Source organism: Eleginops maclovinus, chromosome 2, assembly GCF_036324505.1.
Source record: "Eleginops maclovinus isolate JMC-PN-2008 ecotype Puerto Natales chromosome 2, JC_Emac_rtc_rv5, whole genome shotgun sequence".
NCBI lineage: Eukaryota > Metazoa > Chordata > Actinopteri > Perciformes > Eleginopidae > Eleginops > Eleginops maclovinus.
The window spans coordinates 7,530,901-7,819,258 of record NC_086350.1 but is presented as its reverse complement, the minus strand read 5'-3'; the positions used below and the strand labels follow the sequence as shown (position 1 = coordinate 7,819,258).

Genomic DNA, 288,358 nt, shown 5'->3' with positions numbered 1-288,358 from the left:
GAGTATGACTGCCAGCCACCTCACAGGCCACGTGTGTCTGGCACTGCATTGCTAGAGTTTACTTGACCTCTGACATAAAGTTAGTCCCCTGTGTCCATGTGGCAGATACAGTGATGCGGTGAGACTGTTATGCAATTATCTGAAACGCTGTACCTTCTCCTGGTTTGTTCACAAACAAAATGAGAAGGGCAGAGCGAACTAAGTGGGGAACTGACTGAGAGAGTTTTGTGTGTTACTGTTTGTATGTATGCACATGTGTGGAAAGAGCGGAAGGCACATGAGGGAGATTGATTAGATGTGGGCACATTCAGTGTGTCAGCGAAAGTGGAACTGAGTGACTGTCTGCTTTAATCTACAAAGCCATATGTCGTAGTGCTTGGCAGCTCACTGGAAACCAACATTACGAGAGTGCAATTGATCATAGAGATCATAGTGGGGATATGTGCACGAGCCACTGGAAGATGTGTTTCATATTCATATACACGTGAGAGGGAAAGAAAGAGACTTGCTTTGTCTTATTTGCCATTTAGATAACTATAGTGAAAAGGTTGTGGTGACAGCTAGGCCTAAAATAGGCAGTGACACATGAAAGGCCATCCACAGCAGGAAATGATTGAAGGGGAAGGTTAATATCCTGTATGGGGGATCCATCGCTAACTGGGGAGTTGCGCAGTTAGCACAGAGACACAGGGAAGCCCACCACCATAACAAGATAGGGACAGCCTTATCAAACGAGGTTAGAGAGTGATATTAATATGAGCTTTAAGCACCAGATTACATCATTGCCTAAAAATGGATTCACTGGGGAGGTACGCAGGAGGGGAACACACTGACATTCCTGTGCTATATGTGGTGCCGTTGATGAGGTATTATGATTCCTGGCTGTGTTTGAGAATATAGTTCACTGGAAAAGTGAAGGGCCTCTGCCTCCCACTCACTCTCTCTGTCTCCCCCTGACTCAGACACACACTAAACACAACAGAAGATCATGATCTTTTAGAGATGCACAGAAGGGTGAGCTTGTGATGAATACTTCATCTATTTTAATGGCCTGAGAAAGCACAGGAAGATGTCAGGCTCTAGTGAAGCGAGACATGGACTTTCACTTCAAACAGCTCCATTGCGCACAAGGTTGGGGGGGCGGGGCAGACAAGGACGGCCCCATACCTGGCAGGGGCCGACGTGGGCAGCAGTGCAGCGCCTGTTTACTGTGAGTGACAGTAATAGGGATCCACTTAAGGACAAGCTGTAGCTGTGTCAGCCAGCATGGCCAGCTGGCAAGTGGCTGATCTGCAGTCCTGTTTAATGATCCACATCGGGGTCGGGCCAGGGGAACATGAGGAGATACACAACCGATACCTGGCCTTTCCTCAAGCCCAATGCGGGAGAGCTGGCCCGATCAATGAGTTAACATCCATGTGGAATGATTATAGCTGTTAAAGATGGATTACTACCCTTCACCCCTTTTTAGGCAGCAGTATACAGAGAAACTTTACTGGCCCTCGTATTTAACTTTTATTGGTGATTTCTCAGTTGTTGCCCAAATTAATTAATCACTACATTAAATCCAGGAAGGTGACTCACATTCTACCTAGCTGCTAAACTCCAAAAGTCCAAAATATTACTCTCCTGTTGGGGATCAGTGATAAATGAGGTAAAGGAAAACATCAGTGTTAAGAAACAAACAACTTTGACCAATTATGGACACAGCATGTGGACCCCCTTGGACCCCAACTGGTTTATTATGGTATCATTTATTCCAATTCTATGTAATCAAGGGAAGCTCTGCAAGGGAACTATTCCGGTTTGGGGTTATTTTTATTGATGTACACGGTAATTAGCTTGGCACTCGCTACTGCCTGTGGTTTCTGCTGAATGGAATAAAGCTGGGCTCCTCAGAATACCACCGCCTAGCTAGGAGAGGACAAAAGTTTAAACTAACAGAATTCAGACTGAACAGACTGTATAGAGGCCGGATCAAAGCAAACCCAGGACTCAATCCAGAATGTTTAGGCTACAATTACAGTGACATGTGCTAGACTGTGTACTCTAGATTGGTTACTTTGGAAGAGGCCTCTAACCTCTCATTTAGGAGTGCATATAGGCTAGCTCTGAACGCATCCAGTTGCGGCTGTCTCTGACCCCGTTGGCATTGCCATGACAGGGAAATATTGTCAAATCGTGTTTAGTTGTTGACTGATAAAGCTCCTGGAGCAGGCCCATTGGCAAAGCAAATAGACTGAATCACTTCCTCAACCTCTGCCATTGCTACTGATTCCTCCGTAAACTCCCAGCAGTATTTCAAAAGTATACCATTGGCTGTTTAATCTGAAGGACTACAAATAAAAGACCGGGTCGTAATGTATTATCTTCTCTCAGACTTGTTGACAGGCCAGGAAACACAGCTGTGGAAGTTAAGTTAATCTTTAAAGTACTCTTCCTTTGACATCCCTGCCTTGCTCCATAAACATTTAACACCTCGTCATCCTATTTTTCACGATACTCGCTGTCCTCAGCTGTTTCCAGAGAGATGGTGGCTCTGGAAACTCCACCATGTGACTCAGACTTCCGTACTCTCTGTTAGAAACGAGTTGCGGGTCCATATTGCAGACCCAGCCCAAACACTGACTAATACCTGGTTAAACGTAGGCCCAGGGGGAGTACAAAACAAGCCTCTATTATGGCATCACATGGCGAGTTGTTTTTCACCTTCATTCTGCAGAAAAGAGACAGAGAGAGTAAATTACACTGTGAGTCTAAGATGACACCCCCTTTTGACTCATCTACTCGTCATAACATCAACGCCGGGTCAGGAGGTCAAAGGTTGTTATTCATGCCCCACGGGACCCCTGAGGGGGGAGGATATTGACGTTGATGAAGTACACACAGTTTATAGGGGAAGCTAAGTAGTTATACAAACTGATTTGGTGTTCATAGAGGCACACAGACGTCACATGGTGTACAGTATGTGCGCTGCAAGAGCCATTTACATTTTAAAGTTCACTGATAAGATAACGACTGTGACATGAATGTTTTTGTGGTCTTACGTTACACTTCTCTCTGGTCATTTCCCATTCCAGTTTAAATCAACATATTAATGTAATCAGATAAAGTGGACAAAAGGGAAAATGTCTTGCACCCAAGTTGTTTGTTGCTATGAAATTGAAATGTTATGGTCCTATAAGTCAGCTGATCGATGTGTCTCATGTCCTCTATTTCTAGGTGGCTATCAAGTCGATTCGGAAGGAGAAGATCAAGGACGATCAGGACATGGTTCACATCCGACGAGAGATTGAGATCATGTCTTCCCTCCGGCACCCACACATCATCTCTATATATGAAGGTGAGGGTTTGCTGCAAAAACTCAAACACATGACTATTCAAACACACGGCTTGCCTTGAATGCACATAAACAAAAACAGACATGTCCCAAAATTCACCCCTCCCTCAGCTCATTCAGCTCTTGTGGCCAAGCTGCAGGATTGTCATGTTATGACATACAGATGTCATAATAAGACCTGGACTACAGCTCTGGGATGTTATTCATCTACTGTTCTCTGTCTGGCTGCCTTGGCCAGTAAAAGTCTGGATGGCTATTTGCCGGTGTGCATCTGGATCTCTCTGAATGTGTGTGTGTGCACGTGTGCGCTAGGACGTTTGTGTGTGTGTAAGAGCGGTGGTATTCTAAGGGATTGCCTCTCCCACATCTAAGAGGTCCCATCTCTTGTCTTCTCTGGTCTTGATCTCAGGGCCAGACATCTGCTGATACTTAGAGAAGGCTGCAGCTGGGATCCAGACTGTGTGTGTGTGTGTGTGTGTGTGTGTGTGTGTGTGTGTGCATGGTTGTGTGTGTGTGTGTGTGTGTGTGTGTGTGTGTGTGTGTGTGTGTGTGTGTGTATGTGTGGAGCTAGGGAGACACTGCATTGACCTTAGTCACCCAGGCCTGCACCCTGTCTGACTCTGACCCAGTGCTATGCAGAGGGAGGAAAGGCCTTAAGCCTTTCCTGGAGAAACATCATATATCCAAACCAGGAAGCAACTCTCTAAATATCAAAGCCTTCAAGTCAGGCTTAAACGGCTCCTTTTTTTCATGAGCCCTTTTGAATGACCTTCATTCCACTGGAAGAAAAACTAGATGCATGGAATAAATGGTGAGTGCAAAGGTTTAACAATTCCCATTGAGTTCTTTCAAGATATTCCTTGCAATTAATCAGCTCTTATAATGTAGTCTGGGCCCTACAGTACGTGTCGGCAATTAAAGTCACAAGGTGCCGCACGTGAGTCGGTTTCATATGATTTGTGACTCGTGACTATTGTTATGCCTGTGTCAACAAAACAACAGTTTCGTTGCCCTTTTCAGGATAGCTGCCCTGGCACAATGGCAGCTGGTTGTGTGTCACTGCCCAAACTGGCTTACCCGCTGTCCTTTGTTCAGTGTCAAAGTCCCCAGGTTGTTATCAGAAAGTGAATATGTGACAAACATTACTATTTGTCATGGGAACGTGCCAGAAGTCAGCTGGAGATCTGAAGTGCAGCCAAGTTTAATGTGTTTTAGGAGAATGATTAAAAGAACACCCAGTTTATAAACTCCTCGAGTTTGTATGGTGTTCCTATGTGTGCTGCCTTCCTTTATATGCAGCCAACTCCACCAACAAACTCAACCAGACTCATTGGTCTCACTCTTTGGTGATTCTCCTAAAACCCAGCGTTAACTGTTGTGGCCTGGCCTCCGCCCAGCCTTCTTTAGAGATATATAGGAGGCCCGAGATCTGTGTATCCGGCAACACCCTTTTCAACAGCCCCTGCTAACTGCCTTGTGTGAAGCAAAGCTGAACCAGATGTGTGTGTGAAGATTGATTTGTACCACTCCCTCAAATTCTGCATCCATCAGCAAACTGTGCGGGGCATTTAAAAGCCGATTTCACTCTTCACTCCGAGGGTGCCCACTTTGTTAAACAAAAAAGTCAAACAAATTGTCCTTTTTACACATTTTTGTATCAGTCAACCAAACAACATGTAGCATGTTAATTAGAGAGCTTTAGAGGTGGTGATAGACACATTTTGTTGCCTTGGGATGGAGCCAGACTGTCGGTTTTCCCCTTTCTCAAGGCTTAATGCTAAGCTAAACCACTAGAGTCTGACTGTAGCATCATATAGGTGTACAGATATGACATTGATATTGATCTCCTTATCTCACTTTCTGCAAAAAATGCTAATAAGTGTATTTCCAACTATCCTTAACGAGAGAAGTGGAAATAAAAAGGAGATATAACAGTTAGAACAGACTTAAAACCAATCATCCTGCTGAGGGGGAAGAGAACCCATGTTATTACTACATTCTCTAGAGGTGACATAATTCTAGATAGTAATTTGAATCATATGTTTTGGTAGCCCAGTTCAGTAAATAATAACAAATTGAATTAAGCTGAATTAATTAAGCCGCTGATTGTTATCTGGGTAAAAATACTTCAATCAAAAAGTGTGGAGTTTCCAATAATTGCTTATTTATTGTTGCATCAATAGTACTCTAATATTCTTCCCTTCATAGAACTCTTCTTGACCCGTATGCAGGTTTGTAACACTGTCTGCCGTTAGAGTAGGAAATAAGACAATAGGTGCTAATCCTTTAGTGGTGAGGGCCCGACCTGTTAACAAAGCCCGGTGTCTGACAGCGAGGCTGCAGCAGTGGTTGGTTTACCAACCGGCTGTAATAAACCCCAAGTTATGTAAGCCAGGTAATTACTTCACCACCAGGGGTCAAAGGTAAATGGGAGTGCACGCAGAGAATTGGCTCACCAAGTGCAAACCCTCCATGGATCGCCGTGAATGTCACCCCAGGTCACCACTCTGTCCACCAATCAGAGAGCTGGCTCTCTTCTGGCCTCCTGGGTGCTTCCCAAACAGCCAGACAGTCGCAATCAGGGAGCATTACCATCACTCGGCAACTGTGTGTTTTTGTAGAGGATTATATCTATAAAAAGACCCTGGGAGGTGGGGTGAGGAAAGTAGTGTGACAAACTATGAAGGTGCTCAGTCAAGGGTGCAGAAAGCAGAGGCCTTCACCCCCGGTGACCCTGCTGTGTGGGAAAATCAACCCGCACAATACCGAGCAACATGGTTGACTGTGTTGCTGTCATCTCCTCAGTTTCCCTCTGTCCCTCTTGCTCTCTCTTCACCTCCCTGCCTAACCATTTCATTCCCTCCATGCCAAGGCGCTGGGAGAGAAGTAAGTTGCCAAGTTAAAATTATACACCAAAAGGCTAAATACTGACACAGAATTATATGTTTGGTGACTGCTGATGGATAGGAATGCTATACAGTGATACAACTGTAAGAACACTACCTTCTCCAGTCACCAAATGTGTACAAAGTCGGCATTCAAATACTCAGTTTGAAGATTAATTTCCCAGCATTCTTACTCTTGATTTGCGCTTATCAAATAACATTTCTGTAATATGTTAAGCGGTATATTCAATATATTATTACTACTGTGACTTGAACAATCAAACAAAAGACAAAGGAACAGTGACACACAGAAACTCATGACGCGGTCTTAGAACAAAAAGAGGATGCTCCCACTGGTGCTGAGTAATACATTACTTCTTCTATTATAAATATGAGCCACATTCTTCCGTGAGAAGGGAAGATTGTGCCGTGTTGCCACAATAAACTATTGTACAATCATGTATGTGATATGGACACTCAGTAGGGTGGTTAAGAATGTGGGAGTGTGTTGTTGAATGTGCTGACATGATGTGAAGTAGAAGTGTTATATGTCAAGGGCATCAGCTGACACTATAGTATACCCAAAGCTGACTTTCTCTCCATGAAATTGTTCTTGCTTTGTCTCTGTCTATCCACTGCTCTCCACCTCATTCTTGTCTCTGAGGGGTGGGCTTGATTAAGTTAACAGCCCCTCCCTGCACTATTGGGAAGGAGCCAGACACATGAGGTGGGGTTTGGGTGATGTAACGCGGGGAGAGAAATAGAGATGTAATGTGCTCGTCTGGAATTTGTAGTCCTGCTCCAAAACTAAACAATGTTCATGTGTGATATTACTATGATAGAAGTAACCTGGAATGACTTGCCAGATGTATTTTTCCTTAAAGTAGATATTAAGGATTGCTTTCTTATCATTTTCAGTGTTTGAGAACAAGGACAAGATCGTGATTGTGATGGAGTACGCCAGCAAGGGCGAGCTGTATGACTACATCAGCGAGCGCCGACGCCTGAGCGAGCGGGAGACGCGACACTTCTTCAGACAGATAGTCTCCGCCGTACACCACTGCCACAAGGTGAGAAAACCCATACCACACTATACATAGAGAAAAAGCACGCACATTTATTTTTGTTGGTCCCCTTAAATTTCTCTTTGCCTCACGCACACACTTCCAGACTATGTTTTCCAGGCCGCAGCATGCGTACTGTAACATTAACCATGCACCTCCAGAATCAGCTATACAGCCAGTTAATCTGCAGGCCCTACACAGTATGCTTTTCTTGGCGCTGGTGTAGGGGAGTCATCTGTTTCTGAGTGAAGATAGAACACAGGCCAGTTTGATTCAGGCTTACACTCAGATTTCAGTGCGCCAAACAGTCCCTGAATTAATTCTGTCCTCATCTGTTGACACTCTGACGGATGTCCCAAGATACCCCTAAAGCTTTTCCCCAGAGATTCAGCTCCAGGCACGCCTCCCATGTCAACCTCTGATCCACACCTCACTAAACCCCAAGGTCCCAGGGCTTGTTTGGATGGGCTCCCCTCATGTCATCCGCTACCCAGCTGCAGATAGGGATGATGTCATAGCCCTCAGATAGGAGAGTCCCAGACAGCCTTGAATGATGAATCATCACCACCAAGCACAACCTCCCACCGGGTGGGGTGGTGTGAGTCACTGACACAACAAGCAAACAACCATTTCTTCTTTGTATCCACCAATCAAAGTCATGAGAACACAAGCTCCCTGCCAGGCAATAACCAATAGGAGATGCCCTGTGGAGCGCAACCCTGGGGGGTGGTGTGATGGGTGAAGTCACTCCTCTGCATCTGAGCTAGGATCGGCTTGTCTGCATACCACATGTTAATTCCTGGGTTTTTAAAAAAACTCAGGCATGGTTCTTTTTTAATCCCTGGATGTTGTGAGAACATCATTCATACAGAGTGGTAATTACAGGCTCATGTTTATATGACACATGTGAGTCAACTTAAAAAGAAAATCAGAGCAGATGTCAGCATAAAGACCCCAGAGGGGACAAGACCAATTAAAGAGTACTAGACCAACAGGCTGCCTTGATTTCCCCCGAGAGCCACAAGCTAACCTTGTCACAGTAAATCATCGCTTAATACAATGGACTGTTTATTATTTGGATCCATTGTGGGTGAATAATGAATCGATACATGCATCAATCACAGCGTTGTTGTTCGTTGTTTTTCAGAATGGAGTGGTGCACAGGGATCTGAAACTGGAAAATGTGCTACTGGATGAAAACTGTAATATTAAGGTGAGTGAAACATCACCTGCAGGACTATGCAGCACAATCTCAAATGATCTTTGTGTGAGGGATTAACGCTCACATGGCTAGAGTAAAATTCACATGTATACCCCTGTTTCCACAGATTGCTGATTTTGGACTGTCCAACCTCTACCACAAGGACAAGCTGCTGCAGACCTTCTGTGGCAGCCCGCTCTATGCTTCACCAGAGATTGTCAATGGGAGACCTTACCGTGGCCCAGAGGTGAGACCCAGTGAACCAATCAATGACAATGGCTGAAACCAGTGTGTGAACTTAATTTCTTGGACACAGTTTCCTTTTATCTATTCATCATCACCATTGTGCTCCCTAGCTGTTAAATTTAGTGTGAACCTCCCAGATTGCTCACCTTAATTAGCTTTTATCTGTAGTATCTCACGAGTGATTATCATCATCGCATATGCCATACACAAAGAGGTGGATAGGCTTTATTTTCTTCTTCTTTGATGGGATTACTGTTAGTCGCTATTCAAAGGGAGGTCTCTCTCTTGCAACTCCACAGTTGGTCAGCTCAAATACGGTCTGCATCCCTTCCCTGTCCTCCCCTTCCTAAAATGCCTGGGTCTTTTGAAGTGAGGAACTGGAGGATAGTTTTTCCTTACTTTCTCTTCATCTTAATGGGATCGGAATGAGCCTCCACAGCCTCAAAGAGACGCTCATGGTCAGAGTAACATAGTTTTGGTGAAATAAAGAGTAAAAAATGTTTCCCCAAAGCCACTTATCTGGCAATTCCAGACTCATTCTGAAGGGCGTCGTCTCTGAAATTGCATCAGTTACATAAAACAAAGCAACATACCGGGGAAAAAAACTTGCATTTTTAGATATTCAACTCCAACCATTCAATTTAGAGTAATTCACTATAATTTCCTCCAGAGTGCTAAAAACTACAGCAGTCCGATTGCAATCGAAATTATACAAACCCGGTTGGGGTGAGGCCACAAATTACAGCAAACACCAGCAACGAAAATAGAACACAACAATAGTGCGTGCCCCATCTCGCCCTCGGGAATCGACGAGTGGCAAAAAGAGAGAGAATCACATTCTTGATGTGGGTCCAGCTCCTTTAGAGGAAGTACACAAGCTCTTTAAATGGCCCTATCTGATTTCCTCTTCCTAGACTATGTCTCAAAGCTTTAGCTACCGCCATCAAAAGCACATTCCTCAGGACAACTCATCCTCCCTTAACCACAGTCAATACACACGCATACATTACATTTCCCTCACACACACACACACACACACACATAGCGAGACAGGTCATCTGCTGACGACTGAGTGGCAGCGTGTCTCTGGCGAGTCATCAGGGGCCATCACAACCCTGCTGGAGTCATTATCCGGGTTCATTCCCACCACTTCCCACGTGGCTCTGCATCTCCTTATGCCCCAGACATAAAACTTATGTAACCGCTTACTTAGAAAGCCACATTGCATTAGGTTGGTGGTCAGAAAGTGCTAGCTTCTGCTTGACAGAGCAGGAGACAGTGGGGGGGGGGGGGAGGAAGGGATTTATCTGTGTGGAAACAAGCCATTTCCCACCAGCGTACAGTCATTCGTCATTGTTGTTATATGAAAGACACGTAAGAGAAGCACTGTGAAAGCTCTTAAACAGAGAAGTTCTTGTGTGTTGATTGTATGAAAAACTGATTTTGGTGCCTATTAATGTCAAAGTCAACTCAGCTGATGGTGTGATGTTCCTCATTTATTTTCATCACATCAAACCTGGACTGGCAAAACTGGATTTTTAAGACCACAACACAAAATCTAACCCTCACTTTTTTTGTTTTATTGGCCCAGTGTGTCTTTTTATTTGATAGGCAGTGTGTGTGCTGCGTATGATAAAGTAGTTTCTAACCAGATCCTTTGTTTCCTATAGGTGGACAGCTGGGCTCTGGGGGTGCTGCTGTATACCCTGGTCTATGGGACCATGCCATTTGATGGGGGAGACCACAAGAACCTCATTCGCCAGATTAGCAACGGCGACTACAAAGAACCTACTCAGTCCTCAGGTACTGCGGGAACCTCTGTTTGTATTTCGACTGCTTTTTCCCATGGTAGAAAAACATACCTGATCTCACTGCCCTTTCATAAAACTAAATCATAAACTATTCTTGCAAATCCAGTTCAGCTGCACAGCAGATAGTCAGAGGTACACCATTCGTCAGATCCTGAAACCATTGACCCTTGTCTTTCTGTCTATAAATTGTAAAGCACTCACTCTTTATGTGAATTCCAGAAAATACTTAAAGGTCTGTGGGATGTTGGTCCATAAACACTAGATATGGATCTGACGGCTTTCAATGTACAAAATGTGGAATCTGCAAAATCCATTAAGCGAAAATACTCTTTTTACCCCGTTTTGTTGACAGTTCAATGATAGTTGCTAAGCTACTGAACTGTCACACTACTGGTTGATTTTTTTGAAAATGAAATGTAATAAAGACTGAAGAGTCATTTGTTCACAAACTCAATTATAAGGTAGGACCTTGAGGCACATTTCCATTTCAAATTCAATATCTCAGAGCAATTAGCAAAATAAATGTTTTCTGGCCAACTTAATTGAGTCCTGAATGTATTATATTATGCTGGTAAACATATATAGTGGTGTAGAGTATTATATCAGACGGCTTACTGTTTGTTCATGTTCTATTACCTGTTAGATGCACGTGGACTGATCCGCTGGATGCTCATGGTGAACCCTGAGCGCCGGGCCACAGTGGAGGACATAGCCAACCACTGGTGGGTAAACTGGGGCTGGAAGAACAGCGTGTGCGACTGCGAGACCCAACGAGACCACGGAGGCTCGCCCATGCTTGCCCGCTTCATCGACTGGCAGAACCGCACTGAGCCACGTGGTTCTGGAGCCAAGGCTGCAGCCGCGCCCCAGCTGCTGCGTCAGAGGCCCAAAAAGTCCAAGAAGGAAAACGGCGAGGCAGGACAGGCCCACTGTGGAGCGGAAGACAAGCCCGGGCTGAAGAGACCCAAGGGGATCCTGAAGACCAGGGTTACTGAAGAGCAGCGAGCTGCCAGTCTGGAAGAAACAGAGTTGGGCCAGGGAGTGCTGCTTCAACAAGCTGAAGGGGGAGAGGATGCCTCAAGCCCAGATCAAGAGGAAGACGAGCCCAGTTTGGGTGGAGGCTCGCCAGCTAAGATGGTGCCCTCTCTTCCCAGGAAGGGCATCTTGAAGAACAACCAACAGCGGGAATCAGGGTACTACTCCTCCCCAGAGCGCAGTGAGTCCTCCGAGCTTTTAGGGGGCACCAGTATGTCTCTGCTAGCCACCTCCCCGCCCAAGAGAGCGATGGGGAGAAAAGGCATCTTGAAGCGAAACGGAAAGTACTCCACCTACAGCGGGCCTCCATCAGCGGCAGCGGTGGCTGGAGTCCTCGGCGAGCCTCCTCCATCAACCGACTCTGGTCTGTCCCGCAGTCAGAGTCGGCCCTCCAGCATAGTCGGGGAGGACAGCTCAGCTCTGTCCCTGTCGCCCAGCTCCCTCAGTGGGGCCGAGTGGCATTCCTCCACCCCCCACCTCCGCCCAAACATCAGGGCCTGCGTCTCGGCTGAAAACCTGCTGCAGCTTGCCAACTTCAAGGGCTTCCAGACTGCCCCGCCGCACCAGGGACCCAAGTTCAGCCGTGGCTCCAAAACGAGAGGCTCCCCGGGGGACAATGGCAGCTTCTCCTTGCTGGGGGACCTGGAGGACATGACTCAGGTGTACCAGCAAGCCCTGGACATCAGCAGCAACCTCACCTAACAGATGGGTGGCAGAGAAAGAGGAAGCAGAGGGAATCCAACGTGTGTGTGTGTGTGTGTGTGTGTGTGTGTGTGTGTGTGTGTGTGTGTGTGTGTGTGTGTGTGTGTGTGTGTGTGTGTGTGTGTGTGTGTGTGTGTGTGTGTGTGTGTGTGTGTGTGTGTGTGTGTGTGTGTGTGTGTGTGTGTGTGTGTGTGTGTGTGTGTGTGTGCAGATGTTTACGGGTGGCATTAACGACCGGTGTGTTGCTGGGATACACCTTTTGGGAAGTAGTGGTTTTCCAAATGGGGCTGAAATCTTGATGGAAATGATATGTCTTTGCACACACACACACACATACAGACAGATACACACTTAGGTGTACTTCTCTGGCCAGAGGAAATCCAGTTAGGGTTTTTTGAACCAGAGAGAGGAGCTGGCACGAGAGAATGCCACCCAGTCTGCTTTCTTGGCCCGCCCATAGACTTTGCTGTGTTCAACATGTTTACATATTCAGCAAGAAGGCAAGTTAGAATCACAAACGCAGCAACCAGGTTGGCTCTCCTTGTACCACGCATTCTCGAGTTTAAGTTTACACAAGCACCTTAAAACTCACGGAGAGCACATGCTTTTGTGATCTTTACTTCCTTTAAAAAAAAGAAAAGAAACAAACCAGGGTCTTGTTCCAAAAATAACTGACATTGCTGATTATTTATTAATATTTTTGTAGCTTTTTTAGTGCAAAACTGGTGGGTGCTGGCTGTTACTGGAAGAGTCTAAATCTCCAACTCTTTGTGTGGAACTGACATATATAATTATGTTACTCGGTGATGAGAAACATATATATACTCAGCATATATAACTGTGTCTGCGCTTGTAAAACACGCAGGCAAATATACCTTCATAAAAGCGTATGTCCTATATATGTGTATGATACTAGGGAATATGTAGGAAGTGCCTTTTTTGATTCATAATAAAAGATTATGTATGTCATTTCCTTAAAGTGGAGGGAAAAGCCAGGCCAACCTGTCACCAGTTGTGCTTTTTTAAATGTTTTTTGTGAATGTGGAGAAACCCAGGGCCTTTAGCTCACAGCTGAATAGCTTTACTCTGTCGCGGTTCAAAGGTGAATCTCAAGACAGTTGAGATCAAACAGTCTCGTCTCCATCCCCCCTGCTCCTAGATTCACACACAGATATGCCAGGATCTACAGGCCCCCTCAGAAAGACCTCCTCTGTGTTCTTTGTCAATGTTTGAGCCCATAGTTTGGGTTGTCAGCAGTTTAGGTGGTTTGGTTGCATATTTGCTGGCAGCACTACAGATCTGGAGGGACTCACCTTGTGGGGCATTTAGTGGAGGGAGATGGCGCAGACACCATCTCACAGTCCTGGAATGTGCCTGGCGCTCTTAACCTTGGTTGTTTCACATTTCCAGGGCTACCTAATAAAACTGCCTGTTAAGTGAGATATTCAGTTTTCTTGTTGTTGTTTTTTTAGCCAAAGACGTATAAGGTGGTTTTCATTGTCAGACAAGTTAATATTTTACCCCTAAGCCCTTCAAAAGAGCTAAGTAGGCTGGTTTGTTTAGCCTGCTGATGACACAGCGAATTCCTCAGACAAAGGCTGGAGACGTGTTGGTGCTAGAGATCTCTATCAGCCCCGGCCCGACTCAGCACAGGTGGGATCTGCGGTCCGTGCTCAGCCCTCCAGCTGTGTATACTAGTCCATTATGTCAACCAAGCACAATTAGCCAGCTATTGTTTTCATTTGAGAGTAAGAGAGAGGCAGCGCATAGAGATTTATAGATAGAGGGAGAAGAAAAGAGTTGTGAAAGAGTGATGCTTGGAAAGGTGCTAAGATTAGAAAGGACTTTCCTGCTAAACACAGGAAAGGTCAAGGAGTTAGAAACAGCGTCGAAGGAATTGCAAAGTAGAATAGTGAAAGTAAAGAAAGTGAGTAGAAAGAGTAGATGGAACGTTGTTTTTTTTAATACCAAAGATGTGATGAAGCTTTGGGATGTTTTGGTGTCAGAGGTTAACGGGATTCCTCTGGAATGTTCTTTGACTTTGGAATCCCCATTGGTGAATGAAATCATCCCCGTATTAGCTTTAGCTCACGGTTGTTTTCTTTTTCTTTTCAGCTTTTATTTGAGATGCCGGAGGCTGTTGGTACAGCTTGTCTTGAGGGTCAGTCAGTGTGTGACTGCATAGCCCTAGAAAGTGCGTAACACTTTTCCAAAGCAGCAAAACGTGGGAAAACGACGACTGATATCCAAAATATGAAATGATGTAGATGGAAAACCATGCAGTAGACGACCCTGAGAGAAAGATCACACATTGAATGTTTTCAGTGGTCCTCTGGTGTAAAGCAAAGGTCCTGGGTATGGATTCAAATGAAAGACCCATTGCGTATTATATTGCATTTTATTGCCTTTTGTATTGCCTTTTATTGTCAACTGGATTTACAGTGAGAAAATTATACTATGTTAGTATTTTTGTTTTATTATGCTTCTGTTTTTGATTTTCCAAAATATAAGAAACTTTATATTGCTTTATGTTATGGCAGAAAATACTTCCTTCCTTGAAGTATTGTAATTTCTCTCCAGAAATGGACAAATCTAATCTGAATTTGGTTTGGCCTCAGTTTTCTCCTGTTTTGAAGCCCTTTAACAACCTCCAAATAGCACAAACCAACTACATGAATTGGAATAAAGCAAAGTATATTTACTAATGTATCAAGAAAATTGCATTTCCACCTCTACCAAAGCAGAGGAGGTCCATAATGCTGAAACAACACCAGGAGGAAAAGGAAATAAAGCAATGGAAAGAATCTGACGACAATACTTAAACTCTGCCAAACTGGAAAACGTGGTGCATATCTGTTAGTTAGCAGAAAGTCTAATCATAGGAAAACTTGACTGGATATTGTTATGACAATAATGATAAGTTAGTATTGATATGTTATTTAAGTATTATTTTCGTTACGGCTCATTACTATTGATGGCTATTGCCACAGTTTGTTTTTTTTTGTCTGTTGGTGATCCTGGACTGCCAAGGTGGATTAAGTTGCGTGCCTTCGGTATCTTTTATGAACTTTTTTTTTTTTTGATAATGAAAATGATTATCAATCTGTTTTTATACTTGTATTTATTGGTGATCAAGCCATTTAATTTGTTGTTAAAATACTCCCTGTTTATGCTTTGGCCTGCTTTAGACTGTTTGTGTCCAGGATGTACTTACTACACAACAAGTTTGAACTAAAATGGTATCATCTCATTGTGAAGGCAGCAGTCAAGCGTGTGTTTTTAAGATCAACAAATCAATAACAGTTCTTCAAATCCTGTAAAATGTCTTAATTCATCCATCTGGGTGTATTTCTACTCAACACGATGCCTCTGTTGTACTGTATCAACTCAAATAAATGGATCTTGAAAGTAACACGTATTTGTTTTGTCACTTAAGTTTCAAAAGTGCGTATTTAAAATGAATTGACAGCATTCACTTGAGGTGGACAGGGAGAAACTCCAGGTATAAATTACTCTGAGATAGTACTGAGTGTATGACCTTCATATTGCAAGTACCCTACATCCCTTGTACAAAAAATGGGTCAAACCTGCTGCTCACACACTAACAGTGTTGCTTTAAACCATTTCTATATCATGTCTGACTTCCAATGGCCGCTTGAAAAAGTTATTTCTCATTTGACCCAGTGGTGGAATTGGATAAACAAATATTCCCAAAGGTCAGACTGGGACCGAATAACAAAAACAAAGCTGTCTACTTACAGTACGCAACCCTGTAAAACCAACTATTATTGGAGAGATGTCCTGATTTACTTTCCTTTTTAAGAATATGTGACCCAAAAACCTACATGAAGGAATGAATGAGGTCAGCAGTGGTGCCCCACATAGCAGAGGTGTTCTATTTTCATCCTTAGCTCTAACTTAACAAACATAATTATTAATGGGGGAAAAAACTGGGGTCAACATTTAAAAATCAGGTCATTTTGAGTCAGTTTGAAAGATTTTTGTAAAACCTCATGGCCTACTTTGAAGCAAATCCAAGAGAATGTGCCAGTTTTTGGGACTTAAATTAGCCAATGTTTCCACAAAGACTCAGCCTTAAATTAACTAGGATTTCAAAGTGACACCCCACCCAAAATCTGTTATTAAGCATTTAAAAGTCAGTCCCCTTAGGCTTGAAAGGTGGCTGTAATTTATTTTGCAGTGTTGCTCCTCACAGAGCACGGCATGTACTATATGGTCAGCTTGTTGGCTACAATAAAGTTCATAAGACACATTTTATTAGTACAAACAAGCATCAAAACAACCCTGATGGTAGAAGCACACCTTTCGTTAAGTTCCTAAAACAACATCTTGTGAAGCTCATTAGTGGCAAACACCTTTCTTTATGCACATTTGAGCGGCCACTTCCTGCAGTTACATTGGTCAAGTCTGGTATGTTCCTTTGTTTATCAATGATGTCATGTTCGAGTGAGATGCTGTTAAACAACATTAACAATAACAAATGAACCACATTGAGGTTTATCAGGTCATCTAACAGATGAGCTAAGACGGAACAGTTTGTGCAAGTGTACAAACTATAAATGCACACAGAAACTAAACTAGTTACAGTTATGTTGGTTATCTATTTTTCATCACACTGTCAACAAAAACAAGCTCCTCACTTTCTCTCCTCCTTCCTCTCTTTAATCTTCACAGGTTCACATTAAGAAAAAGAGTCGCTTCCTTGCGCCCCAGCAAAGGAGCGCTGATACCCTGGACTATTTCTACATTTCATGTTGGAAGAGACTGTTTTTTTACAGTCTAAAAGGGAAGAGTGTTTTCATACAAACAACAAAGTGACCTGTGTTTGCATCAAGATCCTGTTGGACATAGTTACTGTAGACTCAACTATTCTTTAACTACATTTTGTGCGGCTGATTGACAGTCACCCCAATAAAGAAAATTGCAAGACTTGCCAAACCCATTCAGGAATGGTCTGCCAGTTACATGAGGGACACCTTTGCACCTTAATGATATGACATGTGCCAAAACCAACAGGCAATAGCATCTCACCTGAAATATCTTGGAAATAGGGCACATATTTAACAAATCCTCAGGGCAGCTATGTGACAAAAGTGTTGATATTAACTATTTTACGAACATTGTTGTTTTTTGGACCAAGCACACCTGCTGGTAATTATTAAAAAAGTAGACTATAGCAGTCTCTGGAGAACAGCAATTATATTTGTCTTAAGAAAACTGACAGATTCAAACAAACAGCAGCAGACAACATGGAGCAGAGAACATAGTTCGTGCCTGGCTGGGGGAAGAAGCGAGTTCTGTTTTTAGGACTTGGAGAGTCAATTGATTCGATTGTCTAACATTGCTTCTGCTGGGTTAATTTGATCCACATTTAGCATGGAGGAATGAGTGGGTGGCTGGAAGCTTTTCAGTCTTTCTGGGATTTGGTCCTGATGAGCAGGACAGCATCCCCGGCTCGTGCTGACCAGACACAAGCTGCAGGCCTTGAAAGAAGACAACTTCAAATACTTCAACAGTATGGCACAGAGCAGGATTCAAGTTTCCTCAATCACACATTGAAACTGTTATCCGAAGTCTAGAAAATTAGCCTCTGTAAGCTTGTCTGGGCTATAAAAATAGCCTTTAAACCCCCTATTTAGAAAATCCCTCCTACATTAATATTTATTTTTGTCACATTGACAGTGAACTAGAGAAAATGACATCAATCATTGTCTAAAGTCATTATTTCTTTTGGGAAGTTTTCTCTAAAAGATCATTATCCTTGAAACAAGCACTGATCTCTTTTTTTTTAAAGCAAATTCCAGTTGTCTAAGTCAGAGGCGAGTAAGAACAAACCTTTTGCTGAGTAATACAAAAACACGCAATAGTGCATCTATTTATTTAGTCTGGTAATTAATGCAAAGACCGATACAGACAGTGTTGTGGAGAAAAGAAAATGTTGCTTTTGAGATTCCAACGGCTGCACCCCTGACACTGATAGGATCTGAGTTTCAAAGGGATTTTTTTATGTCTCCAGAACAATTTCTGCTTCACTTTTTGACCCTTAAATAAAGTCCAGCTGCTAGTCCCTCTGAACTATTCCCTCTTTCACCGCCCTCCCTTCATATGCAGAAGGTGAGTCTGTTTGCCCGGAGGTGGGGGTTTATTGGTGGAGACGGCATACCCAACTGCACATTCAAAAGGCCAGACCCCTGCCCAAAAACCCCTTCCGGTCTTTTTGTGTGACCCCGACTCTATGCCTTGCAGATACGAAGGTCTGCATAATGTTGGAGGATATAGCTTTTCTTTACTTCTAGCATGTAACAGACTTTAAAAGAGGCCTCTCTCTTCGAATCCCCCTCGAGCTGCATAGGATAAAAGCTATCACACGCAGAGGGATTTGTGACATGACATCTGATTAAATTTACATGCACTTCACATCAGTTTACAGATGCTTTAGTCTGCCGAAAAAACCTGTGTGAGGAAAATAGGGGGATATTCTGCAAATTGAGCAAAAAGCAGTTGGAGAATTTGGCGAGGTCAGTGCTGCCTTGGCGCGTCTGGCTGCTGTTGCAGGCAGGATGTTCCACAGTGGAGGTTTAGGGTGGCTGTTGTAAACCGAGCTGCCCGTTCATTGCAGGAAAAATAAACAGAGGGCCGGGCCTGAAGAAAGTCCTGAGTACAGTGGAGCATGTGTTCCTTTGCTTATCTGACATATTGTTTTAGAAATAACAGTCTGAGAGGCTGCTTTCCATGCTTTTGCACACACACACACACACACACAGGCCCACACAAAAATGCATGGACACACTCACATGTGCACGTTTTTATAAGTCCTCTTTCATTCTTTTTTGCACTCGCAAAAAGCACTCATACAGGTTCCCTAACTCACAGCCCTGCAGGACTCCTTTTCCTCTGCGCCGCTGTGATAACATTGTGACTGGATATATGGAATGGAATAAACCACCCTCCTTTCCTGCTCAGCTTCCACTCCTCTATCATTCATCCTCCATCAAGCGAGCCCCCCTACACACACACACACACACACACACACACACAGTTCTCCATCCCTCTCCTGTCCAGATGACTATTTTTAGCGGCAGCACTGCTATTCTGGAATTTGTTGCTGACTGGCTGCTGCTGGGTGTCTGGGCGGCGATCTCTTCAGGAATGTCTGGCCCTCTCTCAAACCACTCCAGAGTCCCAGCGCAGGGCGGACGCCTCGGGGCTCTGATTACAACTTTAAGCCGGCTGTATGTGTAGCTCACTTTTCCTCCAGCAGAAACACAAAGAGCGAGGGGAGAGAACTTTATCTGTCTGTGAATTACTTTTGTGCATGAATGGCCTTTTGTCTGTGTCTGTATGTGTACTTTTGATCTTATATTGATTGCATAGTAAGGACACAAAAACAGTCACTTCTCCAATTTGGTCCCCAGAAATCAAATCTTAGGGTTACCAACCAGGTAGCTTAGCATAAAGACCGAAGAAAGGGATAAACAACAAGCCTTGCTCCCATCATAAGCTAACAAAGCAAATTCTATCTTTTGATTGAGAGCCTATAGCAGAAAATTGCATATTCTTATTTTTAAACAACATACGATTGGGCTTCAGAGGTCCTGCCAGGTGGATTTATTTACCTTTGTACTGGCATGCCAGCAGTTTACTTATCTTTCAAGTCCTAATGGTAAGCTATGCTGAGTGGCTGCTGACTATAGCCTTCTGTCTTTTGGACACACTTGAGAATAGTATCCACCAGAACAGAGAGGAAATGCGCTGCTGTCCCCGACTCAACTTCACCACTGTGAAGTGTAAAAATGTTTTGGGTATATTATGAAACCGTTGCATTCCGCAATTGATTGCATTGAGTAAAACCTAACTGCCAGAGTCTATATGAAACAAATGAACAAATAGTCAATCACCCAAATCTGATTTGAATCAAAAGAATCTTAGACGGTTACAGCCCTGGGTTATGGTTAACGTTTTGGTAAATCTCCAGGAAATGAATGAAAGTCTATGCTTACAGTATTTGTTTTTGTGTGTGTGTGTGTGTGTGTGTGTGTGTGTGTGTGTGTGTGTGTGTGTGTGTGTGTGTGTGTGTGTGTGTGTGTGTGTGTGTGTGTGTGTGTGTGTGTGTGTGTGTGTGTGTGTGTGTGTGTGTGTGTGTGTGTGTGTGTGTGTGTGTGTGTACACTTGTGTTATGGTGCACTTGTGTGTGTGGTCCATGAAAAGAAAATAAGCAGCACTAATGGGAAGTTTTTCCTGTCTTGGATCAGGCTTTAGGGGTTTCAAAGCAAAATTGTTTGCAGTGGGGAGAACTCCGTCCAAGCCCACCTGTTGCTCATGATTGCAGAGATCCGTTTGAGCTGGGCCTTGTCGAGAGACGTATTGCAGTATGCCACTCAATAACATCAATGGACCATTCGTTCCACAAGATTACCCAAGCCGAGGTGATGTACTACAATGCAAATACAATGTACATAAAGGCATGCCTGAACTGCTAAGCAATGGGAGAGATGCAGTCGGCAGTCATGCTCACGTTTCTTATCTTTGACCCAGACATTCAGAAATGACAGAACTATTTAAGATAATACTGCTGGGTTGTCATTCCAGTAAATCCTGACTCTGTAGGACTTTCCCCCAAGGCAGCAACGTCTATCCACAGGGTGTATTTTACATGTGTCTCCATCATATTTAATTAGATAAACCCTGACCTTCCGAATGGCATTGAGAGTTCATCCGGTGAGGGAGTGGTTTCCCCCAGGCTAGGTGATTAGAACATGAACAGGAGGGTGTAAAACTAACACGATGGGACGCAGCCAAGCTTTTTCAATCACGTATTCATGCACCTCTTGCCTCTTCAGAAGCAAAGAGGAGGAAATGCTTCTATGGCATGTAACCCTTTCATTGTAAATCACTGAACTCTGCATCCTGCCGATCCCCGAGCTGCTGATAAGAATCCCCATTACAAAACATCTTGTTCTTGTTAGTATTAGGATGTACACAGGCGAGTTTAAAAACTGAACAGTCAGCAGGGTGAGCATAAATGCAGCTAATTGGCCTTGGCTCCCAATAAGGGGATGTGGGTTTGGCATGATGGGGTAAGAGTCTAGGCCATGGAGAAGAGTGGAGACTGTGAGGAAATCAGACGCTGTGGACGAGTCATCCAGCTAACTAGCCAGTCAGGTAATTAAACGGCCTTCAGCAATCAGTATGAGTACCTTCTCTCTCCAGAGTGTGAAAGGCCAAAGCGAGGGCTGGGAAGTGAAGTCGCTCTTGGCCAAAGCTCTGAGATGTGTGGCCTGGCTGCTCTGGGACGCAATCCCATGGCCACAGGGTTTTAGCATGGCTGGTTTTAGCTCATCCTTCAATTTGGTTTTTGTTTCGGAGGATTCTTTTTCTACCAACCCCCCCACCCCATCCAATTCACCCATAGCTTTAAGTAGAAATACAGCAGAAAGGGCTGGATGGATGGATGTATCCCCCAGCTGGATAACATTCCTCTGGTTTCCACTTGTGTCTGCTTCTCCTTTTTTATGGGTCAGTGTTTCTGTGATTAAAGTTTCTTTTCCTTTTTCCCCTCCCTCTGCTTTTCCACTCTCTTTCCATTCATAGCTTTTTCCCTCTCTGCCTTTTTTCGCCTTCGCAGTTTTTCATGTGAATTTAAATAGTCCCAAAAATTGACCTGGGAAACTCCCGTTCAGTTTTGTCCTACAGCCACTTCACCACCAGAAATTCAAAAATAGAAACCACATAACTGTCAACGTTTGTATATAGTCATTTGGAAGTTCAAGCTTGCACTTATTCTACCCGCTTTGCAGATGTGTTGAAACAACAACACTAGGTTGTCCCTGTCTGTGTGCAGTGGTGCTGCATCCAAACATCTTGCAGCATCGCTATCACACTTTCCCACACTGTCCCCTTTAACAAGTCTCTCCACATGGCCTTATCATCTATGCCAACTGACTGGCCATCCTCAATCTGACATCACTGTGATTGATATGAGACTGGGTGGGACTCCTTGTCCTGCTTCCTCTTCCTCTACTGGTCTCCAGACGTTGCTGTTTCACACGGAGGGGGGCTTGATTAGACTTCAAGTGTGAGATGATTAAACAAAAAATACCATGTAATATCCGAGTATTGTAATACATCATTTTCCAGACAAATAACCCATTTGCAGCATCGTGTTCGGAAGCTAGATGTACATATTACCAGAGGAGCCAAACACACATTTTTGCTGGCAATTCCAACCTTAATTGAGATTTCAGCTCATCATTCTAAAATTAGGTTATTTGTATATTCCACATCCTGTCAATTCATCTAGTTAGAGAGTAATCAAATGTGTCCAATCTCAGGTTGCAGCTGCTAGTTTGGAAAAGAACACCCTGTCCATTGTGTTAATCTTCTTGGTACAACTATTGTACATATGTCACTGGGAAGGTTTTTTTTCAGCTGACCTCTTCTACACAATAAGATAACTTGGTGGTAAAACCCTGGTCAACATTAATCCCTGTCAGGGTGGTCCATCTACCATTGTCCCTTTTTAGAAGGAAGAGGGGGAAAAACTTCCCAGGGGTATGTGGGGCCTGACATTCACTATCCCATTACAGCCCACCTAAGACACACATGCACGTAAAACAACGTGAGACACAAGGTAATGAAGTGCTAACCACTGAGGTAATCACTCTCGGGGCAGCGACCCTCTTCAGTCACTTCGTGTCCTACCATCCGTGGTTCTTCTTGTACATCCCTTCTTCCTCATCTACTTTTACAATAGACTCTCAATAACAACAGATTCCATCAGATAAATGAATAATGTTTTTTGTCCCAAGTATGCTTGTGGGAATGGAGACAACTATGAGGAGGTTTTGTGGTTCTGCTCATGATGAGGGGATTAAAATCAGCCCCTGGAGGATGAATACACGCTTCTTGGATTGATTTAAAAAAGAGGAACATCCTACACGGATATAAAGGTCTGTATTGCCTGCCAAGATGAGGGGTGGAGAGGTTCTTTTGGGAACGGTTGGGTTTCAAATAAAAGCGAGCGACTACAGGTGTGTCCCGTTTGATGCTCACTTAGGGTGACATTTGGAAGGGAGCTCTTTGCTTTTTCTGCTATCCAAAGATACACATCTCCCTTTGGCAGCTGCGGTTTGTTGGCGTGGGGGTTGGCTGTCGGGTGTCTTGTCTTAACATGGTAGATAGACTGGTGAGTTGTTCCTGAAAGATTCCCTTCGATGAGTGATGGCCATCTGGGCCATTTCTCAGTATGTGTGTGAGTATAGTTTTCCTTTTTTTTCTCATCTCTTTTTTCTTCCTCCTAAATAGCAGTGAAATTTAAAAAGAAAACAAATGAAAAGATAGTGCTTTGAAAATGGATCTGTCCCAGCAGCCCTCCACTACCACCTACCTCCTCCTCAATTCTAACCCCCTCCTCCCCGCACTTGTGCAGGCTTGACGAAAGAGTATACCTCTCTTCGTCGCACGCAAGGTTGTGGGAAGTAGGGAGGGAAAAAATGTTGAGGGAGAAGAAAGGAATGATGGAGACAAGCGAGAAAGAGAGAGTGATGGTTAAAATATCCATTTGAGGAGGCTGATGATACAAAATGAAGAGTAGCTGGAGAACAGATAGCAAGAATTAAATAGAGAGGATAAATGGCAGGGAAGTTGTGTATAGGGGAAAGGAAAGGAGAACAAAAATGTTCTTTGCTCTGGACAGCTGAGGTTTGCAGAGGTTAAAAATAGCTGAAGAAGGTAAAAACTGCTTGCAACTGCCAAAAACAGGGTGGATGAAAGGAACATTTTGGGCTGTAAAACCAAAACAACAAGATCAACGAGGCTCAAAAGCTGTGAAGATGCTGGGAACTGCAGAGTCAGGGGATAATCACTGCAAGCAACACCTTTTACATGACAAAGATGAATACGATCCAAATATAAAAAGTGCCGCTTTAAGGCAATGAAATGTACAATTTGGTATTTTTGCAGTTTGGCACCCTTACAGTTTTAGAGCACAATTTACTTTTACACTCTCTTATGATCAAAAACAAACAACTTTCATAACACAGTCCCAACAAGCAAGTACACAAGACATAGCAAGCCAGCTAAAACAGGGTACCAGTGGGCAACTGAAGGATATCAGAGGTAAAACAAGAAAATATGATCCAGTCTGCCCAAAATCCACTTAAAGCCTGATGCTCACCAACATTTCACAGGGCGAAAACAAAACTTTGGGATGCAGAGTGGGACTGAAAATCACTATTTTCCAATAATAAATCAGTGGAGCTTAAAATGGATTTTAAAGCTGTTTTTTTTAAGGTAAAACGGTGACATAATGTTGCTTTAATAATTAAGAAGGTTGAAACCATCAGCTTTCTTTCGAAAAAAGAAAACAATCGTACTCTACCCTCTATTACAAAACAATTATTCTGTGCTTAGCAGGCAGCTGCCATAACTTGTTCCTCTGACCACTGAAACATTTCACACCAAGACATTCAGTACCTGACAACATCAAAGACAATTACTGACACACACACACACACACACACACACACACACACACACACACACACACACACACACACACACACACACCTCCCACACGTCTCCTCAAAACACAAATCTTTCATACACTAATGACACGCTATGGTGGTGAGCTATGCACGGAGCATGGGTGGGAAAGATTAGTGAACTGACAGACATTCCTAGCAGCTGATGTCAACGTATTATCACCAAATATGCTCAATATGATGTTACGAACCAAAATATGAACCCCTTTGACAATGTGAGAGCTGATATGTTTGGATGAGGGTGGTCCCCAACTGGCCCACCCGGAGGTCAAAATCATAACTCCTGAGCTAGAAATTCCTCAGGCCTAGTCCAAGGAGAATCTCACAAAGGTGAGAGGTGGACCAGGAGGCCTTTGTTGCCAGAGTCTGGAAGCAATGCTAGCCCAAAGACCGTTTCACAGACCCACTGACCACAAGGGCACATTCCAGACATTCTGCCTTCCGACAACGACGTCCTGGTGAGTTTACGGAGGACAGATGCCCTCTTCACAACCTGTGTGGCAGAAAAGCGGGGGAGTCTTTTGATATCATTGTTCTTTCCCACTTCCAGACAAGCTGTGGTTTGAACTCCGTTGAATCATACTGTATGAGTCCCTGTGCAGCTCATTCATCAAAAATTACCAGAAGTTTATTTAGATCTTAGACCAGAAACATTTCTTGCAGGCAGTTGCAGCCAGTCAAGGTCAGTTCATCTAAACTATGAAACATGTCGGAAAGAGAGAGAGAGAATGAGAATCAAAGGCCTCTTACAATCAAAACTAAACATATACAAGTTTTTTCTTGTTACATTTACTGATACTAGATCCATTCAGGTTTTTGATCCCCCCTAAAAAGTGAAAATAAATATATTCCTGATGATTTTACCAGAAACTCCATGGATGCACTTATTTAGGACCAGTGTCCTGTTTGTTGCATAATTCACAAACCTCACAGTCAACTTCTTTGAAAATAATATGTACAAAACAAGTCACCCTTAAGAAAAATGAAACCATATTGTTCTTGATAATCCAGAGTTATGGGAACTTTGTTTCTGGGAAGAGAATTTGCTGCAATAAAATATTATTATCCTATTGTATGTTTATGTGAACAATGTCTCAAATGAGTGTGTTTGATGTTAAGATGAAAAACACAGAGGATCTTAACCGATGCCTCCTGCTCCCCTCAGCTCTCTGGAGCGTTTCAGCGTCTTTTAACTCTTTGTTCTGGTTTTACTGACTTGGTTCACTCGCAGTGCTCTCGTCAACCTAATTTCTAGGAAAAGTTTTTCTGTGAAAATGCTCTGATTAATCCACTGTACCTGTATATTCCAGCAACACATGTAACATACTGAACATAGTGTACTATTCAGCAGCTTAAAGTCAGCTCTAAAATCAATTAACCTTAATTGGATTTGGAGCGACTCAGAAGTCTTATAGACAGACGTAAAACCCAAGGAAAATGAATGGAAACTATCTGCATGGCTAAATACCGCAGAAGAAACGGGAACATTTATTTTTGGTAGTTAAATCCCTTTAAATGAGTATTTACAAAAAACATTATAAGTGAAAGTGGAAAAAAATACGAGCACTCAAATTAGTTACAGCAGAGAGTTGGATGAAAAATCCAAGCTTTTTTATTGTCATTATGAAGCAATTAGTGTGCATCATTGCAAATCTGCCAAGTCAATTACTTGCCCTTCTCTTCAATCTCAAATATATCCCGAAGGGTCAGCACTTGCAGAGCTTTGATGGAGTTCCACCAGGTGCACGTAAAGTATTTAGATGTGGTATTTTTCCTTCCTCTAATTTACTTCCTGAAATTGCTGTTTTATCTGGAATATCCTATGATTCAAGCAGCTGCAAAAACAGGACAAGCAATTTGTGTGCATGCAATGCTATGCGCCAGGGCTTCCTCCGCCACGTTTGGCTCTCAGCGAAAATGTCAGCGACAGTTTAGAGTTCCAGTCCTGATCCAGTTTCCCTCCTGCAGAGAGAAGAGTTTCATTATGGTGCTTGCTATAGAAAGATGATCCCACTCCAATTAACCTCTGCCTTCTGTGGATTGAGATAGAAGCTTTGTGCAGCACGTGTGACGAAAGGCAAGCCTCATATCTCCAGTGTAAACACAGCAATTATTGGAGCTTTTTGCTCAGAGCCACAGAGACTACAAAGGGTTTTGTCTCACGAGTGGTGTGTTTGACTTCCTTTCCCGCACACATGATTTGTCTTTCAGTCAGGCACGACCCTGGGTGGAGCAGCTACTTCCTGTGAAAAGGCAGAAAAAAGGCTGAAGGGGTTAAAAGGAAGCCTAGTGACCCACATAAACAACACTCTCATTCATGGCCTCTATTACTCCCTCATTGCTAAAGTCTGACTCACAAACATTTAAACACCACTGAAGTGCTACCCCCACCCAATCACCGCCACAAACTCATCTCCTTCTCCCACACAAGTCAACCACTCCAGTAAAGCTCTCTCTTTTCCCCCCTCAGTTTTAAACATCAGCATTCCTGAGTCTATACAATCAAATGATACGTGAGCATGGACTCATACTGTAAATACTCAGTATTTCCTTCACAGACACAAACAGCACTGGAGAGGAAGAGGAGGTCAGCATAACTCTTCTTTCAAAAATGCAAAAAAAGTTTATGTTGCCATTGGACAGGGAGAGAGGCATCTTGTGTGAACTCAGATGAGCAATTATCCTTTTCAGCACAGACAAAAAAAGGCCTTTTCTTCTGGGAACATGCCTCCCACAAATAGTTCTCCTAGTAGCCGCAGAAGTACGCCAACATTTACATGGAATTGGAAAACGTAGACCTGTCACTTGGTAGGAATGTGTTATTTTTACCCAGACTATTTTTACCTCTTACCACTTATTTCCATGGCACCAAGTAATAACTTTTTGTTTGGACACATAAAAGTGTAACCCCGAAATGGTTATTGAGGTATCAGTTTTCAGATGTTATTTTGCTTTGCATGCAAGTGACATAGATGGTGGATATTGCATTTTGAATTATGAGCATTGGTGCTTATTTTGTTTATGGCCCTGGCTAGCTAAGATGTGGTGACATAACAAAGTCATGACATTATAAACACAGTGTAAATTAGATGTTATAGGCCATAAAGATAGAAAAGAAACACAACTAATACTAAGGCATCTGTCTGTGTTGATTTACGATAGTAACCTGTTTGAAGGGTTTCACACAACTTTATAGCTGTGGGTTGTGGGGTTGTGTGAAGCAAGTTCTGCACTGTAACACGTTACTTTCTTATTGACTTTAATGAAGAGTTAAAAATAAGGAATTGCAATAATACGTAGAAAAAGGCCCCACACCCATATATACTATAGCCATAGATATACACCAATGTGAATGGGTGTTCCCTAATTAAACTGCACACACACACACACACACACACACACACACACACACACACACACACACACACACACACACACACACACACACACACACACACACACACACACACACACACACACACACACTTTGGCAACACCAGTGAACAACAGTGTTTACAACTGGATTCCCACAGTTGATCAATGACGTCATCCCTGCTGACATTTTAGCACTTTTTCTGTTCATGATCTTTGTTGACGTCTCCCAATCTCTCTTTCTCGTGTGTGTGAGTGTATGTGTGTGTGTGTGTGCATGTGTGTGTGTGTTTGCGTGTTTATCCTGTCCTCTACACAGTCTTCCTGCCCTCTGCCAAAGATTAATTGAATTGTTTTCTGGCATCTCCACTCACAATAATAATAATAATGAGAGGCATGCAAATGTTTATAGTGCATTTCTCCAGCAGGCCACTCAAACTCAAACTCTGTGTTGTGCTTTGCTGCTACAATTCCTAGACAGAAGATTGCAGGAATGGAAATATAAAAGCCCTTGCACACACTGTGGATTTTGTCAGCCTGTTACAGAGATGTCTGTGAATGTGCCAACAGAAGAATTTGGTAAGAATCTACAACCAAGAGTAAAGGCGATATGAGGATAACTAAGATGAAGAATGAAGAGAAACCTTGAATTAAGGAATTTCAATCCATTTAAGTCAGTATGACATATAGGTTTCTGTTTCCATTAAAATATTCTTATCTAGCCCCGTCTGCTTGTTGAATAGTTGCAGTGCATGCCACATTACTGCACTTAATTACAGAAAGTGACCTTTGTTGCATGTCATACCCCTCCCTATCTCAAACAACCTACATGGGTTCCAAGAAGAGGCATTATAATTATCAGTTTGTATCATATCTTTTTTAAGAATACAACCTGAGATAACCTTTCTTCTAAACGTTCCATCTTGGAATCTATAGCCGGGACCTGGAAAAAGATCACGCACACATTTTCATAAGTGCGACTCTTGATTCCAAATACTGATAGTTAGTGACTTTGTTTGGCTTGTGGAAAATGTATTGCCTTTTTGACTCCTTCCCTGTATTAACCTCCCTCTCCTTCCCTCTGACCATATTTAAAGGATGGCTGGCAGACGGAGCTCAGTGAAGAAAGAGACAAAACCCCTGCAGACAGGATGGGAGCCCTTATTTACTTTGCAGATAAGGATTTTGGGTATTGGAGGGAGCGAGGCGTACTGGCATGTTGGCTTGTTTTTGGGAAGCTTCTGGGATGTTAATGATAAGAACACAATGTGTGTGTGTGTGTGTGTGTGTGTGTGTGTGTGTGTGTGTGTGTGTGTGTGTGTGTGTGTGTGTGTAACTTACATAATGAGTTATATAAACAACATGTAATGCAATATATATCAATGTTTAGGTCAGTTTGGTCCAGTTTGCAGTCACACTCCTGAATTGCGGCTCTATCATTTATTCAGGCTAAATCAGATATGTAGCCTTTACATTTAGCTAGCCTATCTATTTTAAGATGGTTCGTTAGCTTACATTTGTTTATGTCCACTTTAAGCCTTAACCATTCAAACATCTAAAAATGAATGCAGAATACGTTGGAAAAGGGACAGGATTTTGTTTTCTTAAACATTCTGGTTAGCAGGAGATTAAAATGTTTTTGTAAACTATGTGAAGAAATCTGTTCTTATCTTCAGTCTGCATTGTCATTATCATCTCCAGACCTAAGGTATAGTCCAAATTGTTCAGAGATTGCTTGTAGCTTTACGCACCTTTAAAACCATTTATATTCTACTTTTCATAAACCATTTGTACATTACTTAAAGCTAACTGTTTTGACTGTTTATTGAGATAATTGGTCTTCATCTTTCTCCATTACTTCAAGCTAACTTTATAAACCACTCTGTTTGGTTGCTATATGGAAATATCTGGACATTTGTAATACTTTTAATAATTTAATCCTTATCACTTCTCTGTTTCTAAGTTCAAAGACTCTACATTCTTCTATTTACCCCTTGGTAATCGCAGATGTGCATACTGGTGTAAGTATTCCTTAGTATAATCTATGTTTGACTACGTACAGACTATCTCACTGAAGGAACACTGATAGAAGCAGACACAGACATGTCAGCTTCAGAGTAGTGTACACATAAAAAACAGCTCTTTAATCTTTACAGAGAGCAGGAATGCAAATGTATTGGTGTGGCGTGTCTATGCCAGCCAGAACCGAGATAAAGTGTTATAAAGTGTGTGAGTGAGAATTACAGCCCTGTGTGATCATTGTAATTATAAAATCAGGGTTGCTTGCTCTCTATTCCTCATCACTTGGTGGTGGCTTATATCTTTCACAAGTTGATGAATGTGTGTGTGTCATGTCAGTGGGTTTGGATATATCAAGACTCCATCGAAAGGATCTTTCATGTTGTTTTCTTCATATTTTAATATTCTAGATCACTTATATTGTTCTGTGCATGCACTTTTTACCCACAAATGGAAGGGATTTGATGGGGTGTGAGGGGAACTAACAGCTCCAAATCCAAGCGCTTGAACTGTGTCAGAGTAACTGAGCTGTGAATCACAAGTGTGAGTTAACCCCCCTTTTATTTCAAAACTCACGCACACATGTAATGAGCCTTGTATCACGCAGGTGTTTGATTTTCTCTAATGAGCCATCTCCCAATTTTATATGCAAATATTTTATATCTGCTCAGGTCCATAACAGCACTGACTTCTGCTGTGTTTTTCCAGTCGCCCTCTCTGCCTCTTCCCATCATTCCCACTCATTCTCACTCTTTCGGTTCAGTTGCCATTGGCATCCTTTGTAAGCATATCTTTCACCAAATTGCACGCAAAGCCTAGATACCTCAGTGGAACTGGGATCAAAACAAGGCGTTCCAAAGTTCCCAAACATCCTGCTCAAGTCAAATGAATTCCTCCAATCGGTGATTCATCTGCGTGTTGACAGACAAGACGAGCGCGAGAGATGAAGACACCTGGGAAGGGAGGAGCTGAAGAAACCCGTGGCACGACTTTCTTCACAAGTTGCTTATCACTATGGAAAAAGTTAGTTGTTTTCACATGGAATTCTGAAGATGTTTGCGTGTGTGTGTGTGTGTGTGTGTGATTGTATAGACATTGGATAATGTAACATTTCTTTGTATATATGTTTTTATAATTGTATTGTATTACAGGTTTTGTATTTGTTATGTATGTATTACATTATTATTTTATTTTAATTTACACTTTGATTATTATTATTATTACTGTTTTATTTTAAATCATGTTTTGCTACCAACCAACCTTGCTTTCCATATCTCACCATCTCTCACATCTCTTTGCCATGCCGGGTCTTGAACCACCAACCTTCTGACTCAAAGACATCCATTTGCCATTTGAGCCAAACCCTCAGAGATGTTTCAGTACATTTTTGGTGGGATCGGTTTCTATGTACGTAAGGATTACAATTAGAGTTACAATGGGACAACAAGATATTGTTAAAGAACATTTGTTTAAACTCATCACAGGGTGTGACTGTCCAGGACTACCAGCATATCTGGGGCCAGGTTTCCTGAACATGTCATTAGAAAAACCTGAACTTAAGCCTCCTTTGCTTTCTGACTGACTTTTCATTTCCGTTTTTTACACCACAACACTGCAGAAGGAGAAAGTGTGAAGGAGCAGTTAGCATTTAAAGTTGCATGAAGATTTTTCAAGTCTGAAGGGGTTCCTATGTGGAAAATATTGATGAATTATGGGTAATATCTGTATGTCAAAAGTCATACCACGCATGTCCTAATCGAGCTGAACGATTTGATGGAGTGGAAAGGGGGAGGAGAAGGCAAGCAAAAAACGTGGCGGAATAATAATAATAAAGAATTTGTGCGTAGAAGAACATAATGTTGTGCATTCACACCAAATTAGCTCATCCTTGTGCTTTGGCATCATTACCATCCTCTCTGGTTTAATTTAGGTTACATAAGAGTGTCCCCTTACTGCGGCATGCCTGCTTTGTTTGGATGCTTTAGCAATGATTATGTGGGTGAAACTGACCTTGTGAATGTGTATGCCCTGCAGTGTTTACATGTTTACAAGTTTATGTTTACGAGATGGCAGCTGGGATCACTCACTGGATTAAAGATGGATGAAGGTGGTAGCTTTTTTTTTAACATTTGTTCTTTCCTGAAGGCAGTGATACACAGGCTAACTTAAAACTTAATCTATCTTAACAGAGCTAATTTAGCACTTAAAGGTAATTACTAATAATTGACTTGTTCTTCTCTCAGCATAACTACCAAATCATCACCAGAGGTTTGCATCGTAGTTGCTACCTTCATTTACTGAACTTTACTACCAATTCTGAGTATGGAGCAATGGGCCAGTGTACTAATAATCTTTCATACACCTTCCGCATAGCATAATGTAATACATACATATATATATTTATGTATGTAATGTTGTATTCATTAAAGCTATAATGGAAGTGTCTTTCCTTTGATCTTGTATGCTTAGATGCGTTTCTACATCTCTTTCTTTCTTTCTTTCTTTTACTGCATTTGTAGTAGAAAAGAGCAGTGAAAAGAGAACCGACTGGCCTTGTTTTCAGGGAACAAATCCACCTCAATACCAAGATTCAATCTACTTTATAGATAAACAACAACCTTATTGAAGTGCCCTTGACCACTACTGTATCCCTGTGCTGTGGCTGGTCCAGTCATGAAGGATAAGATTCCCATTTTGTGGACTGTTATTACAATCTGCCTCCTGAAATCTCCTCATTTTCTAATAGCTGACATCAACTGCCCTAGAAAACCGACAAAACCTTATATATTAAAAGAAATGTAAAAGTGTAAACTCCATGTGTGTTGAAAATGTTTTGCAACTGTGTCTCACCATTACCAAACCACAGCTTTTTAAAACAGTGCTGCAAGCAAGTTTCAAAACGCTGCCTTCCTAACATTAGCAGGAAATTGTCAGTCTCCAAAGGGTCTCTAAATGCTTTATCCAATGAAACTGGGTTTAAATGTACCCTTTATCAATTTGATGAAAGATTAACTACCTTGCATGAGTTCATGCTGTTGAGTTTTGTCTCTACAATTATCACGAGTTCAGATGAAGTCAGTTCATTATTGAAGGCAGATGTTAATTTAGCTGACACTGCTAATTGCCAGTCTCCTCCTGTGTACATGTGTGTTTGTAAATTAGCGTGTGTATGTGCAGATACTCAAAAAACACAGCAGGGAAGAATCCCAAAGAGAGCCAGAAGTGATTCAATCTGACTCCAGGCCATCTGTCTCTGCCAGGAGAAATGATAGAGGGAGCAGTGATAAATTATTTCTCTGCTTGTGATCTTCAGGGCAGCATTCTTCCTTTTCCACAAGCATATGTGACCCCTGTCTTCCTCTTTTTTTACAAATACTGCCTTCCTCTAGATGCACGTTTTATCCTTTTCCAAACGTACCAATCTCTCACTCTTGTTCTCTTGTGGTTGGATCTGCGTGTTGTGTCGTGTGGCCGTTTTTCAGATGTCTCCCCCCCGAGGCTTCCATGAGCAACAGATGGGTATTAGGGGGTCTGTGAGCTTTTGCAGCTCATAACTAAGATCATGTGATGATGTGACACCCAAGGGGACGACAAAGGGAAAGACTGATCTCATCTCTTTTCCATATAAGTCACCTCCCTTGTTTAGGCTGTGTAAGTCTGGGGGGGAAAAATCTGATGCTGAAGCAATTTATTGTGGAGTTTGTAAAGAATTAGGGGTGGGAATTTTCTGTGGTGGCTGCACCCTTGAGCCAGAACCTCACTAGTCTCACATTGCCAGACCTTTCTCCACACTGCAGCTGCACTGTGCCAGGAGAGAGGGCTGGCAGAACCCACTACCAGTGGTATTATTAGTGATGTAAAAAGCAGGTTTCAAAACATTTAGTCAAGTATAAGGTACAATATTTCCCTGTGAAATGCAGATGAATAGAAGTAATGTATAAAAGAGCAAAAGAAAATACAGATTCCCTCATTATTGTGCTGAAATACTTAATGTGCTTAATTGCTTTCCACTACTGGTTATGTTTACTCATTAGTATAAGCACTATGTCAGATATAGTGCAACAAATAATGATAATCCTTTGGTTTAAAACTGAAATGTACACCCAATAATTATGTTATTTAAACAGACATTGTGTAGGAAAACCCACAACTCTCTTTACATTTGAATGTGTTGTAATAACTGTGCAGCAAAGTTTGGACATTTTGTCATAAATGCTATCAAATGTATTATTTAGTCAGAATCAGCATAGAAATAACACAGATAACAGATAGCTGAACATGTATTACGGCTCCCTCAGCATATGGTCACTGTTTTAACTTCGACTCCTCCACATCCACAACTCTAGTGTCCTTGACGCCTTGGCTTATGCTCCCCTCCTTGATTTGGCTACCAGCCGTGTGCCCACATGAGGTCATTCAATCTTTGATGTGAGGCTGTTTGGCATTGCCTCTCATGAGTAGGAGCCATCTATACTGCCTTTGATCGTAGTTTTGATGTAACTGATGGAGCAGGGTTTGTGTGGTAGCTGTCTGCCGCCATCCTCTTCTAACTCCCTCACAGCTGGTCCTCCGTTTCCCCTGCAGCTTCCTCCTTAACTCTGACACCTGTGTTTGGCGCCTCTGACAGGTAAAATCACTACAACGACCTTGCATAGCTTTCACTGAACTACTCTATCTACTGTACGCCGCCCACTCCACATACCCTGGATCTGTGTCTTTCGCCACCAGCCTATGATGGCCAGACCCAGCGATCATACCAGTGATGAAATGGTCTGTCCCCGCATACAAGCAGCCTGACTGGGAAAATTAATTAAGCCCGGGAAGATTGGGGTGTAAGAAGGAGGAGGTTAGGCATGGGCATGCACGACTTTCGTCTGTACAGGCAGCCAGAAAAGCTATGTTTATATAGGGGGGACAGAAAAACATACATGTGCATTGACAAGTGGGACTTTCATGTGCCGTAATGTTGTGTTAATGAGTTATACAAACGCCTCCGTGTGGGAAAAAGCTGCATGTCGCTAAGGGAGGCACCTTCAGCAGCTGGGAATTTAAACATAAATCCACACACATGCTGCACTTGTACATAAACACAGCGAAACACACAACCCACATGTCCGCACAAGAAACAAGTGACAGAGCTCTACAAGGTGTGTCGGCGAATAGGTGACTCAGTCCATCTGTCGACACATATTCTAGGTATAGGGTCAGAGCTTTAAAGAGGCAGAAAAGGTCACCTGCACACCTGTACACATCACGGTACCAGCTCTTTCCACTTCATCATGGCCCTCTACCAATAGCATTTGGCGTAATGGGTGTTACTCACACACACAAGGCGCCTTTATAGGGAGCTGAACACAGGGAGGAGGTGAACAGGTTTGTATTCTCCGCTGAAGATGGGATGCGAGAGGCTCTATGCGTGCAAAGCCTCCATTCATCATTGTCAGTAACCTTGTGTTATCTGGCCAACCCCCAAAAAGCTTGTGGATGAACCATTGACTCCTGTAAAAGGGGTTTTCACTTAGCCATGGCTCAATAAAAAGGGCAAATGCACTTAGTGTGCTGTTAATTACCCCACTTCAAGTGAAGCAAAACCCCTGTTAACTTAACATAATGGACTCTGTCACCACTTGTACTGGGAAAATGATGGGGTTGTTTTCAATGCAAAAGATGTGTATATAAGGACTACTTTGTGTAATGAAGACAGTACAAAAACATGTTCTAAAAGTTTTTGGATGAGCTTTCTTAAAATAAACTTTGTATTTACCAATTAAGATACAGATGCAACCTTTTATTTAGTTAACCTTTATCTGGATATGGGCGGCTACTACAATATCCCATGTCTTAATATGAATCGTACAAATCGCAGCCCTTATGCAACTGGTAAAACTGGAGAAGCAATATAAATGTTCCTTCAGAAAGCATTTGTAAAACTTGGATACAAGTTTAGACACCTTTTTTTTTTCTTTCTTAAATAACAAGTGTAAGGCTTCCTCGCAGCTCTGTGAAGCTGTACAGTGGATCTATTAAAACGCCATGCACACCCTCACAGGTGTTTTCACTTATTTCCCCACTTATTCTCTCTGATTAGGCTGTTGCTCAGGTTGAAATTGGGTGGTGCAATGCTGGAATTTTGTGAGATCACCACATTTAGTGAACCAATAAGAATAATAAATGTTTCTGCTCTTCCACCAAAACGTATGGGTGGGTCAGAGAAGAGTCAATCAAGCTGAGGGTTAACACAGAAAAGCTAAGTGAGCACTATAAGCAAAAGCACGTGTGTGAGTTGAAAGGTGTGTTTGAAGGGCTTTAAATAAGGACCACTCAGATTTGATGCCAATTAGCCCAGTGGCAAATATTAGTACACCACTGCAACCAAAAAGACGTTGCAGCCCATGAAAGTTTTTCTGTCTGTAAAGCTATTCACAGGAGATCCCAAACCCCAAACAAAGTCAGTCCCAACTCATTTATTAAATCCATGAAGGATTTTTATTTGCAAAACTTTCCCAGAGCCCGGAGAAGCTACGGGCTAAAGGCTAATGTCTGCATGCTAATATTCCCATAACTGACAATAAAAGCTTGCTGATATTTAGCATTTTTACCGTGAACCATGATTATAGGGTTTTGTTTCCTGTTTTATTTTGAAATGTTTTCCCTCCAGTCTGTCATGTCAGTGTTTGCTTCCTGTCTCTTTGTTTTCCCTCCTGTCTCATTGTCTGATTGTGGTCACCTGTTGTCCCTGTGTTTTACCTCCCCTCTCCAGCTGTGTCTTGTCTTGTGATTAGTCCCTGTGTACTTAGTCTTGTCTTCCCTTTGTGTTCCTTGTCCTGTCGTCGTCATTCTATCGTCATCATTCCCTTGCTCCTGTTTGATCCCCAGGTCAGTCCTGCCTCCCCAGTTTGTTTCCATTGTTGTTCTTTACTTTTGTTAAACTTCTTTGTCCCTGCAGGTTTGTAGTTTTGTATTCAGCTTTTTAATAAAGCTCGCTTTTCATTTGAACCCTCATACATGCCTTCCCTTTTTTCGCTACTGCACTTCGGTCTTGTTTTCAACCCCATGACAGATCCGTGACACCAGGTCGATTTAGCATTAGTATGCTAATGTTTGCTAATGAATACTGAAGGTATTTGGTCATAAGATAACATTTTGACCCTCATTATGGGCCTACAAACGTTACCTCCAGTTATCAAAATACATCCAGTGGGGAAAATAAATGGCAGCCAATGGTTGTTTGGAGATTTTACTAGGGTCCAGTTTAATGGCAATGTTTGGCTAGATGAACAGTTTTGGGATCACCATCTACAACGATTCATTGTCTGGGAACATGAATGTCTGAACCAGGTGCTATGGCCATAGTTGATCTAGCAGTTGTTATATTTAAGTCATATTTAAGTTATATTCTTACTGATATAAGTGGAACTGTTGTGCAGAAGTCTGACTTTGTCTCTGTCTTTTAAAAGTTATACAAGTACACAAACTAAACTATTGGCCCAAAGCAGTGAAAATGTGCATGAGGCTGAGAATATTTGGCCTAGTTTTGAACCAGGCCTCTCTAAATTGGTACACTTCTCTCTAGGGTTGCTGGCCCCAATGTTTATTGGTCTTTTTAGAGAGAAATGTGTTTGTGCCTGTGTGTATAGAAGTGTGCTTTGCACCCTTGTGGTTTTTTACATGACTTTGAAACAGATATTATTGGTCTAGTATGGAAGCGAGCAGATAAGGAGTTTGCTTCTTCTCAGTTTGAATGTAAAGTGAGTGATGTAGCAACTAGAGCCAGTACCAGAAAGAAATTCAAGAGTCAAATTCAATTACCTTAAGTGGACCAGACTCAAAATGAGCGGGTCTGTTTCAAATTGGGCCTGTTTTCGACTCACAAAACACCCATTTTACTCCTCTGAATGTAATATGAGCTCACAGGCAGTGAGATTAAGACTTTTACGCACAAAAGAGGCTATCAGCAGTAAATGTTTATAACTCAACACAGCAGCGCCACTGTAGATGGCAAATTATCCCCAACTGTCAGAGCTCTACTTTCTGGGGGTCAGGATTTATCGTGCTCGCTGTCTTATTGGAGAGTGGCTCGGGTAACGTTTCACTTTGAACCCCAGAACAATGCACAGGTCGTTGTTCTGCAGGGGGAAAAACCACATTTCTTTTTAGTTTCAGACAGATCTTACAGTAGCCATTATAGTAAATTATTACCTGTATGAGGCAAAGTAAACCCAGACAGCCATGTGTCAAACAGCCCAACCCAAGGCAATATCCGCTAGCTATTCATCTGTTCGCCTCCACAGAAGGGTCCATCTGACACAGCTGCATGCATACTGTATCTCATGTGAGGCTAATGCTTAATTTAATTTAACGTTTAAGTGAATCACTTGCACTTTTTGCCAATTAAGTTCTTACCTTTACAGAGAGTGAGCACAGGAGATGGAAAGAGGAACATGGTAAATTACATAATGAGATCAAGGGCCGGAGTGTTTGTGTGACCCAGTTTGACGAGTAGTAAGCAGACACGATCTGAGAACCATTATGCAGTCTGACAGGTCCAAATGAATGGGGCATTTCTCTAATGTGAAACAGGGATGGGGAAGGGGGGGGGCCTCGGCTACTTCAGATGTTTCAAATTCAGCAAAAACAGTGACCTCCATCCATTGATCTGCGAAAATAAATCCCCAGTCACACACTCTGACCACAGGAAAGAGAAAAATGGGCCCTGTCTACACAGACCCCTCGCCCCCTTTCTCACCAGCACGTGAGTCAAAGTGGAAAAGTATGTGGTGCCCTGCTCGTGTTTTGTTGCATGTTTTTGTGTGGGTTTCATGTTTTTTTCCGTGTTTGTGTCAGGTTTGTGTGTTTATGTGAAATAAACTAGGTGTCTTTATGTTTAGTGCTTACTGTATGTTTTTCCACTGTGTTTGTGTAAAATAAATTATGTGAGTGAGTGCTAACTGATCCATTGAAAGAGCACTTGTAATACTCCTGCGTGTGTGTGTGTGAATTCTGCAGAATGTCTGTTTTCTCCATTTTCTTTCCCCCCCCTCTCCTCTTGTTCTCTGTATCGTCTCCCACTGTCAGTCTGCCCACTAGGCCAGCGTCTCTGGACCTCAGCCATGAGGAGGCCACTTTCTGGCCTCAGTAATGTGTGCTGAAAAAATCCCTACTTGAACTCCAAAGACCCTCAAGCTTCATGCCTCTGCAAGATTAAGAAGGTTTGAATTTCAACTGAGACAGGTATAGATTCAACAACATTAAAGAACATACAATTGGCAGTATTTGTAATTGTTTATAAAAGATCTCAATGACTTTAAAAGGTACACGTTGTTTGCAAGCAGAAGAAGCACTTTAAACCCATTAGTAATCCTTAGAGGTCTCGACAGCCATCTAAAACTGTATAAAATAACACGTTTTAAGTCTTTAAACATGTCCTTGTCCTACTTCAGAAATCTAAAAACTTTTTGTAGAAGGATGTTTAAATTGGGGTTTGTGGGAGTATTTGGAGAATGTGAACTTGTTACCAAGCTTGAACAGTTGTTATTTTCTTTATGAGGACATTCAAGTCAAAAAAGCTGTCCTCGTTTCAGAAAGATTCTCTATTTTGTGGTAGTTGTTTGTTTTTTGTATGTGTATGTACTGTAAATATGTTAAAAAATAGAAGAGGGGAAATAAAGGTCTGAAAACTTTCACATTTGTGCTAAAACCTGTAAGTAAATAGCTTAAAACTTTGCTTGGTGCAACAAGCTTTGAACTTTGTATAGTCTGCAAGTACATAGCCTAAATGCATCTGTGGGGTTGGCAGTATGCACAACAAATCCTCTCCCAAACAATAGAGGTTAAAAAAGTTCACATGTAGTAAAAAGGTTCAACCCCATAACTCTCTTTGTCTTCGAAACCTTTACTCACAGGTCATGCCATGTCACTCAGCCTATGAGCGTGCCTGCCGAGACAAGGAAATCATAAAACCATGAAGTGCTTCTTTTCCTTCCCCCCGACACATTTCTCTTTTGGCGGTGCTTTTTTAGCACACTGAGCAAGAGGCAGTGGCAGCAGCAGGATGAGGCTGATGGAGAGGGCCACCTGAACAAACCCAGTGTGGAACCAGGACAGCCAGGCGCAGCCAGATTTATGACTCTACACCCCTCTTTTCCCACACAGAGGCCCCTCTCTGGAGCTTCTGGATGTATTGGATCCAGTCTATTACTTTTTGTCACCTCTGTATAAACGCTCCTTCCTCTCCTTTTCCTATCCCACTTTCCCATTTCTCTTCTTTATGTTCATCTATCTTTTCCCATCCTCTTTCTCTCTATCTTGGTATCTCTTTCTCCCTTTCTCCCCCTCCTTCTCTCCCAGACATCCTGGCCAGCTGTTCATCCAGACAGGGTGTCTACAGCTGTCTGTGCGAAGCTGAGTTGCTGTTCCAGAGGTAGGTCGCACAGCCTGCGGCGCGGAGCTCTTTCTCAACACCTCTGTCTCCTCTCTTCGCAGCATCCGTGACCCAAGCACGACCTTGACACCAATACTACATGTTTTTACAAGAACCTCCCACACACACTTCAAAAAGGCATTCTTGAGAAAGAAAAGCTTAAAAAATGTAGTGGGGAAAAAGACGCAATTTATAAAAGCACAAGATACATATAAAAAGGAGCATTCTTCACACAAAAGCTCTATAAAAATTAACACTAGCTTTGAGGGCGTGCAGTTAACACACATCAAGAAAAGAAGTTCTCTCCGCCTTTCTCTTTTTTTATTCTCTTCTCCACCCAGCAACAGTGAAGCCTTGGCAAGGGCTTCACATTGCCTTCAGTAAAAATCAAACCACTGACTACAGACATTCAGTAAATGGGTAGAAAATGTCCCCAGACAAGGGTAAACTCTGTTACAACACCCCATGAGACAAGGGGTAGTAAAATCCAATGAAGTGTGCAGCAAATTAGCCCTGCTTTGCTGCAGAAATAGCAATAATTAATCCAGCTCTTGCACGCTTTTCTGCTGTGGTATTCTGCTCTTTTGGCGAGTCCACCTCACATGAGGAACTCAAAGAACTCTCTTTTCACTTTTCTTTCAAACTATACCGTCATGCATATGGGAAATGTGTTTCAACGTTTTTTGTCCTTATTTTGGGGAAAATGTCTGAAAAGTTTACATAGCTGTGTCCCTGTTATTTGTTCAAGTTCCAGGGTAATTGTTGAGTTTGGTCAAAAACAACATTCCTCTCTACATCAACAGAGGAAGAGTTCGATTATTGGAGGCAGCAGCCTAAAACACTCGAAGCAACATCATACTAAACTGCAAGTGAACTCAAACTTACTATATACTGTCGTCTTTGTTTTACTACACAGTGTTGACCAAATGTTATGAATCTTAGGAAGCATGGTTTATTACTTATGGGGGGCTTCCAGTGTTTCTTGGTTGGTTGTTACAGTAAACTCTGTTGCCATCTGTGCTGCACGGCGGAGACCTGAGCGCTCAGAGATGGACGTGTTTACTCTGCAGTTAATCACCATGTCTGATGCGGCCTCTCTGGACGTGTGAGGGGGGAAATGCCGGCTAAATGCAGTCACCACGACCTAATGAGGTGGTTTAGCTGCAGCAGCGCGCCATCAGCCGTACTCTGTAATTCAGAGACATCGACTCAACAGTTCCTGTGGCCAGTCTGCGTCACAAGTGCGTTCGTCCATATTCGCCATGTCGCCCACAACCCCGTGAAACATGTTGGACGGTTGCTGCCATAGTTCGGGGTCCAACGGGCCGTCAATCAATGTGGATGTGTGGTTTAAAATTGGGGAGAATGGTGAGAGCGAGAATGGTTGCAGAGAAAAAAGAATTACAGTTTGAGTGATTGTCTTGGGGCTGGCGTTCCCATATTTAAGCAAAATGAGAGTAAACTCTGCTGCACGTACATAATGGCACATACAGAAGGCACAGCATCAGGCCTTTCTACTCCTCTATGTCTTCGTGGCACAACAGTGCAGTTCTTGGCAGCTCACAGTGGTCTAGCTCCAGTCTTTGCTAATGGTTAAAGAGCATGCCCATGCCATGCTCGCTAATGACAGGCTAGGCTTACTCGACTGAAGTGGCGCTTTTCAGAGTCAATGGTGCACAAAGAGCCTATCGAGCACATCCCAAAGCAGCTGAGGTGCTGTGAGGACACTGTCTACACTCACAAGAATGCACACGTATTAACAAACGAAGCAGCGCAACAGAGAAAGTGTCTGCTTACTCATGTTTTCGTGTTGACTGATGGATGAGGAGAACACACACAAAGACCCACATTTTTGTTTGCAGCATTTATCTTCCAACTGCTCCACAGAGATATTTTTCTGATACCACTCCCGAGAAATATCAACTTGACGACTTTCTGTACGCTTCTGTGATCATATAACATCTCCCCATCTGTATCATCCTGTGTTATTTTTCAGTTTGAGAGCATTTTTCTACTTTGATTGAGCTTAAGCTGTTGTGAGCTCAAAAGCTGGCTTCCTCATCGTGATCATCTCATTGTTTATGGTGTCCCATAATGAACCCTTTCACATACTCTGTTTGTCAACTTAAATCTACAAATGTGACAAGAAACTAAAAGTCATCCTTTCCCGAGTTAATAAGCTCCTGGCACTGAGTTTAACACCTTTACTGAACAGTTAACAGATGACAGCAAGTGTGTGTTGTTGGTCTTTCAAAACAGGAGGAGGGCAAGAGTGCTTTGTTTGCTTGGCATTTGTTTAACCATATTATCAGGACAATAAACTTCCGAGCTGAGTCGGTATGCGCACCACATGTTGGGCCTCCTTTTTTTTTTTACCTTTCCCATGAGAAAGCTAAAATGTAAGAGGACCTCCACTGATTCCCACGAGGAGTGATGCAGGGGAGGTAAAGGTCTGCAAAGTGTAGGGGAATTTCATGCACATCATCCATCATTTCAAGCAAGCAAAGCATGAATATGTGTGTAAAAAAAACCCATTTGCATTCATGTGTGTGTACAGGGGCATATAACGTGCATCTAAAGGTATGCATTCACTCACATGTTTCTCTCTTTGGGATATCTGACTCTCATATCCTGACACACTTTCCCAGCATCCACAGGCTGGATCTGTTTCTGCCCCTCGGCGGGCCTATTTCGACACTTCCTCAGCAGAAAAGGTGGGAGCTAGAAGAATGTGTCCTTTCATCAAGACTGGCGCTGCATGAATATTTCAAACAGGCAACATGATTCCTCAGTGCCACCCGACACAAAGGAGGGTGAGCTCAGAGATGGGGCGAGCAGGGGTGAAATCTCAGACTGTAACTTGGCTTCCAGGCACCACCTGCTTGTGGTGACAGACAGAGAGACTAGGCCCCGAAGCTGGTGCCGTAACAAAGGTTTGGTTAAACCCTATCTGACATGTCTGCATGTATCAGTGCCAGGCCTGCCATTGTAACTCACTCTCCTTTGGGAAAACCATCAGAACAAGCCCAGGCATGTGCTTGCTTTGTTGAGTGTATGAGTGTGTGTGTGTGTGTGTGTGTGTGTGTGTGTGTGTGTGTGTGTGTGTGTGTGTGTGTGTGTGTGTGTGTGTGTGTGTGTGTGTGTGTGTGTGTGTGTGTGTGTGTGTGTGTGCGTGTGTGTGTGTGTGTGAGAGAGCCTGTGGACATACCACGCATTCCACCTAGGCAATAAAGCCAAATTGAAGGTGGGAGATAAAGCCGGGTTGTGTTGAGTGATACCTGGGCAGCTGGGACTAAGAAGGTGGGACAGAGAGTTTTGGGAGGGTTAAGAGGTAGTGACACATCTTGAGGGAAAGAAATGGGGCAAAGATTAATCTAGAATATGGACAGAATTAACCCATTTTGTGGTCAGAACAACATGAACTAGGTTGTACTCCAATTTAGCTCAGAAATAGACAATTGTGCCCTCAAAAGTGCAGGATATTACGCACTCTGAAAACATGCGAATTGGCTCCAGTTGTTCACTCTCCCGCAGCTAAATTGGTTTAGTAGAACTTGAGTGTTTTTTCCTCAATGTTGCACTGTATATCAAACATTTCTGTCAAACGGTACTGATTCCTGTACTGCATTACTGCCAACAGGCTGTCATATTGTTATGGTTCATGTTCATGGTGGCGACCCTGGATGTCACGTTGGTATGATATCTCCACTTTTGTTTGGGTTTAGAAACCTTTCCAGTGTGCTGGTTAAGGAATTGGCCAAACACAGGCCACTCTACAGATCAGAAGCAGATAGCAGATACATGGTTTTAAAAAGTTCCCATACTTTTCAAACACAGGGAACAAAATGTTCTTTTAAGCCTAGTGGAAAGAAGAAAATGTTCTACAACAATTAGGCACAACAGTGGTCTGTGGCCACTTTAAAAGCAACGTCTACTGTGTCATGAACCCTCCCCCAGGTCGGATATGTTTGATGCATGTGTTTTGAGCAGTTCAAATTATTTCCATATTGTTTCGATTAAATCATTGTTAAAGGCTGGACAGTTTTAAGATTTTGGGTTTATAAAAGGTGGAATTGTCCACTTTTTTATGAGACAACCAGACTCTCTGACCTGATGATGGTGCTGAACGAAAGTCAAGTACCTTGAAAAGTCAAGATGATAAAAATGTATCCTGAGGTAAATTTCAGTTTCCATCCAGGAACCCTAAGTGTGTAACTTAGATAGCACTAAAAAGTCATTAGGATTTATCCTGTGTGAACCATGAACTTTTTTACACTATCAAAACTATCCAGTGTATATTGATGAGATATTTTATTCCTTGACAAATGAAATTAATCATTTTGGCCAATACAATCTAGACAAAAATGTACATACTTATCATATCCATCATCCTTAACTCCAGATTTATCCAAACCAGAAGGATTTTTTAAGGATTAGCTCCTCTCAATTTTTTTTGTTTTTTTGTTACATAAAACGTGAGGTAGCCATGAATCCATGAAAAGCGATGTTATTGTTATTGGCTTTAATCTTTTCAAATCATTCCCTAATATGCTCAATATCATGTTTAATGCCAAAGTTTTGGCAGTCGATGTAGAACATGACCTCATTTGTTGTAACAAATACTTGACACCTCTGGTGTACAACTCTCTGCACAGCTTGAGTTCTGGTATGTCGAGTTTTTCTGGACAGCACTTTTATGTGTTTGATACACATCCAGATCTCTGTGTTGGTGAGCGCAGAGCTTGCAGAGGGAACGGCTCATTAAGCAACAACACAGAGGCAATTAAAGACAATTAAGAGGCTGTTAGGAACTCCGACGGGCGCCCCGCTAAGAAGGGTCCTGTAACATGATAATGGAGATGAATAGGGAGGTCCAGTTTGTGGACACAATGTTCTCATCACATCACACGGAGAAAATTGACATTCATTGAAATTATGACAGATTTAGAGTTTCAGATGTTTTAATTGCTTGACTGTGATCTCATTTGCATCATCAACCTGTTTCACCTTTTAAATGTTCTCCCATTAGCTTACATTTCTGGCCTTTGAATTGACACAGCTGAAAACAGCCTCTGTTGTTCTTTAGATGTACTCTGCAGTCCCTCACTCTCACGCACACTCTGCTCTGTTGTGGCAAAGACATTGAGTTCTTCTGAAGCCCCAAATAAGCCTGCAGCTTTAATAACGGAGCAATTTCCAAAGCTGTGTAATAATAACTCAATGCCCACAGTTGATGGCGGCTGCTTCAACTTGAGTCTTCTGACATCTGGATGCTCTTCAGATAGTCTCCCGAACATGGCACGGTCAATTCAAAATGAGGCTGCCTTTCAAAAGACAACAGAGGGGGCTTTTGTCTCGTAGTTTGACAGACTTCCAGGCAACATGTGGAAGGGGCAGCCATCTTAAGGTATGTCCTGCTGCAATTCCGGGCTCTTTGTACCCCTGGACAGCCTAATGCGAGCCAGATTGTTGGTGCTTTGGAAAATATAAATCTGATGATTACCAACAATTGACCAATTCATTTGAGACCTCCTTTGACACGGCGTATGTGCAGCTGCATTCGGGATTGTGGTTATTGTGTGTCTGTGTTTTTGAGTGTGTTAGTTTGATCCCTCACACAATAATAAATCAAAAGAGGCTGGTAGCCTTTAGATCATGTTGGGCCCCATGTTTTGGAGAAAGGATTGGCACTCAATATGAGCACTGATTGAGCCACTGAGAGGGTGTTTGGATTAGAATGAGCCTATATATTACACAGATGGGGCTCAGCCTAAGTGTGTATGTATGTGTGTGACAGCCAGCATGTTCTTATAAATGCACTTTGGAGATACTGCGCGGCGTCTTAAAACCCAGCCAAATAGCGTGGAGCAGACAGGACGTGCAAGCAGTGGCATTTAAAGCAACAAAGGTCGTGTGATGAACGGTTTAAAGGCTCAACTCAGATCAGCAGCCTTTGTAGCTGGAAGTTTTTAGCACAGATAGCTTTGGATAGGCTGCCATAAAATCTGTTTGGAAAGGCAAAAGAAGGCAATAGAGTAACTTTACTGGCTGGAGATGAAGTGCTTGTGTACAAAGGGATTCCTGAAATGCCAAGGTTGATGGAGACTGCCCACGGGCCAGGTAGCTCTCTAAAGCATCTCACTTCCTTATCGTGGAGCCATTCACAGCTGGCATACAGCTGATTCCTCGCACGGCTGTCTTATTCAGCTGGCACCAGTACTTATGCAGTCTTATATAAAATGTATGAGTGAGGGAGTACTCCAGATAACAGAGAAGACACATCTGCAACTTATTGTTCTGCTATTTATCTTAAATGCCTTTTATCACCCAATGCGTGCAGTTTACAGTATAGGAACCACAGTGAAGGCAGTAAATGGATGAAGAGACTTTACCCTACAACCACTTCACTTCGTAAACGTGTGTATGTTTAATAATTCTGGTATGATGGAGAAGCTTGTTAGAATCCTATAAAAATAATTATAAGGTCGTAAAGGTGGTTAGTGGGGATTTGAAGTATTTAATTTTCTGTATTTATGCAATTTAACAGGGAACAGAGCAAACTGTACATGAGATCAAATATAAAAAGTAAAACAGAGTAAAATTAACTATCATAAAAATGAAAAATCATGTAGTCAATCTGGACAACTTCATGCTGATTTTCTACATATTTGTTTTTGTTGGCCGTTTTTCTTCTTCTGAATTTTTTCTCAATAGCATTAGAAGATATGATTTCCTTCCTCGTTGGTTCAGTGAGTCATGGTTCTCTGAGTTTGAACAAACGTCTCCTGTTTTAAGTAAGACTCTATCTAGTCACAAGAGAACAACTCTCCAGCAGCATCAGACATGTTTCGCACCACTTTAACTCTTAAGAGATCGGAACTGAATGCCTGTTGTTCCACTGCCTGTTAGCGTGCGATTCCTTGATCCTTCTGTAACATGAAGCCTGTGTAGCGAGCCGGACCACATGGGGAGTGCGATGTTGTGAGGTGAGGTATTTTTCGACTGGAAGACGGATATGTAATACATTCCAGACACTCGGGCCGCACACGGCTTTCTCCCCTGCTACCTATAGGCATCAATCCTCTCCCCTTTCGCTAGAACAATAAACCCACTGCCACTAAGGAAGAACTCATTTCAGACCCAGAAACACAACTACCTCTTCTGTCGCTTCCTGAGGCCTGTGGAGATTGATGCTAGCGCAGTTTGCTGGCTGGAAGTTGGTCTCTAAACACTAAACACTTTCTCTGACCCATAAACATCAACCCTTGACCCAAAATTTAGGACCTTGCACAAATGTTCACACGTTCAAGACCCTGAACCTTTTCCTATTGACCTTCAGCTCACCCACGGAGCCCACCAGGACACTAAATCTCCCACCCATCCCCAAATGAAGTTGCCAGAGATTCTCAGATACGTAACCTCTTGGATGAGCACCTCAAATGAAGATGTTTTTAAGGATTCTCCTACACGGAGGTCTAAGCTGGTTTAACTGAGTTGCATAACCGGGATGATACTCAGGTTTCCCTATCCAATGAGGCCCAGATGGAAGATGATGGTGTGTTTTAAAAAACAAAGCCCGGTGGGACCTGCGTGCTTCCCCCATCTTCCTCTCCCTGACTTCCTACCCTCTGCCCTCCATGCTTTCCTCATCTCCTCCACACTGCATTAAGGAGCACCAATCAGATTTAAGCCTAAAACAACAAAAGCAGCCTCTGAGAAAGCCTTTTTTTACCTTGGGGTGAATGCAAAGACAGAGATACTGTATGTGAAACACAGAGTGCTGAGAAAATGCTCATAATTAATGTCCAGGGGTAAACAAATCAGAATGGTTCGTTTTATTATTGCGACCTTTCTGCTCACCCTTGAGTGGATATTTCAGTGTTGTTTGATAGCAAAGCACTGTTCTTTCTGAGTCATATTGGTGATTTTCTCCCACTCTTTCTCTCTGCATATTAAATAATTTAATTCAATGCTATTATATCCAGGCTGACTCACTAAAGAGAGGCCGAAATGAGTGGGGGTGTCAAGATAATGTTTTTTTTTAAAATATAAGTAAAAGCAGATCTGTTTGCTCATGCTTCTTCAAACTGCAGCCAAACAACAACAGATTGACAGCGCTCTTTGTGTGAGACCAACACTCCCGCTTGGTCTCCATTTAGTAGGAATGCATCGGTGAAAGCGTGTCTACATGTGTGATGTCTTTGTGTGTCTCAGCTTCCCCATACCGTTCCAATGTTCTCCCCTCTTTCATCCGTCCATTTTTTGTTTTTAATTCCTCACTTACAAGGCATCGGATCCTGCAGAACTTCAGACACTGATGGTGAGAGCTGATGGAGCATTCTTCCTGTCCAGGATGGAGAGCTTTGAACTGAGCTGCGTGAGACATCAAGGCCAAACTGAGCAACTGCTGGGTTGAATTATACCTGTGTATTATTTGTCACAAATATTCACTGCGTCGTTTATGTCTCGGAATGTTTAACATATGGTAAAGACGAGCCTAAGGTAAAGAAATATCAAGTGTTTTCACAGCAATCAAGTCCAAGTAACAACAGAAATATTACTTTCTATGACTGATATCTGACTCATGGTATTACATCTCCAATCAAAAGCTCTGGTTTTGAGTTTTGTGTACTTGTTAGGCATTTTGAAAGTGTATACAAATCATTTTACTGTGTACCTGATGCTTACATTTCAAATTCATTCGTTATAAATAGCAGAAACGATGCAAAAAGCTACAGATTTATTGTAGCCATAGAACACAATGTAACATTTAAAAACAGAGTGTGTAAGCTGTAGTTTAACCCTCCACATACCTTACACTAGGCATACACTTTTGAGCAAACGCAGGAGGGAGTATCCTGAGAATCCCTGAAATTCTAGTAGCACAGTCTATTGCGCAGTGGATTCACTTCCTTGTCACTCTTTTTGGTGACTTACCTGCTGCGCATTTTCGCACTAGCAGGGGTTTCTTGGCATTAGAGTGAGGTCATTGCTTTTTGAGTGTTCAGGCAGTCTAAAAAATGGCTATACATTTCTAACTACACACAGTGAGACTTCTCTTGTGGCTATGTTTTACTGCTGTTTTGCAGAGCACTATATCAATCTTTAGAGAGAAGTCCTCATTGCAAAGTATGATTCCTTCTACCTCCACGCAGAGGTGGGTCTAAATATTTTATGCCACACTAGGTGAGACCTTGCTCACTGGCCCATTACACACTTAACTACCTTTGAGACTTTGTCCTAGTTTAGTTTCTGAGAACAGCAGCCCAAACTCTCTTTTATTGACCTACTTTTGAGGTGGTGCATGGATGATATATGGGGCAGGCTTTTGTGGTGAACATGGCTAGCCAAGTGGTGGGGGGCTGCAATTTTGCATACCTCTGTGTATGTACAAGAAGTAGCCTTTCGCCTCTCAAGTTCTGTGCTGCCTTTGTCTTCGCAGGGGAGGACATAAATCACCAGAAGTCCAGAGCAGGAATCAACAGTCACCAAATGCTCTAAATGAATACAGCAAGAGGAGGGGGTGAGGTGAGTGGAGAGGTATTTCTGCAGAAAGACTGTTTCCAGTTTAAGATCAAGAGATTCATTCTGAGAGTGAGAGCCAATTCACAATCCCCTCTTCCCTCCCGATATGTATGAGAGTGCTGAGGCAGGATTTATGTTGAATCTACAACATGTTCACTTCGCAAGTCTGGCAGGCTTGACGGAGCCAGGTCAAGACAAAGATGAAGCACGAGAGAGGAGAACAAAATGACCCAGACTGAAAACTCAGAAAGGAGTCGACAGGAAAAAGAATGTGTGAAAGTCCAACCTTTCAAAGAAAAGCCCCCGGCATCATCTGCTGTTGAGTCACACAAAGGTGCAGAGTTAAAGGGTTTTCTCTTACAGTCTTGGCCTTTAACCTTTTTCACCAGAGTGTCAAAAACAACTGACATTCACTTATGTTAATTGTCAGCAGGAGACAGAAGAGTGCTGTCTTTTCAACCTGCTCAGTCTGACTAATGGTAGCAGAAATTGTCTTCAGGCTTTAGTGAGAAAAAATACATCTCTAAACAAAAGGCTCTTTGCTACAGTTTCACAACACATCATGCTTTTACATGTTGCACAATACCTCCTAAAAATTATTGCATTTGTGTGTTATCAGTCACTCACAAGTTCAATTAAACAACATCAGGTGAGGGACACACTAATAAAGCTAACCATACATTAAAATAATGGGAGCTACAAAACAAATAAAAATAAATGCACATAAAAAAGGAATAAAACAAGCTAAATTTTGGCTAATATTCAACTTTAAAAGTGAAAGTGAAAGAAACACATTTAACAATCGTTGGGCAGTCCGTGTCAGAATAATTTAGTTATGGATTGATTCAACCCTCATTTAGCACTAAATGATATGCTGGGTTTTGCATACAGTATTGTGGAGCCATTTAGTTCTTTCAATGAGATTAATTAAGCAGCATTTTCACAGATTCATCCTCTGCAGAGCATGAATGTCCATACAAAGGTTTATAACAGTTTGTTAAGTGGCTTTTGTTCTGTTTATGTCGAATGTCCAGCAGCTTGGCTAAAAACCAGTGCAGTAAACTGGTGTGCAACTTTTAGCTTCCTATTTTTGTTACAGCCACTGCAATAGTGATTTGCATTCAGCTTTGGATGTGTGTCTTTAGGTGATTTGTGTAGGAAGCTTCATAGAACGGTTGTCATGTAATGTAACACCCTGTCAACATAAAAGCATGTAATCGCTCATCTTCAACCACAGCCGTCACTCTCAGAGATGTGGCTTGGAAGAGATGATGGTTATCACCCATTACACACACACATATAGAAACATACACTCCAACGTACAGCAACATGCCCCGACAGGTGAGGATCGTGTACACCAGGAGATATCACAAGCTGCGGCTGTGGCATTACATAAGAGGTTTCAGATGGGGCTGAAGCATTCTTACAAGCTGATTCACAAGAGTAAAAACATTATAAAACATAGGAGGGAGTGGTCTGCTAAGGACAACTTGGACAAGGGAGGGCATCAGGAGCCCCTAAATCAATTTCAGACGTGAGCAGGGGCGGGACAGGTGTGAGCAGCGTCCCAGGTGCACCTCCACGGGCCATGCAGCACCAGTAATCAGCAGTCAAGGGTGGTAATGACAGGGTGCTGTTGTCAGAGAGCTGTGCACACACACAGAAGCACAAACAGTTATAACTCAAAGGGAACACTTGCACGCACAGTCAAACTTACAACAGGCATTTCCCAACATTCTCCCTTTGTGTGCCTCTCCCTCGTTGACCGCTCAGACATTTTCACACATCCACTCGGATCTTTCACCTACCATCTCACAGGTCAACACATAAGCAAAAAAACTTAAACAGCAGCTGTGTGGTTACATAAGCAGCTCCCAGCCGGTCTGCAAACCTGTTGACCCCCAGACACTGGGGTCAGATCATAAGTCCCCCAACACTTCATAACAAAGAGGAGAATGCGCACCATATTGTTTTGGAGGATAGGAAAGGACCAAAGTCCCGTATTATTTAAGCCTATGTTTTGAAAGTCCAAATGATATCTGAATCATGTTTAGTGTGAGGAACTTTTATGTGCTCTGTGTGTTGCATATTTTTAAGTAGTTAGAATAAGAATTATCTTGACGTCTTTGAATGATCCCAACGTTGATAGATGTTCATCAAGTTTTTAAAACAATAAACTTGTTTATTCCATATTTCAGTTTTTGACAGCCTTTCATTTTTAGTGAATATCACTTCCAAAAAGCCCTACACTTTAAATGTGTTGCTATACAATACTCAAGCACAACTAAAATACATTATTTTTAGACATATATTTAAGCAAATACATATCAAAAAATTTATCGGTTACAAATGTTTATTTTATTTTATTTTGGGCCAAAAATATGAGGAGTGTTTATTTTCATTCTGTCAGAGAAGACTGATGTAAGAGATTTTTAAAAGCAGAAACGTATCAAGAGCTAAAACCCACACTAGGCCTGCTGACAGATGAAATAAATATTCGCACCTGTGTGCTTTTATCCTGAGCTCCTGTTAATCTGAGTGGGGAAAGCCCCCCTGTGTCATGGACTGCAGGTATTTTGGGACATGTAGCTACTGCTTTCTTTCAGTGAAGGGTAACAGTGATGGCACATTGTGTCCTCAGTTAGGAAAAAACACCCCATACTTGGCAGCAACAACAAATACTCCTACTCGTGCTGCGTGTTTCCCCCCTTAATTTATTTTCTTAAAATTTCCCTCGTGCCGATGTCAGAAGTGCAGTGAAGCAAACGGCGAGCGGATCTGGCTTCTGGTCTAGCCAGGATGTCATTAAGAGATACCAGCGTCACCGCGTGCTATTTTTAACTGTCTTTTCCCAATTAGACCAGAGTCACAGCCAGCGAGTCAGCCTCAGTGTGTGTTTGTGTACGCCTGTGTGACCCTAAAGTCTAGTTGGTTACATATCGGGGAGGGGGGACTGTCTAGCAGCTTGTCTCGGACACATATCATATACGTCTGCTGATTATAGTCGCTGTCAGAGCTTATTCAACAGCGCTGCAGTGGAAAGCTCACATCCCTGAGATGCTGTGACTTCACGGGGCTCTCAATATGGAGGCACGACCACAGTGACCGTCCTCTGTGAGCCTGCAGACTGTAAACACACACCATGCCTAATCTTCTGGGCCTCCATAAGCTGGAGATCAAACAGGACCTCTGACATAGGAGCTGTGTTGAGGAAATAATGATTTGACCTACTGAGCGCATCATATTGAGTGTGATACCAAATTTCCACCTAAAGTAGTCGTCCAATATAGACAGCTTCAGGAAAACTTGATGCCATCTCCACTCCATCCAGTTATTGGAGTTATTCTCCTCCTGAGTCAGGAAACAGGCAGGAAACACCACTGCAGACCCTTCACACCCTGGAGACAACCTGTGTAAACATTTCCCCTCTGGCAGGCGTCAAAGATCATTGTACGGCAGAACAACAAGACACAAGAACCGTTTCTTCCGATAGGCCTTTACTCTGATGAATACAACTGGCAAAAGCAGTGTCAATACTCCAGTAACATATTACATTACATTCATTTAGCTGACAAAATTATCCACTGACACACCAAAACATACAATTTAAACAGCTGCTGTGTTTTTAAAGTACAGATTATCAGTCTCTATCAATATAAATCCTACACACTGTATATAAAGTGTGGATATCTATAAATGCTCTGTCCATAATAATCCCGTCTATGGGTATCAATTCAAAATGAATTTAATGTCATTTTATGTAATATTTTTCCAATACACTGAACACATGACTCATAGATGTTGGTGGTTTTTTTGGTGATTCTCATATACGTATACTGTATTTCTATTCCAATTCTTGTGTACATTATAGTCCACTCTTCACATCTTCCATTTGTGTTGCCCTTTTTGTCCTATTTCACTTTAAATATATTGAGAGAAAAGTTAAAATCCCTATAAAAAGGTCATTCTGGTTTGGGTTCTTAAAACTGGTAAATCATCAATCAACATGTATATGTTGCTTTAAGTATCCCAAGTATAAGTGGGAAGGGTAATAACCACCATGGCTTGAAACACAGACAACTAAACACATAACTCACTCAGAAAATGAAGCAGGGAATGTGTAATGTAGCCTATATTTATCTGCCCAGAGGCTGCCTTACTCACTTCCCTCCCTGCTGACAGGCCCTCAGCAGCCCTAAGGGCCACAGCTAACACTCATGTCAGTTTGGCATCTTTAATCTTACATAACCTCCTGAAATTCTGCCGCCACCTCAGAAACACTCATTTGTTTTGAATTCCACTTTTCATCCTTTTACATCGATACCCAGCACGACCCAGGCAGGCTTAAAGACCTACAGCGCAGAGAAGAAAATGTCAGTTGCCAAGCAATTGTGTTTGTATAGACTGTGGGTTCCGCTGAAAGGAAGCTATGGGTGGCAAGAGGAGGAGGAGAGAGGTGAGAGGATGTGGGGAGGACAGTGGTGGTTTGGCACAAGCCACTGTGGGTGAGCGTCAGAACATCATGCTATATAGTCCTGCATTGAAAGATTTTTATAGAGTGAGAGTGAAACAGCAAAAGAGAGATCATTATGGCTCCTGGAATAACATAATTAAAGAGAGAGGCCTCGCTGTCTGTGAGTGTGTCTACGTGGGTGTTTGTGTGTGATTGAATGCTGTTTTTCTCTTCCTCTCGGAAATAAAACACTTCTATCTCAGGTACAGTTACGTAACTCTGGTTCATAAATTGCCATTTCCTATTTAAGCAGAGAGTAACATTTGCATTCATTTAGAGTCGTGTTTCTGGCCACATGTTGAATTTAAGTCCATTATTCCCTCTCATTTTAAACTCCCTGAAGGAAATATCCAGCTCTCTATGTGATAAATGCTCAAGTATGTTCACCAGCTATCGATTTCATCCGGGGTTTTCGAGTCCCTTTTTCCAAATAAAAAACCTTTGAAGGGGGTCAAAAACAACACCATGGGACTGGTAAGAGTTAACCAAGACAGTTAAGTTGCAGGGCAGATAACCAAAACACCTACATGAAAAATGCAATACACCTCTTAAGAGCTGAGGAACAGTGCAAAGTCAGGCGCTAATTATCTGTGCATTCCTGACTACAAGAGTATTCTATTTATTTCCTTCTTACAAAAACTAAGAGACAGAAATATAACCGACCTATGAAATATGATTGTTTTTTAAGTTTGGGTTAATTTACCTTTCAAGTTTGTTTTGTTAAACTCAAAAGAGTGGAGACATCCTCTTGAGTTTATACAAACTAACTAATGTACAAATGAATAATTTTACTCAGTGATGTTAGTGTTTCTGTCTGTAAACGCCGGAAACATTTGAGAAACCACACTCAAACAAAGCTTGATTGAAATTAGTCCAACACCAGATTGATGAAGAAGCCTAATCATCACATCTCATCAGGAAAATGTGCATCTGATAACTGTTAGACACACATCAAGGCTGCATTCAGGAAATAGGAAGTGATCGTTTAGAGCAGCTGTGAATGGCAAATTGATTTTCTCCTTGGAACAAAAGCGTAGCCAGGCTGCTTGCAAATTTATCGCTGCACCATTTCCGTTTACAAAGAGCACTATTAAATGCTTACAACTGCACATACACGTTTCAACACACACTGTGAGCTAATTGCATACGTATGCATGTGTGTGTTCACCACCGTCAGCTTGACTTGATTTGCTGGTGCGGTGTGTGCATTCGCTCTGCCCATGAAAGACAAGGAGCCTGATCTGTCACTGCTGCACGGGCATTACATGCACACCAGTATACACAACAATGGAGCTCCAACGTTGGTCTTCATTAGAGGGATTATAGTCCTAATCTAAACCACTACTCAAGTCTCTAATCCCAAACCCTAAACAGCCTCTCTAGGGGGGCCCTTACCTCCTAAACCAACCATAACATCTCAAACTTCAAACACTCCATCTGTAACCCCAACCTCTGGGTGCTATCCCCTCTCTCAACGACCCCTATCTCAGAGGCTTGCAAAGGGTGATGGACCCCATGTGATGGCGCAGCTGTGGAATGATTTATTGCTGGGTTAATTGTCGGGTGAACGGGAATTGCGCCCATAGGCTGCTAGCTGTGGTTTGATTACGGGTTCACCTGCTATCAGATGGAAGCTTACAGTTCATTAGCCTATGACTGAGGGCCAAGGAGGGAAAGGTTAGAGTCTGGGGAATAGAGACTTTGCTATTGCTGTAATTAAGGATCATTCCTTTTGTACTTCCTGTTTTGGCCAGCTGCATGGTGTCTGTCCGCCATAAAGCTGCAAGGATCAACAGGCCTTGAACAGCCTTCTGGTGACTGTGACCCTCAAGCTTATTATTCTGTCTCTCATGTGGTTTAAAGAAAAAATGTTTTTGCTTATTTACCATTCTTGCTATTTGAACATGTGAATAGTTTTGGTTTTATGTGCTTGAAGGTGCTTGAGGTTTGGAGATTTTTGTTTTTATTGCTGCAAACACCAGAAGAATGAGGTGGTTGGAATTGTGTTTGTGCTGCACCAAATATAACTACATTTACAACTAAAGAAGCGATGTCAACAGCTTTTTCAATACCAATTAAACAATTAGTAAGGAAAATAATTGTGCATTTAATTACTTTGCCACTATAAAATACAGTGGCTTATCCAGACAGATCAAAACAAACACAAACCACATCAAAACCATGAAATGATCAGAAAACCACTGGAAAGCTGATTATATAATGTGGATTTTTAAGTGATTTAACAGTTTAAAGTCCAAAAAGATAGTGGTGTGGTGCACCATTATGTCTCGGGACACACTCAAGAAACAAACTGTGGTGACCCTTGAAGGCAAAAGTTGAAATTGCTCAAATAACCAACTACAGGCACTCGTATTGCAATATTATTGAGTATTTAAAAGACTTTTATTGGTCTTGTGGCTTTTTCATGGAACAAAAATGCTTGTTTATTAAGAAATAATGAAATGTATTCATAAAATATGTTGTTCATTCGAGTGAATATGTATTGAACTTCTGTTTCTGGATTTCTGTGTTTCTGGTTATCTTTCTGGTTTGAGAGGTTTTAAAAATCTCTCACCTGTTTCCCCATTCAGCCAATCACCAAACATCACTAAATAAATGCGTAAATAGAACCAACTCATACAGGCAAAAAGAGCAGTAAGCATTAAGGAATATCCCGCAAGTAAATCAGCACATAGTACCAAACTATCCCGATGCAAGTTCATACAAAAAGAAAGAATATATCAGCTTTAGTTGAGACGGATAGAGCAAGAGAAGTGACACGCCTGGATAGTCTGAGTAGAATAAGAGTTTGTATAATCGTCCCGGGACATAAAGCTAATGGACTGCAATCTTCTGTTTCCTGACATTAAGTACAATCAGCAATCAACCAGCACAGCAATTCATAGCCTTTATAAAAACACATTTCAGTGTAGAGCTTATAGTGCCGTTTCTATTTCTAATCTGTTACCAATCCTGAAATTGATCTAAACTAAATGGGCAGATTCGGGGTTATAGAAAAAGCAAACAAAGGATCTGCACTTCCTCTTTCTCATTAGCCCAAAATGGACTGAAGAAGTAATTAACGTCAACTCTGATTTCTTTTGAAAACTTAAACCAGACTATTGAATCCCAGAGTGTGAGATGGAGACGGAGGTGAGCGTGCAAAGGATGGAAAATCGGCTGCCACACTTTTTTAATGTGTAATTGGAATGATTTTGGCGTGGCGGTCATAACGCCGCCCTAGAATCTATACCTTTTTATTATTTCCCATAACGTGGGTACTGGCAGAAGCACACAGAAAAGGTATCCCTGTGAAAGCATGGGATCTGTGAAGTAATCACCCAAATACGTCCTTGTTAGCCTGGAATCCAGTTGACACTCACTGGGCTTTTATCCAAGCTAAAAATATGTCTCCTTTTCTTTTATCTTTCCTCCCTTTCTTTCTGCATGTGCAAGCTTTACTGTGTGCTGCTGGTCCGCGGCCTAACTGAGGCCTAAAGCCCCCGTCCTGTAAAGTAGTGGGATGCCAAACATCCTCTGATTTACAACTTGAAGCACACGCTATGCCTTAACTCCTATGGGCTATTAAAAGGCAAATGAGAGCGTGATGTCCAGATCCCGCTTGCTATATTAACCTACATTCTTTCCAATGGAGTAGGGAGGCTGCAGGAACTGACTTTAACCACATGATGGAAAGTGGCAAAGCTTCCAGGCCCCAACAGAGCGCTCACGTGAAGGACAGATGGAGAGTTGGAATAGAAGTCTGATCAAATCAGCTGCTTACTTGCTCTTGCATACTGCATACAGAGCAGTCAATAACATTCTGTCTGCCTGACAACACTGGCTCCACAGCCATGTCTGGCCTCAAATCATATTCAATATTTCCTCAGGTGGTTAAGGCAAGAACACCTGGAGACATAAGTGATAAGAGGTCAAAAGGAAAGAGCCAGTGGAAAGACCCACATGTTCAGGACTTAATACAAACCAAACTAAAAGGATACAGTCATGTAGCTGTTGTGCTGTTCCTAGCTGTTTTAGCTAAACGCAAACATCCTGCAGAATGCTAACATGCAGTTGTTTAGAAGGTATAATGTTCACTATTTTAGTATGTGTGTTAGATTGCTAACATTTGGTAGCCGGGCAAACCAGACCGCACACGCAATCGGTAGGGCTCAATCCGAGGGGCGGGATAAACAGTTGTCTTTCAAATTCCCTCTGCACGCAATAGGATAGCGCTTACAACCAATCAGAGCAACGAAGAAGGTGACGTAGTCAGAGCGACGGAAAAGTAGCACAATACATTCTACAACAAAAAAATGTTTAGGTCTGAATCAAACTATCCACTAGATAATGGTTCTGTCATGTCACTGCCGTAACATCTGAGCCTTATAGCACTGTGTAACATCAGAGTAGTTAGTTGTAGCTTTGGTTGTAGTGTAACATCATTCAGTTCAGATTACTTGTTGAATATCTTCTTCATTGCTAAAGCATACTTACCATTTGTAAGTGAGATGAACCTCATCCACCACAATCCCTAATAGGTTATCTTGGAAGATCTTGGTGGCCAAAATGTCTCGCCATTGATTCTGAAGAAGCCAGGATTCAGGACTTCCGTATATCAACTGACACCGGCCGCTTCGAAAGACTGCCGATGGCCAGCAGCATCCATCTTCTTTATTTACATGTAGCAGAGACCAGCAGGGACTACTCGCGGAACGGTCGCAACTCTGTCGTCATTATGTTAAGCCCACCCACCGACGATCACATGATGTGATTGGCCAAACCAGAGTTAGGATTGTGCAGATCGCGAGCTAACGAGGAGTTCTAGGCGGAACCCTGGCTGCAAATTCAATTTGCTACCGCTAGGGCGCGTGTAGATTTCTAGGCTAAACATTTGGTATTATTCAGCACTAAACACAACAATTAAGGAGATGGGTATAAGTTTAATCGCTACTTGTTTAAAACAAAATATTGTTAGAAATATACGTATGAGGGTATATATTGTGAAGTGTGTAAAGCCCCTGGAAAAAAAAATTGCGAAACAAACACCAATAGGCCTATACAGTAAATATAACTGACTTGAGTTGAACGGATGATGGTTAAGAGATCAGAAGAAAGTCAGTGGATCACTAAAATCAGTTTGATACACCCTCTTGTGACCATGCACGCATGTTTATAGAAAAAAAGGTTGTTGTTAAATAGTTGTTGAGATGTTTCATGGGGCCACATTGCTTGCATGACTCAAAACCAGGAAAATTGGTGGAAAACAATAGAAATCTTAAGTAAGGGGAAAATTAAGGGACATTTCTATCTGATCCTTGTAAGCCTTTGAAGCACAGCACATCAGGCCTTTGTTGAAGATGCCACCAGGACCCTCAACTGCCTTAACCCCACCCGTTCGTCTCAGGATTAGCTTTGCTATGATTTAGCGCTCTTTCTCACTGGCCTCTGGAATGCGACGGATGACGGATCTATTTTCCTACATTGTTTCACCTGCTCTAAATGGAACCACATGCTGCACAGGACCGCCTCCCCTTTGTCTGTAATTGGAAGCACATGCACAGTGAAGCCAAGACTAAAGCGGAGCCGCCACAACCGAAAGGCCCACTCCCTCCCTGGATCTGGGGTGCCACATTTTGTTCCAGGCCAAGTGGCAGGCAACAGTACAGAGCCTGAAAAAAAGTATTGAACTAAGTGACCTGGCATCTCAAGTCAAATTCAGTTCAATGGGACAACTGCATCGTGTTTCCTGGGGGTCTTTCAAGCCCTTGGAGTGTATTATGAGTGACAGTTGAGAGTCTGCTGAGGAAGGAGGCCTTGACATGGAGTTCTGAGATGCTTTGAGAATGAAAGCAGAGCTGTAGTGTTCATTCGCCACGCTCTGTGATGTCTGGACGGGACAGGCCATGCATTCTGGGCAGTAGTATCACCAACTCTTACATCACTGCAAGATTGCCTAAGGGAAGAATGCATGATATTTATTAACCTCATCAGTCACGTTAATTTAACATGTCTGTCAATGATGTATGGGAGGAATTATTGAGATATCCAGAGGGAGATAAACATACTCTTTATTTTCAGTGAAACTCAAGACTTGTTGACAGGGATTTATTTATTTATATTATATAACATATTTACTGTATATTTTATTTTCCAACATGAGGTATCAATGTTTTCTGCTCATTTGTTTACCTACATATGTCAAATTTAAAGTCCCATGCACATATTATTATTAATAATTATACATTTCCTTGGCTGTTTTGACCACGTCTGTGCAGTGTGATGTATGAAAGCGAAACATATTTTATGGATTATGGATTGTTTCAATGAGGCAGATGAATCAGAAAAAAACATTACACATTAATTGTATATGTTTTAAATTATGTCTGGATGAGATTTTAAATATACTTTAGGAAAATATTCGCATCAACCAAACATAGGCTTCTCTGATAGAAAATAATTCTTGTTGGTATATTAATAGATAAGTGGTAGCTACAGCCCTGCACATAGAATAACATTGTTGTGAGTTTAATCATCAGTGAGGAAGAGTTTTTGTTATATGTACTGGTCTTTGTGAGCCAATTTGGAACATTAGATGAGAACAAAAGGCGTGAAGGTTTGAACTGAAGTCAGAGGTGGGTATTTCTGTAAATATTATTATAAATTAACTTGGCATCAACACATTTATTTTCCTGTTTGTCTCAGTATAAGGATAAAAGGCCAGATAAGTCATTACCGGGAAAAGAGGGCGAGCAAAACACCCTTTTTTTTTCAGGTTTTAGCCTCATTATTGGAGAAACCATAAAGCAGTGTTCGTGATTGAGCCTGACATCAGCTGTAAACCCATCAGGGTGTAAACTCAAGCGGGCCTCTAAGTGGCCTGATTGGCATGGAATGTATGGCAACGTTTTCTCCACCAAAACAGTGATTAGCACCCTGTTACAGTTATTGGGCCAGATTAGTGACTCCGGCGCCAAAGATTAGTGCAACCCATTGGCTTCAAAAGTCAACTGGTGAAGATTGTAAAAGCTGCTGGTGTTTATCACTGTGTGTGTGTGTGTGTGTGTGTGTGTGTGTGTGTGTGTGTGTGTGTGTGTGTGTGTGTGTGTGTGTGTGTGTGTGTGTGTGTGTGTGTGTGTGTGTGTACACCCTTAAAACAGCTGCCGAGGCCATGGGTGCAGGAGAAGGACATGCTTCTCACTTTTCATGGATAACAGAGGGAATGTAGATATCAACCTAACATGTTTGGCTGTCCTGAATCTTTCCCTCGGGCTGCAGAGTTAACGCTTGCGTTGTGCTGCAGTGACATCTACTGGTGAGTGTGAGTCACAGCTACAATTCTATGAGAAGAGCGACGTTTTTTTTGCACCAACTGCATAGGGTACATGTTTTCTATCACAATCTGGATACAATGCACAAATAATGCATGTGGCAGGACTGCTTAGCCACAGTAAACACATGCTTTTGGAGGATTATTTGCTGTTACTTTACGAAAGTGGAACATATTCAAGTAAAAGAGTAAATTAAAAATTGGAAAAAATTAAGAAGAGATGTAATTTTATAAGGGATGTAAGATTAACCTAGAATAAGAAAATTGCTCATGTGTAAACAACAATTTCGTAATTTCATTGTCATTTCGATCTGGGTTGAAGGTGAAGCAGAGACAGGAAGAGAGAGGAGCAGATCAGTATCAAACGGCAATGTTGACTGACATGCTCAGCTGGAGAAAGAGCAGCTGTGATGTCGGGTTGGGCCAGATGCTCGGATGATCTGATTAAGGACGTGCTCTCTATCACGTAGCTCCCACAGTTCACACACACAGATATTCATCTGTCTCTAAGTGGCATGTTGTGGAAACTTTAGTTTGCATGCTGTTGAGGGATATGAGAACCAGAAAAAAAGATAAGATTTTATAAATACAGCACACTCTTTGTATAAGAACAAGTATCATTAAGTATTAAAAACTGCATTCCCTGTTGTGTAAAATGACCAAAAAAGTGGCTTTTCTTTACGTCCATAACTTTTCATTTTACATTTGTTCAGGATTCATTTATTATAAAATATAAATGAACAATCTGTGTGTTTTTTTAACAGTCAGTTAAGGGAGGCAAAAGCCCTGGATTCTTATCTTTAGCGTTTATTTAGGTGCAGTTTTTCCCTTTAACGCCAATCCCAAATTAATATCTATGCATGGCAACTGCGGTATGGTTAAGGTTAGGGGAAGGTTGTGGTTAAAACAGATCAAATATTGTTGAAATTTGTTCAGGATTAGGCAGTTAAATCCATTGATTGTGGGATAGATTGTCTTTACAGTTCATAAAAACCACCAAGGATTGGATGTAAGGGGGGCTAAACAAGTAAAACCACCCTTACCTTTAAAACTTGCTGTCTCCTTTTCATTATGGCGCATCTAAGTTCCTGCATCGGCACTGAATGCAAGCATTGAAGGGTGTAGATGTGTTCGTTATGGATGTTATTCCTGGGGCTGCAGATGGAAGCAGAGATCTGACCTGGACATACCAAACCACAAGAGGAAGTTTTGATGATATGAATCTCTACATCCCTCTGTCCCTTGGTCACTTATTAGGAAAACTCTATTTTATCTTGCTCAGTATGACATGAGCAGCCTATATTTTTCAGTCCTAAATTACTGAACTGACTGCATCACTAGAGGGGCTCAGACTGCTGCTGTGCAAGGAGAGAAAGGACAGTGTTCACATCTACCTACCACCTCCTGCCCTTCTTCCTGTCTCCTCCAGGTACTCCCAACAGTCAATTACAGAGACACAGCTGTGATTGATCTTGTTGCAGGCGGACAAAGGCCCTCGGTTCAATAATGACAAATGTTCTCCTCAGCAATCCACACTTGATGTTGTCAGGCAGTCTGTCTATGAGACTCTCCAAGAACACATGTAATCCCTCAAGCCTCAGGTTTATTGATTACAAAAGGCTGATACATTTCAACAAGGACTGCAATCAATAACCACAGCAGTGCATGGATAATATATTATGGTAATGATAATAATATAAGTCATTCATAATAATAAATAACTTAATGAGATCATTATGAATGAGCTTCACAGAGGAAGTCAAGTTGTTCCCAATTTGACTGTGTGTGAGAAGGAGTGCATTTTATTTATAATGAGCAGGTAGTTTGTACGAAGAGTACAGTGTGAATTAAAGACACAGAACATATGAGAGATGGATATAGCCTATAAAATGTGACTTTCACTGAAAAAACTCAATTCCTCTTTTATTACCTCTTTTATTATAACATCTGTCCACAGCATAAAGAGACACGGGTGGGTTTTTAACGGCCACTCCATGTGTTTTTCAGTGTGTGATTAAGCATTTATATACTTACAACAATTCACAGCTGCTTTGACTTTAAGTTATTCCTGTAAGGTTCAGCAATAATGTGTGCAAAACCTGATGATCAGAGAAAATATATAAAAGGACTACCGGTAGTTTGACAGTTAGATGAAATATTGGCTTGCTTGCCAAGAGTTCGATCAGATAAATAATATTGATACCACTGTTATAGCTGAATATGGTATTAATCTTCTTATCTGAGTCTTGGTAAAATATGTCTTACTGCTCCTTTAAAAAATATCGTACTTCTCTAAGCATGACCAACCTCTACACCATTCAAGAGACATGCTGTGTTGAACAGCTTTTTACAACTATCCAACATTGTGTTATTCATCCACTCTCTGCCTTCTTGCCTTTGTAAGATTTATTGAATAGGGCAAAGGCAAAGAAACCCATCATACAAAGGAGGAACAACCATAAAGGGCACGGAAGAAGATGATAAAAGAGGGAGAGACAGGCAGCACGACATGTTGTAAGAGCCAAAGGCCTCTGTAGGAGGCAGCAGCAAGGAGGAAATGAAGACGTAAAGGAAAACGGACACAAAAATGTAATCACTGGCCCAGTTCTACATTAACTTGGTGCTATGGTGTTGTAGACATACTGTAACTATTGATATAATATGGTGTAAACTATACTGTACATTAAGCAGCTCTTTGTATCTGCAGTATATTAGGTCTCTACCATACTGTAGGTGAACAGTGAAATCGCTGCAAAATTCAAGCTAAAAAAAATGCTTTGCGATTAAATCACACTACATAAAATCCCTTGGTATTATGTGGTGACACACCTCCGCAACTAGTGGGCGTCATTCTGACAAAAACCGACACGAAAAGTAAACAGTGAGCTGGTGTTCTGGCATGGTGAAATAAGTCCCTATGTTTTGTTATTAGTCCAGTCAGTCAAGGTTACAAGCTCAGATATTTAAAGCATTTTGTATAAGAGAGAACGTCTCTTGAATCTCAAGTGTTTGGAGTTGGTCTATTTCCACCCTCCTCTAGGGTCTCGGTGAGTGGAGGATGTTGTACATTCATTAGGAAGGAGAGATGTCAAGAGCCCGGTTGACAAATGACCTTGGCCCTTAATGCCCGCCCAGCTGTAATGTGTTTTATGTGGACACTGTGCTGGTGATCTTATTGTCAACAAATCACATGACAAAACCCCCTCACAAAAAACAACAACAATGAATTTATCCTGCTAAAAATATACAATCATAACATAGTCAAAGCCTGATATAGCTTCTTTTCCATACCACGGTCCTCCATTGTTGTTTGGAAACAGAATGAGTCAGACCGTATTGAATGGGTGACATGTTCCTTCATAATGATGAACATTGGCATTATTTTCAGTCCCATATACACTGGACTGCTGCCAAAAATAATCCCCCAATATGGATTATTTCGAAGCTGAATACAGCCACCAAAATGCACTGCTGTTAAAGTAACATTTGCTAGAAAAATATAGCGCCCAGGTGTTTTTGGAAAGAACTGAGCCTTTATGAAATATGAATCTGTGTTTTTGAGATGTTTTAGGAGAGGATTTTCATTTTCCTCGGAGATGAGATGGACTAATACATTGTTGAGCTGCATTTGAAGCAGCAATTTGATTATTATTATATATATATGAAAATTGAACTGCTATTATGTGACCACAATTTCATACTTTTCTCCATGACAACCAAGCTACTCTATCAGCTACTGAAGGCCGCAGGATTAATTGGTTTGAGTCTTTTCATTGGATTTCATGACAATATAAAAAATAAAAATACAGCACAGTACCAGCTTTATCCTTCAAGGATACACAGACGAATAACATCCACATGTTGTGTGAAACATGACGTATAAAATCGATTGTAAGAAATTTCAATTCAATGTAGATAAACTGTAAGAAAGAATGACCTCTCTTTGAAAGATTCCTTTTTCACAACTTTTTTGCCTCTGAACGTAATTTAATATGATGTTTTTTCTTCTACACATTGGATCATACTTTCTGTTGTGAGATTATTACAAACTGTGTAACTATTCTGCTTATGATAAATATTGTAAGAGCTGTGTGAACAACCCAGAAGCACCACTCTAATCTCTTCAGCCGAAAATCAACATACTGCGGAAAGACACACACACACACACACACACACACACACACACACACACACACACACACACACACACACACACACACACACACACACACACACACACACACACACACACACACACACACACACACACACACACACACACACACACACACACACACACGCTCACGTTCTTTTTATATATTTTAGATAACTACATTTAAAAAATGTTCTCATTCCTCTATTAAACCCTTGATGCTTGTACACCTCACATTCATGCTGATAGAGCATACTGAAAATGAATGTGAGAGAGAGTAGAGAGGAGTGAGTCATATGCGATGTTACATAATCAGTCTGGGGAAGAAGTTAAGTAATGACACCAGGTACGACCTTGTTGACGCACCCAGAACACAAGGGGACATAGAGTGAATAAGTTCAAGTTCAACCTAAGCATTTAGAATCAGAATAAAAATCAGTTTTCCAGACATTTCTGTGGCTGCAAGTCCCTGATTGAAATCAATGCGATTTATTTTCTGTGACTGTCTCGTACTCACTGCTCACACAATGAATTATTGATGGCTCCTAGAGACATTACTGAGAAGTGATTATAATTGCACAGGGCTTTTGGGTATGTGTGTGTCTCAGATAGTTAGTGAGTGTAGTCCCCTGTCTTCTCCTGAAAAAGAAAGAGAAAGTTCCAGTTCTGTGACCGAGGAGGCAAGATTGCTGTCACAAATCCCGGTGAGTGGGTGCTTGTCCGTTTTGATGTCCATCTTTTTTATTCACAAACTGAAGGGTGATGATGGATGTCATACGTTCACTTTGGCTGTTCATCCCTGTGTAGCTGGGCCCGCCATGACCCCATAAAGCAGCGTCCTCAGATGCCGAGCAAGCTGTCCACATCTTCGCTTAATGACAGTGTTAAAGCCTGGATACTCAGTGCTTGAGGAGCCTGAGCAGGAGCACTTACATGCTCTCTCCCTGTAAGGTAAGTGACTCTCTGCGAGGACGAAAATGCAGGATCCTGTTGAGACAAAGCAGAGTAATTTGCTTTGATGTGAGTCTATGTTCCAGCTTCAATTCAGACAGAAGTCAGAAGAGCAAGTGGTGTTAAAAGCTAAAAATGCAGTCTTGTTTTTTTAACATCTATGTTATGTACCCTTTGGAGCTGCTATTCGCAAAGGTGCAATAATGGAAAGGAACTAAGTACAGTTACACGAGTATTGTAATTTTCTTGAAATATTTGTACTTTACTTGAGTATTTCCATTTAATATTTCTACAATACATTTCAGAGGCAAATATTGTACTTATTACTCCATTATATTTGTTTTAACACTCACAGTTACTAGTTATAATAAAGTATGGTACTACTAATCTAGACAGTATTTCAAGTATAAATATTAAAATGCTCCTACATGTTTGAAAACAGGGTAACATAATAACCACAATAATATAATACTGTACCCTGAGTACTTATTCCATCACTGCACAGGTGCTGGTGGGAGGGACAAATAATCACTACCGAGATATTTATAGGACAATTGTTTGTCAAGTTGCTTGTTCTTGTGTCTCATTGTCAAAACTGTACTCAAAAAACACCCACACACTCCACAACAGCTTGAACTGTAAAGCCTCAGTGAATGAAGAGCACGTACTTGTTGTGCCAGAAGACACAAAAAAACAAATCAATTCATTATCATGTTTAACCTCGTTGAGCACAAGGACAAACATGAGAGGATCAAAACAGAACGATCAGGCAGAGCCTTCCAGACTGCAAAATATAACAGCAAGGTTCCAAGTGTTTTTCATAACTGATGACCTTAAAAATCATAATGCTAGTTTCATATTTTTTCATAGCTCCAGAATGGGGAGAAAAATAATGATGTTGTGAACAGTAACATGAATAGGACTGGCAAGGCACAAATCAAGACTCATACTGTACTAACCCTAAACTATAATAGGAAGAAAAATGTTGTGTAGTACTTTGCCATGGTCAAAATAAATGTTGTGAATCCACTGTGCAACCTGTATAAGTAAAGGGAATGCTTCTCATTGTGATTCAGTAAACATGAAGGTCAAATATGCTAAAAATACTTTAGGCAGAGAGGCCTGTGGTTTCATCGGGAGGTGGCTCAGCCCCAAGGGATTATATCTCTCTGCGCCCTGAGCTTCATCACTACAAGATGCTCATTACATTTCCAGGATATAAAAAAAGGAAAGTAAAGCCCTATGTGCTGTTTACCTTTTCATGAGGACTTGGCCTGGCTGGTGGCCACATCGGCCATTTCTGCTGGTAGACCTACGTAAACGCCTCCATAGTTCCTGAGAGCAGAGGAGAAGAATGTAGCATTTAAAGACAAAGGGTTTGAGTTTGTGGTGGTTCTAAATTCAATACGTTTCTCCTTTTAGCAGTTCATTAGCACTTCAAACGTCTGAACTTTTCTTGGAGGAAACCACACCTGTTTTAAAACAATCACATTACGCTTTCTGTGATGTTGTCAGGCATTGATTAATAATTCAGAGTGCATGGATTTTGTGTCTGATTTTTTCCTCTCGATATGAAAAGTGGCGTTGACATTATATGATAAAAGCAGGAATTGTAATCATATAGTCTCTTTAAATGGGATCTTTAACAGTGGAGAGTTTTGTCTATAAGCTGTTGACAAAGCTCACACACCCTACCTACTGTACCAACACCAATCACACACACATTTACATTAAGATGATTAGTACATGCAGATATTAAAGTAAACGTTTTTTTTCAAATTAGATCATTGAGCGATTCAATCATTTTACAGTCCATCCTTCCAAACTGTACATTTCAGATTAGATATTCCCAAATATGGACAATAGAGGCACTTTAAATAATCTTAATTATTGTCCTGTGTTCCAGTAAATCTGAAGTGTCCTAGTGAACCAGGATGCACAATAATAGGACTCTGAAACCAAAGTGAACCAAATGGATTTTAGTCATCATTTATCTTATTATTTAGTGCTTGTCAAAATGTCCTGTATTAAAATATTGTATTCAAAGTTTGAGAGAATGTGTACTACAAACAAAAAGAGCATTGTTTTGGGTTTCTCAATGTACAATTGTATTTATATGGTTAAAATGTAACCAACAGCACCATAAAAAGCCTGAAAGAGGAGTTAGAAACTTGGAGGAAATTCTGAGAAAATTAGCAAAATACCTTCTTTTCTCATCGTCTACCGGGAGATCTTCTGTCCTGATTGAGAGAAGAAGCACAGGTCAGGTCAGCTCTTTTTGGGGCACAGATAACATAAAAGCAAACACACACTCACAATCATTGAGGACTTGAAAATACTTAATATAAAGAAAGATAATCTTTTTTGCGGATGTGTTATCACCTGTTCACATACAGCTCAAGAGTGTGTGTTTGTGTCTGCGTGTTTGTGTGTGTGTTAGTGCGAGTAAAATGGCTTAGTACAGTCCTAGGAAGCTGTGATTAGCTTCAGAGAGTCAGTATTGTGCTGCTGTCAGCTCTCATGGGTCCTGTGTTGGCTGCTCCGATGGATATCAAGGAGTGCAAACACAAACACAAACACACAGATTCCAGGAAATGCTTTGGACATGCTGCCCCTCCCAAAGCTTTGATAAATGATAACTTTCAAAGGACAAGCTGTCCTTCACATGACACTACGCAGAAACATGTCGGATTAAAATTTTCATAAGCTGGAACAACCTCACACACTTGACCATGAAACTCAGTCGGGACCTGGTTGCATGGTCAAGTATCTCTGCATTTTTCCAATTTATCCAAACAACTAACACTCTCACACATGCACAAAGATGTACATTGCTTGTCATGAAGAAAATAACTATATGATGCAACATGTCCCATGAAGTAGAAGAGAACCAGTTCAAGGAATGCTTTAAAGAGCTGAAATAATACATTAATATAATTAGAAAATGACTAATGTACTTACACATCTTTTGACACGTCTGCTGGCCCTGAAAACAGATGAAAAGACCAATCCGTTATAGTCCAATCTGAATTATTTGAGGAAGTATGTGACTATACTAAAAAATGACTTCATTCAACAGCCAAAGGATGTGATCCATAGATATTTATGATTAAATGAAGACATATGAACAGCTATCATTTTATAATACATCCCATTTCAAAAGAAAACATATCTAACAGCAGTGAAGTGTTGACTTAATGTAAAGCATTCAGAATGACCTTAAATACTTTCAAAAAGCCTCAATTTATTTTCAAGTTTCTATTAGAGTACAAGTCAAGGTGTTTGCACATTGCACTTGAAGTGTGCAGTATATACAAATATCTTCTTAATAGTTAATTAATCTTTTTCATAAATTCTTTATTTTCAGTCACATAGTATTTATATTACAGTTTGCGCATCCATCCTCAGTGTGATCCACATATTGACCCATTTTTTTCCTGGTTTTTCCCCAGTAAAATGACACATAACCAAATTACTAATTATTTTGTTTTTCAGTATACACACACACTTTCCAATAACTTGTCTCTGAGGACATGTTGTAAACTGATACAAGGCTAATTCAATGTGAATGCCTCTAATTCCAAATTACAACAGAGCTCATCCCAATGCTGTTTGACTCTTCTATGGTCCAACAACAGCTCATTGTTTGCTGAACCACATGCAGTCCACTAAGCAGGATTTTAATCAAAATGAGATCACAGCGCATTCAGTAGGAAGAAAATCATCGTGTTTGTACAGTATCACATTGACAACACCCCTAATGTTGGCCTTTAATGGGTTTTTAATGCCATTTGGTTCTAATTTAGAAATGTACCTTCAAAAAGAACACGACCTGAGTAAGATGTCAGGGTGGAAAAAGTGGAACATCTAAATGACACAGAGTCAGTAAATTTCATCCGTGTTAAAGGAAAGGAGGGCTTTTTCACAGTAAATGTTTAAGTCAGCTGACATGACACAGGGGCCTATTCAGTAGCCTGACAAAAGCTCATTCATACCCACATCTGGGTGCATAAGGGATGAGCAATGTGATATAGAGGCGGCCATTTGAGCTTGTAAAGTTTTGAATTGAAACATTTTAGTATTACTTGAAATCGCCTGGAAGCTTAGAAATTTACAAGGCTTTTTTATTTGATTGTTTTCATTTCCACATTTTAACAGCGTATAAATGACTGAGAGAAAGAGTTGTGACATGCAACAAAGGTTAAAAAACTGGAAGCAAACCCGGGACATTGAGGTTAAATGGCATATGGTGCAATCACTTGGCTTATAAAAAAAATTCAAGGGTATTCTTCACCTTTCAGCATTTACTGTTTAAGCCATATTTAAATGTAAAAAATGGGTAATAACACCTTACTGTATATTCTAGTCTTAAACCGATATAATAATGATTTTTAAGTGCTTTTAAATGTAGAGTTAAAGATTATATATTAAGTCATGTATTATTTAATATAAATACAAAATCTTCTTTTATATTGTTATCCAATATTTTTGGACGCCACCCTCCAAAGGAAGAGTTGTAGCTTTTGAAAAAATGCCTTACTCAATTTTGCTTCACCTAAATCACAGTTAGTGTTTAAGGTTTATTTACTTTTTATAGACAAAGATGAGGAATACAGCAAATAAACACTTAAACATAAACATAGTTGAGTTCTAGTATCTTAACTCTACAGAAAATAACAGTGTGTGGAAACAATGTCCTTTGACTCTGGCCTGATGTCAACTGGCATTGACATATAAGTGAAACCATAAGTCAAAGTGACAGGGTGTCACACGTTCTTGACATTGTACCGAACGCTGACCTCTAAGACGAAACGGAAAAAGACCAGCTGTACACATCTGACCACAGCTGGTAGATTTCATGGACAAACAAGCCCCGCACAAAACAAACTCAGACACCTTCTCGGGTGTTGTTTACAGAAAATGTAACCTGAAAGTAGATGTATGTAAAGGAAAAAAAACCCACAACCCTGGATCACATTTCCCAGTAGCTGTCTGTGGATCAGCTAACGTGCCTGGCAAGCACTAATTAGGTACCTGCAAGCACACACCCATTTACACCAGCATGAACAGACACCCTACTGCTTTTAATGGCCTTTGGTGGTGAGGTAATCCTGCAGATACTTAAATCAAATTTTTGCCTCAATTTAACCATGGTCCCCAGAGATTTGTACAGTATAATTTAAAACAGGTATTGTATCAGGATGAATCAACAAAGAGAGATGTGTTCTTTGAGGACAAGCCACAAAAAAAGTCATCCAACCTTTATAAAAGAAACCTGGTCAATGGTCAAGGCGAGAGAAGCTGCTTGTCTTTCATACTGTAAATCCATGGAAACGAGGGCAAACATCAGATAAATAAACACAATACAAAAAGTGAGAAAAACCAATGCTGTTCTGTTCTAAGAGACTCTTCGTGATAAACCCACCACCAAAAGCTTTTTAAATAAATAGGCAATATGCAAGGCTGTATTTTTTATGAATGAAATCAAGCTTCTGAGAGCCACACAGACATGGGCACATCTCAAGACAAGGGTAACCCCCACACACTTCATTTACATTCAAAACACCCTCCCTCCTTGGTGCAGATACAGTGACAACTCGACCTCACACTCTCCCCCGTTTTTATACAAACAAACATATTCCCTAAAAACACTCACCCCCTCCTGACGTGTTGGTGGCTGAGGAATTGCCACAACCCATTTTGCATCGATGCCACGGTCCAACAATGCAGAGACGCTTAAGAAAAAGAAGAAGAAAAAGAAAAAGAACGAAAGATGGGAACCCCACAACACATTGGGGAGAGGGGGGGAAAAAGTGAAAGAAGAAGAAGAATTCTCAGAGAAATGTCTCCCACTGTAAAACAAGGATCTCCTATGGTCGTATCCCCTTCCACTCTCTTCAGTCTTGAGCCTATGCTCTCTGCAAACCAATGGAGAGCTGAGAGTGAAGTGAAAGCATGGAGAGAGAGAGGCTTTTATACACTCACACACACATATACACACACACTGGAAGAGAGGATGAGAGAGAGGGGAGAGAAAGATGCTATGCCCTCACATGATTTGCTCTTTTCCTCCACCCTGACAAGGTTGCCCGGGAAACCAGGGGAAAGGAGGCGGAGGGTTGGGAGAAACTCAACCAATAGCAAGCTTCCTTTTTTATATAAAGGTAGGGGGAAAATGAAATACATTCAAAGGACATTAATATTTTCAGCCTGTGTTTATTTGTGTGTGTGTGTGTGTGTGTGTGTGTGTGTGTGTGTGTGTGTGTGTGTGTGTGTGTGTGTGTGTGTGTGTGTGTGTGTGTGTGTGTGTGTGTGTGTGTGTGTGTGTGTGTGTGTGTGTGTGTGTGTGTGTGTGCATGTGACATCTTGTAAAATCCTACATACCTTCAAAACATTTAGGATTCATTATTAACAATGAGGGTAAGCATAGGTCAGTTAAAGACCCCAATTAATATAAACTCAATCTCTTCTTCAATCAAGCCATTGTTTGCTCTTACAGGAAGAGGGGAGTCGAATGGAGTTTAGACGACAGGATGCATTGCATTCTCACGATGCCGCAGGGGAAACAATTCTCACACTCAGTCAGTGGTCTTATGATGTTGACCGTGTGGCTGAGAGTCAAGATTTTTACATTGAAAAAAGACGTACTTTATCTCTTTCAAAGAAAGTTTCCATGTAAGCTCTATTAAAACTGTTTTCTAATAAAAGTCTTCTTAACAGTAGAGGTAGGAACAGAAGAAGCATTTTCTTGTATCATATAAGATCATGTTTAATCTACTTCAAGCGACACTTATTCACTTTCTGGCAGAGAAGTTAATGAGTAGATTAATAAAGCTGACGCTACAGTAGCGGTCAATTACCTTAGCTTGACTTAGCTTAGCTTAGTTTAGCCGAAAGACTGGAAACAGGGGGAGACGGCTAGCATGGTTCTATCTAAAGGTAACAAACCCTGCCCGCCAGCTCATCTAAAGCTCACAAATTAACACATTTCTGTCACCTTATGTTTAATCTGTACACAAAACACATTCTTAAAGTGACATCAGACTATTTTACGGAAGGTTATGTGCAAGATACATTGAGCAGCATGTAAACAATTATTAAAAGGCTCATATTTGTTTTTTTTTACACCTCTTTTCTTTCCATATTCCAACAAGTGGATGGATAAGTGTGAGCAGACATGCACCCCATACTTTAATCCTACTGACTTTGGTGACTTTACTATGAGTTTCACATATGGGATTTTAACAGTAATTTGATGGATTCTTTTTATATATCTGTTATATACAGTATAAAACGAACATAGTCATCATCATCAGCTGTACTTTAAAATTGTCCTAATGAGCAAATTAGCAACCAACATGCTAAATTAAGATAGTAACCTCTTCTCTCTAACAACAACATGTTTTTACTTTTCTACATAGAGTAGCCTAAGTGTAGTCATAGAGTAATTGACTTAGATAATGTACAGTGACTGTCCCAGTCACAAGATTTTCACTCTAACAATTATTTGAATGTGTGTTTCCCTGGTGAGCTGAATCACTGTTTTGTTTCAGAGTTAGTTCCACTAATGTTAAGCATGTCTTTTTATAGGCCGAACTTAGCCAATACAGCACACAATTAATTATAAGTCAGTACTGACAGGGCTTATCTAAATTAGAGCCAGAACTTACCAATTAAAAAACACAAGTCCACTGGGGAGGAAAGAATGTGCTCCTGAACAGGCTGCCTAGGAGCTTGATGATGAGGGACAATGCTTGTCACGGCTTGCCTGGATTATTAAGAGACATAACAACAAGAAATGATCATCATCACAAGTCAAATAAACCTAAAATGTCTTGGAGCAAGTAAAAAAATGTTGACAATTTCAATGGTGCATCTTTATGTTTCATCTGCTTTTGAGGATCTCTTTTGTGACACTATCCTAAGATAGTAAAGTTATGTCCCTGACAACAGACTTTTGTTGTTCTCAAAATAGCCCAGATTGCATTGCAAACCAATGAAGTTACTAGTTCAGTTCTGAGATTTTTTCATTCCGTTTTTATTCAATCATAATCAGTAGAAACCAATGATATGATAAGCTGTGTTAATCAAAGTCATCCAACAAATATCATTCAAATCAATCACTGAAAATAGTACTGGTAAAAGTCAGTGCTGTGAACTGGATGTGAATTCAACTCAAGCCTTAACTGCCAAATCACTGAGACAGCATTCTTTGTGCAACCATTTAAGAAGCAGTTGACTGTAGAAATACAACACATAATAAATACATTGTAATTTAATTTAACAGGAGGACATGCCATCTTATACTGAAATGTATTGAATCATATATTTAAAGCCTTACCTAACATCCATTTTTCTCTTGTTAAGTTGAGGTTTTCGGACACATTGGAGGTGAGTGTAATGTCACCATGAGTTCTTACCTCTTTGTGGTGGCAGGTATAAATTACATCAAATGACAAGAACATAAAAGAGGAGGCATGACATTTAAAAACACAGTCTGTCAGAATATCTGACATTTGGAGAGAAAACTGCTTATTTTATCATCCAGCAAGGGATCAGTCAAGGAAGGGATTTTTCCAGGATGTGAGCAGCCTCTGCAGGAAGTGAAACGTAATTAGAGAACCAGTAGCTTTCGGTATATTCAGAACATTACGTGCTCTGCCTACAATAGACAAATCAAGACAAGAGGTTTTTGATAAATCCATTCCTCATTGTTGAAATATAACCTTTTGTTAAGAAAAGTTATCTAGTCCCATAATGATCTACATAGCCTAATAGGCTTATCTTTGGATAGTGTCATTCTCAAGTGAGGATATCTAATTTTTCTATTAAGTACATTTTCTATAAAGATTTTGTGAGATTAATTTGCACATACATCTCATTTAATTAAATTGCACTTGAGAAAACCCATTTGATATACTTAATGCTTGTATTAAACTACAATTTAGAGGGATTTTTATATATGGGCTCAAATTGTTTTTGCTTTTTACGCAAGCTATTGAAATGGACATTAAAAGCAATGAATTAGTATCAAACATATAATAATAGACTATATAAAACGAACAAAGAAAGGAGCCATCCTCTCATTTTATTTGTCACAATATAAGTTAATTTTACTGTTAATATTTCTTTACATTCAATTGAACATTTCCCTTGCAATGGAGTATTTTTTACATTAGACATATTGTAGGAGGGTACATTTCATAGGGTACATTTCAGTAAAGGTTCACACTATTTTCGCCATTGTTGAAATATAAAGGTCTTTCTCTTGGTCAAACTTATGGTATCTTTCACCTTGAAATAGTATTTTTGTGTGGTGATTTTGTGCAATCAGTCATTTTGCTCGAATTGTTCCAAGGCTGTTTTGAAATAAAACGATGCAATCTTCCACATGTCCACAAGAGGTCCCTGTTGACACTTACATTGTAAACACTTAACCGACGCCTACGTTATAATTAGGTAGACCAACACACTTCTACGAATCTCGGCAACAGATGACATCTCCAGAAAATAATGAAGTTAAATATAAAACAAATATATAATTTAGAGAAAGTTCACGGTTTATAACTGGTCACTAGTTGCTCTCGACGGCTGTGGATGAGATCAGACTGGGCCCGCCTCCAACTCCCACGTGTGCCACTCACCCTTGCAGTGCTTTCTGGGAAACTGAGTCCACTCTCTAAATAATTCAAGCTCCCATACCTTCTCTCCCAACGCTAACAAGATGCCGGCCGTACATCACAAACTGCTCCTGGAGGACGCTTTGCAGGACAGTCCTCAGGTAGGCCTGTGTGGGTTTTATCACGTTTAAAGACACGACTGTCACACAATAAGACGTTTCGAGCACTGAAGCTAGCTTTCTAGCCCAGACAATATCATGTTCCCGGTGTAGCCTCTTTCCACTGGTCGATGACAGCTCCTAATTGACACTTTGTTGAGGAAATGTAATACTCTCACAGTCACCTTCCCGTTCTAACAATGTTGTAGTTTGTGCTGCTTATTAAAATCATCAGCGTGTATGTGTCTTTGTTGTGTTTACAAAGCTACCGCTCGTCACAGGGCTCTTCTCTATGATATGCTGTTGTGCGTTTAGACGCCTCAATATGGCAGATATATCGACCATAGATGAACCAGAATCACTCTCCTGCAATAGTTTTATTTTTGCTACGTAGTATGTGGCTGGATTTTGGGGCTAGACCCTGTGCTGGAGCCGAACTGGGCCTGATTTACAGGATGTGGGAGGGGTTTCCATTATCGGACTCCCCTAGAATTAGTCAATCGCTTGCAACAAGGCAGCAGTGGTAGCTCTCAGTGGTAAATAGCATATGAAGCCTAACAGTGTAGGGTGCAATTTCAAAGTTGTAATCCATGAAATCCACGACAGTCTTTGATTTAATGCACATCCAATGTAGCCCACATTAAACGCTCTCTGTTGCATCACTCCTTCTCAAACAGCGCTACCCTGTTTGATGCTTAAGTGCAACTCATGCTGGAGGGTTATTTCCTTCTTCACGTTTTTCTACTTCTCCTTACAAGAAATAGGCCTGGTGTCATTGCTACAGTAAATGTCAACACAGCCAAAGTTGCCAATGTTCCAGGTAAACTCTGGTTCTCTATCTTTCTGTGGCCAAAATCACCTGCAGTAACCTGTAAACAGACTTTAGCTGATGGGTGTGTTTCTTCTCAGCTGTATCTGCCCTGCCTTGCTGCACCTGTTTGGAATAAAAAAACTACACCCAGACAGGATTTTCTCAGTTTGCATAGCCAGCCTGCAGTTAAATGATTACACGTTTAGTTTTACTTGGAAGCTGCACTAGGCCTCTGCCTACTGCAGCTATTTACCTCAGCCCTCTTTCCACCACCAGAAATATTGTCTATTGTTTGTGTTCCTACCAAACCTCAGATTGTGTTTGTGTTCCTTTTTAAGGAACACTGTGAAAATAAAAAAGTAACTGCCTGAATTATCCTGATGTAATAAATAAACACATTTGATTATCATTTGTGGTTTAAACGGTGCTTAAACTAATTTGGATGATAACTCATGGATAACGCTAATACTCACCTCAGTATGATTTATGGTTAGGGCTGCAACTGACAATGTTTGATGAATCTGCTGATTATTTTCCTATCGAAATCATTGTTTAAATAGTGAAAAATGAAAACGTCTTCAAATTGCTTTCCTTTTCTGAAAAATAGCCTTAAATCCCAAAGTTATTTGTTTTGTAATACAACATTTGAAATAAAGTTGAGCTTCTCACCCAAAATAACTTTTCAAACTCTGGCTGCTGAAGCCTCATAAACACCAGATTGTATTTGTACATAGCATCCTTTCAATAAATAATATAACTAACGTCTCGACTGTTCAACCTGTTGTCATATTTACCAAAAGCGTGTATGAATGTTTTGTTCCACAGACTCGCTCCTTGCTCAGCGTGTTTGAGGAAGATGCTGGGATGCTTACAGACTACACCAACCAGCTGCTACAGTCCATGCAGCGTGTGTTCGGAGCCCAGGTACTTAACAAAACACACACACACACACACACACACGCACACACACACACACACACAGACTTTGTTACCTCAAAGTATAGGAATTGTTTTGGTTTGCACTGAAGAGAAGAGGCTGCTTCTGAATACACCAATGCCAAACTAGGATATTATAATATCTGCCATGGATTCATGCAAACTGAAGAATAAAACATTATGTACTGAAGGATTTTGTACAAATATCTGAAAAACATTTAGTTTCCTAACAACAGGTTGACCAGGAAACAGGAAATGTGTACATTATTGTGCTGTCAGAGTTTACATAGCATTGATCTGTCTTTCTTAGAGAAGGATGCCTCATTGAATTAAATGCAGTCACGATAAATGCTTCATTGTTTTCCCAGAAACAGACACAACTTATTTAACAAGACCTTTTCTGAACCAATAATGGCTCCACGGTCGATCTGGCATTCATTTGACCTATCACTTTGTGCTTTTTAAAGGGATTTTTTTCAAACCCTGGCTCAGCTATTGACAATTGTTTTTCCTTTTATTACTTCAAGGCCTTAAGAGAGACTGACATGTGTAGAAGCTATTGAGAAAATCCTGAGCAATCAGTTCAGTGTTAACTTTTCTTCCCCTTTATCTGCCCTTACAGAGTGAGATGGGATTGGCCACAGAGCAGCTCTCAAAGCAACTCATTGATTATGAAAAGAAAGTGAGTAGTGCTGTTATGATCAAGGGCATACTTTTCAATAGAGATGCGGGGTCATGTTTCAGTCAGTTTTTGTTACATGTTTATTTCACTACAGCAGTCTCTAAACACTTCGAATCATGCATGAATTGTTTGTGAATTGTTGTACATTTAACTATGCAATTTAGGACATTGAGACTGGCCAGCCACCATTATCCAGAGAAAAGAGGAGCATAGTTGACAAAAATGTTGATATATTTGTTTAACCACTTTGATCTTTCTCCCCATATGAGTTTGCATGTGTCTGCCACACCTCATCTTTGCATGATCTGTGCATGAAATAAGTGCCTCTCTTTGGGTTATCTATTATGGGTTGTAATCTATGCATCCAGCACGAACAAAAAAATAGTTTATTTGTCGAAGTTGACCGAGCATCTCCATGAAATAATAATGAAATGTTCGTGCTTCATTCGCCTTTATGGATAAACATTCTGGGTTGTGGTGTGGATTTATGGCTTAGCATAGGATTTAGTAGCCTATTTGGCCTTATTCCATGAAATTGATATGCCAGAAAGAAATAGGCAGAACAGGCAAAGCTTATTAGCACTGTTTGCTAAACTATGCTACATAATGCAGTGTCATGGTTTGAACTGTTTCCTCCTTCCTTCCTTGCTCTTTCGTCTAGAATTTTGCCCTTGGGAAAGGTGATGAAGAGGTGGTCCACACACTGCAGAGCTTCGCCAAAACTGTAGGGGAGGTGAGTGTCAGTTTTGTTGTTTTATGTCTGTGTATTTATATGTGTGCTCACAGCAGAAGAGAGGTATGAATGCTAGGTCAGTAGTTGGTTATTTTGTCATGTAACAATGGAGATCACACCTGTGCTGCCTCAGCATGCTGCTAAAAATGACCTTGAAGAAAAGACCTGAGGTGGATTTTGCACCGCATGAACGAACAGCAGTGGGTAAATGGCTTGATGGATGAAGGGGCGTGTGTAGACGCAGCTATATAGATTTAACAGATGGGCCTGTTTCTGTCAGACATGGGGGTCCACAGGCATGCCCAGTCAGCACTCAAGGGGATTTAGAACACACACACACACACACACACACACACACACACACACACACACACACACACACACACACACACACACACACACACACACACACACACACACACGTTTAGAGGACACAGGTATATTGCATGCTTGACCTTTACCTCCTGCCTACCGCTGCACCTAATGCTGTGAACTTTAGCATTTGATAAACTGCTCAGATTAACCTGCATTTCCTCCTGTTAGATGCTGGAGTGCAGCTTGCTGTTCATTATTTGTTCATGTTTCCAATACTAGAGTTCAAAGAAGGTGTTATTATTCTCTTCAAGAAATGTACTGTTCCACACAATGGGCATTGTCTGCAGTTTTGCACCCATTTCACTCAAAATATTACTATCCAGCTTGCCGCAGGAGCCACCAGGAGTAAATGTCAATATTCATATTAAATTTAATTGAAATCCCTAAAAATATTGGCGGAGAGAACATCTTCTGTTATAGATGACATTTTTGTGTAACCTGTTTTTTTGTTATCTTCCAGCTGAACTCGCTCCACTCTGAGCTAGCCAACCAGATGGCAGACGGCATGGTTTTCCCTTTGATCCAGTTTCGAGAAAAAGACCTTACAGGCAAGGCCACACACACAATAGACAGAACATTTTTCATATTTTCTTTGTTTGGTATTTTATTGCTGCTGTCAAGAGAGGACAAAAAGTAAGGAGAGATGGAATAACAGACAGCAAAGGTTCATGGTCAGCGCCGCTAACACTAGACCACGAGCCCCCAGTATAACACAATACTGTCTCATTATTAGAGATAACTTATCTGTCCATTGCAATAGTTAGATGGATCATTTATTTTCTACTTACAAAAAGTTGTGCATTGTTTTTCTACATTCTAACAAAACGTACTATGCTCTGAATGTTTCAGAGATAAGCACGCTGAAGGAAATATTTAGCATTGCCACTGATGGTGAGTACAAATCCTGACCAATTAAAGACACCAATAACAGTTTGCAGTTACTTTTTGATCCTCATGTCCCTGCTCTACTCTCCTGCAGAGCATGAGGCAGCGATGGTCAAATATAGCCGATTGCCCAAGAAGAAGGAGAATGAGAAGGTAGAGCGACCGGGAAGTGCTTTTTCTCTTTCAGTGCAAACGCTTTTTCTCATTGATCTTAAGCTATAGGAGACCATACAGTGCAGCAATGCAGTGGCAGTGTTTTATTAGCAGGAAGTAATAATAAGAGATGGAATCAAATATTCCTCTACTGCCACACTTCACTGTCATAGTAAGAGTGTTACAACACCACAGACTCTTAACGGCTGCTCAGATAAGAGTCCTGTTATTTGCTCCATTAAGTGTGTCAGCATGCCCTCTTGGATGTACGAGATAATGCGACTGTGTTGCTTATTTGTATGTGTATGAGACGAGGAAAAGTGTTTGCATATGTATGAGTGTGTTTACAGAGCTTGATGGTAAGGTGTTATAAACATTTGCACGTGTTACCCTCTCCTTCCTGGACAGGTGAAGTCAGACATGGTGAAGGAGGTGGCCTACACCAGGAGGAAGCAGCACTCGGCTTCGCTGCAGTATTACTGCGCCCTCAACGCACTGCAGTATCGCAAGAGAGTAGCCAAGCTTGAACCAATGCTAGGCTACACACAGGCACAGGTACTGACCACAATCTAGGTCATAACACATTAGCATCAGTATTCAAACTCCTTGGTTATAAATCTTCTCATTGGAACTGATTAATTAACAAAAAATGGTTACAGTGCAAATGTGCATGGAGTTCAAACTAGTGGGCAAAGTATTGTATTCCTGTTATTGAGCCTGAAGCATGTAAATAGAGCTGCAACGTATTTTAAATGCATGTCATTATCTGCAACAATTTAAAATTTTTTATTCAAAAATGTCAAAATTTTTGGTTCCAACTCTTTAGCCGTGAGGATTTGAAGCTTTACTGTTTCATATTTGATAGCAGACTAAATATCTTTGTTTATGTAATATTTTCACAATTTGACAAAACAATGAATCTAGAAAATGAATTGAAGAATATCCTGTACTGACATTATTGCGTCTCTACATTTCTGTTGCATACAAATACAACTGTAAACATTTAAGCAATTCAAGATGAATCGCTCATTATTATCTCATCACGCAGATCCGCTTCTTCAAGAAAGGCATTGAGCTGGTGTCAAAGAAGATGGACAACTTCCTCTCTTCTGTGTCCAACATGACTCAAAAGTAAAGTCTATCCAATAAATTTTCCTGTGTTACTGTAAATGTGATGAACCATAGCTCTGGTATTAGCAGTATAAAGCACTGTGGTTAGTTGTTTATAACCCTAAATAGCAGCACTCATCCCCCTTTTCAGGCACGATTTTGCAGAATAACACTTAATGTTTAGCATTGAGTCAGTTAAAACAAATTCCTAATAGGGGTGGGAATCACCAGGTTCCCAACGATATGACACTATCGCGATACTTAAACCACGATAGGATAGTATTGCGATTCTACGATATGATATCTGAAAAAATGCATAATTCTGAGAATTTCTGAAAATTCAAAATTCTGAGAATTTCTGAAAAATTCAAAATGCTCAGAATTTCTGAAAGTGCAACATTTGAATATGAATACTTTATATCATAAAATATTCATACTTGGCGTCCGTGTATCGATACAATAACGCCATGCAAAGTCTCGCAACACTGTGCTGTATCCATTATTTCCCCCACCCCTAATTCGTAATGTTTTGATGGAAGTGCTTGTATTCACACTTTGTCCGTCTCTAGTATCCAGGCCCAGCTGGACTCTGAGGCGGAGGTCATGCGTGCGGCACAGAGGGAGCTTCTGTCTGTGGAGGACACTGTCTATATGCCAGATATGGACACTGAGCCTGTCAATCGCACACTCATCCAGAAGGCTGGCTATCTCAACATTAGAAAGTAAGATTCATTGCACTCATCATGGCCCTACCTTAAAACTGACCCACCTCATATTCACTTAGTGTCCCTTTCTGGTCGACATGTTTAGTTTGTGAACACTTGTGCTCCTATTAACTAGCGCTCGAAAACTGTGTAAATGATAGGCTAATGGTAAGGACATCTCTGAAAGGTTGACCAATCATAACAGAGCCGGCCAGCTAACCAATCAGAGCAGACTGGAATGTGGTTTCAGACAAAGGGTGAAAACAGGTGTTGCAGAACAGGCAGTATGAGAAAAATAAAGAGCTTTTTGAACATTAACGCATGGAGACATGTCTCAGTTGAGGCACAAAAAAATAATGTGAGCCAAAACATTTGCAAGTTAAGGGGCCCTTTTTAAAAGTAGAGTCAGCATTTCTGGAGAAAGTCTGTTAATAGTTGAACTTCGATTTCTTTCTTTGCAATTTTCAGAGCCAGGGTTTTGTATTAATGCCAGATTTCTTTTCAGTGCACACAAAAGAATGGATAGCCATCCGTGAGATGTTTTGCTGCATTTAAAAAAAAAAGGGTATTGGATTAGACTTGCTGACTCAAAGCCTTGAACGCAACAAAAAATAATACATTTGCTTCTCTCCCTAAAGTTGTTCAAAAATGAGCATGACCGCAGTAAACAATAAGTCAGTCAGAGCTGACACGTCGGGTCAGGCAATATGTTGACAGTGTGCGCTGTCAGCTCATTGCTGAGTGGATGTATGAGAAAAGAAACTTCCTTAATGGCTCCGGGAGGTGGAACTGCAGCGTAGCCCGCAATGTGATTTAGTGAAATGTCAGAGCTGTCAAACTCTGTCTCTCGCTCATATACATCCAAAGTCTTTGACAAATGTCTGTGACACCAGAGAAAAGGTTTCCGCAGAATGTCATTCTGTTTAATGACACACACCGCCAGGAGCCTCTAACGCTTGTCGGAAGCTGAGTCCACAGAACATTTACTATTTATTTGGCTAAATTTCTCAATATTAAGGGTCTGAGTCACCCACAGCAGCATGAGCCATTCACTGTGATATTAATCAAAGAAAGTTTATCTGGAAATATTATTCAAACAGGGTGTAGAAGACGAAGGCAATTTCAATGAGTCATACCAGTGTCTCTTTGTTTTGGTGAGTCAGAGTGAAAGGACATTGTAGTTTACTTTGTTGTTTGTATGAAGAGAAAATGATAGCCAAAGCAAATTCAAAACCAAAACAAAGCAGCTGTTCAAGGTAAAGAATACATGTGAAGGAGAAACCGTTTTATGATAGCCAAACTGATTATTGTCTTCATCTCAATTGGTTGTGCAGTGTTATTTCCCAAGCAATACCAAATAGCTTTTATTTATAAATTGTACTATCACAGAAAAATACTTCCTCTATCTTACAAAAAGCAATATTATATTGTCTTTATAGGAAACTGTTTACTTTGAAACACTAACACCTATATCATAATGACCTGGAGCGGTTTTCTTTGTACGAATGAAAATCACCATTATTGTTTATCATTTTTACAGTTTTCCTAGTTGTAGTGAAATGTTTGGTTGATTTGATTTAGTTTTAAAATCCTTAACAAATCTCTTAAGGGTGGATGAATTCAAATTGACTCTACATTTCATTATTTTGAAGTCTTTTATAAGCCAGATGTGGAGCGAGGACTTTCCACCACGTCTGTCCTTAAATCCCTGACACACCTACTCTGTAGTCGCCGTCGTCACTCAGTAAAATGTCTATAATTCCACCAATAAACCTTTCTAATTCTCATCTTCTTGCTGACTGTTATCCATTCTTTCTGCCCATGCTTTTCCATGCTGCAGTAAAACAGGCCTAGTGACCACAGCCTGGGACCGACTGTACTTCTTCACCCAGGGAGGGAACCTCATGTGCCAGCCGCGGGGGGCGGTGGCGGGAGGCATGGTGCTCGACCTGGACAACAGCTCCGTCATGGCTGTGGAGTGTGAGGACAGACGCTACTGTTTTCAGATAACCTCCCCCTCAGGCAAAACGTACGAACACTTTCAACATGTCTAAAGTAACAAAAGCTGGATGTATTTTATATAAATCTCTCCGGTGTCATCACTGCCTGCAGGTCAATGATTCTACAAGCTGAGAGCAAACGGGAATATGAAGAGGTAAGAGGCCGTTTAAACAGCTGTGTGATGTTCCTTGTTGTTTTATATCTCCATTCTAAAGACATCTGCTGCTACAAGTATCTGTCATATTGTAATGGAGGAGCTGTCAGGTCCTATCTGTGTGGTTGTCGTTTTTCTCTTTGTGCTTTGACATCCAACCGGCCTGTCATAGCGGGTGTCAGTCTGGTTCAGAGGGAGTCCTAATGTGGATCTCTTTGTTTCTTTTCAGTGGATTTGCACAGTGAACAACATCTCCAGACAGATCTACTTAACTGACAACCCTGAGGTAACACACTACCCCACACACACTGCAAGTGAGGTGTAAATTAATCTGAATATCTGGCGGTGATGTCCCTATGATTTTATTCGTTTGTACTGTCATGAACAGTCATATTGCACTAGTAGGCTAACAGTAAGGATGCTCTCTCTAAAGCAAACAGGAATAAATCGACATTTTATATATTTTTTAGAGCATCGCAGAAACTATAGTATGCAGTGTTGTTTTGATTTGATCTTGTGGTGAAAATCCATTTGTTGTTCCACTTCTTAGCATAAATTATAATGGCATAGTTCCAGTGTTGTCTCATGGACCCCCTCCCTCCTTTCTCTGAAGTGTCTCACAGCTGTTGTCGCCTTAACTGTGAACCTTTGAATCTAAAAATCGTGCATGTTTGCAGGGGGCTTGGCTCTGCGAAAATGTTTACTCTTCAGATTCTCCTCAGACAAACAGCCTGACGCTGTGTCTGAAATCTCTCTGTCTTTTTATTTTTCCTACATGATAATCCCTCGGTGGTTCGAAGTGATGATTAGATATTTCAGATACTAATGATCCTGGTGTTTTACTAGTGGAGCAAAACCGCAAATTAAACGCTTGTCATCTCGAGATTTTTAGGAAACGGTACCTGTAAACACTTTTATAGCTACTGTTAATGTGCTGTTCCTTTTTGTGGAGATATCAAATCTCTATAGGGCTTTGGTCTGCATTCGTGGGGCCATAGAATTCAGACAAAATCTGGGAAGTAAATATAGAGCGCAAAACAACATTTGATTGAGAGTGTGTTCGAACGCAGCTTATTTTGTATTTGTGAAAGGTGTCAGTGCAGAAAACGTGCACTCATTCTCTCCTGGTGTGGGCGTTGCATGCTCATTTGCATACAAATATGTAGTTAATGATCTGTGTTCTTAGTTATTTACTTTGTGACTTGTGTTAATTGCTTTGTTGAAAAAGAAATTGAGCATTCGTGTTCTTGTTGCCACTAATTAGAGTAAACAACAATATGTAGAGAGCAGACTTGCACTCTAATATATCCTTGAGCTTTTCTTGTTTTGAAACTGAAAGGATTTGTTATAAATAGACTTTGTAACTTTTTGTACAGTCCAATTTAGATAATAATACATACGATTTATACTGCGCTTTTCCTAATGCTCAAAGACGCCTAAATAAATGATTGTATCCAAGGACTACCACGTCATTTCTTGTAATGATGACATGCCAACGGACATTAATTACAACACTAACTTAATTGTATTCCAATTTCAGATACAGGTTATTTATTTGATATTAAAAGGTATATTCTTCTTCCAAAATTCCAACAGTTAAAGATATATACTGTATGCCTGGGCCAAGAAATGGCTAGACTTTAAAAAAACGAATAAACCTGGAAGAACTTTTATGCGGTATTGATATGGTACACACAGATCATGTAAAGAACATGTGAGAGATAAGAGAAAACTTACAATTTGGTTGATGTTTTTAATACTTTATGAATATTTAATCACTGCCCTAGTTTAATAAAGAAACCATTTTCTGATACGGAGATCTTGTTATTTGTTAGGCTGTGGCCATCCGACTGAACCAGAGTGCCATCCAGGCGGTCACCCCCATCACCAGCTTTGAGAAGAGACCGGAGGGCGAGGCCAACCCTGACAGGTCAGGCACGCTGCTCCTCTCAGCTTTACAATCTGCATCCTCGCCTGGAGTTTATAATTAAGTCCATTTTTAAACTGAGGACTAAGCTTGTATGTGACTTGCTTTTTGCATTTGTTATGGGTCTTTATGTCAGTATGTATGTAAAATGTTTCTCTTTGTGTCTGTGCAACGTCTCTATATGTAAGTTGTTCATGTTGTAAAAAGTGATTGAGAATTTGATTACATTTTTCCTCAGAAGGGAAGGAGCAAAATGTCAACCTATGATTACTGAGGTGAAACCACATTATGCTTCTTGTCACTTCCTGCTAAATCTAACAGTTTGCATATTACTTAAATGTTCTCCAAGCCGCGATTGGGCAATTATAGCTTAGCAACGGTAACTAGGCTTGTCAGGTCTGTTGAAGTCTTGCCAATTGTTGAAAAATCCAAACGCTGAATGCATTGTTGGTTGCTGTAACTGTTCTCTCCTCCCATACTGGCTGAGTTGAGTCCTGGATGTTAGTTGTTTTACTCATCCTCTGTTTATCCCTGCAGAGCGAAGCCAGGAGGTGTACACGCTACCGGGGGTGGTTCCCATAAGACGGGTGCTGCTCCGGAACCAGAGGACCTGATCGCCCCCGGGACACCCATTCAGTTCGACATCATGCTGCCGGCCTCCGAGTTCCTGGACCAGAACAGAGGTGGAGGGAGGTGAGGGTGGAACTGGGCCCGGAAGTCTGTGGGTGCATGTTAGTGAGAGTCGACAGGAGTGATTAATAATGCTGGGGGAGGATACTTTCCTGAAAGTCTGCCTCATAGTGGTCGTTATTTCATTTCCAGGAAGCAAAATTGTTCTTAATGGCTCAATGCAGAAGTTTAATTGCTTTGTGTGTGTGTGTGTGTGTGTGTGTGTGTGTGTGTGTGTGTGTGTGTGTGTGTGTGTGTGTGTGTGTGTGTGTGTGTGTGTGTGTGTGTGTGTGTGTGTGTGTGTGTGTGTGTGTGTGTGTGTGTGTGTGTGTGTGTGTGTGTGTGTGTGTGTGTGTGTGTGTGTGTGTGTGTGTGTGTGTGTGTGTGTGTGTGTGTGTGTGTTCCCTTCCTGGCAGACGCACAAATCCGTTTGGAGAAACGGACGATGACTGTTCTATGGAAAGTGACGGTAAACATTTCCCTCCTCTGAATGCTTCTGTAGAGCACAGTTTGAGCTCAGCTTGACCTCCGTGTGTCTGTTGATGTACCCTTACCTGAACGGATGCTTCTTTTGTTGACCTGAGTGTTTTTTGCTTCCGACTTGTTTGTGATGTTTGTATGTTTTCCTCAGACTCCCTCCTGCAGCAAGTGTTCGCCGTGCGCTTCCAGGGTTCAATGGCAGTGCGCTGCGGGAACAATCAGGAGGTGATCTATGAGGCCATGAGGCAGGTTCTGGCTGCCCGGGCCATTCACAACATCTTCAGGACGACAGAGTCACATCTCATGGTCACCAGCAGTAGCCTCAGGTACCTTTTTTATTGCATATGACAACTATTTTAGAAATCTCCTTCCAAAGAAAATGGAAAATGTTCTGCAGATGGAAAATATATAGTCCTGTAGTGAAGGTGCAGAGAAAATAATATGGCATTCGAAATGCTGCGATCTTTTGTTCCTTTTTCTCTGTTGGAAAAACCAATAGTGCTCCTATAATCCTCCAATTGTTGTCTGCCACTCAGCCTCACAATCTTTTCTGCTACAAGTTGTAGTTTGCATTTGTTGGAGCTCTGTCACAGCTATAAGAAATATTATAGCCTCCTACACTGCACAACCACAAAATCAAATAGTCTTTAAAACATTGCAGCTGGAACTTGTTTACTGTCTTCAAGTTTATGTAACTTTATGTAGTTTTGTGTCGTGCTGCACAGGAAATAGTTTTGTTAAAGCCCGGCATCTCGTCATTACTAGGAGGCGGCAGAGGGAAATGTGATGTACTGTTTATCACTGCCTGAACAACAGAGAAAAGACCTTGGAGAAAAGACACATATCTACCACTAACAACTTTTGTGGATGCCAAACAGACACAGAGAGTTTTTTGTAAGCGACTCAGGTTATCTAACAAAACATGTCATAAAGCTGTTGTGTCACCTTGGGTAAGCATTGTTGGAGCTGAACAGTTAGACACAAAACAAACCAAAGCCAAGGCTGTTTCTCTGAGCTGTTCTCATCAAGTGCCGCCCTTTTGTCTTCACAATAGGTTGATCGACCCTCAGACTCAGGTTACAAGAATCAGTGTGAGTATGAAAAGATATTGAATCCGTATCAACCTTTCACTCCTTCATTCAAAGGATAGGATTTAGTCAAGGGTGCAAACGTTCCGATAATGTTTATTCCACGGAAATGAACAGGAATTAAGAAGACGAGGTGAAATAAAGAGTCGCTTTTACAATCTCATATTGATGTTTCACTCATTTGTCAAGCTCATGCCCCTGAAATGCAGTCAGTTAATACAGTAAAGTCTATATCGTCAAATGCCTTAAAGGTTATGGAAACTAGTGGACATTTGAATAGCATAAATAATGTATGAAACAAGAAATAATTTACTACCAAGTTATCAATAAAAAAGTTACTTGATGGGGAAAGTTATCCAAGTTTAATGTAGAGAGGTGTTGTGTTGATATATGAAAGAAAGATTCAACTTTGTCATTGCACAGAGTACAAGTACTAGGACAACGAAATGTGGTCTCTGCATTTGACCCATCCTAGTGTTAGGAGCAGTGGGCTGCCATTATGTACGGTGCCCGGGGAGCAGTGTAGGTAACCAGTGTCTTGCTCAGGGACACCACGGTGGCACTTGGTCTTTCGGGGACTTGAACTGGTGACCTTCCAGTTCCCAGGCCAAGCCCCTATGGACTTCGCCACCACCGCCCATATGGAGTATGTATTATATTCAAATGAATAAATAATTTGGTATTTAAGAAACATAGTCAATATTTATTAGCATTGCACATAGAACTATTAGGATATATTTTACAACATACTTTGCTTTTCTTTTTTAGGACTTTTTTAAGGTATACACAGAGGTGTGAAGTAACTAAGTACATTTACTCAAGTACTGTACCTAAGTACACTTTTGAGGTACTTGTACTTTACTTGAGTATTTCCATCTTATGCTACTTTGTACTTCAACTGCACTACAGTTCATAGGTAAATCATGTGTTTTTACTGCACTACATTCATTTAGTTTCTTTACAGATTTGGATTAATGATGTGAAATATAATCAACCCTTAAATCAGATTACACCTGGAGTAAATTCACAAGCTACCCTACAGTATACAGAGCCATTCAAACTAGCTGCACCTTTACCAGCTTTGAGAACACTTTAATGATCAATAATTATAAAACATATTATTCTGAAATGGACCAATCTGCACAATGAGTGCTTTTATTTTCTGTACTTTAAGTATAATTTCATACTAATACGTTTACTTGAGTAACATTTTGAGAGGGGGACTTTTACTTGTAACAGAGTATTCCTTCACTCTGGAACTTCTACTTTCACTCAAGTACAAGATATGAGTACTTCTCCCACCTCTTGGTATACTTTACTATAAACTTAGACCACATACTATACTACGAGTCTTGATTTACTTTCAATGGTTTGCTACACTATGACTTGTAGTGACGTTTTGTTTAGGTGAGTTTATGCTGGTTAACAGAAGTATTCAAAACAACAGAACTTCAGCAATATAGTCAAAACCTTCCTGAAAGTGCAGCGGGGAGGGGGGGTTATTGTGATGGCTGCAAATGTGATGAGAGAAAGTGAATAGAGAGGGTGATCATTCTACTGAAGTCGTATTTAGTTGGATGCTTTTAAACAAATCTGTACATGTGATAAAAGAGTGTGCAGTGAAAGTTACAATTCCATTAAACTGGCATATTCGTAAAGTCTAAATAAGCCATTAGTCATGGTATTGCTTTTTCATGTGCATTTTATCACTAAATGAGTTCACTATTTAAGCAGTCAAGTACAAATTTAATACTGAAAATGTTCCAAAATTGATCTTCCTTAGGACATTTTTGATCCTTGTAATCCACTCCTACCACCTCTTTTGAACTGTTGATTCCCCTCCTATCACTTCTGTCAACACTTCTCATCCCTCAGTTTCAGCTCGGAGAGGTTACTCAGTTCGCGGCGCACCAAGAGAACGGCCGGCTGATGGGCTTCGTGGTGGAGGGCAGGGACTGGAGTGACGGAGACGAGGAGGGAGAGCCGTCGTTTAGCGCCTTCGTCTTTGAGAGCAACACAGAGGGCGAGAAGGTAGAGACCCGCTCGAGCTTTTTCCTGGGGTAAAGTTCTGCATAAATGTGTATTAAAGTGAATGTGTTTGTCTTCACAGATATGTTACACCATAAGTTTGGCGAAGGACATTGCAGAAGCGAAGAAGGTATCATCAATTACACAATTAAACAAAAGATTTCTCCAAAAGAGAGGAATTACACTTTCTCTTACCTCATTGATGCCATTTCATTCTGAGTTCATATTTTTCTTGTTAAACACTGTGCCTGTTGAAAGGTTGTAATACATATTTTAAACAACCCATAACCCTGGAACTCCCTGCAGTACACTGTAGAAAAATAAATCATCGTTTTAGATGTGTGTTCGTCTCGGTTACTATTTTATTTGACCTTACCCTCAGCATCATCATTTCATTTGGTTCTGTTTTCTCCGAAGGCCTTTCTGCTTTATTTATTGATGTTCTTCAGTGCTGCATCTGCCTTTTTTATGTGTATAATTTATCTTCTGTGAAGCTCATTTTATTGCATATTTTTGTACAAACTATGCTTTATCAAAAAAGTTTCTTTATTTAGGTTTTATAGTTTCACAACACTAAATTAGACTTAGCTTTTTCAGTGGCTGAACAACAGAAACTGAAAACAAGAATCCTTAAACATTATTAATGAAGAAGAATAGGGGAAAAAAATAAGTCGGTCAAACCTCTGCATCCCATAGTTCATTCAAAATGTATTGTCACGACTTGAGGATTTAAAAATTAAACAAAAATCATGCTCGGGTGCAATTATCAACTCTGTTTGTTTTCCAAGGACCCAGACACCCTGGCCCAGCTGTTGAAGAACATGCCTCTGACCAACGACGGCAAATTCCTGCTGCTGGAGCCTGACACGGGAGACACACCCGACGGAGCCGAAGAAGACCTGGAGTCTGAAGCCTAGTCCCACTCCGGACCAAAAAACCAACCAGGGACACGGTCCAACCCCTGCCTAGGAAAGAAGTTTTCCCTGGATGAAGGTGACACCATGACCAGCTAACCCTAACTCCGGTACTGAAACACCCTGATAGAGAGCGTAGTTCACTTCACCCTGTGTTACTACAAGTCCAGTTTCTTGCTGAAATGGAAGCAGAAGACCTGGAAGGACTAAAAGCAGATCTGATGGGTGCTCCATCAGATCTGCTTTTCTTTTGTAGCATGGGTCTTTGGATTAGGAGTTGTATTTACACCTTTTGTTTGAGGTACTAAAAAGGGAAATATAGGTATCGATTGTGTTTCATTGTCTTCTAATACCCCCGGCCCTCTAACAGAAGGTGGTGAAACATCACTTTGTTTTAGGTTTACGTAGTTTGGAGAGTTAATTCCTTTTGTTTGTTTTACACGTTAACTTGTACGTTACGCTCTTATGCAATTACTTTTGTGTTTATTTTTTTTGTTCGTGTACGAAAAAAGTTATTGCACTTCCAAAGTTAATATCAGTTTGATGGCTACAGAATGCACTAATTAAGACATTTGAAGGATGTTAGACTTTAGAGACAACGAAGGACTTAAAAATGGTTTAATTCATGTCAATTCCTTTTAATCTGCAGAGCAATGACTGTTATATTCCTTATGATTATAACTGTGTGAGCATGTGTGCCCAGAAGCAGTGGACACAATTGGCATGAGCAATTAGGTTTTGTTCCCCCTGCACTTTGGCCACTTACACATCCATGGCTATCTTCAGCATTCCTCCTAACCTGAATTAATGTCATATTTTTATGTTTTCAACCACTACCTATACAAAGCAAGTCTTAAGATGATCTGTATGTAAGGTTGTCCTCGAGCAGCCAAAATAATATTTAGTGAAATTTGTATGTTGGGCTGCGTTTCCCTGAAGGAGTTTGTAAATACAAGCCGTGCTTGTGTCTATATGATGTTGGATCAGAGTCGGCTGCATTAAAAGCTTTCAGAGTCAATACGCTAGGACTTACGCGGTGCATGATTAAATAATGGCGTTCTCTCTGAGTCGTTTTCCTAAAATAAATGTCACATAACGCATGTAGGCAGTGGGGTGTTATGCACTCTTATACGTATGCACACAGGAAGAGTAAAGGAAAGCAGATGATCCGTGACATTCCCTTTTGGATCAGCTTTATTCCACTTCAGCCAATCTGAACTGTTACAATACTAACGGTGGACGCCTGTGTTGAACGAGACGTGTTCTTGTACCGTGTAATACAGACGGGGTCATAGCCACTGACTTGACGTTGATCGTGAAAGTTCCGTTGCGTTGACCAGTGTGTGTCTGCTTGCTTTTTTTCTACTCTACATTAGTTCTTGGCGTAATCACAATTCAAACAAGGACTATATTTCCTAAAGGGCCGTCTGGTCTTCTGGAGAAATAATTAATTCTGAGTATGCTTGACTCTTTTGACACTACTCATCGTAATCAAAGAAACAGTTTGACGTGGGGAATGGATACATTTGGTTTTTATGTAGTGTAAGAAGAGAAGATTGATACAGAAGAATAAACGTAGGCGTTAAAAGCTTTCGAGGAGACATGGAGCATTGACACATATTTTGATCAATAATGGAAATTGAAGTTTTTTTATTTAGCTTTTACGTATAATACAAGTCTCTGTCTTGCTGTTCTAGTGGGGCAAGAGAGTGCAGTCTGCCATCACTCCAACAGCACAATGGAGAAGTGTTCACATATTCAAGCCTCTCTCTGTCATTGTTGCCTGAAGCTTTTTGTAAATCTTGCTCATTCTCATTATACAAGTGTAACAGTAATTAACCTTGAATCACATCTCTGACTATTTTCTGTTGGGTTCTTCGATTTGATAAGAATTGACCAGGTTAGTCCTTGAAAAGTTCTTAAATTTGATGTTTAAGGTGTGTAACTCTTAATGAAAGTACCGTTTTTGACCTACACTACAAAGCATGTTTCCCTGAATGTCAAACTTTTGCTTTAAGTCATAACGGTTAACCATTTCTCTTTCTGTTGCCTGATGTAAACGCGTATTAGCAGGTCTTCTGATGTTATCCATCCAGTATGTTTGTCCCCTTCTTCTTCAGGTGCTGGTTGACATGCTTCAATCACACCGTTAATAAAAAAGCATAAATACAAACGTGCAGACAACAGAAGCCTCCGGTTTTTCTTTCCTGTTTGACTTACACTGCTAGTCCTGATTTAAGACCGTGATACAAGTTTTTTTAACTAAACTGTCCTTTCAATAAAATAAATCCTCTTCTTGTTGCATGCTGCAGCACATTAAACTTATTCCTGTTGTATGTTTGCCCTTGAAAGTAAAAAAACAACAGGAAAACTCACGGTGTAGAAAATATATTTGAGTTATACGGTAAATGCTGCCTTTCCTTGCCTCTACTTTATGAATAGCCAAGGTTGACACAATCCGCTACCCACAATGCTTTACACCTTATTTGTTGTTCTTTACTTAAACATATGCTAACATTGTGAATAAATATAAGTAGCTTTTGTACAAAAACGTGTTTTCTTCATAAAAGTGCTTCAAAACTAGAGAAAAGAGCATTTATTGTACAAGTCATTTAGCTTTTGTATTTACATAATACATCATTTATATGCACTTATAATCTACATAGCTGGAGGCACACCTGAGCGGGAGACTTTACAGTAGGCATATTACAAACTTTGGCAGCATATAGTGTTTAGAAGCAAAGCCATTAATCAAGCATAGACATGTGGTTCAAATCCTGCACATTCATTACTTAAACTGGCTTAAATGTCAAATGCATGCTCTAATATAAAGCACCGGTGGGTTTCTGAATATATTTTGAACAGTGAAATGAATGCCAGAGGAACTGAATTTATCACACGTCTGATTGTGTTTCCTTTAAACACATTTCAGGGATTCTAAAAATGTGAACACACATGGTACGCAAAGGTTCATTGGATAAGTATCTATGTCTGCTGTAGTATTTCACAGCGTGTACATGTACAACATACACACAAGGACACAGCTCAGGAGTCTTTGTAGTAGTTGTTGAAGTTGATGCGCAGAAGGAAGTCCTCTAGATGAGGCTGGTAGCCCCGGTTCACCAGCTTGGTCACCACTGAGGAGAAAGAGGAAACGTAAATCACTCATAAATAGTTGTTGTTTTTAATAAGTTTCCTAAGCCTCCACTGTGGAATGATTTGTGGGATTGTATAATGCCTAAGTAACTTCACATACACTTTTGTAACAATGTACTAAACTAAAAGAATGTAGACCGGTGAGTAACGTGCATGTGAGTGATCGAGGACAAAACCCACTGTCTGTTACATTGCTTTAGGAAAGAATCCTTATAGCTCTGGAAGAAATGAAGAGACCACTGCAAAAGTGTGTCTGGTTTTGTACAGGTGTGTGTTTGGGTAAAATGTATTTTATTTTATTATATAAACTACAGACAACATTTCTCTGTGTTGGAATTAAAAAAGGCACTCGTGTCGAATGGCTGACAAACATGTAGAGATTGAGATTCAAGAAACATTTGGAGTGGTCTCTTCATTTTTTCCAGAGCTGTAGAACAAGCATGAAAAAGGAAGAACCATTTAAGGTAAATCATAGATACGCTTGTTGTTTGTTATATATATTATACAAATGCAATCTCTTACTGTTACTTATTTATCCTAATCATGTTCAACTTATGATCTAATCACACCTCAACACACACATTCAAACAAAGTTGGATTTTGTTTAATTGTATTCCTAATAAAACAAGCAGCTTTAAGCAATATGTTTTTATACCTTGTTCTGATTTGTCATTAATATATAATAGGGCCCTTTTGTTTGTTTTTTTGACATTATTTCCAAAGTAATTACCTTCTAATCTAGAACCAGATGCTTTACTGATCAGCCTCAGGCCATGAAAATCAAGGGTAAAACCTCAGGAACGTCTTTCTTATTTCCTCATTACTTCTAAAAGGATAATACTAAAAACAAAAATACGACCTACTCTCAAATTAAAATGTGCTGGATGACTAAAGTAATTCCTTACATTTAATTTGACATGCTTTCAAAACAAACTCTGAATATGATATCATTTGGAAACCTTTAATTATGTTGTGTGTTGAAATTAAAATACTACAGTTTAAACCACTTGAGGATAATCTTGACTTCATCGCCTTCCTCTCGTCTCATCTGGCAGATTTCTTTCTTATTTAATGTCAAGTGGATATTCTATGACACATCCTTTAGCTTTATAATTCAAAACAGGCGAACCAAACTCCCTGATGAGCCCAAGTGACAGATTTTGTGTCCTTACCTTTGAAAAGGAAGTGTGAGTAGTACTTGAAGGTGTTATAGGACTGCTGCATGGCGATGAAGCTAGGGTGCACTGCTCCCCCTGCTGGCTGCCCCAGGGCTGTGCGATCAGCTGCGCCCGGAACTTGAGGATCAGGCTGAAGATGCTGTGGATGATGTTCATGACCGGCGCCGCCTTTTCCGTCAGAAGTCCCCTGAGGGAGACGGGAGAGTGCAGAGTTGAGGAAAACATGACAAAGAACTTTGACATGACTGGAGTCACACACAGCGAAGTGTGATACTGACAACCTCACCTAATGAGATTAAATCATTCATCAGGGTCAAAAGTTAACCTCCCATCCGGCTGGAATTTTAATTAAGTTGTAACGCAGAGGGTGAATTAATTTTATATGAAATTATGGGAGCAGAGTGCCACTCCAGCTTGCTGTGCATGTACAGAGCCTGGAGGAATAACTTCTCTCCAGTGACTTTCTGCATTTTCTCCTGAAATCCTGAAGGTTTGTAATATATAGCAACGGAAAAAATGAAGAGACCACTTCAGCATTATAATTTTCTCTTGTTTTATTATTTATAGGTATATCTTTGAGTTAAAAGTTCTTTACTGTATTCTATAAACTACTGACAATTTCTCTGTGTTGGAATTCAACAGACACTGGAATAGCTGCCATACATGTAGAGATAAAGATTTAAGAACAATGTGGAGTGGTCTCTTAATTTTTTCCAGAGCTGTATATATTTGCTGTCAATGTTAAAATTCCCAAAGCTTAGAGGAGCTCTGAAACTGTCATTTTTAGTGTATTTGAGGGATAAGGGTTCCCAAAAAGTTGCACCATTCGAGCTGCAATTACAAATCTGCAACTATAAGTCTAATTGTTTGTAGTTAGGTGGAATACAATTGACCATATTTTCGTTTTGGACTGTAAATCGTACAAAATAAGACATTTGTTTCCAACACATTGAGCTCAGCAAAATATTGATGGTTTTAATTATCTTCTGGACCTGAGCCTAAATAAAAGTGTTCTTTCTAGGGAGGCATCAATCCAACTTTTTTTCTCTGCCAATACCGACTCCAAGTTCTTAGGATTTGTGGCAATCACCAAATTTAAAAAATCTGCACACCTTGATACGTCATACTGTAAAACATCAGAAAACTGTACAATCATCTATATTTGAAATGAAAATGATTTATGTATTCTTTTATACAACATTTTGACAATTTGGGTAACTACTGTACATGTAGAGCTAACCATCAGTCACACACTTCTATAATAATGCCTTTAAACTCCCGCAGCATCAACACATTCCATCAATCTCAAAGTATTTTACTTCGTGCTCCCAGGCATTTCTGTGGACTTCCTGTAGAGGACTGCTTTCTGACTCATGCACCTGTAAATCCATGTCCACAGCTGATGTGTTTTGGTGTATTCATGTTGTTTATGCATGCAGTCTTTGAGTTTACAAGGTTATCTGCTCCCACATGGGGTGCACAGGCTAAAAGCCGATAGCACTGAAAGCTGCCATCACTCAAAATGTTGTAAAGTGGAAAATGTATCGCTTCCAAGGGGAGACAAGGACATTTGATCTTGGTCCAAAGTGTCTTCTACCTTGCATCAAATTGAGGATCATATCATCTATTTTGGGGATGGAGGTAACACCTGGTGTTACACTGCATAAAGTGGACATGTGTAGCTCCAGGCCTCACCTGAAGATGGCTCTGTTGAGGTAGTCTGCGTGCGTGCGGTGGATGGCGTCCAGGTCGTTAGCAGTGGCCAGTTTGGCTGTGAACTCCATCCAGGACACTTGCAGGATCTGGTTGGCGATGTATCCCTGTATCACCTTGACAAAATGCTGCATCTCATGTCTGTAGAGCTGCAGCTGATGGAACTGCACCGAGCGGCCCGCACCTTTCACCAGTGCTGAGGGGGAGGGAAACAAGTCAGTGCCGCGGGGGAATGAAAGTAAAAACATTTGCTGGCATTTAAAGGTCCCCTATTATGCAAAAGGCACTTTTTGCTGTCTTTTAAACATAAATGTGTCCCCGGTGTGTAAGGAGACTCACAAAGTGTCAGAAAATGCAACCCTCTCTCTTTTCCTCCTTACCCACATCTCTAAAGACGGGGGTACAAACGAGCTGATCCAGATTTGCTGCCGATATGATGTCATAAAGGAAATGTGGGCTGGCTTTACATTGAACTCCTAGCAACGTCCCGCCCACGTGACACGTCTCAACCTATCGTCCCTCATATACAGTCGCGAGCTAAATCCCTTCCGCAGCACCTCTGTGTGTCTGTGTGTTCAGCAGGATGTCTGCAGGAGGGACTTAGAGTTGTTGTATATAATACATATAATGTCTCTGTTCTAGTGGTAAACACTGAGAAGTGTTTCAGAAATAGTGCTTGATGTGGTTTGGAACATAATATGGCGTCTAATCACGGCAGCGTTTAGCTGAGTATCTGCAGAGAGCTGCATGACCAAAGGGGCGTGGCCAGCTTCAGCTCAGCCACAGAATCAGCACTTCTGGAACACTGAAATACGAGTCATGCTACAAAAGGTGATCTGTTTGGTATTTTCAGCAAAACACTTCACAGACATTTCCCTACAATATATTATTCAAATATAGGATAATAAGAGACCTTTAAATGTGAAGATCTGCCGTGATTTTATTTTAGTTGCTGACGGCTACATCCCTCTAACACCTTAACACTTAGTTTTTACCCCTTCAGGATATCGATTTAAGTAGTCTCTGCACAGGCTTCCACTGATCAATACTCTCTGGCCCAGTGAAGCACACTGTTTTTACCACAGTCCCACTGCTGTGAGATGTGCTTTGTATAAATAAAACATAAAGGAATTGCAGCATTCCCCTCAATGAATATTTTATAAACAGTTGAAGCATAACAGGAAGAATTTTAACTCTTTCTGCTCAGAGGTAATGTGAAAGGACCGCTCCCTCCTCTACCTCACCTGTCCTCTTGAGGTGGAACCAGACCTCTCGGAGGCTCCAGACCATGTGTTTGAGCTGCAGCAGGAACGAGAACAGACGGTTGTACTTGTTCATGCAGCTGTCCGTGATGATGATGTTCAGCGGCCAGTCCACCTAGAAGATAACGTGAAGGAGAAGAGAGAGTGGGGGGGTGAAAAAAATGGTGTGTGAAAAGGTGTGAGTGTGAAGAAATAAAAAGGGGAACGGGAGTTATGAAGAACAGGTAAAATGAAGCGTGACAAATGAGGGGAGGTGAGGGGAGGAGAAAAGGTGTGGGTGTTGAGATGTTGATAAAGGAGGTGAGAGGATTGTGAAGGGAAAGCAGGAAAGCAGGGTGGTGAGAGATAGGGGGTGGGAAAGGAAATGAGGAAAAGATAAATGGGAGAGAGCGAAGAAACGTGAAGCAAAAGATGGAGAGGGAGGACAATAAGGAAAGGTAAAACATGGAGATTCAGCAGGAGAAGGAGCCGTCAGGAAGGAGAAATACACCGAGCAGAGGACAATATGTGCTGCATAAGTAACTGTACATGTCATCCGAAAGACTCGACTCCAATCAATCTACGAGGTTCCACCATTAAGTGCTTGATAAGCTCATTTTCCACACCCCGAGCAGTTTATCAAAACATGACAGGTCGTCACATTCAAGCTGCCACTCAGGCTGCGGCGAGCGCACTCATGCAAGCGCTCGCACTCCGTTACTCCCTCCACTGAAACACAGTGCCTCACCTTGTAGCGCAGCTCCAGACAGTTGAGGGAGTCGGGGGCGTGCGGGTGGAAGGTCTCCGGGAGGAAGCGCAGGGCGAAGGTGAAGTTGCCCGCTAAAGGCGTGTCCCCGTGTAAGCTGTACTGCAGGGCCTTACTGAGGATGGAGTTCAGGACGAAAGGGGTCAGCAGCTCCCCGGGGGTCTGCCCACTGCCCAGCTGCACGGACGAGACATTGGTTAAATAATTAGAAAATACTTAAGGGTTACCTCTTCCAAGTCTCCTCAAATATGCCACAGGGCCTAAGAGTTGGCAGCCTTTCCTCCCAAACAAACACTGCGTGTAGTCAATTACAGTGATTAGCTGGCTTTCCGGTTGAAGGTGTGCCAATCAGTGAGATCAGCTGGTGGAGTGTTTGGCTGGAACAAAGACCTTCTGTCGGATGGGCCTCATGAGACGGTTGTACATGAATGTTTGTGTAGAAGGTGTTAGCGAAGGCTGGGATTGTGATATCGCGGCAGGAAGCTCGGTACTCTAAGCAGAGACGCATCATGTGAAAGCAGGCACAGGGAGACGTCAGATATGGAATGTTCTTATATTAAATAGTGAAAATAATTTGACGAAGCTGTACCCCGAGACAATTATCACCTGTGTGAGCAGATACCGGTGGCTTTACGGAGCTTTAAAGGGTTTTAGCTCCTTTTTTAAAACTCCCTCCCTCTCAGCGCTCTCATAGCGTAGCTTAGCAGGCGGCCGTTTAACAGCTGAAAAGCTTGAAAAATCAATCTTTTTTTTAGAAGCTATGGGTGACTAATAACTGAAATCACACAGGCTCTAGTATTCAATATTGCATTTCCCATCAGGTGATATGAACACAAGGCATTCACCGGGGAATGAAACAAGAGTCAGGTACATTTTTAAAAATCGGCTAAATCTGTGTACTGGAGTGGGAGTGTATGCCTAGGGTAATACTCAGGATGTACTGTTCATTCACACAATAATTTAGTCTACAAGGTTACCTTCGCCTGCTCTCAATGTTCTCAGCAGTAAACACTGAATACATGAAGTACAGAAAAAGTTTAAATGTTGAAATGGATGTCAGGATGTCCTTTCTCGAGATCTGCTGAATGCAATGAATAAATACAAAACTACAATACATCACCTTTCATTTCTGGAGATATAAGAGTTATATAACAGCTTCACCTTTTCAAAGAGCAGATCGCTGAGGGACTGTGCGAACTCGCCATCCTCCATCAGCAGGAAATGGCGCAGCGCCTCAAAGTGTCTCTCCACTCCCAACTCCACAAAAAAGTAGTCCACCACTGCCTTGTTCACCAGAGACACACTGGGGATGGAAGGTGGAGGAGAAAATGATCAAGATAAGAAGAGAACAGTTTACATTCAGGGGGAAATGATGCTGACTTACATATTCAATAAAGGTTTCGAGGGTGATAGACATCAGCCCTGGAGAAAAGCTCAGGGAATAAACTGGTGTTTCACTTTTTGGATCATTCCTGAATCCCGTTGCTTTAAATGATTCCTAATTAATTGCCATTGTATTTAACAGTGGGATTAAGGTGAGGCTCTTTTTACCACAAAAGTCAGCAGGGAAAATTGAGTGAAAATAACTGCAAACATCACAGTGTCGCTAAGCAAGCAATAAAAAAAGTGTTTTTTTATATTTTAATTTAGAGCTAATAAGTCTACTGCTAAATATACCGCACCCCCTCTGTGTGCAAGGAGGGATCAGAAAGCCTCTCTTTACACAAAAAGACTAAACTGCACAGTGTGCAAAACATTTCAGGTGGAGACTGACACGCTTGTCTGGAGCTCTGATGGAATTTCAAACAGAAAAAGGATCCTACAAAGATGGAAATAATAAGAATATAAATTATTCCTCCTGCAGAACGTGCACTCAACTACAGTTTAAGTGGATTGAAGTGGCAGAAAAATGACAAGAGATCACTGAAAGCCTCACACCTGCATTTCTCTTAAACATAGTATTCCACTTCAAGTTGAAATAATCACACTTCTCTCAGACACTCAGAACTAGCATTCATAAACTACAATAAAATCCCAACCACGGGCTTCCTTTCTGTCAGACACTCACTGTGTGGTGAGTGGTGTGGTGACGGCCTGTTTTATCAGAACCGGCAGTGAGACCAGCTCGCTGAGTTGGACTGCAGTGGTGTCTGTGGCTTTGCAGAGCGTGGGGTCCATAGCAAAACCCCAGGGGCCCCGAGTCACCTGCTTCAGCAGCTGACACTCGGGGGACGAAGCTGTATGAGAGGGAGTTCACAGGCACTTTTGTTGATACATATAAATCTCACAACTGAAGAAAAATAATTCAAATGATTAGCTTAGTACTATAATATGATGATAATAAATACTTTGAATTTATTAAATGATCAAGCTAAGGGCAGACAGAATAAGTCAATTCAATTGAACTTTATTTGCACTGAGATCTTCAAATGTATTTCTCTGTTATAAATGCCAGGAAGAACATGGGTTCCAGTATGCATAGTATTTACTGCTCAGTGTTTTCATTAAAACAACATTATATTGCAAGTTGTTCCAGTCATTTCGGCTAACTTCTATATTTATAGTAACGCCCCCTGAGTAATTACGGCTGCTGACTTTGATCAGTAGTGTGGAAGATGCGTTCGGCTGACTGATTTCATGGAGACCCTGGGAGCTGGCGTGAATAATAGCAGCATGACACGCAAAGCGAAAAGACAGGATATCACTTCAACGAACCATGATGCATCCCAAACAAACATAAACCAGACTTATTACCCTTATGAAATATCACTGCTTTTTATGCAACCACTGTGCATGCTGATGGAGTAAATATTTAACAGCCTCTTCACTCGTGAACATGTACAAAGATTTGCTTTAATTTACATGAAGTAAGCTCATCGCTGTGAGGTGTATCATTTTTATATCCAAGCAACGTCATGTTTTGCTCCATTTCACAAGATGTTTCTTATTAAGTTATTTCAGAAACATCAGGGAGCTAACTGGCCGCACATATCGTCCAACCATGTAGACAAGCTTATATTTTTCAATTAAGAATACAGACTTCCATCAAAGTCAGGGGGGCACAATTCATTTCTTTTACCATCATTTTAATGTAGGCTGCAACCATTTGGATAGGAAATGAATGGTTTAGGATTCATTTTGCTGTTATTCTCATCTAATTTCTGCTCGCAAGAAAAGGTAGCAGTCTGCAGAATTATAGTATTTAATCCCCTGCACAGTTTTGGTCATTTAAAGCAGAAGAGATACAATTATTTTACCCAAATCATTTGAATTGTTTTAATTTGATTTATGATTGGAAAACAAATTTAATAAATAAAGTTTAGGCCATAGCTTCTGAGATTATTCATTTAGATACAGTTACATTTAATTTGTAATACTAATTGTCCATTAAATTCTCTAAACTCTAACTCATTTCTTAACTAATTGTAATTTGATCCAAAAGCAATTCTACACATGAATACATATCGGTATACAATAAGGGAGTTCCTCAAGGTCCCGTTCTGGATTCACTTGGTTTTCCTTTTTCGTGACTCCATTTTTGCAATAATTTTAGCCTTAGTGCCCAAATGTCCCCCTAGCAATGTCTTGAACATTACAGTGCTCACATTAAATTTAACCAGAGAAATGTTTTTCAACTCACCCATCAGGTTGTAGCAGTCTTCGTATTGTTCCACCTCGTACTGAGCACACAAAGCCAAGAGGTATTCCTGTTCGGACTTTTCTCCAGGAGACAAACCACAGACGGCTGCCCAGGACTCTGTGAGCCCATCCAGCTGCTCACCGGGTCTGTTTGACTTAGAACCTGAAGAGAGATGTACAGCAATTACTTTTGACATAGAAACACAATTTGTTGGTAGACACAAATAACACTAACGCATCGGAAGCAAAACAAAAACACTACAATCTCTGTCTTTCCTAGAAAGTCCAGACAAATGTTTACTCTTCTTTTTTTTAAGGAGTTTTCAATGAAAAGGAAGTCAGTTGATGCATGTTGTTCTGTTGTCTTGAGTTAATGCACTAAAATAAGAGTGAGTTAATTGATCTCGAATATAGTTGTATCAACGATCGTAACATCTTACTATACTATCCCAAGATTTCTAAGTGGCACTTAAGCGTGCCTCGCAGTTGCAGAACTACATCACTTAAATATTATTCATTACCTTTACCGTCTTCATTGTCTTCTGTCTTCTGCTGATTCAGGATGCCATCACCCTTCACCACACACCCAACCGCAAGTGAAGAGTCTGATGAGTGGCCATAAGTGCTGCCTGGTAGTGCAGAGGGTTGCAGCTCTTTTCCTAACACCGTGCAACCCCCCCCCAGCGTCGAGTCCGAGGAGTGGCCGAAGGCGCTGCCCGGTACCGGTGAAGGAAGTGGTTCAGTTTTTGTCACAACACAACCGATGGCTAAATGTGAGTCTGAAGCATGACCATGGGCACTGCCGGGTAGAGGCGAACGTTTGGCTTCGTCTCCTGAAACTACACACCCAGCACCCAACCCTGAGTCCGAGGAGTGACCATAGGTGCTTCCAGGTAGTGCCGGAGAGGTGGCTTCAGCTCCCGATACGACACAGCCTGGTCGAAGTATACCGTCTGATGCATGCCCGTGTTTACTCGCACGAGGTGTTGCTTCGGTCACGTTAGAAAAAAACTCACCCACTTTTATATTAGCATCCGAGGAGTGACCGTGGATGCTGGGAGTATGAAGTGGTGCGACAAAATCGGAAACATTTTCCCCGACTTTAATGTGTGCATCAGAAGAGTGACCGTGAACACTGTGGGAAGGTGGAGGGGCTTCAACTTCTGAAACTTGTTCTCCAATCTTGATGTGTGAATCTGATGCATGCCCGTGGACATTAGGGGATGGAAGAGGAGTGACTACCTCTGATACAAGCTGTCCGATCTGTATGTGGGAATCAGAGCTGTGGCTGTGGGTGGAAAGTGAAGGCTGCTGAGCAACCGCGTCCAAAACCGGCTCTACAGAGTCCTGAATGTTAGTCAAAGAAATATTATCAGCTTTAACTGAGCGCTTCCATCAGGTTGAACAATCCTACCACAGACAGAAAGAGTTGTCTCTGCTTTGCCTCTTTGCTCTGGTTTGTAGGTCGGGAATGCATCAAACACATAGTCGTTGACAGATTTACCCTTTTCTTTATTGTCCTCGACTTTACTTTCTAAACTCCCATTTTCAGTTTTCTGTTCCGACATAACTTCCGCCTGCTTGTTGTCAGTCCTAGGGACAATCCCATCTTCTAGCTGCACTGAGGCTTGAGAGGGATGTCCATAAATGCTTGCTGTAGATGTAGATGTTTGGGGCTCTTCTGGGGTGTATTGGCCCAGAGGAAAGCTGGATTTGGAGGCTTGGCCGAAAGGGCTGGCTCTTGGGACGCCATCCTGGACTTGAGAAATGTTCTCTCCTATGGGGATGTGAGAAAAAGAGGGATGGCTTTGGATCATGTCAGGCTGGACTGCAGGTCCCCAACGAGGCCGGGGCTGGACTGAGGCTTGGCCAGTGATACCCTCGAGTGGACTAAAGGGGGCACTGAAGTCATAGTCTACTAGTTGTGCTGTAGGACACACTTCAGGTAGCTCAGAACCGATCTGCTGCAGGGCAGAGTCCACCTGATCGCTGGAGGGATTTGATGACTCGGGGAGGAAGTCATTGATGTCGATGTTTTCAGAGATAAGGGCAGATTCTGCTGTAGGGGGGCTGGATGAGGATGGGTCAGGTGGTGGTGAGGCAGCATGAGATTCTTGAGTCTCCGCTGGCTGCTGCTCAGGTGGGTCCTGAGTGGGAGATTCCTGTTAGGAGAAGATGCCAATGAGCATACACTTCCAAAAAGCTCAATTAAATGGAAAGAAGAAAGGATTTATAAAAAGTGTTTTCATACCAGTGCTGGTTGTGGCGCAGTGTGTTGCACTGAGGGAACAGCTTGCAACACTTCCATGGGAGGTCTCCCCCGGCCTAAAGGATATTTCTCGAGAATTGCCTGGAAATAATTCACAAGAGCGTTTTTTTCCCATTACTTCCTTCACCTTAAATAGTCTCTTTAATATCTTCACTTTGTCTTTGTTTTATACATTACTTCACTACCCACCTGAGTCTGCTGCCTGTCACGCATGACAAACTGAGATCGGGCTTCGTCAAGTCTCATTCGCTGCACCCGCCACATGGCCCGCCTCTCTCTGCAAGCTGCCTCCTCCGACAGACGGCTGTACTGAGCTATCAGCTCTTTCCTACAATCCAACCGTGGAAACACACAAGTAACAAGTAAAGAAATTGCTGAGGGATTCATGTGGGAGCAGTAACATGCAGTAAAATGAATGTTTAAGAAAGAAAGGGCTTAGGTCAAATAGAGATGCAAATTACGAAGATTTTCATGATGTAATCTATTTACTTGATTTATCAATGAATCAGTTGCTCTAAAAAGTGTCCGAAAATAGGAAGAAATGCCCTTAAGTTTAAAGGCTGTGTATATGTGTACTTTGTGCCCTATACTGCCTGTGCTGCAGCACCTCTTTTCACCTTCTGTCAGAAACTAGAGCCCAGTCTGCGCTGATTGGTTAGCTGGCCGGTGATTGGTCAACCGCTTAGAGATGTCCCGCCCCTTAGCCACAAACAATGTGTTGGAGGGCTAGCCAATAGGAGCGCGGGGGGTTACATAGTAATGTTATTATGTTACCTAAGTAAACAAAGGAGTCCAATCAAGGCGTTTCAGGCAGTGGGGGAGTGTGTGGGAGGGAAACTCCCTCTGGAAGGAACTTTGGGATTTAAGCCTTACACACAATTTACATGCACAAAAACCTCTATAAAACACACTACAGGGAAGGGAAGACCCCAACAGTCATAATGGGGCCTCTTAAAAATGTCTTGTTTTGTTGGGCTCTAATGATTTGAAACATGTCTGTTGTGGATCGGAAATGCTCCCTGTAATTTGACATGATTGTTATTCTTCTCAACCGGTCCATCAATCACCGGATCGCTTGTCTGCAGTTTCTTATTAGTACTGAACATAGATATGAAGAGGCAAAAATATTAATATTCGCTACTCATCCTCAACACAGATTGGCTGACAAGTCTGATATCCAATCACATATAAATAATATGTCTTATTTGAATACCAAATAATTTCTATTTAAATGTGAGTGCAAATCATCCAGCAATCAGTGTTTCTTTCTACCCTGCGATGAGAAGCTTTCGTGTGCATGCGCTCATGAGGGACACTGATAAGCGTATTGGTCTGCAATAAGCCTGAGTGTGAATATGTAATTTCAGGCTATGTGATGGCTTTGAATTCAATTATGAGCCATTTGCTAAACCAATTGTAGGCTACTTCAATGATCTATAAATACTAAATCAGTAAATGTCTGTGAAATATTAAATATACATTTATTCTCTCTTTTAAAGTGGATATGGTATATTTTCACAGCACATCCCATATAGTAAGATCCTAAAACCGTGTAATACTCCTGCAAGGCAGAAGGGGACAGGAAGTGAATGGATTAGGTAAGGAGCTACAGGGGGCAGGCACAGGTAAACTCTGATTTCCAACACCTCGTTGAGCTAACTTTTCACCATTTTAAGGAAATCTACTAACGTAGTGGTAGTACCACAGGCTCTGATCACATTTGCTCATGCTGTGGCATCATGTAGTTATCCAAACTGTATGGAAAATTCATCACAAGCCCAGCTGCTGAAATACCAGGCACAGATGGAATTAATGTCCAATCATGTTTGCACATAGTCGGTTAAGATTAAATAAGAACTTTACAGAGATTAAAAAATCATCAATAAAACATTAAATTAGTAAAAGCAGTCCGACCTGGCTCTCTGCTCCAGTTGCTCCTCCAGGGCCTGTAGTCTCTGCTCTCTGTCCCTCAGCTCTCTGGCAAAGCTGAAGTCATCCGCCTCCTGCTTCTTCGAGGCGACATTTCGCCACTGGTGCCAAACACACACATGTATCATTGCTTCCAGCTTCCAATATGAGCATAGGAAGCTGGATCGTCTGAGTATAAATTCCTGCTATATTAATGCGTCAAACATACATTTCTGTTCTGGCGGAGGTTAATATTTGAAAGCGGCTGTAATTCAGATGTATCTAATGCAATGTGAAAGGGGAGGAACCTACAGTACAGAGGAATAGTTCCTGAATCTGAAGCTACCCTCTGATTCATGGTCTGACGGCGAGTTTAGACTCATTATTTAGCTTTACTTTACGGTTTATGGTTACTTTTATAGAGCCAAAGTAAGCCAGGGTGACGAAATCCCCATGGGGGGTCGCAAGATCATATCTTAGAAAATATGGTTATGGACAGAAAACCTAATCAACAGTAAAAGTAAAAACATAATCTGAATGGGTTATGGCTTCGACATTACATCGACTATACAATTAATATAATTGGTTGTTAGCAGGGGGGCGCACAGGATTATAGGCCAAAAATGTTTAGACATTAAAACAGCATTAAACCACTTACCAGCATAAAGTGCATCTACCTCGGTATGTGTGGAGAGTTTATGAGCAATCAAAGCATTTGCATGATGGGGGGTTGCAAACACCTTCCCAATTATTCTCTATTCGTTGAGAGGCTCCCATCTCCCACACACACACACACACGCACACCTACCTCTTGCTCCTGCTCCAGGTGTTGCTTCAGCTCCTCAAAACGCTCTCTCTTCTTGGCTTCCTCAGCCAGACGTTGTGACACCTGGCGCCCTACAGGAGCCGAGAGAGATAACAGTGGGCTGCTTACCCACCCGCATAGAAACGCACGTAACAATTCTGTATCTCTCTGTATCTCTCTCTCACACACACACACAGCAAAACATCACCATCTGCCTCATGCAAACACACAAATACACTGAGACACACATCTAGCATCAGGCCAGACCTTTCACCACCGCTCCCAAACTCTGCTGCACATCTTTGATGTAATAAATCATGTGAAGTTTTTTTCTAAACTGTGCGAGCGATGATTACAATCCTCAGCCTATAGTGCAGGCAGCTATTCGAAGCATCCCTCACTGCTTTTGCCTGTGTGCATCTCTGCTGCTCCACTGGAGGAAGAATGATTGTAGCTGAAGGAGACTCTCATAGTCAAGAGCCAAAAATGGAGTGTGTGCTTTGTACAGGGATGTGCATATACATCAAGCTAAATCATACTTGCAGTGTGTGTGTGGGTGTAACACTAACCACGGATGCTCTCCAGGGTTTTGACTGCTGACTCTCTGACCTGATTGATCAGCTCATGGCGTGCCTGCTCCGCTCGCTGGGCCTTACGACAGACAGACAAGAAATCATCATTACAAAAGATCTATCCGGCTGCCCTGTAGCTCACCTCTCCTCCTCAGGCCTCTGCCAGTCAGCACTGCCACCACACACACAATATAGGTTACACACACATTGGGCTGTTACACTAAATCAAGCAGCTTGTGTGCCCCAGACTTCAGCTGCATCATTATAATGACTGCGAATCTCAGTACTTGAGGGTCGGTCATTGATCATGTTAAAAAATAAAAAAGGGAAAAGGGAAAGAAACTGCTCTCTTTCTTAGAGGGAAATTCTTCCTAATTTTTCTTACTTCAGGTTTCATGAGGTTTAGGATTCCCTTGATATTTAAAAAACCATTAAAGTCAGCCAGCAGAAGCAAAACATTGTCTTATTAAGGTAATTCATGGTAATATATTCTCATACTGTATCTGTCTTTGTGCCAAACCTCTTGTCAGATATAACCAAGTAACAGACTTAACAAATGGTGTAAAAATCAATCACAGTGAAGACGCATGAGAACAATAAGCCAGAGTGTCAGTACTTGCTCCTCCCTGCTGATGGCGCTGTGCTTAGCAACCCTCTCCATGCGTCCGCGGTACACAGCACAGTCCCTCTCGATCACCTCCACCTCCTGGAGGGAGAAGGTGACGGCGATGCGAGGCACCGGCAGCTCCGACCAGCAGATGTAGTGCTGTGGACACACAACAGAGAGCAGGTTCATAAAAGGACGCTTATTGTTTTAAGCGTCCTGTGATGGTGACATGAAATCATGCGCTTTGATACGTTTGACCTTTTTTGACTTTGGATAATTATTTTCATTGCCTATTACAATTGTTTCTTGATTAGTGATTGTTGATTGGTCAATTCAACATCAGGAAGAGGTGAAAAGTGTTTTTTTTAAACAACACAAAGAAACAGTTGGATGTTTTCTGCATGAAAAATTACAATAATTCAATAAAAAAAAAAATGTTGTTACATTTTCTGTTGATCGACTAATTGGTTACAAGACTAATTGTTACACCTGTAGCACATTTTGAAACACTTAAAGTATCTTTAGCAGCAAAAGCTCACAATGAGTTATGCCGCTGAGATGCTAAAACTATCTCTTCGCTGTTACATACAAAAGTCCGTCCTGCAGTAGAGTTCATGGAGTTTAATAAAGACACTTAACAGACAATATCTAACTCTGGAACGCACGGTCAACAAAAAGTGTCGGAGCAATTCACCCTCTCCTCTTCATCATACACAAAACCGGCATCCAACCAATAAACCACACCCATGTGATAATTGCAGGAAGGATACATGGAAATGATGATAATAATAGCCATAATAAGCAGAGGCAAAACAAGCATTTTGGCACCTATAGTATCATCAACTGCAGAAAAAAGCAAGGCAAGTTGCATTACAAATGTTGGAAATTATTTAGAATAATGAACTAATTTCAACACTTCAACCCAAGTAGCAAGCAATTGGTGCATTTAAAATTGCTTATTCTGGCAGAAAATCCTCATTTTATTCTCAAATCTTATTTTCTATTCAAATGTAGCACAAAAAAATGGCTGGGAGAAATCTTGCCTTAATAAACAAAAGGATGTAACCAGTAATGTTAAAGCTTTTGGGATGTGCGTGACCCAAATCCTGTCTTCATCAAAGACATCAGCCAGAACATACTTTTTCCAATACATAAGTTTCCCACGTATTCACAGCCAACCTGCACTTTGTCCAGGAAGAACCGACCCCCAGCTCTTGTGTAATTAGCATACAGAGAAACACTGTAGTTACAGAATGCCAATTAGTCAGGAGCATGGGCCCTGCGGTAAGGTCAGGCAGGTTGTGTCATAAAAAACATTATATGCTGGTGAATCAGCAGGCAGGCCATAAGAGAAGAAAGGAAATGAAGTACAATTAGGTTACATAGAAACTTCTACACTTCACTAAAGATCCATTTGTCTGGCAAGCTAAGCGTCCTGTCATTATGAAACGCGGGGGGTCCATCTATAAACAAGGACGACTCAGGGCTTCTCTTTGCAGGTGCCTTGCAGGCTATAGTGCTGAAAACCACTCTCGTAATTATACATCAACTATATTTAGAGCACAAAACCAATGATTTTCCTACAGCTATGCAAGATTTAGCAAGAATATCATTTCGATCTGAAAACAATTAGCAGATTAGTCCATCGACTGAAAATGATTACTATTTAAAGCAAAAATGTAAATGATCCAGCTTCCAAATGTGCTGCTTTTCTTTTGTCTTACATTATAGTAAACTAATGGTTGGACAAATCAAAAAGCACTTCGTAGAACTCCTCTTGTCTCTAGGAAGTTGTGATGGACATTTTCCAACATTATCCGATGTGTTATAGACCGATAAATGAATGAAGAAAAATATGGGCAAATCCAATACCTAGTTGCAGTCCTAATATCACCTGATCCCTTTAGGGCTGCATCTAATGATTCCTTTTTCCTCTCATTTGCCAATGTTTTGTTTTTACTTGATAAATTGATATGATTTCACCCCAAGAAACAACACAGTGGCACTTCCACATAACAGGAGAGCAAACCTGTGAAAGGTATGCAGTGACGGAGAAGAGACCGGTTCAAAGTGTCTGCAATAAATGATCCAAACCCCTCTGCCACAGTACCAGAGCACTGTATATCGCAATGCCGACGCACTCGTAGTGATAACGCTTTGAAAGAGCCTGTGTCCCCATATGGTGCTGTATTGATTATTTGTCCTTTCTGCTTTGAGCTGTATGGATTTCCAAATGGGTAGTTTGTGACAGGTAGATAATTGTGGAGTGTGGATTTTGTGGATTGCAGAGTCGATCTGTGCATTTTGTGCCAACACAGTACATTGAATGGCTTCTAACAGAAAGAAAAACAGATCAAATATGGTCTGGAAACAGTAGAATATTCTCTTTGTACTGAATAAATCAAGACTGAATAAGGTTACATGCATCGATATTTCAACACAACATTTGGATGCATATAATCCCCATCCGCAATATATATGAATGTGTTTCATCTGCAAAACCAACCTGTGGGCAGCAGATCTTGAGGAGGTTGATTGTCTTTCCGCAGACGTACACATCATTGCCGATGTGTCTCAGGAAGATGGGCACACAATCCTCCACATCCTTGGAGATCAGAGTGTAGCCTTGGACCCAGAAGTGTTTGTCTGCACAAATTCAAAGACACCTTTTTTATATGGCGCTTAAATATTTAGACCAGGTAGTTTGGCTGCTCCTTTATGCCTCTGATAACACTACACAAAAGAAATGTGTTGGAGTTATACTGCGCCTAAAACTTTTCCTTATTAGTATGACTTACGGGGCATGGCAAAACTCTGGTCGCTTGAATTAACACTTGGAAATTGTTAGCGCTTAGCCCAGTGATCCTAAGCAAAAAGCATAAGAGAACATGAATGCTCTGAGCTTCCCGAGCTCTTTACAAAAAGCCCGCGGCTTGCCAAGAAAGCTTAGCCGCTGATTGCTTCCCTGGCCGACGTATTTCGAGGAGAACAATGACATTTGTGTGTCCTCCAAAAAGCAGGGGCGAGAAGTGCAGAGGTTCACTGCGAGAGTTGATGAGGTGTAGCCGATGAGCAAATGAACCTCTTAGCCAGACAAAGCCGAGGTGATGGTCTGACCTTGAATGGGGTGTTGCATGACATCCAATATTTGGACAGGCTATAATGATTCATATAAAGCCATATTTATGGAGCACTGTGGAAGTGAACGGATACCGTGGGTACTCGTTTGGGGAAGAGACTTTCATCAGGATTAGTTTTCACCTATACTTAGCTAATAAGGGGCTGCAACCACCAATTACTTTCAAAGGATTATTCGGCACATTATTATCTTAATCAATCACTTTGTCTATAAAACTTCAGAAAATGCCTTTTGTATTCAGCCAGAGACACATTTTCAAATGTAGTTGTTCAAAAACCAAGAGAGAAAAAGCAACAGTTGTTTGAAAAGGAGAAACCAGATGAAAGTTTGAGTAGTTTAACTTGAAAAATGGCCCAAATTATTAATTGATTATCCAAAAAGTTGCAAATCAATGTTCTGTTAATTGATTTCTTCAGTCCTATAATATATTTAGAACTTGTTTTTAATTACAAAAACTTAACAAGGAATTGTTTTATACCTTTCTGTAACAATATTTATCAAAGCACTGTTTTTAGAGCCTCCATGATGAGTCAAATAGTTGCTGTGCAAACATTTTGATTATTTGAACAGAAATGCTTGAAATTTAGGTTCAGAATTGGGAGAATGTGTAGCTTTTCTTGGTCCTACATAACTACATATGTAATAGTGGGAGATCATCTTTTATTCTTGTATATTATCATGTTTGAATCATTTCTTCTGTTTTTTAGACCCAATGGTTAATCAAGAAAATAATCAGCTGTTTATTAAAAATTGTTATTTGCCACCATGATTGCAACCATCAAATTGCAATTTTGTCTTGAGATGAAACAAATACAAATCTCTTTGAATCGCACAGTAAATATTAATATTTAGTCAGCCAGTCACTTCCTGCAGAGTACAGATGGGTCTGTATTTATGCGCTCTGCAAGGATCATCTCCTGTCTCAAATACTCTTCTGCTCCCCTTAAAGAGCCATGTCAATAATTAGCAGAAGAAATGGAGTCAGTTAGATTAGTCAGTGGCAAGAAAATGTACAAGACAAGAAATAAAAAAACAATTGATTCAGACAATGTTTCAGCCAGAATAGTGTAGCGACTGAAACGACTAAAAGGAACATTATTTATCAGTCCCTGTGGCTCACTGAGCAGGGATGGCTCTGGTCTCCAAACCTGTGGTGGCTGATTTTGTTTCCCACTGATTATCATCCAATAACTTCATGACATCCTTTATAGACACAAGGACAAATCCAACTGGGCAATAAAGGCTGTAATGAAATCTATTATTTTTCTGCTAGACAATCTGTCGGGCACTGCAGGCTTTTTCATTTTCAGAACTGGAGATGGCATGTGCGTGTGTGTGTCGGCTCACCTCTGCAGCCAAGGTACTCCTCATTGACTTGTATCATGAATTCTCCATAAACATCCCGAAACACGCCGCTATACACCCAGTCAGACACAAACCTGAGGGAACAACAGTGAAATACACACTCAGTCCTCACAATAACAGAAAAAATATCAATAGATTAAGTTCTGCATAAAATAATAAAGTGAAGACATGTCCTTGGCTTACCTTATGTTTTGGAGAGGACATATTATGCTCACTTTCAGGTTTGTATCTATATTTTGTGCCTCTACCGTGTCAGGTTTACATGCTTTAATGTTCAAAAAGGTCTTTACTTTTCTCATACTGCCTGTCTTTTCACCCTGTGTCTGAAACCAGAGCCCAGTTTGCTCTGATTGGTTAGCTGGCTTGCTCTGTTGTGATTGTTCAATCCCTTAGAGATGTCCCGCCCCTTAGCCTATCATATACAATCTGTGGGAGCACTACCCAATAGAAGTGCGAGTGTTACAGAGTGATGTCACTATGGTACAGAAGAAACATGGAACGTCCAATCGAAGTGTTTCAGGCAGGGGGGGGTGAGTGGGAAGAAGCTCCCTCTGGCGTTAACTTAGCAGACCATTTACATGCACAAAACCCCATATGAAGTACTATGGAACGGGAAAACCCCCCCAAAAGTATAATAAGGCCTCTTTAAATACACATGATTGAATGCGGAGCGTAGGGACTGACCGTGTGTACGGCTCACAGCTGCTCTTCAGCAGCGAAAGCAGCACCGGGTAGTTCTCGTTGCTGCAGTTATTTTGCGCCTCATTGTACAGGTAGGACATCAGTTTAACCCCCTGAGGAGAAACACATGGCACTGAGCTGACATTCCATCTGATAGGCTAAACCCAGCCGGGATGGATGACATATTACAGTTAGCAGATAAAAGAGCACTCACCACGGGGAAGGTAGCCTGGCCTGCACCTAAAGGTCCGTCCACACAGCACAGCTCTGACAGATACCTTGGATTCAAAGAAAGCAAAGGTTTTTGAACTAGTGATATTTGCTTCAAGGTCCGCTGGGAAATGAGGTTGAGGTTCAAAGGTGTGTAATTAACCCGTAACAGGCAATTAAAAAAAAAGGTTAAACCTCACCTTAGTTGGCGCCCCACTTTGCGGAAGAGGAAACTGATAGTCAACAGGCTGAGGGTGGGTGGAGTGCTGAGAACACAAGCCCTGTAGTAATGCAGATACTTCCGCAGACCACCAGTAAAAGCCTTAAAGAGGAACGGAATGTCTGTTAATTTATTTCATCCTCATTAAAGGCGTTACAGAGGAATATATCACTTTACCTTCAGTATAGTGATAAATTGACTTGTTTTCAGACTGTTTGTGTGGATGAATTGTTGGTATATTTGTCTCACTTGTCTGAAATTGTCCTGTGAGGAAAAATGAAATAACTAAATTGAAGTTTCCAACAGTGCCCACAAAAATAGTCCCATGCAGAGTACGGGTAGAAAAGGGAGGGGTATAATGAGCGGGCTAAACAGTTTTTATGATGATTACACAAACATACCTGAAAGACGAGGCCTTTTTTGTCAGCACACTGCAGAGAAAAGCGACTTAGCCTCAAATAATGGGTGCCGTGCTGGGCCAGCTCCCCCAGCAGACGAGACACACTCTCTGGAGACGCTCCCGACACGCACACACCCGGCCTGACGTCAAACTGAACACTCTGCGGAGGACATTGCATTTTTAAAGATGGCAGAAGAAATACAATGAACAACCATCTAATAAGATCTAATAAAATCGCCCTGCAGCAAAGACTGCCTTTGTGCAGCTTAGGGTATTGAATTGTTTTTGAGGCTGTCAGAGAGTCGCCTCCATGGTGATTTCTGAAGGCATGGTTTGCTGTGTTATTATATTAGACCGCAATACATAATCAGGTGTTTGTTATGTTGTCCCTCCCATGGTTTTTTTTATGAGAACTGGATACAGACAGGACCCTTCGGGGGGGACAGAAATAACAGACAATATTTTTCAATCTAGCACAACACTACCACAAACCACAGCCTCAAAGATTACCTCAGAGTTTAATAAACACCTCTCTGACAGGATCAACATTACACGGTTATAAAACCTTGCATCTGATGCAGGACTATTGTCATAAATTGTAGAGGTGTTCCTGTTAGTGTGCACCTGATCTACCAGCCTGAATGTAAATGATGAAGTCTCCTAGGCAGCGATTACACAAGGGGCTAAGGGAATAACAAACAAAAAAAATGGAAGAAGGATTCAATTTATGTAGTAAATAACTATAATCTTCTGGAGATATATAAAAGTTAATGTGAAACAATAAAGCAGCAAAAGAGCACTCCTGTGGTTTTGTTTTTTGGAATTAAGGAGTATTGTCAATTTTTTCCTCATCATTTAATGTAGTTAGGCGACTAACTGTGCTTGAAACTGTCACTTTATTTGTTTTTGTAGTTGTTTTGTATGCTAACTTTTTAGCAGTCAATTGGGTTTGTTTATGTTACACATGCACAGATGGTCCATTGATTCTGCTCCCAGTTTCTCTTCTCTGTGTTTTTTGGTAATTGCATGCTGTCACAGTGTTTTTATCACTATATTCACTTTTATCACCTCAGTCTGACAGACCCCTAAAACCACAAAACAACTGCACATTACTGCATTTAAGGGACTGATAAATAAGGATAATGAAAAGCACCTGGTTGAGAGGGAAGGTAGTGGAGGCCACTCCGATCAAGACGTTGAGGAGGTCGAACACCAGCTGGGCCTGAGAGTCCAGGGGCAGCGACAGGAGTGGGGAGGGTGTAGCCGTGCTGACCACCCTCATCTCCCCCTCCCACAGTCGATAGAGCTGGTCAAAGGACTCCCTGCCTCCCTCTGTTAGATAAAGGGACTCTCTTTTCCCCGGTGGGCTAGTAGAACAAAACCCAAGTTACTATGTGTGAAACTCTCTAAAACCGTGTTTACTCTGTCCTTTATACTCCATCTGCTGCTTTGTAAATCATTTTACCTTTGTTTTGTGAGGTTGGATACCATAATTGAGTCAATTAACCAAATAATATCTACACGGCACATTTTTTGATCACAAGTCATTTATCAAGCAGAAATGCCAAACATCCCCTGGGTCTGTTCAATCTTATTAAAAAAAGCCATCTCAGTTTAAGATGGTTGTAAATCTTTGGGTTTTCAGCTGCACGTCTTAAATACAAACACATTAATTACATCACTCTGGATCATATAAGGGGAATTCACCTTTTTCTGATATTTTACAGACTAATTATTGATCAGAATAATTAAACTATTCATTAATAAAAAAATATATATATAATAAGTTGTAGCCCCTACTACATTGAAAACATTAGTTCTTCAACTGTTTCAATTCTAGATAACATTGGAAAGTTTGTTTGCCTTCAATCAAACTTTCAACAGCGCACTTTATGTGTCACATACCAGCCAACAGACTCCCAGCAGCGGCGTCTCCCAGGCTCGAACGTTCGGAGAGCCTCCCATATATCAACGTCTGGAACAGGGCTGGTCTCTGACTGAGAGTCTGGGGTCATGTTGGAGGCTGACTGGAAGCCCTCATCCTCAGACTGATCCAAACATGTGGGGACCTGCAACACAAAACAATGAATTCCGATGACACAGTTAAATTACATTGGGGTTTGAAGCTAAATCATACACTAGTGCAAATATAAGGTCACTGGAATGTTAAGTGAGCCTATTTTAAAACTCAAACTGAACCACATGCATTAGCTTGAATCCTAGAATAAGATTAAGTGTTGTACCTTTAGAGCCAGCCCAGTGACATCAATATCACTGGGAACAGGAGGGAGGTCTAGTCTTATGTCAATGTCTGAGGTGCGAGTGTGCTGCAGTGCTCCAAACAGTGTCATCCTGGTCTCCCTCTCAAATCTTTCTTCCACTTCTAATTTAGTTCTCAGAGCCAGAAGTCCTGTGGCTGGAGGGGCATCCATCAACCTCTGAGTTCCACACAAACTCTCCAAATTCCCCCATTCCTCCCCACACACTAGACCCCACGCCCGGGCCTCTAGCCTCTGCAGCTCCTCGCTCTGGTAGCTCCAGGGTGGAGGCCTCCGCAGCACGGGCCTCTCTCGCCTCATGTAGTCCCTGCTGAAAGAGGTAGGTGGTGGAGGTGCAGAACCAGCAAGATGTACCAAGAGCTCAAGAACTGCATCCACTTCCTTCAGGCCAGAGGATTCTCCCTCCAGCAGCTGCCCCAGTTGCTCTTCTAACCTTTCTGCTTCCTCTCTGCACCCTGCCACACGCAAGTCAAAACTTATCATGAGGATTTTGTTTTTGGACGGTGTATTGGCTGTGGCACAAGGGGCTCCTGAGGCAGACCCTTTGGTGTCATCTTGAAATAGCTTGGACAGCAGGGCGCCGTAGGCACACTTCTTTAGAGCTCTGCGGAAACCGTCCCGTGAGACTCCACCCAGGGCCCGGCGTTTCCATGACACCCCAGACAGGCTGCAGTCACAGAGGGCCCCCAGCAGCTCAGTGATGCTGCTGCTGCTGGACTTCATGTGGTTGTTGGGGCTCGAGTACATGATGGCACTGCTGCCTCAGCCTGTGTGGATGGAACAACATGTGGTTATTTGGTAAAGTTTTAAGATCTGGAATTCACAGTGCACGATAACCAGGGTATCACAATCACAATTCCTTTATTAGCCCAGAAGCGGCGGCAACTGCAGTGTTACGGCAATAGTGACATAGCAGGTCAAAAAGGCAACTGATAATAAAGAATAAGCTAACTTAAAAGGCACAAATGAGTAATACAAATAAATAAGTACACATAAACAGCTCACAATGAGTAGAAGCACTAATTGAACATATTATGGTTTAGAGATATTTAGAGTTTTGCACATGAAAATGATTATGATTGATGACAGTAGATGAATATAATTGCCCCAAAAAAAGTGTAAATATTGCACATTACAGGTTTATTACACACGATGTCAACAGTACACAGACTGCTGTTTTAATATATCATAGGAAACGCGAGGATAGATTATAGAAACCAAGCATGCTAAGAATCCAATCAAAATAAACGTAATAAATAGACAGTAACATTAGATACAAGTCATAAGTTACATGAGTTGCAGCAGCTAACGGTAACAAGCTAGCTAAGTTAGCTATCATTAACTTCTGTACATCAAACTGCACATTGAAAAAGGCGGATCTTTTCCATTTGGAGTTAAAACAATGCTTATCGTGATTATTTACCCGTTGGAGACGATGTATTTCGTTGATTTTTGACAGTTTCAATCATACATCCTTACAGCACATGCTAACGTGTGTTATTAGCAAGACCCCACGGATAAACTGTATTTCCTTCTTAGCTTGTATGCCAAGCATCCGGAGCCAAACCCAGAAGGTTCTCCCAAGCGAATTTATTATCAAGGGGTTTCTTGTTACAGCATATTAGTGCAAGTAAATATGCTGTAATGTTGTTGTCACTAGCTAGTCGCTTCATTCATCTCCATCAAGTCACTACCGCGGTGCCAAATTAGAATCCGCCCCTTTTGAATGTGATTGGAGGGTATGATTTTCAGACTCCAGTGATTGGGTAAGAAGTTCAAAGAATTCACGCTGATTGGTCAGTGTTGTTTGTCAATCATGGAACGTGCTTTGCTGCATTCAGGGGATCCGGGAAAAACAGCCTACGGTTTGTTATCCAGAGAACCCTGAACATGAACTGCAAAGTTGAGCTCGTTTTAGAAAAGAAATAACTAAATGAAGCCCAGTCTGAATTAATGTGTGAGTATAATCTATTAGTAACACATCATTAAGGATAATATTCCACATTTAAGGAGCTTATTCACTATATTCATACAAATTGCATTGTTGCCGCTATGGTCTTGAAGGCAGCAAATTACAGTGTTGAGAAACAGCGCGAGATTTAGAAAACTCATGGTAACACCTTTCGTTCAAGCAGAGTGGGTCCATAACCTTCCTAAATCGTCTCTTGTCTGAATTATCTTTATGCTTCCATGGTGTCACACTACAAATAGACTATACACATATAAGGTTCACATACAAAACATATGGTTTCCCAATGCCTATTTAGTAAAAACGACTGTTAGATTGTATTAAGTTAAGATTGTTTCAACTTTTACAAAAACTATTTCCTATGTTAATAAAGGATTATAATAGGGAGTATAATGGTCTCAGTGTTTTGATACCACAAACTATACAAAATGAATAGTTATTTCATAGGACATTATAACCTAAAGCTGTAGCCTACTCTACTTCAATACAGTTATCTTTAAACATGAACAACTCCAAAACACACTTTTTAGTTTTTAATGTGGAACAAATATATTACGTGTTAATATGCATGTGGTAGAAATGCGTTACATTTTTGTGTCTAAGAAAAAGGAAGCTTGTTCTCAGTAATATTTCCTATTTAAATACATTATTAAATAGAGAAACCCATGAAAACAGAAACCTGATTGGTGATAAAAACATTTGTTTATTAATTGTAATTTGTTACTTACTTACTTACTGTTGTCTCCCAAAACATAACTTTTAAATCAATATCGACTGGATGTTTTATCATGTAAAAAGTTAGGCTTCTGTGGCTTGTAACTATACACCTCCCAGAGAACCTTTTTAGTTTTAGTCTTCCTTCTCTCTTTCTTCTCAGCCCATTAAACACGGCTGTTAATAGAGATGCTGTAGCTGATTTAATGTCTGCCGAAATAGCGTTGGCTGCTCGGGTTTAAATAACTTAAAATTCTAAACACTCTCAGATCATGTAGTTCAAGGTCTGTTAAAAACCCAAGCTAGCCTTGTAAGTTATTTTGATTTGCTCCAGGGTTATTACAGAGCTTAGCAAGCACTAGAATCAGTTTTGAGGTGTTAAATTATTCATCAGAACAACTGTTTAAAATGACACCACAGCATCATTGTTTTTATTTTCACCAAGTCTTCTTCCTCCTCCTCCTCCTCTTCCCCTAAGGCGGAGGAAATCAAAGCGAAATCTCATTAGAAGGTTTGAAACGTGGATGTGAAATGCATCCTGCTGGTAAACACAACCATCTCCTGCTCAAGGAGAGGCTGGCTGCTGTGTGTGTAGCATTTTGGGCAGGAGAACAGAAGCCAGCTACATGCAGATTTTAACCCAGTTTCTTGTAAGAAACCTGCACAGATGTAAAATTGTTATTTGTCAGTGTGCAGTATCATTGATTTCTAGAAATTCAAGGGCATGGTTATTTAGAAATCTTATCATCACTGCAGTGCATGCTAAATGTTGACTCCAAAAATGGTGTAAGCTGCATGTCTTAATAGCAACAAGTACAGTATTGCCTTTGATATTCCAGCAGTGATCAAGGATAGTGTATAAGATGCAGTGCTTGCGATAATTATGTGTAATCACTCTTGCCTTAGCGGCGGCCCTTGAAGTTTTTCTATCAATTGCTGCATCAATGATCTGCTCAGTTAAGAGGAGGCCCTGCGCAGGCCTCTGGTCGGTCTTTGATATCCCCCACCCCTGCGTCAGGGTTTGTTAAGCAGTAAGATGAGGCAATTTTGCCTTTCATCTTTCTTTTCTCCAATTTCATTTTTAGCTGTCAGTACTTAATTAATGTTTTCGCAGCAATTTTTCAACCTTCACTGCCGATGACAGAGATGCCGTGCGGCTATTTACAATATCAACTCGTTTCATGAAGCCAGACCTTTGCTTCTAGTCTGTATGCTGAGCAGATTGACAGGAACCTGATGTGGCATTTGGGGGAAAAGGCGTTAGCCATCATTGTCATATGGTGTGCTGCATATGAGCACTGATGCTACCAAAACAGTAGTTTAGGGTCATAATATTCACGAAAACCTCAAGGAAAACAGCCATGTTTAAGCACTGTGCCCTCTATTTTGTAAAGTAATTGGTTGGTTTGATCAGCGATAATTTTCCTGAACCCACCGATTACTGCTAAAGCTCCTCTGTGGAACTAAGGGGCATGTAAAGAGTAGCTTTAACACCAAAGACTTACAGCAAGGATTTATTTTACTTTAAGAAGAAACTGGCTACAAAATGTTATTCCATCACCCAAGGTGATAGTAACTCATGCAATATGCATGAGAGGTGAGTGTTCAATTGAAGCAAATCAATATTGTAAAAGAGAAAGAAACACAGCAGATATGAAGGGCGTATATGTCTCTGAGTTTATTCACGGAGTGTATGATGAAATCTGTGGGTAACAGCTCCGTCCAAACACAACCTTTGTAAAATTAAGATCATCCAGTACAACAAGATCAGGTACAAGTTCGAGAATCTTCTGAGCTGCCTTGGATGGAAAGGAAATTCTGGCTTCCATTAATGGTCCTGTACTGAAAATGGAGTGTCCCAGTTTCTTTAATCATTACAGCACATTCACAAGTTTCAAAATGGGAAAAAGTCTCGACAACTGCACAGACAGCTTTTTTTCTCTTTTGTTTTTTTTGTCCCAGGACTCAATGCATAGGATTATACAGTTAGAATACAGTATTTCAACATGTTTTACAAAGATTTATATGGTATAGGAAACAAGAAATAAAAAAAATAACTGCACAGCAGTAAGAAAAGTCATTTGTCGAGTATAGATAGTAATTTATCGTACACACTGTGGAACAGCTTAGAAACACAGGGCAAAAAAAATGTACACCGTTGGAACAATTTTGCGCTATATTCGATCTACATAATGACACCCTTTTGATTTCAAACTAATTTAGAAATGCCAGACATTTTCAAGGGAAACCCAAATCACATCAGCCACATTGTTTTACATTTATTCATTTTGGAGATTTGCTTTAGCCACCAAAATCCTACTAAGCACACGCCACAGACACCCAAAGGAAATGCACACATCAAAACTGCAACCATAAAATAAATCATACTGAAATGTCTTCAGCCTATTGGCACACACATGGCTGCAGCAGGGCATCTAGCATTTGAGACAGCACACATAATATCACAAGTCCAAATACATTGCTGTGTCTATAGCACTATCGTCATCATAATCACCTAGGTTACCGATAGAATAATTTAGAAACAATATATATGTATTATCCTATTCAATAAGGCACATTTTTGGTTAAAGAAAGGCTCTGAAAGAAGCGTCTTGCATCAATTCTGTCAGTGAGGGAGGAGTCCGCAGTAAACAACAGTGAGGAGGATGGAGTCTGCAGTCGGCATGCAATTAAGATCAAAAGCCTACCCTGCTGATTCCATTATACTGAGAGCCACTCTGCACTGCGCTGAGTGGGCAGTGCCAAGTGCTGTTGGTCAGGATGCCGGGATGCCACGCTGAGGCAGCAGGCAGGCGGGCAGGCTCGAGGTCTGTGCAAACCTCTCTCTAGCCAAGGCAGGAATCGTTAACATTCTGGGGTCTCTGGAGCTCGTTATGCTCTGTTAACTGCACACATCCACGATCAGATACGGGGGGTACAATTAAATCATCTGTCAACAGCAAAACCTACAGTTTAGGGATGATGCGTGGCGGCATTCAATGACCCAAGAAATCCCAAACCCTCATTCCTACCCTGTCCACACCTCGGCTCTGAAACTGACATATCAACATCTCAATTACTAAAACAATTATGTACATGATTGAATCTGACCTCCCGATCATCACACAAAGGCTAAAACAACTGTAATTCGTTCAAAGCATACCATTTAAGTACCAACTGCTTCTCTAGCAGGTAATTAACATCAGCAACAGGCTATTTTATAGCTTTAGAGGCAGAATGCTTGATGACTATTTGGAAGATAACAAGCGTAATACTTTAAAAAGAATGGCACTAAAAATCATGAACACTAAATAATGCATGAATCAATTTGGAAATCTCTCTAAAATATTGCTGAATTGCTACTGTGTGAATACATGAAATTAGCTAATGCGACTGTCGATTGTGACTCATGGTATTCTGACATTATTGCAGGGCTAATATGAGTGAAATGGCTGAAAGAAATTGCTTTTTGATGACACTGAAAAAATGTATAGCAAAAAAAAAATATCTGTAAAGAGTAATTAACTGAAATGTCTTAAAAACCCTTCTGAAATGTCCTTCTGTGCTTTAGTTGAAGTGGAATGTATCATGGCACTGTACAATAAAGGGAGACAGTCTGTGCTATTATCGATTTCCACAAGCACAATTGGCAATCCAGCTTGAAACAGATCTGAGTCAAAAGCAAACTATTTAACTCAAACATTTCTGAAACTCCTGGAGGCCTATCAATCGTATGAGCCTGTACATTGCTAGATAAACCAGTGCCCTTGTTAGGACCCTTTGGTCTCTGTCAAAAAGCTCAGATAGAGCGCAGGCTCTAGTTTGTCACTGGGTATGGGGGATTAAAATGACAGAAAGCAGGCGTCTCTGCGCCCTCACGCCTGACAGTAGGCATCCTGTGTGCACACACATTCCCACACATTCACGCACGCTCAAATTTGTACTTCACACAGACGTCTACGCACACACAGGCTAATAAAAACACTATCCGCACCACAAGGTGATCCATTTAAAAAGATAATATTTTTTCCTTATAAAGCTTTCCGCATAAAGACTGCACAATAAAAAAAATATATAATACAATTCTTAAAACCTTTTTCTACACAGAAAGAAATTGAACATCTGATTATCGCCTGTGCCAGTGCTCCACGTAGGGGCTTAATTCTCAGAGAGAGGTCTACCGCGCTGCATTGTGGGAGCAATTTTCAGTGAAGCATGAGTGAGCGCGCAGACCTTTAAGGTTTGGCAAGTGAGCTTTAAGGCGTACCCATGACAGTGTAACCCATCATTTTCTTCCCCCTTTCTTTGCTCTCAATCTGCATTTCATTAGTCCCTGTTACTCCACATCACAGAAAATTGTCCCAGGGCCAAGGTGTACAATATACATGACTACACCTTTTCTTATTTCAATGTTTTATAATCTGAAGGAAAAAAAAGTCCCTGTAGTCACTGGTGTTATCCTATCATTCCCATCCCTCCCTCCCTCCATCCATTCGTGGGTTAGAGATCTGTCACTTTGTTTTCCAGGGCAGCTGCTATCTGCTGGAGCCGCACGGTCAGCTGTTTACTCTGGGCAGCTGGGTCTTCTTCTAGGGATGCGATGATCTGAAAGAGGGAGGGAAGGTGAGAAGGACAGAAATGATAAGCGAAGAGAAGAAGGAGGAATAATTGGGCAGAGGAGGACACCAGAGGATGGTCGGGAAAGTGAAACACAAGTACGGGGGAGACGGAGAGAGAGAATGAGCACAGGACAAAGAGGAAGAAAGAAGGGCGGAGAGTGGGAGGAGAGGATAGTGTTATTTGACATCAACAGTCACGTCATATAAGCTGTTATTGTTTGCGAGCCACACTTAGGGGAGACTGACAGCCCCATTTGTTTATCCAACTTGTTCATTAGGTTTTGTTTATCCCCTTTTCGTGACCTCAAGTGGCAATACACAATGGACGCTCAAAAATCAATTCCCAGAGCAATTTTCCAATTCACATCCCACAGAAATGCTTTCAATTAAAATTTCATACAATCACTCTTCTGGCATATCAAGAGTGAAGAGTTAAAAAAAAGCGAAAGCAATAATATAGTGGGCAGTAGTGCATTCATTGGAATAGCCTCCTTTGGGTGCGATAGGAAAAAGAAGTGCCTCTTACCCCATCATAGTATTTGCTGGCATACTGGTAAAGCTGATGGAGAGCCACTTGGGTGTTCAGTTTGTCTGTGTGATCCTGGAAAACATAAATCACAATTTAAAGGTTAAGGACAATATGCAAGGAAATCATAAACTACATATAGTTGAATGGGCCAAATTGTTTTCAGGTTTTAACTAAAGGGAAAACAAACCAACCTGTGAAAGATGAATGACATCGTAATTGAACATTATACATACCTTTAAGTTATAATTAATAACATTTCATGAAATACAACCTGGGTCTTTGATACCATTTATGCATTTGTTCAGCAATAGCCCTACAATGTGTTCACGTTCTGAATCCACCTCTCTGCAAAGCATTTATTGATAGTGGTGGAGCCATTCCACACTGTATGTAAATTGCCTATCCATCCACAAGGGATTGACAGGAAACTATCCCATTTAATCTCATTGACAACAGCCTAAGTGTTCACTCTCCTACTTCTGTATAAGAACTGTATTACTTTTCAGCTCCTAAAATCTGAATGCTCTGGATATCCAATTCCAGCTAGTGTTCAAAGCTTTCAACAGAATTTCCATATCTGTTTGGCACACATTTATACTAAACTATAACAAAAACCTGCCAAACAAAATGCATAATAATCTGCATTTTAATCTACTAATGTTACAACAACTACTTATACAATCATGTATTAGGAGTTGTTTCATTGAGGCGGGTTGGTTCAAACATTACATGCAGCTAATTCTCCAGTTGGGTGCCATTAAAAACACTTCACCAATTATGATCGGTGTGCAACAAGATGCCCAACATTTTTGCAATATTTCCCAAGTTTTGCATTTCCATTAAGTGTTTTTTTGTTGTTGTATATATGCAAAGAAAAATGTGCATAATAACAGGTGGATGTAGATGCACTCAGTTAGCTGTTAAATGAAGTGTTGCAGTCCCCAAGCTGCACACCCTACTATTCAAAAAACAAGAAATCAGATCACAGTTGCTCATGGCATGATGGGAAAATATTGACAGACTTCTCTATAAAAACAACATGACTTTGTATGCTCGCACTGCAAATACATACACCATCTGCTTTTCCGTTGTATTTCTCCTCATGTAGCTGCGGAGAGAGGGGTTTGCTGGGGTTTTAAACCTCACTTGCTTGCCGTTACCCCGGTAACCATGGCTGTCACTTAATCAACACGACAGAAATCTTAAGGATTACACGTTTAATAGTGGAGCAATCTAAGTGGCAGAGAAAATGACAGCAGTGTTGCTCACCCGTGACACCTCTGCCAGATGAGTGTTCATGTCCTGATCGCTGACGGGAACCATCTGCCTGATGCCCTTGTAGTAACTACACAAACACACAACAAAAGACACACACACACACAAAGAGCAGACAAAAGGTGGTTATAACCACATAATGGGCTATTGAGATATCTTTTAAAACTGAAATGAAAACTGCAGATCGAAAGAATATTGCAAAGTGCTTGAAGGACTTACTCGTCCACCATCTTCTTGTATGAAGAGATCTCCTTTGCATAGAGTAGTTTGTTACTTGGAGAGTCCTAGAGAGAAGAAAGATTGGATGGTGAAAACAATGGCACTCGAGATTGATTGACCTTCGGCCTTCTTCTTCTCAATCCTTTTTATTTCTCATGTAATCCTCTTTGTTCTCATCATCTCTGTCTGTTTTCCCATCTTCCCTCTTGATCTTTCACCTCCACACCCTCCTCCCTTTCCCCCCCCACTTCCTCCTCCTTCCTGTTTTCACTCACCCGGCTGAGTTTGTGCTCGCTCTTGGTGCAAGCATCCATGAAGGTCTGTGCGATGACGGAGAGCGAGGCGTCCACCACTTCAGACACGTGCACGTCGAAGGTGAAGTGTGGATTCTTGAGGATGTTCACCCAGAACCGCAGAGGAAGGCTGCATGGGGGGGGTGGAGAGAGAAGCCAAGAAAGCGGTTCATCATTGTGGCTGTTACTGCTCCTGAATGGGGGAATAGCTCATTCACCACATTACTAAATTACATCTATGAATTAATTGGAGTCATTTTACTTGGGAGAGCACTTGCCTGGGGTGCAATTGAGTGCAGTACAAGATAATAACAGGGAAAAAGACAAGTCTTTTCTTGATGGAGTCAGTTTATCAGTTCAATACCTTCGATTGTCAGTTTATGTTACAACATCATAAAATGCTGACCTCTCTGGGAACCATTGCTGTTAAGTGAAAAACAAAAGTTCACACAAGAAGACCAAACTCTTTTTTAGTAACAAAAGGGATCCGTCCAAAGCAAGTCAATGATGCTTGCCTTCTCAAAGCGATTAGAAATGCTCAAATACAGTAACACCAAATTCTTTGACCTGTTAATTCTGTGTGCAGCCTAACAACCTAAAGCACCGCCTACATAATGTAATGCTGGAGCACGCTTGCTAATTTCCCCTCTGAACAGTAAACCGCACACTCCATCTGTTTCTTTTCAACCTCGTGTTAGCTTGTGAATTTAAAAGAACGCCCAAAATACAGTAGGTTCCCCAAAAACTTTCTTCCTTGATCGGAGCAAACACGGCGTCTTCTGAGACATGAAGCGCACAGCGTGTAAAATTCATAGTGGTTTGGTTATATCTCCGGGGAAGGCTGCAGTGAGAATACAATAGAAGCATAAAAATAGCAATGTTGCTATAATCACAGAATTAAATTAGCTTGGGACATAATTACCATGTTTGTTTGTTGTTGTGCCTCATACACACATTCATATTTAATACATTGCCCTCAGTTGATTTGATAAACAGAACGGGTGGATGCCGAATGTGGTGTGGAGTGTAGTAAGTAATTAAATCGCTCATCTCCTGTCCTTGTGTGGATGCTCTCTTTCCAGTCTTATGTCAATCACTGGCATCTACATGCAACACGTCGCCTTGTATGCTTGAGCCTTAGCCAACGTGACACTAATTTATGCACTTAAATGTCACATGGGAGCAGGGGGATTGAAAATGCAAACTAAGTGAGCAGATATTGCGCATTTGTATTCAGCTCTTTCTTGGATAAGTAAGTTTTATTTCTTGGAGAGATATTGTATCTAAGGCAGCGCGATTACAACAGTGCTGTTGCTCAGACTGAAACAGCATGTGTATGCTATTGGAGATTTTAGCTTAGTGAATTTAAGGTACTTTACTTCAGTTTGTGCTTCCATTTTATGGTATTTTTTTACTTATATTCCACTTCATTTCAGAGGGAATTAGTTTACAGATTATTCCAGAAGATTTTATATCAAACGTTAGATTTATTATAATTAAAAAGCACCTTTTAAAGGTCTCCTATTATGCTATATTTTAACAATATATTGTAAGGCAACATCTATACAAAACATGTCTGTGAAGTGTTTTGCTCAAAATACCAAACAGATCACCCATTGTAGCCATGCCTGATCCCCTTCTATTTCGGCCCTGACTGTCGCTTTAAATTTGAGCGGACCTGAAGCTGGCCACGTCCCTTTGCAGCTTCATGCAGCTGAAGAGAGAAGTTTCTAACGGTGATACTCAGCTAAACGCTGCCGTGATTAAACCCCATATTATGTTCCAAACCACATCGAGCATTATTTCTGAGACACTTCTCAGTGTTTACCACTAGAACCGTGACATTATGTATTATATATACAACAACTCTAAGTCCCTCCTGCAGACATCCTACTGAATACACAGAGACACAGAGCTGCCTACTCCAGGGGATTCAGCTCGCGACTGTATATTGCGGATGATAGATTGGGAAGTGTAACGTGGGTGGGACGTTGCCAGGATCTCAATGTAAAGCCAGCCCACATTTCCTATATGACGTCATATCAGCAGCAAATCTGGATCAGCTCGTTTGTACCCCTGTCTTTAGAGATGTGGGTAAGGAGGAGAAGAGAGAGGGTTGTATTTTCTGACACTGTGTGCGTTTCCTTACACACCGGGGACACATATTTATGTAAAGACAGCAAAAAGTACATTTTGCATAATAGCGGACATTTAAGTGGTTTCTAACCTTCACTAAAATAGAATGTCTGTGTTTTTTGCAGTTTACCCTTCAAATCATGTTATAACTTCTCCTGGCCTCATATTTTTAGCTTTAGTAAAGGATCGGAGTTCTTCCTCCATCACTTACTACATACAAATCAACATTTGAGTGACTATCAGTGCATGTAGGCGCTCAGTACTCATACCTATTAGTCTTCCAGATGTGGATGGTCTCCTCATCCACATTGTTGTGTTTCAGTGCCTGCTCATCCAGGAAGTCAAAGAAATATTTGACAGCCGGTGGCACCACTGCCCCAGAGCACAGCACGCTGCGGAAGAAGTCATCCACAAACTGCTGCAGTGTTCCCTGAAAGAGTCCACAAATAATGTGAGACAGGGCAGAGACAGAGAGCAGAATACGGAAACATCATAGCCTTGAGACAAAACTACTTGCACGCAGTGTGAGTGGGGTTATTCAGGCTCCTTCTGAGAGTATTTTTTCTGCCCTATCCGAACCCAGAAGCCATCAATGTAAGTTGGCTTTTTAACAGAAAACCATTCCTGGAAAAGCATGTTTGCTTTTTCGCCATGATCAAAGAATTAGATAACTACTTAACAAATATCCGATTGAGTAAATGTCTTTGTACCTTGACGGAAAGGAGCCGTGTTAAATAGATCTCTGTAATGGCTTTGGTCATCGACTTGTCCTTTATGCTTCCTCGTTTAGATTTTATCTCGTCCATTTCGTCTGCTGGCCTCACCAAGTGGAAAACCTTGTCATCTTCCAACAGAGCATTTCCTATCAGAGGGAAAAACAACACTTGAAAAACTTTCTTCTAATAATCCTGCTTGTTATTTATTCATGCATACTCTCACAGAACATATTCAGATGATAACAGGGGGGTAGGTGTTTGAATGTGTATGCAGTGGAAATGCTAAACAATAAACTACTCTGAAATGCACATCTTAAAAGGCAGAGGATAAAAGTGCACATTATTTCAACATAATCTGAAAGTGTGCTATACATAAAACAACATGCATTAGCATGTTTAACGAGAGCGGGGATGTTGACATAAGCCCCGGGGACGAAAACAAAGGCAAGCATTGTACTCAAGTTCACACACCTGATCTATGCTTGACTCTACAAGTGTGTGTGTGTGTGCGTGTGTGCGTGTGTGTGTGTGTGTGTGTGTGTGTGTGTGTGTGTGTGTGTGTGTGTGTGTGTGTGTGTGTGTGTTTGTGTGTGTTTGTGTATACAGTGTTTATAGAAACATACGCTCTTCATGGTTTTCCTGGTTCTGGTCATAGTTCTGATGAATGGATGTTACTCTGGACAACACTACTGTGGCGTTATCTCGCACCTGAAATGCACATAAGATTCTTTTGTTAGACAGAAAAACACATATAACAATATACAATTACCTCACACACCTTGAATTTAATAGCTATTGCGACTGAGGTCAGCAGTCTCTTTTAGTACCCCAGAACTAATTCATAATCAATGCGATTGAATGGACAGCAACAGTGGGTCTTTATTGGGGGTATTTACGGGCCTTTGCTTTGGTGTCAACCTATTATTGAAGCCACAAATACTGTGATTAGCACTTCTCTGACACAACCAATGAATCTATAGCAGCAAAGCTGTCCTCTAACAACAACCGCGAGGTCATCAGCGTGTAGCATGAAAAAAGGAAGAGAAGTACCTTTGAAAGAGGGGTACTTAAGTGACCGAAAAGCAGAACAAGAACGGGATATTTGCAAGTGACCTTTGTTTTCTCAGGATCGATACAGTGCCGAGAAGATTTAGTGGCCTTCATGTCGACATTGAGAGCTGACAAGAGCAAACTAAGGCAAGGCAGATTCAACGAGCCAAGCCTGAGAAGTTAAAAACTGTAGGCATGCTTCTAAACTGACAAAGTGAAGGAAAAGGGCTATACAGTACATGTTTTGAATTATGGAAACAGACATGTTTACAGTTCTGCTCGACAAAAACACAAAAAAAAGAGAGCAATTCTTTAACAGTAACATAAAAAGCCTTCAAGCAACTCTTGAAGTTCATTAATTCAGGGTAGCTGTTTCCTTCTGTTTCCATTATTTGGGATGCAGCTTTATATTTAACAAACACATGTGAAGGTGGGGTCAATATGCTCATCCAACTCTCTGCAAAAAAAATCAAATAAGCACATTTCCAAAATGTAAAAATGGTCTTTTAAGAGCATGCAATAAAGAGAGATAGGAGGATGATATGCAATAAAAATCCCCAGCTGGACGTGAACCAAGACATTAGGATTATGTAGTCAGCAGCTTAAACCCCTTTGTCACTAGGGCATGTGGGGAATTTATTCCTCCCAAATAGCAAATGCACAGTACACAGCCGGTTTGTTTTCATGAACACCGCTGTCATGTTACCATGCGAGTTGGGAAAAAAACATATTTTTACACATTCACAGATTGATTTGACTGTTAGTTAATAGTATAGACATTAAACATTTAGGAGATTTAGATTTCATACACGGCACTGTGACACAGGATGTAAAGCTCAGCCTCTGGCATGAAAATAGGCAACCCCATTCCCATCCACACGCCCACGTTCAGCTATTTCCTTCTTTCTGCCTCCTCACACCCCCACATGGTGTCTTGCTTCTTTTTTTTTTTTTACGTTTCATGAAGAAACTGAAATTTCATCAGTACTCACGTTGTAATGTGCCAGAGTGTTGATGCGTTTCCACCTGCCCTCTTTCTGGGAAGTCAAGTCCAGATCTGACAAAATCTGCCCTGTTGAGCCCGGGCGCCACTCTGTGGGGGAGGCAGGAAGAGGAAGTCACACAAACATCCCTGTTACGTAAAGGTGTACAGCAATGTCTGGCAATAATTGTCACTTTTTGCCCCTTTTTTAGTTCTTTCTTTCAACACGGATTGCATTTATTTCATCATTGGTCACTGCTTCCCTGAGGATATTCTGTAATAAATGTGGTCTGAAATAAATCCAGCTACCCATCCCACTGTCTACCCGACTCGCTCTCTCTCTCCTGAGATTTACTGACACACTTGAGTTAATTTTGACTGAAAAAGTGACTGATCAGTATTTTTCTGAATAATTTCAATCTTTTCTTAACTGTGATTTGCAACGCAACATTTTCAATTTAGAAAGAAATTCCAACACCATTGCAAACCTGAGCTTAACTCCCTCCGTGACATTTGATTCATTTACGAGTACCACCAAAAATAAAGGGGTTATCTTTCTGATTCACCATGGAAGAAGATGGATCTCTGCTTATCTAAAATGTATAAAGGAATGAGATCTACAGCCTGCGTGGGAATAAAAAATGGCTTTGATGTTGGAAAATGTCTATAGAGCTTTTGCCTTTCAAGTCAGTCCCCAAGGTTTCTAACTACAGTAGCGAGCAAAACTTTGTTTAGGGATCAAGGCTTTCTTCATGTTGCTGACACTTAACAACTTTGAATCCTTGGTTAAGCTTTTTATTTCACAAACCGAGAGAAAAACGTAATCTAAAATAATGTATTAAATGAAGTTGGGGTTAAATAAATAACCAATTATCTATTTAGACAAATGCATTCTTGTTTAATTTAAAAGGCATTTTCGTCAGGACTGAAATAGCTACTCCGTTTGGACATCCTCACCACTCCCTGTAAGCCTTACAATATTCATCATTGTTCTACGTTTCTGCTTCGGCTCACCCTCCTCCTATGTGCCGTCATTTACTCACCCAGTGTGACACTGTCGACCTTGGGCCGCTGGGAGTACGGCAGGTTCCTGTACACCTGCTCTATGATCTTCTCTTTCACCTGCGAGATGGTGTCACAGCTCAGCACCTTGACGGGCGTAACATCGGGACCTTCGCCCTGCACCAGCACTTGCAGGGTCTGATGACAAACATACACACACACAAAGAACACACATTGAGCACCATGTGGTAACGTGAAATATACATGCAATCACACACACACACACACAAGTGACAAATATGCAGAAATATTCAAACAGGGACAGAGGACCCAGCCATCAACACACAACAAGTCCCTCTGTCTGGATGTTGTCGTCATAGCAACCAGATTTATGTAAGCACACACACAAACACGCACTCACTCTCTCTGGTGACACCTGAGAGGTCGCCTGTCACCTTGGCCAGTTAATGGCCGAGGCTCAGCGGGATCAAACTGTGACCCACCTCGCCTCCCACACTCAGTCACTCTGTCAGGAATAACTAACTGACCACTTGACAGATTCAAACAGTGGGCAGGCAATCCATTTGCAATGGCAACTTCATAAGCCTGTCTGCGTTTGAGTTGAATGGGAAGAGCACGTTGTGAATTTAAGCCGATAGGAAACACTGTGTCTGACTGTGAAATCTAGCTCTTTGCGTTTTTTCCTGCTTCTGTAATTCAATCACAGGAGGCGATCCATCACGGCGGGAGACGTGTAATTCGGGCTAATTTGGTAATTGTCCTCGACAACGCCATTACCCATGGGTCTTTTTATTTTTGCTGACTTTAACAGAAAACAGCTGTGTTCACATTAGCTGCCATTATTGAAACACGATACCAAAGCCAGACACAGAGGCTTTACCTTCCTCCCCTAAGCTGCCCATACAGTATGGATACCGAGCGGGCATAGGTTGGAAGGTTGAGGAGGGGTTGTGCAGGTGGCTTGTAGTCTACGCTTGTAACGTCTTGTACTACTTTCACCTAAGCCATGCATTTCAACCTCTATATGGGAATGTGTTGCCTGATACGCTTTCGAGCTGAGAACATTGACACTGAAAATGGATGTCACACAAAAGCAGGCAGTCGCCTTGGGGGTTTTTGGTGGTTACCATGGCAACTGCCCTGTGTGTGTGTGTGTGTGTGTGTGTGTGTATGTTTTTGTTGCTCACCAGGCACAAAACACCGTGCATTTTCAAAGCAGTGTGCACTTTTTCTGACACCAATTTTAAAAGTTGGTGTGTGTGTGTGTGTGTGTGTGTGTGTGTGTGTGCCCATCTCACCAAGACGGAGTACTCTACATCGTCGCCCAACAGGCCCGTGTCGTTGAGGGTGTACTTGGCTTTCTTCACTCTTGCGTCCACAGGCCCTTTCTCGATCTGGTGCTTGATGGCTCGGAACAGTTTGTACAAGGGCTCACCTGCAGAGTCCTAACACACACACACACACACACACACACACACACACACACACACACACACACACACACACACACACACACACACACACACACACACACACACACACACACACACACACACACACACACACACACACACACACACACACACACACACACACACACACACACACACACACACACACACACACACACACACACAGAGAGAGAGAGCTATTCAGAAGTGGTCTAAGATGTTGTCAAGGAGCTAATTGTTATGATTAGCCATTGAAAGGACAGATAAATGCACATTATCACTTCCCAGCACTAATAAAAGAAATGGAGGAATCAATTCACAGAGCCCACAGTTTAATTCTGCTGCATGTCATTACACCAATTTTCTCTATTAGCGATAAAGCATTTCTAAAATAAAAGACGAATTATAACTAAATAAATTGGCCAATTTACTCTGACTAGAATGAAGGAAAATGTTAAGCTTACATATTAAAAGTTGTTACATTAAAGTTTAATGAATTAATTTCACCTTCAGAAACTGGTAGAGACATATAGACATCCAGTTGCAAAGCATCCTTTCCACCACCGTCTCTGATCTGGAAAAACAGATTTAATTAACAGTTTCTTAATACCATTGTAAGAATACAGGACATTCGATTAGGAAATGCAAGGGAAAATGTGATAAATTTCATCAGCAATGTTAATATCATGACACCTACTCTAAGGAAAGCTAAGACGCTCTTAGAAGTCATCACCCATGCTTTATGTGAGCCAGTGTTATTGAGTTTTAGCACTTATCTTTACATATTTTGTAATAGATTTACAATATTTATCATGTTTTAGGTTTAAGTATTTGTACGCTGAACCTGGAAAAGTTAAGGTAATAACTATTCACGACCATTTCCATTGTATTTCCTTGAAAATGACAGTTCATCTAGACAAATGTCAAACTGGGAAAATGATGAACAACTTGTCAGTATGAGGATATTTTAATCCAAAAGTACTGTCAGTGGTCAATTGACGGATCGCCCACCGTAATGACATACATCCACTGGTGGTGCCATTGTTAACTGCTAGCATGCCTAATTAGATGTCTTGTATGTAAGGAGGCTTGTGTTGGCACAATGGCCTAATCAGCATAATGAGCCTCTCCATTGGGGGATAATTAAGATGTGTGCTTGCACAACAGCCAGTCACAGCGTGTCTCGGCACAGCAGACAGTTCAAATCACAAAACCCCCGCCCATCAGTGATGAGCGACTGTACTGTCAGACAAGTGGGTCCTGCTGAGGGACTCCTGGCCGCCGTCAGAGGAAGATTTGACCTTGACATTATCGTTAAGGTGTAGGAGGAAGTGAAAAACCAACAATGCTAAAATTGGGGATTCTTTTTTGACAGCTATTTAATTCAATCAAATTAGTCAGCTGAATGTTTACACAGGAATTATCAGAGGGTGCCCAGGGAGAGAACACTGAGCAATTAATATCATGCAATATCAGAGAAAAACATTTTCAGTATGTGGCAAGATTCGAAAAATGATCCAAAAAAAAATATCCTCAAGTTAGAATGTCAAACCGATTAAAGAATTTTTGTAATCAACCATTTATCTCTTTTCTCAGTGAAAAGGGCATTTATTCAAATACTATTTGGGCAAGATGATGGCTGCAGGTGATTTACAGTGCAGGTGATGAGAGTTTGTATTGATCAGGACCTGGACCTTATTTATTCAATAAACCTTTCCCAATATTTGTGATAACTATCATTTTATAGTTTAGAAAATGTCCTGGTCTAGAACTATGCCATTTAGCAACTTGCAGAAAGACAAAATAATGTGGCTTATGTATTCAAGGCAATCAAAAACAGCATGGATCAAAAGTCATTCCTAGCCGTGGTCACAGCTATAGGATAAGAAGATGAAGGAGAAGATTATGATGAAGGGGAACAGCAACAGAATGATCACACAGCACTCTGAGCTGGGACTTGGAGGGAGAAAAACCAGAAGGAGAAACAGAAGGAGTAGGACTGGGATAGATCAAGCAACAGCCTGGCTCTTGATAGTGGACTACTGTAGTCAGTGCAAAATTCACTCGAAAACATGGCAACATAATGAAACAGTCCACTGCCTCTTGAAGTGAATCCCAGTCCTCCTATGGTTAATTATAATGCTGCCAGGATTTAGATATGGAGTGATTTGGATTATACAGCTGAGAAAAAGGACATCTTATGATCTCAGGGGCAGAAGATGCTAAACAGAACCGCTCTGTGATGATGTGGGGACAGCTAACAGCAGCATGCTAGCATTGTCACAATGACCTAGATAACATGCTGATTTCTTGCATTTTTAATTCAATGGACTACTTAATAGAATTAACCCTGAGGGTGACATGAATGCCAGGAATTATTTTTCTGAAAATCTATCGGCTATGTAACAGGATATTATACTCAGAACCAAAACAGTGGCTCTAGAAAGTTAAATAGCTATCCCCTAAGTCATTAGGGTTGGTCCATCGGGAGCATAAATGTCTGTCAAATTTACTGCCGAGCCTTTAAGAAGTTAGATGTTCAGTCAGTAGAAGTTATGCTGTGGGGTTGCTTCACATCAGACAGCGTTGTGAACTTGTTGCACTTAATTTCCATTTCTATGCTGGCATCCCTCCAGTCTTATTGATTTCCGTGGAGGAGGGGGATTAGATTTGCCCTAACCACTCACTAGAGAGCATTGTATCCACCTCAGTAACGTCATCTTAAGTCCAAACTGTCACATAATATGACCAACAAACAGGTTTTAAATAAACTTAAACCAACTACAATGACTGATAGGATAGATTTGTTTAATTTGTACTGTTTAATGTCATGATGCCAACACAGCACTCTGCAAATGGGTTAAGGAGCATTCAAGTTATGATATTTTTACTGCATGAGTTTCCTCTACTCTCACCTGCGCAGCATGAGTTTAGGGTTCTTGCTGTGGACGTATTCCTCCATCAGCTCCAGCAGCAGCGTTCTCATAATGTCGGTGTAGTATTCCAGTTTCCCATGCAGGGCCACCGTCAGCAGGGAGGCAAAGTACACCTTCGCCCTGGCGTTGAAGTCATTACTGTGCTCCAACGTGCGGATGAACTACATACACCAACACACACACAAAAAGAAACAGGCAACAGACAAGCTAAATTAATCTGGATGAAACCCACTCACTCAGTAAATGAAACACAAAATGCTTTTTAATTATCAAAAGACCAAAGGCCTGTGAAAACAATAACTATCAAGGTAAATTCTGCTCTGCTTTGTAAAATATCCTAGCTAATGCAATATACCAATTAGTGGGAGACGAATCACCCACACATATTCAGTTAACATCTCAGAGGCTGTTTCTGTGCCAGCAATATTTAACCATTAGTAATCTTCGCACATCTCTTTTACTGCTATTTCTTCTGTTTCTTGCTCTCAACACTGTACACTGCTAACTAGATCATCACAAAGTCCTTGAATCAAAGAAAGAGAGCCTGTATTTAGATAGATCGCACCGCTTTTAAACACATAAAAGAGACATATTGTTGCATACTCTTTCATCATGATGAACAAGGGCAGCTCTTAATTAGAAAAATGTCACTGCAGATGCTCAGGGACGTGGTTCACATGTTTACGCTACTTTACAAATTTGATAAGCTTATAGGAGTTGGTTTACATACAAAAAAATAAAATCTTGTCAAGGTATCCTCAATTTCCAACAGACTAAATGTAGATTTAAAAAAGTCCGCCGTGCAAACATAATAAACATTGATGATCTTCCAGAGATGGAAACAAATTCAAATGGGAACAATGACTACATATTTCTGTATCAATTATGTGTATTGTATGTTATAATGTCTAAATGTGTGTACCATTTAAACAGAATTAAAAAAAACAAGCTGGCTATGCTGGCTGCCAACTGCTAGATATGATGCTATATGCTACTGGCACAGCGATACTATGATCTAAATGCCAAAAGTTACAATTACAATGGTTACATCAGCAGGTACTATGCATCTCGGCCTCAACTAGCACGGTGTGTTAGCATGCTAGCAATGACTAATTAACACAAAACATAAAGTTAAGCTACTGAACAAACTTTTTGAGCTGATTACGGTGCTACAGGAAAAGTCAGTAGATCACAAAAGTTATTAGGATACATTGACTGAGGAACAAGAGTGTCAATATATATTTTTAAGGCAATCCATTCAATAGTTGCTGAATTTTCAGTCTGCACTAATGGACTGACAGCATCCCTAGAGCCCTTCTCTAAGCCTGGCTGAGAAGAAAGTATAAAAAACATAATGTGTTTTCAGGCTTTTATTGCTTTAGGAAGCTAATGTTGGACATCTTTACTATAAACCATGACCTACGACCACAGCCAACCATTCAAACTGTCATGCAGGTGCATTATAATTACATTAATGAGGAAGGTTTTTGAGTTCAGGAGGTTGGAGAACTGGTTGAGCGCCTGAGTGACGATGGGCCGTCGAGCCTCAGGGATGTTGAGTCTTCCTGTGATCATCACATCATTGGCACCGTCCTTGGAGGGCAGGAAGAAGACCCGGTCGGTGTAGGTTTTGTAGTCTAGGAAGGGGGTTCGTCCCTCACTCTGATCGTTGGTGTGGTCCTCCATCTCAATCATCAAGTCTGTGAGAGAAAAACAAGATAACATCCTTTTTTTAATAAACAGCTTTCTCATTTGCGTGCCGCTCGCCTGTATCATTATTGTGCGAGAAGCAGACGAGGGAACTTTCTCTGGGAAAATTATTTCAACGATGAAAAACTGTTTTCTATTACTGTTGCTGCAAAACTGCTCCTCTTAATAATGATAACATGATGTTAAGCAGGAGAATTTATTTAATTCACAGCAGGACAATACATCAAAGAAATGTAATCAGAGCAATGAAACACTTCATTACTTTATAGCTTCTTAGAAACATGGATCCTTTGAGGGACATTAGCGAAATTGCCAAGCTTTTGCACAGCTGCACTTGGTTGGTACCTGTGAATTCTTTCTTGCATCGGTCCCGTACGCTCTCCTCCAAATTCTCAAGCTGATGTTTCACCTTCTCGTACTCCCTCTCTGCCTGTTGACTCTTTCTCCTGAACAGATTGAATGAGCATCACGTGTCATCAAAACAAAGTTTGAGAAAGAAAAGTATTTTAACTTTGTTTTGTAATTTTTGGAGGTTTTATTGTTGTTCAAAGGCCCTGGTTTGAGCCGGCACAATTAGCCACAGTGTTTCCTCTTGAGTTTCCCAAAATATCCCATTAGCACTGGAATTACTCGGTCACAGTGGATTTGTTGTTTGTTTTTTTTTATGAAAAATTCAGCAGGAAGTCAGCATGTTCAATTGATGCATGACCGCCTGTGACAAAATTATCCTTGTGCAAACAAATTTCCTTTTCTGGAAAGACCTCTAGGTAAATGTTGTTGAAATTAAGTACAGTAAAAATGAGGAGGATAGAATACGAAACTTGAGAAATATGATGTAAAGTAACAATATGTACGATTTAAGAAAACAAAAAGGTCCCAAAGATAAATCTGAAGACTCAAAAGATTAGCAAAGGAATAGCAAAGACAAAACGTTTCTGTATCTGAACGTCGTTGTTTTTAAATAAAGTTTATGTGGGACTGTGTTTCATAAATATATTCAGAATATTCTATATGTGGTAGAGGAGATCCGGGGACATTTTAAACCACCCAAAAATGTTAACTTAGTATTATGTTTGATTTAACTGTATGGTCAAGAAGCTCAGATAATAAACATTTCTCCAAATCGGGTCTACTAATGTGATATGAATTATTGAGATTACCGTATTTGAGTAACAGTGAATGTGACGTTCACCTTAAAAAGCCTTATTACCTGTAGCAGTAGACCGAGATAGCAATGATGAGCAGCATGGGCACAATGACAGCGGGGATGATGATGTACAGTGGCAAATCATTCTTCTTCTCATACTCCACAGAGCCTACCACCCACTCCCCTTTCCCAAACTTGATCTGTGGATAAAGACAGAAAGAAAAGGAGAAGGAATCTTATTATCTGCACAAGCTCCCAACGTTTTAGCCAGAGATGTATTCAGGTAGGTGTCGATGATAAAGATTCTCCGGAGATGGAGCGAAAACTGGGACAGTGGAGAATCTACATAATTGCCCACAGTTGTACAGGACCTTTCAGTATTTCTAAGTGCTTGGGTGACGTGTTGGTGGGCCCACATTAACTAAGCCAATGCATTAGTGCTTTGAGTTTGACATGTAAGAATCAACCTTTTTCTACAAAGGTTTTCTATTGATAGTCCGAGATGTTACTTCTTAATGCAGCGCCCAGACTTTGAGGAATTACCCAGAGGAGAGGTTACAATATTCATCACAATTGTGGCTCGGCTATAATTACATGTAATTATAAAAAGGGCCAGTAGCTACATGAAAACTGTTCAACCAGTGGAAAGAATGGGATCCCCAGATGTGCAGACGACACGCCTAGAAAAGTACAGTAAAAATTCATGATGCCTGCAGTGTTTCAACTGCAAGCTGTGTAAGTACATTTACTCAAGCATAAAGTTGAATTTTACATGAGTATTTTTTTGCTAGCTACATTACAGTTCGATGTCACTACATTTTGGAGGGTAATACTTAAGATTTTATTCAAAATGTTACAGCTTAACTTCCTAGTTACTTTACACAATGAGGATCTTTGGATTCAAAATATATCAACAGCTTATAAAAGATATTAAGCTATCCAAAGGTATAAACAAAAGGACATGGAAAGACTAGTTAAATGACAGACAATTAATAATAATGCTAACTACTTTCATAATCTTTCAAGTCATTTTGTGATGTTTCCAGCTCCTTGAATGTGCAAATTTGTTGCTTTTCTTCTTAATAATTTGAATATACGTTTAATTATTTTAAGACTTGGAGTATTGGTTGGAATAAAACAAATATGATTTATCATTTTGGGCTCTTGATTGAATATTTTACATAAACCATGCAATCAATTTTGGGAGAAAACTAAATAGAGACAAATACAACAAAAAGAAAATCACAAGTTGCAGTCTTACATACTTTACTGAAGTATTTTTCAGTGGGGTTAAGGTAATTCGCCTAAAGTAAAGGATCTCAATAGATGGAAGGATTCCTCTATCACTGTGTGTCTTTCTAACTTTGTCTGAACTGACCGTTAAGTCCAGCAGCTCGGGCCGGGTGTCTCTGCGATGCCGTCTGGAGCGGGCGCTGGGCGTGGTGGAGGGCGGGTCCAGGAACAGTTTGTCATCCTGAAGCGTGTTGACCAGGCAGGGAACGTCACCCACAAAAGCTTGAGCCTCTTTGGCCGTCATAGCTTTGGAGAATCCCTCGCCCTGCAGCAGAAAGACAGACTGTTGTGCTAAAAGTGTCGTGACTAAACTTTATGGGGGAGAAATTAATTACCACATTTGACACTATCAAGTATGATGAGTATTAAAAGCATTTTCATTAGTATTGAATGGAAAGTTTATAACAGCTCATTGCTGTTCCACTAAAGAGCGCCAAAAGTAATTAGAAAGATTAAGATTATTTTTCTTTGTAAGCACATTTCTAAATGATTTATTGGTTAAGACATTGTAGGCACGGCTCCAGTCAATCCCACAGTTCTGGCATTGCAATAAACACTTTGAGATTCTGCAGCACGCATCTGTATCTACAGACATGCTTTCAATTATCTTAATGCAGCCTGCTGTAGAAGGAAGGTGAATTAACTTAAGTAAATAAGCGTTACAGTAATTGAAAAGGGTTTTTTTTTTAGCACATGTCTTTTTTGACTTATTTACCTTAAGGGTGCCTGCACAAGGAAACCTCAAAGAGAATACTATGGAACATTGAAACTGACAAGAAGAAGTAATAAGCAGGAAGAGGAATCGTGTGCTGTGGCATGATCTTTAACATTAACTATTCATTGATTGAAGCCAACATGCTTAACTGTAATGATAACAGTGAAGTTATTAACCAGAGAAAAACCGCAATTTGAAGAAATCGCCTTGAAATGAAATTTTATCTGTATTTTTGTTTTGTTTTATTTTATTGAGAGAAATGCTTAATGAAATGTATATCTTGTGAATAATTGCCTGGTTGCAACGCTATTGCTGTGAGAATTATCCGTCCAGAGAGTTTCCCCAAACCCCCACTCAGAAATATACTATAATCTAAAATGCTTACATCAAGTATCTTACAAGATTAAAAATATGTGTTATCTGTTCTTTAAAGTCAGAATACATTAAAGCGACTACAGTGCTTATGCCTCAGTTCATTTGACTTCCAAAACAATCCCACCCCTGAGCTGAAATATGAAATATGTGTCCGTTTGCATAATTTTTTTTATGCAAAGAACTCCATCCATAACATAAGCAGCTAAAAAGTATAAATGTGTTGCAGCAAATGCAATTCAGCATCTTTTCCATTTTTATAACCCCATTTGTCCTCATTTCTTCACACAAAACGCTGATTTCTCAGAAACACTGTGCTGTCAAACCCCGGCTACAACATTAAAGGGTATGTGAGCATCCTGTACTCACAGTGACGATGATGATGCTGGCCTCATTGATGACCCTCTTGGTCAGTTCGTTGAACCTGGGGTCCCTGTAGTAGTCAAAGGGCTTCAGCTCCTCCTCCATGTTGTCCAGCTTGATGAAAGCTTTAAAGGGCTGGTTCAGGTAGCTGTCAACTGTTGGAGACCGAAACTGGATGACCGTGTCGTTCTTCTCATGGGCGATCTAAATGCAACAAAGCGAGAGTAGAATGTCATAAATGGACAAAAACTATCTAATATTATTTGAATAAGCAAAACAAGATGGCATGAAGAAGGGTACTCCAGTTTTCAACATAGATGAAAAGGAAAGCAAACAGGATGTTGAGGGCTCTTTCATTAATTAATTATTTTTTTCTCGACTGTTTCGGGGGTTGGGAAGACGGTAAGAAAGGTAAATAATGTGTCTCTTTTAAATCATTCTATTAAAAACCCATTCTGTCGTCGTGGAAAAGCAGCCTCTGATTAATCACAACTCTGAGTCATTCCTCCCAAGGCTTTGTTTATTTGGTTTTGATTAACTGGACGGATGGTGATATTTCTGTCACTCTCTGATTGTTTCGTTGCAGGGCTGACAATACTGCGTGACAGCTAAACCCTGCAGTCCTACACACAATTTCAGCATGTCAAAATGATGAGGCAAAAGACGTAGGCTTCATCAGATAATGCCTTGAAAAAGTCACACGTTCTTACTATAAAGTGTGAGACTGGTTGTATTAGTTCAATGTTTTTTCATATATAGCTGTAAAATGAATTTCTCCTTCAAGCTTTAAGCCTAGTGTAGATTTTTAACTGAGTTTGGGAATTTATATCGCTCTCTGTTAAAAGGAATGGTTTAACATTTCGAGAAATGGTGAAGATTTACACCAAAGACTGGTAGACCACTATACTTAAACCAAAGTATTAACACAACAAAATGTTGATCTAATAATGATAACAGATGAAAAATGTAAGTTATTAAACAAATATCAAGACATTAATATGTAAACCTACATCTAGTACTCATTTATATCAAAGCTAGGCTTAGTTTGAACTTAGGAGCAGCAGGGGTTTACAACTATAAACAAGAGTAGGAGGGTTTTTACAGAAAAAAAACCTCCCTCCTTTAAGCCGCTAACCTGACCCACAATGTAATCAACATGTTTTCTCCACAAGCCAGCAGCCAAAAACATTTGGGTCTAGTTCAGTGGATAGACTTAAACCAAGAGAAGCTTATGAAGTTGACCAGCCAAGGCCTTTCAGATAACACCCATACATTCTGCAGCCAGGAGTCCTTTTTAAATCTCCTGTCCCCCAGGATAGCAGGGGAAAAGGGACGAGACCAGGAGTGAAGAGCGGCATTTTCACATAATCTCCTGCAACCTTAATGCTGGCATTAAATTTGGCTTTATAAATTAAAAGAACAAATTGCTAATGCTCAACACTGCCCAGTCCACTGAGGCGCAGGCAGCAGCACATTGAGTGGCATTCCTTCAAGTTTCCTTGCAGAATCAAGCCTACTTGATTAAGCTGGATGAGGAACATAGTTATGTCTCAGTGGGGTGAAACAGTGCAGCTGCTATCTGCAATCTTACAGGTTTTACGGACTTATGGCCTAAGAAGTGAGACGAAGTAATACTGGCTTATGGGATCCCACTGATCAGGGAGAGCATGGGAAGTTGAGATGCGTGCGTTCGTTGATGTGTGACCATGCTTGAGAGTGTTTGAATGAATCACTACTGTAGTGTGGGCTCATGAGTTGTGGGGAGATCGATGAAAGGTGTTGCTGCAATGAGGGGCGAACAGACGGAAATGTAGAAACTCACTAAAAATGTGAACTGTAGGAAAGAGAGTTAAGAGAAAGAGTGAGGTGAGACTATTTCAAGGAGGATAGTCAAAAGGCTGATGGGAAGATGGTGAGGAAAATGGGAATGTATAAAGGAAATAAGAAAACAAGTGAAAAACATACCTCAAAAACTTGCGAGTTGTCTCCTTGGACCCTCAAAACAGCAGTCTGGATAAGGTCAAAGCCAGAGCCGGTCACCACAATGTTCCTCCCTCCACTAAAAACACACACAGACACATAAAACACACAAATGATTACAGATAACCCAGGCGCACAAAGGCAAGTTCATAGGGAGCGTTACGGGAAGACAGACACACTTCTTAAATTGCACCTGGGGTAATTTTCACCGGAGATGGAAACAAATTAGTTAGGCCTGCGAGCAGTGTATCTGTTGTCTGTTGTTCTAGTCTGCGTGCCTAATCACATGCGCCTGAGAGCTTTTGTATTGCACAGAAAAAAGAGAGGTAACTGCCTAATGCATCCATTTTCAGCGATCATAAGGCAGTTTGGTACAACATCAAAGACTAGCATCCCCCACAGCAAACAATAAGTAAGTATGGAAAAATGTTCTGCTCACAAACAGCAGGCATACTCAGCAACTGTTGGAGGACAAAAACTAAGAAGGTCTTGACATTAATAACATTTTCCAAGGTTTCAGACGGATAGAAACTTGGAGTGCACAAAACAACGCAGGTGTTTTTCTAAGTGTGCAATTTTCTATAACAGTATGTCTCTATAAGACCTTGTCACAAAAGCTGCCTTCTTGATTTGTGCCCTCTCTTCTTATAAAACAAATGCACAATGCAAGGTTTTTGAAAGGGCAATGAATCTGTATTATTCTGCATCTCACATACTTCTCATAATGGAAATGTCTTCACAATATCAGTTCATTAGATTTAGAAAATGCAGAAATGAATGACTTTAATAAGGAGAAGGAGAGTGAGCCTCCAACAGCTTTCCAAACAAGAAACCCAACAGCCATGCCGATGATGCTCAGTGTCAGCATGCTAATGGTCACTATAGCCTCGCTAACGTGCTGATATTGAACAGGTACAATGTTAAGCCTAGTTCAAATCGGAAGTTTAGAGTGGCATTTGTTTTGTTGGTATTTTTGATTTAAAGCTATGTATTGGACAAATTGGAATATTTATCTGGTATCAGTAGGGTTGGGAATCACCAGGGTCCCCATGATACGATACTATCAGGATACTCAAGCCACGATATGATAGTATTGCGATTCTACGATATGCTAAGTATTGCAATATGATATGTTGCGGTATGGCGCATTTCTGTATCAATTATTTCCGCCACCCCCAATAACCAGCAACAAAGAAACCAGCAGTAAAACATTTGAACCAGTCACATGTTGAATTAATCAAAAACTGTCTAATAAGAACCTGGAAGTGGCATCACAATAAAACTCAAAGAATTACCATAACATTAAATAACACATCGAACCAAATATTTCAGTATAACTGAAATGGACATATCCTTCAGAGCTCTTCAAAAGAATCCCTATAGTGATGGTAAAGTTCCTAAATCTCTAGAAAGAGGGTGAAGAGTTAAATGTGACAAAAACATGAAAATAACCCCCAAAATCATACTTCATTCAACATTATACGTTTTCAGGTAAAATGAAAGCAAAATGCTGCTAATACTTACCAGACAAAGCTTGATTTGGGTTGGTGGTCACCCACGAAGGGATTGTCGAAGAATTGGAAGGCATTTTCGATGACCGTTGTTGTACTCTTTCCATAACTCACTGTGACGGTGAGGGGTAAGGAGGGTATCTTAACGTCTAGATATTCTCCTGTCCTGCAGGTGATTTCTTCTCCAAAGTGCTCCCTGCAAAGACAAGGACATAACACTAACTGGCTTGTGGAGTGGGGGTCGCACAAGGTCACTGTGCAGTCGAAGCCAGCATGGCAGCAACCTGACAGCTTGTTAAATCTTGGCTTTGCTGCTCCTCTAGCTCGTTATTTTTCCGTTACCTCTGCCTAAAATGTCACGACAGACTGGGTTTGACAGAACAATGGTGGTCACAACAGCCAGGCAAAAAAGAAAATCCTGCATACAACACTAGAGTTAAGGTCAATTTCATTTTTTGCTTCAGGAATATGAAAAAAAGAATCTATTTATTGGCTTCACAGTGTGCATACTGTAGAATTTGCATAGCATACAATGTTTGAATAACAAGTAGCACTTATCATACGACAAGACTGAATTGAGAGAGAATTGGGCTTTGGCAGTGAATGACAATTATTGAGGGAAAAAAGTACTTACACAGTGCATCCCACCCCATCGATGGAAACCTGGACATCATCCTTACTGCCTGTTTCCAGGGAGTGACCGGATATTGTAATGAGGGTGCCCCCAGCTTTCAGACCTTTGGAGGGTTTCACCTCTTGGGGATTTGGGTCCTGGTGAAGGGGGTGATGGGGTGCGGGGGGGCACAAGATACAGCATGAATATAGACTCATGCAATACTGAAGCTCCAAACACACACGCTCACACACAATGCTGTGTCATGTAAACACATTTCCTCTCAGCTTCCTTATTCTCAATTAGACTCACACACACACACACACACACACACACACACACACACACACACACACACACACACACACACACACACACACACACACACACACACACACACACACACACACACACACACACACACACACACACACACACACACACACACACACACACACACACACACACACACACACACACACACACACACACACACACACACACACACACAATTTGCTGAGCAAACAGTTAGGCGGAGCACTCCCAAGTGGGGAAGCTTTAGCGGAGCCGGAGATATGAAAAGCCAGTTTAATACTATAACAGGCTACCGCGTAGCTATTGGAGAGGAAGGGGGCGTACTGCACAGCATCTGGTTAAAGAGGAAAGCATACACAATCTGGCTCATCGTTCGGGGCTTCAACATGTAATGTGACAGCATCTAGGCACTACATTCGCAGATAAATTAGGGTCTTGTATTTGACTTATTTGTTAGGGGTCTCTCTGCAGTTAGGAAAGGGAACAAATACCAGAGACTAAAGAATAACCAAATCAGTTGAAAGCTTTTGGATGAGTTTATTATTGAGTCAAAAGTGATATGCCTCCATATTAAGCAGCAGCTGAGCAGAGGGGAAGGAGTGTGTGTGTGTGTGTGTGTGTGTGTGTGTGTGTGTGTGTGTGTGTGTGTGTGTGTGTGTGAGAGAGAGAGTATTTACCCTGTAGGTGAAGTACATGGTGGAGAATCCTTTCTTTCCACCCTTTAGCTCCACCTCCACCTGGCCCCAGGTGTTCTTAGGATCAACAGGGCCGATCTCACACACCACGCTGCACACGGAAAGGGAGAAAAATACACAAGAATAAAGCTACAACTAACAATCATTTAAATATCCATTGATATACCAATCATTATCTGGTTTAGTTGATTGTTTTTTATATAAAATATTGAAACCATACAAGAAAAAAACACAATATCCTGGAAACGCAAGGTGAGATTATACACATTGTTCATTGCATTTTAAGCTTTTGTTTATTTCAGCAAGTTTTATTTTTAAGTGCTTTTAGTAAAAACTGCTTTTTCTCTATCTTCATCTTGCAGCTGCTCCATTGAAAAAAAGTAGCCTCATGCAATCTGCGTCAAAATGTTTTCATCCAAATGAACTAGTTCTGAATATTAGAGATATTGGCAGGCATTGAATAATTTTAGTGAATTGGTGAAGAAAAAAGAGGTAATTAAATTAAAACCTAAAAATAGAGTAAGTAAAAACAAGTTCATCTGACTATTTAGCACATATAAACGCAGCTTGATTTTTAATGCCAGATTGGCTGCTACAACCGTCTTAGAAATTGAGCCCTTTGGGAATTTTAGCACAGTACATTGTGTGGAGTCTACACGGAAACACGGCATATACAAAACACAACATGTCCTGGAGGAGAATGTGTTGCTGATGAAAGAGGTCAGCATAAAATGGCAATCCTTATTTGGGCTAACATGCGAGCCACGAGATGATAGGGTAGGAATGAAATATCACAGTGGAAAACCTGTCAAATCTCAGAGCAAGTGAGAAACAACATGCTGCAGACTGTAGAGGACAACTAACAACTCAATGAAGACTACAGCCGGCTGTGAGCTCCAGAAGTGGATGATTTAAGGGAGAAAAACATTCCATCTGGTCCCATAAATCCTGCTTTATGCCTCATCATGCAGATGGTGGGGCAAGAATTTGTCATAAAAGAGGATCCTACCAGGTGTCAACAGTTCTGCTTAGTGGCTGTGGAGCAACAATGTGGATTTTTTTTTTTCATAGACTACTTGAATGAAGTGAACACCGCTGTGACTGAAGTGCATTTGCAGGAGTTAGGTTAGTTATTTTTCTTGGTGGGAAGAGACTGTCGGCAGCATGAACAGACCACCAAAAAGCTGTGGCAAATGTGTGTTAATATAAATCAGTGCTTTGGTGAATTCATATTTCAAATGATTCAGGCTGCACTGCCCATTTGTGGCCGCAGGCAAGGATCAAATTTCAGCAAAATACCCAGCAGTGGGAGTACATTAACTTGAGTACAGTACTTATTTACAATATTCACTTTAGTACTAGTTTCTTATTATGTTTCAAGCGTCTGTGAGTTTTTAGAAGTTCCACTCAACGCACATTTTTCCTATTTAAACCTCTCAGTTAGTTTTATTTAAAAACTTTTTGAGGCCCAAAGAAGTAAAAACATCCAGCATTTTACAACAAAAGATAAGAGTTCAAAATAGGAATTTAAATGTGTGTAGCAGAGTTTCTTTATTCTTTCCTACCTCATTAATCATTTCCAAACACCAAACTGTGTATATAGTGTAAACCGGCTCCGCTTTGACCGACTACAGCAGTAAAATGCTATTGACACACTGATGCAATCTTAAAATGAAGTATATAATAATATATCAGTGACAGGGCCGTTCTTCTGCACAACTAATACTCACAGTTTTTAGATTTTTCATCTGTTTTGCAGATAATAAATCTGTACAAAATAGGATTGTGAATGCAGGAATTTAACTTGTAATTAACTATTAGAGTGGTTTTACTCACAAAAAGGGATCAGAAAACCTCTTTCACCCCTGCTACTCAGATTAATAATGTAGCATAATGAGCTAATTAAAACATGCACCCTGGTTACTTTGGGGGAAAGCAAAGCTTGCCTAGGATGATAAGGTATTCAGAGAAGTCAACCAAAATGCTTTTTTTGAAAACCTGCCCAGACACAGTTTGACACCCATAATCAATAGAGAGAGAGTGTTTGTGTGTGTGTGTGCTGCTGCTGCTCATATATTTGCATAAATAAATCAGGGTGTGTGAGTTCTACCTGGTGGAGACAGAGTACTTCTCCTCCTGGTGGATGCAGGGCTCCCCGACCACAGTGATGCTTTTAATGTCTTCCTTGTGGATGCCGAGGTTGGAGCCGCGGATGGTGATGGAGATTCCTCCCTTCATGGGACCGAAGTGAGGGATGATCTGGATTGGGGAGATGCAATGGTGGTGGGGGGGTGGATGTGCGTGTTTGTACAAAGAAGGGATTTGAAATGGATTTAAACAGATTAGTTGTGCAATAAGAAATGTACACGAGATTGACATAGTCTGTGTTAAGAAGTGTTTAATATTCACCATCAAGGTTTAAAAATACATCCGTACTGTATGAGTCACGGGTGCATGTACGTGTGCATTACTCATGCTCAAATCTGTCCCTGATAATATTGTATGTACGAGTATAACAGGACCATATTAATGAGAAAGATCATTTACAGATAGATGCTAGAAATGGTAAATCTTGTACAATATTGAAATCTAAATCATGTTAAGAATTCACTTAATAAAACAAAATGTGAGTTATCAAATATACATTGGAAAAGGGTCTACAGTCATGCTAGCAACAGTAATTAATTCAGCCCGAGGTGGACAGGAACGTGTTTACAAAATGTGTAGCACACCCATGAGTGAAGATGAATGTCATTACAAAATTGCACAGGAATCTATCTAACAGTTGTTTAGATATTTCAGTCACTACCAACATAACTGAGCATATTCATAAAAATGCAAGCACACTGACTGCGATTGATCTGGCGGATGTATCTGTCAGGCTGTTGTATGTATCGCTCATAACCTCTATCACATTGACATCAGCACAATTACTGATGGATTTTTGTCAATGACAATGAGGCACAAACAATTAGGTGAACAAAGAAGGAATTGATCCAATCTAAATGTGCTGCAAATCAGCTCAACACGACCTCAGGAGAAGAAGACTTTCAACCCCCCCGTGCACTAAGAGAACGTGGAGAGGCCAATAATGTGCTCCGATCAATAATCCAATCACCGAAAGTCGCTGCTGTTACACGGTTAAGCCACAAGCCTTTCAGGCATGTATTGCTTCCAGTTCAAATATCAACATAAAGAGATGAGGGCATTGTTAGTACTCACGTTAGTGATCTGGGGTTCAGGGCACTCGGTGTTTTGAGGATCCTCCGACTGGTCAGTATTACACAGCTTGTGGTACACACACGCTGTCTGCTTGGCGCACCACACACACATGTACTTTGGGTCCGCGTTCTTACAGAGACTACAGTCCTCTCGCCCCATGGAGCAGTTGTACAGGGTGACTGTATGAGAAAAAGTAAGGGGGGAAAACACACATCACATTTTTTTGTTTACTTGTTTTCTTATCAGTCCCGTTGCATCCTTAGTGTGATTACATTTGTTCTGTTTTTTCTGAAAAATCAATTTGTTACTCGTTGAAAGGTGCTGTATAAATAAAGAGCATTCTTATTTTATGAATTAATGACTTGATTTACATATTACCGAAAATGTAAAACCTCCCAATTCCTTGCTCTTTATCCTTAATATTCTGTAAAAACGTGTTTGGTGATATAGTCAGTACTGCATTCATTTTCTGATAAATGTTCAATTAAAGATTGAAGGCAGCCTCCCCTGGTCTAATGGAGGCCCCACACTGGGACACAGTGTACACACAGGGCATAGAAAATAAGGTCTCCACATTAAGATATGAGAGAGGTTACCGTTCAGCGTGCTGTCTATCTTCTCGCCCGACTCCCTGTCCTTGATGTAGAAGAGAACTTTGGTTTCTGGTGACTTGTCGTACGAAAACTAAGAAATTGGAAGAAAATGAATTATTAATAACAATCCAGTGATTAATGGCAGTTAAGCTCCTCTCAGCAAACAGTGTGGGCTGCCGCTTCCTCATGCCAAGGAGAAGAATGGAAGGGGAAAAAAAATGAAACCCAGTCTGGCGTATTTTCAGCGAAGGAAATCAATGTTGGGAAAGAACATAGCTGAGGGCTAGGTGCTGTTTGAGCTTCCTCATCACAGCATGGAGAATGGAGATGGAGCTGAAATAACTCCAGTGGAGAGCCTGTCCATAAGAGGGAGCTAGAGAACATTCAAAGTGGACTGCTGCAGGCTGATTTGATATACAACCCTGCCACATAAAGTCAGACGATGTAGAGTTGGAAATATTTTGGTTACTGAAATATATGCAATCAATTAGCACTCCACAATAGATTTCACTCAGAATCAGAGTTGCTCTGTATTGCAATCTAGTAATCCACAAATCAGCTATGGTTCAAGGAGCTGTGCTAAGTGGAAAGCAAATTGGTCAGACAATTTCGGGGGAAAATCATCAGTTCATTGTTAATATGGGGACACAGTCGAGCGTTGAGGGTCTACAGGTCAGTGTCAAGCAACCAGAAAACAGCCATACTCACATCGAAGCCACTGAAGGTGTAGAAGAGTGGTTCCTCAAAATTGACCTCCTCTTCTCTTCTCATCAGCTCAGTGCCAATCGTGAAAGCATGACCCTGGAGAACCACACAAATAAAAACTTAGAAAAGTGGTGAATTGATTTATGTCCTATTAATGCAATAAATGCAAACCAGCTGTTTCTATACAGCTGCATAAAGAGTTAAATACTGAACTTCAGTGACACATAGGTGTTTGCATCTGACTGTATATTCATTCTTCTCTTCCTCCTTCTTCTCATTGATCAGCATTTGTGATAGTCCTTAATCCTGAATTACACGGTCCGTAAAGTGTGCTGATAACGATCCTTTAACCAAAAACTTTCTTGTCATTTCGTCACCGTATACATTGGTTAAATTGTGACCCATCCCCTTCACTGTGGGCCAAATGCCATACTCGATAAGTGTTTAAAAGGAGCCAGTTAGTTTCCTAGAAATGCTTCAAATTATGTGCCACTTTACCTGGTAGAGGTCCAAATTGATCCCCTCAAAGCTGATTCGAGTCTTGTAGCCCACTGGGATCAGCACAGGGTCTGGATTCTCAAACTGAGGACACTTTGCTCCCTGAGAAGGTGTCAAAACAAAATCAGTTACCCTCACTTTCCATCATTTACATTTTTAATATGCCAAACACTTAACAGCCACCCTCTGCGGGGACAGATAAGTGTATCGCTGAAACATCTGTTGACTTAGAAATTAATATCCTTCACCCCTAAAGTATTTGTCACGCAAGATGGTGCCAGCTGATATTAGGATTGGAGTTTTTTTTGTTAACTTTGGGGTGGAAGTTTGGATCGTTCAAACATTCTGTCACGTGTGGTGATTAGATGCGACTTTTTCTAGCATTCATCAAACGCATCATTTCAGCGATAAAACTCCTTAACATGCTGATGATGTGATATCACTCCAGAAGACTCACTTGACGGTGCTTTATGATGTTTGCACCGACCACGGTGTCGTCCATATCGCTGCAGGTGTGGAGCTGCGTGTTCCACTGGCAGCCCCAGGAACTGGCCACACATGACATGCACCTGAAAACACCCACAGAGAAATATGCACATAAACACCAAAGATAAGAACATACTTTTTTGCACAATTATAATAAGCAGCCACACACACAAACAAAATTCTAAAACATGCAAACTCATCAAAGAGCGTCCCGCACAAAAATCCATGTTGCTGACAACAAAATGGATCTCTGCAACTTCACACAGGCAAAGCTCGTTCATCACACATTCCTTGGCATGAAAGAAATGAAGAAAAAAATAAGGAGGGGGGGGGAAATGGTGAGATCGACTTTCATTTTTTGATTAATGAAAAGGAAACTGAGGCAATTTCCTCGGCTTGGTTATAAAAAGGAGGAGAGAAATGCAAGAGGTGCATTCCAAATTACCATGCATCACAATTTACAAACAGAGCCTTGATCTCTCATCTGTTCATGCACGGTGATACGTTTACATCAAGGCTGTCAGGTGATGCTGTGTTTAGTGTCACTGTGTATTTTCAGTGAGTGACAGAGCAGAACTGATGGATTAAGAGTCTGACTCACGGTGTGTTCTCGGATTTCCTCACTGTGGCGGCACAGTTGTAGAACTTGAACTCCCGTGTAGCCAACTCCACTGTCTCATTGACGAAAATCCTGAGCGGCACGGCCACGAAATCTGACGACACAGCGAGGGAAGGGTTACAATTTGCTGTATTTAAAAAGTAGTTTCATTCATTTATGAAATGGGATGGTGTCATTAGGAGTTATTCTGTATATTCCACTGTTGATGAGACAAAACAACCCCAAGGACGAGACATTCTGACACACAAGACGTGACTTTTAAATCATTTGTGACACAGCACCACCTCAAATGCTTTTATACTAATTATGTATTAATGCAACTACACTTAGAGTCTACAGCCATGCGAGAGTAGAGCTCTTCTTATGCACAGCAGTACTTTGAAGCAAATCCCAATGTGTGTTAACATGCTCACAATGATATGTATCAACAGTTTAAATTACAATCGTGAAAATCTCCGTTCCCTGGATGTGATTCACAAACAGTCAAATAATAGAGCTGTTTAAAACTGGATTTTGGAAATTAAGGCCCCTCAAGAAAGCATGGCCAGTAGATCAGCTAATAACGCTGGACCCTATAAAGTTGATCATGTCTCATTAGTTGCGAACATTTCCTAACAAATCAACCATTTTTTAATTACAAAAACAAACCGTCATGAAACTTGATTGGCCCCCTCGGTGTCTGGGACCCTGGGGCACTTGCCAACCATTGGTGATACTCAACCTTGCTTATAAATAAGATCAACAAATATTTGCATTGAAAGGAGATGTATTAAAAAGAGATTCAGGATAATTATGAAGGCCATACCTTGGTCCTCAGGTGTATGTGGTATAAAGGAAGGGCTGGGTAGCTTGCAGGAGACCTGACCGGAGTCAGACATGGTGCCGTCACTGTCGAACGACGTGAAGGAGCAGCGCAGACGGTCAGAAAGCCCAATTGCAGGAAGGGACGGGATGCTGATCTTCACCTGCACACAAAATCAGAAAATGAGTTTTAAAGCCTGTTTGGTTGAGTAGTATCACCTTCAATTAAATGCATTTCTGTCCTTTGTGTATTCAAACCGCTGTAATTTGTGAAATAACAATTCAAAAAAGGTTTTCCTTTTAAAGCATAGAGATTGATTGATTGCTCTTGGTGGATATACAAAAGCGAGTCAAAGAGGGAGTCACAGAGAGCTAGTCACAATTGGAATAAATAAAAACAACTTGAAAGAGAAGGTGCACAAGAGAGGCTCTCCATCTTCAGGCTGCGAGTACAATCAACCAGGTCGGTTATAATAAGCCAGTTTGAATTTTGTGGATCGATCGATACAGAGGCAGGAAGACCTAGAGCCCAAGGTCTCTGATTCACGATGGAAACTGATCATTACTCAGGCTGTACATGTTTGTGTGACGTGCGTGCAAGAGGGATTGTTTTTCTCCAGGGCGAGAGAGCCAGAACGAGAAGCAGAGAACAAAGACAGAGAGAGAGTGAGAATAGAAACAGCACCGTACCTTCTGAGTCTTTTTACAGGAAAGATTCGGAGGATAGAAGGAGACGATCTTGACACATTGCTGCTTAGGGCTCCACAGCCAGCCATTCTTCTCCTCCGCCCGTCGGCACGCAGACCTCCTGGTACACCTTAAGATGAAGGACGGACAACTCCCATCAGCCTCTGCTCCATAACCACTAAACATTTTACAACGCCTCAAAAGAACAAAGCCTAGGGAGTCTGAAGTATTTTTCTCTGTAAATAAGAACTTCATGCCAGGATCTGTAAAGATCAAGTTTTATATAGATATGAGAAACACTAAATGGCCTCGGTGGTACCTGGTTTTGGTGTGTGAAATACATGCTATAAGGTTTTGGATTTGATCCTTTTGCGTTATAAAATAGCGGTGTAACAATGTCACTCCGGGCCATGGACTAAATAATGAACTAATAACGATCATTTTAAAACAGACCTGAAAATGTTATCTCAACATTTGACAATATGCAGTATGATTTAATATCATCTACAGATTTCATCGCTCTTTTGTCATCATCAATTTCACTATTAAAAATAAAATGCGCAGTACAAAATGAAAACAAAGCATTAGAGACACACATGTCTTCATAATGTACAAACAGACAGGAGCACACAACATCATTTAGCCTCAGTTTTCAGTGGAAAATTATTTCAATTGTTTTGCAAGACGTAGAATTCAAGAGAGAAAAGCTAAGAAGTTAAATAAAGCTGCAAATGTGAACATCGTTACAGAGCTCGAGTTGTTCTCATGAAAATTATTCCTTTGTCCAATTTACAACAACAAAACCCAAAGATATTCAGATAAGTACATGAAAGCAGCCGCCATATCCCATTCAGCTGGAATCATCAAATGCTTTGTTTGTACACTGCCTGAGAATATGACTAATGGATTAATCTCTTGATATTTGCACCTTCAAAACGTAGTATAGTGTGTTTATTGTTCCTACATACGTGTATCAACAACTTCCAGAGAGAGAAAAAGGTTCTTCCTGCTATTTTTGTTCTTTTTCGCATCACATCCCTGTAAAATACATGATCCATACCGCCCCTTTTTACCCTGCAGACCTGATAAATATAGGCTGATGAGAGTAAATGGCACAGACTGCCTTCGCTGCATGAGCCTGACAAACAGCTTTAATTCCTTACGGCTGCACGGACAACAGGAGATGGAATATAAACACCAAGGGGTACTAAAAGTGTCTGCAATAAAAGACAGAACAAATACCCCGCTGTGTTTTACAGATGGAATTGCATGTGTGGGTGTTTGTGCTAGTCTGTCGCTGTGTGCATGCATTTAAAAGTGTTCATGTATGTGGATGTGTGTGTGTGTGAGCCTCACCTGCCCTCCAGGACACACCAGCCACAGTAAGGGTCCCTCAGTTCCACACATGATTGGCAGTCGGTCTTTTGGAGGCACGCCTGCACCGGCACCTTGGTGATCTGGAGCATAACAACATGAAATATGATCAAACAGTTCACCTAAGGGGAGACACTGCACAAAAATACGAGGCATTTAAAGTTTCGCTAGAAATTATGCTTGGTTTGTTGCAGGTGTGCAGAGTGGGAGTGAAACACGTTCTGTCAAAGCACACAGTCTCTCATGCCTGCGCCCCGTACTAAATTACTAAAACAATTCCCTCTGTCTACATGCTTAATGTTTATTCTACCCATTGATGGATGAATACCAAAATTGCTCCTTTCATTTACTTTACATGTGCTTGAGTGCTTAGAAATTGTTGGTCTGGCCAGGTGCACAGAGGGGAGGAATCAGACAGGTTTAAAACTTCTTTAATATAATATATTCTTCCTTCCTAAACTATGAATCAGAATACCAATAGACTGAATGGAAAGGGAAATTAAATGCAATTTAGTCTCATTATCTCGTTACAGGTGGTACAATCATCTTTCAAAACATGATAAAATGTGTTAAACAGTACCCAACAATGCATTAAAGTATGTAGTTTATCATCTATCATCATCTGCAATACTAGGACTACAATTGCTCATATTAACTATGTAGTTTTGGATGCAAAGTTTACTTCGACATTTTGTTTGTTGCCATGGATGGGTACGTACTTACCTACACATTTAAAAAATTCTGTGTTATTGCATGCCTTTTTTTACCTGCTATGCCACTTTTGCTGTAAGAAATATAAATGTCCCCGCTGTGGGACTGATAAAGGATTTCTAATTCTGATTCTAATTTAAAAATATTAATTTGTTTTTTATACTTTAACTTCACAAAGAAAACATCAGACTGCTTTTTGCTCCACTGATTGTCCCTTGTACAATCATCAGAGACTGTACTGACCTCCCCACCTTCAAGACACTGACCAAATCTCACCTTTTTAGACTGGCTTTTAACATGTGATAAATGTGGTTTTATTGCTCGATTGTAATTAGACTTTTTGCCTTTTCTTATTTTTTACTTACCTCTGTAAAGCGTCTTTGAGCACTTGATAAAGCGCTTGCTAAATAATATTTATTATTATTGTACCATAGCGATCAAAAACACCTTTGTCACTTTATGAATTTACAGCATTGACATTTACTCTGCTTGTGACATGCCGGACAAATCACTTAAACTTTCTATTAGAACTTAGTCATCTAGCCTCTATGGACTTTCTTGAAAGACAGAAGGAAATCTATCTCTTTCTATCTGTAAAATCTAGTCAGACAGTACGGGAATAATACTCCTTTCTGTGTTTTTAAGCCATGTGATGGAAAATATACGCTTCAATTTCATTAATGGAGCAGCGTTTAACTTTATACGCATGAAACTGTGACCTAAAGACTTTTTCTTTAGGATTGAACTCTATTTTCTCCATCTTACATGACTACAGTGATTGTCTGTTGGACTCTGAACGCTGCCAAATTGCAAGTGACCTGAAAGCAGTGAACGCCTCCTGGGTAGACACGAGTTATATGATACGTGTTACAAAAGCGCCTTGACATACTCACTTTTTTCTCTGTGGTAATGTAGAGATGGCTTTGACTGAGGTCAAAGAAGAGGTTCTTGTTGACCTTCTCTCCAATCGTCGTGCTAGGAATCTTACTGTACATGTATGTCTCCTCAGTCAGGTGTACCTGGAACACAAAGAAAAGTTAACACTGTCAGACATCAAGTCCTACTTAATTCCTTATCTTTATATTTATAAAAAAATATACAATTTGTGACATTTACAAGTATTTGAATGTGTTTAAAATAGTCAAATGGCCAGGTGTGCAAAGGGGCACGATTGACATTTTCCTGTAATAAAATATATTCTCCTTCCCCTGTTCCCCTCAGGTAAGTCTGAAAAAGAAGTTGAGCAGAGGAGAGCAACAGATCAGGAGATAACTATACCTTAAAGACCTCCCCCTGGGTGTTCCCCAGGAAGGCGATGGTGTGATCATTCTCCACAGCTACAGCCACAGATGTCAGAAGGCCAGACTTGGTCCACACCGGTTCTGCCTTTAAGGCAAATCTCGGCTTGCTGGCCAGAGGGGACGGCAGAAAATCTGCACCACACTTGAAATTGTCCAATGTATCTTTCTGTGAAGAAATAGGAAGGTAAAAAGAGGATGATGATGATCCTTTAATCCAAGAAATATGAGAGTGAATCCAAGGCCTTAAACATCTAGATATTAAAAAAGCTATTCAACACAGGGGAGAAAAAAGCATCACCAAGTTTTTCTCATTTGCAAGTTTGGGATAAGAGAGTTAGAGCTCATGTTAATACTCAGTTAGCAACAAATTACTCATATATGCAAATATATGTTCTGAAGAGCCTTCAGTAACGGGATATACACACATAATGAACAGGGGCCTGCTTAATTTATGTACTATTAAAAACTACTAATCCCAGCAGCATGGCTCTCCTCATGAGCGGATTATATGAGATCTTCCAAAGTGAAGTTTATAGAATTCACCTTTACTTTGCATTTACATCGTTATCTATAATAGATTTATGAAAAACATTTATACTTCAACTATGAAAGATGACAGTTATTTTTCCACTGCTGCCTTTTTGGTATTACTTTGGATGAGTTAAGGGAATTGGGAAAAGAGACATGAAAGATATGTATAAAAACAATAAATAAAAGAATGCAGTAAACACCGAGAAGTTAAAGTAAACAGTGGCATATCTATGCATTATTGATAACTTTAAAGGGAGTTCTTCAAAGATATCCCACTCACATCTTTTCAAACTATTGTTTTAAAACATTAATTGACTGAAAAAATACACTCACCGGCATTTTTGACGTGCAGAATTCATCAGTTTTCGATGAGTAGGGGATGTCCACAGCAGGAATCCCAGAGATTTTCCCCGAGTCGCTGTAGCAGGCAATGATGATGTCTACCAGGCGCTCATTGATGAGTTGGAGTGGGTACATGCAGAGAGCGGAGGTGTTGTCGTCGTCATCTGGACTCGCCACCATGAACAGAACTTTACTCCAGGAGACAACCTTCCCGTACATACCTGAATCAGTCATGACCCGCGCCAGATCTTTTCCCGGAGAGGCCACGTACGCCGCCTGGACTTTGTTGTATCGGTTATTCTGGCCGCAGTTTAACTGAAGCTCCGTATGGGAGTAGTAGTGGTGGTCCTCTTCGCAAAGACGTGACACAAAGGTCAGGTTCTTATTATCCGTACCGTCAAGTGTCCTCGAAAAGAGGAAATAAACAAAACCAGTATCTTTGAAGGCAAGGCGGAAGTCGTGCAGGTACTTGGGAACAAATGGCGTGGTCTGTACCGTAGATGCCTCAATGATGCTCTCGAACACGACCCATTCACGGAAATCCTCCAGGATTCGTGTGCTGATGAGTTTTGTACTGTCCAGGCTTCCGTAGCCCTTCCCGACAAGAAACACATTGAAGGAGTGCTCCTCTTTTGTGTAGGTGGACATGACGCCCACCACGTTCACAGTATCCTCTATGCTAGCAACGTAAGTCCTCTCTCCTTTGCTGTCGCTGTAATACTTCTGCTGCTCCACGTTGGTCAGGTTGAGGAGGGAGCAGATGCCTCGGTAGCGGCTGCCACACACTATGAGTGTACCGTTGGACGGATGGACAAGCAGGAGCTTGTTGAGGTTGGGCATGGGCTTGGTGTCCTGGCAGGCAGAGGCAGGAGGCGTACAGGTCCGAGCGTCCTCTTTGGGGCCCGTGTTGGCACGAGCCTCCCTGTGGAGCGAGGACCCCAGCTGGTAGATGGTGTTGACCGCCCCCAGGTAGATGCGTCCAGTCTGGGGGTCTTGCACCACATTGTTGATGGGGGTCTCTGAGGAGAACACAGAGTTACTGCTCTCCTCCTGGGCTCGTGAGACTGACTGGCAGAAGAGGAAGAGGAGGAGGGAGACCCAGCTGGCCATCTCTGGAGAGGACAAAATGAGAGAGGTGTTTCATTATTAATGCACTTTAATGCACGAATAAATGTACATTAACTATCAGCATACACAATCTCAGAGTAGAATAGTAGATGTGTGGTTAACATGCAACACTTAACATACTCTCATGCATGCAATGATCTAATGGTCTAACACTAATGGTCATGTGGACAAAACAGATGGCCCAATCAAAAGGGGTTCAGTTTGAGAATTACAGCTTCTGCACATGGCAAGCTTGAGTCAGAAAATGTTCATTTAAAGGACTTTTTAACTAAGCTTACAATCTCCTAGCTTTAGCTAGATATTACCATTCATTCGTTTTATTCTCATCTAATTATCAGTAAGAAAGTGAAAGTGTTTTATTATCCAAAAGAAAGAATGGTTGGCTGAATTGTAGTACGTATTGTTTTCTCAATGACCCTTAGCATATCTAGCCACGCAGATAATTGATTTTATTTTGCAAGGATTTTAGATACCCGTCTCTCAAATACTGGAAGCCACCCAAGACTTTCCAGTGTGTTTAATTTTGGACCAAATTTCTGGAAATAAATGTAGTTTCTATGAGAACTGTTCACAGCGAGGTGGGTGGATGACCCAGAACAACTGGCATGGTTTATGATCTGGTGAATTCTTCCGATTTATAATATTTTGGTAATACTTTAGGCACCAGAAATGAAAATCACTGACGCAGATATCTCACACCAATATCTTTAAACACGGCCAAAAAAAACAGATTTGAATTTAATTTGGGTATCCTGAGTCACAAACATACAGCAAGCTATGCCTCAAGCTAGCATTGTGTAGTTCAGCTGTTTGTGTGTGTCTTCCTGCTCCAGTTCTATAAAAGGATGTATTATTCTGTATTTAATTGACTTAATATCATAAATGATCACCGGTGAAAAATAAAACGGCTCCGCGTGGGGGTTAAGGAAGAATTAAGCCGAGAGCTAGGTCTCAAACCATAACACAATAAAAGCCTATTTAAAAATCCTGGATCTGTTCCAACTTCATTTGCACTTTGCTTTTTTTTCCCCTATAACAACACCTTCGAGCACTACAGTATGTTCTCAGGAAGTACACTGTTTTGTCTCAGGAAACATGATCACACAATATCCTGGGAAAATACAGACAGCAGCATGTACTGCTAACAGCAGGTGCCTGTGCAGTGCTCACTCACTGCTGTTTGCCCAGGCGGTGGTAAATATGGAGCTGCAGGTGGCTTCCTACCAGCTATTGCCCACACAGCAAATGTGTGTCTTTGTGTTGTTTTAAGCTTTATTAGTATCCTCTTCATATTACACCTTGCCAGTCAAATCCACAGGCACATTTGTCAAACTGAAAACCCCTGATGAAACTTCCGGGAGGTTTGCTTGCCAAAGCTCTGTTTTATTATGTTAACATGTCTTACCTCACTGGACTAAGTGGGGAGACCACTGATTAGACATTCTCCCATGGGGCCATTGTTAATTTCACTGGCAACTCCCATTAGCATTTAAGTGCTGGCTACTCAATTTGATGATTTTATTTTTCTTCCCGTTTACTGCCACAGTCGATCTAACCCAGCAAACAATTTCCCTGCATAAATGTATGGAGCCATTTCCCATGTATAGCTTTAAATGCTTCAAATGAAATTGAAATGGTGCAATATGAGAATTAATTAGTTCATCTTATTCTCTAAGTGGTTATTCTGGACAGAAATGTGTGGAGTGGTTTTTACAGCTTTAAAAAAAAAGGTGCCTCATCATGCTTTTGGGGGCTGTCCCCCACCTGTAGTGTGTTATATAGGTTTTTGTGCATGTGGTCTGCAGAGCCTAAAATCCCAAAGTTCACACCAGAGGAAGTTTCTCCCACAAACTCCCCCCTTGCCTGGAATGCCTTGATTGTAGGCCTTTGTTTACTTCTGTAACAGAATGACATCGCTATGTAACACTAATGCGTCTATTGGCTAGCATTTCAACCAATCAGAGCAGACTGGGATCTGGTTTCAGAAAGAGGGTGAAAAGAATAATAATACATTTTATTTGAAGGCGCCTTGCTCGGCACTCAAGGACACCGTACATGATACACACACACAAAAGAAGTGCTGCAACACAGGCAGTACAAGAAATAAAAAGACCTTTTTGAACATTAAACCATGTAAACATGTCACAGTAGAGGCACTAAATATAAATAATAATAATAATAATTATTATTATTATTATTATTATGAGGGAAGGGTAGTCAGCTTCTTAGGGGAGGGGGGGAAGGGGGATTAAAGAAACATGACTTGAACAAGAAGTACTCCTCCAAAGTCACAAAACTTAAATCAAAAAGACAGTTCTGCCGGCTAAGTTGAAGGACAATTACAATTATGTGTAAGCTTTAAGAGGCGCCACATCTCACTTGTATGTCGTGAGTTTTGAAGAAAGTGTCAAGGAAAAATGCGTGAACTGCAAAATGTTCTTGCTGCCTCAAAATGAAGACATCATAAACACACACATTGAAGCTGCACCGACAAAGAGCCGTGGGAAATTGCAAAATGTTAACAGAGACGCGCAGGAAAAAAAATGGCCTTAAAAATGATCACACACTTAAATGAAAATCTCTGTGAGGCAATCTCTGAGCAATCACCTTGTGCTGTGTAAAAGTGAGATTCACAAAGCCTTACTTATGCCGTATTTATGGCAGGGTTTGGCAACATGTAATGCTTTACATCTTGAATGTAGATAGATATTTACAGAAATATAACAACTATCACAGAAAAATCCTTACAGTCACAATAAAGTGAATGCACTGATCATAATATGTGCCATTTGCTCCTTATTTGATACTTCAAATGAGCAGAAGGTGTAAACTTTGAGGATTCAACAACAGTGACCTACGTCTTATTTATTACTTTCCACTTTCTTTTTCAAAGATTCACTTTATTTCTGTGTTACCATTCTTTCTTGGTTCAGTACTGATTGCTGTCTCTTGAAAGTAAAAACATGCAGATTTAATCATAATTACTTCGATTCTTAGTCATTGTATTACATTTCATGACATCAGTACTACCATCCAGACTGTGTTTTATCACTAAAAGCTGCTCTTGACGGTTAAACAGTTTTGAATAGACAGGTTCATGTAGTCTGACATGCCACATGACCTTTAATTTGTTTTGTTTTGTTTGTGGAAACACCTGGCAGGAAAATCCAGTGTTTTGTTACTTCATCAACAGCTCCCGCACATAACAATTAAACCTGTGCATCTACAAAATGTATGAAATCAAACAGCAGCTGTTTGCTTCATGCTATCAAATGTGTTTTTTCTATTTTTGAACACAACAAGGAAGAACATACTGTCTAAATATTGGATGCGATTGTAAATATGGACAGTAATTGAAGCATGACTTCCTCTCTGAATGTACTTTCATTGTGTGCCATCTGCCAAAAAACGTATAATCCGTATTCCTATAAATTTGCTCGGCCCTGATACAGACCGCACGGAGAGACTTAATAAAAAAAAAAGTGTGAATCAAATTTATTTATACAGCCATTTATCCAAATTACAAATGTGCCTCAGGAAGCTTCACAATCTACACAGCACATCCTCTGTCTTTAGTCCTGTGCAGAAAACAAGCAGGATCAAGCAAGATGGATTATGTGACTGGTTTCTGTGACAGAAAATTACTTGATTCCTTTCAATAAAACATTGCTGTGACAAAGACAAGTCTCCGTCTGTAATGCACAATGCAAGGACAATGTCTCGGGGCGCTCATTTAGGTTTCAGAGAACTCCAGTTCCCCTTACATCTACGACTTCAAAGAGTCCTTTTCCTACGTATGCAAATCCTATAGCCACCCCTCGATCAGGAAAAGGAAAAAAAAAAACAAGTGTCACACAAATTTCCCTCCGATGCTGCATTGTGGGTCAGTGCAAGGGAAATTCTTAGCTAATTTCAAAGGAGTCTGTTCTCTCCAAGGATGTCTCCTTCTGTCGCTCTATCACTGTTCATCCCTTTTTCTTGGGCTTAATCCTTAACGCTGGAATTAAAGAGGCTTCAAAGAGCTGTGGAGCGGCAGACGTCTGGTGGGGTGACACAGGTGGAATGAGGCCCATTTCTCCACAGACCAGCCCACCTCTGTTTTCTCACCATGTCTCTGAGCGGCTGTGATTCAACATGCTAAGTGGGCAAACCATCCAACTCGAGGCAATTCTGAATAGATAAAAAAGCTGCTAAATATAGAGACTGTGCTGATGCAGCCTGCAGCTAATGAAGCCTCCAATGGCTTGGGATAAATAATAATGAAACACATCGTGTGCTAATGAAGCTGGCACATCAGAAAAATGTGATCCTGGTGAGTAAAACTGCACGATTCTTAAAAAATGAGCTTATTTCTCTGCATACTTTTCATTTTCTAGGTACAGGATAAGGAACATGTTTATACGAATTCATTAAATTGAATGTAATTCTGTTAAGAAGTGAGAAGATCCCCTCATTTCTAACAACAAGCATTGGTACATGATTTTATTCATTTTAAACGCTTTTTAAAGACCATTTTAACAATAACGTTGCAATATCTTTAATACATCTTTATGTCAGACAATGAACGCTTAAGTCTACTATGCAGTCTATGTGTGGTTATTATTATTGCTATTATTATTATTATTATTAGGCCAACATGATGAAATAACTATTGACAGGATTTGATACAGCACAGTTATTTGTAATTCCCAGCTCTGTTTTCTACTGTTGAAGGGTTATTAAACATTAAGAGATGCGGGGCTGGATGCACAGGCTTGAAAAAAGCACTTGTAGGTGTGTCTCTTTGTTGTCTTTCTTGGTCATTACACATTTGCACACACTCCTTTTGTTTTTATGACAACTAGAGTGCCATCTTTCTCAACCTCTCCTGTTAAGTGAGGACATGTCTGGACAGGAAAAGAATGTCTCAGCAGTGGGAAATGAAAGATAATTGAAAAATGAAAGGTGTGCACACAAACACGCACAGATTCACAGGCTTAGTGATATACAGTGGGGCAAAAAAGTATTTAGTCAGCCACCAATTGTGCAAGTTCTCCCATTTAAAAAGATGAGAGAGGCCTGTAATTTTTATCATAGGTATACCTCAACTATGAGAGACAGAATGAGAAAAAAAAAATCCAGGAAATCACATGGTAGGATTTTTAATGAATTAATTGGTAAATTCCTCGGTAAAATAAGTATTTGGTCACCTACAAACAAGCAAGATTTCTGGCTCTCACAGACCTGTAACTTCTTCTTTAAGAGGCTCCTCTGTCCTCCACTCGTTACCTGTATTAATGGCACCTTTTTGAACTCGTTATCAGTATAAAAGACACCTGTCCACAACCTCAAACAGTCATACTCCAAACTCCACTATGGCCAAGACCAAAGAGCTGTCAAAGGAGACCAGAGACAAAATTGTAGACCTGCACCAGGCTGGGAAAACTGAATCTGCAATAGGTAAGCAGCTTGGTGTGAAGAAATCAACTGTGGGAGCAATTATTAGAAAATGGAAGACATACAAGACCACTGCTAATCTCCCTCGATCTGGGGCTCCACGCAAGATCTCACCCCGTGGGGTCAAAATGATCACAAGAACGGTGAGCAAAAATCCCAGAACCACACGGGGGGACCTAGTGAATGACCTGCAGAGAGCTGGGACCAAAGTAACAGAGGCTACCATCAGTAACACACTACGCCGCCAGGGACTTAAATCCTGCAGTTCCAGACGTGTCCCCCTGCTTAAGCCAGTACATGCCCAGGCCCGTCTGAAGTTTGCTAGAGGGCATTTGGATGATCCAGAAGAGGATTGGGAGAATGTCATATGGTCAGATGAAACCAAAATAGAACTTTTTGGTAAAAACTCAACTCGTCGTGTTTGGAGGAGAAAGAATGCAGAGTTGCTTCCAAAGAACACCATACCTACTGTGAAGCATGGGGGTGGAAACATCATGTTTTGGGGCTGTTTTTCTGCAAAGGGACCAGGACGACTGATCCGTGTAAAGGAAAGAATGAATGGGGCCATGTATCGTGAGATTTTGAGTGAAAACCTCCTTCCATCAGCAAGGGCACTGAAGATGAAGCGTGGCTGGGTCTTTCAGCATGACATGATCCCAAACACACCGCCAGGGCAACGAAGGAGTGGCTTCGTAAGAAGCATTTCAAGGTCCTGGAGTGGCCTAGCCAGTCTCCAGATCTCAACCCCATAGAAAATCTTTGGAGGGAGTTGAAAGTCCGTGTTGCCCAGCGACAGCCCCAAAACATCACTGCTTTAGAGGAGATCTGCATGGAGGAATGGGCCAAAATACCAGCAACAGTGTGTGAAAACCTTGGGAAGACTTACAGAAAACGTTTGACCTCTGTCATTGCCAACAAAGGGTATATAACAAAGTATTGAGATGAACTTTTGTTATTGACCAAATACTTATTTTACACAATCATTTGAAAATAAATTCATTAAAAATCCTACAATGTGATTTCCTGGATTTTTTTTTCTCATTCTGTCTCTCATAGTTGAGGTATACCTATGATAAAAATTACAGGCCTCTCTCATCTTTTTAAATGGGAGAACTTGCACAATTGGTGGCTGACTAAATACTTTTTTGCCCCACTGTATGTGCGCACACCGATACGTGCACCTGCGCAGTTTGAAGTGCTGACAAGGTAATCCCACTCCAACCACACAGAGACACTCTTCTCTTCAAACAGCATCGCTGTGGGGCTTTGACACCGGGGCACTAAAACCCAGCACGGCAGTCCGCATGCCGCCTGCCCAATCCTCTCACCACACAACACCAACAACCCCCCCCCCCTTTTCTAGGACAACATCCACCAGGAGAAGGTCTACTAGCATGCCTGAGCGAGGGAGTGAGAGATCAGGAAGGAGAGAGGGGAAAACAGGAGTGTGTGTTTGTGTAATGATTGGAACACACACACAAACATTGCACTCAACTGCTGACCTGGCAGGTTTTGAGCAGCATGAGTATTCCTCTCACTCATTAAAACCGATAGCAAGAGGAAACTGATATAATAAATAAAAAAACAGACACCCTACCCAGAAAACATAATAGGATATCACCCCATACTGCGATCATTCATATTCAGCACTTTCTTTATCGCAGAGCTGGCTTTGACAGATGCCAGGGTCTGACATTGATGTGGGGGGGTGTCTTCGCAGTGAAGCCACTTTCAGTGTTATGCGCTGATAAAAGTGAAATGCTATCAAATTACTTGCATGTCCCCATAGGCCCCAGGGCTGGGTGGAGAAGAGGGGATGGGGGGGTTGGGTGAGGGGTTAATGCTCTAAAGTGAATCGTGCTATGTCTCTTGCAGTGTGAGGGGCTGCTGAGAAGGCCTGATAAAGTGTGTACAAGGCAACATGACAACGTGGGTTAGGAGCAATACAAGGAGCCGGAAATGAGGGGCGGGTCTTTTTCTCTTTTTTCTTCTGCTGCTGCTTCTGCCGTCCAGGGAAGGATAAGCAGGCACAATCGGCATTGTTAAAGATGAAAAATGAAGTGGGAGAGAATAGAGAACCCTTTCTTTATCTGCATGTCGCTTTTTCTTTTTTTTCTGACATGCTAACGCTCTTGTCCCATGCTTACAGAGAAATTGTGTCAGAAGTTGCAATGGGAGGCTGTTGTGACGACGGCAATCCAATTTCCATATGAACAATTACCCTGCCGTCAGGGTTGGCAGTTCATTTATTTCAATTTGACTGACTGGGAGAACCAAAGCAGCGAGCCCAGGCATTGTGTTCAGGGCACCAGGCGGAGGATTGATGGGCCAGGTCCATTTCAGTGGGATTCAGCTGCTCTGGCCTAAATATGCTAACACTTTTAAAGTTGGCCCGTGACCCAAGGAGTGTGTGAATCCCAAAATGCTATCCTATTAGACCGTGAGTATGTGTGTCCCAATTCTCACGCCTGAGTTTCAGCTGTGTGTCTACATGAGTCCACCCTCTTGTGCCTGTTTGTCTGTTTTGATGTATGACCACAGGTCATGAGGTGCGAGCGTAACCTGCACACACCCCCACCATCATTTAAGGCACGGCACTTTTCCTCATTAGGACTGATGGGCTGTTTGTATGTCTGTTTACCGCTCCGTCACCATTTTCAAGGCTCCTGCTATCTCCCCTCTGCCAGCTGGACACTTGAGCGGCGAGAGCGCAAAATCACAGGCTCACACTCACCGGCTACACATTTAAATGTGCATGTGTGAGCAGGGACACACACACACAGATACACTCCACATTTTATACCTCTCTCAGCAGCCAACCTCTATGTCTCTTGTAATCTCCCAATATCTGTTTGTTTCTCAAACAAACACACAAACGCAACCTTTCGGTCTGGGCAGCAGCTTGGGCTAATCTCCCAATGCTAACTGGCCTCCCCCACCCTCAGCTGGATGTTGCAGCTCTCCAGCGGGACAGAGTGGCTGTTTGCTGTGTGGACGCAGCTGGCGGATGTGGGGAACCTGATTAAACGACCTGGCAGAGAAGAGCTACTTTCAGGAGCCAATGGCTTCTCCGACATCGCCGCCACATCCAGACGGTCGCTAATACACACAAACAGTTGTTGAAGCAGGCATGCACACACAATCTCGCTAATCAACTCGACTCACTCACAGATATACATCTGAGAGCCAACACTGTTGTAGCATATGAAAACTGCTGAACATAACAGGGGCTGCAACAAAGATTGTTTTCCTTATAAATTACCCTGCTGATTTTAATAAAGTCCATGTAATGAATCTCCTTTTGTCCGACTAAAAGCACAACATTGAATTACTCTATTTAAATTAGAATAAACTGCAAATCTTTACAAATGAGAAACTGGAAATAGCAGTGGTTTGAAAAATGTTTGCTTGATAATTGACTTATGTGATTGATTCACTAATTATGAAAATTGTCGCAGGTAATTTTCTGTCCATCAACTGATCGCTTAGTCGACTAATCGTTTCAGGAACTCATTTTCTTTCTGTCACATTGCTTGATAGCTGTGGGGAGTGTGTTTTTATTCTCAGGGATCAGACTCTCTCTATAGAACAGGTAATGATTTATTGTCTTGCTTAAAGGCACGTCAAACAGTTTTGATGCTTACTTAGAAACAGAGACTTATATTCTTGTTTGTTCTGGTTGGAGGGCAACTTCTGAAATCTGTACAGAACCCTGAGGCGATCCTCGGCTCTTAACGCACACTCGCCCTATACTTACATACAGCCGCCACTCACGTTTGCAACTCGCATGCAGCCACAATTAAGAAGTCAGGCAGGCAGGGAGACTGACTGCTGGGAAAGAATCCATTACACACCTTATTGGTTATAATGATTTCACTTCACCAGCATAAATGCCAATGAGCCATGAAGGTATCTTGTAATGTGGTTTAGTCTCAGTGCCCAGCTTCAGTTTGGTTTCAAGGGGAATACTTATCTTATGGTGACTGATTGCTCGCCTGCCCTCTTATAGGAATTCACGTGGAAACTCTGTGTGTTTATAGTAGCTTCGTTCTTAAGGGAAAAGTTATGATGAAAACATGCATTTTGCTTTCCATCCAAGAGAAATAAATCTTGATATCACTCTCATGGCTGTATTTATCACAGAGGTGGAGCCAGGATTTGTTTAGCCTAGCTTAAAATAAATGCTGGAAGCAGAGAGAAACAGCAAGCCTACTGTGGTTCTGTCCAATGGGAAAAGACACAGCTTTCAACACCTCCAAAGCTCAGTAATCAACACTTAGAATTTAATCAGTGTACCAAAAAAATCTAATTTCCTAATCCCGTTTATACTCTGTGTATCCATCTGTCATGTACCTATATAAGGCATCTTTGGCTATACTGCGGGTTGTCAGATACAATTTGTGAGCTCTCTCTGTCCATGCTGCCAAACTTTCTAAGATCGACAAACCAAGAAGGAAAAGCAAAGCTACTCACAGCATGAAAGACTTTAAACGTATATAAATATTCAGCAGAGAACACGGACCTTTAGTTCTTTAGACCTATTAAGGATACTTGTGTTAGTTTCGGATTTAGACTTGTAATTATTACATGTAATTATCTGTCCTTTCATCCACTTGCCCTGCTGTAACTTGTCTGAAGTATTTGTCTTGCAGAGGCATTTCTGCACAAAAGCCGATAAGAATGCTGCTTACAAGAAACTGGTGTCTATGCAGGGGATGATTATATAGCTGCAGGTCTCTTTAAACATTGTACAAATATTTTTTACTGGAGGAAGCCCAATGTAAACTGGTTACACCCTATTGTTCGTGAAGAAATAGTTCCAGCAACTACCAAGAAATCACCAGTTCTGCTTTTTAGAGGCAACACGTCAATAAAGGATAGGTAAACATTGTAGAGGTATTGGTAGGTGTGTTTTCCGGGATAAAACCAGCCCTAACGCATAGATACAGCACTTGATATGGATCTTCTCATGTAACACTTAGCATAGAAGCTTAACATTTTACCTGTCAACACAGGTTACATGTACGAATAGAGCACAAGCTGTGAGAGATGAAATCTCTGTGGCTCTGTTCAGACATGTGAGAGCTGAGACCTCAGGAAAGAAGACAGGAAGCATGAGAGATGATCGGGAGACAGGAAGACAGGACCAGAGGGAGGACAATCACACGTTGCTGTCTGAGTCTCAATAGTGCCTTTGTGTGAGCTGGCAGGTGCCTGTCACTTGTCAAGATGAGTCAGAGTGTGGATGGTGACTGAACATTGTAATAGTGGTGGCATAAGCGTCGGCTGAGGCCAGGACAGATTCAGGCTTTTTGTAATAACTAACAGCTATCAGGTAATAGCCCAAAGATTAGCCAGCGCTCCTCTGCATATGGAGAAAAGGTCACGTTTACAGCTTAAAAGGTAATGGCTAAATTAGCTGCAAAAAATACCTCATAAAATTAAATAGCTTCCAGCGAGAATGAGTACTTTCGGCTGGCCATGCAGAAGGAAATAGGCCAGGCTACTTTTTAATTAGTCGGCCGATGAGAACTAATCACAGGAAGGGGAGAGTCTGATAAAACGTTTATGCCTCGGCACAAAAGCCTCTACTCATAACACAAGAGCACCTTCTAACTTCCTCTTCCGCTCACAAATATTAATGAAAACCTAGCTTTTGCTTGGACTACATCCAACACTTCTCTTCACGCACACTCCTACCAAATGTTTCTTAATGCTATTGAAACCACTCCAAAACACTCTTCCCTCCATTCGCCGACCCTCACAATCTTCATCCATCATCTATCAATATTTCTGCAGCCGGAGGGGAGAGAGCTGCTAAGCAGGGCCTGACTAATGGCTAAACAAACACCATTATCAGGCCTCGGTGGCCGAACGTTGAGCTACAGGAGCCCCAGAGCAGCTGAGGCTCTTTAATACTTAATCCCCGCCGCCCTGCTCTGCTGGCGGCTGTTTTAAACTTAACTACGATGTACAGCACCGAAGGTCGACTAATGAGGGAATAAGCAGACAAACATGAGAGGATGTTTGAGGTAAAGAGGATCGTCATGCATACATGCACACACATGCACAATGACTTGCTGCAAAAAGCAAGTGAAGAATGGACTGTATTAAGAGGGTCTAGACATAAGTGTGGCCCACTCGTCTTTGCCAATTCCCCCCTTAAAAAAAAGGCTCAGGGAGAAGTTAATGAGCCTGTTACAGCCCCACAGTTCCCCTGATAAGGCCGCTGATTACACCACATGTTCAGGCAAGAGGATTGCGTTTGTGTGTTTGCGTGCACATTCGTATTTGTGTGTCACCTGACCCAAAGCGGTCATCTGCTAATCGTACGTTCACAAGTCTGGAATGCACACTTTCACACACCAATCACCATTTCAAGGCGTAATCTATGCCTCTTACACTCAACTCACCCGCCTACATGCAGCAACTAAGTCTCACCCGTGATCACATTTCTCACACACACATGCATCCAAACACACACACTCAATCAAGTGTGACTGAGTGAGCAAGCCACTCAATGAGAGTGGGTGATTAGGCCCTCAGAGAGTAGACCTGACCTTTCCCTCCACATCAAGTCCTCCTTGCGCATGTGTGTTTTTATGAGTCAGTGGATGTGAGCTCTTGGGCCCGCACCACTTCACACCAAATGTCAGTGACTTAAATGAGATGGCCGGGGCAAGGAGGAGACGGAAGCATTGGAATTATGGGATGAGAGAAAGGAGGAAATGAAAGAAAGAAGGAGGATTATTTTTACAGTGAGCTGCAAGAAAAAGAGAGAACTTCAAAAAGGGAAAGCATAGAGAAGGAACGAGCTGTCAGATCAATCTTCTGTCTTGGTTCTCTCCCCCTTTGCATAAGAAACAGCAAAGCTGGGGTATTTTTAAATTCCTTGGTAGTTGTGGGAATGCAGTGCAGGCCCTTGTGGGTACACAAACCTCCCCTTTCTACTGTGGAGATGGTTGAGTCTGCACTTCCGCGTTCTCAGACGGACAGAGGCAGACGGTCTGAGTCAGGCCTGTGGGGAGCGAGTGATCAGGGGGCAACTGAGGCTCTGTTTGGGAGTTTGTTGAGCTACTTAATGCTGAGGGTTAGTTAGCAGGCAAACTATATTCATGAGCTTATTGTGAATTACACAGAGCTTGTGTACTTGCAGACACTAGAAATATGATTGGGTCCAAGTTTTACAAATTGGTTCTTATTGCCGTTTGGATCAAAAGCCCTCAGCATTGGTTCATTGTTGAAGCGTGAGCATATGACAACATATCAACAGCTGAAATCGTCAGTTGATTTATTGATCCACAAAAATTAATTGGCGTTCTTTTGATTCGTTGTTTTTGCCAAAGAAATGTTGGTATCCAGCCTCTAAAATCTCATTTTTCATCCCCTTTATGATAGTAAAGTGCACAACTGTGGGTCTAAGATTGTTGGTTATTCTTAATAATTAATCAAATTATTACATGAAGAGTCTGTTGCAAACACCTATCACAGGTTATAAACAGACATCCTAGTTCACCTATGACCTACAACAAAGTTTTCTCCAAGTTTCTGTGTAAAGAGGGATATTTAAGTTTGCCCACTTTCAGTTTTTACTCTGAAAAAAGTGGTTTTGGTATCTGTAAGCAACCGGTCTGATATTTTGTCTGCTGGCTTTTCATCCTGTCTGACTATATTGGAGCAGTGTTGCCTTCTTTTCTCAGCAGTTACTTTGGCAAGCACAATGGTGTCACATCCCAAATGATGGCCAAATCTATGAAAATCAGTTCCAAGTTGTGATAAATTGGAATTATCCTTTAATTCAGCAGGTTAAGGTATGCGATGCTGGTGCGAACACTTCCCATCTGTCCCGTCTCGCCCCCTTTCCTCGTCTCTCTCCTCCCGTCATCACCTCAGATCTCAGAGGAGATAGCAAACTGGCACTCACTGTTGACGGGCCGGAGGACGTGTGGCGCTGCGCTCAGGTTAATTAAGTTTGAAATCATAGAGATGATCAGTGGTGCTGCCACTCAGGCTGCCAGACTCCTACCACTCCCCTGACATGTACCTGCTAGCACCAAAATATTCAGGCTGTCTGACAGGTAGAGAGGTGTGTGAGAACATTTTGTATGTGGAATAAAGAAGAGAAACTGGAAGGCGATGTGAAACTATAAGTAAATACATCGATTATGCAGAAAATGAAAAAGCTGTATGCAGTAGAGACTGTAAAGCCCTTTAAGACACATTTGTGCATTTGGTTAACATAAGCAAAGTAGACTTTACTTGACTGGAACATTTTGATATTCTGATAATTAATTCACTCATCAAGCAAAGCAGCCAAACATTTGTCTTCAGCTTTTAAAATGAGAGAATTTGGACTTTGTTGGGAAGAGCACCTTGGGCTCTGGGAAACTGTGATAGCGGCCGTTTGAAGATACTTCATCTATCGCTGCATCCTGCTCCTCACACACTCGTACTGTATCACATACACACTAGAAAGTAGGACTGCAACTAACGATTATTTCATAATTGCCCATTTATGTCCTCAATTCATTATTGCTGCTCTCTGAAATGTGAAAATAATTCTCATCATAACTTCAGAGAGCCCAAGGTGACAAATTGCATGTTTGGTTCGTAACACAACCCCAAAATAGAAAGAAATGTGGGTATACGGCACAAAACACAATATCAGACGTTAGGCTAACTACAATACAATTAATAATAAAGATACTACGGTGAATAAAGAATTAGAAAATACATATAATAAAGATATGTATTCTTTTTTCTTGTGCGTTATTAAGAGTTTCCTTTTCTGGGAAACTAATTATACTCAAAATATAAAAGTGGAGAGTATGTAACCATAGCTACACAACAAGGAAAATCTGAAAAAATGTATTTGGTTGATCCTGATTATCATATGTTTATTACTGTTGGCACTATTGACATCTGGATTGTTGTCAACGAGTATAACGCGACAACACTCATCCAAATATGTAACAAAAAGGAGCAAATCCAATGAGTCAATGAACAAAAATGTGTGAACTCATTTAATATTGATCGACTTTATTGTTTCACCTCTACGAGACAGACACATGCATTCAGGTAGCGAACTTCATTCCCTCAATCTCACACACACACACACACACACACACACACACACACACACACACAAGCCAGAGTGATCAGTGTGGGAGAATTAAAAGAAAACCACAGAGTCCCCAAATCCTGTCCAGACTACAGCCTTTTCTCTGCCATGATTGCTCGGTTCCCCAGGAGGCTGCCATAAAGAGCTGGAGCTGCAGTGATTGTGGATGGAAGCCTATTGGAATGAGCAGCACGTAAGGCGCACCCCCTCCCCACCTCCACCTGTAATCCCGGAAAAATGGACTCTACGTATTAGTGAGACGCTTAAAAAGGCAGGAACCATTTCACACAGTCACACACTAAAGCTGCCTGTACTTCTAGAGGCTGACGGGGATCCTATTCCCCTGGTTCAGTATCAAAACCTTTGGAGAAGAGAGGCTGTGACTTACAGTGGTGAAATGCAACTCAGTTACAGTACTCAAGTAAATATACTAAGTAAAGTCTCTTGTCAAGATAATTAGTTGGTAACTACTATGATGATTTTTCTTGTTCATTTAAATGCCAACACTTTATGACTCTGTGACAAAGTACATACAGAAGGCAATATGAGTAGGATTTGCTCATTTTGGTTTTCCATCAAACCGTTTAAGGTTGACCCCTCCTCTCCGAGTGAAAATGAGTGACAGACAACCCCAGATTCACACTTATTTTTGAAACATGCTTAATCCCCTTGACATTTTGCCTTGCTATACTTGCGTTTAAACAGCACTATGACCACTTATTTCAAAAATGTCTCCCCTCTTATAATCTGGCACGCATCACTTGGATTGAGAGACTTCGCAAAAAACACAAAAACAAGGAAATAAAAGCAGATGGCAAATGTGCAAACAGACACCACAAGTATTAATAAGGACTTAATGTGCTTTCATTCATTCTATCCTAAGGATTCATTCTTCTTCCACCAGCGGTGAGTAATAAACATGTGATGCATACCTACACATTCATACGTCCCCTGATAAATGACAAGGATTATATTACATTTTTTGATTTGGTTCTGATTAATTGCCCGGTCTTTGGTTGATCACCGTTTCTAATCAAATGCAGACAAACAAAGGTCAGAGGGAATTAGCCCCCCGTCGCCTAAAAATAAGCCGCTTTAATCAGGATGCAGATGGCCTGATAAGCAGCAGGGTGGCATTAAGGGCCGGTCGTGTGGCGTAGCTGAGGCGTGTCAGTGATAGCATCTGCACCTCGTTTCTAAAAGGTGCCACTGTGTCTTTCATGTCAGGTGAGTGTGCTGACATTCTGTCACATACAGACTTCAGATGTGGTGGGTTGGAGGGGGCCAAACATCAAAGTCTGGGTTTGTACAGGCAGGGGGCTAATACAGACGCACACATCTTTAAAAAGACGTGGACACCGACGAACACGCGCTCACGTGCACCAGCCATGACCGGTGACAAGCGTTAACTTTGTGTGTGCGATAGCGCTGATGTCTGGCAGCAAAGCCCACATTTCAGTCTCTTTATCTCCTGAGCCTTCTGCTGATAATTACAGCCATCCCTTCTCTCGCACTCGGTCACACCCAGGCTGCCAGTCTGCGCAGCTCGAGCCAGAGGAATTATCACTAGGGCCATCGCAAACCGGAGCATGCCAAGGTCAGGCCCTGTGTTCAATTTCACTTTTGATTCCAGTCCACCTTTCTTTCTCCTCCACCACTTAGTCCTATCCACTCCTCCTCTCCCAGCCCACCCACACTGTCACTGTTGAATTTCACTCCAGGGCTAACCTCTATTTCCAGGACAACCAGCGCATTGACACTCATTCATTTCCAATCCTGCAGAGTTGTCTGCTGAATGGAAATTGACGATTCAATTTTTGGAATGAAACTCAAGAGTCCTTTTGGAATTGACTCTCCCCTCCCCTCTCCCCCTGCTGGGGTGCCCGTTCTGCCAACCCCTCTGCCCCCCGCAACTCGCTATCTCCGTCCTGGTCCGCTGAATACAGCCAATTTCTCCGCTTGTATGGAGACGTGGGCGAGATGGTTACAGCAAAGCACGGCTTAAAACGCCCTGCAGCACCCACAGACTTCTCTCAGACACCTTTTCCTCCATACCTGCTCTTTCTCATCAACTACCTGCCATCAAATAAGCAAACACTTAAAACCAAAGGGTTTATTTTCAGCATTGCTCCCAGCTGGATGTTGGGTGGCAATTTAAAAATGATCTATGCAAATGTAATTTCGCTGTGTGTCATCCAACATAGCCAATTAATGAGTGAGCTTCTCCAACCCAACTATAAATTAACAGGGCTAGATATAATAGCTAGATTAATGTGTTTTTCTGGCACTTGCCTAATTGCTAAAAGACTCCGGTGGGGCTAGTGTGAGCTGCCTCGTTTCTACATGTGATAGAGTGAGGTAAGACAGAGAGGGATAAACGCCCGCATCAACTCAATTTATCATTTATATGAACTTTTGTTGTCTCTCCTCTTGGTTTTATTGCGGGTAATGTATGAGGAAAGTGATGGAGAGAGATATTTTGCCCTTAGGGAACTTGTATCTCATTCAGCAGAAATGAGTAGCATCAGTTAACTTGTTGGATTGAGTTTGGTCTGAAGGACGGCATTAACTTCAGTAAGAGTCAGTAATTTATTAATGGAAAACAAATCCATAACTTGTCAGAGGGGCATATGTTCATGGATGTTGTAATGAGAAATGAGAGCTTGAGGCAGCGAGAAAACATGGAAGATGGAGAGAAAAAGAGCGGGTTGAGAGGTAAGGGGAGACCGAGAGGATGAGTAACAGTCTGTCTGAAGAAGGAAAGGGGGGGGGAAGTGATATTGAGAAAGACAGAAAACAAGCTCAAGGATCCAACACAGCACATCACCAACAAGAGGCCTTTTGTTTTGCCCCCCTCAACCGATTGTTCTATTCGCCGAGGGTGAGAACGCTAATCCGCTGTGGAAAGCGGAGTTGGGAGGATTTACTCTAAGTATCCCTATTAGTGGGAATTCGCTGATATGAGGGGGGGGAGACGGTAACGGGTGAAGGGAGAAGGTAGAAGGCAGAATGAACAAGGATGAAGAGGAGAGCAGCAGGAGGGGCGTAGAGTATTCTGAATAAACTGTAGGTGCCATATGAATCTTTAATACAGGGACTTAATGGTGAGGGAGGGAAGAAGGGAGGAGTAGAGAATATAAAGAGAGTGAGGGAAAAGGAAGAGGACTCTCCGAGGAGGTTACTGAGCCCTGCGTATCAAAACACTCCTGATAAGTGCCAGCCTCCCAGGATCAAACCTAATTCTCCACAGCTCCAATGCCACCACAGAGTCCCTTTCAGATGCAGCAAATTGTGGTAAAGGACATACTTCTCTTTGTCTTCAAAAAACAAACAGAGACAGTACTGGTGTTCTGATATGAAAGGATAAAGGATCTTTCCAGGTGATATAATTCTTAATTGCTTTTGTTAAACACATACCCTGCTGGAAGCTTGGCCATGCTACATCGTTTTAATTACACGCACAAGAGCCTAATTAGTTGTATCTGTTGTACCAGAGGCTAACGTGCAACCAATTAGACCAAAATCAAAAGGATGCTACAGTCAGACGAGGGAAATGTGCGGTTCTTTGTTCTTGCTCACTATTCATCAAATAACAGAGGGAAGTGAAAGACAGCGCTGAACTTCCCAAGTTGCTGATGTCATGATCAAACCTGCTATCTTTAAACTAATTAATTACAGTTCCTCGTATGGGTGCTCGAACGGGTAGCTGCCTCGCTTGTCAGTGTCTCGATCTCTTTGTCTCGCTCACTGATGATGATAATCGCTAAAGTGGAAAAATCATTTGTTCCATGACAAAGCCTAAAACAACAAAGCTCATTATTGTGCAACAAGTTTCAGGATTAACACTGTCAAAGTGCAGTTTCCAGAGTCAGATTTACCAGCTCGTTGCAATAAATAAACATTAGAAAAGAGCAGAGTGTCTGAAAGGCTGCAATGATAGCAGAAATACTGCTTTTGTCATAAGGAAGGGATGCTGGTCAGTGATATTTAAATGGAGGAGTCTTGTGGGTGCTGCTGTTGCACTATGGTAACTAATTGTTAAACAGGCCCTCAGGGGAGATGAGATATATCCCAGCAAGAAACATCTGACATGGGAGCTTAGAGCTAAAATTATTCGAGAACATTCACAAATAATTTCCCTAATGACATGATCAACAACATGGGTGAAACAGAAACAGAAAATCCACCACTTAAGAAACACAACACATCAAAGCCTTCTCCAAATCCCTAAAAAGAACAGATCATTCCCTACACACTGATGCACAACAATCCTGGAAACTACCACATCAATCGCAGGTTCTCTGAAAAACTTTAACATTTGGCACTGAAGACTTTTTACCTCCTCTTTTCTGCAAATTTACCACATTTTCAGAGAGCACGTAATGGTCTCCTTGGGAAGCGATACAGCACAGTCTGCATTTCAGAGCATGTAGCATTTCACCTCTGCATGTTTCCCTTTATAGATGTTAAGAACCATGTACTATAGGTCTGCTACAATCACTCCCATCAGTCAATGAGAAGCACCTTCAGCAGTGGCATAATGAAGTCCTGCAGTGTTTTTCTCCATCCATGATTACGGCCCCGAAAGAACACCTAGGTTTTTTTTTCAAGTTTCTACACATAGAGATGCCTTGTTATAACCCTTTTAGCCTTATTCAAAGAGCCAAGGTAAAGTACACACTGTTATCAAGTGGTTCACATGAATAAGTAGCTGCACAGATACACATGTGGGAGTGCAAAGGACGTTATGCTAATAATAAGTGGTGTCTGGTGGAGCTGGTCCATTCCCATGATTGGTTCTATTCAGGAGAAGTGTCAGGCTTATGGTTTGGCAATCCACATGCCAAATAGTCCCTGACAAGTTACATCTGAGTGGTGGGAGTGAGCGAAGGGGGGAAGGAAGGAAGGCCGTGGTGGAGTGTAAGTACTGATTGTTACCATGGCAATGGTAGACCAAGGATCAGGAGGTGAGATCTCATGGCGTGCAGCCCTTGATGGCCGCGTGAGGCCACACGTGGGAGATATTTCCAAGGTTTATAATCACTGTCAGCCGGCAGCTCAAGTGATCTGTGCACACACATGTGTATTTATGTCTGAGTATTTGTGTGCGCGTGTCACCGTGTGCAAGTCTGTTACAATCTTCCTGGGAAACTCATCTGGCCTAAGCCTCCAACTGGCAGCGAAATCCTAAAATCCTACCTACCAGCTTTCTCATGAGTGACAATCTTCTCTAGCAGGGCCCTTGTGGGCTCTTACTTTTGAAAGAAAGAGAAGAAAAACATTTGTAAAGAAAGCATGATGTTTGAATCTAACAAGAGATGAATAAAATCAGGTTGCCATGCTGCTGTGGCACAAGTACTCTAACATAACCCATGTTTCCTTATTTCCAGATCGATAACAAGTATGTACGCCGGTTACGCAGCCCTGCGTCTTGGATCAAATCAATGCCAGCTTGCTTAAGAAAAACTCATCAACATTTCGCTGCGGTATGCCTATCCGGTCTCTCCGATCATCAACTTAAGCTCTGAATTTTCATTAGGAGGCACTTAATAGAGACAGGCACGTTTAGAGTCTCTCTATGGGTGGGTGGGTTGCGTCGATTAGGCCAAGTTAATCTCTATCACAATAAATAACATTGATTACAAACAGTGAATGCCAGGGAAAGGCTGTTAAGATTAAAGAGCAAAGGAGGATGGGAGTTGATGTTTGACAAGACCGGTGGAAATAAATGAGTAGAGACTAAATCTAAGAGAGGGCATTAGAGAATCTACAGATTGAGAGTGTACGTGTTTGTGTGAATGTGAGGCAGGAAACTACATAGGGTAACCACAGTCATTCCTTGAGGAGTATCAGATTTGCAGTGAGTCAGAGTGTCAGACCGCTAACAGACACACTGGGCTTTTCTGGCGGGACACATGCACTAAGAGGCTTTAACATACAGGGGGGAAAAGCGGCTGGCTCATGTTTCCTTGGCCGAGGTGAACATTAACAGAAACAAATCAAACCAAACCCATAATGACATTGCCGCCGCTGAAAATAATCTTTGCTGCACACTTTGGGTGAAGAAGCGGTTTCTCTGCGAATGCGGTTCACCCGAGGGTCACAGTGGCAGGGAAGAATTGTTTTCAGCTAAATCCAATCCTGAGTTGCTATAATAAGTTCTTGACAGTAGGGAAAATACCAGAACTCTGGTCTTGTTCTGCAAGAATGAGACGTTTAGTTTTAGTGATCTGTCCATAAAAAGGGAGAGAGAGAAATCACAAATGTTAGTACTCATTAAGTTTATCTAACAAAGCATTGCTCCTCTTCCTGATTTCATTTGGTTAAAGTGGACAGTTCTGTAGCATAGGGGGAAAACAGCAATGTTCTCAAGGGCAATGACCTTGCACAGCTTAATAGATCTTTCCTATGTTTGCTGCCTTGGTATACTGCCTGGATTTGTTTACAATGCAGCATGCTCAACATCACAAATCGGGGATTGCGTAGCTGTTGTCAGGGATTACCGGTCTGGTCTTTGAGTTTTTCATTAAATTGCTGTATCGGAAAACAAACAAATAAGAAAAAAAAACTCCATCATCTCTTTGCACCTCTTTGCAGAAAAGACCATCTCACACATACATTTGCAGGACACGCATTTATTCGTACTAAGGTTGTTGTTTTTTATTCCATCTAAAATGGTGCGCATCCTCATGAATAAATAAATGATCTGACAGAATGCCGTGACAGAGACACATGAGCTTTTGTATTTTCAAGATGAGAGTCACATTGTCACTGTGAGGAAAGCATAAATCAAGAAAAAGCTTACAACCACAGGGTGGACATTGCATACAGTCTGTTTTTTTTAGGCTGTAATATGTTTAATATCTAAGCTCTTTATCCTATATAGGGCTGCAGCGTGATTTGGTTTGACACCGTAGAGAGTGGAATCCTCTTACTTTCGTCTTTATGAGGTCAGCAGTGGAAATGGACAGAGTTCAGACAGATGGGGCCCGAGGGAATGAGGCAGGGAAAAGAGATAAAAATGGGGACGAGCATCAAAGCCAGCAGGGGGATGAGGACAGGAAAGGAACGGTTGGCGAGACAGAAATGTAAAAGAAAGGGGGAAAGACGACGACTGACGAATGGCACGGAGACAATCGGAGAAAAGCTATGAGATTAAAAGCGTCACGCTTCAAACGAAGTGCCCGACGGATTTTCTTACAGTGTGTGAGAACCCCTCCCATGTTACCTTTCTGATGTTGGTATTGGGAGATCTGTGTCAGACTTCTCTAACTTTGCAAAAACAGGAAATCAGACATTCATGCCTTCCTTTCAGCACCGATCTGCCAAGTGAGCAGAGGTGTGAAAGTAATGCAGAATTTTTACTTTTCTGAATTTCACAACTACTTCTATCCCTTTCAAAGAACAAATGAATCATACACTGTGAATGCCTTTGATGACAGACTGGGTTAATGTGTGAGCTGTTTTGAAACAAATGATCACGCCTCACCCTTTTCTGTGATGACAGGTTCCTCAGGCCGCCTTTGAATATTGACTTTTCAGACCAGATATAATCCCTTTTGCTTTAAGACGTGATCGGTCAACGTGTAACACTGGGGTCCAAAATATATTCATTCATAATATATTTCTGATTAAATAAGGAACCAAAACAGGGAATTTTCTTTTCCGATCAGATAATAGTTTAGATCAGATCCTCCCAGTAAAATGTTGGAAATTGTTTTAACTTAAAGACAGTGTTCATGTGAAACGTCCTCCTTAATAGTCAGAAACTGATTAGGAAATGAAGGTTATCAAGAAGCTTTTTAACAACTTGTGTTAGCTTTAGCAAGCCCCACAAAATAAATGGAAAACAACCCAATAAAACCCAGATTTAGTGACCGCATTTACCCAAAACGTTTAGTCACATTTTCTTGTCGGAGGAGAGCGTTTGCCCTGGAAAAGTTGGGAAACTAACTTTAGTTGTAATGAGCACTACAGAATGGGATCAGGATCAGTTGATGGTGTAATAAAGTGACTGTACACAGAAATGTTGCATATTAACAAAAGGGGAATAGAGACATTTAGGGCGTAGTTACTCTTTAGGAACACAAGAAAAAGAAAGGATGTATCAATGTTCTGGGCTACATGGTCCTAATGCTGTGGATTTCCTCTTTGCTTTAGGGGATTAAGAGACAGATTTTCCATTAGTCACCGAAGAATCAGAGTTCAATTTACTTGCACCTGCTAACAAATATATATCTTCTTTAAGCATTGATGGACTTCACTCTCTTCTCTTTTTTAGTGCCTGGCCCGTTAACTCGGCTGCCCCCAGAACATTGATGTGGTCAGTTTTTCCTGCGCAGGCCACGGGGTCCTCTGTAAAAATGAGAAGTCGCCAAGTGCTGTCTGAAGTGAAGCTTTGATAAAGAGTGCCTTTTTTCCACTTCGCCGCTCAGATCTGCAGGAAGCAGTCTGTTACAAAAGCCTCCACTACCCTCACTCTCACAGAAACCACCCTCCCAACCCTCCCCACATCTTTTAGAGATGAACCAGGCAGGCAGAAATGCTCCTGCTAGTCTCCATCCTCGGGGCAAGAACACAGCCCTGACAACTATCTCCTCCCTGCGACAAGCAATCCTTTTCCGCCGGGTTGCCCGGAGAAAAGTGTTGATGCTAACAAAATGCATGACAGCCCCTCACTTATGTTAACAGCCCGCGCACTCAGAAGAGCTGCATCCTTCTGTTTGAGTTTAGTTTTATTTTCAATCACCCTTTCTAACATCTGAACTCTGCAGTCTCAAGAGGGGGAGGAGGACAGTTGACAGTGAGCCAGACAGCTCCTTTCCGCCAGGGGTTTCAACTCTTTGTCCTGTAGAGCGGATTGGGTGTGCAGGCGGAGAAAAGGGTAGATGGGGTGTGAGCTGGGTTGGGAGGAATGATGCTTTAGCAAAAAAGGGGGGAATGGAGGGGACTGGAGAGAAGTGGCCCATCAATATCCTGTCATGGCTGCCTGGGAGAACTACTGCAACAGAAATGCTGAGATAACACAAGGTAGACAAGTTTACTTCCATGCTTTCTAATCCATGCAGGACAACAACTGGGGAAAAGTTTATTTGACTCCCATTTAGAGACGGGAGCAAAAGCCAAGGAATAATCAATGTCAGTGGACCTTTGTGGATAGAATAATGAGAAAGCGTAGTGCTTAGTGTATGCTGTATTTCTTGGATCTCCACAGGGCTTAGTAAAGGGCCTCCTCATGTTATTCAAATACCAAGAGTAAAAGGAGGAAATATGGTCTTCAGAGCAGCAACACCTTAGTAACTTGAAGTCAGCAATTGGAAGGTTACAAGCAAAACTGAAGAGGAATTAATCAATTCTGTTTGGGTATAAACAGCTCAAATAGGAGTCAAATGTTTAAAGTCTGCAGGATTTTTGCAGCTGAGCGGATAGTCATCACCCTGATTTCTAATCACTCCAAATAGATGATGCTTCAAAAAGCTATGTGTTTGTTCTGCAGAGGTCTACGTCCTTATCAATTAATGTTTCGCATGGAGAACCCAAGTGACCTGCTAGTGCATGTAACGTAGAGGGAATGATCTTATGGGGCAAATAAATTGTCCAGTGGACCTGAGCGCACTGTCATCGCTGTTAAAAGGGCAATGATAGCGTCCATAGACCATTCCACTTCACCCCGTTTAATGCATGTTAAGAGGATGGGTCTGGCAAATTAAAATCCATATCAATTACCTCGCGTCTACAGTGACTGTGTAAAGGGAGTAGTGCTTTAAAGTAAAATATCAATCATTTGCTCTACATCATCAAAAATGCACTACAGGTTGCTCTGGGGCAACTAAAGACAGTTTTGGCAAAAGAGAGACATATATACTGTAGTTTCAAAATCAATACGGAGTGCCAGGTACACAACACAAATCAAACAATTTATTTTATAAGAAACTCTTATTACCTTTCAGGTGTCAAAACTTGATGCATCACACACTCACATGCTTTCAAAATCCCCTCTAGCACCGTTGTATAAAATAAAATGTATCAAACATCTTTATTTTTCAGAGATCTTCTGTTTTTTTTCTGATCCCTCTAACCAAATGTAGCATCGACTCATGTCTTGCTTTTCTGGAGAGCTTCCACACAATAAAGCTGTGTGTGCGTCTTTCGTATCACATCTAAGATAGCATATCACAATGAGTGGGCTGCGGGGCCTCCCTCATAAACAACAGATACTACTGTTGTTGTTTTTTCTTCTTCACTGGCAGTGACAGAGTGGAGCCTTCCAAGTTTGCATCAAGTAAGTCTGAGCCTTTTGAGAATGTTGATTGCAACGCACTGCCTTCTGCTGAGGCAATCCTCTGAGAACGAGGCCTCTTAACTAAAAAATCACAGTAAAAGGCACGTGTCAATAGTTTGTTTTAATAGACTCAGACATATGGTAGGCTAACTAGCATCATGCCACACATTTAAAAGCTGGTTTTGTTTTATTTTCTTAGACTTTGTTCATTGTTGGGCTTTATGTATGACTTCAGAAATGTGAATGAAACATGGACATCCTCATTTTGACTCTTGACTAATCTTTGATGTCATTGATGGAAGTGTTCAGATCCTAAAAGAGGTAAAAATACTTATGCCACTATGAATTGAACCTCAAAAAATATATATAACTATAAAATAGAAGTTGATTAATTTGTTTGTCCATCAACAAAATGTCCCAGTTGCAAAACATTATCTTATATTATAGATTCCAAGATTGTTAATACCGCTGCATCAGTGCATTAGCATTTCCTAGTTAAGATGGAGATTACTAGCTTACTGTGTTCAGTTTGCTTTGTCCTGTCCTTCCAAAGTTTGGGGTAAAGGAATAAATATCTAGCGCCCCAAAACTAATGCCAAGCATATTTGTAATAATTTTAAGGAATTTTATCTAATCTTTGCTTTTTTAATGAAATATTGGATCATTTTATTGCTCTGGGTGTCAACTGCTATTTGAATAAAACCACCAAAAGGTCCAGAGTCTTAAGCTAAAAAGGTCGGGAACAACGTGTTGAATATATATTAATGCTCTGAATTTTATACGTTTGTTTTTATAAATGTAAAATAATAAGTATTTAAAAAATGATGTTAAATAAACAAAATATACATATCCTCTGAAATATAGTGGAAGAGAAGAATAAAGCTGTGTAAAATACTCAGTATCTCAAATGTGTTGAGAAAATCTACTTAGTTACTTTAGACAACTGCTTGTTGTATATGTTGTGACTAAATATAGATAACTCAAAGAATGGCCACTTGTCCAAAAGCCAAGCGGGAGTGAAAGCACACATGAGTACATCAAATTACTTTGTGTCGTTAGAACACGATTAGGTAGAATAATTGGACATTCTTGCAAATTATAGAAAATTGGGTGTCTGTGCTTAATGAGTAGAGGAAAACAATAGTTCTTGGCAATTTGGGAGCCATCATCACAGTGAGCGAATAGATATAGAAAAGTCTGGAAGTCAATTGACCCTGCACATTTCAAACTCCCACACATGACCAACCACGGGTTTTTTCAATACACAATTCCAACCAATTACACTTGCAGGGAAAGCGCCTACCATACAATAGATAGTCCAAGTCCAATTTCTCTCACCCTATCTTACCACCCACTTTTCTCAGTACGATGCATTTCAGGCCATCAGACAAGGCTGGGGCAAAGTGCATATTTGAAAGAATCTACAGTGCGGCTGTGATGGGAAAAAGAAACAGTCGGAAGCAAAAGTAAGCTAAAGTCAAGAGCTATTTCGCTCCCTTTGATCAGGAGGAATGATGGATTAGTAAGGATTTTGCAGAAGTTTCCACTTAATTCTCATACATTTTTATAAACCCACCAGTAAGCGTTACAGAAAGCCTACTCCCAAGGTCAGATTAGACTACATGCCCCCAGTACAGCAGCTTTTTTGCCTTGGACTAAATGTCTTCACGGTATTAGGTCTATAACAGTGGGTCTGTTTTGCTTTCACTTCACAAAAAAAGGAGGAAAAAAAGAAACCATTTATCATTGGATATAGTCTCATTCCTTTCCCCCTGATGGATGCCGCTGCACTGAACCAAGCATGGCAACTATTCCAGTGTGTGCCAGGTGAGGATTTCTACGAGAGAATCAGAAAGAGTGACAAGAAAAACATTTCTGCAGGCGGGTTAACTATTGAGAACTGTTATGTTTTCTGTCTACAACAACCCTCCAGCATCTTTTGAACTTTAAGTGTCACATCTCTAGAAACAATTTGAGATTGTGTTGGGAGTGTGTTTGTGTGTGAGTGAGTGCACGTTTGTCCTCTGAGGGAGAGTATTATGTCTATGGGGTTGGACTGATGAGACTGGCATGCAGACTCCGTTTTCCTGTCGTCAATCACCTGCACGTACAGTAAATGATTTTTCAACAAGCCCCAGGGTGATGGATAATCAGAACGAAAGGGTGGGCTGAGGACTCCTCTCCTAGTTTTTCAATGGACAGCGAGGTAAGGTCCCTACTTCACCTCACTCTTGTTGTGCTGTGCACGTTTTTCCATTTGAGCGCTAACGTTAAACGTAGCGCCCTGGGCCAAAGCGATGATGGATTCCCCCTCCTGGCAGCTTCCCTTATTTCAAAGGAGCACTCAGGATGAGAGAGGGGGAGGTAAAGGGGGGGGGGATGTCTGGGGACAGAAGCCCCATGTCGAATGAGATGCTGCCAAATGGAGCCTCCACAGCTCTTCATCAGGGCCGGTGGTCCTGGAGGGGCGGCTGCTTCAGGCAAATGCTAAAAACTGCAAGCCAGGCAACACATCTGTGCAGCTGGGTTCCCTCTGTGGCATGAAGCATACAAACCCTCCAGCAAGTAGAGGCATGCGAGGCAGGGACAAAGAGAGAAATACAGAGGGAAACAAAGACAGGCAGAAACAGAGGAAAGTAGGGGGTGTGTGAGGCTTCTGACTTCAAATACTGAAACCAAAACTTTCTCTCCCCATAAAACCAAAAGCAGCCCTCCAATGGAGAAGGCGCCAAAGAAATGCAAGGCAAATATCCATGGCAATTCTCCCTCTGCAATCATTCTTCTTGTCTCTCTCCAGCTGTATTTCTATTTTTGGTCTGGCATAACTAAGTCCCACTGTTTATATTGTCGATCGTCATTTTAGACGATTCACGGTCTGGCGACGAGACTTCTTAACTTGATGGTATTGTTGTCGCAGCATCTCTGTCTCACTGTTGATCCATGAGGAATTTTTTGGAACCGATGCCGCAGATTGTGCTGAGATTTGCTGTAGCTTTGCCGTTGTTTACCTCCCTTCTACAACCATGTTCATCTCCGCTTGTGTGACACTTTCATTATTCATCAAAACTTTAAAATGTAGTGGCAAGGCTCCTACCTAAAAAATAAAAGCTAAATTGCATGAGGGTTCCCACACACGGTTTTGATGTTGACATAATTTTCATGTGGGAACTACTAGCAGGCAAAGAAAAGTTTACTTCATTTTTTCCTTTTTTTGTGTGGAAAATTTCACATGGAGCCAAAACTAGCAAAGGACCCTGGCCAGAGTCAAGCCTTACTTATGGCAATAAGGCTTTCAATCCTCAGGCAGCTGCGGCAAAGTCCTGGTGAGACTTTCCAGAAAGTAGTTTCTGCACGTCCATGTTATGCACACTGCACAAACACAGCTTGCTTTTTATGTCTCTGTGATGTCTGAATTACTTGAAGCCCATATTTCAAAAGCTAACACAGGGACAGTGCCAGAAATTGTGATGACCTAATTTGTATGACCAATTTTAATAAATCAGTCTCATATTAAGGCAGCCACTTTCTCCATATTGTACTTGTTTGCCTCTCTGTCTCTCCCACGCATTCATGATGCATTGATTTATTAGTAATTACTTAGTGACAGGGTTTTTGTCATTGCGCCACGACTGTAAGCAGCGACAATTTTCAGCTTGTTTATTATAAGCAAAGAAATAATATGATGAGGCATATTATTACAGTATGTTCTCCGCAGCAAGAACAACCCCGCTTGTTACCCATATATCCAATTCCGTCTTGTATAATGTGAAGTTTGACCTTAAGTTTTATCATGGCAATCATGACCCTGTCCAGGATTTCCATTAAAGAATATCTGTCTCATTACATTATGGAATGCAATCTGTGCAGGGTGAGATAAAGTGTTACCAGGTCACACACTCAATATCTCATCGTTATGTAACAATGGGGAGTGTGTCCATCTCTTTCCACACACGTGCACACACACACACTCTCTCTCTCCTTATGGATCGAACTGGCAGCCTTCTCATCAATTTACAACACAAACATTCAAAACACAAACTGCAGCCGCGGCAGATAGGAATGGGGATTGGAGAGACTTGCTGAAAATCAAAAGGTCCAACAGAGAGTTTTCACAGTGCCTTTCATTTCAACTTTTTTCCATCTTACTACAGTGCACTTTGAATACTAATGGACGGGGTTCGCACAGCCAGGCAGCACTAAGGATTTAGAGAAAGGAAAAGTAAATACACTAAAAGATACAAGCAGGGCGAACAGGCCTTGGAGGTTTTATTCAGGGACATTCCTGTATACCGTTACATTGGAAAACATTATTTATGAGAACAATTTCCCTGACGGTGTCTGGGGCAAAACTGTAACAGCACTTAACATCCCTCTCCATCTTTAGAAAGGAATTGTCATGCAAATGGCCGATTTCTCATGTGCTGCCCATGAACAATCCCACTCAAACGCTACCCGGCAAATCACTTAATGCGCCGGGGAAATGGGCCTTTCTGCCTCGTCTTACAGGGCCTCAGAGATGGAGTAGGAGATTGTCACTCTGTAATTCCACTTCTTGCTCTGTGCCATTAAAGCCCTCCCTCAAACATTCTAGCCGTGATTTAGGGATAATAAAAAGGAAAAAGAAAAACAAACCCTCCTCTCTTTGGCTTTTTTTTTTACCCATTTATGGTGAAATTATTTTTAGCTTTGGAAATCCATGAGAGTGAGGAACAAAGCAAGAGGCAGAGAGTTTGCTTCCCACAATGCCAGTGGATTATTGGCAGCTTGCAAAATCCCATCAAAAAGGATGGGGTAGAAACAGATCAGTCTGTGTTACATGGAAGAATAAGAGCTGCCACACATTGTAAAGTTGTGGCTTGCTGTGTCGCCCTCCTCGCCACACTTCTTCTCATCTCTTCTCTCTTAGCGGCGGGCCACTCCGGGGGAATTAACCCTACAGTCATTATGTTGGTGAGGGTCACTGGATCTGTGGCATGTGTGGAAACACCAGTAGTGCTCTGGCTTCAGTGCTCCGCCTCAGGCATCCTTCCTGCCTGCCTGCCTGCCTGCCTCCACACACATACCGAAAGCTGAGCAGTGTCACGCACATGGAGAATACCCGCACAGCTCGGCTTGTTGCCCAGTCACTAGTCAGCCTGCTTAATAAGGACGGCAAATAGTCCCTGCAGCACTAAAGGCACAATAATAGGAGCCATGATATTCTCTCAGTAGCTGTGGATGGAGTTTAACTGCCTATGTGTCCAAGCAGAGGGCTACGGGTTCAGAAGGCTAAACACACACGCTCCATTAGAATTAGAGCTGGATTCACTGAGGTGACAGGGCTCGTTTTCAGCAGCAGCCACCAGGGAGACGCCAGCAAGGCTATCTCCTAAACCAGCACCACATTGACGTGCCACAGGTAAAATGCCGGTCCAAATAATGAATGTGATGAGAGTAGGCAGGGCAAACAATGGCCCAAGGCGGGTTCTGTAAATGCTGGCATCACTTTTTAATTGCCACTGTTCTCAGTTGTGCTTGGCTGAAAGGCAGAGGAGGGGTCTTTTCTGTCATCCTCAAACTGAGGTGTGCTATCCTATTACACGCAAACTGCATCGAGCCTTCCAAAACCTTTAACTTGAAAATCAAACAGCTGGAAGAATAACCCATTTTAACACCCGCCATGAAATGTCTTTCAATATACGGCCTGCCCATAGCAATTTTCCCTCCTCCTACTTCCACTAAAGGTGGCAAGATGAGCAAACAGACATTCAGGCACACACTCACCCCCGGGGGCATCATTATCCCAGACACAAGAGTTGTCGCCAAACGTAATGGAGCTCTGGGTCTACCTGGCCCATGGCAGCCCCTACTTTCTTATATTGAAATGGTAGAAAGGGGATAAGTCTGAAGAGTGTTTATATGGAAGAAAAAACACTGCCAGGGGCTTTGCTGTGGGATTTAGAGAATTGGAAAAGAGTCAGAATAAGTAGGGAGGGCTGAAGGGGAGCAGTCCTGCTGTTGGTATTTTTTCCCCCAGTTTCGGCTGGTTCTGGACCGTACAGGGTTGGGTTAGACAGGGTTGGGTCAGGGTTTTGCTGCCAGTTCCCAGAACACAAGGCCCCTTTTTTCTCATGCCAATCACAACCAGATGTGCCGGGACTTGTTTTAAGAATTCTGATCCCGCACTCAGTCCTGCTTATAGCTCCGAGCGAGTCATACAAGTAACAGCACACTCACACACAGAGCAAAACTTGGGGAAACACATTCTGACAAAGCCCCACACACACACACACACACACACACACACACAGTGACAGGCATGCACACAAACACAGCCTGGCTGAGGCACTGTAATCACAGGGGCCCAAAAGGAATCCCAGAGCAGGAATGGGCTCCAATAACATGGTTTTCAACAGTGGGGCGCTTGTCTCGTTCACCCATTCCCCCAGGACATGTAGTTTGAGGAGATTCAACCTGACATGACTGAGAGATTTACTAGGGGAAGATAGAGGCGTATTTTCACATACATCCTCCGCCCTATCAATGCAATGCCAAGGCCTATCAATTACAGACCTGACAGGTGTCTTCACCCTAAATATTTTCAACAGGTATCCTCCTAGCCTTAGAATGCAGAAATTCAATGTAGTGCTCTTAGCTGCTTGGGTATTAGGGTGCCTGTAGGCGTATTTCAATATTTGAGTGCCACTGGAATGTTTTTCCTTTAAAACACAGAGTGAACACAAATGCATGCCCTCAGGCAACATGAAGCCTTGGTGTTAATGATAACAACACAAGAGCACAGAGATCATTGAACAAGGCAACTGTGCTGCAGCTGTTTGTGTATAAATGAGGAGATTGGAGGTGGGGAGGGGGGGGGGGTCGTGTGTTGTATGTGCAATTAACTATTCATTATTTAAAATGATTAAGGAATTATTCATCCATGCAGGTTATGTGAATAAGTATTACACAGCTCCTTAACTCTTTTCTCCTTCCTCCTGTGCTCTGGAGGATCTGGTCTCTCCTCTTTGTATGTTCCCTGCCATGGATCCACCAACAGCAACATTATCAGCGAGTACCATCTGTTCCCTGCAGCAACTGTAAAATTGAGCTGCTTGAAAGTTGTCCGATATCGATCGCAGCCACATTAATTTCCTAACACCACAAACAGTGTGTGTGTGTGTGTGTGTGTGTGTGTGTGTGTGTGTGTGTGTGTGTGTGTGTGTGTGTGTGTGTGTGTGTGTGTGTGTGTGTGTGTGTGTGTGTGTGTGTGTGTGTGTGTGTGTGTCACCATTCGAAATCACATCTTGAGATCAGGCCAACCGGTCAAACCCACGGATGCCACTGCTCCAGATCTGCATTGAGGGTGTCTGCTGTGCAGGAAATGCAGCTGTAATATCAGAGCTGCTCGAAGGCTGGCGTGTTATAAGTAGTTTCTGGCTTTGGTTCCCACAGTTAATAACTTTAGGGTGTTGGCATAATATTAAAACATCTCAGAATATCTGTTATACCAATTAAGGCAGTTCAGCAATTAGAGCGAAATGACCTGAAGTTTAATTTTAGCTATAATTAACATGGCACTATGCGAGTACCTTCACTTAAGTGTTAATGGATGTGATGAGTTCCTGTGTTGGTTATATAAATAAACACGAGGCGCTAGAGTCCTGCGACCAAACAACTGCGATAGTGTTAATTACACATCAGGATACCATTTCCTTGAACACATTTGGTACTCGACTTTAAGGGATCGTTCCCACCTTTGAAAATAAGTGACTATAAATAATTTTCAAATACTGTAATTCCATTAGTTAGCTGACTCAGAGAGCAGCCTGAATGTCAGAACAGGCATGTATCAGAGGAGATTTGTGGCAGTCTGTGCTCCTGAACTGGCACACGGTTTTATGTATTATATCATTAGTTCATACACACATAAGAGCAGAAATGTTGCATCCCAGTATTTGTATTGCCCTTGGAATAACGCTTGCCGTTTGTATTGCACTGCACATTGTACACAAAGACACAAAGTCTGCAACTAAGAGTAACCTAGAAGAGGCACTCGACCGGCGACAAGGCAAAATACCCTGCTATGTTGAACAAGTGAAGAAGTATTTATGTATCCACTGTAAAAGTAAAAGTCTAGGTTTTTTTTAATACCTTGGCCTTACTTCAAATGTTGTTTTTAAGCGGACGGTTTCACCAGCTGGTGGCAGGGGAGGAAAGGTTTGTCAAGATGATTATAAATCATTTTCTTGGGACTGTGAAAATCCATACCAATTTAATGGAAAACTAGCCAGAAGCTGACACGGACAAGCAAGCAGACTGACCAACCCTTGCCATCTCTAAGCCGTGCTGTGAGCATGATAAAAACAATAACAGGAGCAACAGAACACCCTTACAAATGCATCAAAGGACAGTCATGTCATTTATTAGGGCCTTGCAAATCCCCGAGGATCCCACCCATGACGAGCTCAACATGTTGAAACAGCGGTCACGCCACACAAGGTGTTGGTCAAGATCAATCAGATGTGTCGGTGGTGTTTAAGTGGTGTCTTCACAATTGTTAGATGATCCAATACCTCTACACACATCAGGCTGTCTTTAAATAGGCTCCAATGTTTACTGTGATCAAAACCAGAGGATCATTTCACACACAGGCGAAACTATGCTGGATAACACCCGCATATCACACAACTTCATTTCAAGTTCAGCTCATTATGGTGCCTTGTTTCAGATCCAATCTGCCTGTTGCAGAGATCTTCAAGTCACAGTTCAAATGAGGCAATCTCTCTTCACACCAGATATGAGTATCCAAAGAAATTGTTGTCAGCAACTCATATGCACCCAAACATTAAGTTAAATGAAAACACACAGAGGATTTCACTGAGCCGAGTCATCAGCAGTCATCTTAGGGAACAGCGTTGTTACATAGCCAAAATTCATAGACCACTTTACAGCCAGATGCTTCAAGCACATTAAGGCCTAATCTCTTCGGGGTTACACGGGGAACCAAAGGGAGCGGAGACTGGTTACGGAGGAGGTTGGAGGGCACGCGTTGAGTGGGAGTACACAAGAGAGGAGTGCGTGCCCTGCAGGCTTCTCTTTAGTAGATGGTCTATCGTGGTCGACTGTACAGATCGGTGGATCAGGTCAATAGATCATTAAGCAATCCCTATGCTCCAGAAATAACACAAAGATCAGAGTGGAGATAAGAGGCTGGATCGATGCTGGATGGATGGGAGGATAGAGCGGCAGATGGAGGCTGGAACAGGGATGGATGGCTCTGGGTCTGCCACGTGTCTTAATGCAAAAAGGTTCGGTTCCCACAAATGTCTTTAAAGCTTTTCTCATTGAGCTGTTGTTGGGCCAAGTCATGCAGATGGCTCTAGTTTTATCTCCGATTTCTGAATCCAACCTACTATGCTGGAGGTAAAGTGGGTTCACGATAAAATACTTATTCTCCTACCTCATTAAAGTTTACTAAAGGGTCTTGTTCTATATTAGACAACAATATCCTCCCAACTAAACCTGTGACGAGTTCACAATTCATTTCATTGTCATATTTGTCTCACCAGTAATACTTGTGTGTGTTACTGTTATAAACACATTTGCAAACTACTTAAATGTCTAATTGTGAATGTCAATCATCTTTCTAGTGTTAGAAACGGGCACACTGACAAGAGCTGTTTTGTCAATAAAGTCTTTGTCTCATCAGGTTTATCTACTCTTTTCTTCAGTTTTTGTGATTAATGTTAGTTCCTGCCATGCTTCTTTAGTTGTCACATTAAACGCAGCTCTTTGTATAATAATTCAAGGAGACACCTTTAAAATGCAAACTGTTTCTCCAGACACAACTTATGTGAGCACCACGCAAGTTTGCCAGAAAATGTGAATTATTGGGGTTGTAATTATTACCGTACCAGAGGAGAGAAAACAGACATTATGCACTCCAGAGCGGAAGCAACACTAAAATCATCTCACCCGGATGGGGCTATAGGGATGACCTCTTTGTTAGAAGTAGTCCCAATGGAAACTGCTCACAGTCAGGTTTGCAAATTATGGAGTCATGGAGACACAATGCTGTTGATTTTTTTAAATGTAATTTTTCAGTGCTGTGAACACCACACACATTCTCTTTACCTCCACTAGACTTTTGGCAGCATGAAATATCAGAAAACCTGGAAATATAAACTATCTTCATGCCTACAAACCATGACATTAAAGTGAGAAAGTATGTTTCTATATAATAAGGGTGAACCAACCCTTTGAATCATTCACTCATGTGAGCATGGCTGGAATCAGGCAAGACTGTCTGCTTTTTGCCACGTCTGTGTCTCCGTAGGTGGGAGACTTGGGTACCTATATGAAACTGGGCAGCCAGGATGGATTTGGCACTAGGAAATGGTAAACCGTCAAATGAGAAAGCACAGCTGTAAAGGAATCACATAATCCTTTTCTACTGATGCGTTTATTGCCTTTTTAAAATTCACTAATACATATCATTCTGTCTGGTTAACTCATTAGCATCAGTGGTTATCTGGCAAACCGATTTAACGATGCGCTTAATTTCTAACGCCTCTAGACAAAAGCACAGCTATGTGGCACCGGCTTCAAAAAAGATGGCTTTTATCAGATAAGGATGTAATTATACAAAACACAACATTGCGTTGGCTAATGCCATCATAAAGGACTTAGTCGTATAGAGGAATTACCATGCCCGCACTAATGCCTCTCTATATAGCAAATAACAGTGTAAGCCCATTCTTATGACTCAGATCCATTCGTAATCTGAGAGGTTCATTTTAAAAGGTCAACACCTGGTGCTTATCAAATTCTCTCATAAAAATAGGTAACAATTGATTTAGGGTCATAGCAGCTTCAAATTCCTTTAGAATTGATCTTGTGCTTCATAACATATCAATATGGAAGGGAGAAGAGCACTCTGTAAGCAGGACCAATATTAAAATAAACAGAGCAGGGGGTAAAGCCTGGGGGCCGGTGCTTCCTGCCCCCTGCCTGATGCCGCCAGGTGCCCTTCCTGTCTGGGTGCCTGCTGGGGACCTGAGAAAGTCTTTGCAGAGGATGGGGGAGGGAGGGAGGAGAAGGAGCAGAAAAGCCATAATGCAGATGCACCAACCTAAAGAGGAACAGCATGCCAGCCCCGGTGGACATCTGTTTTCACAGGTGTGCTCACCCAATGTGATTAAGATTGGCGCTGCACACATCCCTAGAAATGCTGCACCGGTACGCCAACACCCTGGGAGCGGGGGCACGGGTGTGAGACGGGAGCAGCAGTGGGGGCAGATGGAACTGATGATGAAAGTTTGACTAAAAGAGGAAGTACAGAGCAAGTGATGGAGAACATGACAGCATGGAGGTTGTGTGTGAAAAGTTTATGGGGCTAATTCGATGCAAAAAAACAGTTTACAGAAACATCATCATCACAGAGTGGGATTATTCAGAGCACATGCGGATTATCCTCCGCTATAGGGAAGCGGAGCGGTCTTAAAGTGTGAGGGAGAGATCCCATAAACATGTTGGGAAACGCAACACATGAAAACAATGTTTTATAAATACCAGTGCAAGGTGACAGGATGGTCTGAAAGGTAAACCTCTCACAACCAGAAAAGGCTATAGGACATAGGTGGGCAGTTGTTTTGGCAGAAACATCACAGCCGGTAACCCATGATACAACGCACCTGCTTCCATGGCAACCACAAAAGGGATTGCTTTCCCTTACAACAGCAGGCCACTTCATGCTTTAATGTAAAGCGACAACTTGCCGGAATTAATTTGTGTGTTGTCAAAAAAAAAAAAATACCCCAAACAAAAAAGCAATTTTCTTTATTCATGTTGGCTAACCGGTCCGCCCACACACCTCTGCTGCCACACCATAATTCTCCAGTGGTGTTTTAAAACTTTCAGCCATTTCAAGTGATCTCACTCCTGGAGTAGTACGAGGCAGCGACAAGAAAATCTTTAACGAACGAGAAAGCAATTCCATTTCACAGCAGCGAGGAACCGAGGAGGAGGGGCGGGAGAGTCAGTCACCGGCTTCTAAAGAGAAACGGAAGCCTTGGATAAAAGCTGCTCCCCACAAGATATCTCCCAAAAAAACAGAGGAGCAGACAGACTTAACACCAAATCATCCTACTGTACAACTGAGAAGCTTACCTCGTACAGACAAGTGACAGGAAGAGCGCCTATGTAGCTTATTAACATCTGTGAATCACTTTGCTCGTGCCCTCAAACTTCTCAAACCTCTATCTGTGACTTACAGAGTAACACCTCCTTTAACAGCTGAAATGAATGATGCAAAATAAATATAAATCAAACGCGTGCTTGTACATGCCTAGTGCGGATATCAAAGGCTTTTCATCATACAATCATCAAGTCAGTGATTGTACAACGTTGCTTGTGAAAACCTGTTGCTAATGCATGCTTAAGGGAAATGTTTATCGTTGTAAGAATAGGAATGATAGATGTGCACATACACCAGCCTGTATTCAGAGTTAATGTTGCTGTGATATCAAGCTGCTGGAAACAAACATATTCCATTAGCCAGTCTGGGATATATTACAAAACCCTGATCACACAGCCAATCCTCAGCCCTCCTTCCATTATCCGTCCAATCGTGTGCATCTTTTCACACCCTCTCTCTCTTTCTTCCACCCCTCCCGTGAATGAAGGCATCGGTCCCACAACTCTGCCCAGCTCCCCAATCTGCTCTTGCTTCCCATTTCCTGGCGGGCATAACTCAGCCAGGGGTACCACTTCTATCCGAAGCTGCATGTGAGAAATGTATATATTTGTAAGTGCTAATACTAAGCAGCGCAGATTGTCGGGCCAGCACCAGACAGATGGTTCTGAGAGAGGCAGAAGATCAGAGAGAAGCTGCCTACCACCTCTCTATCCCCATTCCTCTGTTTCTCTGAGAGAAGGCACTATCACAGCTCAGCATGGCACTGAAGAACTTCAGTGCACAAAGCAGCCTCAATTCCCCCCGGTGTTGGATTCAGCTCACTCTAACAAGGGTATCAAAGCAGTTCATCATTGAGAGAATATTTTAAACTCAATCTTTTAAAAGCTTATTGTTGGAATACTGTCGGGAGGCTTTTTGGGGTGATGAAGGACAAACAGAGACACATAACAGAAAACAAAACAAATCAACAACGACACATAGATGTTTTTTTTGGGAGAACGAGAGCAGGAAAGCCCTTCTAAGATGTACAGCAGAGTGACTAATGAAAGCAAAATTCGTATGCAACTGGTTTAAAGGCACAATTAGCCTTGCCCTGTGTGTCCTTCATCAAGCACCGCCAGTGCAGATTAATTGATATAATCAAAGGCCAAGTGAGCTTAATTTATGAAGCCAGAATTCTCTGGAGCAAAAGTTACTTTGTGTTAACAAAAAGAAAAAATGACTCACTCAACATGCATGGTGAGCGTGTGTGTGTAGGAGGGATTTCATGTCTTTATTTGGCATACATCTGTTTTACACTTGGCTTGCTATGACACCTCTTAGGAGGCCAGGGTCAAATAAAGTCCAGGAGCGTTTAACAGCACTCACACTGGGGGAGACAGGGCTACTCAGCAAGTATAACACAGACGGATGCAAAAATGAATTCACACACAGATGGACTAGAAACCAGACAGACAGACACATTCTAGCCTCTTTAGATCCAGAGAAGCATGTCTCTGTGCAGCTTGTGCGGGGAACTTCAGCAGTGCCTTCATTCTACATTAAACGTCTCAGACAAATGTACCATAATCGACTCTGCCTTGTGCTCTGCTTCTGTCTTTCACCATCTCTTTCTATCTAAAACTGGCAATTGGAATGTGAAACAATTCACCCCCAGTGCAAAGAACTCAATCAGGGGCGAAGGCGCCATAGCAGGACTGCTTCCAAGCAGAAAATATGTTGCTGGGCCTGGTGGAAAAAGACGAAGGTGGCACAGAATCTGCCGATCGATTGGGATTCTCATTGTTCAGATGGGATATAAAGCTCTCTTTGTCTGCCCATGCTCTTCTGACCTTTTTCAGGGCACTGAATAAAGTCAAACACAGCCAGATCGAGAGGGAAATAGAGAGTCTGTTTTGCACTTAACAAACTGGACACAGATTGCAAATCTGGCATGGTGAGGCAGCCACAGACTGTCTGCCGACCTGGCCACTCAGTGCCCTGCCCGACCTTGGTACTACTACGCCAATGTGCCAACGAGGGCTCCATAACTTGCCGTCCTCGCCTAAAAAGAAAAAAACATACCCTCCCTGGGACAAGGCTGGAAAACAGAAACAGGCTCGAGACACAGAGTTCATTAACAGATAAACGGAGGGAGGTGGGACAAAATAGAGCAAGATGGAAATAAACGAGGAAATGACAACGGACGGAAGATATGGGGAGAGGTTGGCAGCCGTCCATGAAAAAGACAGCTGGCAGCGACATCCTTCACAAATCTGGCGACGCAAGCGGCATGATGGAAGCAACCTCCAGAGACATGGAGAGAGGGAGAAATGAAAAAGGAGAGAGATGAGGAGGTTTGGAGGAGAGGGGGGTTGTGGCGGTAGATAACGTAGCGTTCGTCTCCAGATTCCTCTGCTAATTAACACAGTTCCACATACAAGGCCCCCTGCCTGCCTCGCAGCCTGGCCTTGGTCCACGGTATCGTCAAGAGAGGGACAAAGTTAGAGGAAAATGTGAAAGAGCAAGCATGTGTGAGGAAGGACCGGGGGAGTATGAGGGATGAACAGGATGAAAGGTGAGGCAAGGTTTGGTGGCCTTGTCTGAAGGTGAGTCGGCTCCCCCGCCAGCCTGCAGCCTGGATCCTCTGGCGGAGTGAAAAGAAGGGGGAGGTGAAGACAAATGAGTTGGAGCGCGTGGATGCTGATCAACAGCCGAGTCGCTCACTGGCCATCTCACTCTGACGCTCACCTCATCCAGAGGGAGAAAGTGAGAGAGCGCAAGGGAGACAGAGAGAGGAGTGAGGAGGCCAATGAGCCGGCACTGGTCCAGTCACAACACCACAGACACAAATCCCGGTTCTGTACCATTAGCTCCAGACTGTCATAAATCAGACAAAGCCAGCCAGCAGGACGGAGGGAGAAGGCCAAACAGAGAAGTCAAGAAGCCAGTGCCACACAGCACCAATCCGACAGCAAGGGGAAACAAATAGTAACCTTTGCACAAATTTAGCATTTATAACAACAAGACAGGTTCCACACGTATCAGGGAATAGCTAGACAGTGGGGATGGGTATTGAACCTCAATGTTTTTTGAGTATTAAACAAAATGTGTCCATGCCATTGAATACTTGGTAAGATTCTGGTCTTGTTTATAAATTCTTTGATCAGATATTTGCTTATCTCAATTAGGAAACATTTACATCTTTAAGAGATGGTAGTGTACAACAAAGTTGACTCAATATGCACAAAGACGTTGCAGTTCATGGTCATTGCCCTGAACCCCTTGGCCGCAATAAAGACATGACACTTAAAAACCCTGCAATGCAATTATTGTAAATAAACTGGTTACATAAAAAAGGTTTACATTTTATGTATTGGCACGTCTCAAAGAATGAACGGGCTTTAAGACTAAATAAAACCTGCTTAACATTTAAAAGCATTTCTAATTGTAGCCTAGACCCACTGCTGTTGCTTCTCATAAATGTCTGAATTAACATGCACATGATCCAGATTGTCCTGGTGCTAATAGACTGTATATTTAGTCATTAGTCATTAGGTTTTTGTCATAGTAAATTGTGATGCTCGATTTCCATTTGTTAATGCCATTACTGGAGCAAAAGCCTCATTAGCATTACCGCATGTAATAACCTCGACAAGGGATTTCCTAACCCAGATTTCCACCACACCCAACTGTGGCATGCCACTTTGGCATGCGCCTTACTGGCAGATAAACAACACATCTGCCTCCCTGTTTGGAAAGTCGTACATATATATTGTATGAACCACTGGAGAAAAGACAGTTGTTTGTGTGTATCCGGCAGAGTAGTGTGTATTATGTGTGTAGGAGGCGAGGCTCCAGATTGGCACACACTTGCAGCAGAGCTACTCGTGGTCTTCTTATAAGTTCTGGTGAGCGTGTGCCAATCCTACCTCACACAGCGGTAAGCCATGGGGGGCTGAACACTTCTACACTGTGATCCAATTAATTTCATCTCTGCACGCCACACATTTTGACAAGCTAGGAGCGTAAAAAGAGGAAGTGGAGGTTTAAAGGGGGTGTAGGTGAGCAGTGAGGCGATTGGGAATAACTGAGGAAAGAGGAAGTGGAAGGATATGCCAGGGTCTGGGAATCTTAGAATTTCCTGTATCTTGCGTTTGAGTTTCTGCACAGGGAGAGGAAAATGCAATTACACGTGCCCTCTCAGCCTTTTCAGGCAAGTGTGGTGTGTAAAAGTGAGTGGGTAGTGGTGGGGTTTGTGCCCTGTGGCGGCCAGCACTCCTATGCTCTATGCTAATAGTCGCTTGTTCTGCATTCTAACAAGCATTTGGTGGCAAGGCTCTGAGTGGGGAGCAGCGGAGGGTGAGTGCAGAGTATCAGCAATGTAAGAAGGGGGGTTGGGGGGGTGGGGGGGGTCCGTCGCCTTGTGTCTCTGGAGATAGTAGAAATAATGAAAAACTCTGCTGGGACTTCAAAGCAAACGGCCGGTCATTTCCTGTGGTGATGGCTGATATGGGCCTACATGTTCAGGCAACAAGCACGCACACACTTAGTCACACATTCCTGCCAGCAATAACCCCGGCCAATGAACACCACTTCCTTTGATGGTATAGCAGAGCCAAGAAGAAGAAGAAACAAGTCTTTGGATGTGGAATAGATTTGAAAAGCTTTTGTGTGTTGCTGGATGAACCATCTAAGTTCCTTGGCCAAGGCCTCGGGTCAACACTTATGCAATGTGAGTGTAATGTCAGAAACCAGCTAGCGGTGTTAACCATTTTTTAAATCAAACAATGGTTGCCCATACATTATTTACAACATGAATCTGTTTTTGTGCCGGGTGGCTTACAACTGTGGCTTAATGGGATACTTTTTTTTTCACATATAACTTTCTAAATGTAGGCACATTTTTTCACTCAGGAGATATCTTGTAAAATATCAGGCCACTCCTGTTTCTTTGGACTTTGTACCAGCTTCTAATTATATCTTTTACACTGGCTATAAACAATAATTTAGTCAGGTATGCGTCCCTCCTTTGTATAATCTCTTCAGTGATCCCATAATACATCATAGACCAACTGTTTTTGTATGGCAGGTCCAATATTTCCTTTGTCAGTTTCAGAAAATCAACATGTATATCATAAACCAAGCCTCCAATAGAAATCTATTTTATTTTTGTTGTACCATACCATACCTTAACTTAGTTCAGTTAAATATAATTTAACTATAGATAATTATCACACTGTAACAAAAAACAAACAACAAAACTGTGGAATAAGCCAGTTCTCAAAAACGGCCGGGACGTGCATGTTGCTCATTACTGGGGCAATACAGCCCGACATGTACAAACATGTAGAAGCAACACAGTTTGACTGGTAATCTATGAGAGGGAGGGAGGGAATGCTTGCTAACAGCAACAAGCCTGCAGTGGCCGTTTCAAGCCAACCCCGTTCCTTATCACACCATCTACTTCTGTTATGAAAGCCAGACTGCCCTGTAGGACTTGTGTTATTGTATGCATATGTGCGGGTTCACTCCCAGAAGCCCATTCATGTATGTCTCTGTGTCTTATGTGCAAGTCACCAAGAGCAGGCAGACGAACAAAAACACACATCTGGTTCCATTCAGGATGCCTGGAATTCTTTGCCTGCTTGGTTCAGATTACTTCCCGAGCCCCCATGATGGCTGCGCAGGAGAGCAGATAAACTATGCCGCTCAACACAATGTCTCGCCTATTCAACACTCGCTGGGTGTAGGTTGACAAGGACTAGGGTTGAACCGGAGTTTACAGGCGGTTTCTGGGTGTAGACGAGCCTCAAGCTACGTATACTAATTTATTTCTTCTCAACCATTGCAGACACCTCCTAGGAATATGTCGAGTGGGAGTGGGTGCTAAGGGAAGGGCACGTTAAAGGTTCTGCCAGAGTGAACATCACCTTAATTTGATCTTAACCCCTTCCATTGATATTCACTGAGGTGAGCCCCCAGCAGTAGAGGTCCGCTCTGTAGAGATCCAGACCACAGAGACAGAGAGACAAGGTCAGGAGACTAAGAAACCTTGAGAGCATTGGTAAAGATGTACTGCAGCATAAGCAGGCATAACCCTGTGAGAAGAAAACTTGAGCATAGATATATTCTCCTCTGTTCGCAGTCGGAAATCCAACTAAAGTAAACCATGTTTATTGCTGTTTTGTTGCAAGGGACCCTATGCGAAGCAATAAAAGAACAAGATTCTTCCTATTCCAAAATGAAACATCTCTACGCCTTGGGATCAGTTCGTTACAGACAACAATCTAGCAATAATTCTCAAACGTCACTTTCCTTTACATTTAACAGAACGTTCCAATTCCCCCTACCCTATTCTCTTATCTCCTAGGTTTGACTGAGTGATGTCTTCAGCCAAAATCACCTCGTCTACTCCGGTTCCCCAGGAGATGGAGTGCCGGTGATGTAGACGATTCAATCAGTGAGAAGTGAAAGAGCAGATCACAGACAATACGCCGCGGCCCCATTACCCCCGGTCCTCGGTTACCGCTAGCGACGCTTAGCTCGGGCCCCCACCTAATGGGCCATAATATCATTTTACGCTATGTTCCAGCTCTTTATACTAGCTCTAAGCATAACTCTGTCGCCAAGGCACAATAAAAACAGATATATTTCTTTATTACTCCTCGCGAGGCATATCACCAGATCTGAGCACCCCTACAAAGGAAACTAATATCTACACAAACCCGCTTTCCTTGGCTCATTTAGGGCAGACTCACAATTGTTATTACATTGAGCTGCACTCTGCCAGCCTCACCTCCCCACGCCATTCACTCAGCCTAATGGACATTTTATTATAATCAAATGAATATGGTGTCATCATTATAAATAACCTACTAAAAAAGGCCATGTTCTCCGCCTTGCAATACGTTTAAATGTCCATCACGCCTCAAGCAACGAGGTGCCGCATGTTTAATTCAGAGTCGATGCAATTTGCGTGCCGTGTGCCACTGTAAAGGTGAAAACAGCAACTCGTATACCCTTTGCTTACCCTCACGTCTCGAGGCTGCGCCTTTCCACTCACCCAATAATCGCTCTCCACACTTTCTAGCATGAAGTCTCGGGCAGCTTCATCACTTTGCGTGAAAGCAGGAATGGGAAGCGTCACCTGGGTACTCTTTTGAGGCCATTCACTTTCTTCATCTCGAAGGGGCAACTGCTATGCTTGTAAGTCTTGAGCCAGATCACCAGAATTTCACTTCAGCAAGGGCAAGTTATTATCCGCAACTAGGAACCATCCCCTACACGGTATACGGTGCCATTGTCCTCTACCCTATACATCATCAGGTCTGACCAGCCCATTTACACGATGGGGATCTGACGATAGATGAGCGAACACTTGGGCATGAACATATGTGGTTGTGGTAGTCTCTGTGTGTGTGTGTGTGTGTGTGTGTGTGTGTGGGACCTTGTGTGTATGTGCAAGACGTAGCAGGAAAGGAATTGGGGAATCCAATCTCTCACACAGAGGAGCAGAGACAGGCGGGCAGATATGCTCCAGGGCCAGGATAACCCAAGCGGTATCCATGAATGAAATGACAGGATTACCGGGGTATTAGAAAACCTGCTGAGATGGTTGATAATGCTGTTTATGGTCGGGCGTCACACCGCTTGCAGGGAAGAATTCTAACTGTTTGACTAATGAAAAATATGGACACGCTCTTCAAATAGTCACAGAGCAGAAAATGTAAGGCCAGGAGGTCTTCCTCTCCTTATACAGTAATGGTTTGGTGTTACCTACCCGATGGATATTAACACAAATACTCAGAGATTTATGTCAGCTGCATTGTTGTGGAGGAATCTCTTAAAAAAGGGACAGTAAACAAAAGCCCCCCTATCCTGGTTAAGAATGGGATTATTGTTGTGTCAACAACCCCCATAGATAATAGTAATTACTGCCCTCGCTGCAGCACCATCAGACTGCAACTTTGCTAGATGACAGCTTGGTCCTAATTACCAAGAACCACCAATTACTGGCTCCATTTCATTATTTATTTTTGCTCAGCACACCAAAATAAAAGAGACTTCAGTGAATCTCAGCAGCCACAACTCTGGCAGCTGCAGAGGAACATCCGCAGGACCTGCTGAATCATTGTCTTATAGTATTTTTCCTAACAATATATACGAGTCAGCACACAAACACATCATTGTTAGTCGTACAGAGTAAAATTCAGCCTATAGGGGGCTGCTTTACTTCCTCTTCGCCCGTCACAGGAAGTTATTTAGCTGCAAAGGAAGTGCATTATCATATCTTCTTTTCCCACTTGCTCCTGCTCGTTAATATGCCAACAGGGCTGCACAATCGATTCTAAAAACATCACCCCTGGAGCCTTTAACTACTAACACAGTTTGCATTTCGTATCTACATTCATATTTCATTCATTCTGCGCTGAGATCTATGTTAGAATAATTGACTTGTCTGCCATGGAAAAGATGCCTTCCAAAATGATAAAATAAAAACACAATTCTTTATCTGGCGAGTGTTTTCAACTATCCACACACACACATCTAATTTCGCAGATGTTTCCTATCAACCCTCTGCTGCCAAGCGTTGTCCAGTGATGGCTGAGAGGAATGGGGCTTGGGCGGGGGTGTGAAATTCTGGTTTCCCTGCTCCGCTGAATTCTCCAGGAACTTGGCAGATCATTGTGGAGATTTGTATATCTGTGGATTTGATATGAAACTGTTTGAGAGGCTCGCCTGGAGTCTGGCTCTCATTGTGCTTCCCCTTAAAGTGGGCCTGGCTGTTTAACTTATGTTCCTGTAAAGCCTGATGGCCACATTTCTTAGCCCCAAAGGGTGCAGATGGGACGATTATCTTGGCAGACAGGTCCCATGCCATCATCTGAAAAATATCCATTACAACGCTTTGTTGCTCATAAAAAGGATGCCTCTCGGTAAAGAAAAGCCCATAATCCACACAAAAAAACACCTGTATCGCCTATACAGGTTTCTACAATCGTACATCTTGATGATTACTAAATGCCTCTTTCTATTTTGGTAGCTCAGTGCAAATTCAATGAATCACACACCTGCTAAAAACGGCAGCTCGTGCTTAGCAAGCTGCAAAGCATAAAAAGCCATCACACTCCAAAATTCTCAAAAACAACCATGAGGTATGTATAGAGTTGATCTAACGTTGTGATCCCAAGCGCTTAGTATTTAAATGACAGTTGCGCAGGGCAGGCTTTGTTTGCAGGGGCTGGAGTGGAGCGGTATATGTTGCCCGGAGGCCGGATCTGTTCCAACTGTGCCCTGGCAAGAAAACGTTCAGCCCAGTCAGCCTCGACAGCTTGGATATTCACATGGGGCGATGGAAAAACTGGAGGGCTGCAGTACCATGTTGGAGTTAGGGGAGCTCTGCGGAGGAGGGGTGATGAGTCAGGAACAAGGTGTTTAATATTATTTTGGTACCACAAGGACATGGCATTTGCCGTGTGCGTTGAGCAAAACCAAACGTAGGCTGCGGATGAGGGCGCTGTGTGTATGTTGGCCTGCGGTGGTTTAAGTTTATCATCTAGCAGGTATGTCTGAAAAAGGCTAGGGGTTTTTTTAACCACCTTTAGAAATTCTGAAGGTGCTTGTCTTAATGCCAACACTGCAATACTTTGCTTTGGTGATAATACATTCTTAAAGCCTGGAATTTAATTATTCATTCATCACTGCAGAGAAAACTGAATATACTCAATGGTTCATAGAACTACAAACAAAGCATGGCCATGGTATTATTTTTTAACATGTGCAATTTCTTCCACACTGATTGTCATAGCAATGACTTTAGATAGCTGGAAACAAACCATTTTAAGAGTTTTCATAGATCACAGGCATTAAAGTTAGGATTATCACTTTGATTTAGCGTGAGAAATTAATTATTCACACAACACTGCGGATGCATAGTTGAATTATGACTCCTTTTAAAAGTCATAGCAGAGACTTTTGATGTTGGACAGCTTTCTCTTCACCTTATTAACCTGAACAAACTTCAAAAATACCAGTCAGGATTTCGCCATCAGTAATATTCGGAATAAACGGGGAGCCTTTTTGGAAAACAATATTTTGTGTGTGCCTACTCTTTGAAATATTATTTGTCGAAGGTATGACTATCCGGTACAAAGTCTTGTTTACCTATTTTTGCCATATCCTTCAAAGAAACACATTTTAAAACAGTAAACTAAACGTGCATCTCAAGCAAGAATAACAGTGATTAGCCGTCTAGTTGACTGCATTGATTAACGTTCAAAGTACCTTGACGTAACACAGCAAATAAAAAGGTCAGTGTTGTGTAAACAGCTGAAAAAGGACAAAAACAAGAGATGTGTTTGCACTTGTGCATCCAAATTAATTCATACCCAAATACCTCTTTGCTCCGGGTTTATGCCAGGGCAAAGCCTCATGGGAAGAATGATTGACACCTCCTAATCCTCATGGATACCAAAAAAACATGTCATTACCATGACATTTACACAATCTTCCAGGATGTGAGATGCAATGTGGGAACAACAAAGGATAAAATCGGTGTACAAAACTCTAAAAATAAGACGTGTGAATTTTTAATGCCTTGTGTTTTGGGTCACAGGCGTAGCTTAAGTACTATGAGGGAAAAAAAACATTCCTCCACCCTATTTCTATTAACTCAGCACAGCTAGAACAACCACATGGGGAAGCCTACATTTCAAATAAGCCATATTTTGTATATCTTTAACACCAGCAGGAAGTCTGGCGGGCATGCAGTGCTGGAGGAAATGTGATGGAAAGTGGAGCACAAGAGTTATGACCTAAGCAAGTGGCTGATTATGGAGAAGATGAGAGAGAAAAATAAGTTGTTTGTCGAGCTAAGCCCTTCACAGATGGACAAGTGTGGCACACTAAGAAACCAGCAAGTCCTGAGGCTTTGTGGCAGCTCTGGGTTTTAAAGTTCGCCAAAGAAACAGTTTAGGAGGAAGACATGTTTCTAGACCATTTCAAACATGGAGGGGAAGGGTCAGATGCAATTTTAGGGGTACCAATAATATTAAGCATAATGACATATTACAGTATATCACATACTTAAACTAGATATACTCATAGGTTTGGATATAAACAACAGCCACAACTAACAATACTCATGCTCATATGTTTGCATGGAAGTACCATATATTTTCTCACTGCTATGAATTATTTTACAGCTCAATTTCACCACTCTCTGGGGATAAGTGTGCCCCCCCCTGGCCCGAAACCTTGGACAGAAGAGATGAACAGTGGGTTAACCCAATTATAGTATATCATGCACCATTACATGTCAATATTCCTCACCTTGTCCTTCTACTACTTAACGTATTATTTAATGACATGCAGTCCTTTATAAACAAGCATAGAAACCAAGTGTTGTGCTAATAAAGTTTTGAGAGAACACAACTTACTTCCTAAGTATAGGTCAAGACTTGACTTATAATTGGACCATTGTTTCCAGACACACAAACAAACTGTGTTGACCACTTAAAAGCAAGCAATGTTCTGTAAGCTCAATAACTGAAAGTATTTTCATTGGTGTGCTGTGACACTTTCGGGCCGACCCTTGCCTGTGAGTCTCCCAGGTGAGACAGTCAGCTATCTGCCAGACGGCAAAGCTATTGCCTCACTCTCTTTCCTCTGCTCTGTATATCCTATCTGCTCTGTCCTTTCCCTAGAGCTCACTATCGCCTTGCTACCTCTACTCCTGTACTGACAGCCAAACAATGGGAGCCAGGACTGCCTTAACGAGTAGAAAGTGGAGGCTCGACTAATTAGAGTTCCCCCACCCCCCTCTACGACATCGTCTCCAACTCCTGTTAAGTCAGATCAGTGTGATGCAGCTTGGCCAGGGCTGGGGCTGTTGGATGCGTCGTGAGAGAAATAGGGTCTGGAAGTTGTTGTTTTTTTCTGGCAGCCAGCCAATGGGGGACCGTAGTAATTGCTCGAATCCCACTGTGGCAAGTGAGGGTGGTACAAGCCAAGGGAAGTGTGAAAATGCTGGGACCAAGTGTGGGAATGAAAATCTACCACTAGTTTTTTAAAGAAAAAAATGGACAGATAGAAGCACAAAAAAACGAGGCACAAAAGAGAAATGTTTACAAGAAGAATGACACACGGGACGAGGGATTGAGAAATGAAAGTCTGAAGACTTTTCGTTGCGTGAAAATTAACTCAGGTAGAAAGAAAACTGGACAAAGTGTAGGGAGTGTAAGTGAAAATAGAATGACCTCGGGGGCTACTCACTAGGGAGAGGCAGACAGGGGTGCAGTGAGCGTCTTGGCTGTTGGAGTGGAACCGAGCAGGGTGCAGTGGCGGCTGCACAGAGGGCCCTCACTGGACACTTCAATCACAGGCAGCCGGAGCCCCGGGCAAACTTGGCCAATTAGCCGCACACTGCTGCTGACCCCCAGCTTCATTAAGGGCCCGGGCTCTGGATAAGGGCAGAGAGGAGAGGGGAAAAGAGGAGAGGATTAGGGAGGGAGAAAGAAAGAGGGAGTTAAGCATCACACACACACACACACACACACACACACACACACACACACACACACACACACACACACACACACACACACACACACACACACACACACACACACACACACACACACACACACACACACACACACACACACACACACACACACACACACACACACACACACACACACACACACACACACACTAGAGGTGAAGCTCAAGGTTACAGATAAACACAATCAACTGTGGGAGCACCCTAGACCAGACATGTACATGCTCGCCGAATTACACTCCCACCTCCCTTAAGATTTACACCTGCACCAAAAGGTGGTGGTGAGGCAGTTAAAGGGCATAGCCTACCCCCCCACCCCCTCACACCACTGTACTGACAGCAACAGGTGTGGTGGCCAGCAGACATGCAATTACCAGGCTGAGAATCTGCTCTTTGTGACAGAGACAACGGCAGATCAGAGGGAAGATCAGAGCTAGGGGGAGAGAGGAGACGAGCGGAGTGGGAGGAGAGGTGAGACGAGGAGGAAGACAGGAAGATACAGACTCCTGAAAGTCCCTAGAGGGGAGACAGAGAGGGAGAGATATTTCCAGTTCTGTCTTTTCATCACAAATCCTTCGCCGACAGAGCGAGAAAAACAGATCAAAAACCAACACATACGGCAGCACTGACACACCTGTTGCTCTTTAGTACAAAAAATGAATTTACACGCGTTGGTGGTCCGGAGAGACCTCACATACATGTGTGCACAACAATGAGACAAAGAAGAGAGTAAACTGACAGCATCCTATTTCATTTCAGATTGGGTGGGGCTGTGCGGGTGCTATGGGACAGGTTGCGCTCAATGAGCCCTGACAGAAATACTGTTTGGTGTATGCATGCGTGTGTGTGTTTGTCTGCATTACAAGTGTGTTTATTCACATGGGACCACTGCTTGCATCAGCCTTGCGATGGAAACCTCAGCGGTGCTCCAGGGTGGGGGTGATAGCAGCTTCGTGTTCTCCTTCCCTAACTTTCTATCCCCTCCCTCTACAATTACGGGCTTCGATCAGGCTAAAGTATTATTTGTGCGCTTTGCTGCCAGTGTTGCAATAAGTGCTGTCAGAGACCTTACATGCTCCAGTGGAGAGGAGATACTGGCCCTTTATTTAAAACAAGCCAAGGATAAAAGATCAATGGCTCCAATTCAGGTCATGAATTGGAGGGAGAAGTTCACAAACATACTAGGAGATTATGAGAGGGAGATATATGTGTGGATCGGGAAAATGGAGAGCAAAGAGGCATCTAGCTCATCTGTGTGCTAGTGGCTTATTGATCGTTGGAGACACACAGCTCCCAGCCATTCATCACAGGCCACTCAGGCCCTTAGATAACTCCTATGATAGTGCCCTGCTACTGAGCAGCTGCAACTGGCCATATCCATTATCCTTCAAAGTAAGCCCCCTAGCCTGGGAACAGGCATGGTAGGGCTGCTGGGTGACAGCCTGGAAGGAGGGCGGGAATGGAAATGGAAAAGATCAGGCCTGTGGTAAGGAGCCTGAGGCAGAGGCTAGTGTATACAAAAGGCTGGAGCTTGGGTTGAAGGGCCAGGGCTTTATGAAACATGGTGCTCAGACAGACAGAACAGAGATGAGAAACTGTCTGTTTGCTCCAGTTGGAGGGGAAAAAATTTGTCGGCACTATTGTTCCAATTTCTCGGGCAAACAGTATTAGCAAAGCTGTTTTCTAGCAGATAGCACACAAACAATCCGAGCGACAGGCAGCTCTGAAAACTGCTGAGTGGCTCTGTATGTGTGTGCAAAGAGAATTCCCAGATTGGGCAGGTGGGGATCAGCCATAATGAGCCATGTAGGGAGAGAAGAGCGGGAGGGGGGTCGCAGTGAGGGCAAAAAAAGAAGGGATGAGGCCAAAGAGCGAGGGAGAGCGACAGAGTGAGAGTGATAGAGACGGGCTCAGAGCCAGAGACAAGGCCCCAAAAGAGCAATTACAGGAGCTCCAGAGAAGGTGTGGGCCCAGCCCCCGGGCATAGTTTCACACAGCACAAAGCCCTGCCACACACACACACACACACACACACACACACACACACACACACACACACACACACACACACACACACACACACACACACACACACACACACACACACACACACACACACACACACACACACACACACACACACACACACACACACACACACACACACACACACACACACACACACACACACACACACACACACACACACACACACACACAAAAAGTTCTGATTAGCAGAAATCTGAGATGGAAAAAAATAAGAGAAGTTGGGTGAAAAACAGAAGAAGAAGGAAGCACAACGGGGGAGTGTGTTTAAACCGCGGGCATCTCAATCCGAAAATATCCCTGTGCTTTATTTCCTAACATGTTTTCAAAGCAACATTCTGTTCTGGTCGAAACCTGTTCCCTTAACAGCATGGCCAGAGACAAAAGCTGAAACTCCGGGGCTGAGGTCAGTGTGAGCAAAACTTTCAAGTCGATTGTCTTCCATGTGGTGAGGCCTAAACAACACTGAAAAGTCTGGACAGCCTCCCACCATGGTGCCTGTCACTAATACAAGTCCGAAATGGTTTCTGAAGGCAACCGTTTCTGCCCCCCCCACCTCCCAAACATCCTACCTCTCCCGCCACCACCGCCACCTCCACCACTTAAAGGAAAACGACAGGCTGGGAAGAACATGATAGGAGAAAAATAAAGAGGGAGAGATGTGCAAAACAGATAAGGGGGAGGGTAAATTAAATTAAGAGAAAAGTTCTCGCGCACCGGTATGCACCATTGATTTCCTATTCTCTTGGAAACATTTAATGAGCTTAAATAGGAGCCTCGTTTGACACTGCCACAGTGACTCAGAGGAGCCTCCCAGTGAGAGGAAATCGTTCAGCGGCTGTGACGGCTACCAGAGGGGGGTGGAGGATCTAGAGGGGGTGGAGGAGGAGGAGGAGGAGGAGGAGGACAGAAAAGTGAAGGTTTTAATGCCAAAGCATGAGACGTGTGCAAGACAGATGTTGGATTATGCTCGGGAAATGGTCCATGGGTAGCATTACTTGCCTAGCTCGCGATGAGGAGGAAAGAAAATGAAGGATGAAATAGATTACGGAAAGAGAGGCAGACGGTGGAGGGCTAAAGGTGGTCTAGATTCAAGCTGGCTGCCTAGTTATGTAGGTGCTTACCACTCAGAACAGGCACTCATTATAACCCAACAATGTCCAAACTGATTGACAGCTACTGCTCGTTTCACCTCATTACATCCTGGATGACCTTCCTACGAGGCATTCAACAGATGCCTAGCAGCCATCTTGTTTTTCTACCCTCCTTGCTCTTTTTTTTCTCCCTCTATCGGCATGAAAACTATTGTCACTTCAGAGAGCAAAGTCCTGAGGCGCTTCGCTGCTTTCTGCCGCTGATGAAGGCCCACTGGGAACCATCGGCAGCCACTTTATGAAGCCGTCTGGTGGAGTGAATGAACTCAGCGTCCTGCCACCTTTTGCAGGCAATCATGATAATAAGAGTAGAGTTGTGCATGGCTGTACACTGGCACCACAGGGGGGCATCTCGACATCGACTGCTCTGTGGTGTGTGTGTGTGTGTGTGGGTGTGTGTGGGGCTACAACATAAACTGATTTTATTGAGCTGAGAATTCTCTAGTAATCCAAACTAATTAAAGTGAGCAAAGCTACAATAAGACAGAACCTAAACCAACCAAGAACCTCACATTTCAGTCCAAAACCACACATTGAATAATCCCATCGGATGTTGGTCTGACAATGATCTAATCTCTCGAGCAATCACCAATTCATACAAAAATCATTAGTAAAGTCTAAAAATGTATCCTGAAATAGATAGATAGAAGTGTTGAAATAAAGACACTGAACATTTGATAAGGGATAATTCGTATTAATTATTAATTCAATAGAATTTAATTGAAACCATTTTTCATTATTGATTTAGTGTTTCATGTCATGGAATATTTGCAGCGTTTCTTATCTTTTTTATCCTGAACATTTCTGAAATGAGCAAAAAACTGCTTAATTTTCAAAAAACCACCAATGGATAAATTATTTAATAAAGCCATATTATAGATTCAATGAAATAATATCCAGCTCTTGGTTTGATATCTGCATTAAATGCAAAATGCATATGTTTACAAGGAGGGTTTTTGCCGGGTCGATCACTGCCTATAACACATGATGGCCAGCTTTTAATGGCTTTGAGTGAAGAGGTGCTTATGTGCATTTAAACATGCAAATACATATGTGCGTGTGTAATGCTGTTGGTGAGTGGTTAAGCATAAATATTTCAGGTCCCTGTGCAATGCTTTTAACTCAGTCGGACATGTTTTCTGGTTTACTGCAGCTTTGAAATTTCACTAGTGTCTGTTTCTTATATTAGCGGGTCAGGATGAGTTTTTCAGTTCCTGACCCTCGTATTTTCCCCCAACTTTGGCTCGTCTGCAAGAAGAGCGTCTGGCTTGTACTACCTCTGAGTATCTCTCCAGACAGCATAGTAAGCAGAGCTGGCAGCAGAGCGGGGGCCCGGTTCAATTGGCCTTTCATGTGTGCGAAATAAGTTGTGCAATTTTTTATATGAAAATGAATCCATGGTTAAAACAATCATGTGATGCTTATGATTAATTAGAGTGAAATAATTACAGAACACACAAGATTGCCCTTTTCCTTCTGTTCCAACAGATACAAACTCCCACACACACACATACCACGTATCCGGGAACTGACTAACAGCAGCATAAGGACGACAACTTGGGAAAGGCGTAGTGGCGAAGTGCCCTGCACAGCTTTTTCCGGTGTCACCAGCTGTCATTTCAACCATTGTCGCTCAACATAGTGCTGTCACTAAAACTATTTTTCACTAGAAACTGTCTTTGCTCTCCGCAGGAATCTATAGGCCATCATCTATACGACACTATGGACCATTCTGTGAATCATTTACACTGACCTATATACAGCCCATGTAGAAAAGGTCATTATTGAAACAGAAAGCTATATTTCATAATTGCACTACCACGCTGCTATCCCCTCAGTGAAATTGGCTCTCCGGAATAAATTCTCTCTCACTCAACTCCATCTCCCTTTATCTCCCTCTCTTGTCTGTTAGAGAGGGCGATTTTGACAGGCTGACTGTCTCTCCTGATGCAATAACCACCCTCCATTTGTATCTGAGGAGGGTGCATTAACTAGACAGTGTAATCAGGCCGCACAGGAAAAGGCAGCAAGCCTCACCAACCGACTGCTTTTACCACTCTTAGCTATAACAGCATGCCATTAGGGCCACAATTAGCACAGAGCACTCAAAAATAACCCCCTCAAAGACCTTTAGCCAGCAGAGCGGATACGAGAAACAAGGCGACTTTCGCCAGAGTCCACTGCTGCACTGAACGCTTGGGGAGAAGTCATTTTATTTGATAACACTTGACGGTGAAGGCAATAGAAGTAAAATCATTTAGAAAAAAAAACATTTCACTGCCATAGCACAACCTGATACCATTGACATGTTACGGTGGAAGATTTTCAAGTAAGGACTCTAACAGAAAGAAGGCTTATCGCCAGACACTTCAGAGCATAATTCATCTTAAAAAGCGGCAGGCAAAAATGGAAAAAAACATCTGATAGTGCTGCCTTATCCTAAGTGTATGCACTTTCCAAAACAGGGAGGTGAATTTTGTTGAAGTACTCATGTGGTGAAGGTGCACTTCAGGTGAACGTGTTCTTTCAGCGCAGGATGCAGTGTGCATAAGCGAAGTTTAGCACGCACAAACACATTCCCACCCTCAGGACTTTGGAACAATACAAAGAAATACGTGTCCCTGTGGTCATTCATGCCATGCCGACAGTGGGCAGACACAGATAAGAGTTAGGATTGGTGCAGGCTGACGTACTGTGATTATCTACAGCTGCTGGAAATGAGCGTCCATCAATCTAGACATACTAGAGCACCGGGCCTGCCTGACTCAATTGTTGTCTGAGAAGATATTTTTATGATTCAATGACCTCGAAGAAAAATGTTTCAAGTGCTTCAAATGTGGTGTCGTACTAGAACACTCGTGCTTTGGGATTCAGTTTCAAAAAATGCTCCAGGAGAGACTGAAAAGTGAGGCTATCTCAGTGCTACAATCATCGACACACACACACACACAGACACACACACACACACACACACACACACACACACACACACACACACACACACACACACACACACACACACACACACACACACACACACACACACACACACACACACACACACACACACACACACACACACACACACACACACACACACACACACACACACACACACACACACACACACACACACACACACACACACACACACACACACACACACACACACACACACACACACACACACACACACAGACAGAAACTGCCACCTGACTTTCCAGGGCTCCCTCTCAAGTCCCAGTCTGCTTTCCTGGCTCTCTTACCACCTCCCCCCTCACCTCATGTTGCTTGTTCTGGACCTGGAACCAAGTCCATATTCCGGAGTGAGCCACAGGGGGGGACTGAGGAGGGGAGTGAGGAAAGAGAGACAGAGAGAAAGAGAGAGTGTCAAGCAGCACCTTCTTTCCGCTGAGCGCCATCTGGAAGTGGAAAGGTAGATAAACAATGACCTGAGCTGCATCCCATCTCCCTGCTAAAGCCTGAACAGACACACACACTCCTCACAATGCACGAGCGCCATCACCACCGATCCCGTGCAGCGTGCCAAGCATTGTCAGGGATTGGGCCTTATCAATCATTGGCCAGATACTGAGCAGAAGCGTGTGGCAAACAAAAGGGAAGGGGAGAGAACAAAAATGGAGGGGAGCTGCGAGCGACAATGAGAAACCAAATGAGACGATGGCTCGAAGCCACCCGTCCATGCGGCCCAGATCGACTCTATTTAATCTGGTCAAGTCTGCCCCAAAATCAAAGCAATCTCCTCTAGTGCGCTGACAGAGGAAGGAATCAAGACAGCCAATCCCACCCAAAAAGGAAGTTGTGGAACTGAATGAGGGAATATGAGTCTATGCTGCATTGTGCGAGGCATGCAGACTATTACGGCTGGGGAGCTCTGCTTTATTTAAAAAAGCCCATTTGCATTCACTCAGCTCGCGCAGGGGCTGGGGGCAACGTTAGCTGCTGCTCCTGCTGCTTTTGAATTCCTGACTATCTTTTTGAGGCCCTTCTGGCAGGCAATATATCATAGTAGTTGTAGAAATCTTTATTATCCCTTATGGGGAAATTGTCCTTGTAGTAAGTCAGCAATAATAACAAAAACAATATCCATAAGATACATAAGCAAAGAAATTAAAGACTGATGAAGAGCAACAGCTGGAGCAACAGCCGGAGGGATGCCCCCTGTGGATACTACGCCTCCTGGGGCCACCCTACCCTGAAAGAGAGTTTAGCTAGACCTGGGTAAGACTAGCGTGAGACATACAAAGGCCACATGATGGAAGAGGACTAAAATAGAGAGACATTGACTGCTATCCCTCGGGCGGCATGAGGAGCTGCACCTGTATGCACCTTGGCTCCGCTCAGTTTAGTTTCCGCTTCTTCGGACTCCCCTCCCACTCAAACACACACACAGCAGACTCTTCAGCTCTGTTGGCACTGGCGGACACAACAGGAGGGAGGGATCAGGTGGCTTGGGCAAGCAGACGGAAAGAGAAGATGTGGGGAGGGGGTTGACAAATTAGTCTCGTCAGGTAACATTCGCAGATGTGAAGAGAAGGAATGGGAAGAGGGAGAAGATGGGGAGGGTGTCTGTCAACTCATATTGGTTCACCAGCGAAAACCTCCTGCCCTGATTAGAAGCCACTGCAGTCAGGAGACAGGAGGAAGGAGGCACTTTGAAGGAAGAGGAAGGCTTTATGAGTGGGTCTGTTTGCACCCGAGGACCGCTTACTGATTCTGATTGAGGAGACAACCAAACAGGGCCTTGGTCTCTCTACCTGGGAAACCTTTTACCACATAGGCTCTGATCAAAAAGAGCAGGGGAGGACAAGTCCAAGTAAGAGCCCTGCAAGCATTCCAGGGCCTTGAAATTTGGGTCATTCGCATGACATGACAAATTAATACAATGACTGATGAAAAAAGAGAAGTGAGAGGAGAGGAAAGGGGGAGGAAATGAAAGGAGATGACTGAAAGGGAGCCAGAATGTGTGCAACAGAGAGGATTTGTGTTCCAACATACCCCAGCAGGCAATAGGAACATATTTGCAACGAGTTACCGAAAATAAAAAGGTATTTTGGCCAAATGAAGGCCCGATCCTTAAGCTGTATTCGGAATCAGACCTTGATAAATGCCCACTGTCGAGTGTGTTATTAAACACAAGAGAGAATGCAGCGTCCCTGTGCCAGGCAAAACTAATTAAATCCAGGCAGATGTGTCTGGACAGTGGTGCACCACACACACACACAAATGTTTCACGGTTGCTCAGTTGTGTGCACGCTTACACACACACACAACCTCTAAATGGGCCGTTAACCATGTCCACAGTGCAATCAGAGCCAGTTGATGAGCCGTCGCCGTGCTAACTAGACCAGGTGAGCACCAAACAACAGAATCTCACTTTCAATTTCTAACTTAGGTGTGCCTGACATCGGAAACTTTTTGACAGCCAGTGCCCAGAGAGAGAAAAACGTCTTCGCCATGGTGGCTTGTTATCCCCGCTAACACCAGGCGACGCTTTTCAGCAGGTGATGATGAGAGTTAGAGCTAACAGCAACCAATTAATCTTTCATGGTGCACGTGTTCTTGCTTTTGTTAGGTCTGCTCCGCTAAACTGTATGAGACTGCAGCTGTACAAAAGAGGGCTTGTGACACTTTCATCCTCTCCTTCTTCCTCCTCATCTCCACTTTTCATTCTCATACTTTGTGAGCAAACAGCTGGCCTTTTTTTTTGTTGCAAAAGCTATCATTAAGGCAGCCTACAGGCATGAGAGCTACACTCAAAATAGCTGATGGAAGCCCAGCTAGCCGAGTCAGAGGTAAAGATGAGATTGCTTTGGGGATGCGAGTACAGGGAGAGGGGGGGTTATGGCTATTAGATGATAAACACACCCGAACCACACACATCCGTGCACGCATACACGTACAGAAGCGCATGACATGAAGCAATACAAGTGCCTGTATTTTATCTTCATTTAGGCTGTCGGTCTCATCTTCTTGTAATTACTCCAATCCTAGGTCACATGCACACATCAGCAGCTCTCTCGCGGTCTCCCAAAGACACATACACCCGGTAGTGACTAATCACCCATCTGGAGCAGACATTCCCAGGTCTGGATGACAAAGCACCCATGCCCACAAATATAGGCTAATGCCCTTCTCAACAAAAGGCTTAGGCTGCATTACAGCAAAACAGACAGGTCTAAAGGCAGGATAGGGGGGTGGCTTATGACCTGGCTCAGACAACCATGGACAGGGGAGGAAGCAAGTGACATCACAGATAAGGGTGATGTACTAAGTCTAGCTGCTAGTGGCTACATAGATCTGACAGGTCTGTACGTGCAGCTGATTTTAATAGCAGCTCCCTGAGTCAAGGGCAGGGAAAGGGCAAAGCCTAAACAATATGAAAAGCCAATTCAATGTAACCAAGCTTGTTTGTGAAGAGAGAAATCTGGTGTGGCTTACCCACAGGGCTTTGCTGCAACCCTCTCGTCGCTAAATATTAGCGCGTTTCCGGTGGCAGGTGCTAGCTATGCCCTCTCAGAGCAGTCTGTAGGGTAGGGCTTACCCTCCAAATGCCTCAACCACTTTTCAAAACTATCCGTTGCAGAGGCTTGTTGCCGGCTAACATGATCCAGGTAAGTCTCCTAGTTGTGAGAGGAGGCCTGATGCAACCGAAGCCAGGTTCAGAATGTGGGATAAGGTTGGATCAGAGCCAGGAGCCATTAACGAGCAGTGTGTCTGACACAACGGGCAGAACACAACATTTTCAAAAAGCGTAGAAGGACTTGAGCGGGGCTGTAGTGAAGAGTGCTAGGCAGCTGTTTCATTCAGGCCCTCTGATAACAACCCCCTGTCCAGATTGGCTACCGCAAACAGGGCATGGGACCGTGAGGCAGCATGCATACAAATCACTTCTTTGAAAGTCTACACTGAGCTAAGCAAAAAAAAAGTGCACTGGTATCCTCTCGTTCATTTCTTGGCTAATCAACCCTCTTGTGGTTAACTGTGTGCTGCTGTAAAAAATGTAATGTAAATGTGTGCATTGAGATTAATACCAATAGTGACAAAAGAGTATATGACAGTAGAGTTAATAAGCAGAAAAACACTTAAGCTATCGGTAAGGGCCAGCAGTATAAACAGACTAATATCAAGCTAATGGCCCTGGCCATATCATTTACAGTACAGCGCCTAACTAACTCAGCATCACAGACTGGCTCCAAACACAGGGAAGAAGGGACAGTTTCAGGAGATAACACCCTAAGAATACTCTCTATGGGGAGGATTTTTAGCTTTCAAAACCTTAACTGCATCAATTATGAGTGTGGGGATTTTATTAATTATCTTTCACACTTAGTGCTAGGATATAACCACCAAACAGAGCATGTGAGCACAAACAAATGGAGGCACAGGCACTTGGCCCCAACAGCACAAGCCTTTTATTCTGTTTTGGGTTTTGCAAAAAAATCATATTATTACAACTCTCACTTGTATTATTAAGTAGGTGTAACGAAAGCAGATTTAAAATACTGGTGTGAAAACATCTGGCTTTGAGTGGTGCCTGATCCTAACAATCAGTCACAGATTCGAACTGTACTGTCCTTACTGATCATTTGCAATCACCAAAAAACAACAAACCTTTACATCTGTGACTGTGGCTCAGTCCCATGAAAAACCCATCACATCCACTACTGCCACGCTACGCTTACTGCGCACAAAACCCATTGCTATAATTGGCTCCACTGCACCCTTTTCCCACCCTGGACAGGCCAACCGGCAAATGCAAAAACAAAACTCTGCAGTAACTGGAAGAATTCCAAACTCTGGTCATGTCTCAGTGACAATCAAGCATGACAAATTATTTCCAAACATCGCAAAGAAGTGAAAACACGAGGACTGTTTCAATCAGTCGGGAGAGAAATAAGGGATGAAATAGAAAAAAAGGAGAAGAGGTGAAACAAAAACACTGTTCATCATTGCTCGTTTCGGGAGGCTAAGGTTGATGGCACACCTCCAGATGACAACACACACTCCATCACCCTCACATAAACAGACAGAAAAGGTGCAGTTGTGAAGCAGATCTGTTGTTTCACAGCGACCGCAGTGAGGGCCACAACCATGTCATTACCCCAGCAAGCGGAGAAGAGGAACCCCAGAGCCTGGTGTACTCGCAGGAAAGTGGATAGTGTTTGTGTCAGGTTGTTTGACAATGAGGAATAAACAGAAAGCAGGGGAGGGAAGAATTAGACTGTGAATGTGTATCAAAGTGGGACTGTATGAAGTGTGTGCATGGGAGGTGATTGTGTGCTATCAAGACACAGCTGTAGTTTGAGCAAGCGCAGTGGAGATGTTAGTCATACCAGAACAAGGAGCATGTCTGGACTGGGATGAGACTGAGAGAAATGCTGGTGGGGCCCTAAGGCTCTCTGAATGAAAACACACTGCCCTTTCTCTCCAACAGAATACACTCAAAGACCAAGTAACAACCTCATGATTTGAGGGAATGGGTAGCTTAAGGACACTCATTAATATAAAAAAAGAAAAATAAATCACAAATGGGAGTGAAGGGCAGGAGGGGGAGTTATGTATGTAAAAAAGTGTAATTTCTAAACTAAGTAACTAATTATCACCCGCAATAGACAATAGAAACACAATCAGTCATAATTGTTTCTTGGTGTGACATGACTGCAGATAGAGGAAAACTATAATTGATATTCTGAACCGACTTTTGTTAATTAAAGCACTGATTATCTGCTAAACAGACTTCGACAACCAGAGGCGCAGCACTGCCCTTTGGAAAAGGCCCTTGCATAGCGTTAAACTAAATTCCTCTGAGGCCTCTGTTTTTGGCAGCGCTGTTGTCGGGGGATCAGGGCGTTCAATGATATGTAAACAAACACAAAAATGGGAGAGTGGTTTGCACACGAGACAATCCCTAAACCAAGCATTTTTGTTTGTTTTTCTCCAAAAAAAGGCCAAGCTTTATTAATTGATTCAGCCTGGGAGGGACAGAGGCTGTGAACGGAAAGAGGCGGCAGGAGCAGTTTGTGTACTATTGTGATTGTATCCCTCTCTGCTCTTGGGGAAAGATGATGCCAAAACATTACACCAATGAATATATATAGAAAAGATGGCAACAAAAAAAAACCTAAAACATGATCTAAATCCACATGTAGGAAAGGTTTACAGAAAGAAAGCTTCCCTGTAATTACTGAAGAATATCTGTGGACTGAAGGGTTTGTGGATTAGAAAGGCTGGACACTGAACAAAAGGAGACCTTGGCTTTGGAGAGCCTGGACTGGGCATATAGGGGAGGCGGATGAGGACAGCACACTTAATGGAAGTGACAGTCAGCAGATACGCGCCAGACCCCTCCACCCGCAATCGCTCCCGCCGCCTTCTTCTCTGGCGGCCCGGAAAAGAAAAGGAAAAAAAACAACAGACCATTTCCCCCACATCTACAGATTACATACAATGCAGCCTAACATACCAGGAGAGGGAGAGGGGAGGGGAGGTGATGGGTGGAGTTGGGGGGGGGGGGGGGGGGGTGAAAAGACAGGGAGCGCTGCCAGGGCCTACTTTTAGATAGTGTGGTTATCAGCGAGCAAAGGAGAGCAGGAGAAACAAAAGGGAAGTTTACTGGCGTGTTTTATCTGGAAGGGCATTAAACTGAGAGGCACACAGGGGACGAGACAGAGTAAAGAGAAAGACCATTCACAGGAAAGGGAGAAACTGTCCAAAGTCAGGCATCCTTCAGAAGCGTCCTGTCTCTCTAACTCACACACACACTTTGCCCTTGGCTGAAAGTCATTCTTGGTTCATGGTTGCTAGCTTTGATAGGAGCCCAGGCCCTGGAACGAGTTACTAACGACCCAGAAAGCTGCTCGTCGGGCGATTGGTGCAGCTTGATATTCAGCGATAGAGGCTGTCACTGGGATGGAAACTGAATGTGGCCTTTGATAAAACTCTCAAAGAGGGATAAAAACAGAATAGGAAGTGGGCAGCCCATTATGCCTTGATAGAAAGAAGGGGAAATAAACAGGGCCAAACGACGGGGATCTGAGGAAAATCCGCGCCTGTGTGCTGTCCTTGACCCCGTCAGAAGGGGCTGAGGCCAGCAGTGAAAAAGAGTGTTGGGCACACTGCCCCCCAGGTGTGGGCTGGGGAGGGATGAGAAAGATGTCCGTGAGGGGACCCACTCCCCACTGGCAGCACCAAGGCAGCCCGCAGGATCCCACTAATCAGAGAACTTAGCCGCTGACCTCTCCACAGGCTCTACACCTTTTAATGAGATCCATGCCTTTGATTTCTCTAGCCGCCTGGAGGGAGAGACAGATCACGCATAAGCTCTCACACTCACACACACACACACACACACACACACACACCAACTTTGCCAACTGTAGATGGACACTTTCACATCCACACTGCTGTACATAAAGACAGACAAGATGTACACGATTGAAATAATGAGCATTCTCTAATCCACGTTTGCCAAGGGCTCTCATGTGTGTACATGCATGCACAGGGGAAGTGGATACACGACGATGGACTACAACAAGAGAACTGATCTCACACACACACAGACGCACAGAGCCACACAGACGTAAGCTTAGCCCAGCTCAAGGACACAACACCCACCTTGTTAAGAGAAGGCAGAGGGAAGTGCAGGTGAGATTAGATCCAGACATGCTTGCTCACAGATAGAATTGAATTATTGATCAGCCAACAGATTGTGTTATGAGGAATTCATGGATCTACGCCCAGGCTGTCCAGCCCCCTTAGGCTGAAAGACATGCTGTGTGGACTCACTGTACATGTATACATTTGTGTATCTGGGTGCATGCGCCTATTTGCTGGGGAAGCAGGTTGTACTGGTGGAAGTCCAAATTATTTTTCTGTTGGCGGAGTGGGCAGTGTGAGCTCGTGCAGACAAGACACAGCAAACACAGAATCGATCAAGCTGACTGGGGGTGATGCATACAGAAGGAAGGCCTCACCCTCGCTGAGCTGAGAGAGCATTAACTGCTCACACACTGAGTGGCTTTTTCACTGGCACTCAGGCAACAGCGCAATCCTCAGGTCTTAATACTACAAATGGACAGAGAGGAAATGGGATTTTTATTCGTCTGAGCTCCACGGGTGGTCTGCTGCCACTAATAATGCACTAAAATCCGGAGTGTCGCCAAGTTTTTGTTCTATTACCAACATCAACATCAGCTAACATGAGGTGCGTGATACCATTAGACAAAGGTCGGACTATATTCTGTTGTGAGGCTGTGGCACCTGAAAGTCCAATTAACCCAAAAACGTTTCAACACTTCCTTAATGGTCAACGACAGCATGAGGAACTCCACAGCGTGACTGAATGTTTTTGCACAGCATATTTTCCAAGGCTTAACCTAGTTCTTAAAAATACAAAATAAATCAAGCCTGAAGCCAGGTCATGTTGCTCTGTGCTTGAGCTTTAGGGAAACATCTCCATGATTAGCGTGTCTAATGCTAACCTTGCTGACAATATAAAAACCGTCACATCTGTGTGGTCACACGCAGAGCCACATCTTCCATATTTCATGGTTAATGTGATCAGAATGTATAGGTGTGGCCTGACCTAACAAAGATTATGCAGATGTAGATTAAATACTAAATCCCTTTAATCTGGTCCAATCAGATTTCCCCCACCGAAAAAAAAGACACTTTATCACTTGGATTTACACCATATTTAATCTCCCATGTATTCAGTAATTAGGACTTGTTTTGTTTATATCCTCTGAGCAGAACAGATGTGTAGTTTTAGCACGCTGCTCAAGGGGGATAATGTTTTGTTTTCAAGTCGGAAGGTGGAGAGACACATAAGAACCCGATGGGACCAAGATGTGAGTTCATTTTTTCCCCATCACCAAACGAGGAGACCAAATCCATATGACTAATTATATAACAGACACAAAGGAATGCATGATCACATCCTGACGGCAGACAAAAACAGGGACTGAAAGTGAAACAGAACAGATCCCAGTTAAAAATAAAAACACTGACTAAGGGAGGCGGAGAGAGAGGCATGTCCGTGGAAGTGACTGAACATTTCAACAGGGAGGACTACAGAGAGATCTTAATGGAGGCCTGGAGTGGTGGATAAATGCCTACTCTGGTCTGGTCATGCCACCATTCGGCAGCGGCCCCCTAGTCAACAAGCAGCCCCACATTGAGATGGCCTCTTAGACCCCACTTTGCTTCAATGTGCTATTGGAAAGCTCCACCATATCAATTGAAAGAGGATGAAAGTAGAAGGGGACATTTTCTCCAGGTAAGACTTGTGTGATTTGGGGATCCAATTTGGCAGCCTGTTTTCTGTAAACATTGTAACTGCAGTTTGTTTTCAGAGACGGACTAGCGAGCAGCATTAAGCTGTTCACAGTTTGGGGAGGAGAGAGACAAGGTCTTGGTAATAAGGTTCTCTAACCTTAGCAGCAGATCTACTCGGGCTAATGACTGTAATTAAAGAGCCCAGCTCCACGGAGGGATCAATGACGTGGGATCAGCCCAGACAGGACGTAGAATAGACGTAGCTACAGAAGAAAGGAGCGACCACAGGGCTGAGTTTTAAAACTTACAGGCTGTACAAATGGGAAGTCAAATGGTAGGCTAGCATGTGTTATGAGGGCCTGTAAATATTTAGGCATTCTTACAGGGGCATGTGGCTGCGACTCTGATGTCATTTCTCTTAGGCCTGTCATTTGCTTTAGTTAGAGGCAGGAAACCCAGTGCGGCAGAGCAACTATAAACACAGATCTGTGAAAAGAGGAACACTGGGAAACAAGAGTGTCACAGTATAAAAATTAACCGTGCAAGAAGCACAAGTGCATGACCATCACATGTCTGACTCGCTGTATACAGATTAGGGAAGAGAAGGTAGAAAAATGCAGATACCATGTCTACATGATTTGCAGACACCAGCATAAAATATATCCAACAACTTCCTTTGGCGCATATAAAGTTTAGAGGGGAAAACCAAAACTGGGCAGCTTTGGATGAGTCAGTGAGGAATATGCATGTCATCACGACTACGTGAATAGGAGAGTAAGGCTGGGGGGCAAGCGCAGACACCCAAGACATAGAGCTATGATGACACCTCCACAGATCTGCATTTCAGAAGACAGCCCCGAAGCCCCAGGCAGGTTTGAAGCACCAGGATTAATATCCACCTAGACCAAAGACACACTGAGTAAGAAAAGCCAAGGAATGAAGTTGTAAAAAAAAGAAAGGATTCAACAGACGTTATGGAGGGCAGGACAATGGATGCAGAGACACTCTGTTCTGCTGATAAAAGGCAAGTAGACAGTATGTTCAGAGATATAGACGCAAGTATAAACAGGAAGTTATAAAACACAAGAGCAGTGGATACTTCCCCATAAGTCCAGCACAAGGGTCATGGTTGGCTTATCAGGCATAGCTAACATTCCTGTTAGAGCACGACCAAGCCAGGGAGGTGTAATACAAGTCTGCCTCTAGTCTGCTACAATGCCCCAGCTCAACAAGGTCAATGTCAAAGTAAAAACCTGACTCATACTAATGCCCTACATGTCTGCTCTCCAAAAAATTGTGCAACTCAATGTCACAAAGCTCACCTCTACACTATTTTCAGTGTTTTATAACATATTTTCTGTTGCTGCCTATTTTTTGATGCTTTTATTGCAGATTTTTTTCATTCTACTCTACTTCTTTTCCCCTGCATGACTTATTTCCCCATGGGGATCAATAAAGAAACCTCTCAAACTTAAAACAACACTGTAATCTTAGGAAATCCCACCTCAGACATTAGCAACCACACATTTTAGCAACCAGTGGTCACCACTAAATGTCAGCTGATAAGGTTAAGGCAGTATCTTTGGGCAGGGTTATTACTGCTGCCACAGTAAAATGGGTGCGCCAGTTTACAGATGAGAAGCAACAGAGCCAGTGGCATTTAACTAGATTCTCAGTAACTTTTACAATTGCTGTATGAACAGATTTTAATAGGTCCCTCTTGGATCATAGGCTACTGAAAGGCCACAATAGCCACCTCATTTAACAGAGGCAAGGACATGACACAGACATAGAAATAATTTCGTAATACCATTTCATTATAGAATGTATGGCTGACAGCCTTTCCAATACAATGTATTACAGCTCGATAATAACGGCTTGGAAGAAGTATAGATACATATAAAGTGTCCGAGTTTATGTAATGTACAGCTGAATGAACACAGGTACAGGTGAACTCTCCGCTTAACACTTACATTTAATGAATTAAGCATGTGATTTCATTTTGAAAGACATAGTTACCAAAAGCAATTGAGTGCAAAAAAGCGTTCAATGGCAATCGCAGGAATGTCTGTATGAAAAACATCTCATCTTTCCCCAGCCAAACCTTGCCTTAACTGTGATCGAAAAAGACAAGCAAGAGATAGACACCCAACCTCCAGCAGTGCTGCCACCCCCCCATGTCCATTTCCAGCTGCCAGTTGGTTTCGGCAGATGCCAGCGATAATAAGGACAGCATATGTTTCCTTAAGATCTAATGTTGCTATTTTTATTTTAGAGCACATTCAGCTTACAGAAATTATTTTATAAGAGGTGCCAGATTTCACCCCACTTAAAATTGTAAATGAGGCACTCAAACACACAAATACCTGGCAGGTCAACTATAATTTTCTTATTTAGATGTGTGAAAGTACATAAATAGCAGTTGCTTGTAATATGGAAATTAAAGTGGTAAATATTTTAATGCTTTTCTGATCAGTTGTTCAAACCAAATGAAGGGTCTGGTTGAGACACATTGAAACATGTACGGTTTTTTTTTTTTAAAAGCTCCATCTATTTACAACAAGGTTGTTCAGAGTCAAACTCGTGCAATTGAGTTACTTCCTAAATCAATGGGTCGTTCATCTCTTCAATAAAGTTAGACTAACAGAGCATTCTCTATGTCTTCCTCAGTTTGCCACATTATCTTCCCCCTTTGCTCTCTCAGGTTGGTGTGACCTTCATCTCCAGCTGCCGACAGTGCACTGACCCTTCATGCATCTGTCACCCGCCAGTCCTGGCTGAGGCTCATTTTCACTACTACATAATTAATCGCTCAGCGTGCATACAACAAAAAAAAGAGAAGAAGAAGAGTGCCAATACTCAATAGAACTACCATATTAACATAAACCAGCTGGAAGTCATATTAGCTGTAAAGCAGAGGTGATAATTAAAAATGATCTTGGCAGAAGTTAATTGGTCAGTTTGAGGATTAACTGTGAAATTATTTGAATAAAAATGAATTGCACCCTCTGGTGCTCTTAGCTAGGATTAAATGGCACTCAACATGGAGCGACTCTCAGTTATGAACAAAAAGTGCAGTGAAAATGCATTACAGGTGGAATAAGTGGCTCCACATTTTCCATTATTTCCCAGCTACAGTAAGCCTGAGTCCATTTCAAACCCCAATGTCTCTGAGAAAGATATATCAGCAGAACGCTGCCAAATCCTACACAGACACCCTCAATTTGCACAGAAATGAAGCTTGACTCATCTTCGATATGTTAAAGTCTGAGAGATCTGTGAATCGTCTTTACCATCATGAGCTGGACCGAACATCAGCCTGTAGCGTTACACTGATTGAAGCAGGCACGACCAACTTCCCTCTGAAGTGATTAAGTGGATAGCATTTTGAAGCAATACGTGCCAGACTCAATTACCAAAGCAAAAAATAAATTAGCTTGCTACTCTATTTTCTGCTGCCAGTACAAGCTTTGAGAAGAAAGCATCTGACTGAGATTTCCCAGGATAGGAAATCAAGGTGACCCATCACTCTCATCATTGCTGATTCGTTTTCAGATACCTGCTCGTGAGGTGCCTGGCTGAAATAGCTGGCTGGATGTGAACTTTTAGCAGTGTCCAGAGCTGGTTGACAGGCCTTCACTGAGGAGGTAGCATCAAAATCCTCTGTGGTACTGTATGTCAGCCTGTCAGTTCAGCTGCCATGGGGAAGTGGGTGAGGCAAACCGAGGCAGATGTGTGTATTGTGATCCATCACCAGTGTTTAGTCCTCAGCTATGCAATCTCATGTCTGCTGACAGTCATCCCCACACAACATGCCGTTTAAACAGCAGGTTTTGAAGGTTCCTTCCTCGGAAAACCTCATATCACTTCAGCAGTTTTCTTTCTCTTCTCTCTATCTTTTTCAAATATATATTAGGAGGTCTCGGTTCTATTGCAGGACATCCTGCCCACAACATCTCAACCGAGCAATTAAGGCAGCTGCTTCCCTATGTACATCATTTATCTCTTCCATGAGTGTGAGCATGTTTACAATATTCATCATGTTTCTCTAACTCATGCGCCAAGCACTGAGAGCTTAGGGAATAGTCACAACCGTTAAAGGTAGAAGTGAGGGCAGCAGCGGGGAAAACCCAGCACGAGTTGGCAGCAGCTTGGAGAAGAATGTAAGCCACGATGGATATAGTGCTTGGTGTGGTCGGTCATGGACCTGAGATGAAAGACTGTGTGTGGGTTGAGAACATGTCATGTTTTTTTTTTAAAGGAGGTAAAAGTACACGCTTCTGAGGAACTTGACCATAATAATGAAGTGCTTAGAAGCTTGTGGACAAACCAGGTTAAACTCTGGATTGCAGTGGATTTAAAGCAGCATGACTTGGTGGGATGGCCGCCATCTCCTTCCGAAAAGCCTGTTCTCGTAGCTGGCTGCCAGGGAAGTTAGCATGAGAATCAGCATGATTCCACCTAGTAAGACTGTCATACATCTGCTTTGTTATCACAGATCTGAAATACAAAGAAGGAGAGAAGTGTTGAGTGGCGAAGATTTGGTGTGTGAAGTACAAACAAAGCCACTTTGGAACAAGATGGCTGGGGAAAGAAAGGAAAGTTGTTGAAGGGAAGGTTTGGGACAAGGGAGAGGATTCCAAGGGCAAGGGTGGCAGCTGTAAAACCCGGCGGAAATAAGATCAAAAATCCACCTCACCATGACATTCCTTCATCATTGTATAATCCTCAAGACATGAAAAGACAAGCCTATCTCCTATCTGAAGGAGATCTCTATTCCCCAGATTATTTAGCCGTCTAATGCCTAGCTGACACGCCCTTCATGCATCTGCACCGACTCCTCTGAAGCCTATGTGTGCTTTAGATAAGCTAGAGGAACAAGGTTATGCATATGGCTCTTTCTCATGCACGCCACAACTATTTTATGAGCAAATGGTTTACAAAGTCCAATCCACAGTTGGGTCATGTTGGTCAAACACTGACTACCAGTCAGTTATTCAAAGTGAAAGTAGGTCTTACAGATACTGCAGTATGTTTAGGAGATTATATCCTGTTTTTAGTAGGAAGACAAGAAGAAAGGAGATTAAGTAGTAATTTAAAATGAACCACTTCCAATGAACTACCATTATAAAACCACAATTCATGCATCAGTTTGTTTAATGCTGTTTGTCAGCACGTAGGCTCCAGACAGGAGGCATGGGCTTTCTCTTGCGTACGAGGATTATGGTTTTATTTTCTAAATGAAAATGACAGAAGTCAGTAATCCAAGGCAAAGGAAACAAAGAGACGGGGGTTAAGTTCAAACTCGTTTGACCTCAAAAATATTACAGCGCTCGTTCAAATGTGGCACATGGTTCCAGGAGATCACATGGTTTAAACTATCAGAAAATATTGTGTAATACTAAAACAGGACACAATGACCTTTTTTCAACCAAAACATGTGGGAGCTTAACAGCTAAATGCTCACTACCTCCGTTCCACAGTTGATCAGAGACTATTTTACTGGATCCAAGATTACCTGGAGTGGATCTCGACACAAAGTTTCATTTCTAGAACCAGCAGCCTATAACCAATGAAGTTTTTCAGAGAAATGTTTCCCTTGTTTCCATTTTCTGTTTTCCTTGTACAGCCGAGTAGGAATTTGCGCTCAGCTTTCGGGATTGTCTCGCAGAATATTGAAAGACTAACATGACCTGAATGAGAAATGTCTCCTATTCACTTGCCCTGAAAAGTGCATCTATGATGAAGAAGTGTGGTACTCTTGTCTTCTTCACCCTTGCAGGGAGCAGAAGAAAACATTTATCACCAGTCTCCTCTGCGCAGATAAGGTGTCTCTATTTATTCAGAGTGGAAGAGATATACTATGAATGAATCATTGTCGGGCAGAGAGAGAGGCAGAACAAGGAAAGAGAGAGATTGTGGAAAGAGGGAACAGACAAGGAAGCAGCTTGGTTTTCAATTGCCTGTGTGTACATGTGAGCAGATGGCATCTATTGGAAAACCTTACTTGCTCAGTTGGTAGACTGGAGGTCGACCCCCTGCTATAACCCCCTTCCAGCCTCCACCTCTACCACCAGCAGCCACCTTTCCTGCCTCCACGTGCCCCCTGCCTGCACTAATCCATTCCCAGTATAAGACTGCTTGCATAATGTTATCTAATGAAATTAATCCCCAAGAGACGGCGCATCCGATGTACAGTAGGTCTTTGCACGTGGTGCGGAAGATGGCATGGCCTGCCAACATAAAAGGGCGATTTAGAGAGACAACAAGGCAGTACAGTGGTCTGATGAGGGCCGAGCCAGGGACTGAGAGATACAGACTGACAGAACTGCACAGGAGATTCAACAGGACATGAATAGTGCTTCTGTGTCCTTGTTCTCCACCAGAAAGAAGGGAAAAGAAAAACAAACAAAAGGCAATGCTCTCTGCTGCTTGAGTCCTCTCAGCTGTTGATGTACAGCCTACTGTCCAGAGGTGAGGAAAACAGTCCACATGCCCATTTCTCACTTAAATTGCCTGTGTTCTGGGACAGACGGCTCCTTGTGAGTTGAATGGGCAGATGCTGTGGCTGCAATGCTCCTGAGATGAAATGGTTCAGGGAAGAGCATGTCTGCCAGGGGGTTCTTAGTTGTTGTTGTTATTGTTGTTGTTATCTCCAAACAAACAGCTGTTGAGTTTACCATTAGTGCAACTTTTCACCCAGACATGACAACAAGCGTTTAACAATTCCTGCACACACACACACACACAAAAAAAAAAACTGAAGTAGAACTCATTCTATCTTTTTAAACAACACTTTTCAACGTATTTCATCGTTTATATGGCGCACATGTGTTTTCAGTGGACATATCTATGAATACTTCGGTGTGGCACGGTGTGAAACTGTACCGTGTAAAGTGCAGCGTTTGTGCCCTACCATGCCATATCCATAGGGCGTATGATTACATATCAAAACTTAGTGTTAAATGCAGCAGGGTTCGAAATATCAACTGTGCTTAAATGCCGACTCCCAAACGCACTTAGGTGCGATACACAAGCTTCCCCGAAACTCACCTTGGAGGAGAACCAGCGGAGAGTTGCACACACGCGAAAAGTCCCGATACTGTCAAAGCCTTTGATGAAAGAGTTTTTAAAAAAGGAAATAAGTCCGTGATCAAGTTCACATTTTACTCTCCCCACACGTCATGTGAGGGGTTTTAAAAAGGCACTATTCCGTAGAAAACACGGGCTACTTGTTTGAACGACTCCCGTTGAAAGGCGACCCGAGCAACTCCTCAACAAAAGACTCTCTGGGTAGAATATCAGGGACTTTCTCCACGCCCAGGTGCCGAGTCACATGGTAATTTTCAGGTGTGTGTGTGTGTGTGTGAGGATCCGTGGCTTCAGTTGGCAGCAACACACCTGTGGGATCCGCTCACGCGTTCGCCTTGACTGTCATCGCGTTTGAGGAAACCAGGAGGTTGTATGGAGGGAGGAGAGGAAAAGGGAGGGGAGGGAGACAGAGAAGCGCGCACAGTAGGAGAGCCAGAACGACCGGCTAAGGGAAGAAAATACTCCCCTCCCACTCCACACTCACCAAGCCACTGTGTATGTGTGGAGACAGAGAGCAGGGAAAGCGAACCAAGTTGTGTCGTCTGTTCGCCGAAGCACCGAAATATTTCCGCGGGCGGTGGGAGCGGTGTAGCAACCCCGCGCTGTGGTTCCCAAAGTGTGGTCCGGCACCAACATGGGGTCTGTGGGGGTGGTTCCTCGACGTTATTCCATGCAAAGTGTAAACTAATATCATGAGGACATGTGCAAAAGTAGGTTAATGGTTTTAGTTTCACTAAGGTTACCGCCCCGTCGGATTATTCTTAGCCTAGTTACATAATTCTGTCAAATCATACCATAAAAAGATGTGGTTTTTTTTTAGAAACACCCCCATGAAATATGAAGATTCATTTTCAAATGAGACTTAATTTATGAAAAGCAGAACTTTAGGACACTTAATGGTTAGTTAACCCAAGAAACAAACACAATATAAAGGATACAGAATGCTTTGGTGTTTTTTTCAGATACGTTTTAAATACAAACTGCTGATGATACCTTTGTGAACAAAACAACACAATATATATTATCCCCATAACGGACAGTTGTACTTGTCAAATTAGGGAAAACACTTGCATAATGTTACAACATTAACAAACAATGGCTCAGTTGTGTTTAAGTGTCCCATGAGGCTAGCTCATGACAGTGAGTCAGCATGCAAGAACTGAAGCAGATAAATGGAATTAAGCTATTATCCGTTTTATTATTTACAACTAATTCATGTTTGACAACATTATTTTTTACATTTTTGTTGGAAAATTGAATAGTTTTAAATACCTTAAATCTAAAGAATATCAGATTTGTCTTAACAATATGTGTATGTGTAAATTCTGCTACCCCCCAGGGTAGCTACAGCCTTTTTTTGAAAGTCACCAACACACAACACTGGAAAACAAATATTCTGCATTGTGCTAATTCAGAGTCAAGTATTCTGTTTACTCAGGGACAGCTTTCCCGAACCTTGCTTCTGGAGGAAAACAATTCCCAGTGACAGAGAAGTCTGTCATTTATCCAGAGAACGACGTTGCTGCTGAGTTTTTAAAATGTCATTTCTGATCCTTTGAGAATCATAAACAAGCAGAAGCCTCAGCTTCAGGAAGCTCTCTTTAAATTCAATGACAACAAAACTCAACTGCATCACAGGTTAGGTTTAAAATGGTATAAGGTTTCAAAAAGCCCTCTAAAGAACAATCAATGCAAATTAGATGTCACTATAAATATTTTCCATTGCAGTTGCTTAATGTAATGATGTTAAAGCCATTTCTGTATCATAACGAAAACATTGATATTGCATGCAAATGAAGACAGATTAATGTGGAAGGAGAAATGGGGACATTTCATAGTTTCAAATATTTTCAAGAGCAAAAACTCCTCATGTATTTATTTTTCGCAGAGCCATATTTAACCACATAGTCATTACAACACAGATTATTAGTGTGCTAACTGTATTTGGGCTGCTGAATCGTTAATCACTAGCAGTATCATTTTGATGATCTTTACTCAAGCTGAGTTTCAGAAAATCAAACAATCTTTCATTACTGCTTGAATCTGTAAAAAGCTTTGAATCAGCCATATGTTTAAGTCTTTTTAAGTTGGAAATGCACAGATTTTTTTATTCATTCATGCAGCGAGGGTCCACAAGTTGCTCTGATTTCAGATATGGGCCATATGTGTGTAAGTACCACTCAAGCGTGATTGGCTCAATCATCACCCAAGAGGTTACATGAATAGCTTATTTCTGCCTTTGAGCCTAATATCATCTAACACTGCAATTTGGCAGTGGATTTCGTGGCTCTGTGTCATGCGTTGTTGTGTGGCTGGGGTGTGAGTTTTGTGAGTGATTTATGGGCATGTAAATGAGGCTGTCTGTTTGGGGAGATGTGTTGCTTTTGCCCAGTGGGCCCTGGAGCAAAGACTGGAGAATGCGTGGGTGTGAGTCAGTCCCTAACTGCTGACACAGGCACGAAGCTGGCAGAGATTCACAGAGCAAGATGGGGAGATGGCCTTCACAGGTCTTCACGTTGACTGATGAGATCAAGGCGAAACTAGGCCACGCCAGACAAGTGTCGGGCAAACAGACACTCGGAGAGAGAGTGAGAGAGACAAACACTTCCCCAATCACAAACAGAGCTGGGAGAGTGGAAAGTGGCGGGCTAGAGGCAAGTTGTTTTGGGTCTGAGTTCAATATGTCCAAACCTGTTTGTCTAAAGAGTAATGCTGAGTAGTGAACGTGCTAGCCCAGGGGATGTCAGGTGGTAGCCAGGCCAAGTCAAAGCTCTTTAAAGTGGAAAAGAAATTCACTTTGTTCTATTAGATTGCCTGAATGTGATGACATTTTGATCAATGTGCCTATACCTTCCTGCAGTTTGCCTTTATGTTGCTTGAATAGTGATGATCTGTTATCATGCCGATGTCAAACAGCAACATTTGTCATACAGTGTCCCTCAGCAGCTCCGGACTGTAAAATGTTTTGACTATCAACACATTATATAACGTAATTTATGATACAGCATTTCAGCTGTCCATAATAATGTAGTGGTCATCAGATTCAAGGTTCATAGTTCAGAGTCTGTGTGCCATGTGGATAGACTGCCCTCTGTTGGTGGCAGCTTGTAATTCTCATTAACTGACAACCTCTTTAACCAGCAGGAGGATAACACACTGTCATTACTTATAAACAGTATATAGATAAACCACATATACCAGGCTACAATGTTATTATATGCAACTTTAAGGAACCCTTTTTTGTATTTATTAGTGTACATTAGTTGTTCAACAATAACTCCTATGAGGACATATCTACCTTTGTTTTTTCCATGTTGTCATTCATTATATGTTTATACAGCAGCTTCCTCTTATTGGAGGAATACGATATTATGGTGTGTTGTAATCCATTAATTCAAGTTAAATTATGTATTCATAGGGTTACTTCAAGAAATGTGTTGCAAACAGGATTCATTGTAAATCAAACTTTCTGTATCTATCTATGTGTACAGTGTTTGTACATTATAATACAAATAGCTTGAGGACAATATAATTTAATATGAGAACCCTAAAACTAACAAATGCTAAATCAACACATTTCCTGGTTTCCAGATGCAAAGGCAATGCATTGCTGTGATGCTGTATTCAAATGTGTTGCATTGTGGGGAACTAATACTGATTTCCCCCTGTGTTGCTCTTGTTGCATTAAGTTGATTTCCTTTTCATTGTCACATAGCAAATACTGTGCAATACAATAAGATCTTTATTGATCTCCCACAGGGAAATGTACTCATTACATGAGTTCAAGAGTCAAATAAGCATTCATATAAATCGCCTACACTTAGATATGATCAAGTTTATGTGACATGATGTGTTATACAGTAGAGCATTAAGGCATGAATTGTTTCTGCATTGTATTTCTGTGGGACAATTGTTTGCATTTTCACACGAGCGGATTTCTGGCACAACATCCAATACAACCAAGATTAGTTATCAAGTGCACGCATCATTAGCAAGTCCATTAGGACACTGAGGCTCATAAACAACTTATTTCCATTGCAAAAGATGTTACATATATGTATAGATATTACATTAAAAATGAAAATATGGTTATAGCTGTGAAATATTTAGCTAATATTTCACTGATAGAGCTGGCCCACTGCAATGATTCCTAACTAAGACCTTTACAGATGAAGTTGGGTTGATAATATGACATTTGATAAATAACATACACCATTTGGTCCTTGCTTTCATCGCACCATTCATTTTTAAATACAATAGGCCGACATCAACACTGGTGATGTTAATAATTAATATCTCTTTGCATCAAATAACATGTTAGTTAAATTATGTTATATATTAATGTATACATTCTCACAATTGTACCCCTGGTTGTGCTCTTGCTATGCATCTGTGTAGTCAGTATCCATCAGTCTTGTTATTTTTTGTATTCACTAAGTGAAAGTTGCCAGATATACTGTTGTGGCAAACCTAAAGATGCAGAGATAACAGATGGAGAAGCTCGCAGAGGAAACTGTCATGGTGGTGAATGATAAAGGTGTGAAAAAAGACACAGCGGGGAGACAGAGGAAGGTTATTTACAGCAGAAGGGGAACTTTAATTTAAATAGCTTCCTCACCTAAAATGTACCTCCAGTTGTCAACATGACGTATACACTGTATAGAAAAAATAGGGGGAGGGGTGTGTGAGCAGCCCAGGGATGGCTACTGTATGCAGGGATGTGATTCTCTGCCAAGGCATGTGCGACAAGGAGACATCAGGTTTGGCATAAAACGGACACACAGGCTTATGGTGCCATTCTGACTCAGTCTGGGAATAACCACAAGCTGGGAATAGCAGGATGGCAGCAGTGTGTGGGTTGGTGTGAACAGCCTGCAAGCATGTGGGTGTCAGAGAGGAAGAAAGGCACAATATTTGAATTAGAAAATTGATGTTTGAAGTTGCTGGTTGAGCCTAGAGTTTGCACAAACCTAAATGTATTGCTGTGTGGCATTGAGGAGTGAAACTGTAAGGTAACTCTGTGTTTTTGACCTTGAAGATGAGGGAGAAACTAAAAGGCACCATGAGCGACATTTGTCTTCCCTTATCAGATGTCTCCTTGCACTGGCAGAGCTGTCACTTTGCACAAGAAAAATGTCATTGTTTTCCTCCCCTGCTCATAACACAATCTAATCACAGTTTTCCCGGCTCATCCTGTATTGTCCATGTGGCCCAACTCTGAGAGGCAACAGAGGGACTCTCAGAATTAATAAATGTCCTTAACCAAATGATGAGATGAAGCCCAGATTACACAATGGCCTGTAGGTAAACAAACACTGCATGCACACACTTTTACACAAAGTGTGCCCCATATCTATCCCCCATTGATTCAGTAATGTCAGTAATTCTAAGAGGTTGTGTGTCCTTGACAAGGTCTTTGTGATTGTAAGCGGCACTGTGTCGTCTAAGCTGGATCAGCCTAGTTGGCAAAAACACAGTCTACACACTTTACTGACAAGATTACATTTCCCCCAAACCAAAACAGTCCTACTTACTATGAGCTTCTCCACATGTTGTATGGTGGGTTGGATTGAGTGACCGGAATATGACTATTGATTTTTTTTCTCTTGTTTTTGAAACCTGTGATTGATGGTTGAGGGGGAAAATAGCTCTCAGCATGTTGAAGACTATGTGCAGCCCACTGAGTCTCTTTTAGATGGCATGGTATTATGCGGGCTGCCCAGCAGCTTGTGCTGAATGGCAGAAAACAGCTAAGCCATCTGTTACACTCTATTTTCATCTCTCAGCCAACCAGCGGGGAGAGTCGCTAACCGAAAGGGACTTCAACTGCTTTCACAGTCCTATTTGTTCAACAGGTCAAGTCTCACAGTGAGGGACCCCCACACTGAGTCTCATTCATGGCATGGCCCAGGTGAATACAGAACCCAACACTTCGCTTCACTGGGCAGAACTGAAGATAAAGGGGAAAGTACTAATACAAAAAAGTAATCAGGTGCCTCAAAGACTTACAGGAGATTATCACTGTAACCGTTGTTAAATGACCATAACCCAATGTGCCCTCAAATTCTCTCTAAGCCATGTTAAAGGGATCATCCTTTGAATTTAACTCGGTTCATGTAATGTGTTGGAAATGTGTGTTTTCCAGGTGAGGATGAAACAGAGGCTGGCAGGATTCATTTGAGATTACTTTGCGCAAACATGGTGTAATCCCTTTATCTTCATACTTACCTGTCTCTGACAGTGATCCAAGCCTACCTCTATGAACCTCATTGGCCTGACATTCTGGCAGGAGCAAATCCCTGTCTAATGTGTCAGCCCAGGCAGCTTTAACACCTGGCACGCCAACGCTTATCTGCTGAGCACCCAAAAGCACCTGCATTATCCCACTGAAGCTTTACAACAAGGGAAAGGGCTCCCTAAAAACCACACAGTGAATGTGTCATACCACAAATACAGTGTGCAAAGTGCTCATCATTAATAGGGGCTTATGGCCTGATCGAAAACATGTACAGTATTAGACATCCCCCATTTATCTTTTCTCCTGGTGGCTGGCTTGTATATAGGATTTTTCAACTGACGAATCCGGTTTGTTATTTTACATTTACAAGCCATTGTTACGATTACTGAGTTATTTTATCCATCAACAAACAAGAGTGATTTATTGTCATTTATCTTTTTACAGTGCTATACAAGACATAGAGGGATGACATTGCGTTTTCCTGGTCCAACGGCAAAATAGAGATGTGAACATAAGCCACAATCAACAAAAGAAAAAAACAGACACAGAACCAGATACAAGGTAAAAACATGTATTGCAATAAAATAACTAGTGTAAACAAATGTTGGTGAAAACAACAGTAGAGGGAGTGTTATGTTACTCGAGGACATAATCTTCAAGGAAAAATCCCATAATTTAGTATTTCCATTGACATTTTAATTAATCCCTACATCATTACTGTGTTTGGTAATCTAGGCAGTGTTTTTCAATCTCAGATAAATATGGCTGTGTAATCTTAACTAAGAATTTATACAATTGAAATGAGTAGATGAAGTGGGGGGGGGGGGGGGGGGGGGGTTTTGAATAGTTTTAACAGGTACATTTGGAGAAAAAAACGAATCACAATTGCAAGAGTGCAGTTTACTAAATCCTTCTCAAGGATAATAAATAGTGCCTCAATAGCTGAAAGTTTCAACTCGTCCCTGGTCCATTGCTTAAATTTAATAGGTTTCTGCAAACATGGAATTTGTTTAGGCACTTTTTTGAAGGGTCATTCATTACATGGCTATATAACACACAAGTGAAAATACCAAACGACGCGTAATCAATTTACGGTCCGGCCATTTTTCATTCCTGTTAGACTTGAGGTCAGCGTGGTCAGCATCATCGCATAATAAAGAATCTTTTCTTTATGGATTTCAATTTTTACTTCAATGTTCAAGTTTTCCCGTTTAAAGTTTTACTTGTTCAAAAGACTTGTGAAGGAGCAAGCAGGTAAGAAAAGTGTAATATTGTCCTTGTTTAGGTACGAGGGAGGGACAGCTAACATGCCATGACCAGTGGCGGCTGGCCAATACAGGGCGCTAGGGCGCCGCCCCACCACTCACCTCTCACCACATTTCCTTGAATAAGACATAAAAAATTAAATAAAAGTGAAATAATAAAATAAAAATATTTCGAAATATATTTTTTTAGATGTGCAAGATAAATATTTCATAGTTAATGATGAGTAAAGTTGTTTCGTTCGTTGACATTGTCTGATAGGTGACGTGTTTCCGCCCTGGGGCGCAGGAATCTTTGCCCATTCGCCTTATTCACCTGGCGGCCATTTTGAAACTCGAACGAGGCTGAGGGGTACACAAACCCGGAAGTTTGACTCCGATGCATACGATCTATGGAAGATTCAGCAGCACCAGCAATGGAAACTCCAGTGTGGACCACCAACCTTTCTTGTTTGCCAGAATTAACAATTCAAAATGTGGAGCAGTGGGCCAGTACCGACTGCAACATCCCCCGGGCGGTGTTAATTAAAGGATACAGTAACTGGATCGAAGGTTTTATCCACGACATTGAAGGTAAGAATGGACGCTAATTTACCTCAGTTTCTGCTAGCGTGTAGCAGCTAGGGGTAGTAAGCTTAGCTGTGATATGGAGTTGTTGACTGTACTATGTTTGATTTTATTTAAAACTTAACATGTATTTAATCGACAGTTAATAGGAGCCCAACACACATATTTGTGAGGGCTAGGTCTTTTCCCTCGGTGCGGAAAAATGAGTCACCGTACCACATACAGGTATCATAGTGCTAAGTGGGCAAACTGCTCAGTTCGCAGAGCAGTGCCACAGTTTAAACCAGCTTGCTAAATGTTCATTATGAGTTTTATCAACGATGTACCTTTCCCTGTCTGACTGAAAATAACATGTTGATTTTATCTCATTAACATGTTATCTCTAGTTGATGTAATATCACATAAGCCTCATTGATATCTACTCAAATACAGTATTATCTTGTTTCAAATTAGATTGAAGATTCAGATTGAAGATTCAACCTGAATCTTCAATCTAATGATGAAGATGAAGATTCATTCATTGATATCTACTCAAATACAGTATTATCTTGTTTCAAATTAGCAAAGCCAGACAGCGCTAGGTGCATGTTGCTATTGCTTGATGTTGCTTAAAACTCAATAAAACTTACCTTAAAATTACGACAGAAGGATCCCTTCTGATTTTTACTATCCATTGCCGACGTAGTCCATGATCGATGGGGAAACGGTGAAAAGTTTGTCCTCGGTTAGATTTTTTCCTTTTTGATGATGTGCATTGGGGAACACAGCAGTGAAGCGCCATAGCCTCCTTGCACGGTAACCGTAAATTCTACTTCCGCTGTTACTTGTATGCGCGTCTAAACTTCCGGTCGAACACTTCCGTGTTATGATAGCGTTTGACAGCTGGATACCGGTAACCGGCTTTTACTATTTAGAAGTGTACAATGAGTGTGTTCACAATAAAAGAAAGACGACTGACCTTTCAAATGTTGGGGACATCGGCACTGCACTGTTGTGTACCTCAGTGTACGAATTCTTCGAGGTACAATAGAGCTCCTGCAGATGATGTCATATATGCTGGTCACGTGACGAGATACGACAGGGGCAGCCATTTTGGCAGTCATCGCGGCAGTAAATTGACAGGCACTGGCAGACTGTCAAGGATGGTGGATAACTGCTGTGCACCAGGTTGCACAAATAGGCGTGGGAAAAAGAAAGGTGTATCGTATTATCGCATTCCTAAAGACGCGGAGAGGAGGGAGAAGTGGATTGGAGCGATTAAAAGAGCCAGGAGCCTTCAGAAAAAGACTGAAAGATGGGACCCCCCGGCCGTTGGCTTTCGCTTATGCAGTGATCACTTCATATCAGGTGGGTGAAGGAATACAGTACAATGCTACAAAAAGTTTCTGGTCAGTTTAATTAAATTTAATTAGTTTAATTTAAGAAGTAGCACCCAGTTATTATAGCTAACGGACACTGTGATGTCCCTTTTTAACTCAACAAGTGTGGCTCTGGCGCAGCCTAGCCAGTTAGCAAGTTAGCTTGTAGCAAGCTAGTGGTAAACAAACCCGTGTTGAAATATTCCTTCTTATTTTGTAGGGAGAAAGAGTGATAATCCGTTGAGTCCGGATTTTATCCCCTCAATTTTCGATTACCTTCCATCTCCAGAGAAGAGGAGACATAAAACGAGACTGGAGGTTTTTAACAGAAGGCAGAAGGCTAAACTGCACAAAGTAGAGCAGGCAAAGATATCTGCAGAAGCCATCCGTCAAAGGTGGGTAGATCAAACTCCTGTCTGATTACATGTTGGGTCTACTTGTGATCGGTGTGTTATTCAGATTATTTTATTTCAAATAGTTAACTGCCGTGATATGGTTATAAACAATAACGTCACACCAAACTGGAATAATTTAATACTTACCCTTGCAGTGATGATGCCGAAGTTTTTGGATGTAAGACTCCACAGTTGAATGTTGTTTACGAAGCCGGACTGACACCATTTGTAAGCCTCCAAGCTTTTGTACGCTCTGAGGGAGTCTCCTGAGTACACTGATGGAAAGCTTACAAGATAGCTGTGGATGTCTGCGCAGCGCAAGTCGGGTACATCGTCTTCAGAGCAGGAGGTTATGCTCTTGAAAAGCACACCGGGTGAATTATATGGGTCGCTTATATTTAATCTCTCTAATTTTGTACTATAAAGCCGAATTTCACTTGAATTAAAATGAGAAGTATACTCGCTCGGTAAGAAAACACTGGCACCGGTGGTCTTGTTGACTGCCAAAATGGTGGCTCCCAACCAAAAGTCACGTGACCGCAGGAGCTCTATAAGCTACTTTCCTTTCATTCATTTCCCGTTGACCCGGCGGTACGGGCCGAGTGGCTGAGGAGAATCCGAAGGGATAATTTCAGTCCGACGAAACATTCAAAGGTCTGCAGTAGGCACTTTAAAAGCACAGATTTTGTCGTGACAGCCGGGGGACTAAGAAAACTCCAAAAGGGATCAGTCCTGTTCTGTTTTCTTGGAACGGGTTTGAGCTATCGGCACCTAGACCGAGTGTTTGGGAGAGGCGCCCGCGGCCAGATGTGGAGAGTCCCGATGTCTCTGACAACGAGATGGAAATCGCGGCTGTAGCTACTGACCACGACTACTCGGTGTTGCCACAAACGGTGATACGAGCAAGTGACTTGGTTGAGGACAACGAAGCCTTGCGTCGGAGGATTTTGGACATTGAACATTGAAAAGTCGAGCAAAGACCACGTTAAATTATAAAAGTAAGTAAAGCTATTACCACAGTAATATCACTATGTAAGCGCTAATGTTAGCTATGTAGCTACAATAATATTGTGCCATAGTTACAACTTACCTTCATAATTGTCGATATAACTGGATAGGTACATTTTGTATCCCTTATCACGTTTGCTCTTCGGTGTAGAACTGCCCATCCGAACAAGTCGGTGGACATCTGAGATGGAAATGTTTGGGAGATCCTGCAGGCATCTAGTGTAGAAACTCGCCATGTTTGACGTTCACCGATATCACACCGGAAGTTTAGAAGCGCATACAGTAACAGCGGAAGTAGAATTTACGGTTACCGTGCAACGAGGCTATTGAAATCGCGTTGTGAGAACTCCCGGAAGTGGTAAGTGTACCCCTCAGGCTCGGTGGAACGTTCGAGGTGAATAAGGTGAATAGACTCTCGTTAAACGTTGTACATGCGCAGTAGCACCTCTTCAATACAAGAAATAGGACGATGTTGGGGCGCACCTCTCCTGCGCCCCGAGCTGAATGCAGCTGGATTTGGCGGCGGGGCTGACGTCACAGCCTTCTGTCATAAAGTATGTGTATTGTCCATGTTATATATGATATATATTATTTAAATATAGAGATATAGAGATAGATAGAGAGATAGATATAGAGAGAGATATAGAGAGAGATAGATAGATATTTATTATATATGTATATTGGCCATCTGTATAGTAATATAGCACATCTGTATATTTGTTCATACTACATCTGTTTATACTATGCCAATTATTCCCACCTCTTTATACTGCCCTTATCTTTCCATAATCACTCTTAACTGCATATACTGTACATACTCTATATATCGCACTTGTTTCTCTTTGCACTTCTATCTATCTATCTATAATGTTGTTTTTGTTGTTTTCATTTATTCTTTTATACATTTTGGAGTTATAGCCCCCCCTGGAGAAAACTCCACCAGCCGCCACTGGTCATGACATTTATTAGGTTTCACGACAAACTTCATTCAAAAAACGTCATATTTGCGACATCAGTATCTGATTAAATGATTTTAACCAGGCGAAAAGGAAGTGTCAGTAAACTGCGATTGTAAATATATCCCAATGTTACACTTTCAGCACGTGCAAAATAGGTTAATGTCACTTAATGGGACATCACACGATTTTGCATCTCAATAACAGATCTTTTCAGATAATCTAACGTTATTTGTTGTTATGTTAGTTTTCAAATAAACAGGCATTGACAGGAAAAGCAGAGCAGGTTTATCCTCGTCTATGTCGACATCTGGTGGTGTTTAGAAGCATAACTTTTCAAAGTTACAGCCATGATGACAAGGAAGCAGTGTTCTATGCTGTTTTACGATGATGTTCACCGAAAACAAATGACTGTTTGACACGTGTCATATCCTCATTATAACCATAGTGATTGATGTCTATCTCATTACTGAAAGAGTGTTTTCACTCGAGTGTGTGTCAGGTATCAGCTCTTCAAAAAGGAATTCGCGTTTAGTAATACTGTCTACAGGGCCACCGTAGAATGTCGGCAGTTTACTCTGTTATTTATCAAGCGTTTAAAATGACACAGCTACTAAGACTGCTTTTGTGTCCTATTATTAGTCAATGTGCAACTTTTGTATATCTTAATAATACATATAAACGACACAATAAAGCGGGGCTGACAATACAAAACAGTATGGCATTACATCCCAGGATGCATTGCGGCACGGCGATAGTTATTAAATCTAAACCTAAAACAAGTAAATTACGAAAGAACTGACGGTGACTAGACTATATAACTACCTGATTAAGGACACTACATGACTTGTGTGCAGCAAAGACCGTGTGTATGTGTCTTTCATCAAAGCGAACGGACCGTAACTCAACTACGTATGTATCAGAGTCACTACCCATGGCGTACCGTATTGACGCTAGCTTTGCGCAGTGGCAGTATCGTAGCCGATGAGGTTTATCCGAGGCGCGATTATTGCTAGTTGAAAACTTTACCCAATACCCCGCCTAGACGACTTGAAATATAGTCGGCGACGGCAATTTTTGACGGTCTCTAAGGAGACTTACATAGTGTTAATCATTAATGAGTGAGATATACCAGCTGTACAACTATACTATATAGATCTACTATACCATATACCAAAGTGTCATCCCACACATGAACTGCTTAGACGAACTACCCAGTCGATGTCAGTAATGATTGTAGTATTGAATGCTGTGAATTACTTCCAAAAGCTGTAGACTCTTAATCTTCCCTGCTTTTTCTAGAAATCCCCAGAATGCCTTTCTTTAAACGTAATATGTATATTATACATGCACTCACTTGTGATCTTTATTTGTTTAAACTGGTTCGATTTGAACCTTAAATATCTGTAATCTTCCCCACTGTATATTGCAGTTGCTGAACACTTACCCTCGGTATATATAAAGTTGAATCATATGTCAAAACGTTTCGCAGGAAGTCTATTTGCAGACACTATATTTGTAAAGGTTATATAAAACAAACCGAACATACAGTTAGAGAAAAACTATAGTATGGGATGATAAAATACATTTTAGGGCTACTCTGATAACATCTTATTTGTGTAACCTGTTTTGCAAGGTATGTTTAGTCTTAACCAGCCCAGAGCATACTGTGTCTATGGAACACAGGTACATGTGCTAAATTAACAAAACTACAGCAAAACAATCCATATAAGTTAACTCACTTATCCTAACCATGCAATAACAATATAAAAGTTCGCCAACGGAGTGTCCTTGCAGTCATTCAACAGGAAACATGTTGAAACCATGTCTGAAAGGTGTGTGCACTTTATAGCCTACCCCTCCGCAGCCTGTAGTCGGTAGCTTTGCGCAGTGGCAGTATCGTAGCCAATGAGGTTTATCCGAGGCGTGATTATTGCTGGTTGAAAACTTTACCCAATACCCCGCCAAGACGACTTGCAATATAGTCGGCGAAGGCAATTTTTGACAGTCTCTCAGGAGACCGATACATTGTTCAAAATAAAACCCAAACGTTACTTTAAATACATGAGACAATTGGATTTCTCAAGTGATATCACCAGGTCCACAGCAGGTATTTTAGCAATGAAAGTCCCAGGCCCCTTCTACCATACAGTAAGCAATATACTTAACTTTAAGTGAAAATAATAAAAATACAATGCAAATACATGTCCCAAGTAAGTTGCAGGAATAGGTAAACATATACTGAATAAGATGAAGTCAAACGATGTAAAATGAAACACAGTACTATTAGTAGGTTGTTTTCAAAGTGATCACAGGGTAAACCTCATCGTTTAGTGAAATTAACACTTTTTCTTTTAAGTGTAAAGCTGTATTTTATTTTAACTGCTCTTTTTTGCATGCTATTTCAGAGTCTTAGTAGTGTTATATTGTATTTTAAAAAATAAAGATGACAAAACATTTTTGTATACTAAACTGGTTCATTTGATTTAAGGGGATCACTTGTCCCTTTCAGGAGATGCATTAATAACGTCTCCATGGTTTATCTCTCTGGGTTATTTTGTAGTCACAGCAGTTGAGTAAACCGTAGCAGATTGTAGTGCGGACAGGATAGATACCACTTAATTTTCATGTAAATAATCAGCTTTGCGCAGTGGCAGTATCGTAGCCAATGAGGTTTATCCGAGGCGTGATTATTGCTGGTTGAAAACTTTACCCAATACCCCGCCTAGACGACTTGAAATATAGTCGGCCAAGGCAATTTTTGACAGTCTCTCAGGAGACCGATAAATTGTTCAAAATTAAATTCTCAATGTCATCCTTTAATCTTGAGACAGTCGGATTTAATAAGTGTTATAGTCAGGTCTACAGTAGAGGGTACTTTGGCAAAGAAAGCCCTTGGCTCCTTTAACCCTCATGTGTTTCTTCTGCACTATTTCTTGATTCTCTTAATGTTTTGTTTTTTTATGTTTTGTTTAAAAGCACTTTGAAATGCCTTGTGTTGAAATGTGCTATATAAATACACTTGCCTAACCTATAGTACGCAATTTACTTTACTTAAAGAGAAATAAAACAATGCAAAAACATGTCCCAAGTAAGTTGCCGGAATAGGAAAAACTTATACATATCAAATAGAGTAAGGTTAAACTATGTCTAATGACACATTTAGTGAGTAGGTTATGTAGTGATCACAGGGTAAACGTCCCCTTTTTGTCAAATGAACTCGTTTTTTATATAGCTCTGTCGTGTAAAGCAGTATTTTTTATGAACATTTTGTGTAGGCTATCCCAGAGTCTTCGCAGTGTAATAAAATATTTTAAAAACAAATATATTTCAATTTTGTTTTACTATTCCTGGCTTGGCTGCTTTGATTCAAGGGGACCATAGACAGAGACGTACCGGAGCCTACGTCATTTCCGCTTCAAACTTCTCCAAACAGAGAATTTCTTTAACGCTATGGGTCTCTGATGTTTGTTGTTTTTTCGGGCCTTTATTCTCATCGATAAGTAACTACACGATTTCACCTCAAAGTAACATGTTACATCTAAAAGGAGTACTGTACAGGACACGTCTGTTTTTAAAACGACCGTCTTTCCAATGCGTGGTTTTCCCTTTCAGGAGATGCATTTCTGAAGTCTGTATGAGTCACACGGTTATTTTTTGGTATAAATACAGCTTTGTATTAAACTGGTAGACTTGCATCTACAGCACTTGTGTAAACCGTAGCAGACTGTAGTGCGGACACGAGAGATGCCTCTTTCCTTTCATGATGTACATTAGCTTTGCGCAGTGGCAGTATCGTAGCCAATGAGGTTTATCCGAGGCGTGATTATTGCTGGTTGAAAACTTTACCCAATACCCCGCCTAGACGACTTGAAATATAGTCGGCGAAGGCAATTTTTGACAGTCTCTCAGGAGACCGATACATTGTTCAACATTAAATTCTCAATGTTATCCTTGAATCCTGAGACAGTCGGATTTAATAAGTGTTATAGTCAGGTCTACAGTAGAGGGTACTTTTGCAAAGAAAGCCCTTGGCTCCTTTAACCCTCATGTGTTTCTTCTGCACTATTTCTTGATGCTCTTAATGTTTTTTATTTGTTTTAAAGCTGTTTGAATTGCCTTGTGTTGAAATGTGCTATATAAACACACTTGCCTAACCTATAGTACGCAATTTACTTTACTTAAGAGAAATAAAACAATGCAAAAACGTCATTTCCGCTTCAAACTTCTCCAAACAGAGCATTTCTTTAACGCTATGGGTCTCTGATGGTTGTTGTTTTTTCGGGCCTTTATTCTCATCGATAAGTAACTACACGATTTGGCCTCAAAGTAACATGTTACATCTTTGTTAAGTTAAGGATTGCAGCTTCATCCTGCGTTGCACTCGGAGAGATATATTTGATGCAGACACGGTGAACCGTTTAGCTCTTAGGCATGGTTTATTGTACCCTTCGCTCAGCCGGGCTAACTTGGAATACAACACAGATCAGGACAAGTTCATGAAGTGAACACACCCTCATTTGCATATGATGCAAACCTACACATTTACACTTTAGTGCCCCACAGTGGTACAACAATAACACTGCATCCTCCTGTCAACTTAAGCACAGAATAGACACAATCTATATACATAAATCTCAACTGAGGACTTAAACATCCAGTTTAACAATCTTAAAGGATTACTGTACAGGACACGTCTGTTTTTAAAACGACCGTCTTTCCAATGCGTAGTTTTCCCTTTCAGGAGATGCATTTCTGAAGTCTGTATGAGTCACACGGTTATTTTTCGGTATAAATACAGCTTTGTATTAAACTGGTAGACTTGTAGCCACAGCAGTTGTGTAAACCGTAGCAGACTGTAGTGCGGACAGGATAGATACCACTTAATTTTCATGTACATAATCAGCTTTGCGCAGTGGCAGTATCGTAGCCAATGAGGTTTATCCGAGGCGTGATTATTGCTGGTTGAAAACTTTACCCAATACCCCGCCTAGACGACTTGAAATACAGTCGGCGAAGGCAATTTTTGACAGTCTCTCAGGAGACCGATACATTGTTCACAATAAAACCAATGATCTTTACTTTGAGAGACAGTCGGATTTAACTTGTGCCACTGACAGGTCCACAGTAGCTACAGGGGAACGAAAAGTCCCAGGCTACTTTAACCCTACAGTAAGCATACTTAACCTAAAGAGAAAACATACATTACACAATCAAGTAAAAACGATGTAAAATGAAACGCAGTAGTATAAGTAGGTTGTATTCAAAGTGATCACAGGGTAAACCACACCGATATTTCAGCTTGAAAACTTCTCTAAACCTTGCATTTATTTTGGAATCTGTTATTATTATTCACCCCGACTTTCAATGCATACTTGACCCTTTCAGGAGATGCATTAATAACGTCTCCATGGTTTACCTCTCTGAACAACTGGGTTATTGTGTAGCCACAGCACTTGTGTAAACCGTAGCAGACTGTAGTGCGGACACGAGAGATGCCTCTTTCCTTTCATGATGTACATTAGCTTTGCGCAGTGGCAGTATCGTAGCCAATGAGGTTTATCCGAGGCGTGATTATTGCTGGTTGAAAACTTTACCCAATACCCCGCCTAGACGACTTGAAATATAGTCGGCGAAGGCAATTTTTGACAGTCTCTCAGGAGACCGATACATTGTTCAACATTAAATTCTCAATGTTATCCTTGAATCCTGAGACAGTCGGATTTAATAAGTGTTATAGTCAGGTCTACAGTATAGGGTACTTTTGCAAAGAAAGCCCTTGGCTCCTTTAACCCTCATGTGTTTCTTCTGCACTATTTCTTGATGCTCTTAATGTTTTTTATTTGTTTTAAAGCTGTTTGAATTGCCTTGTGTTGAAATGTGCTATATAAACACACTTGCCTAACCTATAGTACGCAATTTACTTTACTTAAGAGAAATAAAACAATGCAAAAACGTCATTTCCGCTTCAAACTTCTCCAAACAGAGCATTTCTTTAACGCTATGGGTCTCTGATGGTTGTTGTTTTTTCGGGCCTTTATTCTCATCGATAAGTAACTACACGATTTGGCCTCAAAGTAACATGTTACATCTTTGTTAAGTTAAGGATTGCAGCTTCATCCTGCGTTGCACTCGGAGAGATATATTTGATGCAGACACGGTGAACCGTTTAGCTCTTAGGCATGGTTTATTGTACCCTTCGCTCAGCCGGGCTAACTTGGAATACAACACAGATCAGGACAAGTTCATGAAGTGAACACACCCTCATTTGCATATGATGCAAACCTACACATTTACACTTTAGTGCCCCACAGTGGTACAACAATAACACTGCATCCTCCTGTCAACTTAAGCACAGAATAGACACAATCTATATACATAAATCTCAACTGAGGACTTAAACATCCAGTTTAACAATCTTAAAGGATTACTGTACAGGACACGTCTGTTTTTACAACGACCGTCTTCCAATGCATAGTTTTCCCTTTCAGGAGATGCATTTCTGAAGTCTGTATGAGTCACACGGTTATTTTTCGGTATAAATACAGCTTTGTATTAAACTGGTAGACTTGTAGCCACAGCAGTTGTGTAAACCGTAGCAGACTGTAGTGCGGACAGGATAGATACCACTTAATTTTCATGTACATAATCAGCTTTGCGCAGTGGCAGTATCGTAGCCAATGAGGTTTATCCGAGGCGTGATTATTGCTGGTTGAAAACTTTACCCAATACCCCGCCTAGACGACTTGAAATACAGTCGGCGAAGGCAATTTTTGACAGTCTCTCAGGAGACCGATACATTGTTCACAATAAAACCAATGATCTTTACTTTGAGAGACAGTCGGATTTAACTTGTGCCACTGACAGGTCCACAGTAGCTACAGGGGAACGAAAAGTCCCAGGCTACTTTAACCCTACAGTAGGCCTAAGAATACTTAACCTAAAGAGAAAACATACATTACACAATCAAGTAAAAACGATGTAAAATGAAACGCAGTAGTATAAGTAGGTTGTATTCAAAGTGATCACAGGGTAAACCACACCGATATTTCAGCTTGAAAACTTCTCTAAACCTTGCATTTATTTTGGAATCTGTTATTATTATTCACCCCGACTTTCAATGCATACTTGACCCTTTCAGGAGATGCATTAATAACGTCTCCATGGTTTACCTCTCTGAACAACTGGGTTATTGTGTAGCCACAGCACTTGTGTAAACCGTAGCAGACTGTAGTGCGGACACGAGAGATGCCTCTTTCCTTTCATGATGTACATTAGCTTTGCGCAGTGGCAGTATCGTAGCCAATGAGGTTTATCCGAGGCGTGATTATTGCTGGTTGAAAACTTTACCCAATACCCCGCCTAGACGACTTGAAATATAGTCGGCGAAGGCAATTTTTGACAGTCTCTCAAGAGACCGATACATTGTTCACAATAAAACCAATGATCTTTACTTTGAGAGACAGTCGGATTTAACTTGTGCCACTGACAGGTCCACAGTAGCTACAGGGGAATGAAAAGTCCCAGGCTCCTTTTACCCTACAGTAAGCATACTTAACCTAAAGAGAAAACATACATTACACAATCAAGTAAAAACGATGTAAAATGAAACGCAGTCAAAGTGATCATAGGGTAAACCACACCGATATTTCAGCTTGAAAACTTCTCTAAACCTTGCATTTATTTTGGAATCTGTTATTATTATTCACCCCGACTTTCAATGCATACTTGACCCTTTCAGGAGATGCATTAATAACGTCTCCATGGTTTACCTCTCTGAACAACTGGGTTATTGTAATGTGTAGCCACAGCAGTTGTGTAAACCGTAGCAGACTGTAGTGCGGACACGAGAGATGCCTCTTTCCTTTCATGATAACATTAGCTTTGCGCAGTGGCAGTATCGTAGCCAATGAGGTTTATCCGAGGCGTGATTATTGCTGGTTGAAAACTTTACCCAATACCCCGCCTAGACGACTTGAAATATAGTCGGCGAAGGCAATTTTTGACAGTCTCTCAGGAGACCGATACATTGTTCAACATTAAATTCTCAATGTTATCCTTGAATCCTGAGACAGTCGGATTTAATAAGTGTTATAGTCAGGTCTACAGTAGAGGGTACTTTTGCAAAGAAAGCCCTTGGCTCCTTTAACCCTCATGTGTTTCTTCTGCACTATTTCTTGATGCTCTTAATGTTTTTTATTTGTTTTAAAGCTGTTTGAATTGCCTTGTGTTGAAATGTGCTATATAAACACACTTGCCTAACCTATAGTACGCAATTTACTTTACTTAAGAGAAATAAAACAATGCAAAAACGTCATTTCCGCTTCAAACTTCTCCAAACAGAGCATTTCTTTAACGCTATGGGTCTCTGATGGTTGTTGTTTTTTCGGGCCTTTATTCTCATCGATAAGTAACTACACGATTTGGCCTCAAAGTAACATGTTACATCTTTGTTAAGTTAAGGATTGCAGCTTCATCCTGCGTTGCACTCGGAGAGATATATTTGATGCAGAGACGGTGAACCGTTTAGCTCTTAGGCATGGTTTATTGTACCCTTCGCTCAGCCGGGCTAACTTGGAATACAACACAGATCAGGACAAGTTCATGAAGTGAACACACCCTCATTTGCATATGATGCAAACCTACACATTTACACTTTAGTGCCCCACAGTGGTACAACAATAACACTGCATCCTCCTGTCAACTTAAGCACAGAATAGACACAATCTATATACATAAATCTCAACTGAGGACTTAAACATCCAGTTTAACAATCTTAAAGGATTACTGTACAGGACACGTCTGTTTTTAAAACGACCGTCTTTCCAATGCGTAGTTTTCCCTTTCAGGAGATGCATTTCTGAAGTCTGTATGAGTCACACGGTTATTTTTCGGTATAAATACAGCTTTGTATTAAACTGGTAGACTTGTAGCCACAGCAGTTGTGTAAACCGTAGCAGACTGTAGTGCGGACAGGATAGATACCACTTAATTTTCATGTACATAATCAGCTTTGCGCAGTGGCAGTATCGTAGCCAATGAGGTTTATCCGAGGCGTGATTATTGCTGGTTGAAAACTTTACCCAATACCCCGCCTAGACGACTTGAAATACAGTCGGCGAAGGCAATTTTTGACAGTCTCTCAGGAGACCGATACATTGTTCACAATAAAACCAATGATCTTTACTTTGAGAGACAGTCGGATTTAACTTGTGCCACTGACAGGTCCACAGTAGCTACAGGGGAACGAAAAGTCCCAGGCTACTTTAACCCTACAGTAAGCATACTTAACCTAAAGAGAAAACATACATTACACAATCAAGTAAAAACGATGTAAAATGAAACGCAGTAGTATAAGTAGGTTGTATTCAAAGTGATCACAGGGTAAACCACACCGATATTTCAGCTTGAAAACTTCTCTAAACCTTGCATTTATTTTGGAATCTGTTATTATTATTCACCCCGACTTTCAATGCATACTTGACCCTTTCAGGAGATGCATTAATAACGTCTCCATGGTTTACCTCTCTGAACAACTGGGTTATTGTGTAGCCACAGCACTTGTGTAAACCGTAGCAGACTGTAGTGCGGACACGAGAGATGCCTCTTTCCTTTCATGATGTACATTAGCTTTGCGCAGTGGCAGTATCGTAGCCAATGAGGTTTATCCGAGGCGTGATTATTGCTGGTTGAAAACTTTACCCAATACCCCGCCTAGACGACTTGAAATATAGTCGGCGAAGGCAATTTTTGACAGTCTCTCAGGAGACCGATACATTGTTCAACATTAAATTCTCAATGTTATCCTTGAATCCTGAGACAGTCGGATTTAATAAGTGTTATAGTCAGGTCTACAGTATAGGGTACTTTTGCAAAGAAAGCCCTTGGCTCCTTTAACCCTCATGTGTTTCTTCTGCACTATTTCTTGATGCTCTTAATGTTTTTTATTTGTTTTAAAGCTGTTTGAATTGCCTTGTGTTGAAATGTGCTACATAAACACACTTGCCTAACCTATAGTACGCAATTTACTTTACTTAAGAGAAATAAAACAATGCAAAAACGTCATTTCCGCTTCAAACTTCTCCAAACAGAGCATTTCTTTAACGCTATGGGTCTCTGATGGTTGTTGTTTTTTCGGGCCTTTATTCTCATCGATAAGTAACTACACGATTTGGCCTCAAAGTAACATGTTACATCTTTGTTAAGTTAAGGATTGCAGCTTCATCCTGCGTTGCACTCGGAGAGATATATTTGATGCAGACACGGTGAACCGTTTAGCTCTTAGGCATGGTTTATTGTACCCTTCGCTCAGCCGGGCTAACTTGGAATACAACACAGATCAGGACAAGTTCATGAAGTGAACACACCCTCATTTGCATATGATGCAAACCTACACATTTACACTTTAGTGCCCCACAGTGGTACAACAATAACACTGCATCCTCCTGTCAACTTAAGCACAGAATAGACACAATCTATATACATAAATCTCAACTGAGGACTTAAACATCCAGTTTAACAATCTTAAAGGATTACTGTACAGGACACGTCTGTTTTTAAAACGACCGTCTTCCAATGCGTAGTTTTCCCTTTCAGGAGATGCATTTCTGAAGTCTGTATGAGTCACACGGTTATTTTTCGGTATAAATACAGCTTTGTATTAAACTGGTAGACTTGTAGCCACAGCAGTTGTGTAAACCGTAGCAGACTGTAGTGCGGACAGGATAGATACCACTTAATTTTCATGTACATAATCAGCTTTGCGCAGTGGCAGTATCGTAGCCAATGAGGTTTATCCGAGGCGTGATTATTGCTGGTTGAAAACTTTACCCAATACCCCGCCTAGACGACTTGAAATACAGTCGGCGAAGGCAATTTTTGACAGTCTCTCAGGAGACCGATACATTGTTCACAATAAAACCAATGATCTTTACTTTGAGAGACAGTCGGATTTAACTTGTGCCACTGACAGGTCCACAGTAGCTACAGGGGAACGAAAAGTCCCAGGCTACTTTAACCCTACAGTAGGCTAAGAATACTTAACCTAAAGAGAAAACATACATTACACAATCAAGTAAAAACGATGTAAAATGAAACGCAGTAGTATAAGTAGGTTGTATTCAAAGTGATCACAGGGTAAACCACACCGATATTTCAGCTTGAAAACTTCTCTAAACCTTGCATTTATTTTGGAATCTGTTATTATTATTGTCACGATACGCACACACTGTGTCACTTATCGTGTAGTTTATTAGGGCTTTGGATTAACACGTTACAAACTGCATTGCGGAGCTAACTCACGCGTGTCTCTATAACTTGTTCAACTGTACAGCGGAGACCGGAACTACGTCACCGCGTAATATAACTGATAACGTTCATACCATCATTACATTACATCTCCCCCTTTTGAGACAATAAACTAAAAGTAACCTTTACCAGAACTGAGTCCATTCAGAGTATCCTAAAACATAAATAAACAATACTTACTCCAATTGCAGATTCAGGTAAGTAAATTAAGTCTTAATCAAAATTAAATCTATTTTTACCAAGAGCAATTTCTTCTCATTTTTTTCCAGAACCCATTCCCCATTCATACTACTGTACTGTAGTATTTGTAACACATTAATATAAACATTACCCTTAAGTGCATTAGCAATATTAACTGCAGAAAACATTTCTTTCTTTCTCCTTTTTTTTTTTTTTTTTTTTTTTACATTTTGTCCATTGAACTAAATCTGTTTCAGTAGGGAAACCTGAAAAAAAAAAAAATTAGGCATTAGCAATAAAGCAGTCAGCAGTCATAAATCACTCATTGAGTCTGAACCGGAGAGGTGGTCTGATTTCACGGCCCCTGGAGGTCAGTCTGGCTGTGCCACTGGACAGAGTAGGCCGTGCCGGTGTTCCCTGTGTAGTCTCTGGTGTAGGCCCCGGTGATGCTGTGTGGCCCCTGGTGACCATCACAGGAAGTGGACTGCTGACGGGACGTGCTGGGCGGGTCTCGGGCTGTAGTTGTGGTTCTGCAGGCCCGGTGGTCTCAGCAGGCCCGGTGGTCTCAGGAACAGCCTGGAGGTGTCTCCTGTTACGCCGCAACACTGTGCCGTTGTCCATCTTGACCATGTAGGATCTGGGATGTTCCGCTTTCCCCAACACCTGCGCAGGGGTCTTCCACCCCTTGTCTGTGTCCAGCTTGACACGCACTGCCTGACCTGTTGGCAGCTCTGGGAGATGGAGGGTGGAGTGCCGGCGGTTGTAGAAGTACTCGTAAGATCTCTTGGCTTTAGAGTCATTTGTTCTTACTTGTTCAGGGCTTATTGGAGTCATTTGCAAGTTTTGCTCCAATGTGGGGACTGTGGTGCGAATCTGTCGTCCCAGCATCAGTTGAGCCGGACTGGCCCCCGTTGCAGCAATGGGTGTGGCCAGATAGCTCATCAGGGCAAGGTACGGGTCTGGTTGTTTCAGCAGTCTTTTAGCAGTCTGGACTGCTCTCTCGGCTGCCCCGTTGGCCTGGGGGTAGTGGGGGCTCGAGGTTGTGCGCGTGAACCCGTACTCTTTGCAAAAGTCAGTGAATTCAGCTGACGTGAACTGCAGACCATTGTCGCTGACTAGTTCGAGAGGTACACCCCATCGGCTGAAGATGGCTTTGAGGCGCGTGATGACCTGCTGGCTTGATGTAGAAGGTAAGTGTACCATTTCGACATACCTGGAATAGTAGTCCACGACTACTAGATACTGCTTCCCTTCCAGCTCGCATAAGTCAGCAGCGATCCTCTGCCAAGGCCCCTCTGGCAGGGCCGTAGTGATGAGAGGCTCACGCCTCTGCTTGGGCTTGTGCTCTATGCAGAACTTGCACTGCGTCACGGTTGTTTTGATGTCGCCTCCGATGCCAGGCCACCAGACAGAGAGCCTGGCTCTCTCACGGCACTTCGTCAGTCCTTGGTGACCTGTATGGATTCTTTTCAGAATGTCTGCTCTCAGTCCTTTTGGAATCACAATTCTGTCGTCGTACAGAACTAGTCCCCCCGCTTCAGAGAGGTGATGCCTGGCAGAATAGAGTGCAGAGAAGGAGGAAAAGTTGTGTCTCTTACGCCAGCCGTTTCGCACACTGGAGATGACCGCCTGAAGGTCTGGATCCATCCGCGTTGCTCCTCTTATCTCCTCCAACTTCTCTGGTGACATCGGCTTGTTTGTCACCACTGCATCGACGTACGCCTCGACGTGGCGCTCCGTCTCTGACTCGGCCTCCTGAGTCAGAGGGCTCCTGGACAGCGCATCTGCCACGATCAGCTGCTTTCCTGGAACATGGACAGCTGTCGCATTGAACCGCATCAGGCGCATCAACAGTCTCTGGCACCGCACGGGTGCTTTGTCCAGGTCACATGCATTTATCAATGGGACTAGCGGCTTGTGGTCTGTCTGGAGGCAAAAACTGTCTAGCCCCTGTACATAACGTACAAAGCGTTCGCATGACCACACCGCTGCCAAGCACTCCTTTTCTATTTGGGAGTAGCGTTTCTCGGTTTCTGTAAGAGTGCGTGAGCAGAATGCAACAGGTTTCAACTCACCGCTGTGCTCCTGGAGTAGTGTGGCGCCCAGGCCGTAGCTGCTGGCGTCCGCGCTGACGATGGTGCGGCGGTTGGAGTCGTAGTAGGCCAGTGCTGGGGCTGACGAGAGCATGTCTTTGGCTTTCTGCAGCGCTCTCTCTTGGAGGTAGTGTTGTCACGATACCAAAATTATTGTTTCGATACCGATACCAAGTCAAGAATTGCGATTCCGATACTTTTTCGATACTTTTCCTGAAAAGGGAGAAACACTCTCAAATATCATTGATGTGCTTTATTTTAAAACTGGGGCAACATTCTTATCATAACACACTAATAAATGAACATATGAACAGCAGATATATTAAACATTTGAACAAAATATGAAATATCAAAATATAAAAAATAAATTAGAGCAATGACACTCAAGGTAAAAAAATAAATAAATTTAGCAGCATTATCTCAGTCATAAGAAACACAAGCGTTACCAGTAATAAACATAAATAACAAATTAAAGCAATGGCATTCAATTTAAAAAAACAAATAAAATGTAGCTGCATCATCTCTTATACTCACAACTGAGTTTAAAAAAACAAATACAATTTAGCTGCAGCATCTCTTATACTCAAAACTGAGTCTCTTAAGAGCATTAGCCCTAGAATGGCCAGCAGATATTCATTTCTTACACTTATTTAAGTTCTTGGCCAAGAACACTAGCATGTCTAAATGTTCTTCAGTCAGCCTGGAACGTCTTGGGCTACAGATATTTCCAGATGTGCTGAAGACTCGCTCTGAAGCACAACTTGATGCTGCAATGCAAAGATAGTTCTTTGCAAAGTGTGCCAGGATGGGCAGTTGTGCCTCATGTTGACTCCACCAGGCCAGGGGATCCTCTGCAGGGCTGATTTCTCTCAATTGTTTGTATTCAAGAAACTCAACATTTAGTCGTCTATCTGTGGGTGTTGCAGGTGTGGGAGAATGGTGCCTCGTTTCAGAATTATCTGCCCCTTTCTTCTCTGTGGTTATGGTGCAGAGCAAACTTTTTAAGTCTCTCTTATTCCTCTTTGGTGCAGCACCTGTTCCTCTAGGGTCCACTGGACTGTGGGGTGGAAGCTGAACGGCCTCAGATTTAAGGAGCAGCTCCCTCTTGATATCCTCCTCCATTGTTACAAAAGTATCTTTAAATCTCGGATCAAGGAACGTAGAGGTGTTTAGGGTCATCTGCAGGTTGTGGTCATCGTACCTTTTCTCAAAATCTCCTCTAATTTTGTTCTTCATTTCTATGGCCAAGGGGCGGTCGCCTTCCTCTTCTATTAGGCAGGCTTTGATTTTCCACATCAGTGGCAGGACTGATGATATGGTGGTTTCTTTCTCTCCACTCAGGGCATCAGTGAAGTCACTGAGTGGAGCCAAGACATCCCTCACTATTTCTATAGTGGTCATGTCTGTGTCTCTGGGCATCAGGTGCCACTTCTTCCGGTCCTCAGCCAGAACCGCAGAGACAGCTTGCTGCTGCTCACAAAATCGTTCCACCATGTCATAGGTGGAACCCCATCGGGTGGGCTCATCATGGATTAATGTATGTTGTGGCAGTTTTAAAGACTTTTGTTTGTCTTTGAACAGTCTAGACATCTTGTTTGATCTGGAGAAGCCTGACACAGTCTTACGGAGCCTGGACAGACAGCTTGCCACACGATCAATATCTATGGCTTTGTTCACTGCCAAATGCAGATTGTGCCCGAAACAGGGTATCCAGGTGTATTCACTGAAAGCTTTGCGGTTGTTTGACGCATTATCTGTTGTCATTCCAGCCATATTGGCCATGTCTAGCCCCCAGGAATCTGTGATAATTTCCTCCAGGGTTTCCTTTAGAGTGTCGGCTGTGTGATCAGAATACAATGCAGAGCACCCTAAACACCAGGACTGCATCTCCCAGGACTGTGTAATGAACTGGAGTGTTACTGCCATGTAAGTGTCCACAGTTCTGCTGGTCCAGAGATCAGTGGTGCAGGAGAAAAATGTATTCGGTGTGTGACTAAGTTGGGCACTGATTATCGCTCTTGTTTCATTGTACATCTTGGGAATTTCATTGTACATGAAAAAATTCCTGGATGGGACGTCATACCTTTTGTCGAGATTTTGCATAAGGTTTCTAAACCCAGCTTTTTCCACTATATAAACTGGCACTTGATCCAGACAGATGAATTCTGCTACTGCCCTGTTAAGCCGTTTTACCTCCTTGGACTCCCTGGGGTACTTGTTGTGCTGCTCAAACATAGCTTGGAGGGTTGGCTGCTGGGTTGGCTGCTGCCTTTGAGGAGTTGCTCTTCCAGAGCCCATAGCTGCAGACCGCTGTAGCAGAAGAAAATGGAAATATTTAAAATATGATGGTGATAAATGTGTCATAACGGAGGACCTAAATAGTTTATGTGTGATAGTAACAATAACTTGTGACTAACTTAACATCTCTATGCAGTGGTAGTGATAATTGCTAACATTCACTTAACCATAACATTACCATTATTCATAGGATATAATGAGTTAACCTAATGTTGTTTAAACTGTGACATGGATTAATATAGGCGTTTCCTGTACTTCAATGTCTGATTTCTTTGATGGTTAACTTTATATTTGAGTCCATAATTTCTTACAAGGCAAAGGTTTCATATAGGCCTACACCTCCTTTGCGTACAGCAGGTTCATGCTCTTTAAATGCTGTAACCCAATACAGGCTAAATAAATCACTGACAAACATGCACATGCTGTGATTTTTATCATATAGGCTAATAAAGGCTATAGATCATTTTAGCTGATGTTTTGTATGCTTTATTTTAGCAGCTTGCGAATTATTTACGTCATCTATGAAAGTTGCGTTTTCAAAGAAAGATGCTGAACTAGCGTTAGGCAGGCTATTGTGGTTAGCCATGAGGATAATGCCCATAGTTAGCCTGCTATTTCTGTAGATAGCCTGGTCAAACTACGGTGGTGCAAAACAGTGACTTGTCACAAAATAAACTATAGCCTTCTCATTTGACTTGTTTTAAGGGCATGAAGTTCATGAACGTGATGATACATGTTATATTTCACATACTAACCTGTCGGTCTTTAAACTCCTTGTGCAACTCGGCGTGCTTGTCGGCCAAGTGTTTCGCCAGGTTCGAGGTGTTGGCTCCCTTAGTTTGCAATTGTTTGTAGCACTTACGACAAACAGGTCTCGACATATCGGTAGCTTTGCCCTCACTGTCAGCAAGGTAGGCAAAGTACCTCCATATCTCACTCCTCGCGTCATCTTTATCAACCAGCCGTGGACCGGCGGCCACAGTATCACTCGCACATGCAGCCATCTCTCTGTAGTGTTTGTTAAATGACAGCAGCAGTGCAGCCTCTTGCTGCGTGCGTGAGGAGAAAAAACACGGACGTCCATAGGGAGGCACTCGAGCGTGCGTTGCACACACCAACATGAAATATGTCTCTTACAAATATGGAACACGGACATTCTAGAAGTATCGATACTAATAAATTTAGGAATCGTGACATTTTTAATTTCCAAGAATCGCGGTGCTTTTGAAGTATCGGTACATCGTGCAACACTACTTGGAGGTCACCCCATGCCCACGCACTGTCCTTCTTGAGCAGGTCAGTGACTGGGTGTAGCGCGGTTGAGAGGCCTGGCAGGAACCTCCCCAGGTAGTTGATCATGCCCAGGACCTGGCGCAGCTCTCCCACGTTGTTTGGGCTGGGCATCTCAGTGATTGCACTCACTTTGCTTTTGTCTACTTTCATGCCCTCTGCGCTGATTATGTGTCCGAAGTAGCCGGTCTCCGACTTGTTGAACCGGCACTTTGCTTTGTTCAGTTTCAGTCCAGACCGCCTGATGGTCTGGAGGACTGTGTTCAGCCGCCTGTTGTGCTCCTCCTCGTCCGCACCGTAGACGAGTATGTCGTCCATCACGACCACGACTCCCTCATGGCCCCTGAGCAGGTCGGTCATCAGTCTCTGGAAAATCTCAGGGGCTGAAGAGATCCCGAATGGGAGCCGCCTGAAACAGAACCTGCCCATGGGTGTGATGAAGGTGGTCAGTTTTTGGCTGTCGGGGTCCAGGGGAATTTGCCAGAAGCCACTAGAGGCATCTAGCGTGGAGAACACCTTTGCCCCCGCTAGCTTGGGAGCAATGTCCTCCAGTGTGGGCAAAACATACCGTTCTCGCTTGACAGCCTTGTTGAGCCTCTTGAGGTCCACGCACACTCTGACCTGGTCTTTATTCTTTTTTTCCGCAGGCACCATGGGTGCGCACCAGTCGGTGGGCCCTGTGACATGCTCGATTATGCCCATCTCCAACATGCGCCCCAGCTCCTTTTCGACCTTTGGCAGGAGGGGAAACGGCACCCGGCGCGGCGTTGTGGCGACATAGGGCTCCACGCCTGGTTTCAGCTCGATTTTGACAGGGTCGCACTGTAGGAGTCCTATTTCTCCGAATAGGTCGTCCGTCACGGTGCACACTGCATTCAGCCATTTCACAAGGCCCATGGATTTTGCCACTCCTCCCCCCAGTAGGTTCTGTGCAAACTGTCCTTTGATTACCGTTATCCAGAAGGCATACTTTTGGCCCTTGTGCCGGCATGTGGCCAGGAATCTGCCTATGCACTTTACTTCCCCGCCTGGGCTTGTGGCACTGACTGTAGTCTTAGCTAATTGGGGCTTGTTTGGCATTTTGTTGTACGTTTTCACAGTCATTACAGTAATGTCTGCCCCCGTGTCAATTTTAAAGTCAACTAGACTATTGTTGATGGGAAGTGTGACACGCCAATCATCACTGAAATCTGGCTGCTCAACTACTGTATGGGCCTGATTTGTCACTGCACCGATAAAGAAAGCTTGATCATCATCATCATCATCGTCAAATTCGTGTGTCACAGCCATTAATTGTTTTGTCATTTTGCTTTTGCACACCAGTTCAAAGTGTCCTAGCTTACCGCATCCCCGGCATTCCTTGTCGTGTGCGGGGCAACGTTCTTCACGTGCGTGTGTCCTGCCACACCGTGAGCAGCATCCATTTTGTTTGCTGTACTCCTCTCGTTTGGGACCGTTTCGTCCATCTCGCTGCCACCTGCCCTTGCCGCGTTTCCAGCCTGCCTGTCCCCTTTGTCCCACAGCATTCACTGAGCACTCTGCCCGCTCCTCGCTCTGCTTCTTGATCTGCTCGCTCTGTCGGGCTAGCTGGATAGCCCTCTCCAGCGTAAGATCCGCCTCAAGTTGCAACTTTTGTGAGACCTCGCTATCTAGGATGCCAATGACGAGTCGGTCTCTAATTTGTTCATCCTTTGTTATGCCGAATTCACAGTATTGGGCTAGCTCATAAAGGCTCCTCACGAAAGATTCCACCATTTCTCCAGCCCTCTGCACACGCTTGTGGAAGCATGCTCGCTCATGTATCACGTTGCGCTTAGGCACGAAGTGATCATTAAACCTAGCTATAACTATATCGTAGTCAAGTTCTGGGTTATCACTTTCGTCGTCCTCCGTATACACAAACGATTCATAAATTGGCTCTGCTTCTTTCCCCATCGAATACAGAAGAGCGTTGACTTGTACCTCACAGTTCTCTTTGTTGAGCTTGGAAGCCGCTCGAAACCTGTCGAATCGGCGCCTCCACACTGGCCATTCCCCTGGCCGGGTAAAGTCAAACTGTTCTGGCGGTCCAAACTTGGCCATCTTAGTTCTTTCGGCGTTCAGTCCGTAACTTCTGACACCATGTCACGATACGCACACACTGTGTCACTTATCGTGTAGTTTATTAGGGCTTTGGATTAACACGTTACAAACTGCATTGCGGAGCTAACTCACGCGTGTCTCTATAACTTGTTCAACTGTACAGCGGAGACCGGAACTACGTCACCGCGTAATATAACTGATAACGTTCATACCATCATTACATTACAATTATTCACCCCGACTTTCAATGCATACTTGACGCTTTCAGGAGATGCATTAATAACGTCTCCATGGTTTACCTCTCTGAACAACTGGGTTATTGTGTAGCCACAGCAGTTGTGTAAACCGTAGCAGACTGTAGTGCGGACACGAGAGATGCCTCTTTCCTTTCATGATGTACCTTAGCTTTGCGCAGTGGCAGTATCGTAGCCAATGAGGTTTATCCGAGGCGTGATTATTGCTGGTTGAAAACTTTACCCAATACCCCGCCTAGACGACTTGAAATATAGTCGGCGAAGGCAATTTTTGACAGTCTCTCAGGAGACCGATACATTGTTCAACATTAAATTCTCAATGTTATCCTTGAATCCTGAGACAGTCGGATTTAATAAGTGTTATAGTCAGGTCTACAGTATAGGGTACTTTTGCAAAGAAAGCCCTTGGCTCCTTTAACCCTCATGTGTTTCTTCTGCACTATTTCTTGATGCTCTTAATGTTTTTTATTTGTTTTAAAGCTGTTTGAATTGCCTTGTGTTGAAATGTGCTATATAAACACACTTGCCTAACCTATAGTACGCAATTTACTTTACTTAAGAGAAATAAAACAATGCAAAAACGTCATTTCCGCTTCAAACTTCTCCAAACAGAGCATTTCTTTAACGCTATGGGTCTCTGATGGTTGTTGTTTTTTCGGGCCTTTATTCTCATCGATAAGTAACTACACGATTTGGCCTCAAAGTAACATGTTACATCTTTGTTAAGTTAAGGATTGCAGCTTCATCCTGCGTTGCACTCGGAGAGATATATTTGATGCAGACACGGTGAACCGTTTAGCTCTTAGGCATGGTTTATTGTACCCTTCGCTCAGCCGGGCTAACTTGGAATACAACACAGATCAGGACAAGTTCATGAAGTGAACACACCCTCATTTGCATATGATGCAAACCTACACATTTACACTTTAGTGCCCCACAGTGGTACAACAATAACACTGCATCCTCCTGTCAACTTAAGCACAGAATAGACACAATCTATATACATAAATCTCAACTGAGGACTTAAACATCCAGTTTAACAATCTTAAAGGATTACTGTACAGAACACGTCTGTTTTTACAATGACCGTCTTCCCAATGCATAGTTTTCCCTTTCAGGAGATGCATTTCTGAAGTCTGTATGAGTCACACGGTTATTTGTCGGTATAAATACAGCTTTGTATTAAACTGGTAGACTTGTAGCTACAGCAGTTGTGTAAACCGTAGCAGACTGTAGTGCAGACAGGATAGATACCACTTAATTTTCATGTACATAAGCAGCTTTGCGCAGTGGCAGTATCGTAGCCAATGAGGTTTATCCGAGGCGTGATTATTGCTGGTTGAAAACTTTACCCAATACCCCGCCAAGACGACTTGAAATATAGTCGGCGAAGGCAATTTTTGACAGTCTCTCAGGAGACCGATACATTGTTAACAATAAAACCAATGATCTTTTCTTTGAGAGACAGTCGGATTTAACTTGTGCCACTGACAGGTCCACAGTAGCTACAGGGGAATGAAAAGTCCCAGGCTCCTTTAACCCTACAGTAAGCATACTTAACCTAAAGAGAAAACATACATTACACAATCAAGTAAAAACAATGTAAAATGAAACGCAGTAGTATAAGTAGGTTGTATTCAAAGTGATCACAGGGTAAACCACACCGATATTTCAGCTTGAAAACTTCTCTAAACCTTGCATTTATTTTGGAATCTGTTAATATTATTATTCACCCCGACTTTCAATGCATACTTGACCCTTTCAGGAGATGCATTAATAACGTCTCCATGGTTTACCTCTCTGAACAACTGGGTTATTGTGTAGCCACAGCAGTTGTGTAAACCGTAACAGACTGTAGTGCGGACACGAGAGATGGCTCTTTCCTTTCATTATATACACCAGCTTTGCGCAGTGGCAGTATCGTAGCCAATGAGGTTTATCCGAGGCGTGATTATTGCTGGTTGAAAACTTTACCCAATACCCCGCCTAGACGACTTGAAATATAGTCGGCGAAGGCAATTTTTGACAGTCTCTCAGGAGACCGATAAATTGTTCAAAATTAAATTCTCAATGTCATCCTTGAATCCTGAGACAGTCGGATTTAATAAGTGTTATAGTCAGGTCTACAGTAGAGGGTACTTTTGCAAAGAAAGCCCTTGGCTCCTTTAACCCTCATGTGTTTCTTCTGCACTATTTCTTGATGCTCTTGATGTTTTTTTATTTGTTTTAAAGCTGTTTGAATTGCCTTGTGTTGAAATGTGCTACATAAACACACTTGCCTAACCTAGAGTAAGCAATGTACTTTACTTAAGAGAAATAAAACAATGCAAAAACATGTCCCAAGTAAGTTGCAGGAATAGGAAAACATATACATATCAAATAGAGTAAGGTTAAACTCTGTCTAATGACACATTTAGCGAGTAGGTTATGTAGTGATCACAGGGTAAACGTCCTCTTTTTGTCAAATGAACTCGTTTTTTATATAGCTCTGTCGTGTAAAGCAGTATTTTTTATGAACACTTTTTGTAGGCTATCCCAGAGTCTTCGCAGTGTAATAAAAGATTTAAAAAACAAATATATTTCAATTTTGTTTTACTATTCCTGGCTTGGCTGCTTTGATTCAAAGGGACCATAGACAGAGACGTACCCGAGTCTACGTCATTTCCGCTTCAAACTTCTCCAAACAGAGCATTTCTTTAACACTATGGGTCTCTGATGTTTGTTGTTTTTTCGGGCCTTTATTCTCATCGATAAGTAACTACACGATTTGACCTCAAAGTAACATGTTACATCTAAAAGGATTACTGTTCAGGACACGTCTGCTTTTAAAACGACCGTCTTTCCAATGCGTAGTTTTCCCTTTCAGGAGATGCATTTCTGAAGTCTGTATGAGTCACACGGTTAGTTTTGGTATAAATACAGCTTTGTATTAAACTGGTAGACTAGTAGCTACAGCAGTTGTGTAAACCGCAGCAGACTGTAGTGCGGACAGGATAGATACCACTTAATTTTCATGTACATAATCAGCTTTGCGCAGTGGCAGTATCGTAGCCAATGAGGTTTATCCGAGGCGTGATTATTGCTGGTTGAAAACTTTACCCAATACCCCGCCTAGACGACTTGAAATATAGTCGGCGAAGGCAATTTTTGACAGTCTCTCAGGAGACCGATACATTGTTAACAATCAAAACCAAGTATCTTAATTTGTGCTAGTGTCATGTCCACAGTAGCTACAGTGTAGTTGTGATAGGAAATTCCCAGGCTGCTTTAAACCTACAGTAGGCAGTATACTTAACTTAAAGAGAACAAAATTATAGCAAAAACATGTTTCAAGTAAGCTGCAGGAATAGGAAAACATATACATATCAAATAGAATGAAGTAAAACAATGTAAAGTGAAACTCAATATTATAAAAACGTTAAATCAAAGTGATCACAGGCTAAACCACACAGTCACTTCCCCTTTATAACTTCTCCAAACCGTGCATTTCTTTAAAAAAAAATCTTTTAAATCTATTATTATTCATCCTGTCTTTCCAATGCATACTTTTCCCTTTCAGGAGATGCATTAATAAAGTCTCCAATTGTAACCTCTGAGTCTGAAAAACTTGGTTATTTTCCATATAATTATAACAATGTATTATCAACTGGTAGACTTGTAAACGCACCAGTGGTTTAAACCATAACAGATGGTAGTTCTGACTGGAGAGACACCCTGTCGGTTCAAACGGATCATTAGCTTTGCGCAGTGGCAGTATCGTAGCCAATGAGGTTTATCCGAGGCGTGATTATTGCTGGTTGAAAACTTTACCCAATACCCCGCCTAGACGACTTGAAATATAGTCGGCGAAGGCAATTTTTGACAGTCTCTCAGGAGACCGATAATATGTTGAATATAAAAATATACCTTCAGCAATACATTGTCGTAGATGGTATGATAACGTGTGACGCTGACTGCATGGATAATCATCATTTCTTTATTCTTTACAAATGGGTTATGTATATTGTAACATCAATGTATAGATACAGACGAATACAATAGAACTCTATATTAAAAGGCATATAGAATTGAAAATAACAATTATTACAATTCACAAAAGTACATGTAGATAGTAAGTAGCAGCAGTGTACAATATAAAATAAGTGTAGCACGGTAGAATGAAGTGTGGTATATAACTTAAGTTGAATTATTATTGTTCATAGTTACGTTATATTGCTGTTTCAGTAATGGGTGGAATAACTACGGAGTAGCAGCCAGTAGGGTTAATAATATATTATTTCTTGTGTTGTATATTGTACATTATGAATAATAACATTTATTTTACAAAACCCTCTCTCTGGGACTAATAAAGGTATTCTGGATTTCTTCCCCAAATATTTTACATGCTGTGTGTGTATTTCGTCACCTCTCTTAAGGACATTGTATTAGTGATTGTATCTTTGTTTTTGGTATGTTTTTGCTTTAAACATGATACTAATAAAAGATTTTTACAAATATCCCGTTCGGAATATATTCACCCTTCTAGTCTGGCTGAACAGGGGGGTTCCTAAACAGAGACGCACCGGCTGCAACGTCATTTCCGCTTCTAACTTCTCCCAAACGTGCATCTATTTAACGTTATGGGCTGTTAAATAACGTTATTTGTCCGGGGATTTATTCTAAATCATGAATTGTAACTAAACGTCTCGACGACAAACTCATTTAACACTTTAGATCAAATAACAGCCGTACGGTTATAGGATTACAGCTCACGTGTGTGTTTTTATGATCTATCCTGTCTTTAAAATGCGTATTGTTCCTTTTTATGACGAGTTTACTGTAAAGTCTTCATGGCTTTTTTCTATCGATAATCTGGTTTATATTTTTAAGTTGTTATAACGATATATAACAACCTTTTAAAATACCAAGCCACGCCCATTGCTGAAACCATGACCCAGAGTACTATGGCAGAGATACAAGATCCGGGCGCTGCAGCTTCAACGTTAGCTTTGCGCAGTGGCAGTATCGTAGCCCATGAGGTTTATCCGAGGCGCGATTATTGCTGGTTGAAAACTTTACCCAATACCCCGCCTAGACGACTTGAAATATAGTCGGCGAAGGCAATTTTTGACAGTCTCTAAGGAGACTGATAAAGTGTTGAAAGTAAATCAAAAGCATCTAAAATACCCACATGGCAAGTCTACCTAATCGGTGACGCAGTCATTGACAGTACTGATCTTGTAGACCAGATGTGTTGGTGATATTTAAAATATAACCGCTTAATACTAATGCAATATTTAGTTTGTGGTCTACATCTGACGACTGCAAATTGTTAGTGTACCTATAATGTTATACAAACTATTGGCCCGTGAATTGTTTAGGATTTAAAGTTGGGAATTTATATTAATCTGTATATGCAGAAGGATGTTTGTTTTTTTTTGGGGGGGGGGGGGGGGGGGTGGATATTTGTTCACATCTTGTTTGCTGGTAAATTGGAATTGTGTCTGCAGTCCCAATAGTAGCCTATACTTTACTTTTAAACATTTTGGACAAATGATATTGATAAAGCATCAGTATTTCACTGTGCTCAATTTACCTTAATTTCATATTTATGAGATGTATTGATTTACTTACTGTAAATATTGAAGAAGCAGATTTCGGTTACATGTGTGCTCTTAGTCTCTTCAATGCAGGCCTGTATGGACTAATACAAATATGTCACAGTATCCTGGTCCGGGTGCAATGTGCTTACCGGAACAGCAGAGGGCACTCTTTAACAGGATATGGGATAGTGACCATGAGGAGGAAACAGACTTAGAGGAGAAGTAGAGGAACATGCATCTTTAAGCATATGTCAGTTGTTATTTTTTAGCAAAAATAATGAACAGTTTAAAGATATATCATAAAGGCATCATCAATTAGGTTATGGAGTTGGTGTCGATGTTTGCTGCTTCTCGAAAGATCTCTTGTGACTGATATTTTCTTTTCTTTCCGTGAAATGAACATGTGTGCAGTCGTGTACCACCCTACCACCCTGTAGAGAACCATAATTGCAGTGATCTCTGATTAGAGGAAGGGTGGGTATTAGGCAGTCACAGGGGTTGGGGGTTTAATCAAGTTCAGGCTTTTCATTAGGCAGATGAGCTCAAAGCCTCTTGTCACCCGTTAAAAGCTCTCCTCTTGCCTGTCATGCAAGCGCACTTAATATTCTCCCTTTCTCACCCTGTCCATACTTGTCTCTGTGACATGGCTGACATTTTTACCTTAAAATTTTTTACTCTCATTTACAAAACCGTATTTAACAGCATAACACCGTACAAAATCCAAGAATACTCACCGGGGTTGAGGAAAATACTGTATCAGCTGTAGTTACTAGAGTACTTCCTAATACTGTAGTACAACCCATTTCATTATATTAGTTCAAATATGCATTTTGGTTGCATTGGGATGAATGCTTTCTATATTCATTTAAGTAATATATCGGAGTGGCCTTGACGTGTGTTTCAGTCAGCAGTCTCCCCGTTCAAATGTTTTTTTTGGTTTGTTAATGAAACATTTTGTATGTTTTTGATCATGTACTGTGCCTGGTCAACACTAATAATTAATCAGGGTTTAGATATTTTGTAAAGTGATTTTTGTAATTCTAATATGTATATCTTAAATGGTAATCACAGTTTGGGGGTTAACTGGACAATAGAGGATTGGGTTGACTTATCATAGGTGAAATGTGGGCTTTGAACAGTGATTCATATTAACATAAACTACTTGCAGCTATTCTATTTTACTCAGTTTGACCCCACGGTCTATTTACTCAGTTTGACCCCACGGTGCGCTAACTATCTGTTACACAGGCCGCTACAAATGGAGATTCAGAGCTGACGTCGTCTGTGTGCGTGGTCCTGTTGACCTGCGAATGACCCTTTCAACATGTTGAGATACACTTATGGTACTCAGATAAATGATGTCAGATAAGCAGGAGTTTCTCATTCTTCACAGCACATTTGACGTCTCTCAACACTGACAGCTCTTTATCTGGCAGGAATAAAATGGCAAGATATTGCTTTGTTCAACGCTAGCGACAGCTGGCCAAACATAAACAAATAAATTACACAGCATCATAGGGCTAGTTCCTAGGTAACCATGTGACAGGGCTGACAATTGCTATGGAAACCAGCCTATCCTCTCTCTGTCTCTCAGTTCTTTTGGAGAATGTGTGTGAGTATTTTCTTTTCCTGTGAATTGGCTTTTACTTTCCTGGTTTGACAGTTGTGGAGGAAGACACCCTCACGTCATAGAAAGTCATTTCTCCCTCGTACTCTGTACAAGATGTGGAATACTCTCAGACAGGTTTAATACAAATGGGAAAAACCATGGTTCACAATAAAATGTCACTAGTCGAGCTGACAAAGCTTTGTGAAGTATCAACCCTACTTTTGTACATTATTATGCAATAAAATGCCCTGTTTTCACACTTTCACTTAACTAATATATAAGAAAACAATAATTACTCTGAACAACATCACAATTAAAGACGTCTTTTTAGGATCAGAGTAAAAATAACTAGTTGTAATCATTTTCTATAGATCTTTCGTTCAGCTAATTTGCAGTCTGGTTTGCGGCAGGCCTTTTGTTTTGATCCTGTTTGTCACAAATCCAGTTACAACTCCATTCTCCATGTGGAAAACCAGGCACGTCTTCAAAGAGTCAGACATCACAGCCTATTCTCTAAAAAAAGGGAAAAAAAGCAGGTGCAAATCTGAAAGAGGTGCTTTGATTTGCGGCCAATTATGGACATCCTTGTTGTACCACCTTCATGTGAGTACTCTTCCTCTTTCCTCGTAGCTGATCAGAGGAACTGGCCCATTATTCTTGGTAGATAACCAGAAATGCAGAGATCACATGAATGAACAGGAACCTCAAAAGTTATCAAGTTATTCAACACACCCAATTAAACTTGTTCCAATCCTCTAATGCCCTTTCCCTCTAAATCACGGCGTGGTGCGCGAGGGGTTGCCCCCAATTAGCTTCCTCCTGTGACACCCTGACACCGTGCTGCATCGTGATTGTATTTCAGCTTCAATTACTTTCAAAAGCCTTCAGGCCGAGGTGATTGGTCTCCTCCACTCGTTATTTCTTTACTCCGTTTTCCCTTCAATTGATTGGGAGGTGGGGTTAAAGGAGAGTCCATCATGTTTAGGAATAAAAGAGCCATAACCTGTTAGGAATATTGTTGTATATTACTCAATGTTTGGTAGTTATGTTCAGATGAAACACATTATATAAACATGACCTGATAATCTGCCTTGAAACACTGTTATATTTAGCAATACTTGATGGTCAGCACATGGTCTAAAGATGGATGACATGACAGCTCCTCAAAAGTGAAGCTAAAACATCTCGATCGCCCCCTGGTGGCTGGCTGCAGTACAGCCCTTAAATCCAGCCCCCTTCATGTTGGTACATGGTTCAAACTAAGAAGTCAAAGAACATGTCAAGGTTTTTTTCCCCAAAATGGTTTCTGTGATTCTGTTTGGCTTTCGACACCCTGAATGATTTTCAAATGTTAATTTTGGTTTGATGTTATGGTTAGTGGTTGTGTCTTACTAGCCAAAGAGGTACAATAGCGCTAACGCAGGTTGACCCCTTGCCTTGCCCGGTCGGTCGTGAGCTTTTATAGTTAATTGTCAAGAAAAAGACACATGTAATAACCAAATAATCATTATACATTTTCAGTCCCCAGTAAGTGCATTTTAATTGACTCTCAAAAAGTAAAAATGGAGGAACAACACCATGGCTAAATCAACTTTTTCAGCCCAGGCTGCTGAGGCACAGCCTTGGAAACAAGACAGTTTTCTATTGTTGCCAATGGGGACCATAATGAGCATTACAGCCATATCTGAAAATGGAGTATTACTGCATAACTTTATAATCAAAAAAGCCAAACAAAGGTATTACTGCATGCATCCTAATCCAAAAGGTGGCGTCATCTACTCAAATTTAAGGCAAGGAGGCAGTCATATTTTACTTTGATGTTTTATTTCTGTTGGCAATTTTGATTTTCTCCACCTCACAAACTCCTTAGTGGTTGTGTTAATAAAACCATGTGGTGTGATTTCAATACAAGAATCAGGCAAGTTAAAGTAACCTTTATTCAATTATGAACATGTGTAGGAACATTCAGACCCTCCTCAAGGTCCAATCCTGCTGGGTTTTCCTTTTCATCATTCGGAAAACTGGGCTAATCCTTCTAATAAGCTCAGCAGGCTGACCGATATTCAAACAGTATAACTGCGATGAAATCCGTAACAGAGCTCCTCTATAATGTGTTGTTATAAGGCCCCTGTGTGTCAAATTATGGGACAGTCAGACTATAAGTAGTATGAGAATTTGCAGATTTACAGAGATGGGGAAAGCGGATCCTAATGATCAGTATTCTGCCAAGGTAACTTCACATTCATTTGAAGAGTTGTGTTCTCCCAGGACAACACTTAATCATTTGGTGTACATTTATAGATTTGATTTAGGGACTTCATTTATTGGACCCGGAAGCTTGTTAGATTTGTACTAGACTCAGTATCAGCAGATATTGTATTAAAAGACAAGGAAAAGATCAGTTAATTTGAGATATAAGTCAGTGTGAGCTTTCCTGTTTGTTTATAGACGTGTCGGTGCATTGGTTGTTAAAAAAGGAAACTCCAGCTCTTCCAAACTATTAGCAGCAGAGCCCTGGTAGCCCCCAGTAGCCTGCGGCTTTCAGAAATAGCTTTTTTAAAAGGCACCGGTCTCCCCTGTTTCCTCAGGATCCAGGTGCTTTTAATTGGATTTCTTTGACAAGATTATTGCCTGCTCTCAGGCCAAGCTAGTATGTAGTATTAGAAAGAGTGCCTATATGGCCACTTTAATCAGGAGTAAACTTCACAAACAACTTTGATTTGGTCGGAAATTACAACGTGACCGAATGTTGAAAACCTCCAACCTCGCCAAATGGTGCAATTCCTTGTAATCCTCCACAAAGCTTGGTGAGATTCAAAGTTATATATTGTGAATGAGTCTGACAAACAGCACATGTAATACCAAAGCTTTGCAGGAATAAGAGACCGAGCACTCCCAGAGTCACATTGAACAACCACCTTCACTAAGGGATGAAGTAAAGCCTCCAAAGTGTAGACAAAGCTTTGATTCCCCGGGTCCCAGCCCTTCAGGGTATTTTGACCTTCTTAAATGAGACAGACATTAAGAGCAGCATGCCGTGGAGACAGTGAGTTTTACCCATGAGCACTTTAATCCCTTAGAAAATGTTTCTCCTATTATCCTATTATAGCCACATAGCAGGTCCAGGGTTGATCTAAATGAGACATCAGCTAATGAAGTCAAAACATAAGATCGTACCGTGAATGTTTTATCGTGAGGATAATTGTGCTCGGACAGTTTCTGGTCAATATTGTGTTTTTATTTGCTCTAAAATAAGAGTGGAATAGGCAGAAATATATGGAGAATTAGTTATATTTGAATTGGGTTAGTGTTTTATTTAAAATGTTTTAGAAAATGCTGTTTGGGAAGATTTATGCCACTTTTAATCACAGATTTTTTAATATGAGACGGGATATCGTCTTTGATTTTAGAGATATTATTATATGTTATACATCTTTTTCTGGTTTTAATGGCTGCTTTTTAGGAAAAATGATATTGTTTTCTGAATGTAACTGGTTGGCCCATGCAGTTCTATTATGTGCCTTCATCAAATCCACATAATTGATGATTATTTATCCCAATCTCTTTGTGAAAATATTAAGTGAAAGCATCAATGGTCAACTCTACAATGTGGTCAAAATATCAAGGTGGTCAACATATTGTATTATGTAATGGTTGAAATCTTCTGACTTAGGCCAGACTGAAACAGCCTAAAAAAAGTACTATCAACATGTTTATAAAGTGCACAAAGTTCACTTTAGCAAAGCACACTTCTCATGTTACTACTATAAAATGGTATAATGTATAATGCTTTGAGTTATGAAGTAAAATAGGAATTTGAGATCTATTCTAAGCGTTTGTCCTGTTATCGTATATCATACCGCTGCAGAGAGGTGCTTCGATAACTGAGCAATTGCAAAGTACGAAGAGAGACATAAGCCACTTTTCTCGGGGCTCAGCTGGGAAATTTTAACAAGGTACAGGATTTTGAGTTTGGGACATCAGGTGGGAGTCTATTTAAGCACTGCGTCTGACTCCTCTGTGTCATGCCCCTCAATGCTGTGTCTCATTTGTTCTCCTCACACCACTTGTTATAGCCAGCTAAAAATGAGTTCTGGTGTTGCTTGAAATAATCCAACACTGTAGGTTTTTAGTTTTTTTTGGAGGAACATTTGAGTGTTAAACAAATTGAAGTGTCAGTTCCCTCCCCTGCGAACTTAGAAAGTTCTAAATTGAGACAAATGCGTGACACTTCTTAAACCACTGCAACTCAAGCATTTCAGTCATTTCTATAGTTAATACATGCACAATGCACTTTTGTGAAGTAAAACAACATCATACCAATCTAAACACTGTCTGTTTGAGCTAGTTTCGCTGGTGGTGTTAACGGTTCAGATGCTACAGAGGCAGAGCTTAATATTACAGACAGATTATAAGCTATTTTAAAGCTATTATTTCCAATCAAAACCAAACTGCATTAGTGGCAAAGGATGAAAAAGTGTTTCAGAGACTCGATGTCCTTGCCAAACAGTACATTGCTATTCCTGCCACCGCCGTGCCTGCAGAGAGTGTTTTACATTGCTGGGTGAGTGCTTAACAGACTGTTGATGGTTTGGCCAAGGATGCGCTTTTTTTCTTTCACAAGAAAGAAGGCCCGGACATTATGAGCTAGGGTTTGTCATTGGACCTTCATGTTTCAGGTGGATTCTGATGAAGCAACATGCAAAATGTGTTAACTATCTCATGTTTTAAAGGTCATTCATTTATTCCAGCATCCAGGTTTGTGCTGTTATTTAGTTTTCTTTTGATCAGAGAATAAAATGCAGCTGGAGGCTCAAACTATAAACTACATGATTAAATATTGATGTGGGCAGCAGGTGGTTGTCGGTTTTAAAGTCTGAGTTTGAGAAGACAAGTGTTCCCGCTACATGCAGCATTTCCCTGCTTAATTTAATTTGTGTTAATCCTGGCACTTAAACCACTTTAACATTTATATGGTATGCATAATTCATGCTGAAGCATAATGTTTAATATAGCAAGGCAAATTCCCATCGATGTTGTGGTAGGTTGGCCCGCATGAAACATAATTAGGAAGCCGTCGGAAGAGCAATTCATCTCCTTCCGTACAAATCAAATTTAAATGGACATAATCATATGTGCTCCTCTGTTGGCGGCTAAATGGGTCTCCTCAGATTACAGCAGGTCTTAAAGCCTCCGTAGTATTTGTTCAGACATCCCATGGTCCTCAACTGGAAAAAAGGAATGGGATTTTGGTCACTTTTTCAGGCCTTTATCATCTTGGTTGTTCTGTGTAATTACTGTCAATTCTGAGGTTGAAATTACAGATTTGAAATTCCTGCTCCAATTTTTTTTTATCTGTCACATTTTTATCATTGACTGAACTGTATGCTTTATTTTTCTATAATCTAAACTTAATTTTTCAACATCAATGCTTCTTTTACGATTTAAATACGTTTTGATTTATTGTGCGGTGATTTATAGTACTATAGCCCTACTGCAAAACCTGTTGGATGTATTGAGCATCACCAAGCCGTTTCACGTCTGTGTAAATACATTTCCTTTAGTGTTTATGTTTACACACTTTGATTTTTCTGTGATGTTGAGCGATAATGGAAGGGTTCATCTGGTGTCGTTGCTAAATGGTAACTATTGTTGTTCAATTTCCATTTCTACGTTCTGTTATTCACTGTGATAAAGAAAGCCTCTCCTATGACGCAGGTGGACAGTGGCAGCTTTGCTAGATGTGCGTTACTGAAAAGAAGAAGATTACTGCAGGTTTCTTTATTGTCAACAAAGGAACACGGACATTGGAGGCTTGTTGGAGAAAACAACACAAAAAGCTGACCAATCACAGTCCTTGTAAGCTCCCCATGCCATTAACATACTATATCTGTGTAGCCTGACGAGTAATTGAATTTCTGACTTATATCAGTTATGACCTGGCTACAAACCATGCCATAACCCCATACAACTATACATCTTCATTTAAATGACTTCGATGCACTGTTAAATGTTTGTCTTAAAATAATTGACTCCTGGACAACGCAACAATGTGCACACTAGATAATAAGTAAGAGTTTCGCATTGCACTAGGCAGGTTATTTGTTAATGATTTGGTTCAGTTTTTATAACTCTGAAGGGGACAGAAAGAAATGGGAGGCTATAGAAAAAGCTAAACTAAACCGAAACTGAACCATAACTGTGTTTGATCTTTATCCCACTGTAGTTACATTGCAGCAGATTTAATCTTCATCGACACTAGTGTGCATGTTCAAAGGACACATGATGGTGTCACACATTTCATTGACCAGAGTGATGCAATCTGCAAGACATCCCGCAGCATAGATCAAGCGTCTCAACAATTTGTCTTGAGCTCACTGGAATATGTGAGTCTTCTCTGAGTTGATTTTACTTGACTACAATAAGTAAAAAATAAAACACCAAACACATGTGAAAGTCTCCAACAGTCCTGCCATTTAACTGTTCTTACTGACTCAGCATGTTGTGGTCTTTTGTTAAAGAAATAATCGTTGTCGGTGTTAACAAGTGAACTGTGGGAGCCAAAAGTCAGTCGATGAACACGGCCGGTTTTGACATTTCCTGTACAAAGCTCTTTAGTGTCAACAGCACTAAGTCAGCTCCATCAGAAACTGGATCTTTTGACACATGAGGAATGTCAATGCAGGAACCAGCCTGCAGGAACAAGGATGAAGCAAAGTTTATTATTGGATTTCTGTCCTAACCTTCAACCTGTTCCGGTGAGAGTGGTTATTATTTTCCGAAGAGCAGACTGATGTGGGTCTGTTCCCGGGGTACGGTAGGTCACAAACTCCCACACAGAGACCTCAGAGTGATGGAGTGTCAGTACATGGTCAACATCCATGACAAATCTCCTGTCAGGCAGGTTCTCATTCCACTTACTAAACACAGAGGGCAAGACATTAACAAGACTGTGCAAGAAGGAAACCAGAGAAAATGACCAAAAGAAGAAAGAAAATCAGGAACCAGAATTGAAAATGGTCTTTCTAAAATGTCTATAATCTAGTAAAAGAGTGAAAGATCTACACCAAAAACTATTGAAGTGAAACAATGTTAGTATATTGAGATGATTCTACCTTCTAAATAAACACACTTTAATGCCAACTAGAACGATTGGAGCATAACAAACCATCTGAACGCTCATGCAACAATGCTAGTGCAGCCTATGGATCAAACTGGTTAGTAATATGAACAGCAAGAGATGCAAACAGTGAAGCAAACAACACCATCTGGCCACACTTCTGTCCGTACAGTATATCGCCGATGACGTATTTTCTGGGAATCTGCTCTAAAATGAGTCTTCAGTAAACACAATGCCGGTTTTTGTGTACAAACATGAACACAATCCAACACACAACTAACATGTGTTGTATGAGACGTTGTTGCGGCTATAGACAGTTAAAAGCAGCATTCAGGGGAAAAAGACAGGAAGATCAACATGTTGACACGCTCAAACAATTGCTCCACTCTTTCCATTTCGTGTGACCATTTATTGCAGGTAAAACCAACCAAAATACAATATACCCAAGTGCCGATAACCTTAAGTGCGATGGCGATGCCACTGACGGTTAAGGATATTTCGGTGGATTTTTCTTTTGCAGGATTTCTGTATGAATTTGCGGTCAACAAGAAGTTTCGCCTCCCGATTCACCACCTCTCTTTCCATACAAAACCACCCTGAGCAGGTGAGTGCAGCCAGGTTAAAAAACCACTTACTCCGCCCAAGCTCTATTGCACGCCCACCACCAATAAATAGAAACACATACACCTTAAATGTGGCTCCTACAGACGTTTTAAACCATCTCGGAAACAAACTGATACTCCTAAATGAAGTGAACATATCAAAGCTTCTCTCTCTGGTGGCTATGTCCATCAGCTCATTCTGTTATTGAGTTTAGAAAGTGATCACGCAATGATTGCACAACCTTTAATTAAACACTGAATAACCTTGTCAGGAGAATCCCATTTACTGAGGGAGGCAGTCGGAGTCAAGCCAAACCATCTAGATCAATTATTAAATTAGCTTCCTAAAATGTAGCGACTTTAAAATCAACACGTTAAACGAAGCCAGAGATAAACTATATTCCCATTACCGAATAGAACTCCTTGTCCTTTCCTTTAGACAGTGTGCAAACTAGGATGATGATGTACAGATGCCTTTAAACAAACTTGTCTTTAGGTGACAAAGTTGGGTGCATAGCGTACAACTGTGTCCTTACGTTCAACCTTGCTTGGAGTTTTTTCTTTCTTACATTCATTCTCCTTTAACTTCAGTCAAGGACAGAATAAAAAGCAAGCAGTGACAAAAAAGGAGCAAACTAAATGTCAAAGAAAAGTGGTTGTGACATTAAGAAATGCAATAAGGTTTCACCCTCAGATTTGTGGAAAGTTATTGATCGTCGTACTCTTCCTGACCTCATCAGCAACTGCTTTTTAACCCCCGCCCCCTTCAGCAGTCAGAATGCTGCAGTATCAAGATGTATCATTACGGTTTATGCAAAAAATATCACAGAATAAAAATGTTATCGATCAAACTTTGAAAAACACTGCCTGAATATACCAAGATTAATCAGACAATGCTGGCGTTGGAACAAACACTGAACAGTAAACCATATACTGTAATTCTCTGCAAAAATAAGAAATGGGAAAAAAACCTTGGAATTTTGCTTGTATGCTTTAGATACAATCACTATATAAATTGCAAACAAGAAATCACAACTTCCTTTATTATAAGAAAACATATTCCATGCTGCAGACCACGTGCATCTTACTGTACCTGTCTGCTAGATGTATCAGTATTTCATATACTGTATAATGAGATTTATAATGAGGCCTTGGTTAAACCATATACTTCAACACGTGAACTACGCTTGGTGTCGGCCAATCGGCTTGCTACTCCATCACTGCGAGTGGGACCCAGGTGCCCCTCAAAAACATGACTGTTTGCTACTCTGGATCCTAAATGGTAGAACGAGCTCCCCATTGACATCAGGACAGCAGAAACTCTGAATGTCTTCCTCCGTCGCAAACTGAAAATGCGCAAAAGAGCACTATTTTAGTTAATTTAGGCCTTGTTACTAATTCACCACCACTTACTATGGTATGATCTTGTTTGAAGTTAATATATCTGCACTTTCCTTGTTGTTGGGAGCTTGAATCTCTATGGTTTTTGCACTTATTGTAAGTCGCTTTGGATAAAAGCATCAGCTAAATGACATGTACTGTAATGTATTGTGAAGCACTTAATACTGTGCATTCGTATGCATGATATGTTACTTGTTTGACAACAGCAATTATAGCAAATACAGATCGAATTGAAATGTCAATTTTAATGTCAAACTCAGAATCAGTATGCAGGTGAAACAACAAGTGATTTCCGTCTGAACATCATTTAGCCGGAACCTGCCTTTCTTCTATGTGTAAACAGGGCTGGAAGTGAAGAGCTTAACAGGAAATCAGTCAACCTTCAAATCAGATTGTGAAAAAGCAATTTACCCAGAAGGAGATGAATTGTTCAGTATCACACATGTGTATCCGAGAGAAGGGCTTCTTTAAATGTCAATATACAGTAAGCGTGGGCGCAGAGAAAAAGCCAAGTTCTCGTGGCATGCTGATAAGAAAAGAGAGGATTGTGCAGGCCTTCAGTTTTAATTTCCGACGTCAAAGAGAAGCAGAAACAGGAGATAGGCTGTTGTGTCGATTGGGCCGTCAGATTCTGTTTGAACGCCTCCTCCAAATAACAGCAACACCCTTGATTATAGATAGACTGTGAGGAAATGGAGAAAGTGGCTTCCTCACAGTCTGGATTTCATTCAAACACAATCCATGCTGCGACAACCATGTTAAAGTCATCGGGTGCGATAAATGGCCTCCTCCAGAGACAGATTGCTAAGTGTTAAATTTAGAGCACATCAACGCCCATTCACCGCCTCCCTGTAGGGCCGCCAAGACGATCACCCAAGTGCGTTGTATCGTGTGATCACCTCCACTATTGAGGAACCAAATTAGCAGTTTCCTTTTTGGATCGCAACCTCAGGAGGACACCTAATTTATTTCCATCTCTGCCTGCATTTTGGCAACAAGACCAAATGTAAATAAATCTCCAGACTGATACAACTCTGCTGTGCTGCACTTGTCTTATCACTTTTTTACCTTGGGATGGAAATTATGCTTCATGGTGTTATTGTCTAACAAATGTCATGAAATAACGTACTGCCCTAAAAGCCATCAGCATTATGCCACCATTTGACCCCAAAAGAACAGCTTCAAAACCATTGTAATGCTTCACTGACTTTTTATAGTGAGGTATGCTGCTTCTTTCAGACCCACTAAATGCCTGAAAGCCTCTTCTTGCACTTTGCTAAAGGGTTGTACAACCTCCTGGGAGAACCACGTCAGCCTTACGGCAATACTTTGATTAAGGTGGAAAACTGATCATATTTAATGGAGGAAAATGCACTGCTTAGACTCCTGGTGTTGTTTCAGAGATCCGAAGTTGATAAAAAAGTCATGTAAACTACTTACTGCTAACAGTAGCTGCCGTTACAGTAGCTAGTTAGCTGCTAGCACATGTAGCCGTTCTGCCAGCACTGGAAGCCTGTAGCATTGCTAGCACCTAGAGCTTAGGACCACCTGTGAGGTGAAGGTATTTTTGGAAAATGGGAGTGGGGGCAAAACACTGGGACACCAAACGGGGTTAGTAATATCAGCTAGCTTGCCATGTCTTGAACTGCTGCATTGCTTAATTTTTAGCTGTGTTTCGACACACTGTACATTTAAAATGTAAATTATTATTATACAGAGTTGCAGTTATTCTGTAAGGAAATTCATTTTGGGGAAATTGTTGTGACATTTTATTGATAAAAAACAAAAATTCCGACACATTTCTGTATGTTAAGTTCTCCAGTTTTAGATCTTAAGTATACTTTCTAGGACTATGTGGTCAAAAAGCCCCAGTAGCTGCCCTGGTAGAACAGGTTGTAATCTGACCTGCATCACATTGCTGTATGTCATCCCCTTCATCTCTCGCTTCCCTGTCCAATAACAGCTGTGTTATAAAACTAAGGGAAAAAGTCCTAAAAAGATGACCTTTTTTTGAAGAACAAGCCCACAAACTAACTTCTCAAAATGGCTATTTAATTATCTGAAACCTTTAAAAACAGAATCTCAACTATGTCCCTGCTCTGTTCTCTGAACCTCCCTCCTGTTTGTTTTGGCTGCTATCCACACAGCCATCTGAGCCTCCAGCTGATTGACTAAGACCGAGGCTGTCTCCCTCAGCTTGTAGCCGGGGCCTTTGCTGCCATCCATGCTGACACACAGCTCTAAAGCCAGCTCTAAAGGGTGGATGCATAATGGACGACTGCAGTCCAGAGGTTTTTCATCTCCCCAACCAGGCCGCATCGAGCTGTTGCCTCTCTTTTTTATGTCTGCAACATCAAGAGCCAATGTTTCCAAAGATGAGTTGAACAGAGAGAGAGCACAAATGTTTGGGATGACATTTGATTTATAGGAGTTACTGCTGCAGCAATATAATCGTTTTCATTACAAGGTACAGTGTGCACATTTGTATTTAAGACCATCCTGATGTCGTATTTCATAAATTCCACAAAAGTCTGGATTCAACGAGGTGGAAAATACTGCTTTGGTGGAAGCTGAAAAAGTGCCAATAGCAGTTGCTAAGAAACTGCTGAGGTGTCGGTGTCGGACAGTGATAATTATACTACTGGAATGTGATCACTTGTGAATAATTTATCCAGCCTGGATGGAAGGACAAGAGCCCTGCGAACATTGCATCCTCCAACTCTGTCAGTACCAAAGTAAATACAGAGATGAGGAGTGTGCTAATGGAGCCTCTTGGAGGACCTTGGACACAGCCACATGAAGGATAGCCTGGCTAGTGAGTGCTATATAACTAAGTGTTATAACCATCTTGGCTGGAGGAATCCTCAGATGGAGCAAATGACAGTCTACATCAGGATTGAGTAGGAAACACAGCAGACATTGTAACAGCTTGTTACTGCAATGAATACAACAACTGTCACAACTTGCCAAGTGAGAACTGAATGACTGCTCCAATTTGCTAAACAAAATTCATAATGTCTGTATCCTTCAATATACATATTTGTATACTCACCCCTTTGTCTGGTCTCTTCTGATTCACATTATTTGGCACTGTATTAATGCATAACACATCAAAGTGCATTTCGGCCTATTAAACTTTATAAATCCACCCCTGTATTTACACAGCAAGACTTGTAGTGTTTATAAGTATGTTTTTTGCCCTAGATATAACAGGATTAACAAGATTTTCAAGTTTGTGAGTCTCCTTACACACCGGGGACACATATTTATGTATAAAAGACATCAAAAAGTGCATTTTGCATATTAGGGGACCTGTAATGGCCCTGAAATCTTGAGAATTTAACATTAAGCTTTAGTTATCGAGACTGTCTGCTTATGATGTATAAATGTTGCTCAATCGTGATTGGTGCAATTTAGCCCTGCTCACTTAAAACCACTAAGAAGTTTCACAGAAAAAAGTTGAAAAATTAACATCATTTTAACATCATTCTTTTAGTTATAGTGCACTTACTAAGTGTGTACTTTACAGCAAACCCTGGACCTGTTTCACTTCTAATGCATTAATGGGAGGGTTAATATGGGCACAGCCATCATTTTTGCCCTGGGGCCCCCCAGCAGGTTAATCTGGCCTTGCAGACAGTCACTACATCTGCAGCTTATTAATGAAACATCTCCAGAAGCACAGGTGACGGCACTTTGGTTGCACATTGTTGTTGCTCACAGTGTAAAAGTGGTTATAGTTACACATACAAACTGCCATCCTGGAGGGGGAGTTTGTTTTTCTAGAAGGTGTATTAAAGAGAGGAATGTTATTGACAGGCAAAATCTTTCAGACCATTAATATGCTGATCGTATACACCAGGCTCTCATGTCCGGATCAGAATCACAACAATTATTTATCGTAATAACGTGTGAAGCGTTTTAATGTCTCAGTGAAGTGTAGTCAGGCTCGGCTTGGTGCTACATTAGCTGCAGATTATTAAATCTCTACAAAAATGTATATGTATGCGCCCCTAGAACATTTAACCATCAATAAAACTTAACAACATTGGCACAAAGGATCTCTTTTTGTATTTAGAAATAGAGAATTCACACAGAAACACCTGTGCTGTAGCTATTTATACCTTAACTACTGCCAATTAGACGACTCCTGTGCTCAGTCAGTTGATTTTGGGCTCCCCTGTAGCATGTTTCCACTGTGAACACACTCTGAGTCACAGCAGAAAGGCTGCAGGCTGCAACTACTTCACTGATGTGACACATCATGCACTTTCCTGTTGGCCTCTCCTCTGCTGCCAATCATTTCATTTTTTACTCATCATCCCCTCTGAAATCTTCCAAGAAACGGGGATTTATTTGCAAAGCAATTACTTCAAAGACCAATCCTTTCAGAGATGCATGAGAAGCAAACCAATGATTGGCACATCAATTTCTCATCTGTGACTCATCTTTCCTGTTATCGATTTTTAAATTACAACACCTGTGGCTGCCTATTTTATCTAGTTGGCCAGCAAAAATATTTTTCACTGGATTATATTGTTCGCAGATTGGATTGAGATGCTTTCTGAACCTTAATTTCTCCTAAAGGATGATGGTACAATAACAGCATTTGACGTTATGCTGCTTATAATCACTGCAGGGAAAATATTTGTGAATGCAAAAACAATTGCGAGTAAAAATGTTCTCCTTTACTCAAGACATGATTTGTTAGACAGACACCTTCAGCCTCCTGTATTATTACCTGTGTTGTGTTTATCGGTAACATTGAATCTTGAATTTAATTCGATATTCATCTTGTCAAAACTAAAAAAGAACTTTGTTAAGAACATGTTTGGTTTTTTCTCTCACTTTACAGACTTTGCTAGTTTCAACATTATCTGGAAAGACGCACCTTAGCTTAAAGCTTAAAGCGGGATCGGGTAAGTTGACTCTCTCAAAGGAGCTGTAAATTTCCCCTCTGTACGTTTTCCTTCAAGGATGAAATCAGAACAACTTTCTAAACCTCTCAGCAATACTCAGTTTATAGAAGCGCCTATTTTTATTTTCTAAAAACTCCCAAAGCAGCTTAATGGAAACAGTCTCCTGGTGCCCTGTGGTGATAGATGTTCTCTCAAATGCTCTTTGAATTTCATGGTTTAGGTCTAAGAACTTTTAGCAGGTGTAACTGTGAAGAGATTATTGAACTTTGAAGGTTTTTTGGAGCCTGAATCATATCTGAAAACTTTCGAAATTCATTTTAAAGCAGATATATATTATTTTCAGGTGACTTACTCTGTACCCTCCTATATTTTTAAAGGTTTTCTCTTGTCCTGATTTTTCATGCACTTATTTTAGCCCAAAATGTCATCTGGAACTTTCTTATCCAAAAGGTCAGTGTTCACAACTAAGTACACTACAGTGTCTCAATGCTGTGTACTTGTAATAGTACGTTATCTGTGAAATGATAAGCATGTAGTCGAGGGGGCTGACGGCTTTGGCATTGACTTTGTCATTGTGCATGGCTCATGAGGATAATTGACTGCGGGGATGTGGAGTGTCTTGTTCCTTTCAAGCCTGCTTGTTGATCAAAGGCATTTGACGGACTCACTAATCCCATCTGACTGAAAGCAACGGTGACATCAGAGTGTGGAGTGGCAGCTGACACACACAAGGACTTAAAGCAACACAACACTGTTTGACATCACTTGAGCTCTTGTCTTATCAACTTGAGCTTATTTAAGGATAAAGCTGGTGTTATAAGCTATATTTTTCTTAAGGTCAAGAGAAGACAAAAACTAACAATGTGTGAGTTGGTTTCTAAAAAGTTCCAAGGCTCAACATTTTCATACAACACCCAGGGAATGTAGTTACTGAAACAAAAGTGAGGATAATGAGGCATACACTAAATTGCAGATAAATACACATTTTGTGTATAGCACAATAGTGTTTATGGGATTGACTGAAATAAACTATAGTACTGAGTCAATGTACTCAAAAACAGAAATCAATATGTACCAAATTAGTGCCATAAAACCAAACCTATGGATCGAAAGGTAAAACGCTCTGTAAAGCACTTCCACTATGACCACGTTAACATGTTTTAATTAAAAGTAAAAGCATTGATTGTTCAAGATCAAGAAACTAAAGATCAGTCATTACGTTACGATATTTTATGGTGGACCAAAATGACCCTTTATCTTCAAACAGAAGAGGGTGGCCACACCCATTTAGCTTTTTCCTGCACTTTCCAATTATAAGGAGATGAATTGTTGACCGTACAATATCCTAGTGTCTAAA

At 41.7% G+C, this 288,358-nt stretch overlaps 6 protein-coding genes and 18 non-coding genes across 26 annotated transcripts in view; 20 read left to right on the top strand and 4 right to left on the bottom strand.

Moving 5' to 3' along the window:
• The window catches only part of nuak1b (NUAK family, SNF1-like kinase, 1b), an 18,206-nt gene extending 2,510 nt beyond the window's left edge, over nucleotides 1–15,696 (top strand). Inside the window, exons 2-7 of the mRNA XM_063904759.1 lie at nucleotides 3,223–3,343; nucleotides 7,144–7,295; nucleotides 8,437–8,502; nucleotides 8,618–8,737; nucleotides 10,407–10,539; nucleotides 11,191–15,696. Of these exons, the coding sequence (XP_063760829.1) occupies nucleotides 3,223–3,343; nucleotides 7,144–7,295; nucleotides 8,437–8,502; nucleotides 8,618–8,737; nucleotides 10,407–10,539; nucleotides 11,191–12,284 (1,686 nt within the window). The 3' untranslated portion in view covers nucleotides 12,285–15,696. The remainder of the gene's footprint in view (nucleotides 1–3,222; nucleotides 3,344–7,143; nucleotides 7,296–8,436; nucleotides 8,503–8,617; nucleotides 8,738–10,406; nucleotides 10,540–11,190) is intronic.
• Nucleotides 15,697–63,943: 48,247 nt separating this feature from the next.
• On the bottom strand, nucleotides 63,944–75,628 carry LOC134874688 (overexpressed in colon carcinoma 1 protein). The gene is made up of 7 exons (XM_063898813.1): nucleotides 75,472–75,628; nucleotides 74,801–74,898; nucleotides 72,787–73,279; nucleotides 70,092–70,116; nucleotides 69,335–69,370; nucleotides 68,386–68,465; nucleotides 63,944–67,166 (listed from the first exon to the last, which is right to left on the bottom strand). The coding sequence occupies exons 3-6, from the start codon at nucleotides 72,827–72,829 to the stop codon at nucleotides 68,390–68,392; spliced, it is 180 nt and encodes a 59-aa protein (XP_063754883.1). The 5' UTR covers nucleotides 72,830–73,279; nucleotides 74,801–74,898; nucleotides 75,472–75,628; the 3' UTR covers nucleotides 63,944–67,166; nucleotides 68,386–68,389.
• Nucleotides 75,629–76,805: 1,177 nt separating this feature from the next.
• On the top strand, nucleotides 76,806–94,879 carry appl2 (adaptor protein, phosphotyrosine interaction, PH domain and leucine zipper containing 2). Its single transcript, XM_063898800.1, has 21 exons — nucleotides 76,806–76,911; nucleotides 78,545–78,643; nucleotides 79,278–79,337; nucleotides 79,999–80,070; nucleotides 80,906–80,993; nucleotides 81,295–81,336; nucleotides 81,425–81,483; nucleotides 81,892–82,038; nucleotides 82,532–82,614; nucleotides 83,163–83,315; nucleotides 85,138–85,326; nucleotides 85,410–85,452; nucleotides 85,682–85,738; nucleotides 87,288–87,382; nucleotides 87,917–88,072; nucleotides 88,465–88,517; nucleotides 88,680–88,854; nucleotides 89,583–89,619; nucleotides 91,492–91,647; nucleotides 91,727–91,774; nucleotides 92,433–94,879. Exons 1-21 carry the CDS (start codon nucleotides 76,855–76,857, stop codon nucleotides 92,559–92,561), a joined length of 1,998 nt encoding a protein of 665 aa, XP_063754870.1. The 5' UTR covers nucleotides 76,806–76,854; the 3' UTR covers nucleotides 92,562–94,879.
• Nucleotides 94,417–120,379, bottom strand: tubgcp6 (tubulin gamma complex component 6). Its single transcript, XM_063898787.1, is given in 27 exon segments — nucleotides 94,417–95,695; nucleotides 96,887–96,961; nucleotides 96,964–97,079; nucleotides 98,588–98,801; nucleotides 99,850–99,982; nucleotides 100,595–100,789; nucleotides 101,774–101,915; nucleotides 102,681–102,849; nucleotides 104,253–104,414; nucleotides 104,779–105,633; nucleotides 105,636–106,413; nucleotides 106,503–106,601; nucleotides 106,710–106,848; nucleotides 108,435–108,550; nucleotides 109,237–109,325; nucleotides 109,803–109,884; nucleotides 110,422–110,571; nucleotides 112,919–113,058; nucleotides 114,899–114,990; nucleotides 115,601–115,710; nucleotides 115,812–115,875; nucleotides 116,008–116,129; nucleotides 116,429–116,587; nucleotides 117,581–117,794; nucleotides 118,333–118,496; nucleotides 118,671–119,473; nucleotides 120,130–120,379. Coding segments are annotated over 26 exon segments (5,454 nt in total). The 5' UTR covers nucleotides 119,454–119,473; nucleotides 120,130–120,379; the 3' UTR covers nucleotides 94,417–95,603.
• Nucleotides 120,380–123,043: 2,664 nt separating this feature from the next.
• Nucleotides 123,044–235,078, bottom strand: plxnb2b (plexin b2b). Of its 3 annotated transcripts, none has more exons than XM_063903655.1 (37): nucleotides 234,442–235,078; nucleotides 211,584–211,786; nucleotides 161,194–162,314; nucleotides 160,307–160,495; nucleotides 159,922–160,047; nucleotides 158,300–158,400; nucleotides 156,947–157,073; nucleotides 156,261–156,420; nucleotides 155,438–155,549; nucleotides 154,808–154,919; nucleotides 154,351–154,452; nucleotides 153,856–153,948; nucleotides 153,151–153,238; nucleotides 152,555–152,733; nucleotides 151,443–151,591; nucleotides 149,315–149,423; nucleotides 148,344–148,480; nucleotides 147,723–147,905; nucleotides 146,184–146,277; nucleotides 144,225–144,422; nucleotides 142,854–143,033; nucleotides 141,539–141,675; nucleotides 140,674–140,774; nucleotides 140,089–140,318; nucleotides 138,598–138,779; nucleotides 136,190–136,256; nucleotides 135,530–135,676; nucleotides 134,252–134,408; nucleotides 133,219–133,319; nucleotides 131,800–131,884; nucleotides 131,171–131,322; nucleotides 130,730–130,890; nucleotides 128,307–128,454; nucleotides 128,032–128,096; nucleotides 127,807–127,882; nucleotides 126,535–126,609; nucleotides 123,044–125,994 (listed from the first exon to the last, which is right to left on the bottom strand). In XM_063903655.1, exons 3-37 carry the CDS (start codon nucleotides 162,310–162,312, stop codon nucleotides 125,890–125,892), a joined length of 5,547 nt encoding a protein of 1,848 aa, XP_063759725.1. In that variant the 5' UTR covers nucleotides 162,313–162,314; nucleotides 211,584–211,786; nucleotides 234,442–235,078; the 3' UTR covers nucleotides 123,044–125,889. The 3 variants fall into 3 exon arrangements, with proteins under 3 accessions (XP_063759725.1, XP_063759715.1, XP_063759733.1); XM_063903645.1 differs by having other exon boundaries at nucleotides 211,600–211,786; nucleotides 234,442–235,077; XM_063903663.1 differs by lacking the exon at nucleotides 211,584–211,786.
• A 12,141-nt stretch (nucleotides 235,079–247,219) lies between these two features.
• Nucleotides 247,220–247,360, top strand: LOC134860576 (U4 spliceosomal RNA). Its single transcript, XR_010165247.1, has one exon. It is a non-coding gene; the product is annotated as a U4 spliceosomal RNA (small nuclear RNA).
• A 783-nt stretch (nucleotides 247,361–248,143) lies between these two features.
• LOC134860626 (U4 spliceosomal RNA) lies at nucleotides 248,144–248,284 on the top strand. Its single transcript, XR_010165261.1, has one exon. It is a non-coding gene; the product is annotated as a U4 spliceosomal RNA (small nuclear RNA).
• Nucleotides 248,285–248,903: 619 nt separating this feature from the next.
• Nucleotides 248,904–249,044, top strand: LOC134860564 (U4 spliceosomal RNA). The gene has a single exon (XR_010165246.1). It is a non-coding gene; the product is annotated as a U4 spliceosomal RNA (small nuclear RNA).
• Nucleotides 249,045–250,039: 995 nt separating this feature from the next.
• On the top strand, nucleotides 250,040–250,180 carry LOC134860553 (U4 spliceosomal RNA). The gene has a single exon (XR_010165245.1). It is a non-coding gene; the product is annotated as a U4 spliceosomal RNA (small nuclear RNA).
• A 988-nt stretch (nucleotides 250,181–251,168) lies between these two features.
• Nucleotides 251,169–251,309, top strand: LOC134860615 (U4 spliceosomal RNA). Its single transcript, XR_010165258.1, has one exon. It is a non-coding gene; the product is annotated as a U4 spliceosomal RNA (small nuclear RNA).
• A 478-nt stretch (nucleotides 251,310–251,787) lies between these two features.
• LOC134860542 (U4 spliceosomal RNA) lies at nucleotides 251,788–251,928 on the top strand. The gene has a single exon (XR_010165244.1). It is a non-coding gene; the product is annotated as a U4 spliceosomal RNA (small nuclear RNA).
• A 987-nt stretch (nucleotides 251,929–252,915) lies between these two features.
• On the top strand, nucleotides 252,916–253,056 carry LOC134860604 (U4 spliceosomal RNA). Its single transcript, XR_010165253.1, has one exon. It is a non-coding gene; the product is annotated as a U4 spliceosomal RNA (small nuclear RNA).
• Nucleotides 253,057–253,540: 484 nt separating this feature from the next.
• On the top strand, nucleotides 253,541–253,681 carry LOC134860498 (U4 spliceosomal RNA). Its single transcript, XR_010165240.1, has one exon. It is a non-coding gene; the product is annotated as a U4 spliceosomal RNA (small nuclear RNA).
• Nucleotides 253,682–254,144: 463 nt separating this feature from the next.
• Nucleotides 254,145–254,285, top strand: LOC134860531 (U4 spliceosomal RNA). The gene has a single exon (XR_010165243.1). It is a non-coding gene; the product is annotated as a U4 spliceosomal RNA (small nuclear RNA).
• A 988-nt stretch (nucleotides 254,286–255,273) lies between these two features.
• Nucleotides 255,274–255,414, top strand: LOC134860597 (U4 spliceosomal RNA). The gene has a single exon (XR_010165249.1). It is a non-coding gene; the product is annotated as a U4 spliceosomal RNA (small nuclear RNA).
• A 478-nt stretch (nucleotides 255,415–255,892) lies between these two features.
• On the top strand, nucleotides 255,893–256,033 carry LOC134860520 (U4 spliceosomal RNA). The gene has a single exon (XR_010165242.1). It is a non-coding gene; the product is annotated as a U4 spliceosomal RNA (small nuclear RNA).
• A 987-nt stretch (nucleotides 256,034–257,020) lies between these two features.
• LOC134860587 (U4 spliceosomal RNA) lies at nucleotides 257,021–257,161 on the top strand. Its single transcript, XR_010165248.1, has one exon. It is a non-coding gene; the product is annotated as a U4 spliceosomal RNA (small nuclear RNA).
• Nucleotides 257,162–260,082: 2,921 nt separating this feature from the next.
• Nucleotides 260,083–263,390, bottom strand: LOC134859687 (E3 SUMO-protein ligase ZBED1-like). The gene is made up of 2 exons (XM_063876334.1): nucleotides 262,898–263,390; nucleotides 260,083–262,154 (listed from the first exon to the last, which is right to left on the bottom strand). Exons 1-2 carry the CDS (start codon nucleotides 263,261–263,263, stop codon nucleotides 260,478–260,480), a joined length of 2,043 nt encoding a protein of 680 aa, XP_063732404.1. The 5' UTR covers nucleotides 263,264–263,390; the 3' UTR covers nucleotides 260,083–260,477.
• Nucleotides 263,391–265,917: 2,527 nt separating this feature from the next.
• LOC134860509 (U4 spliceosomal RNA) lies at nucleotides 265,918–266,058 on the top strand. The gene has a single exon (XR_010165241.1). It is a non-coding gene; the product is annotated as a U4 spliceosomal RNA (small nuclear RNA).
• A 988-nt stretch (nucleotides 266,059–267,046) lies between these two features.
• On the top strand, nucleotides 267,047–267,187 carry LOC134860619 (U4 spliceosomal RNA). The gene has a single exon (XR_010165260.1). It is a non-coding gene; the product is annotated as a U4 spliceosomal RNA (small nuclear RNA).
• Nucleotides 267,188–267,668: 481 nt separating this feature from the next.
• LOC134860766 (U4 spliceosomal RNA) lies at nucleotides 267,669–267,809 on the top strand. Its single transcript, XR_010165312.1, has one exon. It is a non-coding gene; the product is annotated as a U4 spliceosomal RNA (small nuclear RNA).
• A 984-nt stretch (nucleotides 267,810–268,793) lies between these two features.
• On the top strand, nucleotides 268,794–268,934 carry LOC134860732 (U4 spliceosomal RNA). Its single transcript, XR_010165303.1, has one exon. It is a non-coding gene; the product is annotated as a U4 spliceosomal RNA (small nuclear RNA).
• A 570-nt stretch (nucleotides 268,935–269,504) lies between these two features.
• Nucleotides 269,505–269,645, top strand: LOC134860677 (U4 spliceosomal RNA). The gene has a single exon (XR_010165280.1). It is a non-coding gene; the product is annotated as a U4 spliceosomal RNA (small nuclear RNA).
• A 1,107-nt stretch (nucleotides 269,646–270,752) lies between these two features.
• LOC134860610 (U4 spliceosomal RNA) lies at nucleotides 270,753–270,893 on the top strand. Its single transcript, XR_010165255.1, has one exon. It is a non-coding gene; the product is annotated as a U4 spliceosomal RNA (small nuclear RNA).
• Nucleotides 270,894–288,358: the final 17,465 nt, after the last annotated feature.

Excerpts from the sequence above, each read along its gene's own strand:
- LOC134874688 (XM_063898813.1), bottom strand. The coding sequence starts at position 72,829 with ATGGGTTGTGGCAATTCCTCAGCCACCAACACGTCAGGAGGGG. Across the intron at positions 70,117-72,786 it reads CACCAACACGTCAGGAGGGG|GGCCAGCAGACGTGTCAAAA; the intron begins GTGAGTGTTTTT and ends ATCTGTTTTCAG. Across the intron at positions 69,371-70,091 it reads GCAGACGTGTCAAAAGATGT|GACAGAAGATCTCCCGGTAG; the intron begins GTAAGTACATTA and ends TCTCTCAATCAG.
- appl2 (XM_063898800.1), top strand. The coding sequence starts at position 76,855 with ATGCCGGCCGTACATCACAAACTGCTCCTGGAGGACGCTTTGCAGGAC. Across the intron at positions 78,644-79,277 it reads AGCGTGTGTTCGGAGCCCAG|AGTGAGATGGGATTGGCCAC; the intron begins GTACTTAACAAA and ends CTGCCCTTACAG. Across the intron at positions 79,338-79,998 it reads TCATTGATTATGAAAAGAAA|AATTTTGCCCTTGGGAAAGG; the intron begins GTGAGTAGTGCT and ends TCTTTCGTCTAG.
- plxnb2b (XM_063903655.1), bottom strand. The coding sequence starts at position 162,312 with ATGGCCAGCTGGGTCTCCCTCCTCCTCTTCCTCTTCTGCCAGTCAGTC. Across the intron at positions 136,257-138,597 it reads CCTAAACTCATGCTGCGCAG|ATCAGAGACGGTGGTGGAAA; the intron begins GTGAGAGTAGAG and ends CTGTTTTTCCAG. Across the intron at positions 128,455-130,729 it reads CACATCTGGAAGACTAATAG|CCTTCCTCTGCGGTTCTGGG; the intron begins GTATGAGTACTG and ends CCCCCCATGCAG.
- LOC134859687 (XM_063876334.1), bottom strand. The coding sequence starts at position 263,263 with ATGTTGGTGTGTGCAACGCACGCTCGAGTGCCTCCCTATGGACGTCCG. Across the intron at positions 262,155-262,897 it reads AGGAGTTTAAAGACCGACAG|CGGTCTGCAGCTATGGGCTC; the intron begins GTTAGTATGTGA and ends CTTCTGCTACAG.